Source organism: Melopsittacus undulatus, chromosome 3 (assembly GCF_012275295.1).
Source record: "Melopsittacus undulatus isolate bMelUnd1 chromosome 3, bMelUnd1.mat.Z, whole genome shotgun sequence".
In the NCBI taxonomy this organism is placed as follows: domain Eukaryota; kingdom Metazoa; phylum Chordata; class Aves; order Psittaciformes; family Psittaculidae; genus Melopsittacus; species Melopsittacus undulatus.
The window spans coordinates 100,585,619-100,839,564 of record NC_047529.1 but is presented as its reverse complement, the minus strand read 5'-3'; the positions used below and the strand labels follow the sequence as shown (position 1 = coordinate 100,839,564).

Here is a 253,946-nt window from a genome sequence, read left to right as displayed (position 1 = left end):
TGTAGATTTCCACCTCTTGAGACTTCATGGCTCATTAATTCAATTTTCAAGCAGATAAAATCATTGTCCCTCCAAACATCAAACAAAATACAAAGCTCCCCAAATCAGGCTTGTTCACTACCCTGAATAATAAAAGCCATAACAGTAAAAATTAGTCCTTGTTTATGCCTCCTTAAAAAAGGTAATATACCAAAGAGGCAGACTAGTGTTGCTGGATCTCACAAATCAGCTTTTTCCCCAATTCAAAGAAGAGCTGGGCTTGCACATGCACTGCCTGAATTTAAGTCATCTTAGGACACAGTGAAAAGAAAAATACTCTTCAACAAAAACAAATGTGAACTTCAAAGCTCTTGAGCAGAAATACCAACTTCAGTGATTATTACTTTGAAGCCAGCAAAACTGGGAAGTGAGCAAGCACTTGTTATTTAGGGAGGGAGCCTGTTCTTTTTTTGCTGCCAAAGTTTTACTCAGTTCCTCAAGGTTACCCCTATTAACATTTTCATGCAGTCCAAACACATCTTTCTGATCTCCAGCTCCCACTCCTTGCATTCCTGCAACCCTTCTGATCTCCTCCCTTTCTTATCTACTTCCTTCTTTCCACCTTAAGTTTCTGTAATTCCTAACTCCACAGAAACCTTATTACTCAAATAAGCCTGTCATACTCTCAGAATAACTTTTATATAAAAACTAAAACCCATTAACTTCTCCTTGTCAGATATGTTACTCCATGTTGTCCCAAGTCTAGAAAACCCTTCTTAGCAGAAGACATTATCTGACATCATAGAAATCATAAGAGAAGCCAAAATCTCAAGTGTTGAGGTGGAACACTGAAAATATCAATCTGACATGGAACATGGACTGTGGGCAACATAAAAACTGGGCACAAAGCTTAAGGGAGGGAAAAGCCCGTTTGACCATCATCAGGTACACATTTAACACACAACACTCAGAAAGCCTGAAGCTGCACTACTGCTCAGCATGTGATGTGTTTGTGGGCATGTGGCTATGTGGTTCTCAGCAAATCAAAGCTGTGTACATCCTGGACATGTCAAGGGAAACAGAATGCGAGTACAGAACAGATATACCAAAGCTCATGGGAGCTTACGGCAACATAGAATGCATTCCTCTGCCACTTTTACTGCTATAAAACAGCAGTAGCTTTACTGACCCTCAGAGAGGGTCACACTGCTGTAAAAAGTATGTGAGAAGAATCATATCCACTATGTAGATTTGTTCAAGTCAGCCAGCGTTTCAAAAGCAGCTTATAATTTTGGCTGTCTCAATTTTTGAGTGTCTTGGTGCCTTAACAAAACACTAAAAATAAAGAGCCAAAATTACAGGTTACTTTGCACAACTTGGGCCTCAGTTTCTCTGGACCAAATGCTGATGCTACTTGAGCTTACTTGTAATTGAAGCCTTGAATAAGTTTCTTGAACAATACAAAGCTACAAAAAACTTTCACTAGTACAGATGAGAGCAGACTTGCACTGTCTGTGCCTCAGGTCACTCGTTACAACTGAAGACACTGGGCCAAATCCTCAGCTGGAACACATTTGTCATAGCTACAGTGGACCCCTCACTCCTATTTGACCTGGCTGAGAATCCAACACAATAAATCCCATTTAACTAATTTACATAGCATTATGAAATTGAATACCAACAGAGAGCTTGGAAGATGACAAGTCCTCAGCCTGATTGATAATGACTGAGTAGTGCCAAACCAAAATAACTCCACTGTTAAACTGAATTGCAGAAAGATGAGAAATTAAGCAGATCTACTGCATACTGCCACCAGTTTTCTGCAAATGCCTCAGTTCAAATGAGTGTGAACACAACTGGTAAATGGAAAAGCCATGAGAGACACTACTGTCAATCATTAACACATCAAAAAGCACTGGAAAATGCACGTAAATGCTTTCATCCAATAAAAATTTGAGCAGTCAGCTTTCTTTTAATTCAGGAACATGCTGTGCTTGCCTGGGGGCTTCAAGGGCAGGGAAGAGAGAGAGGGTCAACTCTCTGTAGGACTGACCCAGGTTTGAAAATTCACAGTGATTAAAGTGCTGAGAGCCAAACCTCCCACATATCCTTCCCCTAAGTGTCAGGAAATGGTGTCCCCTGATTGCTCAATCGCTAGGTCAGATGGCTGGCCTGAAGGGATTAGCTGGGTTTCTGGGATTCCACTGGACCTTGGGGGAATTTTATGTCAACTAAGGCAAATGGAGCAAAACCAAACTATCTGGGAGATGCCTTCAAGATGCTGTCCAGCTCTTGCCATGCCTCCCTGCCAATAAAACACAGTCAGTGTTTACCATGTCTGGACTTGGTAAGAAAAATTTTTGCAACTGATTTCAAGATGCACTAAATGATCTCCATGACACATAAGGAGCACAACTGAAATAAACAGCAGCAATAGCAGCAGCTAAGTGATACAGTGTGGTAAGACCACTAGGATATCTAGAGAATTTACTTACTCAGCTCTATGGAACTATAAGACTGCACTTCATAACGTATAATATAGACTTTTAAAACCTCAGGGTTGCATTGTGACTGTCATAAGCTCCAAAGGGGAAATGCTTTCTGTTGCACAAAGCAAAAGTGAAAAGATGCTTGCCCTATCCATATAGTGTGTTTCCTTTGCTTCCAGGGTCAGCATCCACCAGCAGAAGAACTAGCAATTTTCTGGCTGGTATAGCCTCATCCAAATTTAAGGATGCTGAGAGATGACCCATGCACTCTCATGAGACACTAGATTTATCTCCTTCGCCATTCCCCCTCCCACCCTTCCACTCAGCATGCAACTTTCCTCCTGAACCATGACCAAGAGCCCTTGCAAGCCAGGCTTGCAAATCCTTGCAGGTAGTATCACTCACTAGTGGGAGGATAGAGAGAGGAATCATGAGACAGAAAGAAAGCAGGCAGTTTAAAACACCAAAATCTGGAATTATCTTCTCCCTTAGCTCCTCTTCTCACCCTCTCAGCTTTCAGCAGTTCTGTATGTATTATTTTTGCATTGCCCAATGCACTTTAGACAGACTAACTGCTGAAGCAGGTAAAAGTGTCTGTGGCTCACAGACACTGGTCTTGGCTGTGACAGCTCTTAAGCTTGTATTGGAGCATACAGGTTTCTAACATGTCACTATATTTCTCAAGGATTTATTTTCTTTCACATTGCCAGCCAATGTGATTAGGCTGTTGCTAAGAAAATAAAGCAGTTTCTTGGGAAAGGAGCTGTTAGGCTACTGGAAACAAAGTATAATAAGAAATGAATAAGGGAGAGGAAAAGGATTCTGATATGTCATGGTAAGGCAGATCAGATCCAAAATGATTCCTTCCAAGTCTAGAGATTTCACCTCCAGAGTACATCCCTGCAGGATCTAGCTCTGAGAACATATGCTCCCTTACACATGCTGTCAGTACAGTTGCTTTTTCCCCAGCTCAGCCTAGCTTGCTTTACATGGCATGGCACCTCTCAGTGGGGATTAGATCTTGAACATCAGCCCAGTAAAGGCCACCCCCATTACATTAGCCAGCACAGTGGTTACATCAACCTGCTGTTGCACTCAGCATAGCTAACTAGACTTGTTCTACTTCATTTTGCAGGGGAGATTGCTGCACGACTCCCTCCCAATCCTCACCTTTCCCCTTTACTTCCCTTTCCCTGCTCCAGCAACCTACTCTGCCACTCTCAAGAGGAAAAGTGTTTGCAGACTTACTCCATTAGCAAAACAACTCAGCCCAGGGAATGCTGACTTGCAATGGCCTTTCTTGTGACTGCTTGTTGGCTGAAGGCAATTAAGAGCACGAAGCATTATATTGTGCAATTCACATAGCTTCTGCCTCTCAGCCCAGATTCGTGTTTATGTTCAAGGGCGTCATTCCTCCTAACAGCAATTGCACAGACCAACCATTCTCTCACTGACAAAGAACTCTCTAAAGCTACAAGTGCTAGCTAAGTATGTAAGTTTCACACAGGAGGCATTAAACTCTTGCACCTGCCTGGGGAAATGAGCTGTTGCTGTCATGGGTCTCATTAGAAAAGATGCCAGTGAAGAGGACAGCTGCCTTCACAGCTGTTCCCAGAACTGCTCCCATCTCTGCTTGGGGAAGGAAGATGGGACATCCAGGTGTGAGATGGCGGAAGATACGGTTATTTACATGAATGCAGCACTGAATTTTAGTTGTAAATAAATACAGTTGAGCACCCCACTGAAACACTGCCTTCTTATGGAGAGAGCTTTGGGAATATCTGAAATGCTGAGGTAAAAATAATAAGAAAAAGACATTATTAAGAATTATTAAGACTTACATTATATGTCTGTAGCGGTACCTTGTAGTAGCTGCCTCCTTCACGTATGAACCTATTACAGCTAGGGGTTTGGCTGTGAGAGACATCTTTCCTCTGCAGAAGCAGTGGGTTTTTTGGAGAGTGCTTAATATTAAGCATGTACAAGCTCAAGGTGCTAAACACATCAGATTTTGCAAGCCACATCCCATACTTGTGTTAGGATCTGTTATTGTCAGTAGAGTAGCAAACAGAGTGGAACAGGACTTCATTCTCAGGGAACCAAGAAATGCCTATCATCCTCATAAAACAGGAACTTCTGGCTGCACAAGGGATTAAAGGGTTAAAAAAGAAATCCCTGTATTGTGGACTTGCCTAAGGAAGTTGGGTTTTGCCTAGGGCTTATTTGGGATTTTGCTGTCCTGCTACCAGAACATGAAGGAGCTGAATTTCAGTTAATTTTATAGTTTTTCAAAGATACATCCTTCCCTCCCTCTCTCTCCTTTCACCTCACTCATACCCTGTCACTCCATCCACATATCGAAGAGTGCAAAAGCCTGCACCATCAGTCCCTCTGCATAGCTTTGGGAGAAGTTATTGCTAAACCTGAATCAGTGTGCTGCCAAGTTGGCTTCACAATATTTCAGAGGAGAAAGAAAAGAAAGGCAAGTGGTATTTGCTGGGATTTGTTTTTGAAAACAAGCAAAAACACGAGAATATTTGCTGCTGCAGCTGCACTTACACCATAGTGCCCGTGTCTCTGCACATCTCCACCCCTGTTCTGCAGTCCTGTAATCCACACAGAGAAATGCCTGTGCTGCTCCTCTAGCTGCCAGTGCTATTGGAGTGAGACTGGAACTGCTGCTGTTTTCACTTTCAGACCAGCCTTTCTCCCTCCAAGTCAGACAGCCCCTAAGAGGTATTTATGGAATGAACAATCTTAGCTTCTCTAGGTAGAGTTCAGATTGCAGTTTTGGGGGATTTGCAATTTTTACACTTTTGGATAGAAAACTACTCCAAGGGGGGGTCAGGGAAGAAAAGGTGGGGAACTACAGATGTGGTTGCATAAGTCCCTGGCAAAAGACAACCTCTGTACTTTTCTGCCCATGGTATATTATATCCACACCCAGGATGTAACTAGCTGTCATGAAAGTCCCCATTTGGAAAGCTGTATTTTCCAGTCTCTCAGCTGTGCCAAAACAGTGTTTGAATCAAGTCTGGCAAAGAGGTCTCACACACGCACTCCTAGCCCAGAACTCTGCTGTGTCCAGGCTTTGACTGGATTTAACTATAACAGAAGTGAAACAGCCCTTCCAAGCATCTTGTCCATGTCCTCTTTCAGTTTTGCACTACCCCCTTCCAACTGAAATGTTTGCTCAGGCATGTGGGCCAGCTTCCCTCCTAACTTCAAAATACCTTCTAAAAGTGTCTATCTCAGATGAATACAAACTCAGAAAATTAATCTGATCTTCAGTCTCCATTATGTTCTGCCTATTTGCATCTCTATTATTTATTCAGTGTTGTACAGTCTGACATGTTTCACCTTCTCTGAAAGTCACTTACAGTGTTACATAGAAGAGATGCTAGAGCAGAAACTGATGCACAAGTATTAGCATTAATGTTAAACTACTTTAAAAGTTAAATGCTCTCCTCATGTAATCCTGCTGAGGCAAGTGGTGATAAATTTAGACTGGTAAGACCTTTTTGTTTTGCATTTAGGAGTTGAGCTTGCCTAGAAACCTGTATCAGTAGTCCCATCTACGAGATGAGGAAACTAGAAGTCTGAAGGTGATGTAGGTTGAAAGTCTTTGACTGAGCCCTGCCCAAATACAGACAGACCTTTTTAAGAAGTTCAAAACATGTTCAGCGTATTCTGGAGGAGTCGACAAATGTGCTGCTATTATAAGCAACTGTTGTTTGTTGGGTTTTTTTTATACCTCATCATTTCCATTTGTAAACAATTGTAAGAAGTATACGTCTTGGTACCGCTTTTGGAGGTGCAAGTGCTATTTCAAAATGCAAAGCCAAGGTTCTTTTCTGTGCAGTTTACTGGCAGAAAAAAAAAAATTACCATTTGGGGCTGTGTGGATTATTTTTTTCATATACATACACTTTCTCTTTTCTGCTCTACCATCATCATCTATAGGCATGAACCAGGGCTCTTTGATATCAATAATAATCATCTGATCAGCTTCAAAAGGCTTAAAATCAAGTTTGCTCTGACAGTTTTCTAATGGCAGCTAGCCCCACACATTGCTATATAAATACTAATATGGCCAAAAGCCTTGATATAAATTTCAGAAGAAAATGGTGCCTCTGAAAAGATTTCCATTTTTATACTTAAAAGATGGGTCTAAGAATCTGGCAGATGCAGGAACAAGAAAATATTCCCATCCCCAAAGCAGTATTCTGTTCAGCAAAAGGAAGTAAAATGTTTTCATATGTAATGAAAAATAATAAAAAGAGCCCAGTCTTGACAAGATAATCTGACCACTGAACAAGTGGTGATGTTGGCCCATCCGGCTAACAGATTTGTCACTTGTCTACTTAAGATCAACAGCGATAATTCAGGGCATGAGGCCCCACTCTGCCATGCTGCATACTACTCTTACTGAAGACCAACCCTGGCACTCATCACTACCTGTTGGCAGCTTGTCCCATAGATATCTGCATGGAACCCTGAAGGGCAAAGTGATTCTGGTAAGATACCAGAACTGTTCTATATGGGTAGTGCCAGCTCCTGCCAGCTTTCAATGCCTAAGCTCCTGTGGTTAATAAACTCTTTAAAGCATGGTAAAGGCTCCTGGTATTTGCTGAAAATGAGATGGCTATCCATGACTCATGCTTTCTCTGTTTAAATGATAAGATTATATTAGACCTTCTCCCTAAAGAGTGGAAACAGAAGAACATGGACATCCTGATTACCACACAGAAGTAAAGCATGCATAACAGTAATGTAGCCCAAGCACAAAGGGAATTCCTTCATTTAAAAAAAAAATGCAGAAAGAATGAAATGCTAACAGAAATGCACTTTTTACCCATACATGACAGGGACAATGACAGTCAAAGCTGCTATTAGCCTGTGTCCAGAATAACACATTTAATTTCTGTCCTGATGGGATATGCCTCTTAACATGTAGTTGCTAAAATAGAAACATCTCATCAGAAGTGCTATACATTTCCAGTTACTATGGATTAAGATGGTTTCACTATGAACCTGTTGCATTTCTTTATGGAAATGAGAATAGCCAGCTGCATCTTTGTATATTCATAACCTCTGCACTGAATCACATAAGACTCCCTTCCAACAAGATGCAACAGGAGCCCTTTTTAGAGCACACCACCATGATATGAAGAGTATGAAGACCCCATCTGTGGGCAATCTGTACTCCTGTTTCTTATGCAGGAGAACCCTTTCCGTTAGGCTGGGAGTGTGTATGTGGGAGCACAATTTCCTCTATTTTAGACATGATTTATTTAAAACAGTACTTCTCCCAAAAGATACTAGGGGCAGCCAATTTTGGAAGGTGAAAACCAACCCTGTGCACTGGACCAACACAAGCATAGGCATTATTCAGTGAAAAAACAGGGAACAGAGTGAGATTCTGCATCACTAGTGCATGACTGACAAAACAAGACAATATGTGTTCCTCCAATTCAAACCAGTCTCAACACGTATTTACATGAGCAAATACAGCAGTCCAGTTGTCACTTCCTTAGTGTAACATAACAAAATAATCAAAGTAAAGGAAATGAAACAATATTAAAATACTATTCTTGCTGCCATAGTGGAGCAGACCATTCAGTTCCCTAGTCTAGTACACTGCCTCAAGCAGTGGTTAGATACCTGATGATTCAGAGCACGAAGAATGGAAAACACACTACATTCAGCCAGTTGTGGGCTGGAATATTATATAAGAGCTGGTCCGTAAAGAGGGAAGAGAAATTCTTCCTTGAACCCCACACTTGATCAGTTTACACCCTCAAGCATGAGGTTGTCTCAGATGCTGGGTTTTTTCTTCCCTTGCACTGGTATTGCTATGAATGTTATTTCTGCATATATTTCAGTTTTGGGAACATGCCAGGATTTTTTCTAATCCACTGAAGTCAGAAAATGCAAAGTTATGGCATATGTTCAAAAGAATAGTACACACCAAAGCATGCAGAGCTCCCTATCTTTGTCCTCAGATGCACACACACTTGGCCACAGTTTTAAAATGCACCCAGTGATTTTCTTTTCATTTTGCGTGACAGAATTCTATTCTCTGTGTACTTTTAGCCTCCAGATTTAATTCTTCACTGTACTGACCAGAGCGAAACCACTTACAGGTCTCGCAGATGGCTTCATTTCAGAAGCCTGAAGCAGTACGATGGTTTACCAAGTGCTAGTAAATGGCTTAAGTGATGGGAAGGCAAGCTGATGATCAGCTGCAGATACACACATGCCAGCAAGAATGATCATTCTGTCATATTTTTTCCCATGCAAGTGATTGTACCCTGCATATCAGGAAAGGGGAAGGAATAAATTTCTGGTGCTCTATCACAATGTACCTGCAATGTCCCTTTGGCCACACGGGATCGTACAGAGGATGGTGTCTGACTATCTTAATCAGTAGATGGTACTGGATAAACCTGTCTTTAAAGCTAGATAATGAACTGACAGCACTCTAAACTTGGTTTCCTCCAGTGTCAAAGTTAATAAAAGGTGAGAAAAAGCCTCACACGGATGGAGCACTTTCATTAACCGTAGCGGAGTGTTAGAGTAAGACTTACAGTGAATATCTCTGCAGTACACTGACTGAACTCAGAGACTGAGGGACAGATTGAACTAAATTTAGCAACAGTCTTAGCCTTGCTGGACAGTACTCATAGGTAAGGGTAGACAGACGGCACACAGTCTGAGAACACCCTGCCTCCACCACTGGCAGAAGAAGAGGCAGGAAAGAGTGAGCTCTGCCCCACACCAGGGGTTGTGGCTAGGCTCTGACTCCTTTGTAGCAGTCAATTAGACTAGAGAGAATTGAGTAGGCCAGACTACTTGGACAGTTGTAAACTAAAATTATTCTGTGGATATACTTCCTTCTGCAAGCAATAGGGGAGCCGACGAGGAGAGGTGCCCTGCTTGACCTCGTGCTCACCAACAGGGAAGGGATCGTTGGAAATGTGACACTCCAAGGAAGTCTTGGATGCAGTGATCACGAGATGGTCAAATTCGAGGTCCTCAAGACAGTGAGAAGAACGTGCAGCAAGCTCACTGCCCTGAACTTCAACAAAGCAGACTTTGGCCTCTTCAGGAAGCTGCTTAGCAAGGTTCCATGGGATATAGCCCTAGAGGGCAGGGGGGCCCAAGACTCTTTGTTAATATTCAAGGAGCACCTGCTACAAGCTCAGGAGTGTTGCATCCCAACTAGAAGGAAGGGCAGCAGGAGGGCCAGGAGACCTCCTTGGATGGATAAGGAGCTGCTGAGAAAAATTCACAAGAAAAAAGAGGCTTATAAAAGGTGGAAGCAAGGACAGGTGGCCTGGGATGAACACAGGGATGTTGTCCAGGTAGTTAGGGACCAAGTTAGGAAAGCTAAGGCCCAATTGGAGCTAAACTTGGCAAGGGATGTTAAAGATAATAGGAAGGGATTTTATAGGTATGTAGCGGCTAAAAAACAGACTAAGGACAACATAGGCCCCCTCCAGAAGCTTTCAGGATTTGGAGAAGGCTGAGGTTCTGAATGACTTCTTTGCTTCGATCTTCACTGGCAAAGGCTCTGACCGCAGCACCCAAGTCTTGGAAGGCAAACGCAGGGACTGTGAAAATCTAGACCTTGGGATCACTCTATGAGAGGATCTGGTTCGAGACCATCTTAAGAACCTGAACGTACACAAGTCCATGGGACCTGATGAAATCCACCTGTGGGTCCTGAAGGAGCTGGCGAATGAAGTTGCAAACCCACTGGCCATCATATTTGAAAAATCATGGCAGACAGGTGAAGTTCCTGATGACTGGAAAAGGGGAAATATAACCCCCATTTTCAAGAAGGGGAAAATGGATGACCCAGGGAATTACAGATCAGTCAGTCTCACCTCTGTGCCTGGCAAAATCTGGGAGCAGATTCTCCTGGAAGGCATGCTAAGGCACATGAAAAACAACAAGGTGCTTGGTGACAGCCAGCATGGCTTCACTAGGGGGAAATCCTGCCTGACCAATTTGGTGGCCTTCTATGACAGGGCTACAGAAGTGATGGACAGGGGTGGAGCAGTTGACGTCATCTACCTGGACTTGTGCAAAGCATTTGACACTGTCCCACATGACATCCTTGTCTCTAAATTGGAGTGTCATCAATTTGATGGGTGGACCACTCGGTGGATAAAGAACTGGCTGGATGGTCGCACTTCAAAGAGTTGTGGTCAACGGTCCAATGTCCGGTTGGAGATCAGTAACGAGTGGTGTCCATCAGGGATCGGTGTTGGGACCGGTCTTGTTTAATATCTTTGTCGCTGATATGGACAGTGGGATTGAGCATGCCCTCAGCAAGTTTGCCGAAGACACCAAGCTGTGTGGTTCGGTTGATATGCTGGAGGGAAGGAATGCCATTCAGAGGGACCTTGACACACTTGTGAGGTGGGCTGATGCCAACCTCATGAAGTTTAACCATGACAAGTGCAACGTCCTACACCTGGGTTGGAGCAATCCCAGGCACAGCTACAGGTTGGGCAAAAAGGAAATTCAGAGCAGCCCTTCAGAGAAGGACTTGGGGGTGTTGGTCAATGAGAAAATGAACATGAGCCAGCTTCAGTGTGCGCTTGCAGCCCAGAAAGCCAGCAGTATCCTGGGCTGCATCATAAGAAGCGTGACCAGCAGGTCAAAGGAGGTGATCCTGCCCCTCTACTCTGCTCTCATGAGACCTCACTTGGAGTATTGTGTGCAGTCCCCGTGTCCTCAACATAAAAAGGACATGGAACTGTTGGAACAAGTCCAGAGGAGGGCCACAAGGATGATCATGGGACTGGAGCACCTCCCATATGAAGATAAGGCTGAGAAAGTTGGGGCTGTTCAGCCTGGAGAAGGCTGCATGGAGACCTCATAGCAGCCTTCCAGTATCTGAAGGGGGCCTACAGGGATGCTGGTGAGGGACTATTCATTAGGGACTGTAGTGATAGGACAAGGGGTAATGGGTTGAAACTTAAACAGGGGAGGTTTAGATGGGATCTAAGGAAGAAATTCTTTACTGTTAGGGTGGTGAGGTTCTGGAATGGGTTGCCCAGGGAGGTGGTGAATGCTCCATCCCTGGCAGTGTTCGAGGCCAGGTTGGATGAAGCCTTGAGTGATATGGTTTAGTGTGGTGTGCCCCTGCCCATGGCAGGAGGGTTGGAACTAGATGGGTCCTTTCCAACCCTACCTATTCTAAGATTCTATGATATATAATATCAGAATTAAAAAACATTTTTGTAATATATCACAGCCTATCTAGCTATTCCCAGAGCTAACTTAGATTTATTTTGTTTTCCACCAAAAACTATATAGTGAATTCAGGTTAACCAGGGTCCTTTGAGATTTTTGTGGGACAACAATTTCTTGGCTTCTTTCACACACACACTGGACTGACAACTGTTAAAGCACAGATGCTTTGAAGAAGCCAGAGATATGACTTGGAGGGGAAAAATCTCATGCATACAGTAGACAATCATACAGACAGAAATGCCTTGAATGATATACCATATTAACAGCAATCATCATGTGTTACAAAACATCAGGGGAGTCTGGGTTGGAAGGAGAGGTAAATTATGTGGTCTGTATCAATCTTAAGTGTCTTGACTGGTGTAATCTTTTGCTTTTCTTTCCTAGACATTCTCTCTTCTTGTAAAGGGTTTATTTTTAAAAGACTCCAGGAAGCCAAGAGAGCCCATTAGACAGGCAATTATCGTGAGTCACTTCTTAGAATGGTTTGAAACAACTTTGCAGAAAATCTCTCCTGTGGGCATGGATGCAAATACAGCACTGGCCTACAGAGTTGAACCAGCTAATTTGAAAGGAGTAATGGTCTACAGCTAATGACATTACACTTTTAATAACACTGAAAGGATAACAAGGTTGTAAAATCAAATTTTACTAAAAATTACAGATATTGAACACATTGTGATACAGATATGCTTATCCGCTACTCATATGGCAGAACATGGGATAGTACCCAGCTACCTGCATTGCCGTGCCAGTTCAAGATGTTTAGCTCAAGACAACTCCATTTTTCCTTGCAGCTCTTGCAACAGTTGGTGTGAGCCTGGTCCATGGGATGTCTATAAAATGTGAGCACACAGTCAGAGCCGGTGCTTTAATATTTTGCACTTCCAAACTTTTAGGCACTTTGGTTTACCAATGCTTATGCTCTTTACTGCTGTTTATTCTGTATTATTTGCTAACGAAAGAAAAAAATACCAGTTTCAAAACTTTGCACATGTAATCCTACTGAATTTATGATATGTCAGCATAGTCCCTAAAGTCTCCTGAACACAGTCATGTCACTTTACTGCTCTCCTCCTGTGAAGCTGCCATTTCAAGATGTAATGCAGTTTGACCATGACATATACAAGTGTCTCCTTAGGCAGGAAAACATAAGAAAGTTCTTGAGTTCTGCTTCTGAAGTATGGTATGGTATTATGGACATAGGCACAAAGACTTGGTACAATTATTCTTGGAAAATATCTTACCTGCAGAAGAAGGAATTAAGACAACCTGCCTACAGGGTAAGAGCACAGGATCTTGACTGAAAATGCTGAGAAGCATTTCATACTCTTAATAACATAAGAAACTAAACAAGTGAACAAAACAAAACTAAACCATAACATTTAGGTATTCTGTCTCCTTTGTACTTATTAAATACCAGAAATGAAGAAATAATTATCATGTGACATACACATTTATTGTCAACATATGCTTCTATCACCTGCCCAATAGAATACAGAAATTGGTCAATTCCCAGGATAAAACAGAAAGCCACTGGACTGCAGATACTTTCCTTTTAATTTTTTTTTTCCATATAGGATAAAACCTGGTCTTCTAAATGAAAGAAAGTTTGAAGATAGAATTCTCCTTTGAAGAATCCATTTTTGGACAGTACTTGAGGAGCAGTGACATATAACAGCAGTGTAATCAGACTTGTGAAGACAAGCAAGAACAAGAGCTTTACAAACTTACATTAAGAGCATACTGTCTCTCCAGGATCCTAGTCACTTGAACATGGTTCAAGATATTTAATATCCCACAGCATCAAACAATGTTGAAGCAAACAAGTTGAGCAAACAAAACAATGAACACTTAACAGCTATCACTGTCCTCAGAAGAAGAGGTCAGTGCTACTTCTATATTATTTTTTCAAACACTACACAGAACTGGGAATCGGGTCCTATGAATGCAAAGACTGGCAAATGAGTTTTGCAGCCTTTTGAAGGGAGGAGGCAGCTCTGAAGAATTATCTTGCAGGCAGCTCCAAATACTGCCTTTGCTGAAGATGCTGAGGATATATGTCAAACGAATGGACCCATATTCCCATCATCTGAGTGATCTGAGTTTGGACTCTTGTCTCATTGTCTTTAAACCACAGCAGATACAGATACCAGAACTGAGAAGAGGAGCTGGGAGGGAGAGTGAGCTTAAAATTGTATCTGGAGCACAAGAAGGAACAGAAAGAGGTACCTCACTAGGGTAAGTACAAGGTTATATTATGTAACAAGATTGTTATCGTGTTTCTCTTAATAAAACCCCTCCAAAACATGACTAAAACCCAATAAGCTGGAAATTCTAAAAAACAAACAAGAATTATAATTCCAATATGTCTAAACCTACTAATCTCCTGAATCCCAGAATGTGTTCCTTAGGATCCCAAAGCAGTTTTAAATAAACTAAATTGCCATGGTCAGCATTTTCTAAGACCAAAACACAACATATTGTCGAATGTGCTCTGAATTAGTCTATTTTGTTCTGATATTCACATTTATACAAGAAGATGGACCATTGATGGAAATGAGCAGTGTCAAACCAGTTCGGATAAAATTTTAATAACTAGTTTCAAAAGAAAAGGCTATGTATCTTTGATTTGACATTTCCTTTGATTATTTCCTGAATATACAGAAAAGCTTAAAAAAATGTATACATTTTTGCAGTTCTTAAAATTTAGGTCATAAATATTGCTACTAGAAGATTCTCGTCCTGACCAGGTATAGGAATGATCTAAAATTTAAAGTTTTCTTCCTGAGCTTTTCTCTTTATTTTTCCAAATTAATTTGGCATATTCATGAAGATGTGACAATTTAACTACATTTGGATCAACAGAGTCAAGACATGAAAATGGGAGCATGTGTACAACACATGCGTATGTATTAGTCTCTTTGACCTAATTATTCATTTCACTGGGCCTGTTTCTTCATCTGTGAAATGGGAATTACAGAACTGAGTGCCTGAGTAAAGATCTGTGAGCTCCACAGACTGGAAAAACTGAAGAACAACAGAGAGTTTTATGGGCAAGAACTTAATTTTCATAGTTGGAGGAGTGTTGTCTGGCTGAGGGCCTTTTTAACAGCAAACAAGCTACCTGATGCTACCAAATATTACTAACAACAAAAAGGCAAATGTTTCATCGTCAAACATTAATAGCTTAGAACTGGCAAACTGTATAGATAGATGTATCTTGTTTGATTAATATTTTATTGAAGAATTATGATGCTAAAATGGAAGGATGCCAGAGACTGAGACATAAGCAGTACCACCAGTGATCTGGGCCAGGCTGAAGGAAAGGACAGACACAGATAAAAATAATAGCACATTCAGGGTTAAGAGGATTAAGTTTTACAGACTTCACTGGCTAATGTCAGGGACTCCGAAGTATGAGTTGGAAGAAAGAAAAGGTAGAGCTAGAAACACTTCAGGTGATATGTAAAAAGGATCCTAGCTGAGCAGGCAGAAAAACAATTCAGGAGGAAGGTTCTGGGACACAGTTATGAAGCAAAAAGGGAGTCTGGTTTCCCTTATACATGGAATTGTTAGGGTACTCCACAGACCAAGTTAAGTTCATGTGGCAGTCTTCAGCACATGTGCCTTATAAAGCCTTTACTCTTAAGAAAATTAATTATGGCCATCTGTGGAACAGTTTTTATACCTACCTAGACATAAGGACGGCTTAATACTAATCAAATGGCAAACTGGTATATTCTCTAGAGGACTTCTTTTGGGGTGTATTTGCTCTGTATTTTGCTGATTTTTTAATGAAATGCAAGCTGCTTATAAGAGAAATGCTCAAATATCTGATTACTCAATGGTATATAGTTAACCTACATAATAATGCAATATAATGTTAATTATGAGAATATTAATAAAATATTAATGATGAGATTATTATTATAAAATAATAATAATAAATTGTTGGAGGCAAAAGGCATTTTATAACACCTTAAACATGTGTAATATAAAAATAATACCAGTTTAAATGATTAGAAAAATATGCTACAGCTGAAAGGTAGGGCAGGGCCAGTGAACCTGCGGGAAGAAACCGGGTTCATTGTGCAGGGACTGCTGAACAGTGAATCACAACTAACAAATCAACTAAGTATTGGCATGGATCCTGGCTTACTTGAAAAAACTGGATGAAGACGTTTCTGCTTCCTTTTCATCCCTGAAAGCTGATGAAAACTGCTCTATATTACACCCAGCCACAGTAGCCCTCTGAAGTCATTCCAGAAGTGCAGGACCAGTGGCGTGCAGTAATATTTGGAAGCAGTAGAGGAGATTATAAGTGAGTGGCTTCCTTCACATAGAATCAGTCCCTGTGAGGTTAATTAACTTATCTGAGTCACAAGTCATGAGCATCCTCAGAAATCAGGGAATGTAAAAGAATCCAAATAGAAAAGAATAATTAGGAATTGGTGAATGAAGTATTTTGTGAAACTGTGTTGGCAGAAGTGCACAAAGCAGTCAACTAGGGCAAGGATACATTTTTGGCAATAAATAGATTGACCCACTTCTTTTCTTCACACTGATGTCACAAGTCTGATTTTGTTAATATCCGTAAATCTCTTTGAGATCTTCCAATGGAAATTACTATTGAAGCTTAAAAAAATATTATATAAAGGAAAAGTTATAGTGCCAGAGTATATACAATGAATCTATGGGAAATCATCATTCTTCTGTGTTTCAAGAATTGTTTGACAAGTTTTTAAATTATTTCTCTGGGAACTGGTCTGGTTTAAATGTGTTTATCCTTTGCCTTTTGTTAGCTCGTGTTTGCATTTACTGTCCATTAATAATAGATGAACACAACAGCCTAAGGTACTTGATTCTTTAATGAACTGTAGATAATTCTGCATTTCAGTCCTACATAACATCAACAGCACAGGGAAAAATGGAATGTGGCAAGAAGCCCAGGAAAAGGCAAGTTGAGTTGGACTGGGAATCAACTGGAAGGATAATAATCCTGCAAGCCAATATTCATTAAGTAATTTTATGTGTGTTCGAGGAAAATGATAACACACACTTGGCACCTGGAGACCTTAAAATGTTAAGAAAATATTTCAGTAACTGTACAAATTGTTTAACGATTGTGATACAAAACAATTATTTCTAAGCTGCCTCAGACCAATATGATTCAGTTTTAGTTGGTGTTATTCTGAAACTCTAATAAGTAATCTGAAGAACTGCTTATCAGACAGTCTAGTTATTTTCTGAGGTGTTATACAATCCTTCCTACCATTTTTCCTCTTGCAGCCATCATTTGGACTATATCCAAATCACACTCACTTCAACAATGTGGGATTAAGTTTCTGGAGGTGCTTTAGCATACACTAGAGTTTAGGTAAGGCCTGCGAGGGCATGCAAAACCATCACAACTGTAAAGAACTTAAAATGTTCAATGACTAACAATAAAACCAGTTAAAAACCAGTGTACTGAAACAGCCCTTCTGGATTAAATTTATGTCTGTTCTTAAACTATTTAAACTGACCCAAATAACACTATCCCTTTCCAGGGTAAGATGTTTAATTCCTTTTGCAGCTCATCATTTGCACCAAACCTTATGTTTTACTTATGCAACTTTTCCAATAAACCATTCAGCGGACACTGCAAATAATATGAGCTCCACTGAAAGCTAAATGTCATATTCCTAATAACAATTTAGTTTGTTGAACTAGCCATGTAACTCACCTAGAAAGACAGTTTCTTTCTCTTTAGATCACTGAAATTGTTCTCTCAAGTGAGACTATTGGAATATCCCATTTGATAATGATCAATCCTACTCCATGTATCTGGATTTCTATTCATTAATGAAAAAGCTCTTACTTACCTGAAAGTAGGCCATAGACAGGGATTTGGTTTTGTTTCTTTTCTTTTTCAAGTAGCACTACTTGTTTATGTGTCTCAGTGGATCAGACTTGACCTCTATAGGAACAGAAATTTTCACAGGGAGTCCTTGCACACCTTGCTACATTTACACAATTGAAAAAGTGTTTTTTCTTATTTCACAAAATTATAGCTTTTTCAATGACATTAACTGTTAACAGTACCTGTTAACAATTTTACCTCTTTATGTGCTAGTCATTTGCAAGAACAAAAATGTTTGAATAAAATTTCAAAAAAGAATTTGTGTACTGCTAAAACTCATTATTCATGGAGACAATCTGCTACTCCTGTTCAAATATGTTTTTAAATATCATATCTAGCACTTTATGCTTATTTGTTCTGGGAAAACCTGACTTGAGTGTGTACAAACGACTGCCCTCTCCTGGGGGCCATAGAACAATGCAAACTTGAGTTCCTGTTTTTATGAACAGTATTTCCATAAAGTATAAAAGTTATATCATTAGATTAAGAATAACTTCACGTGAACAAAAGCTGATGGAATATAGTTGTCTGTCAAATTACCTCCAACATGTTTAATAACTTCCTTTTGTGAAAAAAAAATCCACAGTATTTAGTGTGTTGATGAATATGTAACTCACCATCTTGGTTATATACAACATGTGAAAGGTCTAAATTCTTTACACTGCTTACAATAAGACTTTAATTCAGAAAAGAAATAATGGAGATAAAGTGCAGTACAATTTTTAACTTAGAGAGTTTGTTCTATTTTCAACTTCGCACAATTTACTTTACCTGTGTTATTCAGTCATACATGAAAAACAAGTGAAACACATATTGTTGCTCATGATTATAATCTTGCAGTCCCAGATTCAGCCTTAATTTGAAGAGGATTCAATTCCAAATGCAAGAGATTAAAACTCACTAATGTGTGATGCTTGGGGATTCACAAGGGAAAGATGCTAGGAAAGTCTAAACAATAACTAAACACAAAATCCACAGCCAAGATAAAAATGTAAGAAAGACTAACTTTGGGTAAATGAACATTTTCTGTTTTAATATAATGACTCAGATGGGAAGTGTGCCTCTTCACATTGGCAAATAACCGATGTCTGCAGACCCTGGATACCAAGCCTTACCATTTATAAGATTTCTCAACTGTAGACACACAACATCAGCATGTGACAAAATCACCCAGCCCTAAATGAGTCTGGTATTTGAGACTTTAATGAGCAATAGTAGTTGATTTATTTTAAATCAAAACCTGGATGTTAAAATTAAAAAAAATCCCAAACTCCTTTTATTCCTTCATTATTGAAAATATGTAGTCTTGTAAAAAACAATACTACAAATACTGTTGCAATGTGCTTAAATAAGGGCTATTCTACCTGATTTCAAACAGTTCAATAGCACTTCTTAAGTTTACATTTCTTTGATGTTAGTCTGCTACAAGTGTTTTGTTGGTTTTTTACTTGTTAATTTGGAAATAACTAGTTTCTGTATGCTTCAGTAACAGCATACATATATGCTACCTATTCATAGAATTTATATGGGGGGAAAACAGTATTCACGACCAAACTCTGGGAAAACCAGCTAGTTTGCACAAAATAACACATAAACACAGATGCACTGTTTTGTGCATTGTCCTTTTGTCCCTTGTTTACAAGAGTACGGAAATACATGGGAAATTTAGTGGAAAGGCTGGTCTTGGTTTTTTAAGGTATCTAGTGACTTTTTACTGAAGACACTGTTTTCTCTGGCTTCACTGTAGCCTGTGCTTGCATAATTGTCCACATTGCTCAATTTCTCCATGTCACAATTCTCTCCTCTAAGAAAACGGTATGTACAAGCTCTGTAGCTAAATGTGTTAATGTCCAGCATGCCTGGCTGGAGAGTATTAATATATGTATGTTGAAGCACCAGCGAGCCTGTGTAAGTACTTGTGTATGCTCATTATGGCAGCTTCTTAGATCAATGTACCTGGGAAGTATAATTTCCTTTATTTTTAGCTATGCTTTGCTATTTAGATTATGATTCAAACTTTTGCTTCCTTAACAGATGGCCTTGTACAAATCCATTTCACTGTAGATACAAAAGTTTCTCATCTGCTCACCTACTTAAGTACTAGTCACCTTGTCCTAATTCATGTTCAATGAGAACTATTACCCTTTTGTATTTTTCTCAATTACTTACTCTCCTGTGTCTCTTCACATCAACACCATACTTTAGTAATTTCCATACAAAATAAATAGGCAGAACAAAAAGCCCTCAAGTGGTCTGCTACCTTTGTTTACCACTCTCCTTTTCATTTTCTCATTAAATAAACCATGCAGCTTATTTTTACCAGCTGGAGTTTTCTATTATACTTACATTCTAAAGCTTCCTTCACTGTACCTCTCTGCATCATGCCCTTTACTTTTACTTAATCATTGTGAAATTGAGATCCAGGCATTTATCCTTAACCTTTTGAACCACAGACTTAATTTTACTCTGTGGCTGTAATCACTTAACATCACATCACTGCATTTTCCTCCTACCTAGCTAGTCCCAATAAGTGAACTCTCCCTGTTCCCCAACCCCACTCAGTCTCAGAATTATGTTGCTAATATAATCCTTTCAGTCATCACTGATTATGCTACAAGCAATTATACCTTCTTCAGTAACTTTCCCTTCTTTATTACATTACTTTCTTTCTCTTTGAGGATCTTGTCCATTGTGTTAAACTTTATTCACGACCAAGTTGCAAATAGGTAGATTTCTGCCTCTGATCAATTGATAGTATCAGCTTCATGTCACACTTTCAATCAAGTCTTTCCCTGCTTTCTGCTGTGCTTGTTTTCCCTCCCAAAAAGAGTAAAAAACTTTTTTTCAGAAAAAAAATGTAAAATTACATAACTGTCTTTCTTTAAATTCTCCTTATGGTAATGTCTGTACAACAACTGGATAGGATAATCCTAGCCTCTGACCATTGTGCTAATATTATACATGTTATTTCCTTTTATTTTCCTCTTTTCTTGCATTGCCCCCTGTCCAAAACTTGGATAACAAGAGCTGTTAGGTACAATGATATTTCTCAGGTTTTGGTTCTTTCTGTGTATTTTTTTTTTACTCTTGAACGGAGCAAAAAATCTAAATTTCTCCCTAGTTTTCAGATCAAAAAACTCCAAACTCCACAGTCTTTTCTACTCATGGTCACCTAGTATTTTATCTGTCCCTTGGTCGTAGACAAATCAATAATGGACTTTGGGAGATTTCATGACAAAATAACAAAGAAGAAAAACTACAATGCTAAAGATAAATGTTGGAAGGAGTTAGAGAAAACTGTGTAGATAGCATCTGCAGTGCATTAGAAGTATGTTCATGTCTCCTGCTAACACTTACTACAGTGTAGCTTGCAACAAAGGATGCAGTTTACTATTTAGAATATGGAAAAAAAAATAAAAAGAGGAAAAAAAACAAATTGGAAAAAAGATTTGTTGCCTGCTGCAGTCAGAGCCCTAAGGATCCCTGAATTTCTCCATGAAATTTTGGTTTACTGTAAAAAAAGACAAATACATACATACATGTTTATATGTATGCATATACATAAGCCCTCGGTAGGATATTTTAAGATTTTCTGTTATGGCTGAGTCTACCAAGATATATATTTTTAGGAAATATATAAATGTGTTTGGTAAGAATGTCAGAACAGCAGTGGAATTGTAAGATACTTACAATAGAGTCCAAATGTGACTTTAACATAAATGAAGATGTAGCACTCTTCCCTGAGAAACAGATTGTATCAGTAGCCTAGAAGACAGAAACATCCCTGCTTTTCTGAGTGCTGGACTATTAAAAGCTGAACAAGGCAGTTTACATGACAGCATTAACCATTTTAAGCAGAAGGAACAAATGTTACAGACATTTGGGAGGATACCTGAAATATAAAAAAATAGTGCCAGATTTTTTTCACATTCCATCTAACTACAGAAATCTAAGTTTTTATATTACCACACCTTTTACAAGTAAAGGTTGTACTCTTTCTGGCAGAGCCCAAATAACATACACAACGGATATTATACAGACATTTTGGCCAAGTTTCAGATCTTAAGTTCTGGTAATTTAAAAAGAGTTTCTAGTCATATAGAAGGTACACATTTGGCACTAATGTTTCCAGGAGTCTGATGATGAGACAAACTCAGACTTTGGCAAGAGTCTTGGCCCTTCATCCTGTCCAATTGATCTGTGGAAAGATTTTGATTTTCTAACTTCTAATCATTATCTCAGGCAAATGGCATGATAGTTGCCAAGAATAAGTAAGGTCTATGAAAAGTAAAACTTTGGGAAAAAAAAAAGGACTTCAAAGTTTGGGCTATTATAAAACTTACATGGCTGTTTATTTGGAAGCATATTATGTTGCTAGGTGACATAATGGAGTACAAGTCCTGGAACTGCCAGCTCCAGTATACAATATGACCCATATTATTTTTGTAATTGGAAGAAAACTACAACGGTAAAGGCAGACGATTAGTTGTGATGTTGTAACTATACAAAGGCTGACCTTTTTAAAAAATGTAATTGCCAGATCCTGTAGCTCATACAGTCACATAATTGTTCCAAGCCCATAGGTAGCTTGTATTCTGTGGTGCACTTTCTCAAATACTGGAGCTGAAACAAAGTTAGACACTTATCTTTGAGGTTTAGCATAAAGGCAAAGCTAAGAATTCTTCCAGGACAAGGTGATTTCCCAGGGAAAACAGAAAGGTCTTAAACATAGTCAGCTCAAAGCAGAACAAAACTTTTCAGGCCTCCAGCATAAGATGCAATCTCTAGAGCAGTACATTATCTGGCATGGCTAACTATTACCTTTGGGCTCCATTTTCTGAGACTTTCTTCAAAGTTCTAAGAAACACAAATGCTGGAAACAGTTCTTTTTCTTTGGTAATAACAGAAAGACATCCCACAATTCCTGAACTTCTATAATAAGTTTTTACCTCTAACAATAGGCATATTTTCCAAATCTTAGGAAATTTTAAAAGCCAATTTAGTTCTTTAGCTAGGCCTCAAGAGATGATTTTTGTTAATCAGCAATTCTAATTGTGGATCAAAAAAAAAACCCAAGTTTTTTCACATACGAAAATTTAGTTATAGAATAGAATAGTAAAGTTATTGAGAGTTGTCTTAATCTCTCTTGGCTACTGAAATTTTTGTGTTATTTTATGGGGGTTTTGTTATTAATTTGTTACTTTTGTTATTAAGTTGTTACTTTTGTTATTTTTCAGCATCAAACAAAAAGAATTAGTTTAATTATTCCTTTAATTAGCTTTTAAATATGCCAGATAGTTTCTATCCTCATATGTACATGGTACATGCTACTTTGATTATTTATATAACTTTTCTGGAAAAAGAATGCTAGTTTATAGAAAATGTAGCAGTCATATTAATACCTGCATTACTTCAGCAAATAAGATACTTCTGACACTTCTATCCGAATGAGTTCCAGATTGTAGCAGAACGTGTTGTCATTAACCCTCAGTCCTACATGCCTACTTGATTTTGCAACTTACACCACATTTAATGGTTATCCATATCTACTCCTCTAATCCTCACAATTATTCATCTTCCCCTAGCTATCTTGATCATCTTCAGCATGTATGACTGTCAGCCACATCATTAGGATTTAATTAACATATGCTCCCATTTTTGGCACAAAGTTATTAATTAAAATATCATGTAAGATCTGTTTTCTCAGAAAAGTCTGCTAATAATTTTCTTACAGTCCAAGAATAGCCATTTTCTTAACAATCTATAATAGATCACCTTTAACTACATTATCACCAATTTAATAATTCTTCCACTGATCTCCTGTCTTCTGCAGTCAACATATCATACACTCAGGAGAAAAACCTAGGTAATAATGATGCAGCTTTTGTTCTGCAAAAAGACTAGAGTGCTAATTCTAAGCTGGGTGCCACTATGCTAACATGCCATTCTTGAAGGCAATATATTGCGGAGCACAACACAGCACTTTAGCATTTCTGCAAGGAAAGCTGTGTAATAAAATGGGTATTTTAGAAGACAAATGTGAGCTTTTTCTGTTATCTTTGTTCTTCTCTTGTTGCACAAGTGACCATTTTGCAGGTGGCCCAGGATTCTTTCCCCCATTTCAGAAATTTGGACTATGCTTTTAAGCTGGAAGCAGCTCGAATCTGACATTGATCATTGGCTTATCTGTGCAGGTCATATCATATTCAGAGTAGTCCTACGTAAACCCTCTGGGTGTCTCTTCACTGTGGCATCTCTGCAGATCAGGCTTTGTGCCAACAGTAATATAGTCTCACTCACCCAACTCCATATTCCAGCTACTGGACACCAGCAAACACAAAATGGCTTTCCACACAGCTAACTGCAGTGTTTCAATGTCCACAGCCCAGCTAATTAAAATCCAGCTAAACTGCTAAGTAACACAGTTGACTTATCACATTTGCAGCTTTCCAAGGATACTGGACTCTCCTGCTTCTGTTTCAATACAAAATCAAACCAACCAACACAGTTCCTGGACCTTCAATTAAACATCCCAATTCTCTCTGAATTCTGGGGCTGAAATTTTCTACTCTTCCCTGTCAAATCCCTGTCTCTCAGTCTAAATTCATTGAATTCTGTGGGTTTTGCTTGCCTCTTGGCTCTAGATATTTCCCTCTCATCCTTCCTTCCTGTTAGTCACTCCTGGTTCTGACATCACCTTCAGCATCCCCATCCCTAATGACAACGGACAATTTGTTTTTTTTTGTAGTTTTGAAGCAACATGGAGCAAATACTCACTATTTATTCCATTATTCCATTCCAATGTTCTGTTTTTCCTTCACTCTCTATTTAATCACCAATTAATACTTTCCATTTGTTTGCATTTTTACCCTTTTGACTTTTGCACTCTACTTTAGTTGCTGATTAGTCCTTTTCCATTTCATTCCCTGAAGGCTCACTACTTACATCTCATATGCTTTCTGAGACAGTTATTTGTTCAGTTGGGACAGATAAAGCCTTTGCCCTACTGTTTCTCATATTTGCACTCCAAGTTCAACATACTTTTACCTTATATGAGCTAAAGAAATTTCTATCCTCCCCCATAATCAAGTCCCAGATTTTCCACTTAATTTAAATTAGTGGGCTTGTGATCACTGTAATCTGATCTTTACCCCTACATCTCAACAAAAGCGAAGGCCAAAATGCTATCATGCTGCTTGTGTAACTCTTTGGTAACCACAGAATATCGGGGTCCTATTAAGTCTGTGTGTTTAGTTCTTGTAACAAAACAGTACCCTCTGCTTCCCACCAGCTGTCTTTTTAGAACATTTTCTAGATTGAAATTCTGAAAAAATTGAGGTCTTTATTGTATATAATCTACACGTTTTTCCTCAATTTCCCTTCCTTATGTTCTGGCTGGTTACCAGACACTTCTCTTTAAGCTAGTGTCCTCCCAAAGGTGGTTTCAGCTGGAGGAGGGCCACATGGACACACACACAGGTAACACACAACCGCACAGATCCGGTGGGGAGTTACTGATGCAACAGTGGAGTGATCCACATGCAATACAAACACGGCATCGCTGGCTGGGCAGTGTTTATAGTCTCCCTTTCCCCACATCCATGGCTCTTCGGCCTCAGGGCACACAAGTGGGAAACCATCCACCTGCTGCGGGCCGGCAGGCACCGCTCGCACCTGGCGCCCGTTTCTCCTTGCCCCTCCGGGCCCTATCACAGACTTCCTCAGAGCATGAGAGGACCCCGACGTAACTCGGGAGGTGCCGAGCTCGCCCCAGCGACGTCCTAGGCAGCCGCCGCGGTGTACGCTGGGTAGCGTGATGCCGTGGTTACCGTTGTTAGACGGGCGGCGCAGCCCGGTGGTGTTCTGTTGGCCGCGATGGTGAAGGAAACTATCCGGGTATATGCCCGGGTGAAGCCGCTGGGCAGGCGGCAGCAGGCGGGGGTAGGATGGGGAGACAGCTGCTGTGCGGGGGGAGAGGGGGGGGGGGGAAGTGGGGCGAGCTGGAAGGCGTCCCTGGGGCTGCCTGAAGGTGGGAGGGAGCGGGCAGTGAGCGTGTCCCGGCTCATCCTCTAGCAAAAGGCACCACCGGCCCGTGGAAGTTGGGTGGTTTTCACGTGGTCGGGTGTGGAGTGGAAAGCCACAGCCCCGGACTGTTCTCCGAAGCCTTAAAAAGTTAATAAAATCACCGAGTACAGAAGTTTAGGTTTAACTACTAGGGAAGGAGGTGAGGGACTTCTTTCCTGCCTACTTGTTGCAGGAACGCTCCAGAGTAAAATCACCTGATGCTGGTTGTTCAGGACAGTTCAACACTGTTCTGAATGTTGGAGGGGAATGTGTAGCTGCCAGTCTGTAGCAGTCCTGGGAAGGGGTAATAACGGTGATCAGAAATTATGCATTCATTGTCTTGCTGTTTTAAACTCTGTTTGTTCTGGTTTACTCTTTGCTAATCTATTCTTGCAGGTTTTTTTGGAGAGGGTTGCTTTAAGTGTCTGTGCTTTGTTTTTTTATAACATCTCAGATATTAAAGTGCTTTAGTAAGCAAATTATGTCAAAGAGGCAATGGTTCTGTTTCAAATCTGATGTTAGTGTTTGCATGGCAACAGACAGGATGATAACAGTTGAAGGAGGGTCTGCTCAGGTATTAAGTGAAATTTGCATGACTTTTTTCCTTCGGGCACTAAGTTTACATAAGTGTTGTACATAAGGACTGTACTGTGCTATTGTGAAAATTATTTTGCTAATTCATACACATGCTTGTTAGATCTATTCAGTTGATGATGATGAGAAATCTCTGTCCACTCTGGAGGTTATTGTGCCACATGATTTAGCAGATGGTGTCGTCAATAATAAACGAGAGAGCTACAAGTTCAAGTAAGTAAAAGGCTTATCATCATATCTTCTGCCTTCAATGATTAATATCACTGTGTGGTTATAAAGGGTATGGTGATACAGGTCTGCAGAACCAGGAAAAGCCCATTCTTAAAATTGTTTTGGTAGAGATAAGTTTATTTTCTTGCAGCTCCCTTAACAAGAGGCATAATCCAGCATATTACACTCTTCACCTGTATGGGCTTGACAGCATTTTTATAAAGTTGTGGAGGTTTTGTCTATCCATTGCAATACTTGAGATGATACTCAGGAATATATTATGACTTGCATCGTCATTTATCAGCTCTGACATTATTACAGCTTGGTTTGGATTTGTGTATGAATGCAGGACTGTGTGTGTTCTCTTGTTACCTAATGAGTTGGCACGGGCTGGCTAAAGATGTCTTGATGCAAAACACTCTGTTTAGAAATTGTTTCAGACATAACCAAACCATGGTAAAGAAAAACAGAGACTCTTGAAAGAAACAAAACCCTTATTGTAGAATGTAAATATTTTTTTAGAAACTAAAAATAAATAAAACAATATCAATAAAATATTTTTATTTTTGACAGAAAACTTGGAAGCAACACTTAAAATTTTGATGTTGAAGAAAGCTAGACATATAACCACTTCTAATAATGAGGTTGAGGTTGTCTTCTTCCAAGTTGAATATGCTTTATTTTATAATACCAAATCAAGTAAATTTGTTGCCTTATGCCGTTAAAACTTTAGTCCCAGATAAACAGCTGCATCTCAGGCTGATGTCATTTTATATCAGCTAAAGAGATCTGTTCTACTTGGGAAGAGATGAGTTGCCCTCTCCAGCTAGATTTGTATGCAAAACTAGCTTAGGTTGCAGATGCTTGAGTGAGCTGTAATGAATGTTGATATTTTTTCTGACTTTATAACTCATTAAAAAATCTAGAGAGATAGAATTGAGAAAAGCTGTGCCTTATTATTGTTAAGACAAAGCAAAAATAATGCTATGGAGAAAACATTTCTTGTTCCTCAGTAAAACTCATGCTTTCATGAAGTCTGTTTATCCTGGTCACCTCAAATATTAGTCTTTTGCTCTTACTCTCTTATATAGGGATCAAATGAGTATACATTTACAGATAGGAGGGACAACACAGCAGGGCACAAACAATATGGGATGTTTCTGGAGTGTATGGATGACAACTTCCTAACCTATGGTTAAAAAACTGAGAAGGGGAGAAGCTCTTCTCTATCTCATATTTGCAAACATGGAAAAACTGATCAGGGATATTAAACTGGGTGGTAGCCTTGGCTGCAGTGGCCATGATATACTGAAATTCAGCATACTGACAGAAGGGACCAAGCAGAAAATAGGATTACAACCCCGTATTTGAGATCAGATTGAAGAGAGATCAGATGTTGGCCTGTTCAGGGAATTCCATGTGACCCAATCGTAGTGAGAAGTCAAAGAGCTGGCCAATTTTCAAGGATCACCCCCTCCAGCAGTCCATCCAAATGAATGCAAAATGATGCAAAGGCAGCAGAACAGCTCCTGACTAAATGCAAACATAGAAAGGAAGTGTACAAGAGCTGGGAGCAGCATCAGGTGACCAACAAAGGCTTGCGTGAAGAATGGATTTAGGAAAGCCAGATAGTTGTGTGCCATTCAGAGGGACCTCAAGAAGCTGGAGAAATGGGCCAATATGATTCTCAAGAAGTTCAGCAAAGTGAAATACCAAGCTCTGCCCCTGGTGACAATAACCAGGACAGGCTCGGGGCTGACTAGAAGCAGGTTTGCAAGAAAAGACCTGGATTCCTGGCAGACAAAAAGTTGAACGTAAGTCAGCATTACACGATTTGTGGCAAAGGTGTTAGGAAGGGCATTGCCAGCAGGCCAAGGGAGTTGATCCTTCCCCTCTAGTGAGGTCATATCTAGAGATCTGTATCCAGTACTGAGCTCCAGCAAATGGACACAAAGATGGTTGACAGACTGGGGTGTCTGACATGTGAAGAAAGGCTGAGAGACCTGGACTGTTTATCCTGGAGAAGGCTCAAGGGGATTTTATCGATGTGTATAAACACCTGATGGGGAAGGGTGAAATAAAGACTGAGCCAGATGCTTTTAAGTGGTGTCCAGTGACAGGGCAAGTGTTAATGGGCAAAAATTGAAATACAGGAAATGTGAAAGTGTGTTTGTTTGGTTTTTTGTTTGTTTGTTTTGCTGTGGGGTAATCGAATACAGGAACAGGTTGCACACAAAAGATGTGAAGATACTCAAAAGCTGACTAGATGGACCCCTGCTCTACCTGGCTCTTCTTTGAGCAGTGGTATTGGAGCAAATCGTCCCTTCCAACCTTCTATGATCCTGGAAGACAACTGCAGATATCTTATACAAGAAGTGTCAAAGCATAGGTTGAATTAAATGTCTCCTTGTGACTTACAGTAACTGCAGCAGAATGAAGCAAGTAGTTATGGAAAAACATGAGCCTGGCTGTACTGGTGGGATGCTGTATTTGGTTATAGTGTAATCTATTTATCCAGGTTTCAGTGTGGTGCCAGTTACAAACACTGATTCTCTTGATGGATTTAAAATACGGTTTATTTTTTTTCTAAGCCACATCATTTTATCAGAGGATTTGATTGTACAGATCTTTTCAAAGCAGCACTGTGTACAGCCTATTCATATACAATAGCACAACAGCATGCTGTGGTTAAGACTACAGGGAAAACATTGTACTAAGTTATGTAAGCCTAATGATGTAAACATTGACTATTACAAACACAAACAAAAATGTATGAATAAAGTAGTGTTTTAAGGTTCTAAGCAATTATTATTTGCTTAATATTTTCAGATTTCAGAAAATTTTTGATCAAGAGGCAAAACAAGATGTGGTTTTTGACAGCATTGCCAAACCAGTAGCAGAATGGTACGTTGTTGATCTTGGGAGTAATCGGGGTGACACACGGTCAAAAGTAGATTTCATTGTATTAGAATCACAGAATAGTTAGGGTTGGAAAGGACCTTAAGATCATCTAGTTACAGCCCCCTGCTATGGGCAGGGACACCTCACACTAAACCATATCACCCAAGGCTCTGTCTAACCTGGCCTTGAACACTTGCCAGGGATGGAGCACTCACAACATCCTTGGGCAACCCATTCCAGTGCCTCACCACCCTTAAAGTAAACAATTTCTTATATTCAATCTAAACTTCCCCTGTGTTAAGTTTTAACCTGTTACCTCTTGTCCTATTGCTGCAGTCCCTAATGAATAGTCCATCCCCAGCATCCTTGTAGGCCCCCTTCAGATACTGGAAGGCTGCTATGAGGTCTCCACGCAGCCTTCTCTTCTCCAGACTGAACAGCCCCAGCTTTCTCAGCCTATCTTCATGCGGGAGGTGCTCAAGTCCCCTGATCCTCCTCGTAGCTCTCCTCTGGACTTGTTCCAACAGTTCCATGTCCTTTTTATGTTGAGGACACCAGAACTGTGCACAATACTTAAGTGAGGTCTCAGAGCAGAGGGCAGGAACTGCTTGAAGAAGAGCTGGCAAGTGGTTCTCTTACTCCTATAAGAGCAGATTGATGTTTTAATTTTCTAAATACTAACATATCTGAGTCTAAGAGATATGCAACAATCCCAAAAGAATTTTATGTATGGTAAGGTTCCATTTTTAACTCCTAAAATAGCACTGCTACTATTGCCGTATTTTGTTGCATAGGCATAGAAATACATGTCCAATTAGTTTTTTGTATATAATGTAAGCTCATTTCATTGTCCTAGGAAAGTATTCCCTATGTAGTTCCATGAAGGGGTAAACCTAATGAAAATCTTAACCCCCTGTTTAGTTTTTATTTAGGGACACTCATGAATTAGTACCTCTGGAGGCAGTCTCAGATTTTTCCCTACTTATTTTTGTTTTAAATTTTAAGGCATTGGTTTTGTTTTACTCCTCCATAAAATAAGCGAACAATGGTGGTATTTTAGAGTTTGCAAAGGCAAGCAGATATGCCTGACTTAGAAGTCCTCTTCATTGTGCTGAACTGGGTGGCTTTTCCAATATGCCATTCTCTTTGCTCAGCTTATGCCTACATTGACAATGTTAGCACTGGTTTTAGTGAGGGAGAAAACCCCCATACTGGAGGAAGCAGAATTTCTGCATAATATTTCATCAAGCTTTCTGCTCAGAATCCAAATTTGTGAATTGGGAAGTATTACTTTAGGTATCAACTTCTTTCTCATTCATTGTCTGACTGTCCTGATTTAATGCCAGCCAGTAACTCGGAACCATGCAGCTGCTTGCTCTCTTGCCCCCTTCTTCCTCCCGCTGCTCCCAGAGGGATGGGTGGGAGAATTGAAAGAATATGACTCCCACGGGTTGAGATAAGAACAGTCCAGTAACTAAGGTATAACAGAAACCACCGCTGCTACCACCAATAATATTAAAAGAAATAACAAGGGAAGAGAATGGAACCGATCACCACACACAGACCAATACCAATGCCCACAGACCAATACCCAGCCAGACTGAGCAGTGAATGAGCCCTTCCAGGTAACTTCCCTCACTTTATATACTGGGCATGATGTGCTGTGGTATGGAATACCTCTTTGGCTAGTCTAGGTCAGGTGTCCTGTCTCTGCTTCTTCTCAACTTCCCCTCCTCCCTGGCAGAGCATGAGACTCAGAAAGTCCTTGGTCAGAATAAACATTACTTAGTAGCAACTAAAACCATCGGTATTATCAGCATTCTTCCCAGGCTGAAAGTCAAAATCACTGCACTGCATCGGTTACTAAGAAGGAGAAAAATTACTGCTACTGCTGAACCCAGGACAGTACCCACCCCTTATTCCATGCCTTCATGTCATGCTCAGATCCCATGGTTTTCAATATGCCATTGCTTTTGTCTCATATATATATATATGTATATATATACAACCCACACCCACACAAAAAGAGAGGTATCATTCCTTAGTGCATGGACCAATCTCTATGAAGCTGCTGAGTTTATCCGGCCCATTATGTTGGGCTCCATCTCTTGTAACAGTCTTTCAGAGCAGGAGAGGCTTTGTGCAGTGTTGGATTGTTTTCTGCTGATGACACCACCAAAGTCATCTGGTCACTGCTGAGGTTGTCTAGTTTCGTCCAAGTTCATTCTTTGTTGGGATGATGGTTGGAGGGGAGTCAGGGCCAGTTGCTGGTGACCTGAAGGCATCTAGTTGGTGGGCTATAGAAGTGCTACATAGCAGGCAGCAGCATACAATTGAGTTCATTGGCTGTTTTCCCCAAAAATCAGATCCCCTTAAGGTACACATCGGACTTCCCCATCTTATTGCATTACCCACCAAGTATATCCAGATCCCTGAGCAAAGACCATTCCACGAGTTGGTTTGCTTTTACCTGAAGCAAGAATAACCCAGACTGTCTTCCCCAGCAAATTCTTTATGTGCACTGCAGGAACTTTATCCCCTTCTACAGTATGTAAAAGTTCTGACTGGGCTGGGCCAACCCTGTTGGCTGATCCTCTGGTGTTGACCAACCAGGTGGTTTTTGGTAAATGTGTATCCCAGTGTTTGAAAGTCCCACCACCCATTGCTCTCAATCTGCCAGGCCTCCCCATATTTGTACTTCAGCCATCATCCTCCATACCAAAGAGGCTTTAATTGTTTGGCTTGCTCAATTGCAGCACATGTTTCACAGTGGGCAATAATGTGGGCAATAGTGTCCATTGTTAAGTCCACCCCTCAATCACGAGCCCATCTGTATGTTGCATCTCTGCCCTGATGGCCTGAAGTGTCATGGGCCCACTGGGCCAAAAATAATTCACCTTTATGTTGCCAATCTAAGTCCATCTGAGCCACTTAAAACCTTAGCAGCTTTATCCACTTGTTGGTTGTTCTGGTGTTTCTGAGTGGCCCGACTCTTGGGTACATGGGCATCTACATGGTGTACCTTCACCACCAGGTTCTGCAATACTTTGCCACAGTGCAGCAGCCCAGATGGGTTTACTTCTGTGTTGCCAGTTGCTCTGCTTCCATTGCTGTAACCACCCCCACAGGGCATTTGCCACCATCCATGAGTCAGTATAAAGGTAGAGTACTGGCCACCTTTCTCGCTCAGCAATGTCCAGGGCCAGCTGGATGGCTTTCACCTCGGCAAACTGACTCGATTCGCCCTCTCCTTCAGCAGTTTCTGCAACTTGTTGCTGAGGACTCCATACAGCTGCCTTCCATCTCTGATGCTTTCCCACAGTACAGCAGGACCTATCCAGTAAACAAAGCATACTGCTTTTCAACTTTCTGACAGTTTATTATATGGTGGGGCCTCTTCAGGACACATCACCTCCTTCTCTGGTGACATTCCAAAATCGTTGCCCTCTGGCCAGTCCATGCTGACTTCTAGAATTCCTGGATGACTGGGATTTCCTATTCAAGGTCATTGTGTAATTAGTGCAGCCCACTTAATCCATGTACCATCAGTTGCATGATGTGTAGAGGAGACCCTGCCTTTGAACATCCAGCCCAGCAAGGGCAACCAGGGTGCCAGCAGCTCAAACCCCTTCATAGGCTGTCAGTATCTCTTTTACAGTTGGGGAATAGCTGACATCAGATCTTCTGTATCCCTGACTCCAAAAGCTGAGGGGTCGACCTCGAGTCTCCCCTGGAGCTTTCTGCCAGAGGCTCCAGGTAGGACCGTTCTCCCTGACTGTAGTGTACAGTACATTTTTCACATCTGGACCGGTCCGGACTGGTCCAAAGGCCACTGCATGAACTACCTCTTGTTTAATTTGCTCAAAGGCTTGTTGTTGCTCAGGACCCCATTTGAAATCATTCTTCTTCCAGGTCACATGATAGAGAGGGCTTACAATCGAACTGTAATTTGTGATGTGCATTCTCCAGAACCCCACAGCACTCAAGAAAGTTTGTGTTTCTTTCTTATTAGTTGGTAGAGACACTGCTGTTATCTTGTTGATCACTTCTGTGGGGATTTGGAAATGTTCATCTTGCCATTTTATTCCCCAAAATTGAATCTCCTGTGCAGGTCCCTTGACTTCATTTTATGGCAAAAACTGGCTTTTAGTGGGATTTGAATTATTTTCCTCCCTTTCTCAAAAACTTTTGCTGTATCACCCCACATGATAATGTCATCAATGTATTGCAGGTGTTTTGGAGCTTGCCCCTGTTCCAGTGCATTCTGAATCAGCCCATGGCAGATGGTAGGGCTGTGTTTCCACCCCTGATGCAGTTGGTTCCAAGTGTAGTGGACCCCCCTCCAAGTAAAAGCGAACTGTGGCCTGCAGTCTGCTGCCAGAGGAATTGAGAAAAATGCATTGGCAATATCAGTTGTGGCATACCACTTGGCTACCTTTGACTCTAGTTCGCACTGAAGTTCTAGCATGTCTGGTACAGCAGCACTCAATGGTGGTGTGACTTCATTCAGGCCATGATAGTCTACTGTTAGTCTCCACTCTCCGTTAGACTTTCACACTGGCCATATGGGGCTACTAAAGGGTGAGTGGGTCCTGCTGATCACTCCCTGACTCTCCAGTCTATGAATCAGCCTATGGATGGGAATCAGGGAGTCTCGGTGCAATGTTGCAGCTGGTGCACTCTTGTGGTCGTGATTGGCAGTTGCTGTTCTTCGACCTTCAGCAACCCCACAACAGAAGGATCCTCTGAGAGACCAGGCAAGGTGGACAGCTGGTCAATTTCCTCAGTCTCCAAAGCTGCAACATCAAAAGCCCCTCGGTACCCTTTTGGGTCTTTGAAGTACCCTCTCCTGAGGTAGTCTATGCCGAGGATGCATGGAGCCTCTGGACCAGTCACAATGGGATGCTTTTGCCCCTCCCTCCCAGTCAGGCTGATTTCAGTCTCCAGTACAGTCAACTCTTAGGATCCTCCTGTCACTCCAGGACACTTACCCATCCACTGTTTTAAGCTATGATTCTGCATGTTATTCTTCAGCCTATTGCACTATTATGTGTTTTGTGCTATAGGAAAACAGACATCCTCAGCTGGACTTACAGTCTTTCTCAATTTTTGTTTGGAAGTAAAAATATATCTAGCTCTTTATAATTTCATTTGCTTGTCCTCTCCCCACCCTGCTGCTTCTTAAAAGTCCCACATAACACAGGAGGGTAAATGACAGTGAAAATGAAGAGCCAGTGAATTTGAAACTTCACTAAAGTTAAATATTCTTTTTTAAAAATAGTTTTTATTTCTTTCACCCAAAAGGTATTTCTTTGCTTATCTGACTTTTTAACATATAGCTTCAAGTTATCTCATTCAGTTAGCTTTAAATAATTCTGAATTTAATGGTGACTGCAGAAAAAAATAATCTTTTTTTTTTGACTGTGTATGGATAGAGAAGGATTAAAAGTCTTATTGTTCCATGCTATGGATTGAATTATCATCAGGAAAAATTGAGAGTATCAAAGCTAAACAGCAACAGACTGACTGTTCCCAACCCCACCCTCACGCCCCTTTGGTTGTTGCTAGAAAATGAAGAGGTTTTCCAGTTAATAATTCACTTATGCAGTGCTCTAATAGACAGTAAGTGGTGTTGTTTTTCTCTATTTCAGTGTTGGCTGATATAGGATTTTTATGCATTGATTTGGTCCATTTTACAAACTTAGCTTTGATTTTTAGATATTTTTAAGTACTTGCAAGTACTTAAATGTTATTAAAATCAGTGGTGTTTAAGCATATGTTTATCTCCAAAGAGCTGATTCTTCATCTTCAATGCTAAAATTAATTCTTATCATTATTAACTGAATTATGACTATTTTGGCTGAGTGTTATAATGTATTAAAGCTTGTATTCTAATTGACATTTGTATTGTTACTGGTAATATTGAAGGTTAATTTTGCTGTGTTTTTTATAGTAGAGTAGGTAATAACTGAAGTATGTTCCTGTTTCTCATCCTTTTCCTTAATTTTTACTCTTCCTTAAGCAAAAATACTTATGTCAAAATTTCTTCAGTTGTGAGGTTCCTTGCCTAATGGAGTTCATAACTGTGTCTGAAGTTTCTTTCACTCTATAGTTAATGACTCAATTTTCCGATGTGGGACAGTAAGAATTGCCCTGTTACTCTGAAAGACCACAGACTTTAATAGCAAAATGGTCTTGTTATTTTTTCTAAGTTGGCATTCTCTTGCAGGCAAAACTGTTGAAAATGCACTTATTTCTGTTGCTGGAGTCACTTTACTAAGGGAACAGGTTTTTTTGTCTGTGTATTGCCAGGGAAAAGAAAGTAGCAGGAAAATATCAATGAAATAGTTCAGTAACGTTTTGAGGCCCCCTGCCATGCATACTTACAGTCATGAGAATTTAGTTAGAGACTTGAATGATGAGGGAAAATAAAGGGCTTTTTTTAAACTAGAACCAGTAATACAATGTTCAGGATTCTAAAATCTTTCTGGTTTGCTCTTGGATGGGTGGGTATTGGACGCAACTTTCGTTTTAGTTGATTTTTTTTTTTAGTTTGTTTAATTTGCTTGTTCAATCGAAAATGCCAGCCTCTGTATGTGACTTGCCTGAATTTTTTGTATTAGTTTTTTGTTAATGCTTAAGTTGTTTTTTGCATGGTTTCTTTTTATCATTTGTTTACGCTTTCCTGTTTTCCTTTTAATTTTAGATATTTACTTGATTTCCTGCAAAAATAGAGAAAATAAGCAACATAATTTTGCAGTTTGCTAATGATTAAGCACTGCTTTAATTGAACAATTATAATGCTTCAAATATGAGTGTTATGATGGAATTAATTATACAATGCTTTGGATTAGTTTTTGTTTTCAATTGTTATATGGCTGATGTTTTGTCTTGATTTATTAAAGAATAACATAGAAAATATTTTCTCTTCATATATATTTTGCAAATAAGAAACAGCTCATTTGCTTATAAACCTAAATGGCAATCACCTATGTTTTTTTGGAAGATTTGATAGCCTCCAGGATAACCCTCCCATTGCCACAGATTTTAGTTTATTCTCATATGCTATATTTATCCTGGAAATTAGCATCTCTAATATAAAAATCATTTAACTCTTTTCTGGTTTTCTGTTTGCTGTTTAGTGGGTTTTGTTTTTTCTGCTGCTTATTCTTACAGAACATGTATTCAAAATATTTTCATGAACAATTTTCCATTCTGACTTGAGTGTTTGTCACACTGTGCAAAGAAGTGGCTTGGCTGACATGCCGGCAGCCTTGCATCACGTCTATATTATTGCTAACGTGGGTGATTTAGGTACAAGAGACCTGTAGAATCTATATGTAGTAAAAGAATACATTTTTTTTGCACGTAAACTTGAAACAAATGCATCTTAAAATTGCTGCTAAATTAAGAAATTGGAGCAGTAATGCTAGCAGTTCTTCCTGGAGTACAGTTATGAGACAATAAGAAGTGAAAATCATCATTGATGTTTCATCTCAAACAACTATTAGGTGCTCATGTTTATTTTGACTTAAATTGCATAGTTTAGAATTGTTCAAGAAGGCTGCTTATTAGAGCTTACAGTCTGAACGCTTTGATTCAGAGTACCTTTGTGTCACTTATCTTCTGCAGTGCTTATAGTGGAATTTTATTTTGGAAGGCCCTTTTGAAATTTCTAAGGAAACTTGCTTGTACTAAGCTCTCAAAAACACATTTACATGCACATTTGGAAATTGGTGTTGTTTTTGAAAGATGAAGCATTACCAAATTAGATTTGTTCCATAAATCTGGCAAAGGCATTAAAAAAAAAGTAATCCTGAGATATTTAGTTTTAATTAAAAGAAACTTTGAGCTCCAAGGGATAGAAAATACATAAATTCTGAGTCTCTGTAAAGACAAATCCTCCCAGAAAACTTTTTTCCAGACCCTGCAAATTAAATTCTTTTTATCTTAAATATCATGTCTGGGAGCCGGTTGTGTCAGGACTGTGTTGAATTTTTATTCTTTCTAATAAAGTGACTGTGGATTGAGATTTTCTGCAGCAGAAAGAACTAAAGTGAAGGACATGGTTAACGTATTTCAGGTCAGCAAGAACTGACATGAGGAGTGGGCTGACAGTATTCCAAGATCAAAGATACTGGTGGTTTCTGCTTTTTTCAGTAGTGTAGTATTTTAATAGTTATTTAATATTTTCTATAACCACATCTCTTTATATTTTCAGTCCTTTAAAATGAAGATGACAGAACCAGAGTTAATAGTGTAAAGCTGAAATAAAGGCACAGAATCAAAGTAATTACTTTTTAAAGCTGCAATTTGTATCTTGCTCCCAGGATTTTCTCTTATTTACATATAAATGCAAGATTTAGCCCTTACTTGATAATGCCTTTTTCCTTCATTTAAAATATTAGGCACATTTTACTTATTTGTATTATAAGCTTACTAAAAACCTTTCACTTTGAACTTTTAATTTTAAAACAAAACAATAATAAAAATTACAGCTGACTTAAATGCATATATTTAAATTATCGTTTTAATAATTTTAAAGACTGAGAAGCATGTCTTGCTCTAGCAATTAAGTGTCAGAGCAAGCAAATCTTTTTGCTTAGACTTCATATTCATTGTTGCTATGTATGCTTTTGGTGTTCAGAGTAGGCTTCATTTACCAATTGCTAAGACAAGATTTCCATGTTGTAACACCTGCCAATGTCAAAAACTTGAGAGTAAGGTTGCTACTCCAAGCTTCATTATAAAAACTCATGCATTGAGACTAGTATGAAGTGCAAAGTTTGTAGCATGTTTTAGGGACTGATAAGCACTGTTTACTTTTTACTTCTGCTCCTGCTGACCCTGTGCTTTATGCCAACAAGTTAGAATGATTAAGTGTGTGTTATTTGTGTGTGTTTGTTTGTTTTTTCAAACTTTGATAGTAGATGTTCTGTTTGATTCAGCAAAACCAGTGTAGCATCAGAGGAAGCAGAGTTCTTTGTTATACTTACGCACAAGCCTCCCTGAAGTCTTGTTAACAATAAGCACAGAAACAAATGAAAAGTTCTGTGTCCATGAACTTTAAATAGAACAAATGATCTTCTCTGGAAATTGAAACAACATGTAGTCAGAAAAACCAACCACAATAAAACAACTTCTGTCTGATTTCAACCTCTGTCTACTGTCACTGGGCTTTATACCACTATTTATATTGTCTCAGATAATCAAGGACAAAGTACTGAATGATATTTGAAACTGTAGTAACTACCCATAAATTGTCTAGCTCTCATTTGAGGAATTTCTCACTTGAAGAATATTGAGCAGTTGTGAACATATTTATCAATTTAAATGAAATTGCTTGCATGAGTTATACTTCTGTATCACACCCTATATTTAAGAATTAAACATCATTCAAGCATGAGACAAGTCAGCTGAGTGACTGAAAATGCCAGCACATAACTCTAATATCCATTTATTTAAATAGGTATCTGAAATGAATTTTTAAATTAAAAGTTAAATTGTCACTGTTCATGGTTTTGAATTGACACTAATTATGAGTAAGTTATAAAATGCCAATTAACTGATAACTGAGTGAGAAAATTTGACAGGAAAAAAACAAATGGTATTGCTCTCCTTTAATCACAATTCATATATGAGTACATAAAATTGTACTCTGTCTGATAATTGATAAAAGGTTGTATTGACAGGTTTTGCTTAGGGTTAGTGCCTCTTCTAAGGGAAGAGGCAGTGTCTTTCTAACGTAACTGAAGAAACAGTAACCCACTGAAGCCCTGAAACTAATCATGTTTTCCCCCAACAATATTAGAAAGTCTAGTAAAAGATGCTACCTCTCTGAATACCTGTCTTATACTTTTAGACTATCATAGTTGCACCCACAGTGCTACTGTCTGAAGTCCTTATATATATTGACTATTTCTTATAAATAATTCTTTTTCTCTGGACTCTGAGGACAGCCACTGATAAGGGAACTTCTAAGATACTGAACATTTGTTATTTTATTCAATGGGAAGGGGGGTTGGGGGGTTTGGGTTTTTCTTTTTAAGTTTCTCAAAGTCCAAAAAATTTTCCCATGATCTGGATCCCGCCTAAAACTCTGAGATTATTGGAAAGGTAGTCACTGACTTGAATAAGCTTTGGATCATAGTCTTAATGATACTTTGAAGGTGCAGAACTCTGTCAATGTGCTTTCTAGATTTCTTGTTATTTTAATATTCTGGTTAGAAAAATACTAAGTGTATTGTTATTTCTGTTTCAAAGATTGTCATTGTGGGAGACTTTTTGGTAGCCTATGTCACACCTTAAAGATAAAACTTAAAATATTTTGATTTATCTCCTCATGCTAAATTATTTTGCTGTCATATGGTTAGGTTTATATAGCAGTGTGATCAGATTACTGTCGTCAGTCAGTTGCGTGAACAAACTACAGCTAGCTTGGAAAAGGTGTGCTTTCAATTCTGTGCAATATAGAGGACATTGAATATTTTCTTTGTGTTTAAAAATGTTGCTAATTAGATTTGTAAGGTCAAGCACAAGCTGTTTTTTTCTAAAACTCAGCAATACTTTTTCAGTGCTTCACCATAAAAGAAGCATTCAGCTCTCTGAGTGAAATGTAAGAATAGGTCTAACCTTTTTCCTATGTTAAAATCATCTTGAAGTGGGCATATAAGTAGATTAGAAATAATACTGCAGAAAAATTGATAAAGAAGGTTTAGAACTGTAGCAAAATAATACATATTCATAGACTAGTAGCTGTTTGCCTACAATTAGTATGACTATTTCACAAAAAGCAATTAAAACCAAGAAGACTGAAATTTTTCATATAACACACTTTTATGTACACAATCATATGTAAATATAGTCACATGGATGTACATGTTTCCATTTCAAATTAATATATCCAGCCAACATTATAATTTTTTCATCATATACAGCTTTGTAATATGTGAGTCTTTGTATGGTTTGACCAAATGTATTTTCACTGAAACACAAAAGCAGTTACACACAATTTTAATTTGAATTTACAGAGTTAGACCTTCTGGGGCCTTTCATGGCAGTCATGGAATTGAGATCTCCTACATCCTAATAACAACATATCAAGGCAGCTCAGTATATTAGTTCTGATTAAAATATGATTGTTTGCAAAACTACTATATGTCTGTGTTTCCCAGAAACGTCATCTTTTTCTGAAAAACTTATCTTCACAGGATTTCAGGTCTTGGCAATTTTTTTGAGACTTATGTATGTGGAGAAACTCAGTCCAATGACAGTTGTCCATATTCAGTCAATTTTGTTGTTCACAGGTACGAACTCCAACATGTTGGAGTGACTGCTCATGCATATGACAGCTTAGGTTTTTCCTTTACGTCTTTAAGTTTCAGTGTGTAAGAAAAATGAACTTTTCAGATTTCCTAACAGTGAAACAAATGTATAAATTTGTACAGATTTTAGTGACTATATTTGAAATACTTTTTCTCTCTAGTAGGCTTTTTTACATTTTTTCTTGGTATTAATTAAAAAAAAAAGCCCTTCAGGAGCTCTGACAGTCATAGCAGGTTAACTAGGCTAACATACCAGAAACAGATTTCTCCAGCAATATTTTAGCTGATCAATCTGGAAGTAGTCCATGAACTCAATAGGGAGCCATACAACATTGCATAAGTTCGTGAAAGATCTTTTCACCAAAGCCTTTCCTTGTATTATGTGTTATTGATATATTTTTTCTGAAGTAATAAAGAGACAATTTATTCAATAAAGTATACACTTAACCATGCCAAAACTCAGCTTCGAGGGTGAAAAAAAAATACAAAGCTCTGGATACTTTGATAACACTGGGGCATGACTGAAAATATCCTTTTAGTGTATGATTTTTATGTGTGCATGTTTTAGTCTTCACAAGACTACCATCAACAACTGTGTCAACTTGTGTATTTTCAAATACTAAGTTTACCAAAATTTTAGAGTTTTTGTTCAGACAATCTGAAAAGCAAAGCTGTAGATCTTGCCTAGGTGAATATCTTGCAAAGTAGATTTTGCAGTATATGCAGAAAAGAGCTGCTAATTCTCTACTGCCTTCTCCAGCAGAGAACAGTTTCCACTGCTGCTAGTGACAGCTTTCATTTGCCAGTGAGAATCTTCAGTGATCTGTATGGTTGATGCTGTTCAGAAAATACACTTTGGATCCTCTTCTTGTCTCAAAATCGGTGTTGCCAACCTTTTTAGGTACCTGTTGTGATTACATTTTATGATGTAAGAGAGAACATGTACATTTTCCACTTACTGTGCTAACTCTTAGCATCTGAGAGACCCTTCACTTTGTGAAGTGTAACTCTGTAGTTGTTTGTTGTTGGCTTTTAAAGAGCATTTTATGTGTGATTAAGAGGTTATGAAACTTTCTATATTTTTGTTTCCCTAAAGGGATTGTGCATCTTAGGTTGAAAATCTTAAAAATCCTGTGTAATTAGTAAAAAGATACTAGTTTAATTAAGTTATTGTTTGATTAGGTATTGGTCCACCTACATATATTCTTACCATTTCAGTGTAAAACTGCCATAGACAGGAACAACTTCCCCTAGACTAGGTTGCTCAAAGTCCCACCCAGCCTGGCCTTGAACACTTCCAGGGATGGGACATCCACAACTTCTCTGGGCAACCTGTAAGTTTCTTCCTAATATCTAATCTAAATCTTCTACTCACAATTTAAAGCCATTACTCCTTGTCCTATAACTACATGCCCTTGTAAAAACATTCTATCCTATGTTTACATTTGTGGTCCTCCTAATCAACAGCCTTTTGTGAAGTTCAGGGACCTTAAGTTAATAATTTGCAGCCACACCTTTACCACTTTTTAGACACATTGCAAAACACACCTTTCTGCAGAAGCCATGTCAGAGTAATTGAAAATATTTACCTTTAACAGCTTTAAAGAATTAGAGAAGAAAACAGCCCAAAATGCTAGATCTGAAACAGCCAAAGACAGAGGTGTAAAAGCAGAAGAGCAGCTGTACTGGGTCAGAATTAAGATCTGTCTAACTCAGTATGTTTTCTCTCACAGGAACTAGCTGTGCTCAGGAAAAAAACAAACACAAACAAACAACAAACACTGAAAGCATGTAGAGCTACTTCCCCAAGTACTCTGTTAGCCTTTAGTCATTTGTAGTTTAGGAATTTTCTGATTTCTCTGTGTTTAGTAGCTGCAATAATTTTTTGCATGAATTAGTCCTGTCTCTACTGAAGCTTGCATGAACTTTCAGCATGTGAAACATCCCACTGCAAGGAGTTTCACATCTTAACTAGATGTTGCATGAAGAATCAGTTTCCCTTGCTTGTTTTGAATCTGCCATCTCTGAGCTTCTTTTGACACCCCCTACTTTTTGACAACTCGTTACTGTCTTCAGCATTCAGATACTTTGACAGTGTGCACTAGAAATTCCTAAGATAGATGAATGAGGTGTTTGATTATAATAATTGTTTTGATTTTTAACGTCTGGTATCTAAAATCTATGCATAGTCTGTCTTTGGGTGATTTGGTCTTTGGGAGCCAGATGTTCATTGTAGTTCCTTTCAACATGTTTCTGGTTTTGTCTCTGACATCCTACTGTAATGTATTAATATAAGCAATTTGGCAACTACTCAGGCCTTTAAATAAACTTTAAGAAGTAGGAGAACTATTGCATCTCTTGTGGTGCCAGAGTAGCAGCTATCTGTATGTGTTTCCTCTTATGCAAGGGTTGCTTGCCCCTTTTTTATTTTTTTAAATCTTATCTTTTATCATTTTACAATAAACAAAATGAACAAGAAAATTTTTAGTTAAATTTTTAGCAAAATTAGTAGCTATTAAACTACATTAAACCAAATCCAAAGTACATTTTGCTTCTGTTAGGTTTTATAAAGAAAATAATTCTTTCTTGCTTATTCCATTTTCTTTCAAATACCTCCTTCATATTTTTGTCAGGAGATGTTTGTTGGAATTGTGGTAGAACAATTTTGAGATGCCTGAATCCAGGAAACAATTTATAATTCACAGCTGCTGAGAAGAAATAAAAAAACATGACAGTCTAATCTGATTTCTTTATCATACATTCTGTCAACTATAGACTCTCATGAGTTCTGGTTTGATTTTCCATCTTAATATTACAGTCAATAACTGATTTAATCACTAATTTATGATTCGAGTATTTTTGATAATTTTATTCAATTTTTGTTTGCTTTTTCAGACAAAGAAAAATTCAAAAGAATTTTGTCCTCCATCATTTTTACCTCATTGTTTCTAGTCAGCGTGAAGCACAAAATCTTGGGGCACTTAAAATATTTGTCAGGTTCAGGACAGTTTTCAATAATTAACAAGAAATTGAATTAGAAATGTGGAAATAGATTTTTATTATTTTCGTCTTATGAGACAGAGCTGCACAAAGGAAATGCATTATAGACTTCCATTTAGTCAGCCATTGCTTCTGAGCTGTATATCAGCTGTAGCTATGTCCTACATTTCCTCCATGGTGTGCAGCTAAACCACTGTCATTAAGTTTATCTACTCTTTGGTGGAAATCAGGTGGAAGTTAATGATGGGAGTGTGGGCAATTAGAGAAAGATCTGAAATAGACTTTTGTTAGGCTCTTCTGCAAGGAGAACTAAGGTGTAAAAAAAGACAATTGAGTCTGAATGTAATTTCAAGCTAAGCCACTGCCTACAGCTATTATTGCTGTTTCATTGAATCTTCTTGTATAGACATAGTTTATAGAATCATAGAATAGTTAGGATTGGAAAGGGCCTTAAGATCATCCAGTTCCAACCCCCTGCCATGGGCAGAGACACCTCACACTAAACCATATCACCCAAGGCTTCATCCAACCTGACCTTGAACACTGCCAGGGATGGAGCATTCACAACCTCCCTGGGCAACCCATTCCAGTGCTTCACCACCCTTACAGTAAAGAACTTCTTCCTTAGATCCAATCTAAACCTCTGCTGTTTCAGTTTCAACCCATTACCCCTTGTCCTATCACTACAGTCCCTAATGAATAGTCCCTCCCCAGCATCCCTGTAGGCCCCCTTCAGATACTGGAAGGCTGCTATGGGGTCCCAACTTTCTCAGCCTGTCTTCATAGTTCTAAGAAAAAATTTTCTTTCACCAGTGTGGTTTTCTGTTTTTTTCACATCCCCTCTACTCTGCGCTTGTGAGACCTCACTTGGAGTATTGTGCACAGTTCTGGTGTCCTCAACATAAAAAGGACATGGAACTGTTGGAACAAGTCCAGAGGAGGGCCACTTGGATGATCAGGGGACTGGAGCACCTCCCGTATGAAGATAGGCTGAGAAGGTTTGGGCTGTTCAGCCTGGAGAAGAGAAGGCTGCATGGAGACCTCATGGAAGTCTTCCAGCGTCTGAAGGAGGGCTTAAGGTCCTTTCCAACCCTAACTGTTCTGTGATTCTATGACTCTATGATTCTATGGGTTATGGTAAATGAAGACTTCTACTGCACTGATTGTAAACACAGTATATGAAATAAAGAAAACAGTAATGAATATGACTACCTAGCTATGATATTGATTAATGGGATTAGTCAAGGCAAAGTCTTTCAGTTCTAGATAGTTTTATTCTATTGAATCTAGAATACATAACTTAAAGTATTCTTGTATTACTGAAAACAGCTGCTATGTAATTAAGAATTACTATAATTATACTTTGGTTCAATACAAAGTTGATAATGGAAAATATGTTATGCTTTATATATTAATTATCTCCACTTTTTTTTTTTCTCTAGTGTTTTGGCAGGATATAATGGTACTATCTTTGCATATGGTCAGACAGGCAGTGGCAAAACTTTCACCATCACAGGAGGAGCAGAACGTTACAGTGATCGAGGCATCATTCCCAGGACTTTATCTTATATTTTTGATCAACTGCAGAAGGTATGGGGCATTGTTTTCTGTTTATTTTTAATGTCTGGTTTACGAATACTTAACTGTATTGCAAAAGGCTGCTTTTATAATGATGTTAGAGGAAGCCTTAAAATTAACGCTGGAGAAAATATCTAAGTTGAGATGATATGTTATGCAAAGTCTTACCACACCTTAAATATTCCTTATCTCCTTACATTGATTTTTCTAATAAGTAAATTAGGAAATTTCTTTTTGAATAGAGCAAATCTTCTTAGTGACCTGCAACCTACAGGTTGTAAAAAAAGCTAAAGTAATGTGTCTTTGCCCTATATAAGGGGACTGTGAGAGATAACAATAACTGGCTGATGATATGGTGGCTGGCAGTCGAGGTGTAAGAACTTTTTAAAGGAGAATGTGGGAGGATGTGTGTATGTGTATCAGGTTATAACCAAAATATTGTAGTATTATTTCAATTTGACATTTGTATGCAAAGAAATCAGTGAGTAAGTGAAAGGGTGCACCACAGTAGCACACTTACGAGTGTTCATTATGTTTACAAGAAGTTTCTTTTAGTGAAAATGTAATACTGATATAAGTAAACATAGCCAGTCATTTTGAGGCTTTCATAACTACAGGAGGCAAAAGGGAAGAAAAGAAGAGAGGAGTCTGGTGTAATATATGTTTTATTTCTCCATATACTTCACCAGATCTATGAGTCATTAAAGATTAATCTTCCCATTTTAACAATGCTTTTTAATTAAACAAATTTAAATATTATTTGACATTAACATAAATCGTTACATTTGTACTGTTATACTGTCATTCATCTAATAGAGGGCATCAGCTCTTAGTAAGGGTCTCAATCACGTTAACACGCCCTGTCTGAGTAAGGGTTAACATTAAGGGTTAATATTTAAGTAATTACCTTGGCTCTTTCAAAGTGTGGTTTTGAGAGGTAAATGTACATAGCATGTTGCAGGTGCACAGAAGCTTGTATTTGTGGGAATGGGAATAAAAAAAGGAAACTGTGAGCAGGTTTATTGTGCAATTGCCAGCAACAGTGTGTCGTGGTTTAAACCAAGTCCCCCAACTCCCAGAGAGTTAGGAAGGAGAATCCAAAGAATGTAGCCCCCACGGATTGAGATAAGAACGGTTTAATTGCTAAGGCATAACACAAAACCCCTACTGCCATTTACTACTACAAATAATAATGATACAGCCAGTAACAAGCGAAAAGAATACAACACCCCACCAGCCACTGACCCATAACTCACTCTACCCTGCCCGGCTGAGCACCGCGTGCTCCCTCCTCCATTTTTCTCCAGAGCTCTACCCCTCCAGCTCTCTCTTTCCCAGTATGCATCCTGGGCATCCCGTGCTATGGTATGGAATACCTCATTGCCTAGCCTGGGTCAGGTGTCCTGTCTCTCCTTCCTCCCGGACTCCCCTCCTCCACCTGGCTGGAAAAAAGCCTTGAACAAAAACACCCTCAAAACATGCTCAAACCATGACACAGTGTCAACACCAACATTCTTTCTTAGTGTTAACTATGTAATAAAAACAATATAGGATGAAAAATAAATACTTTATTTGCTGCCTTCTCAGCATAGTTTGTACAAAAATAAAAATGTTTGTGTTTCCATTTTCAGCCTGGGTTTTGGATAAAAGCTCTGCTTAGTTATGCTTATAGGGATATTTCTGTCTGCTTGTTTACAAATATTTGTGTTTTTTTCATACATTTTCTTCCTTGGTGCATCTTAGAACATCTCTTCTTTCTGTTTTATCTTTCCACCTGCCTTTCTTTTCATACTTTCACTTGTTTCATTTCTTCTTTTCTATGAATGTACTTTGAAAAGTGCTGACATAGTGAGGAAACCATCTGCCTTCTAAGCCTAAGATGAAACAGAACTGAACTCAGGGACACAAAATACAAGACTTCTGAAGCTGTTGCTTACACTGAGAGTGCAATTTAAAACCAAAGAAACAAAACCTTTTACTCCAAATGAGAATCAAATCAAACCTTTTGTTTTTAATAACTTCTCTTTTCAATTTATTGGTCAGAAATTCCATGGCTTCCTGTAACTTCCTTACTATGGTTTTTCCATTCATCTGTAGTGTATCTTTTTAAATGGTGTCCCTTGAAATAATGGACTGTTATTATCAATTAAAAAAAAAAACCTGGGGAAAATAACTATTCAGTGAAAACTAAAGGTTTATATCTCAAAGTATTTTGCAATATAACTGGAGTAGATTGGATTATTAAACTGCTACTGTAAGTGTGATATGAGTGCTTTCACAGTGGCTTCATCTGCTGAAAAGAAGTGACTAATTTTCTTCTACTTTGGAAATCATAGTCAATTATTTTGTGGTTTATGTTTTTTGGTTTTGGCTTTGGGGCAGGAGAAAATTCTCTCTGCAAAACCCAGTTGTGTTAAGTTACATTTTGGCAATGTGAAAAAAGATGATTACAGAAAACAGCCAACATCATATACAGTGCTGAAGTGTTATGCTAAAAAGAGTGTAAGCAGTAACTGCCCAATGTTTCTAAATGAAGTAAATCTTTGGTTTATTTTTGTTGTTGTTCTTTGTTTTTTTTGTGGGGTTTTTTTTCCCCAAGCTATTATTTCTATCCATAATATCAGAGTATACTTCTTTATAATAACATTCTTGTTTTTGTTATAGAAGTGAAAAATGGCCTGTTTTATGGTTCTGTAAGCAGGCTGCCATGTTCTAAGTGTATACAGACTTTTCTAGATATTAGGAACCAACAAAAAAAAGCCCAGACTAAACTCATGAACATGGGGGGATTTTGGGAGAACTTTTGTTTTGAGGGTTTGTGTATGTGAGTTTTGATTAGAGTTTTTTTGTTAGTTTTTCCTTTTTCTTCTTGAGTCATTATACATATGGTAACAGAAAGCATAAAAGTATCATGAATTGAAGATGTAAACCATACTCAGGAAAAGAGAATGAGGAAGCAACATAAAAGCTGTAGTGATAATTTGTCTGCTGATCTAGTTCTGACTTCTCTTTATAATTATAACTTCTTTTTTTTTTTGTTATCCAGGATAGCAGTAAAGTGTATACAACTCATGTTTCCTACTTAGAGATCTACAATGAATGTGGTTATGATCTGCTAGACCCGAGACACGAGGCCTCCAGACTGGAAGATTTGCCGTAAGTAATAAAACTACAGAGAATCATCAAAAACAAAAACAGAAATAATTTTCATGTGCCTCGGGGACTGTTTTGAAATTGTGCTATGAATAGAAGTCTTAATTAACTCAAAGTACTTTGCTTTATCAATTTTATCAATGCTGTCTACATTTTCTTTTATTTTTGTACGTATAGAGCCTGGGGAAACTAGATAGGAGTAAGTGAAGGTGAAAGTATTAAAAACATATTTTGATACTATGCAGACAGTATCTATTTCAGACACTCAAAATATGAGAGAAAGTATACTTGTTTTGATCCTGATATGCTTGTTTTGATCCTGGCAGCCTGTCTCTTTTTATGGCATATACATGTGTGTGTATGGCAGAGACATATGTAACAGGCAGCATTTCCTTGCACCAATAGGGAGAAAAATTCCCTGCTTCTACTTTGACCTTTTCCTTCAAGGATAATTATTTTTCTAGAATAAGCAATTATGAAATAAGGTGTGTAACAGATAGAAAAGGCCACAAGGAACTCCAAAACCCAATAGATTTACTTCAGAACGAATGATTGTTACAATAGTTTTCATTGATAAAATAAGACCTAATACTTGGAGAAGGGTAGTAAATAAAGGTTTGTAGGTCATGAACACATAAGCCTTGTAAAATTAAACATCTCAAAATTGGTTAGTGTATGGTGATTCATGTAAATTAAAGAATAATTACCTTTTATGTATTTGTCAATTTTAAAAAGTAAAAATCGACAGTTAATTTGGTTGTGAATTTGGGATAAAGCACATTGGGATAACCGGTAAACTTATGTAGTGTATACTATTTCAGGATGGAGTTTAGTAAATGATAAATTCTCTGCAGGGTAACTCAATAAGTGTTTAATGGTTTTACTGTGCATGGTCATTATTATTTCTAGTACATAATGTGACAAAAAGGTTGGTACTGTACACTAAAACTTTACATTAACCACTCATATTTAGCATCATGTAAAAGTATTTAATTTATAAACATATTTTTCATTCCTTTTCTAAGATAGTAATTTAGGGCTTCGAAAAACTATACAATATCATTCTGAGCTAGAATGGGAGTGCAAATTGCAGGAAAGTGTAGTTGTATGACTAACTATATTTTAGTTACTTGGTTCATGTACGTAAATAGTAATCACATATTTTAAAAGATATCAGGTGTTTATTACCTTAAATATATTTTATTCTTCTGAGAATTTTATGTGCTGAAGACCTTTTAAGACTTTAGTGTTAGAAAAATACAGAATAATCTAACTTCCTCAAGTTTGTTTGAAAGCATGTATTTAAGAGAATTTTACAAATAATTTGGTTTTGTACTTTGGAAGGGTCATATTATGCATAATTTCCTGTTGAACTCTATGGTGGATCATCAAGTTTTTAAGCACCATACAAAGCCAAGTGCAGGTTTTTTATGCTTAGATAACTAAGCAAAAAAACAACATAACAATCAACAGTCTGTGTTGATATTCTCCCAAATATGTAAGACGGACAAGAAGAGTGTTGCAGGAATGTGTCATTTTAGAAGAGTAAGCAGATTAGCTATTCTCATGAAGCATGCAGATTGGTTTGGAACAGTATTGTTATCCATATTCCTGCAGAAGAAAGGGATGCAATTTGAATCAAAGATATGTACTTCTGCCTAGCAAACTTTATGTTGAAGACTTTCTGTTATCACTTCAATGGAAGGAGTAAACACAAAGTGCTGGTGTTCAGGTAATAGAGATTAGGAAAATGCACAACAAACCTCTTGATAGTACTTGAAAACAAGATATTAAAATTGTATTTGATGTTCAAAGCAAAGTGAATAATATAATTTTTTTAAGTTGTCCATTGTATGTAATCATGGCATGATTAGATTTGGAATCTGAGCTCCTGATGTCAAGGTTTTGTATGTAGCCATCCCTTGTGTATTCTGTAGACTAACAAATTTTCATCTTAATACTGCTTAATGGTTTCATTAGTCTGATAGATGAGAAGGGAAGAAGGACTCACAAAAACATGTTTCTAGAAAGAAATTCCTGACAAATGTGTGAATGTAGTTCATATGTCTATATGTCTATATGTATAGGTATATGTTTATAGATACAAATAAAGAATTACATAATTATTGGTGTATACATATGTAGGCATGTACACATATACATATTTATGCATGCATAAATATGTATTATATTCTAATAGGTACAGATTTTAAACTGTTATTTTCACAGGAAAAAAACCAACAGTTTTCATGATGTTTAGTTCAATTGGTTTTACATGTAGCCCATAGAAGATATCATTTGATGTACCTTATTGTTTCATAATACAATATGCCTTAGTTTACAGCTGTAAGTTGTTTTGTTATGCAAAGCTGACAGTGTTTAAATTTTGTGACATTGTAGCTGAAACACAACATACGCAGATGCAAATACATCTGAAGAATCTTACTTGCTGGAATGCAAAAATTGAATTTAATACTGACAATCTAATTTTTATGTAGCTGCAGAGTTCTGTGTTTATACAAGGAAATTATGATTGTTTTCAAACGTGTAAAAAGTATAAAGCTATTGCTATGAAATATAGCTGGTAGGAGACTGAATTCTTACTGCTGTCTCTAGTTTTCATGAAAGATTTGCAGGACTTCTCAAATTAGGAAAATTTTTTGAAGCTCTTCATTTGCTCTGCAGTTGTGCAAGAGCTTTCTCCTCTAACAGATTCTTTGTTGTACAATGTATTTGTAATTTATATAACTCCATGATACTGAATCAAACAATTTTCACTTTAGTAATAATCTATCAGTACAAACTCTTTTTAACTAGTTTGTATTATTTATTAAGAGATAAGAATTTTCTTGGCACTGAACAATAACACAAAAATAAAGACTAAGATTGTAGAACTGTTAGTCATAGATTTAGTTAGGACAACCAATAAATTACCATTTTACATGCCCAAACTATGGAATGTGAAGGCAAACTAAAATTAATGCTCTTTTGCCTTTAAACTTCTGTCTTTAAAACTGCAGTAGTTGAGGAGCTACTTTATCGGGAGCTCACATGACCACTCATCAGGAGTGATGTGGCATGGGAAAGATGGGATCTAAGCTTCTAGTCAGTGTGATTCCCCTTTAACAGGGAAATACATATGATTTATGATGATGACTTAAAAAAAACCCAAAAAAACAAAAAAACCCCAAAACACCCAACCCAGTTAATTTGTATTGGATCCTCTGAGAATTCATTTTCACTTTATGCTCCAGAAAGATGAAGTCTATATTTTAAGTGACCTCAATTCCATAAAAAGGAAGACACTTTAAGAGCCAATTAACTTCAGACATCAACAATGATAACTATATCAGTACCTACTAGGATCAAGCAGAACTGATATACTGACCCCAGGGAACAGAAAATATTTTCACTTAAAAACCTTGCTGTAAGTCAATACTGGTTAACTACCTCAAATAAATAACAAAACAAAACAAAAAAAGCAACGAACCAGACAAAAAGTAACTAAAAGAATATTTTTCAACTTAGAGGAAATATATTTTATATATTTTATTTGGTCTGGCTTTTTTTTTTGTTGCAAATAAACCTGTTCACTGTCTCCAGGCTCAACACTGTTAATATCAGCTCTTCCCCTTTTTAGTGACTGTACCAACTATGTAATCTAAAAACTAGCCACCACCCATAAATCTTCAAAAATTGTATTTTCAGTGTTTTGAGAATTACAAAGGGTTTAAAATTTCTAAGGCCAATAATGATATTTCTCACTTTTTTCATATGAAATACATTCTGCAAAATGACGAGTGCTCAGTGTGTTACTACTAAATACTAAGATTAAGAGAATACAGAGGTTTGTAAATATAAGTTTTTCTGATGTTAATAAAAAGACAGCTGAAAGCTGTTATTAATAATTTTTCAAAGATTTTGTTCATTACATTTCAAAGAGATGGGTAAAATGAACAATATGTAATGTATGCTTGTCGTGGTTTAAACCCAGCCACGCTGCTCGTTCACTCACTCCCTCCCTTCCTCCCCCAGCTCCTGGAGAGATGGGGAGGAGAATCAAAAGAATGTAGCTCCCACCGGTTGAGATAAGAATAATTTAATAACTAAGGTATAACACAAATCACTACTGTTACCACCAATAATAACAATAATGATGATAAAGGAAATAACAAGTGAAGAGAATACGACACCTCACCACCTGCCAACCGATAATTCACACCACCCCACCTGACCAAGCACCGACCAATACCTCCTCCAACCCCCCAGAGCTCCAGCCCTTCTGGGTAACTCAGTTACATCCTGGACATGACATGCTGTAGTAAGGAATACCTCTTTGGCTAGTTTGGGTCAGGTTTCCTGTCTCTGCTTCCTCCTGGCTTCCCCTCTTCCCTGGCAGAGCGTGAGACTCACAAACTCCTTGGTCAGAGTAAACATTACTTAGCAACAACTAAAAACATCAGTGTTATCAGCGTTGTTCCCAGGCTGAAAGTCAAAACACAGTGCTGCACCAGCTACTAAGAGGGAGAAAAATTGACTGCTACTGCTAAACCCAGGCCAATGCTGAAGTTATTCCTATCCAGATTTTATGTTTTGTTCCCTGAAAAACAGTAGGAACAAGTAAGTGAAACTTTTCTAAGGTCACTTTTCTAAAGGCATTGGGTGAGTAAATTGATTCAGTTTAAATTATTACTGTTCTGTTCAAGGCTACTTTTGAATATCAAAGTATTTTTTAACAAACACTTTTTGTGAGTGACATTACATTGCAAATTATAACAGAACTTACATGGTTTGTTTGTCCATGACCCACCAATTTCATAATTTCGGTTCTGACTCCTTGTTCTGCAGGGTAGGGTGAGGGGCCAGTGACAACAGTGCAGGGCTTTTTTCAGATCTCAGTAAGAAAGGCCTGAAAACAGATGGCTTAACAAAGTAACTGCTTTGATAAGACAGAATAAGAAGAGGAATATAGATGGCAAGTAAACCTTACATCCCATGGGATGCTGCCCTCACAGCCCTCTGTATTCTTGCAGCATTGGGTGGAGCCTAAATGGATTTCCCCATGGTGCACTCTGCAGAGAAGCTCAGATCCTGTTCTTGGAGAGACAGGATCCCTCTGTTCAAGCTGTGATATGATTCCTTACAAGGAAACAGCTCCATTTCTAAAAGGTGTTCTTATGAAAACTTCTTGTGGCATCTTTTGATAAGGCAAGGCCATGCAGGGGATGTGATGACCAGGTGGGAGCTGCCTGCAAGTCTCATCTCTAATACTCATCTCATAGTTCTGTCATGTCTCACAAGCTAAGGCGATTATGCTCTAGGTATATACTTGAATAGGAAATAAAATTTCTGGGCTATTGAAAGCTGTGCTGAATAGCTGAATAACTGTAATCTTGCCTCTTGAATCAGTGTTGACTTTGTTCTCTGTTGTGGTATTCAGAGAGCTATGCTTCTGAGCAATATTTTTTTTGATTATATGTAAAATGATGATCATTCTTTATTAAAACCTGAAGCTCCCTGCAACATTAAACAGGATGAATGATAACTAGCCATTAGTTTATTCTGTTTTTCTGGACACACTTCAAGATGCATGCTTGCTGCTTTTCTCTTTTTTTTCTAAATTTATTGACTGAATAGGCTTCTCCTGATGCTGAAGTATTAGCACTATAGTCTGCTAATGTGTTGTCATAGAAGGGATGTATCCTCATGTAATATTTGTTTACATCACTATTTTTAAATACTTATAAAGTTTTTGAGATTATTTTAGATTTCTGCAATTTTAAACCCAACACAGATGCAAATGATAGGAAACTTGAATTTTTAATTTGTTCTTTTCCAAAACATTTGAAGTTGTTTCGTTATTATTATCAGGTGATATTAATTAATCAAAGGAAGTTTTAACTTCATTGTTTGCCAGTAACAGGAATATTATAAATGAAAGAATTCAATGCATAAGGCTCTTTTGCATTAATGGCAGCTCAGTTGAAGCAGGAAAGGGCCTGAGTTAAGAACAGTATAAAAAAGGCTGATCTCATCCTACAGGTTCCCCAGGCAGCCACAAATTCCATCCATTAAATTAAATGGAAATGATTCTTTGTTTATAAAGACTGCAAAACCTTGTCTCTGCCTTCTTTCAGTCATTGTGGATAACTTAACAGAGCTTTTCCACTCCAAGTTAGGGCTATGAAATGTAAAGATTTCACTAATAGAATGTTCCGTAGAAATCTATTATCATAGTATACATTAACTTTATAGGACTATAAAATAAATAATTTTTTTGTCATTTGGGAATGTGTTTCTGAGAAAGTTTTGACAGATGCCTCTCAAGATTTGCAAATTTAGGCTTCCATCTGGAAGTTCTCCAAGGAGCTGCAATGCCCTGGTATAGGAGGTTGTCACTGGTTTGTGATGTCTTCACTGCCTTCTTTCTTATATGATAGTCTTCCAGGGCTTTTTGTCCGAACTAATATCTTGTCTGGAAATTATTTATAACATTGATCAAAATGTGATCTGAAAAGATCATTAAAAGTTTAAATACTATGCCAAGTGTGCATAATAAACAACATTTGTGGAGACAGTGTTCTCACAGGAGAATGGATATTTGTACATGAGCTCTGAATAACTCCAAGGGATACAGCAAGGCCGTGGGAGGCCCGAGGAAGCCTAAGCAAACAATATAAGAAGAAGGTGAAATTCACTCAGTTATTAGAACTGTGAACTGTTGGCAAGCGTTCGAGGTCAAGTTCTCACACCTGTGCTTAACCAATTATATGTTAGTCACTAAGGGTCTTCAAGACAAGTATCCAATCATGATATGCCAAATCGCTGTAGGTGTGTGTAAGTCTGTGACTCAGTACTTTCCGCGGCAAACATTGTCTTCCTAAATTATAAAAGAGGTAGATGATGCTCACTATGTAATTTCAAAATATTAAAATTAGTCAAAGCATCATACTGTAATGGGAACCACTCTGGACTTTAGCATGTGATGCACATGCTGATAGAACTGCAGGCAGAAAATAACTTGATATTATCAAAACTGTTATGTGAGAGTAAAATACTGCTTTTGGGTTTATGCTCTGAATGGGGAAGTTGATTTTCATGACTGTACTACTACTCTTAACCTATCACACAAAAATAAGGCCTTAAGTGAGAAGCAATCAGACTTAGAAACACACTTGTTATGACTGCTAAAGAAGCATTATGTGTGCTTTTACATGTATTTTTTTCCTTGCAAATAGAGAGTGCATTGCATTGTGTTCAGATTATTTCTGTATATTCATTCCGATGTTCTGACCATCAGAGTGTGAATTAATTCCTTAATACTTAAGAGTAATACTGTGGAATGCTGCTTAGCTGTGAAATTTTATTCTCTCAGTTTTGGGAAAAGAAAGGCAAGCAAAGCAGAACAAAGCCCAGCCTGTGTGATTTTTGAAGCAGGTTGTAGTAATTAACATGCAAGTACTAGAGATAACAACTCAAACCCCATACTCCCTCTTGTGGTTAATCTTGAAGATTAGGGAAAAAAAAACAACAAACCAAACAAAAAAAAAAACCCCAAACGTATATGTATATGTGTGTGTGTGTATATATATATATATGTAAAGTATCATCTATACTTAAGGAAAAAAAATGTTTTTTAAAAAATATCTAACTTTTTAAAAAGTTATGATTTGCTTGTTGTAAACTGTGTCCAGAACATATAATTCACCTTGAATGACGTGTTATTCATCTTCAAATTCATGTACTTCAATTTTAATAAAACCTTTACTCTGGGAGTTTTCCAAATCCAACGATGTAACTACTTGGCTTCTGTGTTGGATACTATGGAATGCCCTAACAGAGGAGACCCCAGTGTCTACTCACTAAAGCCAATAAAGTTTAACTCTCAGTAATCTGATCAAAAGAAAAAAAAAAATCTGGTGTAAAAGGATTACTTAAATAAGTAAAAAGAGTTTCAGTATTACTAAGTAGCTTTTCTGGAACTTTTGTCATATCCTTGATAATTCCATCTAATTTCCTTTTTCTGACCTTTTAGGCTTAAAGTACAACTAAAAGCATTTCTAACCTCAGTGACAATGAATAAAATTGTTTGCTTGCTTTTAATTTAAGAAAGGGATCATTCACAGTTGTAGTTACGACCATTTGAGAAGAATGAAAAGACAAATAATCTTGACAAATGCAAAATTTTATAAATATATTGGCTACAGATGTGTTGATTCTGAAATATATTCCATGCCTATTTATTCATCAAGGTTATGGTATCCTTTGTGTGTCATTTGTGTTTAAATAGCTGTGGTAATGGAAAAAACCCTCTACTTGTTATTTGTTTAAAAAATAAATCCCAAAGCTTTCTCTAATAGTTATAGCTTGTGTATATATACATATATATATGGAATTTTATAGTAAACAAATAAAAAGAAGGTGACAGAGCTTAAAAAGAGCCAGCACTTCCTTTAATGCTCATTGGTTTTGTGGTTTTAGTGCTTTTATTACAATTGGTTTGGGGTTTAAGATGTCACCATTTGCACATAATCAAAATGAAGTATTGTCATGGTATGGAACAAAGATTTCCTTACAACAATCCTATTTTTCATTTTGGTTTTGGTTTTTTCTCTACGTAGAAAAGTGACAATAATGGAAGACCCTGATCAGAACATTCACCTGAAAAACTTGTCTCTTCAGGAAGCAGCCAATGAAGAGGAAGCCTTAAACCTACTCTTCCTTGGAGACACCAATAGGATGATTGCTGAGGTGAGAATTGCTGCTGTAAATCTTACTTAACACCACAAGAGTTAAAATTGTCAGAAACCTCTCCATGTAAGATGTCTAGTTTGAAAGTCTATGGAGATAAATTAGTATCTTCTTTCTAAGTATATTTCCACAGGGAAATTAGATAAGCATTTCTCTGATAATAGCTTTCACTTTGCAAAAAGCTTTCTCTTCTCCCTTAGTGAATCTGATTGGCGGTTGTTAATGTCATAAGTTACTGCAATTAAAATAAATAAGAAAAAAATTGCCCATAAACCATAGACTGACTTTTGAATGTGACTTACATCGACATACATACGCTTTTAAAGATTAGAAAGCATGGGTTTACAAAGCATTGTCAAATAGTCCCACAGAAGTACTAAATTGCCTTTGAAGTACTTTCTAGTATGGGTTAGCAGTTCCTACTTTTTTTTCTTATCACATAAACACATTGTGTTATGTGTAAAAAACTAAACAGTAGTCTGAAACACATTCAAAATAAATATTTGACAATATGCAGAGACATGGGTCTTCTCACTGGTTCTGGAAAATTCAAAGGAAGTGTTTCCATATCCAAAATCTGTAGGGTTTTTAGGTTGGGTATTTTTTCTTATCTTCATCATTGGAAATGGAATGTAAACATTAAAAGTGTATTGTTAAATGTGAGCATTGTCAATGTGTCTAGTAAATCTAGTAAAAACACAGCTAATTCCATTTTAGAAATACTAGGTTTTCTTCCTCTGACCAGAAATATATATAATAAATGAATGACAAGAAAGATATTTAACATGTGTGAAATAGTTGAGAAGCTATATATTCCTCCTGTCTGACCATGTACACCTGGGCACAGGGGAAGAAGCATTTCAAGGGACAAATCAGTGTCCCTTGAAATAATATGCCTGAATATGCTTCTGTGATACAGAGACTTCATGCTTTTTTAGTATTTCTCTTAAAATAGCAACGTAAGGTGGAATCAGTATCTTCTCAAGAGCATGCATGAATTTCAGACTGTAATCTTTATGTGAGATTGGTATGTCTGAACAGTGCAGTTACATGTATGGTTAGCATTTGTCCTTTCTCTACTGAAAAACTGCTTCATTTTAATGAAGATGGGAATGTTTTAGTGTGTGGTTTTGTACCTATAATACTCAATTGTTTAAATTTGGATGACAGCTCATACTACATAGCATTTGTTGCATCATTTCAAATGTCTTCAAGCAGTAACCTTTTGGCAATGCTTAAGTATGTTTATTTCAAAAAAGAATGAAATTTCTAAACATTTAAAGATAGTTGTGGGGACTGACTTGTGACCTCTGAATTAGGCTCATTCCCTTTGTATTTATTTTTATTGTCCATTGGTATTGTCAGACATATATTTAGAAAGCTACTGGTAGTGTGTGAATGCATTGGATGAAATTTGAAAAATAGAACTTGAATATGTGAACATATGAGATTAAATGACATTTTTGCAAATAAGGCATGTTATCCATGTTAGAGCTGCATTCCAGAAAGAATTACAATTTTCTGCTTTCCTTATTGCTGTCAGTTTTCAGTTTATTTCCAATCTGACAAACCTGTTCTATAGTATTATTAGCACTAAACAGCATTATCATTTTAGCACAGGTGCTTTCATTTCCATGTGCAGTAAACCAATCACTGGTCATATGTACTACTTTAAATAGTCCTTAGAGTGCTTTGGGATTTTACGGATAAAAGGCAGTGTATAATGTAAAGTTTAATAATATCCTCACCAGGGAATATTAATTGCTTAAAGTTATCTCAGTTAACCATGTTCTAACTGTGAAACTGCACTGGTAGTAAAAACCGCAAGATACTAAAGTAGTGCTTTTAGAAATCAGGGAAGTGTCAGATTGTACCTATTCTGATACTTGTATTTTCGTAGCAGTAGGTTTTCAATTTCAACTATCAAGTGTACTTCAGTACACACCTGAAAAAACCCTTTGCTTGTACCTTGTTAGTCAGAGAAGAAACCAAAAATGTATGAAGGTCTTGCTCATCTACCAGATATAAAAGCAGAAACCTCCTGTTTTTCAACTTACATAGCCTTCTAAATAGAATGGTTCTGTTGGAACTGGTGGGGTTTATATTCATTACACAGATGTAGACACTTTTCAACAAAGAGTCTCTGCTCCTTTAGACTTGCAGAGACTTATGACATTCTCTGCTATAAATTAATAATATGAAAACATCAGAATTTTCTACACATGAGTTTCAGCCAGAGAAAGAAACTGTGTTATATTGCTTTATTATCATTCTTATACTATACAATGACTCTTTTCTTACCATCTAAACTGTGAAATGACTGAAGCTTTCAGAACTTGTTCCTACAGGTATCAATCTGATTGTAGCTTGAGACTGGAGAAAATGAATTTGATATCAGCTTTGGATGCGATCCCTGCTTTTCTCTTCCACATTGCCCTTCTTTAAAAATCTCAAAAGTTGGGAGGGAGAAGGAGGAAAAAGAAACCCTCCTTAAAATGAAATTTCGTACATTTTCACTGAGACATTCTCTGGAAAAAAAGGCAGGGGGAGGTGTTCAGAGTCAGTGTTTCTTCATTTATGCCTTGGTTAGTTATGAATTCACTCACACAAGAATATCATGTTCTCCTGATGTCTAAATATTTTGATTCAAAGAGTAAAAGATTCTGCTAGAACTGTATAAACTGTCAAGTGGAGATGGTTTGCAATATGGGCTGAATGGCTGCATTTATCACTTGTGAAATCTTTTTGTCCCAGCTGTCCTGAACTTTTTTCTGTATTTTCTGTGTCTGAGTGTATTTGGCAGCTGTAATCAACAGCAGCTTCTGTTAGTCTAATGATGATTTTCAAACAGCTTTTCATATGTTTTTCTCCTATTTAAGAAAATTTTTCCTTCTTAGGTCCTCAATTATTAAGAACTCAATTTAGACCAGTAGCATCCTGTTTCTGGCTATTCGTCTTAGCGAAACCTATGTTTATAATAGCAGCTGAGAAAAATAAAAGATTCAAGAAATGTATACATTCTTGTACAGGGAGGAACTTTTACAGTGTTTTATTGGTTTGAAGTAGATAATTATAGTAAGATGGATAACTTAGGCTCCGGCAAGTTTTTTGACCTTTCATGACCTTGTGTTCCTAGACAGAAACATCCAACTAGGATGTTTCTCATGAAATGGCTGTGCTGCAGATTCTCTTTTAAGTAAAAATCACCTTTTTGCAACTGTTGTATGAATGTGTATGATGGTTTAAGTCACAAAGTTTCTGTACATTTTTCTTCTAGTTTCAGCAAACATATGTATGCTCTGGTCCTGGAGAAAAGGGAGTCGGGTTGTATGATTTGAAATAGCTCTTTACATATTTTCCAAAATCAAACAAAACACCGACGCTTTACCAAATCATCTTGAAAGAAATGTCACTGAATTCCTCTTTTATCATGGTACAAATGGGCAGCAACACATGATTTAGCATTAATTCCTTTGTAGTGTTCATGTGATATCACAAAGCATCTGAAGTCTGCTTATGTGGTTTATGATGTCACAGAATTCCTGGAAAAATTATTTCTTTGTAAGTAACTGCAGCTCATCATTTGTTCTGTATTTAACTTTCACAATAGCAACCATCTGCTGAGAGCCAGGACACTCCCCTCTTCCTTTTTTTTCCTTCATCACATCAAATTAGTGTGAAGATGATTTCATATACATATGGTTTGAATACTGCTAACAATGCCAAAATACACTCTGAAAGCCAATAGAGGAACCTTGTAGTAGGCCCTGAGACACTGTCCAGAAAATATTGTTTGTTTGTTTTCAGTTTTCAACTTTTCTGTACAGCTGAATGGTGATACTCAGAAGTTGCCTGTGTAAGACAACAAACATCAAACAGGCCCATATTTGGGCTGAAGATGCTGGCAACTTGCAATTTCCCTTGCTGTATGGTTTGCGTCTACTTGTGTCGTAAAAGTAGCAAAGTGTGGGATAATGACTGCAATTAGCATTACATGATCACATCCCATTTAACAGTTTAAATTTTTATTACTTTACACTTCCTGCAAGAGTTCTAATTGAGCTATATACCGGAGCTGCAAAGTGGAGATAGAATCATATTTTAAAAAGGAGTATCAATGTATTAATTAAAGCATGGTTCTACTCTGAAGAAGGTCTTTCTAAAAATAGCGGTTTGTGATGCTAGCCAATAACTTCCAGATCAGCGTCACTCATTAAGAAGTTGTGTGGAGAAAAGCAATGGACCAGTCCAGCAAAATCTGCTTAGAACATGCAAACCAAATTGTGGCTAATGTATTGCTATAGCCAATAAAGACCTTATAGGTCAAATATTGCCCTGAGTTTTTGGAGCTCAGAATCCTGACATAATTTTCTTTCATACTTTATTTTCTTTTTGCCTCTGTTGGGGTTAAGCAGGTGTGACTAAAAGCACATTTTTAAATACATGAGTGTTTGCTGCATTGTGAAACTTAAGTTTGCTTAAGAATTCTTTTTCTGAAGATTTATTTTTCCGCTTCTTTCATGGCAACCTTTAGTTTGTGCTTCCATAGCTAGACCGGTATTGATATTTGATCCGGCTTAACTTGTCTGCAGTATAGTGTGATTGATGCTATGACTATAGTGCAAAATGTCCTCAAATATCAATTCTGTTAAGGAGAATGTCCTGAAATATTAATCCTGTTGTGGGTTTTGATCTGGAAAAATAAAATAGCCATTCCTACTGCACAGAACTGCAACTAGTAAAATTATAGCTCTCCTAGTAAAATAAGTGAAGCTGGCTCTGATTATTCATGGAATCAGAATTGCTGAATAAAGTACATTTTAACAGCATACAACATTTTCTTAGTATAACTGCATTTTAAATATGTTTGGGACTATTTTCTTGCTTGACACTTTTCCCTGAGCCTGTTTATTTTCATTTCCATGCTACAAGTCACTGTCCCTTCATTTGTTCAGCGTAGCCTCTGAAGGTAGCATAGTACATAACTGCACTCTGATGCTCATTTCACAGGATTGACAATGATTGTGAATCATTGTCAATGATGACAATCAATCATTTCACAGGATTGTGAAATGATCCTCAGAAACTAGGCAGTTAAGCAGAGACAGTGGCTTGCCTATATTATTCACTCTTCCCTCTATTCATTATTCTCTCTCCCTCTGAGCTTGGATTTATTAGGTAAAGCAGACCAAAATAAAATAGTGCTAAGGCTGTAATTTCATTACAGAATTTTCACCAACTACAAACATTTGTGGTTGCTGCACACCACCTATTTGTTCACATGCTGTATGCTGCCATTTTCAATTATCTAGCAGAGCTGCTTTCTATAGCTGCACTGTGACTGAATCGGATCCAGGTTAAATATGTATGGTTTGCAGACATTTTTTTCCTTTCTTTTCTCTTGTATTTTTTTTTTTTTTCACTGAGCTGGATCAGTTCCCACCAAAAGTTCAGTTGTGCTGTCACTATTAAGGTTGGGAAAAAGTATTGGGAATCTAAAGGGGAGACAGTTCAACCAAGAGGTATAGATGTTAATATTATTCCCAGTAAATGATTGTTCAGCTTGGTGTTAAGCAAGCCTTTCTGTTAAGATCTGTCCTTTCTGGTTGTACTGCCTGTTAAAGTATCTTGGAACAAGGATAGTTGCTTGGTTTCTTGCAGTACCATTTGTCCATATCAAAGTTATCCAAGTATTTGGCCAGATTTGAGTGCCAGGTTCTTGCATATTGATTATAGATACAATAGCTAAAAAAATTGTATAGGTGATTTCAGTTGCCAGATTCTTGAGCTATACAAAGCTAGAATTATTTATTAAATAAACAGTAAGGGCTATTCCTTTCTTTTGTTGTAGACTCCAATGAATCAAGCCTCATCCCGATCTCACTGCATTTTCACTATTCACATCTCTAGCAAGGAACCTGGATCTGCAACTATTAGACGCTCCAAGTTACACTTAGTAGACCTTGCTGGATCAGAGCGTGTTTCAAAGACAGGAGTTGGAGGTCACCTATTGACAGAAGCCAAATATATCAACCTTTCATTACATTATTTGGAACAGGTAAAATTGAAACAGCAATGCAATTTCTCCCTTTACAGCATTGCTATTTAGCAATGTGAAGTGTTTCAGAAATCCTGATTCTAATATTCAGGATATTTATTGTGTTTAAAAAAAATGTTTGAGTTGATAGCTCTTAATTTAAAATAGGATTTTAATTTAGGAAAAGCTTAACAATTAACCAGTAAGGTTATGGTAGGTGTAAAGGGTAGTGTTTTAACAATAGTTTTCTTATTTTATTTTGAAAGCTTAAGATATTTACAGTAATATTTCTACTAAAAATGTTCTTTTGTGATCTTCTTTCCCTTCCACAGCTGGGATAAGAATGTATGAATCATTGAACTAAAGTGACTGGGGTTTATTTTTTTTGCTTCAAGCATTGTAATATTGTAAAATATTAGGCTCTTCTCTCTAGTGTTGTTTTATTTCTCTACCAATGTGAATTTTCAATCTTTCAGATAGGAGTTACCTCTGTTAGTGTATTTATGGACTACCACAATTGGTTTTGTACCAATAGGACTCTCATATGCAACTGCAATAATAATAATATATTTCCAGAAATCTTTATCATTCAGCTGTTGTTACTGAGAAGGATTTAGCATGTTGATTTAAGGCATACTAAAATTCCTATCTTCCTTTCGCTGTTGTTTTTTATTTTTACTCTTTGGCAAAGGCAAATATTGAGAAAGTAGGTTAATTCAAGTAATCTGACTAATTTATTTTTTTTTTAAAGAAACAAAGAATAAATTAAGGTACAGTGGTGAATGGAAACTTTAAAGATGATGTATTCCAGTAGAAAGATTTGGTCAATACATTATCATTATTATAAACAATAATAATTGTTATTATTATTGTAATTATTATTGCTGTTGCTGCTGCTATTATTAGTTTGCTATTGTTGTTACTATTATTATCATCATTATTATTGAGGTTTAATTATTTTTCCTTCACTGATCTGATATAATTTTCTCTTCATGAATGGAAATATATGTTGCATCTTAGGATCCTCATAATTTTTTATGAATGCAGCAAGTGTGATGGTGAAGGCTGTTCACACTCGCCTTCTTTTCTAGTACTCATCTCTTCTTTACACTACCCTGGTAAGCATGGTTTGTATACCATAGCATTCCTTCTTTTGAGGTATTTATTTTTGGCTTAGTATTTGTGGCATTGCTAAAAGGCATTTATGCCAATTTATAAAAGCTTAGTGCACGTTACATTTATGTCTTCCTGATCTCTTGCGATCTTTTGTATTCTAATGCAGTAAAACACCAAGGGTAAGAAACAATGAAATCTCTTTCGTGGATGCTATGGTATTAAGTTGCAATCACTGAAGAGTTTCAAGTGTGGATTTCAGACACCTTCTAAGACAGAGTACATAATGTTGTTTTCACAGTTCAGTAAACACTGTTCCTGTATTCTCCATCAGAATTCAGAAAAATAACTGCTTTCTGACCATAGAATCATAGAATCATAGAATAGTTAGGGTCGGAAAGGGCCTTAAGATCATCTAGTTCCAACCCCCCTGCCATGGGCTCCCTTCAGATACTGGAAGGCTGCTATGAGGTCTCCACGCAGCCTTCTCTTCTCCAGGCTGAATAGCCCCAACTTTCTCAGCCTGTCTTCATACGGGAGGTGCTCCAGTCCCCTGATTATCCTCGTGGCCCTCCTCTGGACTTGTTCTAACAGTACCATGTCCTTTTTATGTTGAGGACACCAGAACTGCACACAATACTCGAAGTGGGGTCGCACAAGAGCAGAGTAGAGGGGCAGGATCACCTCCTTTGACCTGCTGGTCACGCTCCTTTTGATGCAGCCCAGAATACAATTGGCTTTCTGGGCTGTAAGTGTATACTGAAGCTGGCTCATGTTCATTTTCTCATCGACCAACACCCCCAAGCCCTTCTCCGCAGAACTGCGCTGAATTTCCTTTTTGCCCAACCTAACATTTTTAAAAGAAAAAAGAATTCCTAATCATTTTGGATAGGTTGCACAAGTCATATAGCTACAGTTTTTTGGTACAGTTCTTGGCCAGATAACAGTTCAAATATTTGTATCACAACAGATCATGGTTTAATCTAGCTTTTTATTTAATAATAATTAAGTCCCATAAAGTAAACAGCTGAGAAGGGAACTGAGAATAGTAGGTGTACCATTTCCTTTTTGGCCAAGACATGTATATACTAAAATGAATTATTTCTTTCCAGCAGTACATTGCAGTCATGCACTCTTTTATTTGTGTTTTATTTTTCAAGACGCTTTCTCAGAAATAAATGTATTGATCCCCCTAAGGACCGTATGCTTTAAGAATGTGTAATATTAAAAGTATGCTTTAGCAAATGTTAAGGAAATATTTTCTTGACTACTATTCATTCTTTATTATTATGACAGAAAAATATGAAGAATATTTTCAGTAAGTTTCTGTGTCTTAGGAAAGTCTGTGAATCTTGGTTTATGGTGTTCAGTTTCTATGTTGCTGAGAGGCTGTAAAGCTGGGGTATGATAAGTTATATTCATTTGGTTTTTCAGGTCCAGATCCTATGAAGACATATAAGCACTCTGAAATTTAAGTTGAAATTATTTCCTTAAAATCAGTTTGCAGCTAACTGGGTGTATAAGCATAGTTCTGTTGTATCAGAAGTTTGGGTTCCTGAGCAGTTTTTTTTTTGTTCTTTTTATGTATCAATCATTAATAGACATGTAAATTTAAATGCTTTTTCCATTGTTTTATGACTGTTTCAGGTAATAATTGCCCTTGCAGAGAAAAACCGGTCCCACATTCCTTATCGAAACTCTATGATGACCTCAGTGCTAAGAGACAGCCTTGGAGGAAACTGCATGACTACCATGATAGCAACACTCTCTATAGATAAACGAAACATAGATGTATGTTATTTCTATCTATTTTCAACAAAAAAGCTTTTACTTCTCTAAAGATCCTGCTCTTCTGACTTTTATTACAGTTTGTAATTCAACTGTGTATGCTTTTATTTTTATCCTTACAGAAAAACATTTTGAATTTGTTTCCAGGAGATAATTTTGTCAGTGGAAATTTCAGTAAGATATAGACAAACCTTTTAATCCTTTAAGAAATGTGCTTTTCTCTAAGTAATCTCAAGCAACACTTGGGAAACAAATTGCACTTAGTAATGAGTTTGTTTTTTTTTTATTTACTGTTTTCCTGATGAATAAATCTTTGAGGACATAATGATAGTATCTATAACTGTTTACTTCTTTGGAGTCATGATTTCACTGAGTATGACAGAAAACTGGAGAATCTGTTGATGGGGGAGAGGGAATTGGATGGGGTGATTTGAGATTTTTTAAAAATATTTCTAAGACTTTTATCTCCCTAAACTAATTTCCTGTGCTGAAAGTATATACAGTGATGCTTTCTTCTCTTTGTTTACCAAAAGAGCTGTAGCATTTATCAAAGTGCTCTAGTGAATGGGGCCAAATCTGGCTGGTGACAAGCTGTGCTCTGCAGGGTTCCTTTCTAGGCTCAGTTCTGTTCAATATATTTATGACTGATCTGCATGCAGGAGTTGAGGGCACCATTAGCAAGTTTTCTGATGATACCAAACTGGGAGGTGCTGTTGACTCTCTTGAAGGATAGGAGGCCTTGCAAAAGGAGTCTAGATGGATTGGAACATAGATACCAATTGTGAAAGGAGTGGCTGGAAGACAGCCCTGCAGAAAGAGATCTGGTGCTGGCTGGCAGCAGGCTCAATAAGTAAGACTCATCTCTTTTTTCCAGGTTCTTTTACATACACCTCCCTAGTATCATTTTCACAAAAAAAAGTATATTAACTATATATATATATATATATATATATATATATATATAATATAAATATATTATATTATATATATTTATATATATATAATATAAAAAGTATATTAAGTATATATATATAGTTAATTTTGTTTTTACCATCATTCAAGTTTTTTTTTACCTTCTGAGACTTTCTTACCCTTTAGTGCCAGCTGGGGACTCACTTGAAAAACACTTGATCAGGGGATTAACTGGGTCAATAAGAAATGTACTAGGGTTTGAGAATTTTGTATGTCACTGCCATTAATATGCTATGCTAATTTCCCTTGAATATCTTTGGTTTAGAACATGAAATAATAGATTATTTCAGTAAAATATACAAAACCCAGAAATGTAGTTTGATGACTTCTTCATCAGTCTGTTCTACTTACCTAAGGGTGCAAAGGTATGTGAATTTTTTTTCCTTCTCATTGTTTTTCCTCCAGGAATCTATATCAACCTGCAGGTTTGCACAGCGAGTTGCTCTAATCAAGAATGAAGCAGTTCTTAATGAAGAAATTGACCCCAGATTGGTGAGAGTTGTCTTGGGGCAGAGGGAATGGGATTGCAATAGTTTGTGTATTAAAACCCTAAGAAACAGTGTCAGTCCTTCCTTGAGACTGGTCCGAAGAACCAATTAATTTCTGCTTCTTCATTTGTTTTTGGGGTTTTTTTCATATGTAGGCTTTATCATAGCAAATCACACAAAACTTTCTTCCATAGCCATAGAAGCCTTTGACTGAGGCTGAAATGCATGAAGGCTCCTACATTACTACATTTACCACATCCTGTGGAGCTATATTCCATGAGTTTGGTATGTTTAGTTCTGTAGGATCATTTAGCAAGTAAAGCAAAAGTGGACTTGTGAGAGTCAGAAAACCATCCCCTCCTGTGGAAAAGTCAGGGGAACAAAGGTACCTAGACTTTGTATGTCTCTGTGCTCATTGAGGAATTTGTTGCCCATCTTAACCACCTGAACTAATAGTTTCCAGGGTGCAACTTGGTTATTCAATCAAGAGCTTGACTACTTTTTTTTTCATTAAATCAAATGCCATTTATTTTCATTATTTATCATCTGTAAGTTGAATGAATGCTTTATGAAAGGAGTGCATAATACCTCTTGACATATCTAAGTCTGACTTGTGTAAATTACGTTCTTCATAATGGAGACTTCCTGGCTGCATGAAGTCTCCTGTGTTGGAGATATTCAAGGCCCGCCTGAACAAGTTCCTGTGTGATGTACTCTAGGTTACCCTGCTCTTGCAGGGGGGTTGGACTAGATGATCTTTCGAGGTCCCTTCCAACCCTTGGGATTCTGTGATTCTGTGATTCTGTGTCTTGCTAAGGAGATGAGCTTATACCCAATGTACTTTATAAACAACTCAGCTTATGATCAAAGCATTTGTTTTAAAATTAAAACCAAATTGCTGAGCTTGAATTAATTCTTATTTCCTCTGGCATTCAGTATTGTGCTTCTGAAGATTTTTTGTTTGTTTTAATAATACTTGAAAATAGTCTTTTATCCATATACTGAAAATTGTATTTATGTTGTTGTCTCACTAAGGTTAACATAATTGTCATCCTAACAATTTCAGCATTTAACAGGGATGGTGCTATCAGTTCAGCTTTTTCCGTTTTATACTCCAACCCCAAATTTTGTTTTATTGACTAAGTAGCTGGCACAGACTACATCAGAGTGTGCCACTGGAGTTAGGCAGCCTAAAATCAGGTTAAAATGTTTGACCTGCAATATTCTTGAAGCACTCTTACAACATCTGTAATTAACAAATAATAAATAATAAATAACAAATAATTAACCTTAATAGATTCTTATATAAAATATTCTATGTTTGCTTTTCATATTTATACTAGTAAATGTGTACCCAGTAAGTTTGGAGTTAAAAGAAATAATCATGTGTATGTTTAGATTATTTTGAATTGTGAAATAAAAATACTCATTTAAAGTTAGGAAATCATGGTTAAATTTAATCATAAAAAGAAATACAAATGTTTGAAGGAATTTTAACATCCAGTGCAAATGTGTCATCAGTTTCAACAGTCTTGTTCCTAGAAAGTGCGGGCAATCAAGAATAATTAATTTTTCCTTGAAAACTTTCTTCTCTTGAAAACTTAGTTTGTACATTGAATCAGTTTAATCATATCCATCTAAAAATATCATTGGATTCTTGATACATTTGAGCCATTATAAGGTGATGCATTAATAAAAAGTTCAACCATAAAGTATCCATGAACTTGCTCATTTATGTTTTAGACTTAGGGGCTTGCATGTTGTCCTTGCTTTGTAAAATTTGGTCTTGGGAAGCTGATGATTTGTAAAATACCATTTTATACAGACACTTTTCCCAAAGGTACAGGCTCCAATAATGAGCTATAAGAATTTTAAAATGAAGTACAGTTCTCCAAGTCACTATAGCAATCATTACTATTCATTAATGCAATTTAATGTTAACTTATTTATTTGTCATTAGCAATGGATACATCCTATAATTACAGTATGCTATAATTCTAATAAGAGTGAAATGTTACAAGCAAGAGAAGAAAAGTTAAGATTAAAGTACTAAGATACTGTTTTGGAATTTCTGTTTCTTTATAAAAGTCACTTTTGGTGTGTATTTATCCTTTCTCTAACAAAGAAGTAACAAACTTCTATTCCAAATGTGTTGTGGTTACTAACAGGCAAAACTGATAGTCAGAAAGTCATTTTTATTCCTATGGCAAATTATTTTTTCTTTTGCGAATAATCTTTTGAACTCCTGTACAGCCGTGTCTCCTAACACATAGAATTTACTGAGTTTGGGAGACTTATCTTGTTTTTATAAATGGAAAAGGGAAAAAAAGAGCTTTGTATATTTAAGGCATTCAGACTGTTTTTAAAAAAGAGATGTTTAGGAAAAGAAATTCAAAATATATTATTTCTTTCACTCAGCCTTCTAATGTGAAAATCATAAACTAGCTATTAATCTGTTGGTGATGCTTGGTTTCTGCCTTGCTGTTTGTAGATTATTGTCCAACTGAAAAAAGAGATTCAGGAGCTGAAGGATGAGCTTGCGCTGGTGACTGGCAAACAAAGAACATCAGAACTTTCACAGGAAGAGCTACTTCAGTAATGGCTTACATTGTTTTCGATTTCTTCTTTTCTGCTGATATTTTAGTCAGTTTCTTTGGTAGCATAAATATTTAAATCCATCTCAGAGTTTTAAACTTCTCTGAGTGAGAATAATAATGTGAAGTTAGGTGCCAGGTTAGGATGGCAGTTTTCCATTAAAAGCTGTATGAGGATGCTGGCTGTGTTTTTGCAGCCTCAGCATTGAGGAAGTGGAGTAAATGCAAAGGGTGGGAATGCCTGTCAGATGCCAGGTAAAAAGAAGTGTTGTATAGTAGTGCAGAATGCAAAAACAGTCTCTCACAGAAGTGGATAGACAATCAGAATAATATTCAAGAAATACTTTTTTTTGCTGAGAAGGATCCTGCTGCACTGTTAGTTTGATGTAGGCCAAGAGGAATCTTGCCTTTCCGATGCACAATTAATCAATGTCTTAAAAGCCAAATATTAGGGTTTTTTTAATGGAGCATGCTATTGAAAACACGTCATTAATTCATATAATTATTGTAATATATTACAGCTTTTTGTAACAGATTGATAAAATAGGTAAGAACTTTCTGTATTATCTAGAAGTGTTTATTTAGGCCTAAATGTTCATAATAACAAATTCAGTACCCAGTTCTGAAAATTTAATTGATTCTGTAGGATGAACCTATTTAATATCTCTACCTCATCTGTATAAAGAAAGTAGAAACTGTCTAGAAACTTTGATTAGTATATTAATGGTAACTACGTTGAAGTTCTGAGAGATTTTACCCTTAATTTGGTTTCTCTTGGAACTGATCCAGAAGAAAGCTAAAAATGTTAATAATTTCCCCTGACATCCAGCAGATTCTGGAGACATGAGGACAAGCTTCAACCTTGAAACTTGAGTTTCTCGTGTAGATTGTTGTCATTAATTCTTGGTTTTGATTGTTTTATTTAATTCAGAAACTAAAGGCATCTCTATCAAGGATGGGGAGCTAGATAGCATTATTTAGATGTTTTTTTGCATTGTTAATCTGGGTCATTTTCATCATAGACAGTTAACAGTATAATCTTCTAACCAGAAATGTCCCCTCAGTTCCTACTGGGTTAATATTTTTTTATCATTCTGCACCAAGAAAATAACAGGGTAGCACTCAATGTGACAAAATCAAGCCATAGAAAGAAAATTATAGAAATAACAAGAACAGAGAGGTATCTCTTTCTTTTCCTTCCTTCCTTCCTTCCTTCCTTCCTTCCTTCCTTCCTTCCTTCCTTCCTTCCTTTCCTTCCTTTCCTTCCTTTCCTTCCTTTCCTTCCTTTCCTTCCTTTCCTTCCTTTCCTTCCTTTCCTTCCTTTCCTTCCTTCCGTCCTTGTCTTACATGTAAAATGAAATACCCTTATTAGATGGTTTCTTTTACCCTGACAGAGCTGGTCTTTAAGAAGAGGAATGACTCTCAATGACTATTCAGATATACTCAAATAATACATATATATAGTCATTTAAAGATGCTCTTCCCTAACATTAGTATAAAAATTTGTCACAGAAATCTTCCACTGTAGTCTTGCTTATTTTTTAGTTTTTGTAATGTAAACTGGGGGTTTAGAAATAATTTCGGTTATTTAGGCCACACTCATGAATGTTACTTTCTAAGATTTCTATTTGCCATGAAAATGGCAGTCTTGCAAATGCAAATGGGTTCACAGTTAATGAAAGTGCTAAATATGAATATGCAAAGGAAAACTAGGAATGTATCCTCTGCATAGAATTACACTACAGTGTACATGTCAGGGCCTTGTTCCAGAAATATGTGACTAAAAAGTGTGTCAGTTGGTTTTCCTTTTTATATATATAGCACAATATATAGTGCATTACATTATCTGAAAAGGTTTCTTCTGAGATAATAGTGAGTAATTTTGCATCCCGTTCCTTCAGAAGTTAGCAGGTTTAGCATTACTTTAATGACTTTCTACCTGTAAGAAGACACAGAAGGAGAAATAACTTTCAAGTACCTCAACTAAATTAGGACAACACAAAATTTTAAGTTTTTTTAAGTTTATAATTTATTTTTACTTAGGCTTACGTGGCATGTGAGTTTATTATTTCAGAAGCAAGTTCTTTCTTGGTACATATGCTATGCAATTAAAATATAGAATAAAGTTTAAGTACTGCTGACTGAGGTACAATACTTTTCTTGAGAACCAATAATAAAAAAGGACATCAAACAATTAACTTCATCAGTCATAAATGCCATATAGTGACCTTGTTCAAAGAAAACAATTTTAAATACAGACTTAAAATGGAAAAAATAATTGGATATGGAGTTTTTATGAGTAACAGTTTCAAGCAGAGAGCAGAAGGTACTGCTAGAGAGTAACTGTCATACATATGAGTCAGACTGGTTTATTAGTGCTATGTGCCACAGTTGAATAGAATGTTGAGAGATAAGTCAATCTTTTTTTTAACAGTTAAGCAGAGTGTTCACAGGTAAACAACTGATGTGAGCTAAATACCCAAATGAAAGTGTCATGAAATGATAGTATAAAAAGCCACTACTTCAATGAAAATATCTTTCTGAGGTTTTGAACATGTATGCATTTTGAGCTAGCTTTCATAGGGCAAAATATTTGTGACCATGATGGCTTACATCTGCCTGAGTCTCATGTCCATAAGTGTCCTGTGCATGTATGAAAATCAACAGATAATATCTCAGTGTTCTGTCTCCAGTTAAAGCTATCAATGCATAACACAGTAAATCTTTATGACAGTTCTGTTTATTGAGACTGGCCATCTGAGTTTGGAGCTACTCGTTATCTGGAGAGTTTGTTCAAATTAAAGAATAAATACAGAAGTAAGTAATCCAAATAGACGTATTGACCTGGATGAAGGCTGATGAAATCACATTTTACTATTACTGGAAGATATCTATGTTGTTGTTCACATCTAGTTTCACATCTCTAATGAAACCTAAAAAAAATTATTTATCTGGAGACTTACGGATCAGATTGTTACGACAGACAGAAGAGGAAAAGGAACATGCTATAGGTGATAATGCAGCGTGATGTGTTGCACTTTATTTGGAGTGGTTTTAAGGGAGTGGTGCTGTAGGGAATTACAAACAGAAGAAATTATTATTTTTTTTCTGTGACTGATGCTTTTTTGATATGCCAGAGAGGAAATTATAATTAGGGTCAGTATGGATTTCAAATACTGTTCAGGCATTTCTGCTTAGTTAGGATATCTTCTGTTTAAACATAAGCAAACTATCTTGACATGTGTATATATGTGAATATATATATTGTGTATATATGTAAATAATCCAAGTGTACATAGTTCTTTTAAAAATCTTTTAACAAAAGTCTTAATCGAATTCATTTTATTACAAACAAAGTAATTAATAAGGAGAAGTGTTACTGAATATGGTCTCATTAAAAAAATGGATGTGTGTTAACTCTTCTTCTGATTCATTATACGCATTTCAAGGGAGGTCATACCAATATTAATCTGCTTAAAAATATTTTGTGCCAAATTTTTTATTGATTTGGAACACACATGATGAAAGGAACAAAATATGTTAGTAAAAACTGCAGGCACACAGTACATATTTATTTTGTTGTCTCAGCATAACGCTTTCTGTTGGGCAATGTTCAGTAGAAGATTGGTACTAAAATGAAACTGGGTCCAGTGGTACATGTGTAGATCCAATAATATTTTTAGTCTCTCTACATGTGTTGCAGACAGTAGGTGTTAGTGATTGCCCTGGAAATAAGTATTAATATTATGTTAAAACTATATTTTATATGTTTCTTGGTGTAGTAAGTCAAGAAATGCCAAACATTTCCTACAGTAATGGGCTTCATTCCACTTGTTTACTTTCAGGGGTCTACTCCAGTTAAAATTGCTAGATGTTGGAAGTTAGTATGTTAATAAGCTATGGTTCATTCTTCATAATTTTATTTTTGGTTTGGTTTGTTGTTTTTTTCCCCCTCACTTAAACAAGTATGTTCAGGGATTTTTCTTATTTTTTTTCCATTATTATTATTCATATAATGGAAGAGAAAAAATATCCTGTCAAATAGGCTTTCCTCATAACCACTACAATGTCACATTGTCATTCACCAAGTTTAAAACAAAATGGAAAACATGCTCTTGACTTTTACGCTGAATGCTAAATTATAATACAATGCAGTTTTTCAGTCCTGTGAATAATGCTACAGATGTCTGGAATTCTTACTTCAGAATTCTGTATTAAATGATAATGTAATATTTTTTTATTTTATTCTTTTATTTTCATAAATGTTATACATGAATTCTGGTGTTCTCATTTTGTTTATTTAAAAACCACAGCATAAAAAGTTCAGCTAGACTACATAAGTGGTTCAGAATGTAGTTCATAAAATGCTTCCAAAATCTGAATGGCTTGCTTTGGATCTTGCTATCTACTTCCTCAGCTGTAAAGGGCTGATCTCTAAATATTTGTTTGAGTCTGAGAATTAGCTTCTTGTTTAGGGGAGAAAAAAAAAGATAAATTAAAACTTTGGACTATTTTTTTAAAATATAGAAAATAGCATTATACATCCCAAATAAAAGGAAATCGTACTCTTACTTGCTTCTGTATTATGCTTTAGAATAGAATTAAATGGCCTTTGAATGATTTATTGGGGTTTTGGTGGTTTTTTGAGAAGCATGCCAAAAAGTAAAAGGCTGAGTCCTTTTTGTTTGAATCATTTGGGATTTTTTTAACAATTTTGTTGTTGTTGTTGTTATAAATGATCTCACTAGCAATTTACAATGTGTGCCCAGAAAGTCAGGATTTCAAATCATGGTCCTGTGTTCCAGAGCACCCACGCTTCCAGAGCTTTTGCCAGCTGGAATTCTCTAGGAACAAGACTGGAAGTACTGGCTTAGCACTTCAATTTATTAATAACTTTACCTTATTTCTTTCAGATACATATGTTATTACAGACACTTCTATTTTTTACTTCAACAGTCATATATTGTTCATCTCACTCAAGTCCTGGATATCTCATTACTTCTTTCTGTCTTTCATTTTTCTGTTTCAACATTGTGACATCTGTATGCTATCATGTTATTAACAATATTGCACTGTTGTATGATATAGAGCTTTACAGTTACTCATGCTTAAGCTGTTAAACAAATGGTTTCATTTACAAAGCAGAGCAAATGTACTTATTTACTGATGTCAGTGTTCAATTTCAGTTGCAAGGTGGAAGAAATAAAAGCGTATTACCTTGCCTTATGTCAACACAGCTCTGCAGACAGTGGATTTGTGCAGAAGTTAGCAGACTGACTGGCCTAAGCTGTGTAGGCAAAATCCAAGAGAAAAGAAGCTACCTTAGTTATAAAGTAGTCTTAAAATGTCTCACATTAGCTTCTAGCTTAGATGCCTGGTTTAGGATGCTATTAAATCAATGTATTCCCCTAGAGGGCATTTTTTCTCTTACATGTTATAAAACCTTTAGTGACAGCACAGGGAGTTAAACTCCTAATTGCAGGTATGTAAGCTGGATGCTTAAAATAAATGTAAAAACTTTTCTGTGATCTTACTATTTTGCTTCAAGACCACTGGGGAAAAAAAAATCTTATTTAAACTGATCACATTTTACATCAAAACTACTGAGAGATAATTTAAAATTATTTTCCAAGATTAGCAAGTTTGGTTAATTAGGAAGAGTTGGACAGTATGTACTATGTGCTGTTTTCTAATATTCAGAAGTCATCTAATATTGTGTGGTTTCAAGAGAGGTAATGAAATATGGTATAACTGATATTAGTGAGGTATATGGAGAAAAGATAGCATAGCTAAATTTTATTATTTAGATATTTGAAAAAATCTTTAAAATCTTTGAGCCAATTTCCAGATGTATATCTTCAAAAGCAGCTTTTTGAATCTCACTGAAATTTGTTGAATGCTTGGTCAGCTGAGTTGCATCCGAAAGTTCTGCTAAATACCTGCTTGAATTTTGGCACTTTAAATACCTTTTGAAAATCACTTTCTTCTGAACTTTTATGTCTAATTAATAACCTGTAAATGGCACTTTATGCAATTTTTTCAGAACTACTGTCTTCTATATTTTAGAAATGTCTCTGTGTTCATCCATATGAGTCCTTTTGACTTCCTTAAGTACCCATTATGCTTTTCATACCTTTGTTTTTATTTTGAGCTCTTGCTATGTTCTACTTAGAGATATTTATATTTTTTAAATTTTGATAAACTGAAGCTTAGTGTTCTTTTGCTGGTTTTAGATATACTCCAGTGATTTGAATCTGACTACTCTCATGGCCACAAATATTAGCTGGCAGTAAAAAGCATTTCGTTATGTATGTACTTTCGGTCTGCTATTATAATGTGCCATTGAAAAAGGAAATTATCTACTCAGCAAGCTACTTGACATGTTTCTTTAAAAATAAAAAATAAAAATTTGTATATGGAGTGTTAGTGCAGGCATTTTTTTCTCCTGTATAAGCCAGTCTTGATCTCTTTATAGTCTATGCCTAATCTCCCCTTGACTTACTTGTACAAAGATTTAGATCTGTGTGCGTTTCATCATTGGGCTGAATGATTTTCAACTGTGTAGAAACTCTTTTCATCTGTTTGCCGCATTGTAGCCATCTAATTCAGAAGAATCTCCTCAAATAAGGAAGAGCAGAAATGGCTTTGTCCATATGCTTGACAAAAAGGAAAGGGGGGTTTATATCTATAAAAGGAGTTGTATGCTTCTCTACTGTGCAGTGCAAATGTTTAATGATAATCATCTTTAAGTATGTTCCTGTTTGTTTGATTGCTTTACAAAATTAGAAGCCCTATTTTCAAAATTTTGTTTTCAAATATTTTAGTACTCTTACTTCTTATCTACTAAGAGAATAGTGTGAAGGCTTAGGTAACTAGTTCCACTATTTAGTTACCTTAATCATTATTGTTTCATCTAGGAGTTAACCCACTTTAGTTAAATTAGAGGTTAAGCAGATATTTCTAGAATATAGAATATAGCATTATACTCTGCATATGTCAATTAGGCAATTACTTTCATGTTCACTACCCATCAGTAATGTATTACAGCTCTTCTCAGGTCAAGTTCAGATGTGTTCTGTGTAATTTATCTTCTTTTTCATGTAATTAGTATGGCCTGAAAACAAGAAAATAATGCCTGGAAATACCTTCCCTTTTTCCTTCTGTCCTCCACAGCATTATTGACAAAATTTGCTGCTTAAGATCTCCATGTTCTTTCCATACTTATGCACACTTGAAGCTAACTTATGCGGATGGCTCTTATTAAATATAAAGACAATTCTGCTTCATATCATGTTTTTTAGCTAGATTCATAAAATATGTAGAGATATGGAGTTGCTTTTTTTCAGTAACGGACATAATAAAAAACACTTAAAGATAATTTTCAAAATTAACATATAAAGAAACTGGTAAGAAGTATACTATACTCCATACTTCATACTATACCAGTAGAATAGCTATTGCAAAAGTCTAGGTAAACAAGCTTCTTTAATTGAAGCAACCTCTCTGATTACTGCAAGTGTTTCAGTAACTTCTTTGTTTGCAGCTTACTATTTTTCATAAATTTAGATTTCTATTTTGCTTGTCAGAGTTCACATCTAGCACACGAAATTCATTGTTCTTTAAGTGAACTTAATTTTGATGCATAATATAGAACGTCAGTGATCAGGGCAAAAAAACAGTGATCAGTTAAAAGGCAAGCTCTCCCAGAAATGAATCATGACACACAAAGCAAGGTCAAAATGAGTCCTTCCAAATCTGTGTTTTGAGACTGTGCATCCTGCATGCTATTGAGAGCTCTAAACTTTAAAAACATACTCTCATTTGGAGAGGAGTGCTTTTCTGATGCATTTCAGCTGTGCAGTTTGCATCCTGGTTCATGCAAACATACGACTGATTCAGAAGTGGATTTTCTTTTTTCTAAATATGGAAGTCTGTTATTTAATAGATGGGTGAAACTGAAGTAGCACAATGCCCATCTAAGCATTCTGGAGCTGGGCTATCAGAAAAATTGCATGGAATCTAACGCAGTGTGGATTGAAAGCTTTTGTGATTTATGTGTGGTCTAAATGGTAATCAGAGTTCATTAAAAAGTATTCTGAAAGGCAGAAAGTCACAGAAGAGAAATAAAGTTGATAATATAAAAGCTGCGAGCTGCAGTACAGGGTGCGTTTACCTTATTTGCACAAAAACTGTAAAGAAAGAAATTCTAGACCAAGAATTTGGGCCTGATTCACAGTTACTAACCAGAGAGCACTGTTAGTTTAACATCTTTCCATACCAACTGTTTACGCTGAGTTTTCTTCCCAGCATCAGTGTAAGAACAGACTTGTGCTTGACACAGCTTGTGTTTGCAAAGTCTGGTATCGTGATTCAAGCTCACCTGGGTCAGCACTGGCATACCTTTCTTTTTGCACTAGGTTAACCTAGTACAATAACCACCTGGTAACCACTATCAAAATTAATTTTAAATTAATCTCATAAATTACTTGATACTGTTCCCTAGGCATTCACTTAGAAAATTTTTCGTTTGTGAAATTTTTCACTCATGTTTTCTGTTTGTTTTGGGATTTTTGTGATGAGAACCGAGAAAAAAAAAACCTCTATTCTTTGTTTACTGCTGTTTTCTACAGAAAATGGGTCTTTGCCATATTCTTCCTCCTTTGGGGAATTTCTGTTAGGAAAACTATTCTTCCTGATACAGAGGGTTCTGGCAATAGGCTTCAGCACACCTTTGATCTTAGTATAAATGAGGCCTGCTGTTCCTAGGGCAGAACCTCACAGTTCTAAAAGGAAGACTAGAGATATATGAAAAATCCCCTTTTTAATCTTCATCTACTGTAAGAAAATTATTAATAAATATTTAATGGTCTGTAACTTCCTTTACCTAACCAACATACAAGAGAAAAGAAAAAATAGGGAACTATTTTCTTTATCCAGAAATTAGAAAAGACATTTTAATCTGATTTTAAATATTTTTTTCTGTCATGTGAAATTACCAAATTTGATTAGCACAAGTTCTGCATGGAAATATTATTGAGAGTCTTAGTATGCTGGAAGTAATGAAAAATGCATTAGCTGGCTTACTAATGCTATTAACTACAACAAATAAAATACTATTAGTTTAATACTTGCTTCTACACAGAAACAGATTTTTAGCAGTTATAAGATACACTTTTAGAGCTGCTTTTATTTTATTTTAGAACTTTCAGTGCAAGTATCTTGTGGTTAGATCCTTCTATTTCAGATCAGTTTAGTCTTTTCTGATGTAACTGACCAGTATAACAAAAATACCTCAAATTGAAAGAGTTTAAATTGACCATCTTACATTAAATGAGTATCAAATTTAAAAATTAAAGTACATGCTGTATATTTCCACTGGAAAATCAGCTATTTTCAATTCTGTGTTTGCAGCTAACCCCATCATTTCATTGAATTTCAGTTAATTAACAGTTTCCATCATTGCTTTTTCCCATCAAGCTGAGTGCAATTCCCTTTTCTAAGCTGAGCAGTGAGAAGACTTGAGGCTGAGTATTTTTTTAAGGTGTCTCCAGTGTGAAATAGAATTCCTGATGTGGATCTTCAGGCGATGGTATGGAGACCATCTCTTTATTCAGGTTTCTGCTCTTTCTGTTTTTTTTCCCCCTTCTCCCATGGTTGTTTACAGTCTCCGTTATTCTGTGAAGATCTCTGGAAATGGATTGGAATTAGTGTTGTTTTTTTCCAGTTGTAAAACTGCAAATCAAATTATTGTGTAAATGGTCAGAGGGCTGGAGCACCTCTCCTATGAAGATGGTCTGAGAGTCGGGCTTGTTCAGCCTGGAGAAGAGAAGGCTCTGGGGAGACTTTAGAACAGCTTCCAGTGCCTAAAGGGGGCCTACAAGAAAACTAGAGAGGACTTTTGACAACGGACATGTAATGTGTGACAGGACAAGGGGGAAATGACTTTAAGCTGAAAGAGGGTAGACTTAGATTAGATATTAAGAGAATTTCTTTACTATAGAGGTGGTGAGACACTGGAAGAGGTTGCCCAGAGAAGCTCTGTCTGCACCGTCCCTGGCAGTGTTTGAGAGCATGTGGGACTGGGCTTAGAGCAACGTCGTCTAGGGGAGGGTGTCCCTGCCCATGACAGGGGGGTTGGAACTAGATGAGCTTTAAGGTCCTTCCAACTCAAACCATTCTGTGGTTCTATGATTCTATAAATCACTTGAAAAATAATAGTTCAGTTAACTAAGATCTGTTTATTGAGAAGTTTCAAGTTTCATCTGTATCATATTGTCAGTTCATTTTTTGCCTTTGTTTTATACTTCAGTGTACTGAAAGAATCCCAGAATATCCATAGTGTTGTCAGACTACGTTTATTTTAGAAGGGTTCTGTTAATTTTTACACAGAAACCTAAAAAAAATGTGAGGGTGCAGTGATTTCTTTTGCTGGTATTCATGAGGTTTATCATTGTTGCTCTTTTTTTATTCTTTATTTTGGTCTTGTTCATAGTGTTTAGACTAGATTGGTCTATTTTTATTCTAATTCTTATAGGTGAAATTTTACAAATTTTTCAAAAAATACACTGAAGATTCTGCTACAGTTTGAAAGGAGTCTGAATTGGTTATAATTTCTGATTTACACTCTTCTATTTGAGACTTGAATCAGTCTTCTAGTGCTCAAATATCTTTTGGCTTCTATGTACTCCTTTGGAATAAAAAAAAACTGAATTGGTCTGTTGTGTTTTTTCAAGAATGCCAAACACCTTAAAGGTAATGTAAGAGAAAGGAAATAGCAGCTCGTATCTATAGATACAGCTTGTCTAATTTGTTATTCTTAACAAATTAAACTTGACTCTTGACTGGTATGATAATAATTTTGAAAAAAATTGAGCATCATTTTACAAGATTTTTTTTTTCTTCTCTTGAAATATTTTAACTTTGCTTGGTGTTATTCTGGTAATGGTAATAGTGCAAGTTCACGTTCCCTATTAGTGGATGAACAATCCAACGCCTGGTGAATTCTGCTTCACAATGATAGGAAGAGCTGACATCGAAGGATCAAGTTTTACCCTACTGGTGATGTGTTGTTGCAATAGTAATCCTGCTCAGTACAAGGGGAACCACAGGTTTCAGACCCCTGGTGCATGCGCTTGGCTGAGGAGCCACTGGCACAAGGCTGCCATCTGGGGGCTTATGACTGAGTGCCTCTAAGACAGGATCCCACCTAGACACTTGAGATTGACCCAGGAGATTACAGTCTTGTTCAGAATGACTGGATTAAAGCCCTTCCTGAATCTTTGTTAGCAAAGACAGGCCTTCTTCTTAGGAGAAGAAAACCTCCTATCTGAAAACCCAGGCTGATGGAGCTCATCTGGCCTTGTAAGGTCTTCCATCTAAGATAAGGACACTCTTATGAAACCTACAACCTGCGGACTTCGCTGTCACCGTCCTAGCTCGCTAGGCCTGGCTGTTAAACCTCAGGTGTAAAGGGTGGGGCAAGTTCTGTGCAAACTGTGCCTCACCTAAAAAATTGACTGGTCAGGCTGGAAGGGCTTGCTCTCACTTGTCAGTATGGACAGGCGAGGGTCGAAATGGTAGGTGACATGGTGCATGGGAATCTGCAAATCCAACCTTGCATGCGGGCAGACCAGCGCATGGGTAGCTCGAGATTGCTCAGGAGATGACAGTCCTGGTTGGACACTTCATGATTGCTTAAGCACCCTTTTCAAACCAGATTTGCATATCCCACATGCCCTTGGTCGTCATGCTTGTAGTGAGCTTGGTTAAAGCCCTTCCCAAATCTTCACTCGCGAAACCAAGCTACCAATAGTGCAAGTTAGTGTAATTTTTTTAATTGATTCCCATAGGCTAAATGGGTCATCATCTGAGTATGGGTAAAACTCTGGCAAACAAAGTAAGGTTAAAATATCTACTATCTATTTCAAGATTCAAGGTGCATTTTTATAAATGATTTCATGTATTCACTCTAGACAGTCTTGTTATAAAAACCTTTTTTTTTTTTACTTCCTCATACTCAAATCAATAAGGTGCTTAAGACAGTGACAAATACAGAATTTCCCCGTGTTTGTATCACATTTGTATCACATAATGGGAATATATCACATTCTCATTAGTAGTATTAGTGCCTCTCTCTTCCTACCTCCACATATAAAGGACTAATTCTCCTGCTCATTGTGCTTAGTGTGTCTGCAAAAAGTGTGAATAATCTCTCATATAATCTTGGTCTCTGTTCTGGTGGGTTCTTCATGCAGAAAAAAATATGTAGCAATATGTAAAATGTTGGTATCTTTTACTCAGTAATTTTTATAGCCTCTTAACTCGAGAAGCAAGTCAATGCTAGTTAATTCCTCTGTAACTAGTATTTTTCTTTAACTGTCTTCTCTTTAAGACTTCCACATATACAGCTCACATTGGCTTCAGGGAGCATTCTATAAATTCAGCAGTTGTGAATTTTGTACATATAATGAATCGTATAGACAACATATCTCTTGTCTGTTGACTGAAATAATGAAAATGGGAAAATACAGTTTATCTGAAAATAACTGAAAGTTGCTCTCTGTTTTTCTCATCTTTTCCTCCTGCTTTGAGAATTAACAGTACACCATGGTGAACTCTGGAGGAGATGAATGACCAAAACTCTCTGTTATGTTTTCCAATTTTTATTCCAGTCTTAAAGCTACTTATTTTCAGATATTTATCACCTGAAAATAATTAATATTATTGTTTTGGGGTTTTTTTTTGTTTGCTGTGTGTCTTGTTGTTTTATCCTCCAGCAGGGAATTATAATGCCTGAAATTTCTCTATGTGGTTAAAGACAAGTGTTTAAGATAATCAAATGGCCACAAGATTCCCAATCCTGTTACTGAAAAGGATAAACGACTATCACGTGACATTCAGAAGGCTTGTGTATTAATTGAGCAGCTCAGCTAGTCCAAACGAAACACTAGGCACTGACATGGTCCTGAACTCCTACACTTCTCAGGTGATTGGGTACTTGATGCAGGCACTGTAGATAGCTTGGCTCACTCAGGTTCAGAACCTAATGTAATCTTTGGACAGTAATATTCTAAATAAACATTTAAAATGATAGAATAATAGTTATAAAATTTGTCACGAACCAGGAAGCCTTTAATCTAAAATGACGGAGTTTGAACTTGCACTTACTATTTTCCAGAAATGCACTTTAGTAAGTGGGCCGAGGGCTAGTTTTCATTTAGAAATCCTTTGCCCTTTTTCTTGAGGATGCTCTGCAATGTATTCCGAAATGCAAGAACTGGAAAGGTAATGAGAGCATGCAAGAGAAAATCTGTCTTTCCACACAGCTGTGACATCCAGTCCAAACACATTGTATATTATGCCTGTGTAGCTATCCAGTCTGAATATTTTATTTTGGTTTTGAAAAAAACAAGAGGATGTTTTTCAGTGCTGGATTTTCTTATGAAGACTGAATTACCAAAATAAGAATTAGTTTTCCCTAATGGAAGATGAGATGTTTGTTAAATAAGAACAAATTGCAAGAGAATAAAATACTAACTACATTTCATTAGTCAGAAGAAGAGCAGTAAGTCTTTTTTTGATACAGATATTTATAGATTTCCAAGATAAGTTGCTGTGCTTGGTGATTGGAGCAAATAATTTTATGTATGAAAGCTGTTCTATCTGCTGACTCTTGTAATAGAAAAGGAAGTAGATTTTTCTTTTGCATGAATAATCATATATATTTGAAAATTTTATGCCCAAAGCCTCTAAATATTTAGTTTTCTGAGAGGGCAGGCTTTAGATCTTTTAAATTACAGGGTGGCAGAAGAAGAGAATATTTTAAAATAAATGGGGAAAAGGTTACTTCTTAGATGCTTTTAGTTCTAGAAGTATTCCTTAGCATCTCCAAGTGTGTTCTGATGTGGAGTTATAGAAGCTACAGTATCAAATCCAGATTTTAGTATCAGGAACAAATGTGTATTTAAATTGCATGGACCTTGAAAGAAAATAGCCTACCAATGTAAGTCATCCTGGGAAGTCTTGAATTGTATTCGACACAAAACCTCACAGAGTTGTCTGCATGTTTGTGAGGGTTTTTTTTCCTTAAAAATTCTTTGTATTTTTCAGGTTGGATGAGTTGATTGGAACATTTCTTAAAGATAATGATCCTGATAGCACTTTGGATGTTGGTGCTGACATGCGCAAGATCAAGTATTGCTTTGCTCATATGAAGGTATTTCTTTTAAACCTAGATGGAAGCTCAGCTGGCACTGAAAATAACTTGAAGACATTCAGGGTTGAAAAGTGTTAAAAGTAATACAATACAGTTGGGAGGCATTGGAAAAGGGTAAAACAATTGAACTGTGACATGCGCAGAGGACTGATAGAAATCTGAAATTTAGTTAGAAAAATTCAGTGGCATTTTGTGGAAATCCCAGCAAGGGTCTCTCTGTGTATGCATATGTATTCCCAGCACTGTGAAGGCTTTATTTTGGACAAACTATATTGAAAGAGAGAAAACAAAGAATAAAAATATCATATCCCTGAATCTGTTACACTAACTATCCTGACACTGTTGTAAGGTCTCTTAAATCACTGAGCAAACAAAATACACTTAATCTAGGAAAAATGTGAAAATAATAGGAAAAGCAATAGAAGATAAGCCTTTTTGTAATTTGGGGTATAGTTTTGATATATCTCAAAAATTTGGGATATATATATATTTGAGATATAGTTTTATTTGGAAATGTAATAACATACACATTCCTGATCTTAATTTATTGTCTTCAAATAATTAGGCTTTAATTACAGTGTTAATAATAAAAGTTCTGTAATACCACAGAACACTGGAATTTATATGTAGAAAGAGTAAATTGTACTTTTTGTAGTGAAGATAAGCAAATACAACTTGTCCCAAGTGCATATACCCACTTAAAGTGCATGTAACTTTAAGTCAATGCATGGCATGCTTTTCTTCTGTCAAAAGTCTAGAAAGCCTTACCTTTTCTAGCACTGCAAGACACTCTTAGGGAAGCATAGATATGTAGTTGGAGCTAAAGTTAAAGGAGTGTGCTTCTTTTTTTCTTCTAATAGGAACTAATAAATCAGTCAAAGATTTCTGATAGAAAATGTCTCTCACAACACACCTCTGAAGAAAAAGACACCAACAAAGAAGCAGAAGAACTGAAAAAAATGAAAGAACTTCTACAGCAAAGAGACAATGAAATCAGTATCCTTTGTGAGAAAAAAAAATTGGTTTTAAGCTGATCTGGCTTTCATGGTCTTTGTGTGTGTGAGAGAGGCATTAGCTGCTGGAAGGAAATTTTCTCTACTAACTCCACTGTGTTAAAGCAATTACTCAGTTCCCAGCTTTTATGTGGCAGGACTCCTGCTTTGCACCTGCTTCTATTTCAGTTGTGACTCAAACCAAAATCCTGCATCCAAACACCACTTAGCTTTAGAATGGTCCAGCCAACATCCAAATACTGTGGATCAGGCCATGTCTAAAACACTCCCCTGAAGCAAATTAAACCATTTTTTAGAATAGGAAACTGTTGCTATATAAAGACCAATTTATTACCTTACAGAGAGTAGATCTTCCTGTAAGTGTTATTTTTAGCCAAATGAAGTGCTGTTTTGGGCTATTTCCTTTAGAACAAATATTAAGCTTGTATTTTTTATGTGTAACTTTAAAATTTAAATTAAAGCTGAATTTTTTTTGCATATAAAAATACTAAACTGCTCAGATGTCCATTTCACTACCCTCACAGGAAACACAAGTAACTGCACTGTTGCACAACGGCTGGGAATTATTTTTAGCAGGTTGACAGAACTGGGGGAAGACTACAGCACCACTATGTCCCTAACTTTGTAGCTACTTGCTGGCTAAAGGGTGACTATGGCAGAGAACTTTAAAAATAGTTTTGGTTTTGTTTTGAGTTTATAGGTAACAGATTCTTTCACAGTTACTAGTAAAAAACAAACTCAGGTGCATTCTTTGTGTTCAACAATTCTGGATCAAAGGGTAATGGCATTTTACACTGTGATGTAGCATGCTCCCAGTCTGAATTGAGGTGGCAGGAAAACTTTACTATTTCTGCTCTGTTACAGAAGATAAGGTATTAATTTTCCAAGATCCACTTTCAAATAAGTTTAGCTATAATCTCAGTTATCATTCCTTAAAAAAAATCTTCAATTTTAATGTTATTTTTAAGAAAAGCGGAGCATATCTATCAGACACACTTGTGTTTGATAGATATATACAGCTGTATTTGCAGAAGTACAATAAACTTGTGCAAATCCATGTTAGAGTTATGAAGGAAGAATGTAAGAACTAAGACTGTGAACACAACACTGATTTACAGAGTCTGCAGCTGCTAAGTGACTGTACCTTATCATTAGAAAATTAATAACATGTCTAAGGGGAGGAAGTAGTGGGAAGCATGGAAACTGTTTAGTCAATAGCTATGAGGTGCTTCTTGCCTGTGGTAGCTAAGAACTCTTGTAGCAACTGAATTGTAAAGTGTTTTGTCGTTACTACCTAGTCCAGTTAATAATAGTCCCTGAAGACTACTTAGATTTTCTGCTGTTCATTTAGAAGATTAATTAGGATTCAAATGAATAGCATAGCAAAAAAATATATCCCAGGAACTTCTGTGGTTTTGGCTGAATGGACACAGGATTCTTTATTATAAGCCCTCTATAAACTGTTAGGCAAAATTAATTTATATCAAATATATTTCCAGTAAATACATAGTGTTATTGGAAGAAATTTCCTAAAGACCTGTTCTGCATTTCAGTAAACCTTATTGTGAAAAGCTTGTAGATGTGATTCACTTGCCACGCAATCTGTAAGTTAAGGGTTATTTTTCTTTTATTTGGAAATTCTGTTTATCACTAAGTTTAAAAAATAAAAAATAAATGAAAAAAAGAAAAAAGGAATCTCACACAATAGCAATAAGATACTAAAATTTTAATTCCTGTTTGTCTGTAAATGCTTTTATCAGACATTGACTGAATAGGATGAACAATTCTGGTCAATGCGTGAAGTTGTTACAGTTTAGTAAAAATTAACCTGCTGTTTGGAAAAACTAAGGTGGATGAGAGTATGACATTCACATGTAGGCTTCCATAATATGAATTGTTCCACTTGGTAAGCTGGCTAACTAACTAAATGAAAGGCTTAGCGATAAACAAAATTATTGTTATCTTATAAGAAAGAGGTCCTTAATGATTTCCTTAATATATCTTGCAGACATTCTGGTAAATATGATAAAAAAAGAAAAAAAAGAAAGCACAAGATGCTCTTTTCCAGCTTAATGCTGCCTCTGCTGCTATACCATGTGCTGTGCCTTCATCAGCAGATGATTGCTATTTGTCTGTAGGTAACTGATAACAAATTTTTATCTCTTAAAGCCCATATTCTGTAAAATTTAATAGGTGAGCATATCAAATAGTGGTCATTGAAAAAATAATTATTTGGGACAGATGGTTGGCACGAGGAATCTGCCACAATGATGAAATATTGTGTTTAGTTAATACGAAAAAGGAAATGTACTGGATTCCCATCCTGTTCAGATAATGAGTTTTATATGGACATCTGTCTGGGTAGTATGCTTTGAGATAAGACTTTTTTTATAGTATGCTTTGAGATAAGACTTTTTTTATATGATTCAATTGCACATTATATGGTTTTCTCATTCTGAAGGTGGCTGGAAATCAGCTCCCTTCTTTCCTGTCTTCTTTTCAATCAGTTTTGGGTCAGGCTCAGATATGTCATTCCACATGGATATGAAAATGATGAAGCCCTCAATAACCAAATAGCATAAAAAATGAAAGTCCTTTCTTAGGTTTACTTTTAGTTAATTTATTTTTAAAGTTTTTGATCATGTTGCTTGAGTTATTTTTAGACTATATAAGGTATCCATATATCTCTGCATTCTGTAATATGGCCTGACATTCAGCTGCAAGTCAGGTCCAGTAGTGTTGACAGAATTTGGACTTACAATCTTTTGTAATATATATCTGTTATAATGATATGCTTTAAAATATTATTTATTAAAATGCTTGTGTTGTTGTCCTCAGGGAATATGTAGATGAAAGACATAAAGCAGTAGAAACACTGTTAATAATACAACATATACAGCCTTGCCAGTATCCCTTAAATCCAACCTCAGGAGACCAATTGTCTCTGCAAGAATATAACTGAGTGTCCAGACTCTTTCATGCCTTTGTGTCTCTGAAAATGACAGTGTTTTCTACCTAATATATAAATAACCTTATTTTTTCCCTTTTCTTTGTTTTGTTTTTTAAAGTTCTGAAAGTAACAAGTTTCAATATTTATCTTCATACAGTAATATTTATATTTTAGTTCTTGTAGACTGGAGGTTATATATTTTTTAAATCAGTTGGTAGTGTTTTCACAGTTTAATTCTCCATGATGCTGAGAGTAAAATTTGAGTAAAATTCACTCTTTAATACTTGTAAACGTATGCAGACATTTCATCAGAAAATGTTGGAAAAGGTCTCACTGTATATTTTATGTAAGTATTTCAGAACATACAGTAATAGTTAATTTTAAGGCCAGAGGGCTCAAGGGAAAAAAAAAAGCAAAAGAATGTGAGAAAAGTTCTGAGAGTCAAAGTCAGTAAAAAGAAAGCCAGTATTAGGACAAGCAGTCTATATCATGATTGAAAAAAATCAAAAAAACAACACACCCCTCCATTCCTCCACCCTCACCCCCCCAAAAAAAAAACAAACAAAAACCAAAAACACCAGGGAACTATAAATTACAGATCACTATCAAATGAAGAAAAAGCCCCTCTATCCGTATGAAACATTGCACTTTCTTTGAAAGCAAGTTACTGTTTTGAGATCCTTGGCTGCAAAATACCATAAACCCTCAAGTGGTTATTACTATTTTTTTGTCTTATTGTAAATCTATAACAGTGCAAAGATACATTGGTGCATTCCTTGGCCTTCAGAAGCTCTTAGCTCTGTCTGCTGATAGCTATAATATAGCTCTTTTTGCTATTGGACATTTGTATGCTTCAGACTTGATTAATCCTGTTTGTTCTATCAAAGAATAAATCAAAATGTCTTGAAAGAGCACCATCTGGAAAAGCATAATGGTCAACCTACATAACAAAATAAGTTATTTGCAAATAAGTAGTTTTAATACTCTTTAATACCCACCAAATAGAATCATAGACTCATAGTTAGTGTTGGAAAGGACCTTAAGATCATCTAGTTCCAACCCCCCTGCCATGGGCAGGGACACCTCACACTAAACCATATCACCCAAGGCTTCATCCAACCTGGCCTTGAACACTGCCAGGGATGGAGCATTCACTACCTCCCTGGGCAACCCATTCCAGTGCCTCATCACCCTAACAGTAAAGAATTTCTTCCTTAGATCCAATCTAAACCTCTGCTGTTTAAGTTTCAACCCATTACCCCTTGTCCTATCACTACAGTCCCTAATGAAGAGTCCCTCCCCAGCATCCTTATAGGCCCCTTTCAGATACTGGAAGGCTGCTATGAGGTCTCCACGCAGCCTTCTCCAGGCTGAACAGCCCCAACTTTCTCAGCCTGTCTTCATATGGGAGGTGCTTCAGTCCCCTGATCATCCTTGTGGCCTCCTCTGGACTTGTTCCAACAGTTCCATGTCCTTTTTATGTTGAGGACACCAGAACTGCACACAATACTCCAAGTGAGGTCTCACAAGAGCAGAGTAGAGGGGCAGGATCACCTCATTTGACCTTCTGGTCACGCTGCTTTTGATGCAGCCCAGGATACGGTTGGCTTTCTGGGCTCCAAGCGCACACTGCAGCCGGCTCATGTTCATTTTCTCATTGACCAACACCACCAAGTCCTTCTCCACGGGGCTGCTCTGAATTTCCTTTTTGCCCAACCTGTAGCTGTGCCTAGGATTGCTCTGACTCAGGTGTAGGACCTTGCACTTGGCATGGTTAAACATCAGCCCACTTCACAAGCGTGTCAAGGTCCCTCTGAATGGCATTCCTTCCCTCCAGCATATCAACCGAACCACACAGCTTGGTGTCATCAGCAAACTTGCTGAGGGTGCACTCAATCCCACTGTCCATGTCAGCGACAAAGATATTAAACAAGACTGGTCCCAACACCGATCCCTGAGGGACACCACTCGTTACTGGTCTCCAGCTGGACATTGAACCATTGACCACAACTCTTTGCATGCAGCCATCCAGCCAGTTCTTTATCCACCAAGTGGTCCACCTATCAAATTGATGTCTCTTCAATTTAGAGACAAGGATGTTGTGTGGGACAGTGTCGAACGCTTTGCACAAGTCCAGGTAGATGAGGTCAACTGCTCCACCCCTGTCCATCACTTCTGTAGCCCCATCATAGAAAGCCACCAAATTGGTCAGGCAGGATTTCCCCCTAGTAAAGCCATGCTGGCTGTCACCAAGCACCTTGTTGTTTTTCATGTGCCCTAGCATGCCTTCCAAGGGAATCTGCTCCCAGACTTTGCCAGGCACAGAGGAATACATAGTCTGACTTAAGGTTTTCCTTTTAACCTTCCAATTTCAATATGGATTTAAAATCTTTCTCATTATGTTAAGTTTTTGACGGCCTACTGCAGCAATCAGATTGTCAACTGGCTGGGGAGGCTTGTGAAAGAGTGGGAAAGCAGTTTGATAGAGACCACTGCAAAAGCATGAAATGTTCTTCTCAGGAGTTAGGAGTTACCATAGACCTCATCAAGACTCATAAGTAATTCTTCTAATGTTTTCTTGCACTTTTCATTCTATGGTTATTAAAGAAATTCCAGATACTTATATTGTAATCCCAAAAGTAATAAATACTGAATCATGCACCTTGAAAGACGAGCTTAAATGTTCAAATTAGATTCCAGAAGAGGGAGCTTTAAAAAATATGCAGGTATTAGTTATATTTACTATTAATATTTTGGAAAATATATTCTGCATACTAAATTTTCAGAACTACCTGAAACCAATCCTAGGACCTGATTTTACAAGATTTTAAGGATATGTGTCACTTTAAACAAATAAGGATTAACACAGTATTTAAGTTTGTGCTTAAACCTCAAGAAACGGCAACTCAAACCGCGCAAATTATATTGACCAGCTAGCATGGATTGTATAAGAGAGTTTTTATAGTGCTTAATTAGGAAGGGTTAACTGTTAAACATTGCAGTTATCTTTCCTTACATCATCTGAGCTAGTTATTTATGACAATAAATAACAGTATTCTTGCAAATCATTAGTTTCAAGGTCCACATGAAACAACTTCCAGTAACAGTAGGCAGATTTATGTTGCGTAGTTGAAAGTTTTCTCTATTTTCTAATCGGATTGTTCAAACAAAAAGATTTGATGTTGTCAGTAGGTTCTGGAAGTGCTTGTGTTTTAGTTAGTAAAGAAGAACATGCCTCATCCTAGGTTATCATGTATAACTTCTACATATTGATAACTTACATTTATGTATACTGTTTTTTATGCATTTTGTAAGAATTTTTTAACTGTGAATTTTCATGCTGCGATTCAGACAGGACAGCTCGCAAGTAGAAACTCAGATTTTGCTAGTGTCGTAGTATTAAGGGATTTTTTTTTAACTATTTAAAGGTTGCCGATAATCTCTTAAGATTGCTTAGTAATTGAAATAACAGCCAGTTGTCACAGTTGTAATTTTCTTTGGGTACTATAAAACTTCAGTGGTATTGTCACCCTATCAGCTATTATAGAGGAGATTGCATGCAGGAATGGGAAAGAAATTACAGTGCACAGCAAGCAGGAGAGAAGTTAGAAGGAACAAATGAGTATACAGCAATTGTATATCATGAGCTGCATACATGTGAAAGAACCAGAGTGATGTCTAAGAAAAGAATGCTGAAATAATTAGAAATTAAAATCTTGAAAGTTCCTATTTATCCTGATTTCTGCAAAGGGGAAATCCTTTCTTAAGCTCTCCACTGTTTTAGATATGTGTTTCAGGAAGAGAATTAAGAAGTCACTGACATAATCAGACTAGCAAAAGGCACTACACAATCCTATGTTTATTGATTAAACTGAGTAGTCAGGATGAAGCATAAAAAACTGTTTTAAATTAAAACAAAAAAAAAGGATAAAACAAGACTTTTGAAAGAGAGTATATTAAAAATCTTTCTTCATGTTTTATATCAGGCCATGATAAAAATCAGGAGGAATCCTGTAATGGATTTTTACAGTGGGTGCTTCACATATTCTTTAAAATTATATAACACTGCCATTCTACCCCTTACCATACTGGATACTAGGCTAGATTGATCTTGCATGTCACAGAATTATTGAAAGGTTAGGGATGGAAAGGACCTTAAGATCATCTGGTTCCAACATTCAGTAATAAAATAATTTCATGCTGTTTCTTTCATGCTAGATTTGCTGATGCTTTTGTGTCATAAAGTCTCCAGACTTACTCCTCTGTTAGCCAGTTAAGCAGAAAAAGTAATTTATGCTGCTAAATTTATGAAAAATAGATAAATTATATGAATAGTCAGCTTTGTGGAGGCAAATTTTGTTTCTCTGTATAGGAAAATATGTATTATCTCATAGAACTGCTAGCTCTGTATGGTGAAGCTCATTTTTACCGCTTTCCCCAAACACAAACGGAAACAAAGCCCAACAGCCCAGATTTTATTTCAAAGCAGGCCTTTGGGGTCCCATTGTATCATATTTTCCAACTACTAATAAATACTAAGTTACAAGGAGTTGGTTTAATTTTAAACAGGCTTTTTTTTTTCTGAACAGGTATGTCTTTGCTTGTTTAACTGCATATATAAATATATCATATCGGATATATATGTATATCATATATAAAATTATGTCATTAGTGAAATACTGTCGAGCACAAGGTTTGATACTAGTGGAAGACCTATTAGGAAGGACTGAAACTGGACATATGGATTGCTGCTGTGTTTTGTGTTGTATTTTTTCATTGTATATTACAGCCTGTGTTGGGATGTTTTCCTTGATGATTGCAGCAGAGAAAAACACAAGTGCAGTGTCCTACTCATGCCCTAGGTTTCACTGATTACATTGGGTAACACAGCACTGAATTCTTCAGCTAAAATTAGAACAGTTTACATGCTGATGGATTTGTTTTTCTTGGATCCCAAAAGAATTTTTTTAAGAGGGAGTGGTAGGTAGGCTGCCTGGAAGCAGTGGAAGGCTGCCTGCTGCTGACATTTTGGCATGCCAGCTCCCGTTACTTGGGAGGTTTTATGGATTGCATAAGACAGTTAGCTTAGAATGAACCAACCAGAACTTTTTATCTTAGTCCAAGCATTACACCATGAAAGGGGAGAACTTACTTTTCAATACCCATCTTCATCACAGAACACTCTGAAGTATAAACCTATATCTACATGAGTAAGAGTGATCAAAATACTAACATACTCAGTAACTGCTATTTATTGCATCATAATATCTTTGATAAATCTGAAACAGACATAACTCACTGACTATGAATTTATGTTTCAGATGAACATTCCAGAAAATGCAAAGATAAGTTACTGGTATAATAACCTGAGCTTTACAAATTCCTCATTGATTTTATTTTTAATACAATAATTTAGTTAATCATAAGGTCTCTACTGCAGCTTTAGTTCATAACTCATATCTGGTAGAGATATTGCATATGAGTCCAAATTCAAATGTAGAACTATATATAATCTTTCTCGGCAGATGGTGTCAATTGTTACAAATTACAAAGTTTCAGGATAAGACAAAGTATGAATGAAGTTAAAAATAAGACTTCATCATATATATCACTGGAGCGCTAAATATTTTGTTGCATTTTACTTTTATCATATTATGTCACTTCTGTACAGATAAGTCTTATTTTAGAATAGGTCTCAGCGGCTACTTCCTTCTAGCATAATTCGGTAAGGGACATATCATACCATTTTTTCTCCTCCTGGATTAGGCTTTTTCCTGAAATATAAACAGTTTGGTTACCAGAAAATAGCATGAATATTGTGACATTAAAAAAACACAATAAATCTTAGTAAGAGCTTCAAATAGTTGTATATGCTGAGAGATTATTTTGCTGTCACAAAAGGTTTTACTAGGATCACGCTTTGCCAATTTTTAGCCATTTTCTTTATCTTTTATTGAGAAGTTGTGAGTTTTTTGAATTTGTTGAAGAACATAGCTGCTATGTATCCCATTCAGGGTTTAAAATCACTTTTTGCTAGGCTTTATGCAAGTATGCACAAAAAAGAGCATTCAGACTGAAAGGTCTGACAAGCTGACTTTAAAATGAAACATGGGAGAGATGGTTTCTATAAACCGATGGTGATCACGAATAGCGGGACAGTAGTGATGATAACACACCAACTGCTCAATTCTGAAAGCTAAATATTTTCATCTTGAAGTAAGACTTCTCAAAATATTTGTCTTGGCTATTTTATATATTTATGTAATAATCTGGGGCAAAAGCTTCCTTCTATTGTTGGAAAACCCACAGAAAGCTCCCTGATGGAAAGAACTGACGTTTTCCACCAAAATCTATATCCTGCAGTTCAGAAAAAAGGCAGGTCTCAACTCTCCAGAAAAATTAAGTGCTTTGCAAACTTTTATGTTTCTTGGAGCATTTTCTGTCCCATAGTGCTTTGGGATATTTGGGGACAGACTCTTGGCACTGTGCTCATGGCAGGTCTTTTGTCAGCAAATGGATCTACCCATTTTATTACTATTTGATCAGCAAAACAGCTCGCTGGTTCATTGAGGGTGTTGTTCATACTTACTCTTGGTCTTCCTCATTAGTCAGAAAATGTATAAATTAAATTTTCTCTCCAGCTGAACTTAAACCAGTTCCTAATAAAACATAGTGAATATCTCATTGCTACTGTTAAACTTTTTTTAGCTAATATTTAAAATAAGATGTGTTGTTTTGCTAATTTCTTGAGTATTAAATGTCTTCTATAAGGTAAAGAGATTATTTGCTACAATAAATTTTTCATTATTACCAAGTTAAAGGACCGAGCAGGAAGTATTAGAGTTCACTGCTGAAGTTTTAGGCATTTTAAAAAGCCTTCAAAATAAATTCAATTAGTGTTAACAGCATGTGCTTTTGAACAATTTTATAGGACTTTGCTTCTTCTAAGTTTAACAAAGTTATTTTCTGGTATCTCAAGGCACCAGATAAAATATGTATTGCTATGGCTCCAATTTATATCATAAATCATAGAATCATAGACTCATAGAATAGTTAGGGTTGGAAAGGACCTTAAGATCATCTAGTTCCAACCCCACTGCCATGGGCAAGGACACCTCACACTAAACCATATAACCCAAGGCTTCATCCAACCTGGTCTTGAACACTGCCAGGGATGGAGCATTCACTACCTCCCTGGGCAACCCATTCCAGCACCTCACCACCCTCACAGTAAAGAATTTCTTCCTTATAAATATGAGGGCATATTTATCTTCAGGCTCACGTTTTGTAGCATCTAACTGTGGCAAGTTTTTAATTTGTCATGTGCTTTTACTTTTTTGTTAACCTTGACTGTCTTAAAAATCACAGTTTTATTTCCATTTTTAACACTGTAAAATGAACAAAAAATAAAAACTAAAATTCAAAGTAGTTTTTAGAACAAAGTAAATCTCTTTAAAAGTACATTGATTGCAGTAAATACCAAGAAGACTAACTCTGAATTTATAGGAGACGTGACTAACTTTTGGGTTTTGCTTTTTTTGGTTGGTTGTTTTTTTTCAAAATCTGTTTTTCTATGGGTACTGCTTCCAAGAGCTTTATTTTGTCAGAATTCACAGTGAGTCCACTGTGAGTTTTCTTGAGTGCAGACTTTGAACTAAACTCACTGAGATTAGTGTACAGTAAAAAGAGAAAGCATTAAGAAGTTTGAGGCTCTGTAGAAACATCTATGTAAGCAACAACAGATGACTATTCTTTGTTACTAAGAAATATAAATACATGTTGTAAGTTTAAAGTTAAACGAGCTCTTGCAATTGGTATTCCATGATAAAGAGCTGTGTGTTAAAATTTTTGTCATCCTAACTGTTTATAAATATGAACAGAGTTATTTTTAAGCAATGAAGCCCAGATTTTGCTTTTTGGAGCTAAGTCTCCATTTGCAACATCAAAGGGAGATTTTCTAAGTTGTAAGGATTAATGAGAGTGGGGAGTGGTTTATTACAGTATTTTCATTAATTTTTCAGAGATGTTGAAACTTAATTATCTTATATGTTGAGAATGCTGTTATGTAAAACCACATATTGCTTATATGACCATCAACAGCTTTTTCTTTCTCCACATTTATTTAGTTTTACAAAAGATTTCTGGTTCTTCTGAGATGCCCATCATGTCTTTCTTTCCACTTCTCAGCTGGGAATCTCTTCTGATGTGGAACGTATGTTTGGAAGCTTGTTAAAGATGCTTTTGGCAGTTTTTACTGCCCTCCTCTTGAGTCGGTTTAGATGGGGATACTTTCCAGTATTTTTATGCTAGTTTACTGTTCTCTTATCCAGATTAGTCTGCTTAAATGTAACCTAGTGTTCCCTGGAAGTTCTCTACTATTTCAAATCTTCTTGGCTTCCTGATTCATTAGCCATATTTTGGCTGTCTAAAAATGCTATTGGATACTTCAGACTAATTCCTTAAAGATGTTTTTTGTGACTGAAGCTCTTCAGCTCTTGATATTTTAGAGGTAAAATATGCTTATGAAAGTTTCTGTGTACTAGAAGAGTGATTGAATTCCTTTATAGATTGACTGTCAGGTTTGGCAAATGCATCTGTAAAACTTCCATGTTGTTATTACCATGAACATCAGTCCCAAGAGACTGTGGTGCCTTTTAATAGAGCCAGTACATGCACATTATGTATGCATGCATACAAAATACAAAAGATTAGGTCTTTCTATTAGTTTAATCTTTAGCTATTTCTGTGTAGATACTGCTAATTCTGCTAAATAATAGAATAGTCTAGAGCCCTGTTTTGCTTTTGCTTGTGTATTTAATATAAAAAATGCCTTTTCACATCTTGTTCCTAACAGAAACAGATACTGTCTTCAGAGACTAGTTTCAGCATATTTAAATTAAAACCAAACTAGATATTATTGGAAATATCCCACAAACCCCTACTTTTTCCTGATATTTGCAATACATTTAACAAGATAAGTTTCAATGTTTCAGGCCATTTTCATGCTTCTGTTATTGTACAATTTTTCCATTGTGATTGGTGGAGCTGTGACTTTTTCCTCAGTAAGAATGAGCTCTCAAGTTTTGAATGCTTTTGCTGAAAAAAATTAAACATTGTGCATTCACTTATCTCTGATGTATTGTCTTTCTGTCTTTTACAGTTTTAACTCGTGGAACAACTATTTAGTAACTATGCCTTTGCTTTGTTTGTTTTCAGCTACTATTGTAAGTTCATAAACATAATTTTAGAAGCACAAATTATGCTATGGGAGTTATGCAGTGTTTAGGTTAATTTGAGAAAATTTGGGCTATTGTTTGATTTTGTGTGAAAGAGTAAACAGATTATTGGAGATGAGCAATACAATTGTAGTTGAAGTGACATTTGTTTTTCCATGATGTGATGCAGTAAGCTTGGTAACTTTTAATTCTAGATCAAGTAAAACCTCTTACTGATTTTCATTGTAGGACTGGTCTTACAAATCTATAGGTGTAACCATCTACTGAACTACACTGAAAACAGTCTTTTGAATTCATCTCTATCAGTGAAAGGGATGTAAAAATGAAGTTTGAAGCAGTAACTAATTCTCTCTCAAAATCACTGTCTTTAAAACAGTAAAGTCAATGTGCGACTAACTTTTTCCAACAGAGAAAATGTTATCCAGGATGTCTCCAAGTGTTAAAGTGGCAAAGTGATAAAAATCTTTTTTTTGCAAAGAATATTTTTCTTTTTGAAAGTGTTTGTGTATCTGTTTTCCCTAAGAATAAAAGTAAATGCATTTTCCATTCCCTGTTTATGATGTATTTGCTTCCAGAGGACAGGCAGTAGGAGAATATACCCTAAGATGTTATTCATGGTTTATTGTTATGCTGAGTGATGGGTTTTGTCATGTATACTGCAGATCTTCAGGAGATCTCATTCGAGGCCTTTATATTTCAATTGCCTTGACAGCTTGTGTAACTTCTTTATATTTTTATTTTTCTTAAGAATTTCTAAATATTTTTCCTGTAAGGTTTGTATTCCTGGGGGGATATCATAGCGGTACATCAGAAAAGTGCCTAAACGTTGATGTTGTAAGGACACAAGTTCCTGTGCCACTGCCAAAACAGATAGCACCCCCTTCTGGGCATAAAAATGCTGGAAATAACCTGCATTGGTTACTTCATAGGAATGTCTAAAGCCCCAACACAGACTGGTGTTTGATAACTTGTGGCTCAGTTTTTTTGTTGGTGTCTTATTAATAGTGTTTAGCTAAAGGATTAAAGCAAACAATTTAGTAGTTCTTCTAGGTTTTAGTTGCTATTATAATTCTATATGTGTACTTGGCCAATCACTTTTTCTGAATGTTAGAAGTTGCATCTACTGCAAAAGCAAAGATCTTTGGCCAGGCCATTGTTTCAGAAGTGTGTTTTCTATTGGCTTTCTCGTGAAGTGCCCCAGAGCTTTCTAGTACTAGCATTCCAAACTGTTCCAAGTCTGCTTTTCTCTGAATTTTAGAAGGGAGGAATAGATTGAAGAGTGCCAACTATTAGAGGACATATATGTTTCTATATTCCTATGAGTGAACTTGTTAACTGAGGTTTTTAATATTAAATAATTGAATTTATATTTAGGTCTAAAAAAATCCTGGGTGAATTGGGTCTTGTTTTGGTCTTTTGAGTAAATAAACTCATTGAGTTTTAAATTCCTATGATAATGTCTAAAGCAGTGGAGGGGGGGGACTCAAAAAATGAGTAAGGGAAAAGATTATAGGCCTTTTTATTTTCCCTCTCATACTGTTTCTAGGCTTCTTTTATTCAAATGTCAGGAATCTGATCTGTTTGGTGGAGTACATTGAGAAACCATGTGCTGGTTGCAACTAGCAAATGTGTTTCTGAATATTACTTTGTGTCTTTCTTGTGAAAATACTGTGGCTGCCAGGAAACTAGTAGGAATAGACAGTAGTAGCAATTGATATTACAATGTTTTTTGTGCCTCACAGTTGACTATCTAAGCTGTGGAAAGAAAAAATTGATTTGGAAGTGTTAAAAAGGCAGAAATGGATTTGAGTTATTTTTAATAACTAGGGAAGAAAAAGACAAAGAGACTTATGGCTTAGGATGTATTCCTAATGAAGCTGGGGAGAGACTGTAGGCTGGGTTAAAGCAAGATACTAGAAAATGAAAAGTGAACCCAAGAAAATTGTTAAATGAAAAATGGCTAGAGAGAAAGTATGGTGATACTTTTGAAATTACACTTGTAATAAAGCAAAAACAGTACATGGGAAGTGAATGCTTATTTTCATTTATTTATCTGTTACCCCCTAAACAAACTGAAGGCTCAAAGACAGGGGCCTGAGCTGGGGCACTTTTTAAGTTTAATGGAGCTTCTCTAAATTAGGGGGGCTGTAGGAAGAAGAGTTAAAATTTTAAAATGCTCCTTATCTAACTGTGATACCTTAGGCAAATTTTTTAGCTTTAAAGAGAGTGGTCTGGAGCAAAACCAATCAGATTAATAGCAGATTACTTTTTCCTTTATGTATACTTTTAACCACCTGGTTTAGGAAAATTGTGCAGTTACAGTTGGAGACAGAAATTTGTCATACTAGAGATTGTGCAGGGCAAGGCCTATTGAAACAAAGTCCAAAAAAATATAATTCAGTCATTGACAGCCTGTTCAGTTTATCTGATGAATATCATGTATTTCATGCTTTTCTGTTACAGCAGCCCATGTGTACATTATCAATGCTTTCTCATAAAATTTTCCTTTTCTATCTTCTGAGTGAGAAGTAAACATTATCAATGCCAAATATAACAGTAGCTATGTTATTCCATATTCCAATCAATGGCCTTTTTGCAGACTTTTCAGAAGTTACTCTTTACAGTGCAATCACGTGCCAGGTGGTACAGGGAGAAGAGAGGAAAAATAGCAAAATACTAAAAATGGATCAAGTAGTCAATGTGTTAGTTGTTTGGAATCTGTTTGATGCTATTTTTTCTGACAAATGTAAAATTGAATTTATTATTACTGGACTGTAATACTTTGAGTAGTCAAATATATAACACAGGCATACAGTTCTGGGTCTAAATCGAGTTTCTATGTGGCTGAATGGAATGCCCAGCTTGGTTGGACTGAAAAATTTCATAAGGCTTTTTTTACCCAAGCATTTCTGCCAAGTGCATACAGGAAGTGGATTTGGCTGTTGTATCCAAACAAGTAACTTCATTTCCTGGAATCTGCTTTTTTTGCAAAATATGGACCTTAGGAAATAAAGTGCAAAGAGGGATGTTAAGCGGTAGAGGAGAGATCACCCCTAAAAGCCTCTGAAAAGAAGTCGGCCCAAAACATCAAGCTCCATTTTTTCTACATATAGTCACAATAATTTTTTTTTTTTTTTCAAATTGGTAGTTTCCATATATAATAAAATTAATATTAAAATTCTATCGAGCATAATTGTACATTAATAACTGAAACTATTATCTTTACTAGGGTCCATTTTGCAGTGGTCCATTTTATGTCAGGAGAAAACAAGACAGCATTTAGTGTTTCTTGGCAAGGCTGCCATAAAGTAGTTGAGATACAGGAAAATGTGTTGTATGACCACACAGGTTATAGAAATAATTAACCACCACCACCTCCACCCCCCCCCCCCCCCCAAATTAAAAGAGAATAAATGTTGTCAGGTATAATTTTCAGTTAAAAAAGAGACATGAGTTGTTGTAACATTAAGCATACTCTACTGATCAGCTGCTACTTTTCAGGCTCTTGCCTGTAATATAATCATAGCCTTCACCTTCCTATGCTCTTAATCTTAGGATCAACTCATCTTTTATCAGATGACAAGATCTTTCAACAAGATCTTTTTCAGATGCTTGAAAAGCAGTAGTTCAAAAGCTGGTTTGTATCAAATGGTTTTTTTTTGAAACAGTTATTGCAAATGAGGGGCTATTTTATAACTGCTAATAGGGAAAACAGTACATTGAAAAATGTAATAACAAGGAGCCATACTGTGATACATCAGATAGTAATCTTGAAAAATTTACTGTTTTCTTATAAATTATATTACAAAATCCTGAAGCTTAGAGAGAAAAGTAGGTACTTAAAGGAATATGTAGTGTCAGAAAAAATGCTATGAAGTTCACAAATAATGGGGAAACCAGAACATACCTTTTAGTAATAGATTTAATTGGGTACTAATATACAGACTATATATGAAACAACTTAGTACAGCTGCTGATTCTGAGTTAAAAATTAATGTATTTTTTATTATGAATCCTTTCTTCTGCAATACCTCCACATTTTAAATACTCATATTTGTGCTATGTGTATCCAGCTTTAGTGCTGGGGAGAAATAATTCTAAATATTGCAGAAATTTCCCTTAATCTTCAAGTGTACAGAGAGACAGTGACATCAGTTTGAACAATGACCGCTGTTTGGAAACAGAAGAATGTCTCAGTTTTGTGTCAGGAGTGTTAAAACAGCTTTACATAGGGGAATCACAGCAGAAAAAGTCAGAATTCCAGGCAAATATCCTTTTGATTTTCAGCAGGTTTATTTAATTAACTAAAACCTAAAGTTTGCGGCTCAAAGATATAGCACATTTAATATTGAAGTAAGCTTGTATGACAAGGAATTTCCATAATATATTGTCCCATTTTGATCTTAAGGAAAACAAGCAGTTTAAAGCCATCAAATAGACGTAGTTGGCATTCAGGAAGAATTATGCTGTTTTTCTAGATATGGTCACTTATTTCAACAGATTTCAAGGGGCAAAAACACTCTTAATTCTGTGTCTTGACATAAGCAGATTTAGAGCTACAGAGGTTATTGGGTTATTGGTGCAAAAGTTATCTTTTGATCCTTTACTGTGTATTAATTCTATAGTTCAGTTGGTTACAAATTTTTGTTAAAAAGGAATTGAAAAAATAGCTTTTCACAGTGGGAATTGTGCAAATATGAAATGGATTTTCACTCAAGTATGTTTCATTACATCATTTTTTTTAACTCAAATTTCATAATATAAGCTACAGAGACCACTGAACTTTCACTAGAAAACCTCTGTCGTGTGATGAGTCAGAGAGACAACAGGGGAATCTTGTCTCTGTGAGCAATCACTTTTGTCATTAATATCGCATTAATGAGAAAAATACTAATTTTTGACATTAATATCTCTTTTGTCATTAAATATCATTGAGGCTTTATAATGATATTAATGAGTGTCATCAGTTTGGGTTAAACTGTTCTTTGAACCACAGAAATGAAAGACAATAAGTAAAATGTAGAAGAACACAGATTACTTGACTACTTTTATTATTCTCTATATTAATACAATAGACATACTAGGCATCTTAAGAATAATTAGTTTTCTCTTTTTATGTACTGACCAAGCTATGCTCAGAATAACTAAAGCTGACAGTAAAACTGTAGGAGTGGACTCTGTAGAGAACATTTTCAAGTAATATGAAATGTGTTGCGTGTTATTGTGCAGTTCTACACATTTTATAAAATAATTTGTATTTTGAATAACGAAAGTTGCCTTCTAATAGTAGAGATATTTTTTTACTTGTCAGAAGGGAGAAAGATTTTGAATCTCTGTGCTTATTCATACATATGTGTCAGCTGTGTCTCTGACGTCTGTGACCGTACTTGGGGGGAAAAAAGATGGCACTGCATGTTTAGTTGCAGGATCAGGAATATAGCTTCTAAATTAATTTACTTTTTATCATCAGTGTTGAGGATGGCAAAAAATGTTTAATCGTGTAGTGTAGATATTAATCTAATAGTAAGTGATCTGCAACCACTATTATCTTTCCCTGGCTCGTGGAATTTAAAAGATGTATTTCTATAGTCATCCTCCAGTAAGACAAAATAAGTAATGGTCAAGAAATTGCTACAAATGCACTGATAGGCTTCTGAAAAACAAACATTCTGTGAATTATTATAAGCAAATAGATATTTCCAAATCCTAGGCTTTATTTTACCACACTGTAATATCAAGTTCCTCTCTGGCTTTTATTTCATGGGGAATGATTGCTGCACATAAATACAATTATTTTGCTGAATGTAGATATTTGTTGTTATGGCAGCAGGATCTACCGTTTATGGAATAGGTTGCACCAACCAGTAGCCACAGAATAAAAGGCACTTCCTGCCTCTAGGGACAATTTAAGATGGAAACTTCATCAAAAACTTAAATTAATTGTACCATAGTGAAGTATCTGGGATTAAATTTAGCGTTAGTATGTATACTTTTGTTTCAAAATGATATTTGTAAACCCTGCTGTGATTATTTTCTAATGTTTTCTCTAAGTACAGAAAATAATGTGAATAAAACAGATGTTTTGGTCAGATTAGCAGCAATTATGAGATCTTAGCTGTCTCTGCATATTCATTCCCCTTTGGTAAGACAGTTAAATTCATTCTCTGCAGTGGACCAGCCCTCAGAGAAGGTATCGTAATCATTTCAGTGGCAGGATTTCACCTGCACTTTTGGGAAATAGTTGTCCAGTATTTTTAGAATGCTTATAGTCTTTTATCTCTAAACTCAATACATAAAAGCTCTTATTACTAAATAGTAGTTCCTTCTTAAAAAGCATTGAGATATATTTAACACAGTTAAACTTCTGCAGTTGTCCTGTGGCTTTACAATGACAGTTTTTAATCCCTGTTGTGAAATTGCCAGAGAGAGAGCACTGTCATACCTAAAGTAAAGAAAGAGGGATCTCATCCTATCAGATGGTAGGAACACTGTTGTCACAACAGGAACTTAGAAGCATGTAAGTAGATATTCAGTAACAATAATTAATGTCATATTAATTTATATACCTAGAAAGAAAAAAAATCCTGCAAGGCCTAGTTGTCACAGAGTTGTTGTCAGTTACATTTTTGGTTATAAAAGCAGTATTTCCATTCAGTATACATGCATGATTTTTTATTAAAGATGTAATTTTGTTAAAAACTCTTCATTCTTCTAGACTATGTTAACACTGATTCTAAAGCAAAAACTGGTGTAAAAAAAAATTCTTACAGCAGTAAGAATCTTTTTTCTTATTTTTTACAGTGTTGCATTTTTTGTGTTTCCAATTCAATCCTTCAAGATAATTGGTTTCTTTTTTTTTCATTCAAGATAAAATATATATGGTCACAAGAGTTTTAAAGAGAAGTAAAAAACCTTTATCAGCTGAGAAAAGTGCAAAATAATGAGATGAAGTCTTAGGTAATGGTAGGTAAAGTTTTGTAACAAATTGACAAAGTTCTGAAAAGCTGAAGTGAAAATTCAAGAAAGGAGTTAGACAATTTATTTTTCTGTATAAGTCCAGGTTCTATTGTTATCTCCTTTTCTACTTTGGCTCCTATTTCAAAACCATTACAGGTAAAAATTAAATATATATATTAAAGGTATTGGCAATAATAATTCTCTTTCTACATGCACTACCAACTTATTTAGGCTTACTAAAATGCACCCTTTCTGTAACACAAGGGGCATAATATGCTTAATTCCACAGAGAAGTCAATAGCTTAGAGTCAGGGTAGGTGCATGCAGGCATCTGAGCAAAGTCAGGCAGTTGTTCTCAAAACTGCTGTTGTATATGTACAGAACTCCCACTTTGACTGTGCTGAACTTCTGGAGCTTATCACATGTCTAGAAGTTCTCAGTTCTGAGAAGATTAGTTAAAATTCCTGAAGGCTCAATTTTGTGTGTATATTTAGAGTACAGTAAATATACATTGACTGCTTTGACCACTGTTATTTAAGACATCAGCAATGACATGAGAAAGAGGGGTTGCTGTCTGTAATATAACAATTGCATGACTTGTTCAGGAAGGGAAAAAGTGCTTCTTCAGTAGCAGAGTCCTTGAAATTTATTGTAGTTGTTGCTGAGGAATAACATGCCTAATTACTTTTTAAAATCTGAACAACAGTACACAACAGGCTGCCATGCTCATTCTCAGAGGCAAACTCCAATAAAGCTTCAACAGATCAAGAATCAGTTCTTTCTTTTACGAAGATATTCCACTCATTTCTTAATTGCCAATGTTCAGCTGCCAAAAGGAAAAAGCAAAAGGACTGGTAAAGCTAACTCACCTTGAATGTAAATAAATAGCAAATTTTAAAAGTTCTAGGTTGTTGATTGGTAAGAAGAGATAGCTTACCATGGAGTATATCTCATGGTTTCTTCTCTCAGCTGGCTACCTCAGCATACCCCATTCTGTTGGTTCTGGATTTCTTGCTGGGGGAAAAATACCCCAACAAGCCAAAACAAAACAGCAGCTCCTGAACTCCTGTAGTTTATAGCCTGAAATTAAGATTATTTTTCCTTGTCTACCTAAGATGTAGTGCATACAGACTTCTACTTCAGAAAACCTCAGTATCTTAATAAAGAATGAAGATAAAATGCTATATGACATTAAAAGTGTAGTGAGTTTCCAAAACCAGATTGATGTTTGTAACAAGTCCTTTTTCTCTCTGCTAAACTGCTCTGACAATGAAATATGCCTCTTTTGTGGTTTATGGTGTTACCAGCAAGACTGGTAGTGGAGACAATTTTTCATGCACCAAAAATATATACAGATCTCTACAGATGTCCCTAAAAAAAAATTCACTTGCATTTGGTCCAAGCTGTCATGATTCTGTTGATGTAGGTTGTCATTTGGTAAAGCTCTTAAAATGTTCTTTTATCCCACCATTCAGAGTAATTTTTCTAAAACTGAGAAAGATATATGGACAAGGAGAATTTAAATACTATATCTATCATTCAAATAAGGATAGAACATGTAAATGAGTCAGATTTTGTTGAGAGTATGCTATCTTTTTTTAGAACATTTTAGTCTAGTTGAACAAGGGAGACAAGTTTTTGAACGTAAAAGTGCTTTCTCAGGTCTAAACCAGAAGCTGCAGATGTTGCTACTGCAACACAGGAGGCGTATAAAACATGTCAAAACAGATACATTTAATTTTAAATTATTCAGTCTTAATTGAGATCTTCATCTTAAGCGCAGTAGTCTAATTTAAAGTCGATGGGTGACTGAAGTGCCTAATGTATTGACCTTTTCTTATATTTAGTGACATTTTTACAAATTCATCAGCTCTTGAAGGGAACTGATTTAGACTCCTACAAAGAGAGGAAAATGCACAGGCTATTTCTAATTTTCAGTGTTCAATGCACAATGCAGTAGAAGATATATGTCTTGGTTTATGAGAAGTTATCTGAAATTTGTGATTCTGGCATAAGCAAAAGTGATTCTTTTTTATTTAGAAGTGGCATCACTGTTGGGTGGGTCTCCTAAACATCTTGCGGTTTTAACTTCATATTTTCCTTTGTGTCCACCCACTGACCTTCTGCCAAGCCTACCATGCTTCATTTCAAGCTCTCTTTGTGACTGCTAATTAAGGACTTTCAATGTTTGTATTATACAATCAAATATGATCTGACAGGCAGTGATAAAGAAGTAAATGGTTGCAAATAGCAGCTGAATTGGTTTTTCTTCTTGAGACATACAAGCTGTCATACGTGAAACGCACAATATTTCTGCAATAATATTGGTATCAGAATACGAGGAAAAACTTGTTTATATAAATACATACACTACTTCATTCCTCACTTCTGATATCTGCAAATACTATGTTCGTACTAAGTAGCCTCAATCTGCACCCTCAGCTCCTCTGCTCCCACTTTAAATTTGATAAATCTGCTGTCCACTGGTTCTTTAAAGAAAAGTTTTAAAGTTTAACAAGGTAACTCAACAGTAGATACACTGTAATTCATGCTAGCACAGATACTCTACAGGACTTTAAGTCCATGCTGTGTAATATGAGAAATGATTAAGAACCTATAACTAAACAGAAGCAGAAGCAGACCAAAATGAGTCTCTTAACTGGGTCTACCACATCCTAGGAAAATATGTACTGTATCAGGGGAAGGTGATGGTGCTATTAGCGGTTTTCTTTTATTCTCGTTAACCTTGTGCTTTGCAAAGTTTAACAGGTAGACAAAGTAATATACTGATTTTCCAGAAGAAGAAAATGAGGGAGTTTTCAATAGTTTCAGTCCTTTCAGATTTAGATCATTCTGTGATTCTGAGGTTCAGTCTGTGGTATCAGATTTGCCACATGTCAGTAAGGAAGTTTCAATTTGCGTTTCTGACTATCATTAGACATTTAAGAACAAGTGGCTTTTGTTGCAGAAGTATAGCTGCTGAAAACCTACTGCTGGGTTAATATGAAAAATATTTTTCTTACCTGTATTGTTACCTGAGATTTCTTAAAATAATGAAACTGAGGAAAGTTAACACAATGGAATTCAGCTATCATATCCCATTTGGAGTTTTGTTGTTCTGCACCTTGGACAATCTTAAAATACCCAATTTAATCTTGTTTTCAATTAAGTTTGTATTTAATTTAAATTTTGTTTAGGACTACAGTTCAATATTTGCCTTACTACTCTTACAGAAGAATATTAATTAATGTAAAAAAAATATTCCCAGTGGAGTTCTTGTAAGTGGTTGGTTAGGTTTTTCTTTTTGGAAGCATGTCAGTTGACCTTAATATGAATTGGCTTTCACAAGTTGGCATTGTATGCAACATTTCATTTTTGTTCTTTTATTTTAATTTTAAAGCAATATCACATATCCTCTAGAAATATACATTGCCATAGAGATGGTACTTGTCTTTGATTTGTGTCTGACACAATCCTGTACAAGTTTGTTCTTTGCTGTTAGGTATTTACAATGTTTAACTTAGGGGTGACTTCTCTTTTGTTTACAAATCATTTCAGCATATATAGAATAGTTTGTCTTGCCAGTTAACTTTAGGTGGGTAAAACGGAGCCTAGGTAAATGGCCTGTGTACAAATTAATTCAAGGGTTTGCACAGTAGAAATTTTCACTTGCAGAATGCAACCTGACCTGCCTAGGTCAATGTTCAGTACCGCAGTAAACATGCTCACAATCCCAAGGAATGGTTCATTTTACTCTTCCTCACCTGTAATAAACAAGTAAACTCCAGAGCCAGAGAAATTAAATTATATCAATGTATTATTTAGTTTATTAAGTCTGAATATTCTGTCTTTCCTTTGAGGCTTTTGACTTCCCAAAGACTTTATTTTACAGTTCAACACTGCAGGGGTACAACAAGTAACATTTTTTTATGTCTGTCCCATTTTTTAATTACAGTATAAGGAAGGTAGCCATATGTAATATATATATATATCATGAAGAATTTAGCTGAGCTTTACAGTGGGGAAGTATTTTTTTTATTTTTTTTTATTTTCCTACTATTGAGTATTTATTCTCTGTTGATTCATTATTCCCAAACTCTGTTACATCTACTCTTTTTCATCCTGAACAGATGACTGATATCTTGAGGGATCCTGGTAAAGATGTATAAATGATGCTTACATGCAAACACTTCCAATACCTTAGTTCTCTTACGAAGACTTAAAAGATAATTTTTGTTTGTTCTCATTTGGAAGTGTTCACAGTTCCTTTGTTCATACTTGATAAAAAATTAATTATTTTTATGCAATGGGTATTCCAGTTCACATTGTAATGACTTGATGGCAGTCCTCTGTAAGCATGAAGATTCACAATTTACACTACCTACTATACTGAAACTTCAGAGAACCCTCGCTTGAATGAGAGTTGTCCTTGAGCCAAGGGGACTTTTTTCTCCTACTGATTTTAGTGGCAAAATTCTCATTCGGTGAATACTGAAAATTCTTGTCTTATAGAGCACTTGGTAGGAATGGAAACACAAAGTTTTTTTACTGTGAAAACGTATTTTCTGCAAAGCAGATATGCGTGCAGATGCCTTTCTCATCACAATACATGGTCTGAACAGCTGTTCCCAAGAGTTTGCTTTTGTTAACAGTCTTAATGTTCCTCCCTCACAACAGCTCAACTTGCAACCTTAATTCTTCTCTCTTGGAGAGTTGTTGTCCATCCTTTTGCAGTTTAAACTGTCAGCCTCTGGCATAAGGGCTGCTGGAACCCCGTTGGAGCTCCCATACCAGGACCAAAACCTGGTTTCAAGGTAGGGTTGCAAGGAGGCAGTGTGATTCTGTTTTCTGACAGGGAAGATAACAATTTCATGCTGTTGTTTGATGGTCTTAACTGAAGAGCATGTGAATGTTTTCACACATTAAACTTTAGGAGGTCTTCTCCCTCTGAGCAATAAACCCTTTTTCAACAAAAAGAAAAAAAAAAAGAAGGTGGGCAGACATAGTGGTCTGGGAGTGTTATTTACAGTTTGAGCACTCTTGAAATCTTTATGTAAAAACACTAAAATAAATTCCTCATAAATTGTCCAGTATTTGTAAACTGTGCACTAACGCAAGCTGCAGTAGTTTTTGTGGGAGTTGGATACATTTAAAAAAACCATATGGTAATTTAAATATGTACAACCATGTTTGATCACTTATAGCAACAAAATAAGGTCTAAGTTTATACACTTGCATGGTCCTACCTACTCAGATATAGTACTTCAGTAATCCCAGTGGATACTATTTAACTTAAAATTAGCATTCAACCCTATAATTTCTCTGCTGTCAGTTAAGCATCCAGTGCCACACTATACTCTACATGTTCCTTTGACTTATTTTCTTAATTAAAGTTGGTGAGGCACTAAACAGTTGTTGCCTAAGATAGCTGGAAATAGTATTTATATATGTAACAGCATAGAATAAATGATCTCTAATTTAGTTACTGATAGAATAGGGTGTGTAATATATGCCAGGGGCTTTGCTGAAATGCAGGCTTCTACCAGCTGTAGGTGTACTTTGATCTTTTCATATCATGTCAGAAAGTAATCAGCCACATCCAAAAGCCTTACTTCAGTGTATTTTGAAGTCATATCAATTTAAAGATTTTAGACCATTATCAATATTACATCAAGCTTTCTATTTCCTGGTCATTTCTGATCGTGTTGTTCTAGTTCAGAGCTTGTGAGCCATCATCGTCATTCTGCTTTCTGACTTACCCAGTCCCAGTGGGACAGCTGTAATTTTCACATTTTATGAAAGGAGACTGTTGAACCATAACTTTTTTCTTGATGTGGAAGTTGGTGGAGTGCACTGGGTGGGAATACAGACAGAAATCAAACCTTTAATGAGAACATTCTTAAACATTCTAATTCAGAATGTGGGTCAAGCCAAGTTCTCCCAAGAAGAAGCTGTTTGAATTTGCTGTAACTAGTGATGGCTCTGCTGTAGATTTCACTTTGCGAGTTAGGCATATTTGTGAGTGCTTTAGTATTAAAGCCAATCTGCACAACCTAAGAGGAAAGGTATAATTAAAATTAATTTGATACAAATTTTAACAATTTTTAATGCAACCCTGTCAACTGAGTTTTCATGAATGTGATTGTAAGAAAGTCTTTTTGCCAGTGTTCTAAGTTATTTTTATGGTAGTGATTATTGCAGTTCACATTGTCATGACCTGATGATGTGTTTCCTGGTTCTCATCCTGTAGGATATGATGATTTTTCTTTAGATAAGAATTTTCAAACATTTACTTTGTAACACTACATCACAGTACTAAAGAAGGAGAGGAGAAATTGTTCGGCCTTTAAGAATAAAAGAAATCATTTTCTACAAGTCTAACAGTTTTAGCTGAACTGTTTGGCTATCTTGCCAAAAATGTGTTATCATTAATGGTTTCTTCTCTCAGTTTTGATTTTATTTGTCATTTATGTATTGCTATACATAGGTTTCAATTTACAGAAATAGGTAGACATAAACAGAAATTCAATAGCATCTTGTTTTAAAAGAACATATAGCTTATTTGTTTGAATTGTGTCCAAGAAAAGCAGCATGCCAATAATGCTAGTACCTCTTTGCACTTGGAGGCCATTTGAGAGAAGGTGAAACTGCTATAAAAATTAGATATTATTTACAAAATGTAAGTGGCATGATTGAAGATACATCATCTGTGGAGAAGGAATAATCTTCATTACTGAGCAGAAGGAAAACACAACCAGTCCATTAACTTTCCAGTGTTTCTTGCAGTCTTTTACTAGTATTAATATCTAGCTGCAATGTTCTCCTGTAGCTGTTTTATGCTCATATTATGCTGAAATACAATCTTAATAGTCCTTTTTAAGCTCCTTTCCTTAGACACTGTTTTCAGAATGTGATTGTTTGCTGCTTCTTATATTTCTGTATTTTCTTAAAATGGACTGCATAAGCCAGAACGTTTCCCCTTCCTGAGTGTTCTGGGCATCTATTTTTGTGTGCTTTGTTTGGCTGTACAAATCTGCTGCCTCTTAATATAACACTGGAAAATTATTATCAGATTACCTTTAATTTTGGTTGATGCATTTCTGCCAGGCGGAAGCAATGATCACTGTAATAGTTTTGTTTTCCAGACTTACTTGTACTGTTTTCACTTCTACTATCAAAGGCAACACATTACCAGAAGGGTTAAATACTTTACATTGGGGTGTTACATGTGAGTAAGGGCAGGTCATGACTTTTATCCAGGCTTTCTGCAGATAATATGAACTTTTTCTGCAACAAAAGCAATTCTAGAGGGTAAATTCAGACTACATATTAAAATTAGTGTTGGGATTAATGTGCTATAAAAATCTGCTTGCAAAACTGCATGTTTTTATTCAAGGGAAGTGAGAAGCTTGAATATTAAATACTCAGGTCATCATCACAGAAAAATACATTTTCTTAAATGCTCTTGATCCTTTGGATCACAGGGCAGTGTAAAGACTGCATTGTATCTTTCTTTGATTTTCTTATTCAAAAGAGGTGGAGCATTTCTGCATGCTTTGCCATTCATACATTCCTGGTGGTTCTATTTTCAACTCAAAATTTTAAAATTATCAACAGATGTGCCGATTCTTTTGACTGAAACAGAGCAAATTTTTCTTCTGTATTTTGAATAAAGATTTTTAAACTTTTACTGGTTATTGACCCCTGTGTGCTAGTTCTTGTTACCAGCCTTCATTGTAAACAGTATCTTACACCACATAAACCTTACTGAAGCCAATGGGAATAATCCTGGTATTAGGATGTAAGTATGAGAAGAGAAAGCAGAATATATTTGGAGTGACTATAAAATGCAGCTTTCAGATCTAGACCCTAATAAGGTGTATTATCCCACTATTGCATATCCCAACCTGTTTAGGTATGTTTTGTTAGTGTATTATCCCCAGTTGCACCAAATGGCAAAGCAAGTAGTAGAGTAATAATTGTATGCAATAAGCGTTCACAATCATAGAATAGTTAGGGTTGGAAAGGACCCTAAGATCATCTATTCCCAACCCCCCTGCCATAGGCAGGGACACCTCACACTAAACCATGCCACCCAAGGCTCTGTCCATAATTAGCATATGCTTTGTGCATAATTGGCATAAAACATGTCAAAACCTCTTGCACAGCAGAACACCTAGGAAACTTCATAGCTTTTGTGCACAATGGATTTGTGTGTCTCAATAGCTCTGAAGCAGGAAGGAAGGACTGTGAGTAGGACAGAAAAAGGAATCTACAGGGGAAGAAAAAAGAAAAAGAGAAAAAATTCCTATTTAAGGAATATAATTTTGAAGTTAAGTTGCAACCATGAGGTTGAATTAGACATGCAGCTATTTTTCGTTCAGTTTGAATGTGGGGTTCATCCCCTTTTCCACTCCTGGACTGTCTTCATTACTGTAATTTATTTAAGTGAAAGTCTCATCCTTTCTCCTTGGTTACTTATTGACATATATGTACTCGTGATACACAGATGCTAGTGTAATCTTTCATTCTCCTTAGCCTTTGGGTTTTTTTGTTAATGATAATACCATTGTATTATTTTTAATGCAACTGTATTATAATGGAGTTTATTATTTTTATTTCTTACTCATCATCTTGAAATCAGAACTATCAATAATACAGACAACAATACAATATCAGTAATACTTTATGATAGTGATTTTTAAGCAGATTTGAAGGCCAAATAGGTCTTGACCTTCTGGTGCACTAAAGGAAACAAGCACCATATTGAAAATATAAAAGGAAGGAACCAATTATTTTTGTAGGTAGAACACCTACTTTACTTCAAAGGGCATGAAAAACATTCATTAATATGCAATTAAAAGAAGAGTGATTTTTTTTCTTTCAAGAATACTGACACTCTTCAAGGTATGTTTAGAGTCCAATATGAAACAAGGATGAAAGAAATAAGGAAGCAAATTACGGTTTGCTGTTGTGAAAATACTTCTGGCTCACACTATTTCACAATTGAAATTTTCAAAGTTTGGTTTGCGTAGCAACTTTTTAAGTTGTCTTGAGAAATTACACAGCTCAAACATTCAGACTTTAGAGAAGTGGAATTAAACAAAATTAATTTGTCAGATAAATCTTTTTTCAAAAATTATTTCCCAGTGGTGAAACACCTAATTTGTAATCTGGCTGCTTTAAGACCCTTGGGCTGACTTGCTATATTTGTCTAAACAGGAGTTAAATAAATGCAAATTGTCTGTCTTTTGATGGTTCTGAAGTAGTTCCCTTTTTTTTTCCTGAGGCAGGAGAAAATATATCACTTGGATGTCACGAAGCATTTGAAATTTTCAAGCGGTACCATGCTGACAGTGTAACCACTGAGGACAACAAACAGCTTCTAAAACAGAGGTGAGTGTCACAGCAAGATACTGCTAGAGGCAAACATCTAATAGTATGGTATAAGTCTGGTTAGGAATGTGTGAGTATTTTTACACCAGAAATTCCACACTTCTATTGATAACTTGGTACTGAGTATTGGCAGAATAAAAAGTCTGAATAGGATATGAAAGTGGCATAAAGAATCTCAGTGCCTGTTTCCTAAGGTTTTATTCATCTTATCTTCATAACCATGTTGAAGCAATGTGGTAATGGCATTCATGATCATGAATTATCTAGAGGAAGTAAGATCCATGTGACTGAATCAATTACTGCACTTTCCATTGTCAAAAATGCTTTACTGGCTTCAGCATTGAGTTGGACTGTAAGCTACAAGATGTTTAACATATGCGTTTGTCTGTTGTTCCTAACTTGTTTGCCAAGTGATTTCAGCTTCTCTCTGTTAGTTTTGCACTCAAAACCAGAAATAATACTTTCCACCTCCACATTTATTATAAATAGTGACAAAACACTTCAGAATCTTCCAGATGAGATTGCGAGAATGGCAAAACATTGAAAACATAAATTTCCACAAAGTGGACTTTAAACATCTCAGAAATTAAACCACCAACACTTGTCCATGTTGATTGGATAACAGTACTCTTTTGGTGTCAGTTTTTCTTGTGTTAACTCTACTTGTACTGCAGGAGAAATACAAGGCTGTGAGAGTGGATATGCCAAAAGCAGATCTCTCAATCTATACTTGTAACTAAAATTTTTCCTAATGGTTGGGGTTTTGTTAGCTTCCTTTTTTTTCTGTCCTGGATTTTTTTCCAAGTTTCTTCTGCTTTGGTCTGCTTTCTTAACACAGTTTTCCTACTTAATAGGCACAAAATACATTACTTTCAAGGTCACTGAGGTTTATGCTTATTTACTTCAATAAGATTGAGGCAAGAAATGATCTCCACATGTTGTGACTTAACTCAAGATCTTGTTGCATCTCACTTTTCTGAACTGGTTAACTGTCTACCTGGGTGTTTAACATAGCCACAGGGACACCAGTTGTGAACATATTGGATGTGGGTAAGAATTTATCCAAGTAAATTGCATTAAATTTCTTCTGATCAGTAGGTCAGATGATCATCACTGAATAAATGATTGCACTGCAGTCTTTTCTGGCATTGCTGTCTATGGAGCAGAACACTTCATGGTCACAGGATGTCCTGCATATCCTCTAGTTAATCACAATTCTTCCATATTTATCTGTCATTACTATGAAGCAAACCAGCATTTCCTTCTGGTTTCAGAACATGTAATACAGTTGGGCAGAACACACAAAGTGTGATGCCAGATTTGCTTTCTCTAAAGAACAAAGAGATTCAGGCTAATGCCTTGGGTACCCCCTCTCTAAAATGCATCATCTGGTTGCTGAAATCAGTGCTAACATGAATGTTAATACCCTGGTGGAATACATCTTTCCCCTGCTATTTGCAGTCATTTTTAGCAAAGATGCCTATATGTCCAAGTTTACTGAGTTCATTAGAATGGATTCATATGAAGTCCAGTCTGTAATTTGGAATGCAGCCTCTGAACTACTAGTTACACAAAAGCTCTGTTACCCAGCCAGTGTTCAAATTGCACAGGAAGAAGTGTGTGGACACCACATGTTTAAAGGTTACCATAACTTTCCTTTATATGTAGGCCTCTTATGTTAATAATTTTGTTTATAGTTGCATAACCACTTCTGTCATACCACAAACAGTTTTTGGTTCACAAATTGCTTATTTTTAGCTGTCTTATTATTTCCTTTGGGTATTTTGGGTAGATTTTCTTGGCTTGCTATTTATCATAAGATCATAGAAGAGTTTGAGTTGAAAGGGACTTTTAAAGGTCATCTAGTCCAACCCCCTTGCTATGAGAGGGGACACCTTCCACTAGATCAGGTTTCTCAGAGCCCTATCCAACCTGGCCTTGAATGTTTGCAAGAACTGGGCCATTTACCTCTCTGAGCAACCTGTGCCAGTGTTTCACCACCCTCAATGTAAAAAATTTCATTACATCTCATCTGAATCTTCTCTCTTTTAGTTTAAAACCATTACCTCTTGTCCTACTGCAACAGGCCCTGCCAAAAAGTTTTCTCCCATCTTTCTTACAAGCCCCCTTTAAGTACTCAAAGGCCACAATAAGATCTCCCTGGAGCTATCTCTTCTCCAGGCTGAACAACCCTGACTATCTCAGCCTGTCTTCAAAGGAAAGGTGATCCAGCCCTCTCATCATCTTCATGCCCCCACTCTGAACTTGCTCCAGGAGTTCCAGATCCTTCTTATGTGAAGTTTAACCATGCTAAGTGCAAGGTCCTACACCTGGGTCAGAGCAATCCCAGGCCCAGCTACAGGTTGGGCAAAAAGGAAATTCAGAGCAGCCCTGTGGAGAAGGACTTGGAGGTGTTGGTCAATGAGAAAATGAACATGAGCCAGCTTCAGTGTGCACTGGCAGCCCAGAAAGCCAACCGTATCCTGGGCTGCATCAAAAGGAGCATGACCAGCAGGTCAAAGGAGGTGATCCTGCCCCTCTACTCTGCTCTCGTGAGACCTCACTTGGAGTATTGTGTGCAGTTCTGGTGTCCTCAACATAAAAAGGACATGGAACTGTTAGAACAAGTGCAGAGGAGGGCCATGAGGATGATCATGGGACTGGAGCACCTCCTGTATGAAGACAGGCTGAGAAAGCTGGGGCTGTTCAGCCTGGAGAAGAGAAGGCTGCATGGAGACCTCATAGCAGCCTTCCAGTATTTGAAGGGGACCTACAGGGATGCTGGTGAGGGACTATTCATTAGGGACTGTGGTGATAGGACAAGGGGTGATGGGTTGAAACTTAAACAGCAGAGGTTTAGGTTGGATCTAAGGAAGAAATTCTTTACTGTTAGGGTGGTGAGGTACTGGAATGGGTTGCCCAGGGAGGTAGTGAATGCTCCATCCCTGGCAGTGTTCAAGGTCAGGTTGGATGAAGCCTTGGGTGGCATGGTTTAGTGTGAGGTGTCCCTGCCCATGGCAGGGGGGTTGGAACTAGATGATCTTAAGGTCCTTTCCAACCCTAACTATTCTATGATTCTATGATTCTATGTTGTGGGCCTCAGAGCTGAAAGCAGTGCTTCAGCTGGGGTTTCATGGAACTAGAGTAGAGAGGCAGAATCTCCTCCTTCAACCTGCTGGTGACCCTTAATTCCTTTGAGGTACATTGATGCTTCCCTCTTGGCTCCTATTACCTCAGGAGCCCCAGCTCACCTTTTTATGACTTCGAGTATGCATTATATCATTCTTATAATTATTACATACTGAACTGCCAGTGAGCCTCTTCAACAGCCATACTGTTGCTTGGGCTGTGACATTATTCATATAGATGTGAATATACATAGTCATATATATGCAGTATACTTTTTTCCTGTAACTGCCTGTGTATAATCGGTTAATTGAATCAAATAGTGAAATGCATTTGTCTTGTTTTAAAAAACATATCTAAGAGAGATACTGGTTTTGAAACTGAACTTTTCACCTACTACTTCAGAGCTCTTTATAGGGGCAATATCTCAGTACTGTAACTCAGTACCATCTCTAGCTTTCAAAAGTGGGGAAGGATAATTTCTCTCTGAAGCTCATTTACTGACTTATTGTTTGAGTGAAAGACACTAGATTCAAGTTATGTCATTAGGACAGTTCCCTATGAGAAGTGGCTTTGTAAGGTGATCTACAGTTTAGTTTTCAGTTAATACATAGCAATTCTGTTTCATTTTTCTTCTGTACATTAAAAACTGTTGACCTGCTTAAAAAAATTATTTATGCTCAGACAGAATCAGATTTCTGCAATTTAGACTTCCTATACTTGACTTCCACAGAACTTAACCATATCCTTTTTCTCAGCTCAGTTGTGCTCTCTTAGCATTATTTGTTTGAGGATAAAAATGCATCTCATTTTCTGGTTGAAATCTACCAAGAAATCTTCCCAGCTGAGCCACTCTGATCTAATATTGCACACTGCATGAAGCTTTTAAATCCCATCCTAGTCAGTATTTCCAGTAGTAAAATTCTACCGAGCTTACAGATCTGATGTAAATCTGGTTTCCTTTATGTTGTCCTCCATTAACTTCTTTCACTTTCTTCTTTCTTTGCTTTCTGTGATTCAGCTGGCTAGCAGCTAACTTATTTTTTCAGGAGCTATGTATGAGTTTCATAGAAAGGGTGAGTCTCACTTAGGTCACTAGTTATGATTACTAATAATTAAAAATGAATGAATATTCATCTACTTCATTACATGTCCACAGTCTCTCAGACAGCCTCTGACTTAGTCTTGGTTTATATTGTATGTTAGAGATTTTTTTCAAAATTTTTTTTTTAATTACTGACATTTCCATTCAGAGTAAAATCTTTGCAAAAACACCAAATTAGTGGCTAAATTCACTCGGGTTTCATCATGGAATATTTATTTTGGAGGTAGTACACATGAACTCTTTTCAGCTAACTGTGTAATTGCTCAGTCATCACTATTCATAGCAATATCACCTTTATGCTAGATAATATCACCTTTTTATTAGAGTATCAGAAATAGGTTTTTCTCTTTCAATATTACTATCAAATCTTAACTGTTTATCTGTTTTATTTTGTTTGTGATTCATAGTCACAGATGTAATTTGTTGGGCTGTCATAAATTAATGCCAAATTTTAGTTTCTCTTATTGTGCTAGTTTATAAACCATATTGACGAACAGAGGCATGGCCAGTTCAACTTTTAGCAGTCATCTATGAATAACGGCTGGATAGGTAGCTGGCTTCAACTTGTCTAGCTAAATATCTCTGCAAACAGGAATCATAGTCAATAGTCAGCAGGAGATCTGTCTCAGGAATTACTAAGTAATTGATGAAGTAATATTTGGCTCATGGGAGCTGAAGGAAAGAGGGAGATGCTTTGGGCTATTTCCCTTTGATCTTTACAGTCTTTAAGGCCTACTTGGGTGCTCTAAGTTAACACCAGTGAAAAAGACTTGCGTAACAGATGCTTCAGAGGCTTCTGCCTTCTTCATGTGAGAAACGTAAGTACTGAGGAACCCTTTAATTTCAGCCATTTAGCCATGTTGAATTCAGCCTTTAAAGCAAATGTTCATGAGCAGATACGAATATGGGCACCTGAAATTCTAGCTTTTTCCAGTTTTACAGGGAAATGGAGAAATTGAGAAGTGGCACCTTTCCAAACTCCATCTCTCCAGGGAAAAGTTGTACTTCTATATTGTGTTTTCTCATTATTTGAGTTAGACAGAAATACAATTTTTCTATTTCCTCAGTTATTTTGGCTAGAATAAGACTCTTCCAGATTAGCTGAAGGTTTGCTTAACAACTGAGTTTTACAGTTCTACCTCAAAATTCAGTAAGGTTCAACTTGTACACAACCAAGTAACAATTCAGAATTTCATGTCATAGATAGATAAGGACTATCTACAGAAAAACAGAATAATGTAGTTTTGTCACACTTTCCTATATTTCTGTTTGAGAAGTTTCTTAATGACTGAGATGCACGTTGTCACGCAGCACAAACAGTGATCATCAGCACTATGCAATTTACAGGCTGAAATTTAAAAAATGTTGGTAAGCAGAAGTTCTAATACTTTAAAAAATTTGTTTTGACTGTATTTTTTTTTACTTTTATATAGCTGTATGTTAAAACATCACAACCAAAGTGGCATATTAAAATTAATATTTTAATATGTGAATATTTAAGAAAGTCTGTTTGTTAGAACTGAAATAATTTTTAAAACTTGAAAAGTCAAATAAGTTTGTTTTATTTATCTAATATACCTATTTGTTGCATGGTTTCTTTCAGAAATACTTTCTTCTAGACCAAACAATCTTTTCTGATGGATTTTTTTTCCATTTATTTCTACTTACAAATCAAAAAGCAGTCCTGAGTAATTCTGTATTTTATGGCGAACAACTAGTTTCACTAGTTGTTCTTTAGACTAATTCTGTATCATTATGCTTGCATTGACAGGTTTGCTGAAGCTAAATGCCTTGGAGAAAAATTGAATGAAGTAAGAAATAAAATAAGTGAGTACATTTTAAGTACATTTTCACTTCAGTTTACCTTGTAGCTGATGAAGTCGTGGCATCCAGAGGATATGGGAAGAGATTATAGTTTCTAAGAGAAAAGAGTCAATCTGTTACTAAGGTTTCTAATAAACTAAATTGTTAGCTGATAGTAGCAATAATCATTTTATGTACCAGTTTTGATTGCCTTAAATATCATAATGTGAAAATTAGCTCCCTTCTTTACTTGACAGGATCTCTGAAATCTATCAAAAGGAGAAGTTAAGCTATTAATACCGTGTTTTCTGAATTTTATTTTGGGATAAAAGGATTCAAATACATAATTTCAAATTGTCATATCTATGGATTAGGGATTGTATTTATCTATAAATTTATGTAGCTTCTGATAAAGAAGACTTCATTGTTGAATTATTGGATTGCTTCTCTGCACTTTCTTTGTATGTATTAATTAGAAAAATTCTGAGGAGTGCCTCAGCTTGCTGTGTTTTTTTTGTAATTTTTTGCCTTAATCCCCAAACAGCACATTCTTGCCTTCCAGTTTCAGATTAGTCAGAGCCAAAAATATCCTATATATACATGCAACCCCAAGCTAGGTCTTATCTGATCCTTCTAACAGCATTTGATATATTCCTCATTGATTTCTTGAGTTCTGTTGATTCAAAGCCTATAGCTTCTTTCCTAGAAATTTGCTATACAGGTTCTCTATCAGATGTGAAATGCAGTTTTGTCCTCTATGGCTGAAGTCCCTGGAGATCAAATCCTCCTGTATGCACACATTCAGGTGAACTAAGTCTCTTCAAGCTTCCAGATACAGGCTGCAAGGTACTAGATTCAAAGTTAATCTGGCAACCTGGTCCAGTGGTGTACACTTTGCTTTTAGTTTCTCTCTTCTTCCTCTTTGGGTGGCACCAGCATGGACAATGAACTCATTTTCATCAGTTCTTGTTTTGTAACATGAGCTGACTTCTGAAAAGGACAAAAGTCTCATGGCACTCCTGACAAATGCCCTCTACTTTCACCACAGCCATGATTATATTCTTTGTGGTTATGAATGTTAGCTACTGCCAGATTCCCCTCCCAAACACCTTCGGGTACACCACAAGTTGCTTGGAGATATTATGCACTATATTTAAAGTTATGTCAGCTATGTGGAAAGCCTCAGACATGTTGGCATGGTGTTTTCAAACCACAGCACAAAGAATGTTTGTAAGGGACCCAGAACCAGAGACATTAGGGTAGCCTTGCTACAGCCATGTTCTGAACACTGGGTTATTTCTGTTAAGACATGACACTTGAATCAAAATTGACTTCTCTCAGTTGGCTCATTTGTCTCCTTCAGATTGGTCAGAACATAAATGTCAGTACAGAACTTGCACATGGATCTGCACAGGTTGGCCCATGCTGGAAGAATTTCAGTAACCTCCTTGCAGCTATGAGTCTCTCCAGAGTCCATGTGAGCTCACTTAAATCCTGCTAAGTAGACTTTTTCCCCTGGTAAGCTCAGAAAAACAGTTTAAACCTACTGTGGAGGAGAATGGCAAGTGACAGGAAGTATCTCGAAGGTGAATAATGCTCACAGCTTTTGGACAGCTGTCTGCAGAGGTGAGCATGAGCCATCACATCAGGATATAACTTCTTTTTCTCTGCTGCCATCTTGAAGGCCACATTGCCCTGATTTCCTTCTATCTCCTAGATTTACCCATCTGTGATAAGTCTAAATGAGGTACAGCCGAAGTCGACACTGAGTCTCAAATTTCTTTCCTTGCTGAAGTTAAAATCCATTTTGGAGCAGGCACAGAGAACGCCAGCAATAAGCAGCTATACACAAGCACATCTTTCTGAGTGCCTGGGGCTGTGACTGTACTGCTTGAAGAATGAAGCCTTACATACACCTTCTATAAGTTGCAAATATCTTAGGGGGAGAATACGTTTGGAGGGTGTGGGAGACAGTACAAGTGGTGGCACCCATGCCAGTCCTGAAAGTACCATTTGTACTGTCATGCTGAGACAAGATTTGTGTGTCCCTTGGGATTTGCTGGAGTCTACTGTGCCAGCTCTCAGAAATAATGTAACAAAGCAATGTAGAGTAGCCTCTCAAGGCTGTTTCCATGGATCCCAGCAAAATCTAAAAGAAGTCCTTGGTTTCTACTGAATCACTGTGAGTTTTGCCCCAGTAACTTAGACAAAAGTTATGATAGTTATAGTGCAGTAGAGTATGGATTTTGCTACATTTAAAAGCTTCTGGTCAAAAATTTATTTTTCAGTGTTAGAAATGAAAAAGTGAAGTATATCTGGGGAGCATGAAAAATGCAAATATCTGAGTACATATTCATATGTGTATGTAACCTAAAAACCCAAACTGATCCTTGAACAAAACAAGCAGGTGTATAACAAATCAGTAGTAGGGCACTGAACTTGACAATGCTTATATGCTTCTTATAGAAAATTGTTATAGCTTGTAGTCCATATGAATATTGAAGAGCTGCTTTAAGAAAATGTAGTCCACATGAATGCTGAAATGCTGCTTTTCTTTTTTTAAGCTGCCATTGTTCTAAAAAAAAAAATCACAAAATTACACATTTTGGGTTTGGCATGTAAACAGCAGTTACAAGTGTTTTCAAAGTGAAAATTCTCATATTTAACCTTCTTTTGATCACAGTTGTTAATAAACCTACCTGTTAGCCCCTCTCTAACAGTTATGAAGTCTTTGCATCCAGTATGATGCTTTCTGGTTTATTCAATACAATTACAGTAGTTTATATAATTTAACAGCCTGAAATGATCTTTCAGTTTTCACTTACGTTTATCATAGCACACATACTCAGAAGACCATTAAAGATGCTAAGTAAGGTTACTAACCTGCCAAATATTTACTGAAAATATAGTAGGAGAAATGAGAGTCATCTGCGGCCTGCAGCTAGATCTTTCATTCAGTTTTATTGTTGTTTCAGTTTCCCTATGCATTCCTGGCTGTCTTCTTGTGCACAATCAAGAACAGATCCCATCAATATCACTTTCTGTTATTTCTAAGCTACCCTTAATAGTATAAAACTATGCACCACAGAGGCCATAGAGCTCGTTTCACAGAGTCTGATTATATTTTGAGATAGTAACATAACAGTTGGCTGTAACTTTCATGTCATAAATACCCTTTTGTTACAATTTCAGAAATGCTAGTGTTTTGCAGTGAAAAATACACAAAATATTCCAACCATTTCTCAATTACACTAGCATTTCAAAAACATCAGGAAGTCAGGGCTGGAAAAAGGAATTTCCAGTAAGATTTTCATGGTAGGCTTTTGCTGATGTTATTATTTGCATAAGAAGATTAAGGAAAACAATGTCATGATGTAAACTGGAATTTAAGTGTAGATTGACTATAATATCAGAAATGAGACATTTTGGCTAACATGCCTCTTTGCTGCTATGCCATATATTCCTGGATTCTGTCTCCTTTTATGTTTAATAATACTCCAAAGAGTGAAGAGATTTGTAAATTCTTTTTATGGAAAATAATATGCATGTCAGTTTTTTCATTATGTTTACTTTTAATAATGATGTCCTAGAAATAAGAAGGTGAATTCTATTGTAGGATAAAATCGTCTTTTTTTGACACTGAAAAAAATGAAGAAGACAGAAGAGTTTTTATGCCAGGTCATATTAGTGATCCTGCTTGCTGTGTTATCACGCAAATTTCTGTATAGCCACAAGTAAAGGAGCAGAGGGCTTTGGTGTAAGCACTGAGGAGCACTTCTTTCTGAAAGTCAGTGTACTGCATAAATACACCATCAAAAGGCAGGGAAACAATGTGTGGATTTTAAACATGTAGACATGTCCAGATTGGTTAGAGTTTGAGCTGCTCAAAATTGTTTCTATATGACTGGGAAATGTACCCAAGGACTAGACTTTAAAAGACAAATACAGAAAACCAACAGTAAAACTGGAAAAAAATAACTTTCAGGGAACTAATGAGAACTCTGTAGCCAGCATGGAAGTGGAAGGTGACCAGCACTGACCTACAAGTAAATTTTTTGCATTTTTAGTCCAACATTAAAAATTTTAAAAATGTGTATTTCACTTGCTAAGAAAAGTGTTATTTTCTTGTGAAAAAAACACGCTGTGCCACTGCAAGTGTTACTATATTTTATAATTTCCAAAGAGTTAGGGTCTCTGAGAGGAGCTATGTATCCTTTTGGTATTATTGAAGAAGACTTAAGGAAGAAAATTTGACACTGAAGTCAAGGATTTGTTTTCAGAATAGTGATGTATAGAATTTCTTCTTGCAAAAAATTGAGTAATTGTGGCTAGCACATTGTGATTGGTTGACCTCAGCTGCCTGCCAGGCACCTATCCAGCTGCTCTCTTCTGTTCCTCAGCAGCAGGAGGGGAGAAAGAAAGAAAAAGCTTGTGGCTTGAGATAAAGAAAGGGAAATCAATTTCCAGTTAACATCACAGGCAAAACAAAATCAAGTTGGAGAAAATAAATTTAATTTGCTGCCCATTGAAATAGAGCTGGATGGTGAGAAACAAAGACAAAACCTCTGAAGTCAAAACTTCTCTCCTTAGCAGGGTCAGCAGGAATTTTATTTCCAGGACACTGTTACCAACAAGGTAGTTTTATACCGTTACCAAGAACATTCTCTGTGAAAGAATTCTGACAGTAAGGAGAATAAGCCTACATCTGAACAAATGGCAAAGCATTAAATAACAACAAAAAGGCCCAACTGCTACTAAATTGATCACACAACAAGTTAAGGTTGGGGGAATTAATAATACTGTTTTCAGTGTAAATTAATCTGACAGTCAGAAAGTAGTTACTAAAGAAGTTGCCTATATAAAAAAATGTGCTATGTGTTAGATGCATTTAAGATTAGTAAAGATTTCCACTTCATCCCTATAAATGCCTGTTTATTTTGTGGTATTTATGCCACTATTACATTTATTTTTTTTCCTAAAGGAAAAAGAAAACATACTAAATGGTATTTAATGCCCAAACGGAAGCAGCTGTTGGTTTTAGTCTTTCCAGAAATCATCTAACATTATGATTGAAACTAGGAGAGGAAGGGCAAATTCATGTGTGAGTAATAACTGTGTGAGGAAACAGACACTCTTGAAATGAAAAGGGGTAGGTGAGTGGATGTGGATGATGCCACTATACCCACAAGAATGATGAGATGTTGCACTGCTCTGCTTATTTCAAGCTTTGATTTTAGTGCACAAGATCATAGGATACCAAAGCCAATTATAATAATTAGTGAGGGCATGTCCTAGTATTGCAAAGCAAGATTATTAAAAAGTCTTCATTTAATTTGCTTGCAAATTGTTCAAATAATTTTCCTAATGTTTCACAGTTAATGGATGCTACACTGAAATGATGATGAACGGAGTGAGGACAAGACATCACAGTGCTCAAGGATAATACTGATTCTGATTCACTGCCTTATACCTTGCACTGTTATCTCTATGAATGCAAAGTTGATGTTAAACCTAATTGCAACCTAAATAATGTAAAACCTGAATTTGTAATTACCTTTTCCTCTATGTCCAAGACACTATGTATGTATACATTGAAAAATTATTCTGTTATGGTCACTCTCCCTCCCCATGGAGATAAGCCAAATAGACCTACTTTTAAACTCCAAAGTATGAATATTTTGTGCAAGGCTCTCCTTTATACCTGCACAACTTTATGAAGGGAACTGAAATTAACCTTTTTGCATAGATAAGAAGTTAAATAAGATGATGTTTTCCAAGCAGAGGTGGTCTGAGTGCACTCTATTGGCTAAGTTGCACACCTATACTGTTTTAGGCTCACATGCAGTCAAGAAATTACTTTGAAAAAGGAGAATCAGCTAAGAATTAGAACACCAACGATGATGTTGGGACCATGATTACATGGGCTGAAAGAACTGAGGGAACTGGGCAGAAAGTATTTGTAAACCTTCATCTGAAAAAGTACATATACTTAAGAAAGGTAGAATTTCTCTGTTGAAAAAATCCATGCCTTATGTGGAACCTAAATGAAATGAAAATTCTGAGATTATTTGCTATATGAAAAAAAAATCATCAACATCAACGTGTAGCTTTCTTATAGCTCAGTACTATTTAGTAGTATTATTTATTGATTTTTATGTTAAAATAACTGTTCTGAACCAGAGACATTAGCGTACTGGACATTGTTCTAGCCATGAGTGAAGTGAGGTTGTAATAAGGGAGGAATTATTGTGTTTTGAAATGCATTCCATTCTTCAGTATAATATTCTGAGATACTTATTCTTTTATGGAAAAAACGTTGAAACTTCATAGCTGCTGGTTACTATAATTTACTGTTCTAGTTTAATTCCAGAAAGTATCAAGTATTTACATGGATTTATATCTGCGTATATATCTTATATGCTCAGTGTATTTTACTGGAAATGAATTTTACTGGAAGTAACTAGTGCAGAAGAAAAATGGCAAGATTGCATTTAAAAAGGGATTGAGAAACTGAGAGGAAAGGTTACATTCCACACACAAATCTGATTCAAATGAGATGCAAACAACAGAAATAAATGAATTCTTTATGCAGATTTAACAAATAGGTAACTCAATCATATCATTCTACATTTCATTCTTCAGGTAGCTTAGCATGAATTGCTGTTCTCAGCAGAGATCTTTAAAGCACATGGAACGTGAAATCTCAAAATCCTCACTGAAGAAAAACTCTAGCAGAGGTCATTTTGAGTTCTACTTGTGTAAGGATTGAAAAGAAAATTCTGAAAATATTTCCACATATGGCTTTATGGTTGTTTTAGTTGATAAAGGACAAGCATTAGACATAGTAGTAATTGTTTTAAACAAATAGTATCACTTATATAATGAAATTTATTGCTATATAATCCACCTTTGAGGTCTTCGAAGCTGCTTCCTTGAATTCAAGATTTCACCAAGCTTTATACCACTGAGGCTGCTCAACCTTCTTCTGATGTTGACAGTAATCCATTGTTGTGCAGTCAAGCCTATCACTTTAGGACTGTCCTCTGTTTAAAAGGTGGTTACCTTTAAAAGTTTTCTAATTTTTGATCTTTAGAAATGTTACTACAGGTATGATGTGGTCTTTCAAGTGCTTTTTCTTATTTCACAAGCAAGTGCTTCATTGTATGGAAGTGTTGTATACAGCTTTTAAACATTACGTAGATTTCCATGTCATGAAAGACACAACTTGCAAGAGCAGCAAGAGAATTTGCTCTTTGTTATTTATCTTCTTTCATCAGAGTCCATTCTGATGTGGAAAGCTTCCTGAGATGGCATTAAAATACTAAGGATCCCAGATTTCCCTTATAGACAGAAACTGAGCATTACAGTGCATCTAACATGCTCAGGATATGCTATGTGCCAACAGGGCACTCATGCAACACATGCTGTGCAACCCATCCAACACGTTCTACAGGTGTCAAACGTACTGTGTGTGCCCAGATGACTTGTACTAAGCCTGCTTAGTGTCACTCTGTATGCATTCTGTATGTACAGTGATTTATGTGTCCGAGATTTCTGGCTCCCTGGCAGCTGCTACCCTAGCTGGATTTCTCAGTACCTGGGAAATTCCAGATGAACAGCCAAATCAGGGATCTTGAACAAGCAGTAGTTTACCATCAGAAGCAGGAGATTTGATAAGCACGCATCAGTGTAGACTGGAAGCTTTCCGAAAAAAAAAAAAAGCCTGCTATTTCACCACTTGTGTTCCAGCACTGGGGTATACATATATAAAAATAAAGCCTTGATACACTTAGTCCCCACTGGTTTCTCCTCTCCTGGGAAGCTGCCATGCTGCAGATGTTCTCTGCTACTTAGCAGAGAGTCAGTCTTGGTCTCAGGACGTAAGCTGCGTCAGAAAAAGGAACACAAGTGGTATTTCTGCTATGCTTAATCTCAGGTTTGTAACTATGCTGTTTATCCGTAAGAGGTGTCAGTTACGACTAATGAAACAAAGCACATTAGCTCTGCAAAACCTGCAGCCATCTGTGAGAAAAACAGAAGAAACAGGCCATGGGACAAACAGTCCCCTAGATGTAATTTCCCAGCTGGAATGTTCGATGTGGCCCAGTGCCTAGAAGCCCCAGTCTGTTTCTGATCTACAGGTCAGTTTCAAAGCAGTTTTGTAATAAAGGAGGCATGTTTATGTGTCTACCAAAAATAGCAGTAGCTGTTAAAGCTGAAGCCATTTAGCATGGCTGACACAGTCTTCAGATTCTTTTTCCTTAATTTCTTGGCCCAATTGTTTTAAAATCTAATGCTGAAAAAAAAACATAGTTCCTATGTGTGTTTGTTTTGGATAAATATCTAATCATCATGCCGTTGTGACTGCAGTTTTGGAATCTAGTTTTTAAATGTTACATTTTGAATTTTGGAAGCATGGATCTGAAAACATGGAAAAACAGCTGAGTTTCTGCAGATTTTATTTTCTTAACCAACTGCAGTTTCTCCTTTGTTAGAAATGTTATTTTCTTTGCTTTGCTACATCTTATTTTTCTGCTTGGTTACAACTTCTTCCATTTTAAATTATTTTCTTCTTTCCATGATGTAATACAGCTAACTTTCACCCTGATTCTGTTAAGGTTCTTTTTCTACCAATGTCCAGCTCACTTCAGACATGATTTCTGTGGCTCAATTTAGCCAGGGATCTGTAGAGCACAATATAAAAATGCTGTGATCTCTCACAGCATCTTTCATATGATCTCTGTCAAGGTGCTGTAATGCAGAACAGGTGTTGGGCATCTCACACAGGCCTGACAGATGCGAAATGTAACTGGTTGCCACCATCTTGGGGCAGACTCAGCCTCAGACTGTGATGAAAGTTTCCACGATCTATTTTCTTGTTGGCTCATAATAGAAAGCAAAGAATGACAGGAGTATATTTTCCTTTCTGGCTAGCAATTCAGTGAGAAGTTCATGTTAATGAATTTTTTGTTTCTTTGGTGTTCATGGTGTGTCAGAGTAATCAATTAACTGCCTTGTTGTAATCCACAAATCCTATTTTTTATTTACATGAGAATTTTTCCATAGAATCTCTGAGGTGACGGCAACATGAGCAGGGCTCACATTGTGTTGGAGTAGTTACCTTTGCTTAGTGTAATTCTTAACACCCTATGATTAGGCAATTAATAATAATGCAATAATTTTAGCTGAATGAGTCTCCAGAAATCTGACAGTGAGATGTGCAATCAAGGAGAAAAGCAAGACAAGAATATAAACTCTATTATAATAGCCTGTAAAGCATCACTATGCTTTTCTGAAATCAGGAGAGACAATCCATCTTTGCTATGCTTACTGCAGGAAATGGAAACATAACAGGTCTAACTCTTGCCTCACTTGTGGGGTACACCTAGATTGATGGCAGCTGTAACAGCTGTCTATTCAGCTACTGCTCCATCACAGGTCATACTTAGGCAATTCAGAAAACACAGAAAGAAAGAAAGATCTTATTGCTATGGCTGTCAGTCCTTAGTTAGACTTATTTGTCTTCCCTGCTCTATTAAAGATGAAACTGACAAGACAATCAGGCAGCCCTAGAAGCTTTCTGGTAGCCTTTCTCCTTTTTCTGCTCCTCCCTATAAGAAGAGGATACCATCTTCGGTAATATAAAATCATCTTTGCAGCAGGACTCAGGAAACTTATTTTGGAAGGTACAAGTCTTTTGGCTTCTGAGAGCAATGCATATGTTTATGCCAATGCTAAATATCGTCCATTGTTTCAGAGTAGCTTGCATATGTTTGTATTTGCTTTCAAACAATAGGCAATGCTGCTGGGTGACCCTGCATAGGCTGAATGGGTCATTAGAATGAGAAAACACCATTTGTCAAATGACTTATGCAGAAAATACCAAACTGAATGAATTAATTTGAACAACTCAGTTATGCTCCCCTGATGTGCTATTCTTTAAACAGAGGAACCTTATTAGTGGAAAAATCACTCCAGGCCTAAGACGTGAATGTTTTCTTTGGATCTGTGTTGGAATCTACATGTGCAAGAAACATTTTCATTTTCTAATTATTGCAAACGATGTTCTGTTCTTTAGAAAAAGAAGTATTTTCAGGGGAACTAGTTATGCTCAGGAAGAAACTAAGTAAACACTTTTTACTTAAGGTTTTCACTAGGTAACAAAAACAAATGGACCAGTCTTATTGGATTAAATCAAGCTATGAACTGCCATGACTATAAGCTTGGAAGAGTACCTCGCAGTAACAGATTTTCTGCTTGTAGGCTGTCTGCAGTGTGAAAAAAGCTAGTCATTGCTGGATTTATATTCTGCATTTTGCTGTTTTATTAGACTAGTGAGTTTTTAAGTCAGTCTATTCAATTTATTCTTTAAAAGAAAAGATGCTAGATAATAGTTAATGCTATATTATAGGGCTTTAAAAAATCTACAGTCTTTTGTACAGGATGCTTTCCTTCATCATGTTTATCTTTAGTACTGGATGGTAGGAGATTTTATGAGTGAAGAATCAAACCTTCAAGAAGTAGACCTTAGCTTATTCAGAGTAGCATTGTTAAAGAACAAAACCCCTTCTTGAACACAGAAATAGAAATATTTTTTTTTTCTTAGGATCCTGCAGTTCATTTACACATCTGTATAGCATTTATGCAGAGCTGTGATATAGGCAGACATGCTTACATGTACTAAAATATAATAGCTACTTGTTTCTAATCAAACTAAAAATCATGTAAAACAAGTGATGTCACCACAACTGGTAGTGAATATTGCAAAAGGAGTGCAATCAACAGAGAAGAACTGTATTTTGAAAATGTTCTCATGCACTTTAGTTAAGGCTGAGGGAAGATGACATGAATATGCCATTTTATTTAGAATCAGGTTGTGTTTTAAGTTGTTGAGCAATTCAAGAAAAAGACTTAGGCTTATCCACAACAGTAAATATATATTGTATCTTTACAGGTAGCTATTTCAGATTTTTCTCAAATGCTAATATGTGTCTAACACTTAAAAAGCCATTTCTTAAAGGCTTGGTATACATGCCACAAGTAAACAAGCACTAAAAATATAAGTTATACACCCATTCTCACTCTGACCTTGTTTCTGTCATCCTGAAAACTTGACATGCCCTCAAAACATGGTAACATATGTAAGCAGATACAGCACCATGATTTTTTTTATTTGTTTAATTTTTAATATTGTGTCATATCTGACAGATTCCTAACATCAGTCTAAGTGTGTCACATCTGTCCTGAATTCACATAGCAATATGAACTCCATTCTGAGACAATTTCTTGCATAAAAGCAAAATTCTAAGATGTGGAACTGAAAGATATAGTGAGGCCTGGAACTCTATGCTTAATTTCCTCTTGGGCAGTCCTGTTCATAAAAAGTATCACAAAACGAAACATCATCAAATTGTTGCTTAGAAATTGCAAAAACTTCTACTAAAGCCATGAAGGCAATATTAGAACAGAACAATGTCCATCTTATACATAGATATGTTCACTCTCTGTTTAAAATATTAACTGAGACCAATGTCTTATTACCAGAAAACTTGTCTTTGACTTTGCCTATTTGTGCTTTATGACCCTATATATTTATTTCTTTAAGCTTCTTATATTCGGACATTAGAAATAAAAAACAGAACCTGCATACAAAGCTGTTGATATGACTTTCTTTTCTTTATTCTTCCTCTTCACATTAATTTCTCAGAAACAATAAAAAGATAAGCTGCATTTAGTCCATCAAGAACACTAAATTCACAGATTATGATTCCTTATCCATATGGCATTGCTTTTCAGCCATGCTTTTTGGGTCAACTTAATATTTAATTCATGAACAAACAGATGTGATAAACAACAAAGCAACAGTTTCCAGATGTGCATAATTTCTGTCTTTTTTCCAGCATATGAAAAGAAGATGGATACAGAGAACATTTGTTAACTTTGAACAATACCTTAAGTAGTACTCTGGCATCTAAGACATAGCTTAACTGAAATTTAGGCACCTAAATTTAGGAGAGCTGTCTAGGGAGGAAAAACAACCAAAACAAAAAAAAACCCACACTAAAATAGCCTTATTTGCTTTAGTTCCTGAAATACAACAAACTGCCTTCAAACTGCCTTTTCTAGTGCATACAGAACGACTATTTTACTGACTGAGCTGCCTATCTCCTACCCACTGAGAATACAGAAATACTGTGTACTTCCACTGAATTCTCTTGGAGTGTGCTTGCTACTAAACATCCATGCTTGGCTAAAACAGCCTGGGTACCATTAAGTCCAACTTACCAAAAAACAGGTGAATAGTGACACTCAACCTTGGGACAATAGAGTAAAGGCCTGTGAATTTGTTTCTAAATTTAGGAAGCATCCAGTTTCTGATTTGCAGTTTCAAGGAGGTGTTGAACTGCAGTCCAAAGCCCTTAGTGCTGTTAGGCAGTACTGGAATATCTAGGATAACCATGTGGACTGTTAGGAATTTATTTGCACTGGCCCCTTCCCATACTCTACTTTCTACAGAAAGTAGTCCTATGCCTTTGAGTGAATGGGAGCTTTGGTATATGCTAGCATTTCCCTCATTTGGATAAATGGGATCTGGGGGAACACCTCAACAATTAAGGCCTATGCAGCCAATGAGGCTGATGCAGATGTCCAGAATACGGTCACCAGAGAAATAAATTTTCTCTACAGTTTTGCCCTGTAGCTCTGTCAAAAACATTTTCTTCTGTAAAAGCAAGAATATATAAAAGGCTGTTAGAAATGTAGGATAAAGGGTGCTGTGGAAATTCAGGCCAAACAATGAACAGTTACAGGAATGCCCATCAACCAGAAAATGTAAGTAACCATTTTGTGAGAAAAAAAAGTATAATATAATATGGCCAGAACTAACAAGAAGATGTGGAATATGGGGAGGAGACTTAATATGAAGGTTAGAAATAAATGCATAGAAATTGAGACAGATTTTAGAGGACTTTATCAAGTAGCTCAAAGAATAATCGGTGAAGTAAAATACAGTCATCCTATAGCAATAAGTGGTTGAGACTGCTGTCTCATAAGCTTTCTTATAAGACAGCTGTCTGTAAATATGATCCCACTTAAAGATATTAAATATGTCAATTATAAAACTGTTATTGTCTCATCTGAATATGTCAAGAAAGGGAACATGCCCCTGACAGATACTTTAAGTAGTAAACTCAAAATGTGCAGTAATCTACATTGTAGTAAAACATATGCAATATCTGTGATATTTAAACTTCAAAGAATGAGAGCATGTTGGGAAAAATGTGCTTGTTTGTTCATGTGTTGAGTTAAAGCTGCAGTTTGCAGCTATGGATTTGGTGTGGAAGTCATGATTGTGCTTCTGATTCTGAACCTGTCTTCCTTTCCGGAAAGCAGCATTGATCCATATTACTAGAGCAGATTAATTTGCCTCTGGATATTGTCCTGATAGAGTGAAGAAGAATGGAGGTTGCAAAGAAGAGTCGGAATTTGCCCAAGATATCTGTGTAGAGAAAGGCTGAACAGTTTGGCTGCTCTTAGTGCTGCAGGGTTTTGAGTTAAAAGAGAATGTTATTTTTTTATTACATGACTTTTCTTGTCAGATGCTCTTTGTCATAGGTTTTGTTCTCATACAATTTCAGCACCAGATTTTTGATAGTCTCTAACACGTCTAGTAAGATTTTCAATAACTATCTCTGAGATTTTTCTCCATTCAAATATCTCCATTTGGGTTCAATGTCTCCTACATTCAGAAATCCTTTGTAAGCTGTTACAACTCTGACCTCAAGCTCAGTTAAAGATATATTTCTAAAAGACCCATGGAAGTTATGCAATTACCCTCCTCTTTGTCTCTAAAAGCCTACCTTGGTGATTATTTGCCAAGTATACAGGTTGAATTTGTGCTCATTCAGCCGGACTCCTCATTTGACTCAGATACAGTATCATAGTTGAGGTGTGAAGCTTCCAGGATCTCCTGGAAGGAAGGACTTCTTAAGCTAAACACAGGCTTGGAAAATGTAAAATAATAGAAAAAAATCAAAAAATTATGAGATGGGAGGTCATTGACAAATGCTCCAGCCTGTCGATTATTAAGTCAGAAGAGACCCTGCATGAAGTTAAAGGTCTATCCACAACAATAACAACAAATATTCTCAAAGGGAGAGAGTTAAGGTTGTATGTGTGTTTTTTGCTTGTCCAGTATTTTGTCCTTATAATAGTATTATATGGAAGGTCTGATAAAACATCAGAGAAGCTTTAAAACCTGTAATGTAGATTCAAAAATCTCAAAATACTTTTTGAAATCTTTTTTATTATAGCATACTCATTTTTATATTGCCCTGAAGCATGTGCAGTATTTTCAAAGTATCATCAAACTCAGCTCCTTGAAAAACTCTGGAAGAACACAAAGACAAGAAGCTGAAGGACAGCTGTGCTATAAAAGTTACGGATTTTGTCATATTTAGTCAGCATATGCATGCTTTCCTCTGTTTTACATCAGTCTTAATTAGACTTCTCTATTCCATTTTGTCTTCTCCATTTCCCTCCTTGCTTTTGTCTCCTCCATTTCCCTCCTTGCTTTTGTCTCCTGTCACAAAGCTGAAGTTCTGTGTTACCAGTTCATCTCTTTTCCATACCTCTGGATGGTACATGTGTCCAGAAACCCAGGCCAAAACCAACAGATTTATCACAGTTTTAATGACAGCTGGCTGCATGCTGAGTGAATTCTTAAATTCCCCAAAACTACTTTTTTGCCAAAACATGTGGAGTTGCAGCATTCAACATTTTACTGTGACTGTTATCTTCAAATGAAGAATGACTCCACTGGAAAAAAATTATTTGGTATCAGCTACAGACCTATTTTTAGCTCCATATTTGGTGAAACTTCAGAAAACATAATTAGCCATATGTTGAGAGTTGCTCTCCAAGTCTTAAATTCAATTTTTGCAAACCACATTTAAATATTACCTTGTCCACAACTTTACACTGTTGGAATCAGAAGGCATGGGTTTTTTTTTTAATGAGAATGTGATTCTTCATATTCCTTTGGGTAAATATTTGTGTTTATGAAGGTTGTAGAACTGGAAGTACTAAAGGCTGGAATCTTCCATTTGTTTATATGGGAAGGTCTGTGAAGGCAACAGTACTGGCATCATCCCCTGCTTCTGTCACTTGTGAACTTCAAGCCTTGCATTGAGGTGATGGAGTTCTCAGAAGCTGAAGTAGAGCAGGTTAGAAACATTCATTCTCTCCCACAAGTATTTGTAATAAAAACAGAAGACTACTTTAATCAAAAACATGTACTGAAAATGTTAAGGTTTTGTCAGAAATTAGAGTTTCTACACAAAAACATTTTTTTCCAAAGAAAATCTAAATAAACTGTCAAATTTCAAATTGGATTAAACCAAATTGAAATATTAAATCATATCTGTCTAAGTCTTGGTATGGAATTAGTCAGGTGCCTCATGATACCATTATGTCCTCTGAACTAGAATTCCTGTTTGGACTACTTTTCCCATAATACAATTACAGTTTCTCCTCCAGGAAGTTTTGTGTGAAATGAAGTTCAGTTTTTGCTGCCCAGAAAAGGCAGTTTGGACTGTGTGAATTGAATGAATGTCACCTTTCTGTTTCTATTCATAGAAGAAAAACAGAACTTTTTTGGTATAAAAGTGGCAAGACTGGATTTTTATTTTTCTAGCTGAAGGTTTTCTTTGGTTCCTTTCCGATTACAGTGGTCTGTTTCCAACCTCTCATTCTTTCATAAAGCTGCCAAATATAAGAAAGTCAAGATTTCTTACATCATCATGGTCCATATCATGGATGAAACAGAACTGTAAGAAAGCTAGAATGAGGGAGAGGAGGAGCATCAGGGACAGTTCCACACTGTTGGCTGGCCTAACAAAGCTGGCAATAAAAGTAAGGCTTCTGCAGCCTTTGTGCTCTCTGTCCTAGCTGTGCTGAAAGTAAATTCAAGGTAACTGAAAGTCAGGACTCTTGACTGTAATCATTTAAAGACAAGTCCCCATATTCTTGTATTTCCACATATTAGTATTGATTGCAAGCTATGATCTATCTGTTCGATCTTACTTTCACTGGCTTGTTTAGCTTGCTTTTTCTTTGTTGACCTCATTGCCACTTGAAATGCAAACCATTTAGATTTCTGATAATCTGTTTCTAGTATGGTTAAAGAAAGAGAAATACTAAAACCGTTTATTGATATGATTGAGAGCTTGGATGTCACCTTTATTTTCTGTTGGATCTTGATGAACAGGATGTTCTCACTACTAGAACTTTTGCCTTTTGCAGCTCATACTGCTTAAGAAAGGAAGTTTCTGAGTCCTTACTTGAAGATAAATACATGGTTTTCTGAGGCACCTAAATTAATAGTAATCCATTGAGATGAGTCACAAGATTACTACAAATTGTTTCATAACTGTCTCATGGTTCAATATTGAGTTAATAACATCACCCTCTATGATATAGTACAATAGAATACAGGGGTCTAAGTATCCAGAATAGCAAAAGCATTTTGAGGAAAAACCTGGTGTACTTAATCCAATTTTGCTGAGTATTGACATCAACTGAGTTGCTTCATAAAATTTGCAAAGCGCAAATAGCATGCAGGGTTATGTTTTTTCTTTATTGGTTCCATTAATATCTATGAATAATGGCTTCCCATGCGGTAATCTAATTACAGTTTGAAATAATTGGTGAACTGGGGCAGTGTCATAGATCAAGGAGGAAATTAATAAAAGGAGGGTAAAGGTGAATTTTATGGGGCATGGGAGCCTAATTCAAAATAATAGTTAGGAGATAATGAAATTAAAGAAAAAATTTCCATTGAAGACCAGTGACATCTAGACAGAGAGTTGTGTTAAACAGAAGAACTTGCAGAAGCTCTATCATATGTGTTATTTAAAACTGAGCTTTATAAACAGGAGCAAATGGACTGTAGGGAACCAATTCTTCACTGGCAGACTGAGTGACCTAATATCTGATTTCCATTGCTAGTGCCTATAAGTCTGTTTGAACAGATACTTGGAATTCTGTACGTCTTCTAGCCTCACTTGGACTTCTTTTGTATCTAGCAGCAGGAGATCATTATCCTGTAAAAGTGCTTGACACAAATTGCTTCATTTTCAGTCTTTTTTACTGGATAAAGTTAAATCTTAGGATAGGTAGAGCCAAATTGTGCCTACTTGTTTACTTGCAACAGCAAGAAGGAAGGAACTCAGAAAACTACTTGTCCTGTGGATCCCAAAAATATGCTTTAATTGGCCAGCAGCAAAGGGGTTTTCAAATAGTGGGAAATAAACAATGCCCTCATTGATTACTAACATTTCGAATTCTAACTGTCTGCACTTTGTGTCATTTATAGACAATCTGAAAGGGAAGATAAACCAGAGGCGCATTCAGAAGGCAGCTCTAGGTAAGAGTAAAACGTTCTATATGCAGTAGTTTACAGCGGGGGCAGCAAGCTTTCTCCCAGGGCTGAATCTGCTTGTGGAGCAGGTGGTTTTTCTATGATAGTTTTTGCTACAATATTTCTACAACTGTCCATACCATAAAGAACGTGGACTCTGAACTTTGCAAGAAATCTGGCTCAAAAGGTATCTTATGGTATGTGCAGTATGAAAAATAATGCTATAGTCTTACAGTTTTGGGGATTTGGTATTTTCTTGCCTTCTTTTCACAGTGACCAAAACAAGTACAGACATCTAAGTTCACCTGATTTTTAGGTTTTTGGTTGTTTTGTTGAGGGTTTTTTTTCACTTTCTGATAACTCTAATTTGAATTCCAATTAATAGACATTGATTTGTCCTGAGACTGAACTTCTATCCATTTTGCCACATATCAACATCCTGTCTAACATCCTTTTTAATTTTTCTCATTCCAAAAAAGACTGAAGGCATATACAGGTCATTTCTTTTGCATCTAGTTATAGGAGTTCAGAAGTAATTTCTTGCAGTTTTTGTTGACACAGCTGTGGAGCTAAAAGTGTCTATGTAAGATGTTCACATAAATGTAAAGTCATCCAAATTTGGTTTAAGATGCTTTAAGCTGACTCCACTGACTTTGTACTTAAACAGCCTAGGAGTGTTCATACAAGAATTCCACTTTTGGGACAGTAAATTTTATCTAAAATGTGACAGAAAACTACTTGGGCAATAACAGTTTAAGCGTCCCTCACTTTAAATCCATAAAAGAATCCGAAAATACACCTTCACAGACCTTCTTCACATAAAAAATGGAGATAACTCAGACCAGATTGCAGTTGATGGTTTTATTTCTGTGTATATGTAATACAGTGAACAATATTTGTCTCTTAATGAGAGGAAGAAATTTTGGGGGCTTTCTTCTCTCCCTAAGGTCAGGAAAATAAGTAACAGCAGAGTAGTAAAAAATAGTTTTCCCTTTCTCTTTGTAATTTAGCCATGCCTCTAAAGCTCTGTTAATGATCTTATTTTATTTTAAAATCAGCATTTAAAACTAATGCTGTCTATGTCAATAAAGACCATGAGTCAAACTTCGGTTAGTTTTATCAGTATGAGAAGGGGAAGTGAAGGAGGTGCTGATCTTCCTGTGTCCAGTGACAGGACACAAGAATGGTTTAAAGCTGTATTGGGGAAGGTTCAGACTTGATATTAGGAAACATTTCTGTACCAAGAAGGTGGTCAAACACTGGAACAAGCTTCCTCAAGAAGTGGTGGGTGCCACAGGCCTGACAATATTTAAGAAGCATTTCGACAGTGTCCTTAAGAACATATTTTTATGCAGCCCTGAAAAGATCAGCCAATTGGACTAGATCATAGAATCATAGAATAGTTAGGGTTGGAAAGGATCTTAAGACCATGTAGTTCCAACCCTCCTGTCATGGGCAGGGACACCTCACTCTAAACCATGCCACCCAAGGCTCTTTCCAACCTGGCCTTGAACACTGCCAGGGATGGAGCATTCACAACTTCCCTGAGCAAACCATTCCAGTGCCTCACCACCCTAACAGGAAAGAATTTCTTCCTTATATCCAATCTAAACTTCCCCTGTTTAAGGTTGAACCCATTACCCCTTGTTCTATCACTACAGACCCTAAACTAGATGTTTGTTGTAGGTCATGTTCAACAGTTCTGTTCTATTCTAGTCTAGTCTAGTCTAATTATCTGAAGTTCAATCCAAAGTGGTATCTTCAGTACAAAATGGAATTCTGTCTTTAATTCACTACAGATTTTAATACTATTTACCAATTTTATGCCACTTTAAGAAGTTACATCAAGACAAATCATAGCAATGCTATTTATGAGAATTCCTATTCAGTGTTTAAAAAAATGTAGTGATGTATTCTGATTATATGTTTCATTCTGCATGATAACAGAGTCTTGTACACTGATTTCTTAGTATATAGAAAAAAATGTTGCAAATGCAGTATTTCAATAACTGTTTAAGCTGCTTTTCATAAAATATGTAAGCATCTTTTTTTCATGGACGTAGGAAACAAGATAGTAATGATTTTATCAGCTACACATTCACATTGTAAATATACTATTAGTATTCCACAACATAGCCGGCAAGCCATGTGTTTTTACTTTTGTTTTGAGCATTACTATCTACTTATCATCACTACGTCTGGACCTCACAAAGTATTTTTCAGACTTTTTTTCCCCTTTCATTATTCTTTTAAATACTCTGTATATTTTAACTTAGTATTTATTCTAAGAGTTGGAGAGTATTATTTGCCTGCCTGCTTTTTCTGATGAATGTTCTTCCAAGGAGTAACAGGTGTCAAGTCTCCCAGGATCTTCTTGATGACCAGAATGTCAGCAAGATATTTTTAAATGAAAACTGCATGGTAGAAAAGCCTACTTAAGAGTCTGTTGAAATCCCAGTATGAAATAAAACACACCATTGTTTCAATTAGAAGCCAAGTTAACATCTTCCAGGTGTCTTTTTTCTTTTTTTTTTTCCTTAACTTGAAGATTTTTATGATTGAAACTCTTTAAGTAGTTATTCTAGTTCTATTTTAAACAGCGTAAACCTGTTCACCTCCTGGCTGTACTTAAGATGTGGATTTCTTATTGAAGTAAAGGTCCACTGTTCAGCCCACTGTTCTTAGGTATCTCTTTTAAAACATCATATGCTGGGAGTTAGCAAAGGACACAAATAGATGGGAGGTTTCACTGGAGCAAGGCGGTGCTCCATGTGTTTCAGTACACAAACATTGAATACTTGGTGCAAAATTTCAAGGATTAACTCTCAGTGACTTTCATCTTCATTAACTGTAAGAAGACCACTGTTGAAGTACTGACAGAGCAAAAACATTAGGTTGCCATCATAGCTCTGAGTGGAAAAGATGGAACAAAATAGTGGAAAGAAAAGCTTTCCCTAGGGTTTCAAGTAGAAAAAAAGAGACATGGTTCGTATGATTCTAACCAAGCATTACTGTAATATGCTTTAAACAAGCATTTCTGTAAAATACAGGACCTGATTCTTCATTGTCTTACTGCAGTTTGGCATTGATAGAGCATGATTACAGTCAGTCAGGCTAATGCAACATTATTTACCAGCACAGGGGGAAGACTTAATCCTAGTTTGGACCTGTCTTATGACATAGGAAATCCTATGACATCTTGTAATGGGAATATGCTTCTATGAGGATGCAGCTAGCAAAAGTATGTTTTGTACAATAGCTTTCCATAAGTGACACAATTGTACTGATACTTGCACAGTTTTGTCTATTCAACTACATCTTCATCTTGAGTAGAGGCCTCTGTTGCGTCAGCTCTGGAAGTTAGGGAGGACTCTTGAGCATACTCCTGACTGACCTGCCCATATCAGCAGAAATGTTTAGTAAATCTGCAAGTCCCTCAGGCTGTTCAGTCAGCTTTAAACACATCCTGACAAAGCTTCGTGCACAGAAGGTCTCTTATTATATACAGTCTGAAATGTGTTTTCTAAATTGACAATAGTAGAGTCTGCAGCCAGTGGTGCAGCATCTTCAGCACAGCATGACCTTGTTATAGGTAATTGCAGTTACTGCATAGGCTTAGTTGAAATGCAGTTTTTCAGCTTTCCATTTCAAGTATTTTTATTCACCTTGTTCTCCATGAGCCTCCCTTCTCTTTTTATGGAAGTTTTGAATTCTAGACTAGTAGCATCTATCAGTTCTTTTGAGATTCTTCTGATAACATCAAGAGATGGCAAAACCTCACTGCTTTTGGGGAGGTTAGTTGGGACCAAATTACTCTTTTTCTGTCCAAATGCATTGTCTCTGAAGGGCTATTTGAAAAGGAAAAAAAAATCCAATCTAACGTGGGTAAAGATAGCAAATATGGGTCTTCATAAGGAATCTGCATCCTTGATATGGATTTCAGCATTAAGGTCCAGTTTTATCAATGTTTCATTAAAAAAAAATACAGTATTTGCCAAGGTTTTGTAACTTCCATTTTTGAAATATGATTTTATATTCCTGCTGTTATTCAAAGAGCTTTTCTCAAGTTTTTTGAGCAAAATTCCTTTGAAAATTCCTATCTTTTATAAAAAATCAAATGACTAGGTGAGCCAGAAATAACAAACATATTTGAAGCCCTGAAAATGCATATCAGCATTGTGTGACAAATGTCTGAGAGCAAGGATTTGGCATCTGTTATTTTGTGTTTGGATTTCTAAAACATATTTGTTTTAAGCAAAAACAGGGAGCTTTCTCCTTGTCTTTGTTCCCTCTATAGCTTTGTCTAAACCATCTTTTCCTGCATTTTCAAAGTTATATACCTCTTCTAAGGATATTTGTATCAGTTTATGTCATTGTTCTTGCCTTGCTGTGTGTTTCTTAATAATGTCTTTGGTTCTGCTTCCTTACCTTTCCTATACGTGAAAGAACAGTGTGCTCAGTAGCAGAATAAGGCAGGGACAGACAGTACCGTATAATGGATCAGGGCACTACTGCAGGAATAATCAAGCCAGTGTTAGGAAAATTTCAAAGAAACTATTCCTTCAATACACTAGTTTGTGGTGCTCAAAGAAATGGCCACTGCCATATATCGTATACTTGCTGGAATGCAAAATATGCTATTTGACATATTTCTGCACATTTGAAGAGGTAGCACTGGGAATTGTACTCTCACTTATCCAGACTGAGATATCATTGAGCCACAGAATGGTTTGGGTTGGAAGGGAACTTTAAAGATCATCTGGTCCAACCCCACTGCCATGGGGAGGGACACCTTTCACTAGACCAGGTTGCTTAAAGCCTCAGTTAACCTGGCCTTGAGACTTTTCATGCCACTAGAAAAGCTGGGCCACCATTTTTTATATCTGACATGGATATTAGGTATGTTTAGGAAGTATATAATAGTTCCATCTGGAACCATAACAGCATCTTACAGCCATATATAGTACTAATTAGGCTAATAGTTAATAATTGTCGTGTACTCACCTGCTGTGACCTGTGTGAATGGAAAACACATAGAACTTCCATACTGCTGCTTTCTATCAATCTCTTATTTGAATAATTCCATATTTAATTAAAATGAAGGCAGTTTCTTTCACTGCTTTACATCTTGTAACTGAGATGACATTTAACTTTGTTCATGTGAAACAGGAGGGTCTTGATCTCTACCAACACCACGAATTGAAGGAACACAAGTGTTTTCAACCACAAAATGACAGAAGCTGAGGAAAGTGGCAGTCTGTGTTTTCCCACATAAACCCAACACAATCCATGAAGAATAATAGATGGCCTGTTTTAAGACCATTGTTCCTGGTGCTGAGAAATTATATCTCAGTATGGGCTAAATAAAGCACTTTAGAGAAATAATCTATTTGATGTCCAGAATTGTAAGATTTTTACATTTTTTACAAGAGGTATAGCACATGTCACCAGTGCTACTAGGCATCCAAAGATGCTTTCTCTAAAGCTATGGCAGGTTCATGTGTTTCCAGCCTGTAAAATATGTTATATCTAGCCAAAAAAAAAAAAAAAAACAAAAAAGCAGTGTAGTCAGTATGCAATGACCTCAGAATAAGGGAAAGATTTCTCATAGAAATTCGTCATTTTGATATACCCAGTGTTTCTGTGTGCATGAAATGTCAAGCAATAGCAGTGCTTTTGTGCATGCAAAGCACTGATTTTATTCCTAGGGTGACCTCTAGCGGTATCAAGGCCACTCTTTGCCATAATATGTTTTATTTCTTTAGTCTTTCAAAGGAAAAAAACACAAGCAAACAAACAAACAAACAAAACCCAAAACAACAACAAAAATCATAAATTTTTGCATTAAAGTTTACTTTCAGAATTTTGAGACAGAAAGCTGTTAAGATTGTGTATGTTAAAAAGGATGATGATTTTTCAGTATTGCTAAGACAAAGATATCAATAGCAAAACTAGTTGCAAATTCAGACACCAGTGCCTCTCTGCCTTTTTTTAGATAAGAGTTTCACTCTGACAAAGATAAAGATACTTTTGAATTTGCTTTGTGCAATTATTGTAACATACGAACTGCTTTTAGAAATACTTACCAAATCAGTTTTTAAGCAAAGGGTTGAAATATTGATGGGCAGTTAATTTTGAAAACGTGTATAAGTAGTTACATAGGATATTTTAAGTAGGTTAGAGGAACTTTATACCTTCTTGTTACTTCAGTTCATTTAAGTCATTGTATTTATTTGAAATTTGTCTTGGAGGAAAAAAAAAAAGCATAGACCAGCCTGTGGTAGCTGTGAAGTTACTCTCTTGGTTGTACATGCTAGTTTGCTCTCCAAGTCAGCACAGTATATGGCTAAAATTCTGAGCATTTAAACAGCTTTTACATTTTTGTATGTATGAAGTTCATCTGTAAAGATGATCACAGTCTGGAAAAAGAAACATGGATTCAAAGCAGCAGCTAGTGAATCAGTGATGAGTCCCTTTCTTATGGTTTCTTCATAGGTAATATGTTTTGGGTTTTCCCCACTATTAAGTAAGAATTAATTTTAAAATTGTAAGAGTATGTTCTAATAATAAGACACTTTTTACACCTGTCCCTTCAGGTCTTAAGCCCATACAGACCTTTCCACAAATTTTCTTCAGGTTTTCTAGGGTGCTTTGTAGTTCCATTGATTGCTGTGTTTTTTCCTGTTACTCTTTTTAGAAGGTTTTACTAGGCACAACACTAAATTCTAGACATGGCCATGAGTTTTTCTTTTCATTGTATCTTCCAGAAAGAGCATACAGCATCTTTACTGTAAATCTCTGCAAATATGTTCTCCTGGACTGTCATAGAAAATTCTGAGATTACTTGTGTGCTCTTATTCAACTTCCCATGTGACCCACTCAATTTCAGCTTATCAGCGATAAAAAGGAGCAAAGACATCTTTGTATCAAATGATATTTTTGTTAGAAGTCATGAACTTGTAACAAGCTATCCAGTTCCCAGTTTTATTGACATTGACTTCAGCATTTCACAGTTGGAACAGCTTGCAGTCTCTGTAAACTTTCTTTCAATAAGTATTTAAGTATTTCTTCTGAAATACTGGAAAGTTCAGTGTGAATTGCATTATTATTTAAAGATTCCTTCTGGTGATGAACAAGTAAGCAAGACAGAATCTGGAGTTGAAGTTCTCTGCTCTATAGTTTTGTCTACTAAAATTAAGATAACAGAAAAAAAGATGCTATGAGGATAGTTAGATGTTGAAAGAGATCATCAGAGATATTTGCAGGATCTCTGCCCATGAAGTTTTTTATGGCATGTCTGGACAACCTAGTCTGATTCAGTTTTCATGTAACTTTGCCAGGTATGATTTTATCTAATATTAAGAACAAGATAAATGATGCTACAATATTCTCATGTAATCAAATGGTAAAATATATTTATTAAGTGTAAGCAGAATCTGAGTTAGTAGGGGTTTCCTAAGTAAGACCCAGCTGTGTTACCATTCCACTAGATCAACTGGCATGTTCAGAACATATTATACTTGAAGCTGCTTCTTTTTTTTGCTTTCTTCCCCCTCAGTATATTGTACACCTAGAACTTTTAGCCACAATAGTTTCAGAAACTTTCATGGCTTGAGAGCAGCTGACATGAAAGCAACACCTTCTGGTTTATATGCCATGTATTTTCAGAAATAAATATATAGATGACTAGTTTCAAAAAGAAACTTAGAGGGAATTGAAGTGTGAGTTTGTATTTAGCTAAAACAGCATATATAGGCTGGAAAAATTAGCTCCATTTTCTAGGAGTCCATTGGAAGTCAGCTTGATTCATTATTAAGCCTGTAAATCAATAAACAATGCAATGATACAAAGAAAAGCAGTATACTGCTGGACCCTTTTACTGAATCCAGTGATTAAAATAAAAATTAAAATCAACAAAACACACGTGCCCTCAATCACACACACATGCACTATCTTGTAAAGTGCTGAAAATAGGATAGTTTCTTTCAATGTATGCTCATGACCAACTGGCTGAAATTTTTAAAAGTCTGCTACATTGGGATTAGGGGTAAATTTCTGTACAACCCACAACATAAACTCTTTCAGGCATTTTCATCTTCTACCAAATTTCACTGTGCAGATCCATCTTTGTTTCTGTATAAAGTACATATGTGGTGCCTGGTGACAAACATATATTGACATAGCCCAGAGGAGGAATGCAAAAGAAGGGGAAAATGACTTGTAAGCTGATCCTGAATAACAATGGACAGGTAGTTCTTTTTAAAAAACCCAAATGGCAGCATATGTTCCAATTTGAAAGCACTAAAGCCCAAGTTTGCCAAAAGCTGCAAAACTGATAAATAAAACAGTAAAAATATTAACTGGCAACTGAACTCAATACTGTATTTGATTACTTCAAGTGACTATAAATTTAAGCAGATAAACACAAGCCTGTCCAGTGAAGAAATTCAAATTTTTCACTGCAAAAGTACAGCTGGAGGGCAGGGCACAATGTTATTTGAGGCACAACACAATAAATCCCTAGGAGTTTGACTTCTAGGATACACTCAGGTCGAAAAATATATGAGCGCTCCAGAGAGTATAAAGTTCAGGGTTAGAGAGGGTTTCTTGCAAAGTTTTCTAACTGCAGACATGAATCTGCCACAGAATATAAAGTTTTTGCCCACCTGCAGTAAACTGTACTGATAACACTTGGTATCTCATGCTAGAAGTAGTATTTTTCATCCATGTTTGCCATATCACTCTGAAATAGTGATCCTGTTAACAGGTGCCATCGTTTCTTTCTGGTACAGTGTGATTTGGTGACATGGAATGTGTTATAAAATGTAGTACTTCCTGTGCTCCAAAATTGGCCCTTTCATTAGGATAATATCATTATATCTTAGAATGCCTCTTACAGTCTTCTTTATGAAAAACACGAACCTTTATGATACGAACTGTCAACTCATGCAGATCTCACCTTCCTCTCTAAACAGGCAGATGGTATCAACTGCATCCTGTGCCTCACCTCACCAAATTTTTTTGTGTCTGAAGATGAAACAAAACCAGTTAGCCCAAAGATAAATATAAAAGTTTCTATTTCATGATCCAGTGTAGCATTGTCAAAGTCCCTTCTTTGTGTCGTGTGACTTAGTACTCAGCAAAAGATTTCACAACATAGTTTGCCATTCAGCTGTATGTGCAGTTCCACTAATGTAAAGGAACTAATATTCCTTATGAGTACATTGCTGACTTCTGAATGAACTCTGTTATATAGATTTGAGGGAGGTATGCCAACAGAAACCCCTAGTATACACAGAGGCAGTGTTTTACTAAACGTGCATGTCATACCTCCCCTGCATGCCTGAAATCTGAATCTGCACTATCCAGGTTCAAATTGCACTGATTGCATTTGTTTCCCACGAGAAGTCATTGGGGCACTAAAAGTGCATGTGATATTGCACATCAGCTGAATAGCCATTCAGCCATTTCATCTCAGTTGATGCAACAAAAGCATACAGCTACACTGAACAATCAAATTTCATATAACACACTCTCAATGAATTAAAAGTCAGCCCTGAGTGAACAAAACAGGTATCACTTTGTGTTCTTCCACACAGTTGCAGACATTATATCTGATAGTTAATATTTCACCAGTAGCACCTCTGCACTTTTTAATGAATTGCAAACTTTCAATTGCATATGGGTATAAGTTGGTCTTGTGAATTTCCAATTTTTCATAGTTTACATATATATATATGCAGTTAAATAGATAAAATTATTTGATGTTTAAATAAATATTTTCTGTTTCGGCACGGGGAAGCATATATATACAACAAAAAAAAAAGGAAATCTGTCGCAAAAAGGAAGTATACTTTCTTGGGTATCTATCTTTAATTTTGGGGTAAATATTATGCTTTCTATGTTTTACTGTCTATTCACTCTATTCTTCTCATGTAATTTTAAAATAACTGAGCCTGTGTATTGAAGAGTGCTAAAATGAGATACAAGGAGCCAATAATCTCTGCCTTAGCTTCCTAGCTTCAGCTGTAGCTGAAATTATCTGGGCTGCTGAGAGGTGAGGTGTGTGAGGCAGCAGCAGCAAGAATCCAGGGCAAAAATAGGCCATTGCAGGGGTTCAGGAAATGTAAAAGAGAGAGGGGAGTAAAGAAGTAGCAGGAAAAGAGAAGGCAGAAGCAGCAGCAAACAAATGCTTTTAAATGTGCTCCATCAGACTGTAAATCTCTTGCTCAGAACATCAGGAAAGAGCCATGTGTTACAGTAGGCAGATTCAAAAAAGTATGGTCTTCAGAGCAGCATGCAGTTCAGCGCACAGGCATGCTGTTGCATGAGCAGGCATGACAAAAAGCTGAAATAGAGACTGCAACAGCATGGGAAAGCCACCAGAGAACTTTCAAAGCAGTGCCTAAATAGGTATGTCCTGGACTTGACTTACCAATAGACTGCACCTGACACTTTGATCAGATCTTTTCTGCTTCTGTGACTGGAACACAGTGATTGTATAAGTTTTAGCCATTTGCTTGATGAAATGTCCAATGCTGGTTTTGCTGCTGGGGCCTCATCAGCTTGTGGTGTACTCACCTCTTTTCATTCCATACATATACAAAACTTTGCTGCTCACTTTGCCCACAGTTGTGTTTCTTGCTTTACCACCAGCATACTGCTAGAGATAATGTGCATAGCTGTATTTAGGTTTGAGGATGCTGGGGCCTTTGTGTGATAGAGGTACCTGCCTCATATAAAAGGATTTATTGTTATTTCTAAAAGTAATTTACAACCAAATAATCCCTTGTACAGTGTGTAATCACTAGCAGAAAAACATTTTTCTTAGTGTTTTTATATCTAAGTGACAAAATTCTGCCTAAGTTTGGCTCTCCTTTCAGAGCTTGTGCAAAAATACTTTTCCATTGCTAGGTGTCCAAATAGATCAATGAAGGAAGCTGCAATACTGTGGCCTTGCATCACTCTCTAATGACTTGAAGAATTTGGTGATGTTTCCATGTGGGGAAATCCTCACCTCAGAAACAGCATTAACATTTTAAGATGTTACTGTCTTCAACTTTGTATTATTTCCCCTCATAAGGAGCTAGAGCTGCTAGCCTTTAAACCCAGACGCACTAACAGATCATGCAGATAGGTCAGATGTGCTTCTGTGTGCTCGGAAGAGTCCCCTTAACCACTGCTGAAGACAGCTCAAGCCAAGTCTAGCTGGCTTTGGATGAAAACACGAGAATTGTGCATTGGCCACCTGTATTAACATGCTTAACCTAAATACTCTAAATGAAATAAAATGCTTTTCAGCTTCATCTGTATTAAGCTACAGGGTGCTACAACAGAAGATTAATGGTTTCAGCTGATGCACTGACAGATGGAAAGGGGTCATTACTGCCCTCTTTTTCGAGATAGAATTCCTTTCCTTTAAGAGAGGGTACACTCCTCAGGCCTCATGACAGGTTGACATAGAATTTATTTCTTGGCAGAAATAATAATCAGGATGGAAACTTGCATGTATTGTACAGCATATCTTTTGTTTCCCTCATTTTTCTTCAGTTAAAAGCTTAAACATGTTTTCTTGAGAACCTTAAACTATTTTCATTCATCCTAGAAACACAAACTGTTGTAATACTAGTAGGCAACTTTACATTTCCTTTCACCACTGAACATATAATCCATGATGGAAAGACTCTTTGGCCACCTCTCAGAATAAGCATATTATGTATTGCATGCTAACTAGCTCTGTATACAGGACAGGAAAATACTAAACTGCTTTCTTAACTTAGGCTAGTCTTAAGGTATTTCATCAGTCCTCCTTTAGCTTGAAATATTTCACACATAGTTTCAGGATATTTTCCTTATTTATACTAATTGTCTGAATTTCTTGCTTACAAAGTTAATTTCTCCTTCAGGATTTGTCTTTTATTCTTCTTTCTGCTACTCTATTTCCAGGCACCAGCACAGATACTGTTGTATGTTTTTTTCACAACAACTTTGCTGTTCTGGTCTTGTCTTTGTAGCCAAAACTGTCAGGTTGAATGCATTTGGGAAGGTTTTATGCCTAAGATGAACTTTTAAAATGGATTGGGAATTTCACTTTTACTTATAACTAAAATGAATCACTAATAATTGAATACCTTTTATACCTAAAGCCTGAATAAGGAATTTGAAGAAAGATTTCCAGAGCAGAGAAACAGTTAATGACCCCCCATTTCACTGCGTACCTTTTAAAAACTAGTTTTTATTCTAATTTAAAGCCACTTCTTTTCATATCATATGATCATTGCTTACATCTGATCATTTCTCCTATAGCTGTTTCAAGTCCTTCAGAAGAGTTAAATATGCTTGATCCAGTAGAAGAGAAACTTAGAACGCAAATTGAAGAAGAAAAAAAAAGGTATTACTTCTGCCTCAAACTTCTGCCATCCTGTGGAAGATAAATTATACTGACAGTATGTTCCAATTACAGTTCTGCACACACAGGTACCCTCAGGGTTTTCTCTGACATTTAAAAATGTCAGTTTGTGGCTCACTAATAGTTTTTAAATTTGTTTATATGCTGTTGGCTCTCTGTAAGATGCCAAAGTACATGAGTGGGAAAATTTATACTTGGGCTATTGGCTAAAAATAAATAAAAATAGCTTCATGTCCTCCCTGAGGATTAGTGTTAGAAACTTGTTGTTTAAATCCAAATTCATTGTAAACTTTTTTTGTGGATTCAGAAATGTCCTGCCTTTCTTCACCTAAGCAAAAACTTTAGCCTATGCAGGATTGACTAAGCGTGAACAATAAGCAGAATATATATTGCTTAACAAATCCTTGCTCTAATGCCATTGTAGCCAGGAGGATAAAATAAAATAGATGCAAGGATATCAGTTCCAAGTAATTTGCAAGGGTTCATGTTATGTACAATCTGTGAGGAAACTTCTGGCTATTTCATACCACTGTTAAACCTGCAGCTATATGGTAGGCAAGAAGGCTCTTTAATGAAGCTTCCATCTGAAAGGGGAATCAGTCTCAGCTCCTTCAGAACTCTTCAGAATCCGAATCCAGGCTTTGGCAAGCAGTTATTTATTAATGGTAACCTGCTGAGAAAACAAAATAAATAATTGACATATTTGATCTGTGTTTTAATTGTTAATCAGTATTGATCCCATTTGAATTTCACTATTTTATCTCATGAATATATGTGCTTTGTGGCATACCTTTCTTATACTTATTGTCCAGTGAAGCTCTAATAAAATATGGGATGTCTCTTCCTATCCCCACTCTGTCCCACCTGTATCTCTGATTATATTATGTAGTTTAAATCTGCAACTGTTGTAGGCAGGCTAAAGCTTTATTCAAATATGTGTTGGAAGACCTGTAATATACTTTCGTCTTCTCATATTAGTTATAGAACAATGTTCAGTCACTTGAAAGGGCTGAAAGTAGAGATTGAGCACCTGCAACTTCTTATGGGAAAAGCAAAGATGAAACTGCAAAAAGACTTTGAAGTCTGGTGGTCTGAAGAGGCAAGAAATCTACAGGTATGAAATCACTTCATATTTCTTCAATTTTACTGTAAATGTAGCACCTTCAATAATTTCTTAAAGAATTAGTTAATTTACTATATAAAAAGAAGTATTAAGGATAAGATTCACCTGTGCTTGTGACAATGTAAATCAGACAAAACTAATGTAAATTACACTTGTATGAAGCTAACACAAACAAAGCAAAACCCTTGCTTTCTGGTCTATTTTCTGTTTTGGCATTCCCCCAAACAACTTGATTGAAAGCCAAGAATGTCCCCAATGTGTGCATTAGAAGATGGCAGCCATAGCCATAATTTGGACAAATCCAAGCAAACATAATTGGGTTTTAGCTTCCTTTTTTGCAAAGATTCCAGTAACCTTTCAGCTTTCCTAAGCTTCCAAAAGGTCAGCAGCTCTCAGCACAGAACATGTGTCCAGTACTTTCTAGCTGAGGCCCACTACTGCCATCATTGCTTGTTTAAGAACCTGTCAGCAACAGAGTGCGCTAATTTAATGACTTGTGTAAAAACAAATAGATGTCATTTTGAACAGTCTATTAGAAGCTCATAACACAGTCAGTCTGAAAGCTACACAGTTTCACAGAGGAGACAGTACAAGAATATCTGGAGGAGATCAACTGAAACAGCGTAGCTTTGTTATGCTCCCTAACACCTTTTAAATCTTCCAAATCATGACATGACATCTCACAGCAAAGCACTTCCATGAAATGCACATCATCCTAATCAAAAAGGGTGCTGAGTGCACTCCATCCCATATAAATTATTATTAACCAGAAGAGAAGATTTACTCCTTGGGGAAAACTTGTAAACAAAGCAGTGTTTTTAGCTAGTATTTTGTTTAATACTTATGAGTATAAATTTAGACTGAATTTTTATGAAAACAGCCCATAGTAAACACTGAACTTAACATGAGGATCTTAGTTATCTGTAAAGTGCCACCTAACCAGCTTCAAGTTATCATTGCAAAGACATTTCCAACTAAAATCCCTACCTGTATCAGTGGCAAAGAGGATGATGTTTTAGTCACCCTCCTATCTAAATATTTAGGCTTTTCAAAGCACTGCAAGTAATATTCTTGAATCCACTGGAGAACATTTTAATCTGTCCTTTAACAGGAGAGGTCCAGGATTCAGCCTCTCATAATTCATCAGTAGAATGTTAGAAAACTGGAAAAAATAATTGGTATTGATTTCTTGGATCTTAACCTATCTATACATCTGAGCTCCCTAAGAAACTCAACTCAGTGAACACATGCTGTTACATATTAGAAACCTGTAACTTGAGCTTAAAAATATTTGAAACACTTTTCTCTTTGTTCAGAAGTGTTTGCTCAAGTGAAGAAAATGCCATGTGATTCAGACTCTGTGTTTTATGAATGAGTCATTGCCTACCTTGTTACTGCTGAGACCTGTAGACCAATATTAAGCACTCTAAAAAGAATCCTATCCTACATAATTTTGTTTTTCAATCTAAACCCAGCAGGAAAAGCCAGAGATGGTTAGCTCACCACATACCACAACTGTTCATCCCCAGTTCATCAAATCCTCACAGCATCTATCGACTAAAAGGTAAAATGGTCATTTTTCTCTTCTTTACTTACTTGTAAGAAAATGTAGTCTTAGTGGAAGTGCAGTTCACCAGAACGTTTTTGCAAATATCACATTCACGTGCCACATTTCCAGTTACAGGAGAAATGACTGTGTATATAATAAATTTTTATCATTCAGTTATTTTGTAATCCTATTGAATCCTATTATTGTAACTCAGTTCTTTTGACTTGTTGGTCTTGGGAACCTTGAAGCCGTCACTATGAAAGGCAAACCTGTCACCAGTCAATTTTGCTATGTGAAGAGACTATATCTCCTTTGGAATTTATTTAGGAGGCTTCAAACAAACAAACCCATATGGTTCCACAATGACATTTGCAATTCCATAATTCCATATGCAGTGTGTGATCCCATGATAGCATTTGATATTTTAAATCACTAGTGCATCCTGCACAGTAGGAAAATGTAATAATCTTGATTATTTAATCATCAGCCATTTCTGATTTCAAACCCTCTAATTTAAATTTGCAGTAACAGATCTTTCATAGCCTTCAAGCAAAATAGAGTGCAAGAAAACACATACCTGAATGTGGAGTTTTCCATATTAATTGATGATAAATGGAGGTGTTTTTTCTCCTTTCCTGTTCTGGTCTCCCTCTCCCCCTCTCACTTGCTCTCTTTTTCTTCTCTCTCTCCCTCCTTTTCATTATACAGTTAGTCTTTCTCTGAAGAGTGGCTTTATCTACAATTTTATAACAGTACACTGCATAAATGATGCTTCCTGCTTTGCAGCAAACATATCCTACATGTCATTAAATACTGAATATTAGATTTTCTTAAAACTCTAAAATTCATTCTAATTTTTATTGCAAATCTTTCTTGTACCTATAGTAGTAAATAATGCTTCATAAACATTGCAGAGAATGAAAGACACATTCCTCTGAAGTTGCCTAAGTCATTTTCAGATGTCTGAAATGGATGAAAATTCTTATTCTGTGTTCTCTCAAGACTGAAGCACTATTTACTGTGAAAATGGCTGGCAGGTTTTAGGCCTAATTTGAGGTGTTAACTTCTGGTTTTAGGCTGAAAGTTCCTTCTCCCACAGAAAAGCTGATGGAGTAGGATATGGGTTTGGTCTAGCTTAGCTCAAAATCAGCGAAATTATCTCAAGCAGTCCATGACTGTCACTAACTTTGTATTGGACTGAACTAAGGACCTCTTGCACAACCTTTCTGCCCCGTTGTTCTTGAGAACAACAATTTCCAGTCGGTGTGTGTAGGCATTGCTTGGGAAAGCGATATTTTTTGCAGTCTAAACTAGAATTAGAAAGAACACATTACAATGACAAGGCACTTTCTAGTCCAAGGGAAACCACCCTCCAGGAGTGGTGATTTCTCCTTCTCCCACCATAGCTCAGAAGCAAAACAGCATAACTGGTTTCTTTATAATTTTGTTTTAAACTTTTCTTTCAAGCACCTTTATTGTTTGTGTTTATTGTTGGAGGACAGGTCTCAGAAAAGTGTGTCTAGCATTTTGAATGTAACACTGGGGAGGATGCCTGGCTGCTTTCAGGTGCCAAGCTTCCTTCAGGGCTCTGTGCTGTCTCACATGGTCTGTGAAAAATCACATTCTCTATAATGAACAGTTTCTTTGCATCTAAGTAACAGACTTTTTGACTGAGAGGGACTGGGTGATATTTGCATTCGTATCACGGACCCAGAATATTCATCTTCTTGAACTTAGACTGTAGAGGAAGTTAGGATGAAAATAGTTTTGTTTTCCCACCTGTATCAATATTCTTGCAATGATCTTTTGAAGTTGACTACTTTTTCCTCTGTATCATTCTAGAAAGTTGATCTTTTTTTTCTGTTAGGTTGTTTAAACATATTTTACCACAGGTACATTTCCAGCATGATGGATATGGAAGTAGAAACATTATTTCTGCTTTTTGTGAGAATGGAACTGCAGGCTTAACATCCCACTGTGCATGAAAATTTACTTTTCCCCCTACTTGAGGCAATAACATTTTAAAGAGTTTCCAATTTCACAGGTGTTAAGAGTGTAAGACAGTAGAATGTTTATCTCCCAAGCATTTCCTTGAATCTAGTTGACACGGGAACTTCACTTACCAGTTCCCATGATTGTAGGCTACAGTTGCACATCTTGATTACATAGTCCTGAGACAAAAACTGCTCTGTGTTTCCATGTCACTTAAAAATCAACAACCTTTTTCTCTGAAATGATATTGCTAACTTCACCCAGCAGAATAACTGTTCACAAAAACAGAAACTGACATAAATAATATTTGATATTATGTAGCGTAAATAAAACCTTTTTCCAAGGTGGAATTCAGTTCACAAGTACATTCAATAAATATAAGATCTAAAAGTTAGTGGGCTGTCTGTCAGAAATCTAAGACTGCTGTTGACAGTGTAAGTATGCAGCAGAACAATATAGACAAACTCCTGAGTGTGAATGGATATAAATACAGCCTTCAGGAGTAGAAGTAATAAATTATCTATCTCAGCATATAAAAGATACAAGTATGTTCCATAATCTTTCTTGAGATTTATGTATGTGTTTGAACAAAATCTTTTCATTACCTTCTAGTGCACAATTCATGTGGATTGTTACTGTTTGACACACTGTAGTCAGGTTACCAGAGAAAATTAAGCCTTGGGAGGAGAAGGTGATAGTCTCAAACTGTATTTTATATTCAATCAATTTAAAACTAAAATAACAGAGAAGGGAAGATGGTAATCCTCTTAAGGCTTAAGAAGGATACACACACATAAAAAGCACTTAATTTGTAGCTAACATGCCTCTTTTTCAATTGAAAAATAAATGACTAATTTTTTTAAGTGTTGAAGTGTGTCTGTGTTAATAAAGGAGTTGAACAGTGAGCATTTCTGCCTTAGTCAGTAAGGTTTGAAAACCATTGGCTAGATCCTACTCCCACTAAAGTAAGAAGCAAAAAGTTGATTTCAGTGATCACAGAGCTGAAGTGGGGAAAAGGATAACATACAGGTTATCAGTGGGTTTGGCATGAGAAAAAACATTTCTTCATAAGAAAGGTAATTTCTTGAACAGGTTAATTACATTACCAAATCTGATATACTTAACATAGCTGATCATGCTCATTAACCTGTTGAGTAGATTCAAATTTCCAGACTATGTTTATCTTTATGTATATCTTTCATATGAAAGTGGCAGAAAAATTAAATCTTATGTTTTCTGTACATATTTAAAATTAAGAACAACTGTGCAAAGTGGAGAAAGGTTAACCTACTTCTATATTTTGGAGAGTAAAGGGTCTAATCAGCAATCCCAGAATCACAGTACAAAGGAAAGGAAGAGGAACTTAAAATAATCATCAAGAAGTTATTTTATTCAAAAGGAATACCTAATAAAATTCCTCAACTTGAAAGAGAATACCCTACTTGTCCATGGTGTCTCTACCATAAAGCTGCGTTGCTAACTTCAACTCATATTATATGTACATTTATGTCTCTTAATGTGTTCTTGTCAAGCCTGCAAAAAGTCTAAAAATTCATGTTGGGTTCAGCACTTCATGTCTGCTCCATTTCAGAATTCATTTAAGAAATTTATCAGTCTTTGTCTGTTCAAGTTACTTCTCTCACTGAATGTTTAATTTGACTAGTGTTGGACTGTTCTTGGAATCAAGCAAATGTTGAATAGTTATTCAAATCTTCTACAAAATTTTGAATTTTTGCCCTTCTCTCAGAAGGAATGCATTCCTTTTTAATTCAGTCAGATCTTTCTTAACCTCACTATTTCCCTTTTATTGAATCTGATTTGTCCTATTCCTACAACCCCCACAGTATGTTCAGTCTCTAACACCTCAGCCCTCGAGCTTCCTCTTCAAAATCTTCCTGGTGCTTTAGATTCCTGTGGAGATATTTTCAGATAACTCTTCATATTCACTGATGACATTGAGCATCAGATTTTTTAACATTTTTTGTCCTGGATTACAGAAATTTGCTCTCTTTATTAATGCTATGTGAGACAAGATAAATGTTTACATATTTTGAAACATTTCTTGTTACAATCATTTTTCATTCCTGCCAATTTTCTGCAGTGTTACATGATGATAAAATATAATCTAGGAATAACATCATTGATTAATAACATTTCAGAGGTTTTCTCATTAAGTTGGTAGCAATTTAACTTGAAAAATTTGTCTATGAATTTGCAAGTTAGGCCAAATTTGATTTTGTAACTAAATGTTCAGATTTTAAGCAGCTTGAATCTTGCCTGACTTTACACAGAACATCTGTTCGCCTCATATGCAAGGCTCATATGACTGAAGAACTGCAGCTGAGGATTTTTTAACATTGCAGCAGTTGCACACCTTCAAATTTTACACTTTCCTTTTTAATCCACCTGACTTTCCAGTATTTTTCATCTGGCAAATCAAGCATATACCTATCACCTTTCCTACTCCTCTACTCTGTGTGACTTGTCTGTGGCCCAACAGATGCCCCTACAAAAAAAAAGCAGGTTACCTACTGGGTGAAACTTCAGGATGTAGGTTAAAAAAAAAAAAAAGAACTGAGATGTATGAAGCTGACAGACTACAATGTCTAGAAAAAGCAGGAATTTTACTGAAGCTGTCAGGAAACAGTGCTTCGAGACTTCTTAAATTCAAGTCAAGGAAAAATCAAATGCATTCAGACTGAAAATGGAAATTATATATTGTCAATAAAACCTGAATAATAGACCTTAGGAGACAGACAAAAGGACAGAACTTTTATACCTTGTATGTCTATCCAAATCCAAAATATGATCCAGGAGTGCCTATTTACACATTACAGAGTTGTTGGTTGGAAGGCACCCCTAGACTAACCTCTTGCTTGAAGAAGGACTATCAGCACACTACTCAGGTCAGCTATGGTTTTGTCTGACTTCATTAAGCATCCTGAGATGTCCAGTCCTTCAGGCTTAACACACAAAGAGAGGGATCATTGCCCCCCGCCCCCCATGCTGTCATGATGACTTTCGATTAAATTAAATCAGTACTAGCAAAATTCCTTATCTATTCTCATCATTGGAGCAGCATGTAACACTCAAAGGAGGAGAGTCCTGGCTTCTGAGAACAGGCTATGAGCAAGTTGCTTCTGAGTATATAAACCACAGCACAGCACAACACACACTTTCATCTTCTTATCATTCAACATATCTTGCAATGCCATAGAAACATTATCAGGGCTTTAGTGTGAAGGATGTAAATTATCCCCATACAGGCCACCTCTGTAGCACAGGGATTAGAGAAATCTCTAAGATACCTAAAACATGGATTTGATTGCTATAAAGCTGAGGGGCTTATTTGTTAGATTAGTACTTTAACAGTTAACCTCTTATATAGAAACAGCACTTTGAGTCATTACAAAAAATAGTTATAAGCTTTCTTATAAATTTGCTGAACTTGCGGGAAAAAAGTATGAATCTCACAGACAAAAATGTCTGGCTATAATCCTACAGGCAGATGGTAGGAGTTTAAGTTCCATTTGTGAGCACAGTAATGTTAATTTTCTGATTCTGAGCATCATCTCATTCAATCTAAGGGTTTTTTTTCTAGTATCACCTTCCTCAGGTACCCAGTTCTCTCAGAGGAGCCTAACGCAAGTTTTGGCATATTGTCCTGAGTCCAGGAATCCGCTTGAAAGTGAGGTCCCTCCCACACCTGTAGTGTCTAGATTTTTTAATGGATATGGATCTAAGTCCACTTTAAAATGGGGATTTAACAATTTTAAACAATAATTTTCATTTAAATTCAATAGAAAAATTAGTTCCAACATATAAACTACTTCAGATTAAAAATAAATTACTTCAGCTGACTTACAGTATTTATTCGTTATAATATTATATACTGTTCATGGTAAATAAGCAAAGAAGCTGATTTCATTAAAAAGAAAGCAATGGGAAAGGATCACATTAAGTCACATTGCCTTACATTTTTTTCAGGCTAAGAATAGTCATGGACAGTTCCTATGATTCAGTTGATGTGTAGTAATTTATTAACCCACAGTTATATGACTTGAATGCCTAAATATCCCAGGGCACAGAACAGGGTTCTTCCAGAAATTGAATTTAAGACCCCAAATCACTTAGTTTTTAAAAACTGACAAATTAATAGAAAAAATGTTCAGGAAATCCTAAAGCAGAACTATGATGTGACGTTCCCAGATATTGTTAAGTCACATAGTAGGTAATAACATCACACATCCTTTCTCACTCTTGTAACGTGTAGGCGTAATAAAGTACAGAATATTATTAATATTAAATATGATATTGCGTTAGTTCAATTAGGCTGAGTCTTGAGGTTATTTTAATCCATTTAGGTAGGTACAAATGGTCTAGGACTTGAGCAGTTAAAGAGAAATATTGGTAAACCTGGAGTTGTTCATCTGAAAATGATTTACATGGTATCTTCTGCAAAACTGAGCCTGGCACAGTATAATACAGTAAAATTTTAGTAACAATTTCTTTCCTTTTTCAAGTTCTCTGCCAGAAATACCAATTCGTCAGCCAACAATGAACTACTGCAGCGTTAGAAAGGCAAGAACTTGACAATCCTGCCATCTACTGGAAAAATCTTAAAATTGAGTAATTCAGTGTTTTAAAGATTGGCACCAGATCGGCAGCATTCACAACCCGCGGGGAAAAGGGGGTCTCTAGGATATTCCATGGCAAAAATCTGCCTTTCTAGTGGATGAGTTCCTTGATAATGATACCTGCAAGGACAGGACATAGCTGATGCAATATTGCATCAACTTTTTGCAATATATTTAGCTATCATCAACAAGCCACATCCCAACATCCTCACTGAGTTTTTATTCAATCTCCCACTGATTTCAGTAATAATTTTGCCTGACTAAAGAAAGAATGGAAAATTACCTAAGGCCCCACTTGGCTAATAATCAGTTTGGGAACTAAATATACCATTACAAACTGTACATCAGATACATCAAAGTGCTTTATAAGCCTGCTTAGAAGGCAAATACTAGAAGTGTAATCTTTATGAGTTTACTTGTCATTCTTTCATAGCCATGTTTGCTACATAAACCTAATCATCACATGGATTCAGTCCTCTTCTAGCAGACAACAAGTACTTTATGTAGATTAAGTAAGTAAATAAATAAATAAATAAAGTCTTGAAAACCAGCTTCTTTGTATTTACTTAGCATCTATTACTGTTTCCTCCACAAGGGCAAGATTCATTCCTCATTTCTGCCTCCCATTCCAGTTTTTCAGAAACCACAAGTGTCAGTCCTAATGAAGATCCAGCTAGGAAAAACAATTCAATCACTTCTAATAACCCAACTTTAAAAACAAGGTCAGAAGCACACCTGGGCTATTCAGAGGAAGAAGCAAAAAAGTAAGTAATACAATGCCTAGATAGTTCTCATTCAGTCTCTTTAACAAAAGTCTCCTTGAAAAACAGTAAAACTGAAATGGCAGATTTTCTTCCAACTTCCAAAACAATACCATATTCCACACCAAATAGCTGCATTATCAGCATTAAAGAGGAGGTTATTTGTTTGGCCTGAGGCTTTTTTTCCCCTAGCATATGAATTCTCATGACTGTGTCTTCTCAGCAAGAGAAAAGGTCTCTGAAAGAGTAAATAAAAACATTTGAAAGAAGAGCTCAAAGTATGTAAGTACTGCAGAATGCAGGAACTATGAAGAGATTTTTTTCAGTCATGTGATTTTGTCCTCAAAATATTTTGAATCTGCCTCCTGCAAATTATTCTAGTAAAATAAAATTGCACTAGCAGCTGGGGGTGTCCGGCTGGGCAAAGGTTGCATGTCATGTTTTCTCAAAATAGGTACTGCTTCATGGTTACATTTCTATTGTGCTCAATAGTTCTGGCTGGTGAGGCCCTTAGGAAAATATGGTTACTATTTTTCCTATTGCATTAGTGAAAACAAATCACAAGGGGGGTTTTCTTTCATTTTCCAAAACAATCCATGTCTAGAACAGCAAAAAAGAAAAAAAGGAAAATTTCATTCCCAAAACCTAATGCTTTAAATTACATTTGTGCTTAAGAAAAAACAAAAGAAAAAGAGATGCTAAAATGGAATTTAGACAGTACCCTCTTAAATATGTTGTGTATTTTTTATTTTTTACAATGTTGCTAATCAAATAAAAATAGTAAGAGAATAGTCTTTTAATGGTGTTCTGACATCACCTTGTAAATTACATATAAAGAGACATTTTATGAAGTTCATGGTAATTTGTATTTTCATTTTGGTTCACTAATTCAGCAACTGAGGACTTGATTGTAGTACAAAGAGAAGGATATCAGACTTCTGTTTATGTCAGGTGCAATTGCATTCTTACTACAATAGTCAGTAAGTAACAGTGGAAATAACTATTATTACAAAGGTAGAATACATTAAAAAAGTCTCTCCCTTCAGTTCCACTTATCCTTCCATATTGTAATTTATACTGCCATATCTCTCATCTCACTGTTAGTGCTTAATTTTTAAACAAGGCTAATGACACAGGGACAAATTGTTAGCTTTCTTGACCGATTAGAGTAGCTTCATTGTACTACTTCATCTTATACCACTGGAGAGTCTAGCAAAACCAGACTTAACTCAGTGATTTAACTGTAGAGGTACAAGATTTCAGCAGGTACTGGAGACTCAGCAGCATAAAGGACTTGTGGCATGAATGTCATGTGGTTGTTTACTTTTATGTATATTTAAAAACTTAATTCCCTTACAGCAGGCAAAAATACGATTGATCTTTTCAAATAAATAGAATCATAGAATAGTTAGGATTGGAAAGGACCTCAAGATCGCAGCAATCTTCCCTGAAACAAACACATGGCATAGTCACATCCATCATTTTCTTGGTAGCTTATTAGGCTTTTCTGCTTGGCAGTAACTGGCTCAGCAATAAAATATTTTTAGCCCTTCATGAGAGGTTTTATATCTGATAAGCATGTAACCCTACCAAACTAAAAAGGTATCAGCCAATTTTAAGAATCTACGTAAGATCATTGAGAAGTCCTGTGCTTGGTTCACCTCTGAACTGTGCTATCTCTAACCATGTATCATAGAATCATAGAATCATAGAATAGTTAGGATTGGAAAGGACCTCAAGATCATCTAGTTCCAACCCCCCTGCCATGGGCAGGGACACCCCACACTAAACCATATCACCCAAGGCTTCATCCAACCTGGCCTTGAACACTGCCAGGGATGGAGCATTCACTACCTCCCTGGGCAACCCATTCCAGTACCTCACCACCCTAACAGTAAAGAATTTCTTCCTTAGATCCAGTCTAAACCTCTGCTGTTTAAGTTTCAACCCGTTACCCCTTGTCCTATCACTACAGTCCCTAATGAATAGTCCCTCCCCAGCATCCCTGTAGGCCCCCTTCAGATACTGGAAGGCTGCTAAGAGGTCTCCACGCAGCCTTCTCTTCTCCAGGCTGAACAGCCCCAACTTTCTCAGCCTGTCTTCATATGGGAGGTGCTCCAGTCCCCTGATCATCCTCGTGGCCTCCTCTGGACTTGTTCTAACAGTTCCATGTCCTTTTTATGTTGAGGACACCAGAACTGCACACAATACTCCAAGTGAGGTCTCACGGGATGTCGTGGTTTAAACCAAGTCCCCCAACTCCCGGAGAGTTAGGAAGGAGAATCCAAAGAATGTAGCCCCCATGGATTGAGATAAGAACGGTTTAATTGCTAAGGCATAACACAAAACCCCTACTGCCATTTACTACTACAAATAATAATGATACAGCAAACAGCAAGTGAAAAGAATACAACACCCCACCAGCCACCGACCCATAACTCACTCCACCCTGCCTGGCCGAGCACTGCGTGCTCCCTCCTCCATTTTCTCCAGAGCTCTACCCTCCAGCTTTCTCTTTCCCAGTACGCATCCTGGGCATCACGTGCTATGCACCAGGCAGGGTGGAGTGAGTTATGGGTCGGTGGCTGGTGGGGTGTTGTATTCTTTTCACTTGCTGTTTGCTGTATCATTATTATTTGTAGTAGTAAATGGCAGTAGGGGTTTTGTGTTATGCCTTAGCTATTAAACCGTTCTTATCTCAATCCGTGGGGGCTACATTCTTTGGATTCTCCTTCCTAACTCTCCAGGAGTTGGGGGACTTGGTTTAAACCACGACACGGGAGCAGAGTAGAGGGGCAGGATCACCTCCTTTGACCTTCTGGTCACGCTGCTTTTGATGTAGCCCAGGATATGGTTGGCTTTCTGGGCTGTGAGTGCACACTATTGGCTCATGTTCATTTTCTCATTGACTAACACCCCCAAGTCCTTCTCTGAAGGGCTGCTCTGAATTTCCTTTTTGCCCAACCTGTAGCTGTGCCTGGGATTGCTCTGACCCAGGTGTAGGACCTTGCACTTGGCATGGTTAAACTTCATGAGGTTGGCATCAGCCCACCTCACAAGTGTGTCAAGGTCCCTCTGTTTGGCATTCCTTCCCTCCAGCGTATCAACAGAACCACACAGCTTGGTGTCATCGGCAAACTTGCTGAGGGCACACTCAATCCCACTGTCCATGTCAGTGACAAAGATGTTAAACAAGACTGGTCCCAACACCGATCCCTGAGGGACACCACTCGTTACTGATCTCCAACCGGACATTGAACTGTTGACTACAACTCTTTGAGTGCGACCATCCAGCCAGTTCTTTATCCACCGAGTGCTCCACCTATCAAATTGGTGACACTGCAATTTAGAGACAAGGATGTCGTGTGGGACAGTATCTGAAAAGCAAAGTCCTTCATGCTGGGAAAAAAAAAGAGAGGAGATAATGGAATAGAAAAGTAACCTTCTTACTCAGTTTGGTCCATGAATATACTTTCTTATTTCAGGATCCCACAAAGTTCAAGTGCCTCTATTCCTCTGACTGGAGACAGCCAGGCTGATGCTGACATCCTTGCTTTCATTAAAGCAAGACAGAACATCCTGCAAAAGAAAGGTAAATCCTGCCAAGAAATGGGAAGCCAAACTAAAATCTCCAGCATGTTAAAGCCAAAATAGCTTTAGTCCACATTTATACTGACGCAAGTGAGAACTGATTCTGGCTTAAATTATATTACATTGTGTTCTGAGCTGTTCTAAACACTTGAGGTTCTTCACATATATTTATTTTAGTTCAATGCTGCAGTACAAAACTATGAAGGCTGTCTTTTCTGAGCCACTATAAAGTGAACTTTCTGGGACATGCATATCTGTGCAGCCTGCACAGTGTATTTCTTTACACTTAAGTAAATGCATTTGAATGTGGTTTCTTGATGATTAAAATACTTCTACAATTTTCCCTATACATTTTATTTAAACTATCTGGCCTGGTTTTCAGCTGGTACAAATTTAGGTATAGCAATTGACACCAAATAAATATTACACAAATGATTGCACTGTAGCCCACTTCATAAGGCAGACTGGCCCATTGTGGCTTGCAGAATATGCCCTTAGCAGGTATTTCACTATATCAAGGTCTAGTGAAACTTTCTATGGGTATTTGTCACCAAATCAGGTACCATGGTCACCATCAGGTACTGTGAGAGCATAAGCAGGCAGAAAAGTTGACTCTACAGTGTAGGTAAGTAAAATTAGCAGGAAGCAGAAAGCGATAAATACACAGCAGTGGCATGGAGAGGTAGCCTAAAAGTAATTCTTCATGATGAAGAAAAAAAGATCAGTGATTTTTTTTCTTTTTTTTTTTTTAGTAATAATTTTTAGTGGCAGCAACCGATTAGAAGACAAAAGCAGTAGTGGTTACTGAAGCAGTAACTTTCTATCATAGCACATGAGTGCTGATGACAGCATTATTCAGCAAGCTGTCAGCACCTGGCAGGCAGATGGTGTTAGCACTGTCACAAAGTATCACACAGCTTATCAGAAAGCTGTCAGGTAAACACACAGTGGCTGGAAAACCAGCTGCCCTACACTCATCCAAAGCAAACACTTAACACACTTAGGCTTTGGGATCCCTTTTGTCTTTATTTAGAAAAACTGTTGTTAGGTTTCTTCTGCAAATGAATTAAGCTGAATTTGCAGGCAGCTCACCAGAAGAAGGTTAGAGATAAGTGTCTTAACAACAAAACATTTCAGGTCTTTAGAAGGTCCAGATCTGACTCATTCAATGAAGAACAGTAATCTAAATAACAAGAGCACATTTTGCCCTGTGATCATCTCCTAAATCATACTGTATCAGGAATGTCTTTCTCAAGGGCCTTTTCTGCCCTCATTGTTTTTCAGCCACAGGCTATTACCTAGCATCATCCGTTTAAGAAGGGTCTAGGCATTACCAACATTAACAACTATTAGAACCCAAATTATAAAAGGTATTCTTGCAGAACAAAGGACAGTCAACACTTTTTAAATTGATCTGAAGTTCAGTTAGACAAGATGAGCTACATGCTGCCCTAAGTAGCTGGAAGGGAATGAAGCAGCGTATGATCATCCTGGCAGTGCAAGGCTGGATGCCTCCACCAATCTCTAAGTATAGTCAGGGGAACAAAAACGAAAGAGGCTGCATAAGTACAACCTGCATGTTACAGATGTGTAGGGACCTGATGTGTCATAGATAAGAGTTCAGCAGCAAGTTGTGAGAAGGATTTGGAGTCAACCTGGCAGATAAAAGAAGGCTTTTCTTCCTTGACTGCTTGTGAGAAATGGATAATCCCCTCAGACTTGCAGGATGGAGCCACTGATAGCAGGAACCATTGATCAAAAAAGTTTGTAAATTCTGAGTTAGCAATATGGATGAAGAGGATAAAATCTATGGATTAGTGCTACTAAGGAAGTACTTTGTCTTCAGTACCATAATGAAACCCAAGGACATTTATGAGGTGCAGTGGTAGACTTTCTAACTGGGGAAAAAAAATAAGGGTTGAGACACTCCACTACTCCCATATCTGTGATAGCATTATGTGCCCCCTTTTCCTGTGAGCACTTCACTCTTACCTGACTTGTTTCTAGACTAAAAGGAGACAAGAGGCGTAGTAACTGCTGTAGTGCTTGTGCATCATTGTCTGTATGGAGTTTCTGCTAACAGTTGCTTCCAAAGCAAAGGAGAACCACAGTTGTTTTGTTTTGGGGTGGGAATGGGGACTTGGTTTTGTTTATAAAGAAAAACTATCAGAGGTAAAATAGAGTTAATCAGAGAGAAAGAGTAGCAGAAGAAATGTATTCTCTCTGAATACTCTTGGGGAAAAAGTTATGTGTTAACAATTTCACACAGAACTTTTCCTCAATAAATTTCAAAAATATACAAAATAAACTGGAAAGAAATTACTTTCCTAGAACCACTAAGCTGAATCAGACAGTTTCATATAGAAGCTGCGCTGCATCCCAGTCCACTGCTCTTGTTGTCTCTTTCCCAAACTCTCTTCAACTGAGATGTTCAGTATTTCTATATTTGTATGCAAATATTCCCTGCATGATTATTATACAGTGTTTTACAAGAAACATGCAAAAGCATAGGTTCAGCCAAACTGAAGTCAGCTAGGATTAAAAAATGTCAACATGCTCTTTCCTTTATTAATCCTGACCCTTTCAAAATCAGTATCTTAGAAGAAATCTGAGTGCCTACTTTTCATTAACTGAGGAAAGAAGGAGGAAAACAGAAAAGGGTAACTGAGTGCAGAAGCCAACAGAGTGTAAAATAAGTTTCATAAACAGAAAGCATGGGAATGCTCAATATCCTTAGTGACCTAATGTAGGGGAGTGAATGAGAGGTCTCAGTAAAGATTAACCCGGGGTTTGCAGGTCATTACAATTTGCTTTCTAAACAGCCGTATTAAAGCAGATACATTCACAGGGACTTGATGAAGTATTGTAATAACTACATTGGAAAGCTTTTTACAAAGGGCTAAACTGCAAACATGTTTTTACTGCCTTGTTGAGCCTTGAGGCACAGAAATGAAAATGCAGAAGAGTAGATGAATGGTTGTTTGATTTGGTTTGTTGTTTTGGTTTTGTTTTTTTTTTTTGTCTTGAAAGTTTTAAAATTTTTTTCACTTCCTTTGTATTGTGGTTCTGAAGTTTGTTTTAAAACTGACAACACAACCTGAAATATAGTATAATGTATTCTTCATCTCTTTCAGGCTTGGGGAACAAATGAAATTCTTGCTACAGTTCACTATTTCCTTTTAGAAACAGTTAAAGACATTTATTCTTTCCCTTACTCCTCTGCTTAGAAACAGGTAGGAATGAGTACTTTGGATGTACAGGTTTAATTACTAAAGCTGTAGAAATTATTTTTCTTTGACAGCAAAATCAATTTCTCTGGAGAATGATATTTGAATATTTGCACTCAGTATTTTCAGCTTGCATTGAGATTAAGCAAAACTAATGCAACCTATCAGGAGTTTGTGAAATATGTTTGTTTATTAAAAATTCACTGTGTGTGCTCTAAATGTTAAAATTATTTCATGTATTAATGCTTCTATATTTTTAATCTGGAAAACACTTATTACTGCTGGTAGTTTTGCTTACATCAATTTGCATAAGGCTTTATTAAATACATCTAGGCAGCATCTAAAGTTCTTTGTGCAAAAACAGTTGTTATCTGGGTTACAAAATTCTATAAAATACCATTTAGATCTTTTCCTGGTTTTTTATTTTATTCTCCAAGGAATAGTAATTTTCATGGCAGATGATTAGAATACTGAGATTGTATTGTAATATGAAAATAAATTTTTATTAGAAAGTAATTCTAGACTTCAAAATTTTCCATTTTTTTCATTTTAATACATTAAATGTTGTCAAAATATACACCCTTCCAGAACATATAAATTTCAGAAGAAACAATGACTTTTAAAAGTCTTCAAGTAAAACAGGGCACATACTTGCAAAGCACAAATTAGATGTGAATATTTAAGTGCGGTCATGTCATACATACAGTTGTTCACTATTGACTCAGTGCTACTTTATTGCATAGTATCTGGTTATGTAGCAACTTATTTTACATATCAGACTAATACAAATAAAAAAATGTAATGCAAAATATGATCTATTTCTCCAAGGTATACATACTTCCAGATTGAAGCCATCATTTTTATGCTAGTGCTAAGCCTATAGTCATGCATTTGGGAGGTTTTGGCTTATTCACATAAAAATACAGCAATATTTTGGCAGAAGTCACATATCATTCTCAAGGATGTATATTTTCCTTAAGCTGTTGATAATTAATTCCATGGCAAATCCATAGTTGTTCAGAAGTACATGGTGAACTGGTATGTTCAAACATACAGAAGATATTTGTTTTTCAAATTAACAACTAAGATGCAATAAATCAAGAAATATTGAAGTTATATCTTTTTCTGTATTTTAAGTTTCTGTAAAAGTCAGCACAGCTACCACATGAATTGGTAAGCTTTATGTAGAATTTAGGGCATACAAGGTTCTGAAGTCAGATTTACTGTTGTTTTGGGTAAAGAGAGTTCAAGGATTTGGTCAGAGATGGGAAAATCCACAGTTCTGCTTTGCTGGAGATTATATTAAAATATCCTTATTCTACCAGAATCTTTATATGTCTGTCTTTATTTTTCTTCTTCTGACTCCATTACATATAAATACTGTATTAAATATACACTGAATTAGTGTTTATATAGCTTCCCTGAGGAGAGCAGGGTCACTGTCCTGCCTCCATCCAGAGCAGCTAGCTGGAGAAGAGGCAGAGGTTCCAAACCATTGCTGGGTGAAGCTGCTGTCTTTTTGGTTTTCTGTAAAATCTCCACTATGAACTTATTTGAAAGTAGCCAGAAGATAATTATTGAAACAACAGCTCACTTCTTTTAACATAAAGCATTTCTAGTGGCTTTCAGTAACTCATTAATAGAAGGATCTCAGCACTATCCTGGTATGATCTATGTGGTGCTGCTACTACTTGCTGACTACTTATCCAGTGTTTTGCTCTCAGTTTGCCACAGATCTAACACACAGGGAGAAAAGGTCGCTCGCTCTCCTGCTTCAAAATTCTCCAGTCTTTTTTTTATGATACTGTAAAATCAGGGTGAAATTCAATCAGCAGAGTAATACCTGATTGTCTGAATGGTCTGAGAGTAAGATTATATCGAACACAGAAGAGCTTGGACAAAATTGCATCCAGTAATAGAAAACCATATAAATAAATATAAATCTTTTCTTGCTTCTTTTGGAAATTTTCATAGTATCATGTGGACAGAAAAGGTTGCTCATTCAGTACTTAATAGTTTTAAGAAGCGTATACCTTTTAAAGAAACTGCATCCACTCGTCAAAGTTGCCTGTTGGGTTCATATGAATAATCAGGTTGAAAAGGACCTCAACAGGTCTTTAATCCCATCTCTTGCTCAAAACAGCATCAGTTGTGAGATCAAATCATGTTGCTGGGGGCTTTGCTCAGTCTGGTCTTGAAAACCGCCAAGGATGGAGACCACATAACTTTCTAAGCAATCTGTTCCAATGCTTCACTGTCCTCATCATGAAAAAGGTTTTCCTTATATCCAGCCTGAGCTTTTGGGGGGTTTTGCTTATTGCCTCTCTTTCTCTCAGAATACACACTATCAAAAGCTTGGCTCCATCTTCTTGATGGCCTTCTCACAGGTGCTGGAAAGCTACTGGGTTTCTTATCTGCCTTCTTGTCTTCATGAAAGCATTTATTGCTTCAATAATGTTTCAATGGCCACAGATGAACAAAGTTACTTGTTTTAATAATCTCTCTTCATGTAATTTCTAGATTAATTTGAAATAACCCAAGCATTTACCACACTGAAAAAGTAAGTGCCACATTTATAATGGTCTTGACTCCTACCTAAGCCACCTATAAAACAATATTGCTAGTTTAGAGATTCTCTTGCATATCTGAGTTCTGCCTATGCATTATGATATAGCTGCTGGTTGATTAAATGTTAGTATGGGAGATACAATTTATTTATTTTCTCCAACCAGAATAAATCCAAATCTCTTTTTTTTGTGGAGATTTCTTTGGGAAGGAGCTTTACAGTGCTTGGTATCATGCAGATATTTCCAAGATTCGTTTATGCCAGACACTGTGGATCATCTCATCTCTTATTTCAGTGTATTTCCAATCCTTCTATGTAGTTTATTTCAGGAAAAGTCAGGCATCCACTGGCCTCCTAAAGCCATAGCTTCTGGAAGGGTTAGTATATGACCCACACTTACAATAAAAGCCAAAGTATCTGTTCTCATTTGCTGAATCTGCCAGGGCTCTATATACAGTCTGGAAGCACACTAGTGAAACCTTTGAGCTCACCAGCTTTTGGGTTGGGTTTTTTCATCACTTCCTGGCCACTGCAGCTTTCCAGAGAGCTCCAAGGAGAAAATGACATAACCTTATGTTGAGTTTCTCTTTCTTGGAAGATGGACATGCCTAATTTAGTCTCCCTTTTTCACTCCTGTATTTTTTATGAAAGAATCTTCGAAGTGCAGTCACAAAGTTCACACATGTAACAGTGTAAGTATATATTGTAATGTCTTCCCAACAGAAGACTCGATTTTCTCACCTGGTTTAACCAATCACAGGATGCAAGTGGCTTATGATAATGGTATAAGCCGAGAGCACTTCAATGTAATGAAATGTTAAGATCTTGTAAATGTTCCCTGTACCAAATATCCAGCTGGTGAATATGGACACCAACAAGATGAAAATCTGGGAATGCCTAGTTACATACAGCTCTATATAGAATTTGTTTGTATTTTCAAAGTCCATTTTTAATAATGATGTCAATCGAACTTCTGGGTTTAGATTATTTCATATGAATAATTTTTATAGTTGCTTAAATCAATGTTAAATGATTTTTTCTAATATTTCTTTTCTGGTTTACTTCCTTCAATGTTTGCTTTGAAACGTTACCAGTAAGGCAAGCAATGTGAACTAGATATTTATAATAGTTACTATCCATGCCTTGATTCAACACCACGACAATAAAATTGAAGCCTTTCAACTAAGACTTGTTTTCCCTTTCCTTGAGTGAAATCTCAGGGGTTGCACCTGATTTTTTTTATAAAGATTATTTTCTGTTCTTTCTTTTGGACTGCTGAGGTGTTTCATTTGACACAAACCTCGAACTAAACAAATATTTGTATTTGTGGTCCAACAGTGGGTTTCCCAAATGTATTTGTACAGATAAACAACATGAACAACAAGGTCTACCTTCAATAAAATAACTGCAGAATTCAAGGATCCTTTTTTTCCCTTCATGGAATCTGTCTGAGAATAATACTGTTGAAATCTTGGAATTCTTATATCTTTTATCTGAAAATGCTTCATGTTTTCACCTATGTGACTGTAAGTCAGGAAGTCAAAATGATTGGTTGAAATTTGGAGTGAGAATAAAAGAAAAGCAGAAAATTACCAGATGGCAGTCTCATGAAGAAATGCAATGTAACTGGTATTTATATTTAACACAGTTCTAAAAGAATTTCCTTGACTCTTCTTTGAAATGCAGGGGTTTAAAAGTCATTCAAGGAGCAAAGCAAATTCAAAACAATTCAGTATTTCCATGTACAAACTGTTCAAGCTGGAATGCATAACCTGTGGAAGAATTGGTTCCTGGATCTTTGCATGCAGTTTGTCATCTGTTTTGTACAGAGACATTTCCTCCAGAAAAACTAATTCAAAAATTCAGTCTTCATCAGCAGTTTGAGGATGACAGGATCAGCCAAGGTTTCTTTCAGCCACTTAATTACTTATTTTAGAAACAGCTTAGTTGTGTCTAAGTAAATTATACTCTTGCTGATCACAATGGTATTTTTTCTGGCTTTTGAAATACAGAGTGAGAAAATCATGTTGGTTATTTTTGACCTAGCTATCTTTTATTTATCATCTATCCGTGTTTAAGAATTGTTAGGTACTCTAACAACAATCAGTGAAGCAAGGGAAGAACCCTGAATCCTTTGATTTGCTCCAGGTAATACATGCAAAGTAATTATCTTGATTGTAGACCAGGATGTCATTTTGGTATCTATCCTTTCCAGAACTGCTCAGATTTTCTTTCTGCAAAAACACTGCTTTCTACGTCAGTCCCGGGACACATCGCATATTCCATGTGTCTCTTGAAGTTCTCTCCAGATGTTCATTATAATATCCATTAACTGATTTTTTGTTTGCCTTTATTTTATGCTTTTCAAATAACAGTCCTGTTAAAGATGATAATACCTTCTCGGAAAGTTGGTTAGAAAACATTTTCCATTTTGTGATTTTATGTTCCCCTTGTTTCACACTTGGCCAACCAAATAGGATACACCTTTAATGTTAAAGTAGCTTAAATAAGAACACCTGAAGTATAGAAGTAAGAACACTTTGACAGTTTTAGTGACTCAATTCTCAGAAAATTAAGCTAAAAACAATCTGAATACTAAGAAGGGACATTTGTATCCAGAAGATTTTAACAGGAAGAGAATTTAATAATAAAATTGCAGCCCTAACCACATGGGCTTCTTGCTCTGTGTGTTTGTTTTCTTTTAGAATCAGTGTGGCATAGATGATACTTGCCATAAAGCTCTTCCTACAGAAAAATATGCAAGCCCAGCTTATTTCCAGTGCATGATAATAATTAAAGCTTCCATGAGTGAACCCCTGATATTTTTTAGCTAACAATTAACCTTAAGCCCTCCTTCCCTCTTATGCATTTGGATTTAAAGAGCAATAGAGAGACTGAAAGCAGTAGGTATGAGTGGCTCATTCCCTAACTCTGTGGACTAAAGGCTGGAATAATCTGACAAAGAATTCAGGAGAGGGAGCCCAAGTGGTGAGTGGACTGATCTTATAAGGGTTAGAAAAGAAAGAGAAGGTCTATCTTGTGACCAGGCTGAATTCAGGATGTTTTATGAGCTTCATCATACTGCTTTCACTGGTGCCAGCAATGTTTGTATGGTCCAGATGTCAGCTATCGACTTTTCCATTTATTCATCTCCATAGTTTCCTATGTTCTGGGGAGTCTGCTGTAGTTAGAGAGTTTATAGTGTTTTTTTTAAAGAAGTCTAGTGTTTAGAGTAAGGGTTTACTTGTCAAGACTTTAAGAGTCTATCTGTGACTCTATATTCATATGACTCTGGGTAAGACACTCAACCAGTTTTACTTCAGCTTTACAGCCTGCAGAGCAATACCAGTCTCAGTGACCTTGTGTCAGGCTTCATGCAACTGAGATACTTGGATGAAAGCTGTTTTAATAGGGGAAACCCACTATGATTCGCATTCTTATTAAGCTATAAATGCTGTCCATTTATTTTGGGTAGAGAAAAGATGTGGAGGGATAAAATTTGCCTGTTAGTCTCATTTTGTGTAGGCCTCTATGTTCTGTAAAAAATTCTCCAGAGCAGTAGATGGGAACTTGGATGTGTGAATCCTGAGTATCCTGAGTAGCAGACATCCTGGGACAGTAACCTATTAATACTGAGCAGGGACTGGGATCAGCAGAGCAGCAGCATGCCCCTCCTCACCATACAGAACCGGCAGATCACCTGGACTTCACTGCTGGTACTGGGGTATCTCTTTTATCTCCTCCTGGGTGCTATGGTGTTCCAGCTGCTGGAGAAGCAGTCAGAGATCCACTTTCGGGACCAGTTTCAGCTGGAGAAGCTCAAGTTCCTGCAGAACTACACATGCTTGGACAGGCAAGCCCTGGAGCAGTTTGTACAGGTAAGAGAAACACGCTCCCATTATTTTGGTTCCAGCATTATTTTGGTTAGAAGAAATTATACTGTTGTGGCCACACATGTCGTAAGTTGATCTACTGTCCATGACATTAAAGGACTAACTGTACAAGAGAATGGCAGAGGTTTCTCAAGCCCATTCACCTATCTTTTAATCTCGATCAATTGCACTTCTTTTCCCAGTCATGAACTCCCAAAAATATGCAAATATACTTAAGAACCTTCCTACTGCTTTGCAATAATTTCAGCTTCAGTGTTTTTGTCTCCCTTGTCAAGTATTACATGGGAATCATGCATGAGGACAAAAACCAAGAATCAAACCTACAAGAAGTAGGTAACCCTTTCAAGGTTCTCCAGTCCAAACCCATGCAAATTCTGCCCTTCTTTTGTACTATGAATTTTCTCCTGCCTTTGAAGGTGGTCCTGCAATTCCAGGCCTCTAAAGAAAACATAAAGCCAACCACCATGAACTGCATTATCTCTCACAATACGATACAAAGGGCTCTTGTTCAATATGGGTTGTCAATTAATGACATCTTCAATTACACTTTAATCTATTCCTCAAAGCTGTCTGGAGATAATATACTAGACCTTTCTTGGTATTATAATAAACATATTCTCATTCTAGTATTGCAAGAACTGGACAGAAATTCTTGAATTACCGCTTTTGTTGTGTTCAGAGTATATCCAGTTGCAGAGCTGGGTGCCTAAACAGTTTGAACTCTTTCTACCATGTCATTAAACACGATAGAAACTCTAAGGAAATAGGCTGCAGGTTTGCACTGAGTCAGAGGACTTCCACAGAGATATATGCTTTTGATCAATAAAAAGACCAGATTCTGTAAATGGATTTAAGCAAACAGTGAAATTCAGATCAGAAAGAGAAGGTCTGAACCTCTGTCTACAAGGACTACGTTCTGATTACTAATACTGTAATATATTTCTTGTGGAACATTTGGTATTGTCCAGAAAATTACTATAGTTTTCAAGAACTTACATAGATAAAAAGATGCCTGACTTTTTCAGCTTCAGCAGCTACTTATATTAGCTGTATTTCCCTTATCACTGGGATAATGATTGTAGAGCAGAAAATCCTGATTTTCATTCTAAACCACATTGGGATATTTCATAGGACTGGAAGGTTTAGTTAAGTATATTAGAAGCCTCAGAATGGGTTCACACATGTTCATATTCTCCTCTCTCTGGCTCCAGTAGACTTTCCTCAGCACTGCCGTGCCACTCAGAGAATCATGGGGCTTTTTTGCATCTCTGTGGACTTAGATACAATTCTTTCATTTGTAAGTTGTTCCAGACAAAACCGGCTGAGGGCACCAAATTATCGTCTACAATGTAGCAAGCTTTAAAGTACTTAGACTTTATGTTCTCAAGGTAAAAGTAAGTGCAGGTGCCCTCTGACTCACCACGCATTTATAAGATCTCTTAAGACATTGTCCATCTCTTACCAATAGTAGAGACTAGATGTCTTTACATATTAAATCCATAACTAATTCAGGAAAGCAATCATCTCTCTGTATGTTTTAACTATATGGTTTGGGAGGCCTGTCTGAAGTTTCAGTCTGAAAAGTCACTGTATACAGGCTGTGGTGAAACACAGACACTAGATTCAGTCTGCTCAGCTGTCAATGGTATGGTGCTGGCAGAGGATAATCAGTCTCCTTCAGAGAAATCCTGGGGGAGAGCAATGAAACACAAGGCAGACAACAAGGTATTTGTTGAGCATTTCTTTTGCACATAGTAGTTTTGGTCATCTGGTAAGAGCTATCTGGAATAGCAGAGAATATTCATTAGCTAATCTTTGAGACTAGGAGAAGTCTAATATTCATTGAAAACTGCTGGAAAGTCATAGCCAAAAAATAGCAAATTCATACTCACTAGGACTTATATGGAGGAAACAGAAATTAATATGTTCCCAATCCCCCTTCCCACAGACACAATGATACACTTACGTGTGTCCAAATTAAAAATGCAGATTTCTATCGAGATGACTAGACTTGGAAAGAAGAGGAACTGCCTTTATTTTTTATGTATTACTTCACTTAATTTTCCCAGTTTGATCACTTTGGTGTCTCCCTCCACTCCCTTCCCCTTAGCCTTCAACTAGTTACAGAACCTGTTCTCCTTGTCACTTCTCCAGTGACAAGAATTCAAGATTATGGCCAGTTCTGTTTCCAGGTTTTGGCATGTCAGCACAAGGCCATTTTAACCAAATCTACCCTGTTACCTACACTGTTTTATTGCTCTGTTTGCTCAAGATGGAAAGCAGTATTTACTTCCTTTTTTTTCTCACATTCTTCTTGATTTGGTCTAATGGGTTGCTCATCTTTGCTCATTTGACCTCTTCTGCCTCAGGTCCTCATGGAAGCATGGGTAAAAGGGGTCAACCCAGAAGGAAATTCTACAAATCCCAGTAACTGGGACTTCAGCAACTCTTTCTTTTTTGCGGGAACTGTTATCACCACTATAGGTGAGGTACTCTCTTTCCTTATAAATTGGGGTTTCCTACAGCTATCCTGTAAATCCCCCAGAAATGTGCAACTAGTGTACAGAATACACCTGCAAGACAATCTTGACTATTGTGGGTTACAGTTTGCTATTGTTTCCAATTGTACCTGTTATTCAGATATATCCAGCTTATTACACCTGCAAAAAACAACTGAGTGCCTACTTGATACATGTGATATCATTTTGTACATGCACAGCACATATTGAGGTTTCTTTGAAACACTCAGTTGCACTCACCACAAAATCAGAGACCTATAGAAATTTACAATACTCTTCATGAGTAATGTTTTTCACATTAAATTTTCTGTTAATCATAATGAATGCACAGGGCTCCATCAGAAGCTATGGTAATTTGTAAGGCGGATTTAATTTCAGAAAATCATAGGTCCACAGGTTCCTGAAGTTTAATGTAGCTGAACTTCCAAGCCTAGGAACAAACCCAAGATGACCTGCAGCCTGACTGTAATGCCTTTTCATGTAGCTCTTATTCTTTTCCAGGTTATGGTAACCTGTCTCCCAGCACAGTGGCAGGGCAGATCTTCTGTGTGTTCTATGCCTTGTTTGGAGTGCCCCTCAACCTGGCCTTTCTTAATCAGCTGGGGAAAGGCCTCAGCACTCACCTGATTACCTTGGAAAGATGGGTGCAAAAGCCAGGCCGTGCCCAGGTACAGTGTCAACCTATCCTTTATTTCCACTGTTTTAAAATTAATTAAATTTCTCCTCTCAGATAGGTACTGTTGTTGCTAGATTGGGTTTACCTTGTGCATGCCTATATTTTTCTGAACCATAGCAATTAAATGGCCCTCTATATCTATATCAATTTGATTTTGCTTGAGGGACTCTAGATTTTCCTGTTTAAAACCTGACTCAGCAAAATTGTTAAGCAAGCATCACCTCAATTTTAAGCAAGGTCCTTAACCTTTTGAGACCTTAGCAAAATACACACAAATTGCTGAATCAAGTTCTTATTATCGATCCTATGCTAACATCTATCCAGGTTGTAGCTCTACACTGTGCAAAACGAGCTTATTTTTATTGGCCTGCTAATCTGGTTTGAATTACCTTCCCTGATTGTGCGAGCAATTTAACACTTCCTTACTTTTATTTTCTTGAAATGTAAATAAATACTCCTTAGTTATAACTTATTAGTGAGTCATTGAACTAATCAAGATATATTGGAATAAGGGAAGTACGAGTAACAGAAAATAAATTAAGGTCATTTATATAAAAGTTAGTGCATGTTTCTGAGCAAAGGTTCAATGAATTGACCCCTTTAGTCAGGGAAAAAGGAGATTAAATATGTTAAATACATTGAAACATTTCAGAGCTCTGGCACAAGCTGTAAAGGTAATGTCAAATGCAGATGATGATTATATGAGCAAGAAGTTCTTTAGCTGCATAACCTGTTTGCTCTCATACAGCTCTGCCACCAGGAGGACTTTCATGCTAGTATAACTGCATCTTTCCTGAGATTCCTCATGGATGTGATTTTTTATTTTTTCTTTTCACTCCTGAATCAACACCTCATTTCTGGCAGAATTCCTATGATAAGACAAATTTTTGGAGCTGTATCTAGTTTTTCACTCTGAAAAGCCTCTTCCAGGAAACTGGTTCATCTCTTTTTAAACAGAACTTAGTCATACTTTGAGAAATTAATTACAATTGCTTCTTCTTAATTCCTGACCTACTGTCCCCTATGTTACAGATTTATACCAAAAAGCCAGTGTAAAAAGTAATAACATGCATTTCAGTATAAAATTTATGCAAACTTTATTATCTAATTTAATGCTATCGCACTTCTGGAATTAATTAAATGAGAACAGTTTTCAACTATAACCATGTTGATCAGTAATTCTCAAAGGGCTTTGCAAATGAGGTAAGTACAGAAAGCTAGAAAGACATGATATGCAATACAAAAGTGATTTGTCAAAGTCACCCAGTAGGCTCATGCCAAGTTTCTCAAGCTCAGCTGACTATTTTATATGTGAGATAATATAGAGAGAGGAAGAAAAACATGATACCTGGCCCTTTTTACTTTATAAATAGTGGTCTGGCTTTTCATCCAGTCACAATAGGCACATGCATAGAAAATCATACCCTGGTTTAAATGCTCTTGGGGACATTTTTAAACCATTGCAATGAGTTTTCATCAGCCTGTACATCACTAGTCAAAAGTTCACCAGAGTGTATCCCCTGGACATCCATGAGTTCCTGATCCTCAACCCTAAACTCCTAAAATCACCTGTCATGACCCATGCACTGCCCACTGCCCGTTCTGTATGCCTAGCCACTGCAGCCACATATGCTGAAACTTATCTCCCAGAAGGCAGACATTTGTACTGCGAGACACAGATCTGCCCTGTACTGACAGAAAACATTTCTGATCTGAATGCTGCTTAGTTGAAAATAAAAGCAGGCGAACTGACTTCACTTAGATTTTATTGAAACATACTTTTGGCTGAGCTCTTGCAAGCCACTTTATAAATCTTTGGAATTAGCCACAGTGAAGAGAACCCTAATTTGTCTTTGCCAATCTTTGTTTCATGAGTTATGCAATACTTGGTGATCTTCCTCAAAGACAGGAGCCAACTGATTATGAGATTATCTCTACTGAAATTGTAAAGTGAGTATTTCGTTCTTGTGGTTGTCATAACTTTGAAAATATGACTTGAGCATACTTTAAAACTCATTGCAAAAAGGCTTTTAAAAAATCCTCCTTTTTTCCTATTTTTGAGATTTTTTTTTATTCATGATTAGGTACATTATCTATGTGCAGGGTAAACAGCAAGGTCAGCCTGCTGTGCATGGAAGCATTGGTTTATCCTTCTTTTTTGGATTTTGCTCACTGCTGGAGCAGGTTTGTGATTCAAGAGCAAAACAGACGCAGCATTTTCCACTAAGCAACTGATCAGTGCTCTTTATCTGCCATCTTCTTTTATTTTTCAGATGGTTCAGACACTGGCAGTGGCCAGCTTCCTGACCACTGGGACCTTGCTTTTCCTAATATTCCCACCGTTGGTCTTCAGTTATGTAGAAGGCTGGAGCTATGGAGAAGGCTTTTACTTCACCTTCATCACCCTGAGCACCGTTGGATTTGGGGACTATGTAGTAGGTAATAAAGAAGGCAAACTGGATTGTGTTTTGTTGAAATTAGTTGCTCTAGTATAAAGCTAAATACAGAGAGCATAGATATCCGTCCCACTATAAATCTGACAACCTGGTTTAGTGGAAGGTGTCCTTGGCCATGGCAAGGGGTTGGAACCAGGTGATCTTTAAGGACCCTTCCAACACAAACCATTCTATGATTCTGTGATAATGTATTATATGACATGGGCATTTTTCACTTGGCAGTTAAGCTGAGAGTCACCAAATATGCCACTGGACATATGCCACTGGACACCCATTCAGCAGTGTCTATGTCCAAGCTGGTAAGAACGTGATCTATGAGTGACAGGTGGAATATAAGTGAAATCTCTTGTCAGTATTAGGCTTTTGAGCCACTGTCTCCTAACAGTGGTACGTTTCAGCAAATACCTACCATTCCCAATAAGAAATCATGTCAAATATGTAATGATCAGTACTTAAAATGGGGAAAACATTACTGACAACCCCAGAACACTTGTGAAAGAAAACAAACCCAGTGAGATTACACAGTCTTTAGAGTCTCTATGTTGAGCCTCTTCTCTAGGCACAGAAATAGACACATGTGAAGGGCTATTTTTCCACCCACTTATTTGAACAAATGCTCTTAACAGATTGTGTAGTGTGTTTATTTGTTAAAAACACTAGAGTTCGTTGCTTCACAAGTAGTAGCTCTCCTTGGGACATGTAAGCATGTTCCAAAAGGAGAGAAATCCCCATCTCATGCTGAATCTGGGCACTGTGGAGTTTCATGATCATCTGGATGACAGACTAAGTGCATGGCTGCAGTGCTGTCCTGTGCCTGTATCATCTTCACTGATTGCCCATGCTGTGGAATTATCAACTCGGTGCCACGGAATGGACTCAGTCAGAGATCAATATGATCAGACAAAAAGCCATTTATTGCAAAGCATTAACTCCTTATATACTATTGCTTACACACACCTACAGCAATTTGGCATATCATGATTGGATACTTGTCTTGAAGACCCTTAGTGACTAACATATTATGGGTTAAGCACAGGTGTGAGAACTTGACCTCGAACGCTTACCAACAATCCACAATTCTCATAACTCAGTGAATTGCAGCTTCTTCTTATCTTGCTTGCTTAGGCTTCCTCAGGCCTCCCACAGCCTTGCTGTATCCCTCAGAGTTATTCAGAGCTCATGTACCAAATATCCAGTCACCTCTGAGAACACTGTCTCCACAACTCGGGGATTAAGATTCCCATAACCACTTACTTAAAATGGCTGCATTTCCCATATAATATTCTCAAAATAATATTTTAATCCTGGTTACTGAGGTATATCATCCTACAAAAAGCAATCATTGTATCACTGAGGTAGGAAACTGCATCTTTCTAAATCATCTAAGATCCCCTGTGTGTTTTTTGAGTACAATATGACTAATATGGATTCAAAATAGGATTTCCAAGTTGATTTTTTTTTTCTTTGTCCATGGCTAGGAACACTCAATTTTGTGCATCACTGAATAACATTAGATATGGCTATTTTTATTATATAGCCTCAGCTTCAGAGATTTGATGCCAACTGTTCATCAAATTTGGAACATAAAAAGGAAAATAAAAATAAAATTATGCTTATAGATCACACAGTCTTATTAAACTTTTTCAAGGTGTGGAGAATGTATGTATGAGAACTTCTGTTTGGCAGACCTAAGCTGTCAAGATTAATATGCATAGTTTCCTGGATTTTTCAGGCACAAACCCCAACAATCACTATATCCCAGTGTACAGAAGCCTAACTGCAATTTGGATTGTTTTTGGCTTGGCCTGGCTGGCTCAGGTCTTCAGCGTGGCAGCTGACTTGATGGAAAAATTTCTTCAGCTAAAGTGGTACAAACCTGACTTAAGCTTGGCAGAAGGAGCCACCACCAAACTGGAAAATGAACCTGAGCAGCCTAGAATCCACATCCCCAACTGAAGCAAGCTACACAGAAAGCAGTCTTAAAAGTATGTCTTTCATCTGTATCTCACACTAAGCAAGCCATGTGGATAAAGAACTAACCCACAAGTTGTAAACTGTTTCCTAAGGAGCAGATTTCCTAAGAAGGAAATTTCAGATGCATTGAAATTTTCACATACTGTGTAGGTATCAGCCAATTAAACCTCCAAAGAAGTAGCACACATGGTCAGACTTTCCTGGGATTCATTTTACACTTTTCACTCATGACAGCTTTCTCTGAAGTAATCAATTATTATCCTTTCTCTTTCTTTAGTGGAATTCAGTTCTTATGGTCATTTGTTTTCAAATAAATCCAGAGTGACTGCCTCCCGGCTCCAGTGAGAGGTCATGTCACCAAGAATTTCAAGTGGAAAAAATCAGGTCCAGAAATCTACAGACAAATAGGAAAAGCCTCACGCTCACAGGCCCTTGTTCTCATGGGGGACTTCAACCACCCTGACATCTGTTGGGGCAACGGTACAGCCCGGCACAAGCAATCCAGGAGGTTTCTCGATTGTGTGGAAGACAACTTCCTTCTGCAAGCAATAGGGGAGCCGACGAGGAGAGGTGCCCTGCTTGACCTTGTGCTCACCAACAGGGAAGGTACTGTTGGAAATGTAACGCTCCAGGGAAGTCTTGGATGCAGTGATCACGAGATGATCAAATTCGAGGTCCTCAAGACAGTGAGAAGAGCGTGCAGCAAGCTCACTGCCCTGGACTTCAACAAAGCAGACTTTGGCCTCTTCAGGAACCTGCTTAGCAAGGTTCCATGGGATATAGCCCTAGAGGGCAGGGAGGCCCAAGACTCTTGGTTAATATTCAAGGATCACCTGCTACAAGCTCAGGAGTGTTGCATCCCGACTAGAAGGAAGTGCAGCAGGAGCGCCAGGAGACCTCCTTGGATGGATAAGGAGCTGCTGAGAAAAATTCATAGGAAAAAAAGAGACTTATAAAAGGTGGAAGCAAGGACAGGTGGCCTGGGATGAATACAGGGATGTTGCCCAGGAAGCTAGGGACCAGGTTAGGAAAGCTAAGGTCCAGTTAGATCTAAACTTGGCTAGGGATGTGAAAGATAACAGGAAGGAATTTTATAGGTATGTAGAGGCTAAAAATCAGACTAGGGACAGCGTAGGCCCTCTCCAGAAGCTTTTGGGAGAGCTGGCTCCACAGGATTTGGAGAAGACTGAGGTTCTGAATGACTTCCTTGCCTCGGTCTTCACTGGCAAAGGCTCTGACTGAACCACCCAAGTCTTGGAAGGCAGATGCAGGGACTGTGAAAACCTAGACCTTGGGCCCACTGTAGGAGAGGATCTGGTTCAAGACCATCTTAAGAACCTGAATGTACACAAATCCATGGGCCCTGATGAAATCCATCCATGGGTCCTGAAGGAGCCGGCTAATGAAGTTGCAAAGCCACTGGCCATCATATTTGAAAAATCATGGCAGACAGGTGAAGTTCCTGATGACTGGAAAAAAGAAGGGGAAAATGGACGACCCGGGGAATTGGGTTGAAGGGGAAAATGGATGACCCAGGGCTGATGCCAACCTCATGAAGTTTAACCATGACAAGTGCAAGGTCCTACACCTGGGTTGGAGCAATCCCAGGCACAGCTATAGGTTGGGCAGAGAAGAGATTCAGAGCAGCCCTTCAGAGAAGGACTTGGGGGTGTTAGTCAATGAGAAAATGAACATAAGCCAGCTTCAGTGTGCACTCACAGCCCAGAAAGCCAACCGTATTCTGGGCTGCATCAAAAGGAACATGACCAGCAGGTCAAAGGAGGTGATCCTGCCCCTCTGCTCTTGTGAAACCTCACCTGGAGTATTGTGTGCAGTTCTGGTGTCCTCAACATAAAAAGGACATGGAACTGTTGGAACAAGTCCAGAGGAGGGCCACGAGGATGATCAGGGGACTGGAGCATCTCCCATATGAAGACAGGCTGAGAAAGTTGGGGCTGTTCAGCCTGCAGAAGAGAAGGCTGCGTGGAGATCTCATAGCAGCCTTCCAGTATCTGAAGGGGGCCTACAGGGATGCTGGGGAGGGACTATTCATTAGGGACTCTAGTGATAGGACAAGGTGTAATGGGTTGAAACTTAAACAGCAGAGGTTTAGACTGGATGTAAGGAAGAAATTCTTTCCTGTTAGGGTGGTGAGGCACTGGAATGGGTTACCCAGGGAGGTGGTGAATGCTCCATCCCTGGCAGTGTTCAAGGCCAGGTTGGATGAAGCCTTGGGTGATATGGTTTAGTGTGAAGTGTCCCTGCCCATGGCAGGGGGGTTGGAACTAGATGATCTTAAGGTCCTTTCCAACCCTAGCCATTCTATGATTCTATGATTTCCAATCACAAAACAAACAAAACCACAGAGGAATATCAGCAGTAATGACTGCCTGCTAAATGACATCCACCCAATTATGATTCATTTGATATTGTCTGAAATTACCAGCTTTCATATAAAATGATAACTTTTCTTTAGTTCCTGGGCTAAAATGCTTCTCTCTTAAATTGTGCAGAAATCATGTGTCTATCCAGCACTGCCTGGACTGTCACAATCCATTTTGGAGCAAACTGACAGCTCAGAGCAGGTCCTTATCCTTATTGCAATTCATTTCACAGTCACTTGACAACAGGACTTTAAATCTAAATGCAAGCAAACTTTCTTTATTTCCAGACAGATCACAAATATTATTAGAGTCTGGAATTTGCTTTGGGAAAGTTCATTATGAAGGTATCATGCATGTGATTTGATGCTGTCCATTTACCTCTAAAAAAGGCTGATGATGGGCTTTTGTGTTAAATCTGATCTTCAGCCATATGCAGTGTCAACCATGAGAAACAGTCTGGTTTTGTCACATCTATTGTAAGTAAGTCAAATGTAGCAGCAGCCATCACCGAAGAAGCAGTAAAGCCAAAGAAGGACACATAAGCACCTTATAAGCAGGCCGTCACTGAGATATAAAACTGTAGCCATACTATGTATTAAACTCTAAAATCTTGATAAAGCAACCATTCATTGAGTACCATGCTACGTAGTTTATAACCGTCACTCACACATTCCATGGCTTGTAAGTATGTACATACTGCCATTTATTATGTATGTTTATAACTCCCAGTAACAGTCAGTTGATCCTTTTAAACTCATTTATAAGCGGAACTTCAAGTGTGACTGAATTACGACTGGGCAATGTAGCGAGCTAGCCTGTGGCTGACAGGCTACAGTAATATCTCATGTGAGCCTTTCAGCAACTGCTGTGGTATTTCATTTTGGGGAAGCGCACATAAAACATGTAGACAGATATAGGTCACAAATCTCACATACTTTCTTACTTCTGAGGATGATCACAACAGCGGCATGTTCTTACACCTGACTTGATGCTCGCTTTCTTTGCTAGTTGCTAACTCCTGCATATCGCAGTGTGCCAGCTATGGCTTGTTCAACTCAATTCAACACTGAGTTTTCAAATACACATCCCACCTAAGATTTCCCTCATGTCTTACCACTGGTTACCTTGCAGATTTTATCTCCTCAGTTTTTGCACTGATCTTCCTTTATGCCCTCAGCTACTCCCATAAATTTATGCAACGGCTTTGTTTGTAGCTACTTTCACTAAGAGTAGGCAACTCTCTTCTGTCTGGCTTTTTGTATCTTTGCAAATCTCATGGGAAACTTTCTCAGTATTCTCTGTTCTTCACACATAATGTTTGCATATGCAGTTGTTAACACATCGCCATCACTGTACTCTGTACCTGCCTTGTGTCAACGCTACAAGACATTTTAGACCAGTTTATGTAAAAGACAAAAGTAACGTTCTACTGACTTTTATATCTAACCTGTTCCCTTTTCCTTGCCTTTTTCCATGCCTTCCTTACTTTATCTAGCCACAGCCAGCCACAAAACATGCACTAGTCTAAAGATGATGTTATACAGTATTTTACACCATGCTGCATGCCATAACAAATTATAATAAGGCTTACAAAGGACAGAAAGTATGCATGCACCACTTACTGGCAAAGCGTTTGTTAAGATCATTCTTGCTTGACACCTGACAGCAGGGAATTCGGATTGGTTTTACTGCAGTCCAGAAAACTGCTCCTGTACCTGGTACTGACTTTGCAAAGTAGCAGCATGATGAGACTATGCTACTTAAATCAAGCATGTGTCCATGCTGAAACAGAAAAGAGGAAGATACTGATTACCTCTCCTATGTTACACAAGTGATTGAAATTTCTTGCTCACTTTGTCAATTTTTCAAGATCCTATAAAGATCCTAAAGGTCATGCACATTTGTAAGGAAAGTTACTTTGAGACACATGCTGAGAGCACTGCTCCAGTTCTTGAGCATGAATGGATCAAGTGTTTTCTAGTACCCTTCCTCTAATAAAAAGGTAGCCAACAAGTATCAACCAGCAAGCTAAGAAAAATAATGTGGAAGAACTGTGCCATCACAAGGGCTTACTTGCAGTCCCCAAATGGACTCTTCCACTCTTTTAAAAATCTGTTTTACCAGTGGTGCAATTCTGCACGGAATGGTGATCACACAACCTACTGTGAGATGCCCAGATGGATACCAGCACTTCCGAAGCCTCTGACTGCAGCTCTGCACCCTGTGACAGAAGCAATGGCCCGAGCAGTGGTCATCCAGGATGCAATAGCACATTGTCCCAAGCAGCTACCACTTGCAATCCAGTGCAAGACAAGAAGCAAATGTCTTTCCAGACCTACACTTACCCTTTAAACCTAGTCAGCAAGCCCTTCGTCATCCTTAGATGTATTGTGTTTCCATACAACACCAAAACATCACCTGCAAATGTTTAAACCATTCTCTGGAGATGTGAATGAAGGCTGACACACAAGTGACAGTTCTGAGAACACTCAAGAAAATCAGCCATTAAGATATTATATGATTCTGTGAAGTTTTGCTGTGAATCTTGATATGTACTCTGCCTCCCCAAATTTTCTTCTAGCAAGCACATGCTTGATGTCCTGGGTTTTCAGTCTTGCTTGTAGTTACAAACTCTGCATCTCACCTGTGATGTTTTTATAGTATATCTTTAGTACAAATGTTAAATGCTATCTGTTTAGTCCATAATGTTTCAGCATGGTTATCTTACTGTACTTCATATAATCTGACTTTAATGCAGTTAAAATGTCAAATTGTAGTCCAGATGTGTTTATTTCCTGATCTTAAATGAAACTTAACTGTATATACTTTTAATATCTTTGCATCTTTTCTTTCCTATATATGTTTTTATAGAAGGCTTTTTTCTTTTATATTTTAAACATCATTCTGATAATAGAAATTCGCTAAGACAAAGAGGCTTTAAGAAAAAAATAGCATAAAAATTGTAAGGTCAGTTAGTTAATTAAGTAACTTTGTTACTGCCTCTCTAAGCTTAAGCCAATAGGGACTGCTTGTGTGCAAAAGATAAAGATGTATACTGGTTAGGACTACTTGGGTGGTTTGGGAAACTGCTATGAAAGTACTGTGCATACTCCAAGAGAAAGGGTAAACAAGTTCAACCTAGAGGAAGACTTTGAGCCTTCATCCTCATGACCACTGTCGACCATCACCAGGGGAGAGACACATGCTCAAGGGGGAGTGTCAGAGTTCCAAGAAGGACCCCACCTCTTCTCAGAAATCTTATGAATATGTATATCTACTGACATAAATTTGTGACAACCTGGACAGTGAGTGTGCATGTTATGAGGAGCGATCCCCCATGTGCCCAGTGCTGAATAAACAAACACCTATTTAATAGTTACATTGGCTATTGAGTTTCTTTATGATGCTTTTCTCGGCATCAGTTCAGCGATGAATACATTGAAAAGGCAGAGCTACATCCAAGCAGTAAGCAGTATAACTTTTGGACTTTTTTAAGACTGTGTTCAGGACACCTTTAAACTGGAATTGATCTATCCTTTGCATATTAAGTTTTGCATCTTGCCAGTAAATCCAGGAGTTTATGCTAGTCAGTTTAAAGTACCTCCCAGAAAAACACAAACCAGCATAAAACCAGAACTTTTCCAGTAGTGTCACACCTGATTGATGGCTGCCTTATCTGTGATAGTATCAATGCTCCTCCCCCCCAGCAAAAAATAAAAATCACAGGGCACTATGAGATAACAGTACCATCCCACAGCACATAAAGGCATCTTGTTTAGAAAATTAGTGAGTTCATTTCCCTTAATCTTTTATTCCACAACAAAATAGGTAGTATGCTGCAAACTTTGTACATTTAAAGTGATTTGTTTGGTTTTTTCTACTGATGAGAAAACATTTGATGTACCTTATACAAGAAAATTAATAGGTCTCAAGAACTAACTAGATGAAGGAAGTGCTTCTATCTTTCATCAGAAAACCACAAACACTAAAACGACTGACAAGCGTGCTCTCTTTATAGTTGTTTATATGGAAGGGTCATTATCAGAAACACTTGTTACTGCCTTTTAAATTAGCTTAGTACTTGTGTGAAGGAGGAAACCAGATTTGTACAAGTTCCTAGTACAGCTATCTGTAACTGATATCAGTCTGTTAGATCAGCGATTTGGCTTGCCCAGAAAGGAGTTAAGTAACTTAAGTCCTCTAAAAGACGAACATGTCCTGGTGCCTATCGTTGCGCAGAGAAAGGAGCCTTGGGCCAGTTTTGCGCACCGGAGAAGACTGGCAGGAAGCGGCGGACGTGGAAGATGATGATGAGGATGGCGGATAGGCGAGCCGCTGTGTGGGAGCAGCAGAATCAGCTGCCTGTCCCTGTACAGTGCCTCTCCTGGGGCTGGGAAGGAGCAAAGCCGGGGAGCTGGCCAGGGGGAGGCTCTGGGGGCCGGCCAGGTGCCCTGCCCTGCCCAGCACATCCCTCCTCCCGCGGGCAGCCCCGCTCCCGCCCCGGCGCCTTCTTCAGCTCTAGGGCGGCAGCCGGCGGCAGCAGGGTCGATGGTGGCGGAACGGTGGCGGCGGCAGCGACAGAAGCGGCGTTGGGGGGTACCGGTGCTGCTGGTGGTCTACGTGGGCTATGTGGGGCTGGGCGCCGCGGTGCTGCAGGCGCTGGAGCGGCCGGCCGAGGCACGGGCTGCTCAGCATCTCCTGCGACAGCGCTGGGAGCTGCTTGCCAACCACACCTGCCTGCGGGGAGCCTCCCTGCAGCGGTTCATCGAGGTGAGCCCGAGCCCCAAGGGGCCAGCGCTGCCGGCAGTAACGAGAAACAAAACCAGACCTCGTCTATGCATTCACATCACCCTGCCCAGAAAAAGCTGTCCGCGGCCTGGGAAAACCGTTCCGAGCAGTGAGCAGCTTTCTCCGGGCGGGCTCTGGGCTTTGCTGGGCTGCTCTCCCGGGGCTTCGACGGCTGGGGAACTGCCCTGTCCCTGCGGGACCTCCGCAGGTCGCGGCGTTCTCGAATCTTTCAGCGGTAGCCGAACTCCCGCGGTGTGGTGATTACTCTGGGTTAACTGCAGGTGGGTTAGGTCTGGTTTGCTACTGAGCTCGCTGAGAATGAGTTACAGGCTGTAACACCCTACTAGTGGTAAATCCTAACGAGAAGACTTTGTCGTGGTAAGTTTAATTGGTGTGTCATGACAAGCTTTTTCAGTTTTCTGCTTGTTATTTAAAGGGAAATAGAAAATAATTATAACACTACTCAAAGTATCCTTAAAAACGTGTCTGAGGGTGTTTCCAGGATGGTTGTGAAATGTAAAACACGACTGAATGCGATCTTACTGGAGAACAACTGGGTGCATTTTATAATACAGATGTGAACTAAGTGGGATAAGTGGGTTCTCTCCTTGTTTCTTTTCCATTGGAAAAACAAAATCTACAGTATTAAAGTGGCTTCATTATTTATGAAAACCATTGTAGTTCAGTCAATGCTGGTGTTTGAATATGTACTCCTTCCTTCCTTCCTTCCTTCCTTCCTTCCTTCCTTCCTTCCTTCCTTCCTTCCTTCCTTCCTTCCTTCCTTCCTTCCTTCCTTCCTTCCTTCCTTCCTTCCTTCCTTCCTTCCTTCCTTCCTTCCTTCCTTCCTTCCTTCCTTCCTTCCTTCCTTCCTTCCTTCCTTCCTTCCTTCCTTCCTTCCTTCCTTCCTTCCTTCCTTCCTTCCTTCCTTCCTTCCTTCCTTCCTTCCTTCCTTCCTTCCTTCCTTCCTTCCTTCCTTCCTTCCTTCCTTCCTTCCTTCCTTCCTTCCTTCCTTCCTTCCTTCCTTCCTTCCTTCCTTCCTTCCTTCCTTCCTTCCTTCCTTCCTTCCTTCCTTCCTTCCTTCCTTCCTTCCTTCCTTCCTTCCTTCCTTCCTTCCTTCCTTCCTTCCTTCCTTCCTTCCTTCCTTCCTTCCTTCCTTCCTTCCTTCCTTCCTTCCTTCCTTCCTTCCTTCCTTCCTTCCTTCCTTCCTTCCTTCCTTCCTTCCTTCCTTCCTTTCAACACAGGTGTTGCCAAACAACAGAAAAACAGTTTTTTTCTGTAAAAGAAGCATTTGGTAGTGGTTAAAACCATAATAGCTGGCCACCAGAGTTCAAAGGATCTAAAATAGGACTTGAATAAGTGTCCCAAATAGAAAATCTTGTTGTTCCAGCAAAGACCTGGCAAACAGAATTAAGCTGATGAACTATGTCAGGCTCTCATCTTTTGACTTTCTAATGGTAAGTGCTCTGTGGCAGTCAGCAGTACATTGAAGATATTATATAAATTTGGACCCTCATATGCTACCATGGTATCTATTCTCATTATTCATTGTGTGTGCTGCATATTGTGCTAGCTGTGGGATGTAAATGGAAGTAAGAAACAAGTGAGAAGAGACCAGTCTGGCACTTCATAAGGGCAGGTCTGAGCTGAGCTTTGTTCGACACTGGTTGTGGAACCAGTGAAGTGCTTGAAGTGAGTGCTTGACCTGCCTCTTGCCCTGAGATTGGAAGGGTTTCACTTGCTGAATGACAGCAATGAGGTGATAGTAGTAGAGAGAAGATAATGATCACACCTGAGTAGACAGAAAGGTCTTTCTAATATTGTTCTGAAAGTTTGGTTTTCTATATGTACCTCTACTAGTTCTTGATATTCTCTTATATGACAGCCGACCAAATCCCTTTAGACAAGGCATTGTTATAATAAGCTATGTGAGTACTTGGTTGGGACCTGAGCAAGCCTTGGGTGATGAAACTAAAAAGTTTGGTTTCATTTTATGGAGTGTCTGTGCATACATTTGTACTTTGGAAAAAAAAAATCTGAGTTTGGATGGCTTTGTGTGCTATTTTTAATAATTTTCAGAGTGAGAAATTAGCCTTAAAAGTATAATCCACAGGATTGCTTCTCTCCTACAAGCTTCTCTAGTTTTCTGTGGTACTTGGTATTGGAAGCATGCTTTAAATAATGGGAGGGTTTTTTTTCTGTGTGGTACTTTGTTATTGCAGTTGATTCCACATAATTTATCAGGCAATGTCATCACTGGCCCTCTTCAGATAACAAATTTATATTCTAAATACGCAGCTGATTATTTGCTAATTAAGAAAGACATAAAGAGTGTTTATGAAAACATAAATCAGTGTGTGAATTTTAACTGCTTTGACATTACTGGCAATTCCTCATTGTTTTCTTACTACTCTTTCATACTTCATAATTCCAAACTCTATTTAAGTGTATAGGGGCCAATGGGAATAAAATCCCAGTTTGCTCAGCAATGTACAAATGTCATTTTACAACCTGTTTATTGCTCAGTTCCTAATTATTGACCAGGAGTGGAAATACACTGTTCCAGCCCTTGCACAGATAGGAAGCAATAGAGAACTCCTCCTTTGAGAAGCTAGCATGAAAGAAAGGCATGAGGATGAACAGGAGAAGAGGCAAGCAGACAGTACTGTAGTAGCCAGAATGAATTCTCATTCAGTAATTTCTAGGGCTCAGATCCTTTCAGGGGTGAAATAATTTTCTGATTAACAACAGAAATGACAGAAGGAACTGGGAATAGTGGACCAACAGCAGAAACTGAATGTCAAGGGGAGAGTGTTAGTGTGCAACATCAGTAGTGGTAGGTGCCTGCTTCCCACAGCTGTTTGGTTTTTGTTGCTGGATTTTTTTGCCTGGAACTGGCTGGCTCCCCTCGTGTGGGATGCTGAACAGTTTCACATTTCCTAAATAGTTGAAGGTAGCATGTGTGAATGCTTTATGTATAAGCAAGAAAACATGCACGCTTATGTAAACACCCTAATGTGTTTACACATACAGAAATGTGCATATGGCAAAGACTGACTTCTGTTTTTCTTGGCTTTCTTTACTTGTCTAGGAAAGGACAACATAAGGGATGACAGTGACTCTGGCCATGTGTCCCTTTACTGTGCATGCAAGTGATATCTGCTCAAGGACAACATAAATTTGGTTATGTTGACCCATCTAACCCTACACTATTTTTCTGACTCAAACACATGTTCACCAAATGCAAGATCAAGAGAAAACAGTTCCTCAAGAGTCATTAGGCTACATAGAAAGAGGGCAATGTTGGGCTTTTAATTATAAATATGATGGTGGTCTTCACATGCCAGAATTACTGGCTGTAAGGGCACATCAAAGGATTCTCTTGATCATAAAACACACAGAAGGAAAAAACAAATGCAATGATAAGGAAGGTTTCAGGTTATACACCCTAAATACAGTAAACAACAGCAGCAGGACTTGGCTCGGGGAAAAAATGCAGGCAACAGTTTTTGTCTGGGCAAAAATTATGTTGTTTCCAGATTTGAGAAGCATCCAGAGAGTGAGGTTGCACATAGAGGGCACTTTCTGTACAGGTGTGTCTCTTACAGCCAAGACCCCCCTCTGACCTTTTAGGGGTGGGGGGCACCTAGACACACACCTAGACCTCACAGTGTGATGCCCTTCTACTGCATATATGTCTTGGTTTTACTGCCAAGGGCAAGTATATGTAGCTCTGCTCCAGCTGAGTTGTCCTCCAGACTTGCTCTTTTTCCTGCATTGTTTTCAGGGGTTACAGGCACCAGTGTGGCTATTGCTGCTGTACTTATTAGCCTTTCTTTAGTCAGATGGTAGGCCCTGTAGCCAGGCTTGGAAGTTTTTTTCTCTGTTTCATGTTTTAGGCTGTTATCATGACATCGTTTTCATGCTGCCCTTTTTTTTTTTGCTATAAATTTATTATTATTGTATACATATTTCCCTAATACAGCTGTTTCCTGTGTTCATTGTATTGTTCTATCCACATTCTATTATTGTAGGTGTATAATGCTATTTAAACCCAGTTGCTTACATAAATCAGGGAAAAGAAAATGCAAACTTAGCTAAATGAATTTTTTTAAATCTAGCAGGATTTAAAATTATTTAAAATCTAGCAGGATTTAAAAAAAATGTAGTGAAAAAGAAAAGACATAATTGTAAAGGGCAGGCCATAAACTAAAAGCCTGCAGGTGGGTCTAGATACTGTTATCTCCAGAGTCAACAGTTAGAACTACCCAGAGTGTTAGTTCATGTTTACTAAAGCAACAAGATCCCATGTGACTGGGAGATCCTTATCAATACCTTTGCTTGCACTGACATTGAACCAGCAGAGATTTGTGCCAGGTGTCAGGAAATACAAGCCTCCAAATAGAATTTACTAAAATCATCTTGCTTGCATATGATGCAGCAGTGAGAGACTCTGAAGGGGTGAGCATCAGAGATCATCTGTTGATGATAAGGGACTTTTAAGGAACAGAATTGGCTCTGGGTGTTGTGGAGCAGTAACATCTGTATAGAACTCACTTCAGACAAATATCCATTGTTTTGTCACAAGTGAAATAGGGTCAATCCCCTGTAATTGTTCTACTTTCCTTCTTATCCAAATGTGCTAACTGCTCCAGTTAAGTTATAGCCAATTTTTTATTCTCCAGACATATTAACTAAAAAGAACTATGGGTACCTTACCAAGAGTGTGAATTCTGTGCTTATAATATCCTATTATAGTATACCATTGACAGAAGGTGTTAAAGAGTCTTTATTCTGCAAGGCATTAGACATTTAGTGCTCAGTAAGGCTGTTCTTTTTGGAAGGTGAGAAGATCTACTGATGAACTGGTGCTTCTGGTTAGTTGACTCTCTTCTAGGTCTTCAGGTCAATGATGTAATGTTTGCTACCTGTGTTTAAAAAGAGAAGGTGGAGAGGAGGCACAGGAACATATTATTTATGTACCTCTGCCTAAAAAGAGATGTTCATTGATACTATCAAATTCTCAGTAACAGCTGGTTTGTCCTGGGAAGTTACAAATAAGGAAGTGCAAAAAGCTGGAATTAACCAGTAGCTGCCTCAATAACCAGACAGGAGAGTTGAAGACACAGCAGTGGATATCTAAAGTGGATGTGAGACTGGTAATGCAGTACACATGTGTTGTGGTTTAAGCCCAGCCAGTAACTGAAACCCACGCAGCTGCTCGTTCACTCCCCCCCCACACACACACCTTTTCTTCCTCCCCCTGCTCCAGGAGGGATGGAGGGGAGAATGGAAAGAATGTAACTCCCATGGGTTGAGATAAGAACAGCCCCATAACTAAGGTATAACACAAACCACTGCTGCTACCACCAATAATAATAATGATAAGCGAAATAACAAGGGAAGAGAGTACAACCCTCACCAACTGCTGGCCGATACCGAGCCCAACCTGAGCAGCAATCTGGGCCTTACGGGTAACTGTCCCCAGTTTATACACTGGGCATGATGTGCTGTGCAACAATCCCTTGGCTAGTTTGGGTCAGATGTCCTGTCTCTGTTTCCTCCCAGCTTCTCATCCTCCCTGGCAGAGCATGAGACTCAGAAAGTCCTTGGTCAGAGTAAACATTACTTAGCGACAACTAAAAACATCAGTGTTATCAGTGATGTTCCCAGCCTGAAAGTCAAAAAACACAGCACTGCATGAGCTACTAAGAAGGAGAAAAATTACTGCTACTGCTGAAACCAGGACAACGTGGTACATGAGAGAGACTTAGAGGTATTGCTGAAAGATAGAGTGACTCCACAGCAAATAGAAAAGAATAAACCTACATTTTGCAGGGAAGAAAAAGATGTAACTCTTAAATGTCAAGAGGGAACTGAATTCTATAGGCTGAGTCTGCACTAAGCTTCTGGATACTTCAATGGGTGTTCTGGTAGAATCAGCAACCTCACTTCTTTTTTGTAGTTATTAGAGTGATAATAGTAAAAACTAAACCACATGCTTTAATTACGTTGTCAAAAGATCTCTTTTGTTCTTAGTGTCTAGGTTAAAAATCCTAACTACATTGGGCTTGTTGGTGCACAACTGTGTAAATTGGTGAGAATTTTCCAGGGCAGATGAGGCATTTGTTATTAATCACTTGTGGGAATACAGCTCCAGAGCAGTGAAGGGGTAAAAGCCAGGCAGGATGAAACAGTGATGATTATGGTTTTTTATGTCCCAAATTGGGACAATGTTCTGTTTGGATGTCCCTGCAAGAAGAGCCAACAATAATTATTCTAATTTATGGTAGAAGAGAAGGGGTATTGCCATCCTAAAAGAAGTTTGAAAAGTCAGAGATAAAATAGATAAGGGAATCAGCAGAAATCCACAGCTTCCTCTTGGAGTTACTAGTGATCTTGAACTAAAGGAAGGAATTCCCTGCAGAAGAATGAACAAAAGTAGGCTTTGATTTTGTAGTGGGATATATGTAATGATCTAACAAAGTGTGCATTTGCAAGTATTGGCTTATGATATTCCTAACTGAAATTTCAGAGTTTATGGTTAAGTAGAAAGGACCTGGAGGCCAAATTTAGGTTTCTAAGGCATGTTTTATCAGAAGAGTAACAGGACAGACATCTACATTTAAATAGACTAGTTTGAATGGAATTCGTGCTGGGTTTTAGTCACTAACTATGATAATACTTGACCATGCAAACAGGCTTTGCATGGTGCTAGTAAGAAAGGGAACAGTCTACTTGAAGAGTAAATGTGTCAACTTGCAAGTAAGTTTCATTGATTCATGAAGACCTAAGAATTTAAGATATCTTAATTTTTCCTATAGTAGTTGTAATAGTTTCCATAGAAATTTTTATCTGTAGTTTAAAATAAGCATTGTCAGCTAAAGATGTGGTAGTTGCTGTGAACTGTAAATTATTGGAAGGGGGAAGTGCAGAGAAGTTACTTTATGCTGTGTAGCTTGTCTGTCAGTAGAAACTGAAGTGGAACTGAGTTCTGTTTCTTTCTGATTATTTTAACGGCCCACTTGTTCCTTCTTTATACTACTTTCAGTTACTCACATGACCTTTCAAGTTCCCAAAATATCAAGCCCAAGCTCTGCTATTTCAAGAGTTGTGTTAGAGCAGTTGGTGGTATTGACTGGTTTAGGGCAGGCAGATACATGCTTTTGAACATGGATTTGAGATGCTGCTTCTAATAGGTGCCTTTAAATGCATTAGTTTTTGGAGAAGACACTGTATAAATTACTAGCCTAATTAAGAAAAAAAGGAAAATCCTTAGGATTTCACCTCAAAATAGGTGTAAAGCAAAACGTAAGTCTCTGGTTCTCAAAAAGGCATGTTAAGGGAACCAGGCAGATGTAACAATGTGTATGATTTAGTTCCTCTTTAGTAAATCTTGAACCCACAGCCCAAAATATATTTCAAGTGTTTTTTGAAAATAAGCAGTGGAGACCTATCAGTGCCTCCTCAATGGGAAAAGCAGGGATAATTCAGCTGTTCTGTTAGTGTTTATTAGCTGCTTTCTCTTGTGTTCTGTTATAAACAACTTTTAATTCTTCTATGTAAAAGACCACTAGCCAAAAGGAGAAGTCTAGAGGAAAATATTAAATTAAGTCAAGTATACACTGATATCTTCCTGGATGCTCACTCAGCCTTTGTAATCCAAGGACTTCCTGTGCCAGAAGTAATTTCTGTATATTAATATTTCTATGGATTTCTCTTTCATGAATCCACCTCTATGAGCACATCTGTAGGAAGGCAAGCTCCACTAGTCCTACTGTTCTAGATAAAATCAATCTTTAATTTTCTATCAATCACTGTTGCTGTGTCAAAGGTTGGTTCTAGCTATTATAATAAAACCTTTTTTTACTTAAGGATACCAGGTTTTAGTTTTTATCTGTCCCCTCTATGAATCCTCCTCTTTAAGGATGTCACAGTAGTATTTTCATTCTAACAGTGAATGAACTTGTGTTTCTCCTGGGAGTGTCTGTTTATTCAAGTGGCTTTGATTTGCATGAGTATGCAGTGTTCCCCAAAAGGGGCTTCGCCAGGTGCCCGTGAGCCCAATAGTTAATGGTGTTATCTGGATGTTTGATTACAAGATTTAACAAGGCTTACTTCAGAAGGCTCTTGAAAACCTACTGCAAACATGCTATGAGTGCTTCAATCCCAGACAGAGGAAACAGCTAGTATGCTGCAAGCTCAGTGCTTGCTCTTTGCCAGTGTGTAACAATACCTTCGTTGTCATTGAGATCAGTGCAGGATCATCACAGCATTTAGTGCTACCTACAGATTCTTAAAACAAATGCTATACTTCCTTGCTGTAGCATCACCTCAACTAAAGTTGAGACAAGGACTCTGAGATGCTGTGCTGTTAGAAATCACTGCAAAGCTGACATGGGTGCTTATAACTGAGCAGTCTCTTGGTCCTAAACCATGCAGAACTGAAGTGTGAAATGATGTGAAAATTAATGACCTGGTTGCTGCTGCTTGCTTCTCACTTGATGTCTTGTACAGGCTGCTTATTTCCCCTTTCTGCATGCAGAAATTTCCATTTCTTTGAGCCCATTCAGATACAGTTTCTTACAATCCTCTGGGGTTTAAGTGTTTCTGGCTTTAAAAGCTTGATGTTTGTGTAATATTGTCAACTGCTGAGCTTATACCAGCAGGACATTAAGCATGAAAATGGGCATGCTGTATGTGTGCATTAGAGTCTCCCTGATCAAGATGATGAGAGCTGGACTATTGCTGTTCCAGCAGCTACATGTTCAAAACTAACCACTTAGAACAGTGGAGTTCATAGGCTGCAGGAGGATAGTTTGAGAGAAATAACAAACTTTTTATTTTCAACCTTAACCACTAGTTTCTGGGGGGGGAAAGATAAAGGTAATTTGTATAAATTTCCAGTGTCTCCTTTGACATATGGTATAGTTAGGGAGTTTTTATGTTCATGGAGACCGTGCTTCCTGACTAAGTGATTGGCTGCAGCACTTCTTACACTTGGCTTGTAAGAAGTGGGGTTGGAAGGGGGAATTAAGCATAACTATATAAAAAAAGTCACACTGGAGGCTTCCTGGTACCGCCTTTTCAGCTCTTTTTTTTTTTCTTGGGTGGGGGGAGGCAGTGGAAGGTTTGATTTTTTTCATGTCACTTATGCTGCATACTCATTCTGCCTGTCAGTTGCCCCACACAAGTTACAGCAACAATTCACAGAAGGAAGCAAGCTGTAATACAGCATCTGGCCCTTAGCCCTTTTCAGAGCAAAGTCTCTCTGCTCTATCTTGTGCAGAGAAAAGCATGTTGTTAGGCTTCAATAGATTGTAAGGTGACTCTGAATGGTTTAAATTGCCTTGAGTTACGAGTAAACAGAGACATTTCTGAGAATTGCAACTGTCAAACAGCATTTCTTACTTGAATAAACACATTCATCTCTGAGCTGCTCCTTGCTTTTAATGTGAGAACTAGTAGGTCTGGAGAAAAGAGATAATGGTCCTCGTAGTTAAGGTGCTGCCTGGGTCTCTGGAAATAGATTTTAATTCACAGCCCTGTATAATAATAGTAACTTACAGTCTGTTGCATCAGTAAAATGGGACAAAGCTTCCGTGCTTTGGAGGCCTGAAGTGTTGGTTTGCTTTTGATGGATATACAAACTATGACTTTGTATATCCTGCAATTGATGCAAATCTAACCTGACAGCAGTTCCTTTTATTATCAACAGTGATAGCCTTATCGGCAACCTTATTGTTAGGATAGGGTTAACATTATTTGATATCTGCATATCTTGCCCAGAGGTGATGAATTGTATGTATTCTTGGCTAAAATTTACATTCCAGGATAATCAACTCTCAAGGACTCTTCATCAGTGAAATGTTTAGTGTACATGCTGTGATTAATGCTGTTTTGAACACAACTCAGTTCAATATCATTAACTTTATTGGCATGAGAAGGTATAGTTAGATAGTGGGCACTGTTAAGACAATTGATATCTTATTTTGGCATAACTGCACACTTCGACATAGTGAATTCTGAACCTTTCCCAGGTGGATTGAACAGAATTGGGCATCATGCTAATATAATCCATTTATTCCTATTTATATCCCTGATGCAGGGACATAATGCTGAATACTAGTAGAGTGGCCATCCTATGTAGTCTCCATCTCCTATCTCATGCCATATACATATACCTCAGGGTAGACAAGGGATCTGTATAAGTTACATGTGCATGTGTATTTGCTGTTCTTGGAGTTCTGCCATGAGAATATCCCATCTGGGAATGCTTTCTTTTCCTAATTAATATGTCATAAGGTAGTTCTCATAACTAACTGGCTAAGCTTTCTCTAAGTAGCTCTTGCCCTCCCATATCTTCCACACTTACTTGTAAGACCTACCATCTGCATGTACAACTTTTTCTTACACTGTAAATGCCTAGTGCTTTTTCCTTAGAAGCAACATGCTGGCTTTCAGCTTTTCTGACCTCTCAGTTCTTTGGTCTCTAAGGTCCAGTATATCCCCTATTAAAAGGGAAACAACAGAGCTGGAAGTAGCCGCCCTATGCAACTTCACCAGCCAGCACTGGAAATGCCAGTCATGCAAACCTGCCATAAGGGGGCTTGTGGGATCTCACGTATTTCTCTTTGCAGGGTATTGTCCAAGCCTACAAGAGTGGCATAACCCTCCAGGGAAACACCACTAGCCTGGGCAGGTGGGACTTCAGTGGGTCCTTCTTCTTCTCCATCTCTGCAATAACAACCATTGGTAAGAGTTTGCTGCATGAAGAGCTGTCTTATAGGTGGGATGGGAGTGGGAATGAGGATGTGTACTATCAGATGCTGATCTGGTCCTGTGGAGCCTCATGTAGCTTGGTAGATCATAGAGTAGGTAAGCACCCATAAACCTAGCCCCAGAAAAGCTTTGTCAGTGCAAGGGCAGTAGTGATCTCTAACTAGATACAGGGATTAGTTGCTTGGTACATACCCCTACTAAGTTAAACAGCTTTTGGGGCCTGAACTTCACAGTGCTGCACTGCCTGTGCTTTTCCAAGCCTAGTGCTCTCTGAGAGTTTTGGTGTGAATTGTGCATTGCAATGAGCCTTTCCTGTCACAAGGAGAGGGAATGACTTTGAAAAACTCTTGATACTCACTGTGGAATCCTTGGAGGCTATATTTATAAATTATTCCTTCTTATTACTATTTGTTTTGGATGAAGACTTACTTGTATAGGTGAAAGTCAAAAAGCTAGATAAATAAGCTGAATCAGGTTTCAGCAAATGAGTAATGCAAAGCCTTGAAGGAATGGTGGAAATAAGTGGTGGGGAGAGAATGGAAACAATAAGGTGTATTTAAGTATGCTGTTACTTAGAACAGATTATATTAATTATTGTCCCCAGTCCCCAAAACCATCAATGACTTGACCTGACATCTTTTTCTTACTGCATGGCTCAGTATTATAAAAACGGGGGGTGGGGGGAGAATGTGGAGAGATGGTTGTTGGATATCAAAAACCTTCCTGATTCATGCTGAATCTGTCAGATCTCTTCAATTTCAAGTACAGTTTTAGATCAAGAATTTTTGCTGTACACCCATGTGGAGCATTCTTTTGATTTCTTTTATCGTTGTTGAATGTACATTACTTCAGAACATTAAGCCTCTAGACAAGGGGTCAGAGAGAGGGTTTTTTTTTTTTGCTGGGGGGCAGAAGGTGTTGTACTTTCCTTTGACTCGGTGCAGCTTTCTGCCCTGCTCTTTTGCACATGTATTGCTCTGGCTGGGAACTGTTTGGTGTGTTGTACTACCAGGTACGGGTTGCACCAGATGATGGCAGTGGAGGCTCATTAGACAGGGCTAGACTGGCTGTGGGTTTCCAGCTTAGAGCCTGGGCTTTTGCTTCCAGCCTTCAGTACAAAGCAGCATCTGCTCAGAGCTGCTCTGCATGTTTCGGTAAGTTAACCCTTCAGTATCTAAACTGTCAAAGTAACTCTGCTTTCCACAACAGATTTAAGTTAACATTTGGGAAGAATCAAATTTGTCATCTTACAATGCAAGAGGGATTTGTGATGTTGGCAGAGGTCTAGACTAATCATTTCTGGGTGTTGCTCCATGAAAGCCTTAAATTGCCCTTTCTTAATTTCTTTAAATAAACTCCATACCCGGATAGCTGGGGGATGACAATGACTGACTTGATAGGAGGGCAAATAAAAATAAACAAATATTACAGCTCTCTGTATCATGGCTTTAAAGCTGATATAGTGACTCTAGGGACTTGTTCATTATTGTTTGATTGTGGACTTGAGAAGGATGCACAAGTCACCTCTATGAAGTGAACATCAGACAACTGGGTCCCAGATAATGCTTTTCAAGTTAAATTGCTAGATGGATACAGGTTAATGTCTCAACACTCTGTTAATAACAGTATGTTGAAGAGGAAAATAGAGATGGCCCCACAGAGCCTCACCTTGAGTCTGTTACCCATACTCTTCCCTTATGCAAGTTCTTGAGACAGTGGGTGGCGCAGCTTCCTCGTGCCAGAAATCACCGGATGGCTGAGGAAGGATAACTGATTATGTACATCAAGTAAACAGAAAAGGTCTTTAACCAGGAACTCAAAGTTCAAAGGAGTGATTCAAAATATGGAGCTTCATGTAAAAGGCATAGCTATTGGGTAAATGACATAGTTGAGAGAGTTTGAGAAAGGTTTGTTGAGAGTTTTGTGTCCTTATGTGGCAAGGAAGAGCTTAGTCCTGTATGTAAGTATGGAACCATTGAAAGCAGGTCACACTTCTCAAGATTAATGTATAGGAGTTAAAAAGACATTCTGGCAAATAAGCTCAGAAAGGATTGAGTTAAAATGATAATGGAGAAAAATGTCTCAGGAACTTAGGGGTACTACATATAGATTTTGTTGAAGAATCTGGGTGGACTCTACTCCATGTGTTTAGGCAGTTGCAAGTCTTTTGTCCTGTTTGTCTCTTTGACATTCTGTCTCTGCAACTAATGCTCTCTGTGTCTTGCTGGCCTCTTATGTGATGCACATGATCTTTGTGGCTTTTGCATCAGCTTCTTTTTCCTTAATTTTCTCAAACAGCATTGCCAAAGCCATTACTGTTTCTAGCTTCATCAGTTCCTTTTGAGATGCCCTTTCTGCTCTGTCAGCTTTCGTTTTCTGCTTTAGGTTCTTTAACCACCTTCAGAAGGCTTGGTGTGTTTCTCCAGTTCTTAACAGAACACAGTTTCACTGGATTATGGAGGGGGATGTTAGCTACTTTCCCAATTAACACCAACTGAGGAACATTAGCTTCTTTTCCTACTGACAGTTTGAACTCCCATACCTCATCTTGCAGCATCTTCTGTGCTGTACCCTTCTTCCATTTAAATGAGAGCATCATCTATTTCCACTTGTGATTAAAAGCAGTATGTAAATTTTGCTTAAAAAACAAAGTTCTAACCTGAAGGCTGGGCACACTTGGTACCCTAATCCCAAAGGTTTAAAGAACAGACATGTATGAACCAAAATTTGCTGTTTAAGGAGGTACCCCAAGGCCTGTGTAGTTTCTGGCCAGTCTTATAATTTGAATAGAACTACATTTTTAACTTTTTTTAACTAGTGCTGCCTTACTGTTCCCTGATACTTAGCAAAGCTCATTTGTATGAATTTCAAAGACACTTTTTTAAACGCAATATTGGACAAGTAAACTATCTTATAGTGAAGAAATGAAGGGGAAGACCTTACTTCCATCTTTTCTTTCTCTGGTTAACACAGTATCATAGCTCCTGACAATAAACCCCCAAAGGATTGAGGGTAGCAAAGAGGCAAGCAATCTATAGAGTGAGAGGTTGTATTTAGTACATTGTCACAGACATGTTGCCACAGATGATTCCCATGAAGGGAAAAAAAACAACAGCTAGTTCAGGGTTGTAAAGTCCTAGTATTGTAGGGCTTTTGGGCCAGCAAGAGTTTCTCTAAGACTTGACTCTCTGTAGTGCTGCCTAGCACTTGATGGAGCAACCAAGAAACACCCAGGCTTCTGCCCATTGCTGGCTGGCAATCCACTGGGAAATCCAGTTAAGGCAACTTGATGTCTCAAAGTAGTTAAAGCATGGAATAACAGCCTAGAACTGCTTTCAAATGTGCTGTGAGCCTCAGGGTTGTGGAGGGGAGCTCTCTGCTGAAGAGCCCCACACCTTTGATGCATTTGATCTCTTCCCTGCCCTGTGGCAGCTGGAAGAGCTGCTCTACAGCCTTGCCCAAGTTGGAAGTGGCACAATGGTCCATGAGAGGTTATTAGCGGATGTGGGGATAACACTGTCAGCAACATCCTCTAAGCTGTCCCCTTAGCACTGGTGAATTTGGTCTGCTTTCCTGCCACCTCATCCTCTTGAGACTAATTCTACAGCTTCCAGTGTATACACAGTACAAATGTAACAAATAGAAGACTGCAGTACTCATCCCAAGCAGTTTTCTGGCCTTCCATTCACAGGAGTGTGCAACCAAATTTCATAGGGCTAAAACTCTTAAATAACTCTTTTCAAATGTGTGTTTTCAGCCTCACAGTGTTAGCTATTGGTCTCTACTTCATCACTGCACCAGGTAACATGAATAACTATGGCTACCTCCCACACAGACCCTGGATCAACCTGCCGGGGTACTAATGAGCTTCCCCATACATGACACAGTCCCTGAGATTCTGCTATCACTGCTTTTAAAATAAATTGGGTTATTTTTGTTGGTTCTAGTCATAAAACTGAGATGCCAGTGCAAATACTGGGGCTGTTTGGGATGTCAGAGTCCTGTTTCTGTGTAGAACAACTGAGAGGCCTCAGCAAAGTCACCCTTCATGGATGATGAATTGGAAACAACTCTGACTTCCCATAAGATGTGTTCTGAGCTCAATGGCTGTATCCAACTGACAGGTACGAGAAATAGTTCATCAAAATCTCCCCAAAAATATGCTTGGATGCTTAAACCACTGAAAAACTAGTTAGAAAAGTGAGTGATGCTTCCTCCAGATTTTTTGTAAACCTAATTCTGTTTTTTCCACAACTAAAATTATTTGGTGAATTTTCAGATGGCTCTTAGCCTGTGAAAAAACTATTTCTTCATTCTAAGCACTTTTTGCTTAAAGTACTCTTGCATCTGGGCCATGAGAATAAGAGGCAAACAAACCTCCCATCTTGGGTAGCAGGAAGTCACAATTGCCTCTGCTGAGCTGGGGGCACTGCAAAAAGGATACTACCTTGCAGATGAAGAGACCTTTTACTAATAATCCGTTAATCACACAATTTTCCTTCTCTTAGCAGAGCCTCTGAATCTCTTATGTATAGGAATATAATGGGCAAGCAGGAAAAGACTTAATATGTGTAACAGCACATGAGGAGAAACATCTAGAAATAAATATGAACATTTAGAAATAAACCACTCTTGTTACTTCTGAGGAAGACTAAGTTACTTTGCACTTTTCTTCAAAATAAGCGATACAAGCATTTACCCCAGCTTCTTCAGTAAAAATGCTTACACTTTGACCTCTGTTAAGTTTTTGGTGAGCATCTCTCTGTGTTTCTTGGTGCAGGCATGTACTGGGTGACATCCCAGTACCAGACTCAGAGGGATGTGACACACCTATCAGTGTAGCTTTAATCTTTGCATTAGATCTGAACCAAGCTCATAGAGCACAATGGTATAAGACACTGATTATCCTCATTCTATTTATTGGAGAGGATAAGTCACATTTACCCATTCCTGCTTGAGTTTTATAACATTTGAGGTTTATATAAAACTAGGTTGACATCTATTTGTCTAGTCCAAAATCAAGGGTGTGTCATCAGTCAGATGTAAATTGCTGACTATGTTGCATGATCTAAAGTCTCCTGTGCTGTTTGACCAAACTTTGTAGTCTGTGTAAAAAGCTAGTGGAATGTGGCTTTTTGCCATATTTACAGCAACTGCTCACTAAGTCTTCAGGAAATTGTCTTGAGCTACTAAGCCCAAGGGGAAATGGAACCAAACAAATCAAACACCATATCTGCTTTGCACATGGTGTGCTGGGCTTACTGTGCATATTAGACCTTCTTACATCACTGAATTTGCTGCTCTAAAATAGATGTAATGTACAGCTTGACCTTAGATGCTCTCCAGTTAGCACTGTGCAGAGTCCTTATCCTGAAGGCTGCTGTGCTTCACACAGTGACCTGAGATTATGGACCTTTCTTCCTCTCTTATCTGATGTTTTTCTCCAAAAATAACCTGGAAAGCTGTGGGTAGAATGAACTGCCTGAGCCATCACACAGTCTTTTTAAATTAGATATAGAAGATAGGGGGAGAATAGCTGCTGTAAATATATGTGACTCACATTCGGACTCCGGTCTCACAGTAAATGCCCCCCACCTCTTTCTCCTGAAAAACACCTTCATTCCATAGAAGAGAAAGGCTGGAATTAATCTACTGAAATGTAGCACAGACAGTGTGAAACAGATCATACCAGGCACATATCTCTTAAATTCACTTAGATAGGTTAACTTACCAGACATACTTGCCTGTGTGTGCATGAATGGAGTTTTGAGCAATCTGGTCTGATGGACTGTGTATCTGCTCATGGCAGGGAGGCTGGAATCAGATGATCTTTAAGGTCCCTTGCAACCCAAACTGTTCTATGATCTGTGCCTTTCATTTATCACACCTGCTAGCCTAGAAATACTGAAAGCTGACAGAAGTCAACAATTCTACATGGGGAGAAGAAAAGTGCATAAATATCACGAAGCTGCTCATAAGTGAAGAACATGGCACTGTAATAAAAGCTGCTGTACAGTCTTAATTTAGCCCCTTAGTTTGGCACAGTTTCAAAACAACCTCTAGTTACGTAACAGCATCCCATTTTTTCCAGGGGATGCTCTGCCCCCTCTTGGGACAGGCTGCTAGGGCCATCACTTTGGATGTATATTATGTGTTATCATTTACATGAAATCCATGGGCTCATAAATCATTCAAGCATAAAATTATTGGAGGGAAAGTCCTCCAGATAGTAAAATTTTGAATTTGCAGGGGTAGGTATGAGATGAAAAACCAGCCAGCATACATACTGTAGTTTGCTGCCAGACCTTTTCTGGAGGTAGTTTGGTGGTGCATGTACACAATTAAATGTTTGCAGAATTGTCCATAGGGAGAAATTCTGTCAGCACAAAACTTTGCACAGAACGTATAGACATCATAAGCTCATAGTCATTGTTCTATAAGTGATAAACTAGTGACTTATTGCAACTGGTGTGAGACAGGTTAGTGAAGGAATGGGACTCCATCTAAGCAACCACAGATATTTGCAATCTCACTTATCACTTAGTGTAAGAAGCCCAGCCCTTGGACCTCTTCCTCCTGGGGGTTGTTCATTTGCCCTAAGACTATACCACCTACAAGCATGGTAGGAAGGCATCAGTGGTGGGAGCACCTCTGTGCTTGCACTGAACCAAGAGTTGGATGTCACTGGGAGGGGATAGATTGTGTGGCAAAAAGGTAAACTCTGACAGATTGTCAGCCTTGTATATGGACATACACAAATCTCTAGTGAGTAGAGATGATTTTGAAATGCAGTCAAGGCCGTAGGCTCTGATTCAGTTTCTGTTTATATGCTTGTCATGTGATAGCCCTTTCCCTGTCTTAAAAAGTGTCCTGTGAAATAGACCAAAATTGAACCTGATCTGCTGGTCGTACAAACCACTTGAAATTACAAAAGTACAAGTGTGCAGATTTACAGGACATTTTTAAAAGAAGATACGAGGAACAAAGATAAATATCGATGCAGTGATGCTGAAGGTATAATGGTCTAAGAATGCAAGCAAGGCTGTGATTGCAGGACAGTACCTTTATTAGACCAGTTCATATGGTTAGGAGAAAAGGGGCAACATTTCAAGCTCTCCTTTTTCTTTCTTTCTATAGGTCTGAAACCAAAGTGGTTTACTCAGGTTAAATATAATTTCTCTGGGTTTACTGATTCTAGACAAGCATTTTGACAATTTAAGCTTAAAGAGTGTGTGGTACTTGAGGCAGAAAAGAGGAGTATAAACAAGGAGGCAGTGTTAAGTTCATTAATTTTGTGGGACAAAGGTAGAAAAAGGTGGTTGTTATAATTAAAACACTATTGTTGTGATTCAGAGACCATCTGACAGCCATGTAGGGTCATTTACCCTATGCCAACAATGCTTACAAAAACTGAACTAAATGGAAGTTTTGCATTTACGTCAGACCCCAGCCAGGACAGTGGATAGGGAAGAGGAAATTGACTGGTAAATGGGAAAGGAACTAAGCAAAATTGGCAGGGAAAGAAATGTTATTTTCCAACATGCAGTAGGATATGGCAAACAATAGATGTAACTTAGTTATTTACAAGAAAGGTCCTTTTTGGAGCAGTGACCTTCTCCTCTAACTTTTGTAGAAGACAGAGGTTCACCCTTCTGTGGGAGAAGGGCAAGCAGAGAATATTTTAGCTTTAACACCGCATTTCTTTCCTGCTTAGGCTATGGGAACCTGAGTCCCAGCACTGCGGCTGGTCGAATCTTCTGCATCTTGTTTGCACTCTTTGGGATCCCCTTGAATCTTGTACTCCTGAATGAAATTGGGCAGCTGATGCTGTTGGGGGTTCAGCATTGTAGCCATCGCCTAGAAGAGGCATTTCATTTGCAGGTAAGCAATATGGATAGGTATGCCACACCCTCAGGTTCAGGAAAGAAAAGAAAGAAAGGGCATTGTCTGGTATTTGTAATTCTGTGACTAACAAGGACAGCTGCCTACCTATTTGGCCAAAAAGGCAGTAATACTCAGGAATAACTGGAAGCAGATAAATTTAGTTTATGACAGCCCTATGAGGTGTTAGATAAGGTTGTTTATTAATTGAGGGAACTTCTATGATGAATGGCTTCCCGTACAGGAACAGAAGTGCCAGAGCCCTAGAGACATGCAATAGACCAGAATATCTGGTCTGTTTATCAGTTGTAGTTAGAATTGCATGTAAGTTATACAGGAACATTTGTGAAATAAGCTTTAAACGGGCATGAATTTAGGACTCATGAAGGTGATGTGCTTCACTTGCACTTTAGTCAATATAAACTCATGAAGTTCATGTTGATTGGAAGAGCCACAGTGTTTATTCTAGTGGAACGTATAATCATAGAATAGTTAGGGTTGGAAAGGATCTTAAGATCATCAAGTTCCAACCCCCCTGCCACGGGCAGGGACAACTCACACTAAACCATATCACCCAAGGCTTCATCCAACCTGGCCTTGAACACTGCCAGGGATGGAGCATTCACAACTTCCTTGGGCAACCCATTCCAGTGCCTCACCACCCTTACAGTAAAGAATTTCTTCCTTATATACAATCTAAACCTCTGCTGTTTAAGTTTCAACCCATTACCCCTTGTCCTATCACTACAGTCCCTAATGAATAGTCCCTCCCCAGCATCCCTGTAGGCCCCCTTCAAATACTGGAAGACTGTTATGAGGTCTCCATGCAGCCTTCTCTTCTGCAGGCTGAACAGCCCCAACTTTCTCAGCCTGTCTTCATATGGGAGGTGCTCCAGTCCCCTGATCATCCTTGTGGCCCTCCTCTGGACTTGTTCTAACAGTTCCATGTCCTTTTTATGTTGAGGACACCACAACTGCACACAATACTCCAGGTGAGGTCTCACGAGGGCAGGGTAGAGGAGCAGGATCACCTCCTTTGACCTGCTGGTGACACTCCTTTTGATACAGCCCAGAATATGGTTGGCTCTCTAGGCTGCCAGTGCACACTGAAGCCAGCTCATGTTCATTTTCTCATTGACTAACACCCCCAAGTCCTTCTCTGTAGAGCTGCTGGAATCTCTTCTCTGCCCAACCTGTAGATGTGTCTGGGATTGCTCCAACCCAGGTGTAGGACCTTGCGCTTGTCATGGTTAAACTTCATAAGGCATGTTAAGTTTCTTAAGATGGTCTCGAGCCAGATCCTCTCCTACAGCGGGCCTAAGGTCTTCATTCTCACAATCCCTGTATCTGCCTTCCAAGACTTGGGTGGTATGGTCAGAGTATTTGCCAGTGAAGACTGAGGCAAAGAACCTCAGCCTTCTCCAAATCCTGTGGAGCCAGTTCTCCTGATAGCTTCCAGAGGGGGCCCACCTTGTTCCTAGTCTGTCCTTTATTTGCAATGTACCTATAGAATCCCTTCCTGTTATCCTTAGCATCCCTAGCCAAGTTTAATTCTAACTGGGCCTTAGCTTTCCTAACCTAGTCCCTAGCTTCCTGGACAACATCCCGGTATTCTTTCCAGGCCACCTGTCCTTGCTTCCACCTTTTATAAGTCTCTTTTTTCCTTTGAAGTTTCCTCAGCAGCAACTTATCCATCCACGGAGATCTCCAGGCCCTCCTGCTGCACTTCCTTCTAGTTGGGATGCAACACTCCTGAGCTTGCAGTAGGTGAACCCTGAATATTAACCAAGAGTCTTGGTCCCCCCTGCCCTCTAGGGCTGTATCCCATGGAACCTTACTAAGCAGGTTCCTGAAGAGGCCAAAGTCTGCTCTCTTGAAGTCCAGGGCAGTGAGCTTGCTGTACGCTCTTCTCACTGTCTTGAGGACCTCAAATTCAACCATCTCGTGATTGCTGCAACCAAGGCTGCCCTGGAGCATCAACTTTCCAACGATCCCTTCCCTGTTGGTGAGCACGACATCAGGCATGGTGCCTCTCTTTGTCACCTCCTCTATTCCTTGCAGAAGGAAGTTGTCTTCCACACAATCAAGGAACATTCTGGATTGCTTATGCTGGGCCATACCATCCCTCCAACGGATAGCAGGGTGGTTGAACATCATGAATGTCTGTGTATTTTTATGGAGTCTAACATAGTCTTCAACCAGAGACTGAGCTGGACTTTCCCTGACATTCTTCTTGTGACAATCTTATCTTTTTCTCTTTAGTTTTCTTTTTATCTCCTTGTTTTACTAGAAAAAATCTTCCCTGCTGATTAAGACCTCTGCGCTGGTGACTGGCTTGTTATTGTTCCTTCTGTTACCTCCATTGTTGCTCTCTGACAAAGAAGGCTGGTCTTATGAAGAAGGCTTCTATTATTCCTTCATTACCCTCAGCACTATAGGATTTGGAGATTATGTGATTGGTGAGTAGTTTGCATTTCATTGCTTTCACCTACTAAACATGAAAGCTACATGTGTGAGGTATGAAGCTCCCAGCTTGGCAGTTTTACACCACTAGCAACCCCCAGACCTGATAATCACAGAATCATGGAATGGTTTGGGTTGGAAAGGACCTTAAGATCATCTAGTTCCAACTCCCTGCCATGGGCAGGGACTCCTCAACTAGACCATGTCACCCACGGCTCTGTCCAACCTGGCGTTGAACACTGCCAGGGATGGAGCATTCACCACTTCTTTGGGCAACCTGTTCCAGTGCCTTACTACCCTAACAGTAAAGATAAATAACAGTAAATTATGTGTTGTAGGCATTCGACAGGTTGGAGAAGACATGATTGCTGAGATAGCAAAGAAATAATTTCCCAGGCAATGAGTAATATTTCAGTATTCGGGTTATCTGCCCCTTGAACAACTGTAACACCAGACTGGAGCATTGCATTTTTCATGGCACAGTTGCTGATGGCACACTTGGTGTGCTCCAGTATCAGCAGCAGTTAGTTTTAAGCAGATGTTATTCTGCATCACCATTAGCAGACAGTGACTCTTTCCTCTGTCAAAATCCGTTTTGGACAGCTGCTTTCTAAAAGGCAGTTTAAGTCACTTAGGTGTAGACTGTCAGGCACCAGGCACAGCCTATTTCTAATTGCCAAAACCCTTTGCCAGAGGAAATGGGTTTGGATCTGCTCCCGATGCATTTGCTGAAACCCAGGACACACATTTCTGATAAAGACTTTCTCATTAAAAACAAATTGATTAGAGAAACACACATATCCTTGAATACCTGGGAGACAAAAAGACTAAAATATCTTACGTCTTGCACCTATCAGTCCCTGTGGATAAAACATTCCCCTTGAAAGACCCAGATAGCCCTTCTTTCTTGTTTTCATTTATTATTTAGATGCAAGCAATTTTAAAACCTTTGAACTTAGCATCAGTGAAAGGTGTTTGTGTGAAGGATGAATATAATACTTTTTATGGTTGAAATTCACTTTGATGTAGAAAGTCAGCCCGAAGAGTAGTTACTACAGAAGTATTTGGTAGCTCCCAGGCATTTATCCGTGGTTTGCTGATAATGTCAAAATGTCTTGTGCTCCCTTTATATTGAAAACACGTACAATATGTATTCTATTAAATAAAATAATACCAAGAAAATGGCTATAAAAGATTGGCTGTTTAATATGGCTCTGGTGACCATCTTGTAGACAATAACAGTTCATGGACCACAATTTGGAAATGCCTAGTTTGTGCAGGTAATGACAGGACAATATTCCTACAGATGATAAATACCTAAACACCAGCTTTTATATGGATGTCCCAGTTCAACCCAGCCGTATGTGTACTTTTTCACTGTCATGTGGTATGGGAAGAGGCTTCCAGGTTCATGGAGGTACCACCTCAAAAAATTCAACTCCTTCCATTCTGTCCCAAAAGTATCAGGTGTTCTGTAGTATCTGCTGTGCTGTAAGTATTTAGCTATAAAGTGACAAACCTTCCAAAGGTAAGAAGAACTAAATAATGATACCTGAGAAGCACTAGAGGAAAATCCTATGCAAAGACTTTGCTGCCACTGATTTGTATTCTGTGTCTTACCTGTGCTTATAAGGGTACCCCAGCCTGATTTACAGGTACAGCCCAGTCTCTTCGTAAGGCTGAGCTCATTCCTTGCTTTGCCTGTATTAATATTACTAATGACACTAACTTAGCACATAGAAGATTCTTTGTACAAAATATTGTGAAACACAACCAAAAATATGATTCTGCTCCAAAGGGATCACAAAGTACCTAACAGAAACCAGGCAGAGGTATAATGATTTCAGGCTGTCTTCCAAGGCTTAGTTGTTCTTGGAGGTTTTGGGACTGCTCAGGCCCTTTCCCTCCTGCTCTTAAAGACTCACTTATACCTGGCTTAACAAAATGCATATATTGGTACTTAGCACTCTGCCTGCAGGGGACCTCTGTTACATACTAATACAATATTATGATGAAATGAAACTGAGTGCTTAATTGTGAATAATTGCACTTTGACACAGATGTAATCTGGGATTTATTTTTCTTTGTTACAGGTAATCTTTATAATTCCTAGGTAGTTCTAGGCTGTTGCTGCCACATTCATGAAACATGCTTGCATCATGTTTGCACGCTAAATAGATGGCATATTCATGTTTTATACAGAAATCACTAATACTAGTTCATATTTCCACTGTCCTTGCTTTATATGAAGTATTTGTCTCATTTGAGGCACTCCTGATCTAATCTAGAAATGTTTTGGGTGATTCTTTTGTAGGGATGAACCCAGACCGTACCTACCCAGCCTGGTACAAGAATGTAATCTCTCTGTGGATCCTCTTTGGGATGGCCTGGCTAACACTGGTTATCAAACTTTCCATCAACTTTCTAGAGAGCTCCAGTGACTTCTGTCAGTGCAACAGGAGCATGGTAGAAAAGTTCATGGATGGCAACAGAAATAGTACAACGGGACTTCATGATGTGGAGATCTGCAATGACAAAGACACAAAATAAAAAGGATCAGATGAACCTCACACCTACACAGCTCCTGCAGAAGCACTCTAGGGAAGAGTCATACCCTTGGTGTCTCTTAGGTTTTAGTGCACCAGAGATGCATCACTTAGATATTCGGGAACAGAACTGTCCCAAAGTTCACATGGGGTAAAATCCTGCTTATTGAGCTTGAAATGTTTCTATTCTGAACAGTGATGACAGCAAAATGTTTCATTCAGAGCACTGCCAAGAATTACCAATGGGAATTAGCCAAATCTTAGCCAAAAACAGATATTGCCCAACTTCCCACCTCAATATATGAAGAAAACTTTGACATCCATATTCAACATTAGCTGTAGTCCTCTTCTTTACATGCAAAGTTCTTATAGTCCCTAATTGTAAGTATAGCATTTTGCAAACACCACTACTAGAAAAGCAAGTGCCATTTAATGCAGGAAATGTTGCTGAAAGAGTTAATGAAAAGTACTATATAAAGCCACCTGACAGTCACTACAAATGTGCTTCATCACCTGTATGCTTGTGCTTGCCAAAGGTGGTACCATGCTTTTGATAATTAGTACATGGATAGCAATGAGGCAGAGCTCATACAGGTGCTTAATAGAAACATAATTCCTTTTTTTTAAATAAATTTCTACATCAGAGTTCCACTAACATTAAAAAAAAAGACATTAAAAAAGGTAGGCTGTTCTTTACTCTAGAACTTATGCAGGCTCATCCTTTATGAAGTACTATGTAGACCAAATGTCATCAGCTAAATGGGACAGCTCATTTAGATAGATAGATGTTTATTTTGCCACATTTTAGAAGTCAGAAAGGAAGAACACAGGCAGTTTTAAGTACTAGTGGTTCCAACATTATCCCATGGCCAGTGCTAACAAGGACAACTTTAATCTAGAAACAGACTGAAGTGTTTTCAACTGTGATCAAGAAATGCTGTTCTGATGAACTTCTCATGTCACAAATTAATAGTGTATCTGTTCTAGCTCACATCTCTTGTATAAGCACAACTCTTTTTATCTGCAGAATACCATATTCTGTAGAATTTTGCCTTTGTGACAATTATGAAACAAAACTAATTTGTGTTGCTTTGTGGGGTTGTTTTTTTCCCACTTCCATTAAATTCTACAAATCTTTTGATACATTATGCCATTTATAAAGACCCAAAAGAGTCAAACTCGTGCTGCCACTTACATACCCATATCTAATTTTCTCATTTTCTTATTCCTGTTGTGCTATGTGCATCTTAGAGCATTAACTTTGAAAGCTTGATAGTAGCAGTAAACCAGAAGGAAGCATTTGGATAGGGCTTCAGATTCTGCATTGGTTCAAGATTTCATATGGATGGTGGAGAAAAGACTGAAAACTTGGATTTTTGAGGATTGCACTCAGGAATTACAAATATTCATAGCTGGATTTGCAGAAATGCAGTGACTGAAAAGTTTACAGTCTTCAAGAACGCAAGTTCTGAAATGCATATCATGAAAAAAGTATTTCCACAGTAGGCCAGTCAGAGGGTTTATATGTGGTGGTACAGATTACAGAAGAAAATGCAGGGAAGGAATCTGCTGGATGAAATCTAGTCTGTCATTTATTAGCCTTTTTGTCATCACCTTTTTCCAACTCCACTGTAATAAATATTCTCTCAAATACTGTTTTAATATGCAGCAGAGATAAGGAAGAAAGGTAATGGAAATCTAAGGTCATAGTCAGGAAACTGGTGCAAAATAAATACATTTGAATTTTTTGAAGATTGGGTCATTTCTTTAACAACCTTTAGCATCAACTTTTCTGTTTCATATATGTTCTGTCTTGTTTATTTTCACGGATGCATATGCAATGCAGGTTTTGCTAGTGTTCATGATGGACTAGCCTACAATAATACCAAAATGTATTTCTTTAAACCCAAGTGAAACACAATTCCACAGCATTAAAAGTTATACCCTTTTATGCATAATTTTTGCAGGTGAGAAACCTAGTAAATATAACTTCATTGTAAAATCTGGATGACCAGATAGTACAAGTAAGCAGTAGGACAGTGGGTTTTCCTACTGTTAAAGTGTATTTCAACTTTATCTTGAAGTATCACAGGCTCTGAGGATTTCTACCAGCTCTGCTGTTTGATGAGAAGGCTTAATCAGAGAAGATTTTCTTCTTTTCAATTTGAATGCCTGTTATATTAATCACATCTGATTACTATTCTTATATATTTGTAGTATGTGGATCAGGTTTTCAAAAGAGCCTTAGATATTGGGGCACCTTTGTCCCACTGAAGTGTAAACAGAGTCGCACGCCTTAGGACAGCTAATATACACTTCTGAGACCTAAAAGGAAGAGGAACTCAAGTAGTCCTGAAAAAAAAGGAAAAAACAGTAATTCTTCATCGATCTCAGTGCTTCCACTGTGTGTCAAGGTTCATCCACAAACTGAAGCATATGGCTGGGTCTCAAGGTGACTCAATATCTGCCCCAGCAATCCTTGCTGATTCACTTCCTTCCGCAGCTGTGCTGTTGTATTGCCCAGCCACTCACCACAAGCATAGTCCTGCCACTAGCTGTCTGGTACAGCATGCTTACGGGAGGTACATTGTCCTGGTTTGAGCAGTAGCAGTCATTTTTCTCCTTCTTGGTAGCTGGTGCAGTGCTGTGTTTTGACTTTTGGGCTGGGAACGGTTGCTGATAGCAAGTATGTTTTGAGTTACTGCTCTGGTGTTTGGTTTGCCCAAGGCCTTTTTTGAGCCTCATGCTCTGCCAGGGAGGAGGGGAAGCCAGGAGGAAGGAGAGACAGGACACCTGATCCAGGCTAGCCAATGAGGTATTCCATACCATAGCACGTCATGCACAGGATGTAACCGGGAGTTACTTGGAAGGGCTGGAGCTCTGGGGGGATGGAGGAGGTATCGGTCGGTGCTCCGTCGGGCAGGGTGGGGTGAGTTATGGGTCGGTGGCTGGTGAGATGTTGTATTCTCTTTACTTGTTATTGGCTTTATCATTACTCTTTGTAGTAGTAGTAACAGGAGTGATTTGTGTTATACCTTAGCTATTAAACTGTGCTTATCTCAACCCGTGGGGGCTACATTCTTTGGATTCTCCTTCCTAACTCTCCGTGAGTTGGGGGAGCGAGGGGGGGAGTGAGTGAATGAGCTGTGTGTGGACTTGGTTTAAACCACGACACACATCTGAGGTGCTTGCAAGCCACATGCAACTCCAGAGCTGTGAGTTGCCTGTTTGGGTCCTGGATCACCTAAAAAAATATGAAATAAGTCAAATATCAACTCTGCCTGGGTTCTCTGACACCAGATTATCATGTTGTCATTTATGAATATCCTTAATGTCAGTTCCTCAGATAGCTTTTGATATGGACAAAAGATATTATTGTATCTGAGTCTCCACAAACTGCTGTGCCTCTAGCCTTTCTTTTCTTTATAAAGCTGTGTTATGGTTAAATAACGTGGATGAATTTGTTCCCAGAGGGATGAGCAGAAAGTGGAGTTTTGCAACATCATAAAAACATCATCACTGATCTGTCTACTCTACCAAAATATGAAAGGTTATCTGCTCAAGGGTAAAATAAAGAAAACAAAAGCATGGTGCTGTTATCATTCTTGTCACAGCTCACTTGCAGTCTTCTGTAATCTGCACTGGAAAATTACAGATGCTCCTTGATTTTTTTTTTTTTATATAATGTCTCTTCCTGCTCAGATAAGAGTGCAGTTTCATTAGTGATTCATTAGTCTTTTGGGTAAGACTTTCACTGCTCTTATTCTTCAAATGTCAATTCTTCCTTATTATCCTGGTTTTTTTTTCTTAGGAGGACCAGGGGCTGGGAACAGGTTTGGTTAGTAATGGTAATTGTAAATATTTATGTAAAATCAGTGTCCAGAGGCTTTTTCCCAATTACATAGAACATAACATGCTTCTGACCTTTGTACAGTTTCCCAGTAAATGAATCCCTTAAAGCAAAAAAATAAGCCTCTCTCTAGCTCCCCTACTCCAAAGACAAGTCCGACTTTAGCCTCAGTGTTTTTCACACTGGCTCTTTCAGCTAGTCCAAAAGAGATGTTTACCACTTGGGGAGAGAAAATCCAGAAATATGTAATAGGTTATTACAGCAACATAGTACAGACTGCACAGTTTATAAAAATCTTGTTGACTATAGTATTTTAAGTTCCCTTCACTAGAAGAAAAAAACCCCTTTTTTCCATGATGGTCTTGGAGTCAAAAAAATCCAGGATACCACTTTTCTAACAGTGACTGGCTGATGAGATCTTACCTAACAACTGATATCCCAGCTCTGAACTGAGCTCAGACTCTTTAGCCTAGAGAAGGCTCAGGGGGATCTTATTAATGTATCTAAATATCTGCAGGGAAGGTATAAAAAGCATGGAGCCACGTTCTTTTCAGTGGTGCTCAGTGACAGGACAAAACACAGTGGGCAAAACTGAAACACAGGAAGTTCCTCTTAAACACCAGGAAGCAATTTTTCACTAAGAGCACTGACACAGGTTGCTCAGAGAGGCAGTGGAGTCTCCGCCCTCAAAGATACTTAAAAGCTGTCTTGACACAGTTTTAGGCAACCATCTCCAAGTGATTCTGCTTCAGCAGGGATGTTCAAACAGGGGACCTCCAGAGATCCCTTCTAACCTCAACCATTCTTTATTTCAAGGTCAAGCCATCCTACTCATAGTCCACAGCCTGCTATGTCTCCAAACTATCTCCATTAATGCTCGGGTTGCACTCCTAGCAGGAAGACCTGATTCTTCCCAGAAAAGAAATAGATCTTTCCAGTTTGAGTGAGCTCAATGGGCTGGCCTATAAGTTCTTATTTTTCATAAAAGCTTACCGAATTTTCCCGTATCTATGCAGCTATTACCAAAGTTTAGGTTCTATTGAACTTGGCAATATGTAGACACTAATTATTTTTATCTTACAATCAAAGAACAGCTTTATACAAAGGGTGATACAGAGCAGATACAATTAGCTGGGGGGGGTATGGGTGTCTATCCTCCAGATGTTTAGAAATCATTGTGCCATTCAAAAAATGTGCAATAATGTTCAACTTTTCAGCTTGGTGTAGTTTCTTGTCGTTGTTATGTATCTGCCTACAAGTTCCACCAAAAGGATTCAAAGTCTCATCTCTTCCATGCTTCAGGTAAGGCAAACCTCATTTTGGTTTACCCTTTCTAAATTAGAGGCTTACACTGTGTCGTGATTTAAACCAAGTCTGCACACCTCGTTCATTCACTCCCCGCTTTGCTCCCATAATTCCCAAAGAGTTGGGGAGGAGAATCCAAAGAATGTAGCTCCCACAGGTTGAGATAAGAACAGTTTAATAACTAAGGTATAACACAAATCACTACTGCTACTACCAATAATAACAATAATGATAATAAAGGAAATAACAAGTGAAGAGAATACAACACCTCACCAGCCACCGACCCATAACTCACCCCACACTCCCCAACCGAGCACTGACCAATACCTCCTCCATCCCCCCAGAGCACCAGCCCTTCCGGGTAACTCTCGGTTACATCCTGTGCATGACGTGCTATGGTATGGAATACCTCTTTGGCTAACCTGGGTCAGGTGTCCTGTCTCTCCTTCCTCCTGGCCTCCCCTCCTCCCTGGCAGAGCATGAGCTCAGAAAAGGCCTTGGACAAACCAAACATTTGAGCAGTAACTCAAAACATACTTGCTATCAGCAACCGTTCCCAGCTTGAAAGTCAAAACACAGCACTGCATCAGCTACCAAGAAGGAGAAAAAATGACTGCTACTGCTGAACCCAGGACACACTGGCACAGGTGGCTACTTACAAGTTGAATGATGGGCAAAATTTTAGTGAAATTAGATCTTATAATATGAGCTTCCTATCTCTGAAAATAAAAATTCTGGCTGATGGAAGAGAGGGATGCAATAAAAAAAAATGGTCTTTCTCAGTACCTTTGTGATACAGCTTAAGGAACTGTGTTCTTGATAGTGCCTCCCCTTCCTTCAGTCCTGGCTGTGTGATTTTTATGACTGCTTGAGCACCTTTGCTATTTTAGGAAGTTTCTTCTTTTTTATTTTTTTTTTCAATGTGTCACATAAGTCTATGGAAACTTACAGTTGAAACAGAATTAAGTTTGAATGTCTAGGCAACTATCTGTCATGCTGTGCAGTTCTGGGCAAAGATTCAAAGGTTTCTCAGAAAGATGAGTGATTACAATGGAATGGTATCTATGCTCTTAAAAATTCTCATCTTTCGGAACTGAGATTCAAACAGCTGGTTTGGTTGGGGTTTTTGTTGGGGGTTATTTTCAGAGAAAAAATGATATACATGTTTTAAGCTAGCACTAGACAGGTAGAGGTGATCTCTGATACCTCTGAGGTCAATTCATGTTGTAAAACCACTGAAAAGTTGTCACTGTTGTTGGAGAAGATAGCAATATGGCTTTCAGAAACTATGCATACTGGAATAGAACAAGAAAAGATGAAAACTATTTTAAGATCTTCAATGCTGTACAAGGTTTCAAATGATTATTGTATTCTAAAGTTACTGATGTTAATATATGTGCAGATATGGTTTCCAAACCTTTTTAGTCCTGTTTTGAGCTAAGATACCTTTATTTTTAAGGGAAGTTGTAGAAGAAGACATTCCCAGTAAAAAATTGATAGATCCATACTGCTTGGGACTAGGTGCTGGACCTGCCTCTTGGGACAGAAACAATGCAGTCTAAGTTAGAGAGGCTTTGAGGGTTTTTTTTAATTTTTATGATAATATGTTGTTTTATGATAATAACTTGTTTCTTCCTTACTACTAACTTAAACTTACTGGAACATAAGATTTAGTACTTGAGTAACATAAGTTTCAAAAATCTCTAAATTAAAACAAGACCGTGCTTACCAAAGTAAGATATAACAGATGAAAACAAAGGGAGTGAATATAATAAGAAAGAATACGTGGAGAAGGAGAAAAGCCTGTGGAGTTTGTTACTCTTTCCTAAAGAGCCTGCTATTCAAACTTGACCATGTTCATACATTTCATTTTGGTGATGCCTTTAAAAACCATAAATTAGTCAGTCTGTATTTAGTCAGTGATTATGGAAAGGCTTCAGACAGCCATGTATCTGAGTGAATAGAAAGGCCCGATGCATAAAGTCAGGATTGTATAAATCTGCCACCAGAGGCAAAACTGAAGACACAAATGTGGAAACAGAACAAGGAGGCACACAATAAGCATAGGGTCAAAAAGAAAGGATGAGTTGAGGCAAGCAGACATCCAGTGAGGAAGCATTTGCCCAGCTGGCCATGATAAATAAAGAATGTGTAATTGGGGGAACTTTCAATATAATTAAGAATTAGGGTTAACCTGATTTAAATAGCTACTGATCAAAAAGTCATGATTGTACCATAACTGCTATTATTCTATAAGGAATTCTATTACAGGTTGGATTTCCAAGACTATTTTTAAAGCACTTAAGTTCTCCTCCAGATTAATGTTGTTAAATCCTTTTCCTGCTATTCTATCGGATCTACACATTGGTTAGAACATTATCCTAGTACTAAAGATGATCTACTGCTCAAACAGATAAAGGGGGATGCTTTCCACATGCAAATTTAAATCAATAAGCTTTGGGTTAAAATCTACAAATGCTAATTTTATTATGTATAGTGCAGAAATATATAATCCCAAACAATAAATGGGGTGAATGCCTACTTGATATACTGGAACTATCATAGACAGTGCCTAGCAGCTTGGTTTTACATGGTTTTGCACAGCACAATGCAAAGTTTCGTTATGGGCTTCAAAATAAGCATTCCTTAATAAGCAATGAATGTAAGTCAAGACTTTACTTGAACATAACCAGTTTGAGTGTACCCAAAATAATGCTCCATATCAGATCTTATTTAATAAGCATCATCACCATTGGATGAGAGGATGTTTGAAGTCTTAAAGCACTTTCAAGACCAGAGATTAAAATATCCTGAGTCATAGTTTTCAATTACTTTGAATTTTGCCTTTTGAATTTTTAACTGTTATTGCAGTGCACAGTATTGTGTCTCTGTGTGTTTGTGTGAAAGGAAGAAATGTTGCTTCCGGTGTTCCCAGGTGTGTTGAGGTCCCACTAATTCTTACAGCATGCTCCCCGCAGGGCTCCAACCCTTTTCCCACCAAATAAATCAATTTTTCAGTATTTCTTCTTCATAAAGCATTTCTTTCTCATCCTTTCTTCTGGTCTTGCTTCTGCCTAATCAGTATTGCTTTATAATGAGTTCCCTCACCACCCCCAGGACAAAATCTGCTCTGCTCCTCTTGCATTTCATCTGTGTTCTCAAATCCTTCTCCTGTGCCAGGAAGGAGTATATACAAGAGTCCTTCTCTGCTATGCTGAGACTAGGATTGTATAAAAAGCAAAGAGAAGGGGCAGGAGAAGAGGATTTGCAGGGACTACTTTTCCTGCTCCTGTTCTCTTCTCTTTCTGATGTTAACTCTAGGATCCCAACTCTAGAGAGAGTTGAGATGCCCCCAATATCTGCATCAGTTCTGATTTTCTGGTCTTTTCCATGGGCAGTCCAGACAGTGTCAGATGGGTTGAAATTCACTGGAAAGTGAATTGTTAACTGCAGCCATGCTCCAAACTTCTTTGGCTTATGGAGAATTTGAAGGAATTGGCAACACTGGATATCTTCAGGAAAATCCTGAAGGAAGGTGGTGATGGCTTCACACAAGTTTGCCTTCCTTTTGAGACAGTGTTAGCTGAAGTAATCCAGGAAGTACTGTGCAACAACAAGTGACCCAGGGAACTGAAAAATAGTCTTTCCCAGGGATTCCTTTTGAGATCCAGCAACCCTGGGTGTTACTGCTATTTGTTCCATGTTACTGTCATCTTTTGATCTCAGAACAGAATGTTTCAGCTGAGCAATGAGTTGAAAGCACACAGACTGAATATGAGAATATCTTCTGATGTGACATAAAATACGATGACAACTAGTAGCCACAGAAGCGTGTACTTCATAGTGTTTGTTTTGTGACACTGGACTAAAACTTCGGAAAGTTTAGGACCTGTCACTGAATTTCAGTATGATTTAAAAAATAAGGATGTTTACCACTCTGTCTGCATCACCCCTATATACCTTCTAATTCTCTGGTTAAAAGTACAATATTCCTTGCTGTGCATTAAGTAAGTGGCAGTGGGATTCAATGAAAGGAGATACCTGAGCCAGTAAGAGAAAAAAAAGAGCCAAACAGGTGGACAGGACCCCATTCTTATTCAGGCGTAGTGAGATGACTCTGCCTGGTCTACATTACATGTACAGCTCTGCCTTGAAAAATATGAAATAAAGTGCTTGAAAGTAATTTCTGGGAAGGACTTTTCAAGTCTTTGCTCTGACTCAGGTAGGACAGGCCAGCACTAGGACATGAATGCCATCTACCTAAGGTTCATGGGCAGGCCATCTCAGCCACTCTTGAAGCTGTTTCATTGTTCATGAATTATTAAATTGGCTGTGAAGTAGGGAACTACTACCTACCTTCTGTCTTGACGAATCACTACATGTGTAAATCTTTATGTGCATTTAGCCCTTAGGGTATTACTACAATAGGAAAACAAAGTATAGTCCAGTGCTTGAATAGCAGTAGCCAGTGTTTTGAAGAATTGCTGTCACAGATGTCATCAAGTTATCTCTCACTGGTCTGGAGGCTTGCTGGTTCTCAGGCACTATATCTTGGTATTAGATGGACTTCTGCAGCAAAGCCCTTAACCCTCAGAAAGGTAAACATGTTCCACAGATAATGTATAGGAATGCTTAGATACATAACTGGGAGACCTTCTTTGTTCTTTAGCAAAAAATTGTCCACTTGAGCTTGTAAAACCAGACAGAAATTAAAAGAGAAAGGATAAAGGATAAATGAAGAAATGTCTGACTGACTCAGACAGGAACCTTCCACACAGCACTTGGCCACAATTCCTTTGGCAGAGACACTACATATGATTTTTCTCTTTATGGTATCCCAAGAGAGACACCTCAAAACAGCCAACAGCCAAATGATTAGGGAAGTCATTTAGGTCAAAGCAACAGAGGTTCATAGTTCTGTGTGATTAAAATCAAGGGATTTCAATCTATATCACAGCAAAAACCTAGGCTAAACCAGCATTAGTCCTTCTCAGCCTCCTGAGCTAAATGTTTGTTGCAGGACTAGAAAGAAGAGAGACAGCGGTTGACTCCATAGTTTACTTGCTAAGGTACAGGGGCTGTGAATGTTAAATAGTTACATCAAGCTGGACAAATGCACCTGCAGTGACTGAAAAAGGTAGGTAGCAGCTCTGGTTTAGGAAGTGCAAAGTCTTCAAATCCTAGCCCCAAACCCTAGTAAGCACCTGCTGGGTAGCTAGTAACAATTTCACTAGCCCCTACATAGAGGGGACTGAGGCACCTGCAGTGCAGTTGCCACTGTAGGAGAGCCCTGAGGACACCAGCTACCATGCAGAAATGCAGAACATGATTTATCTCTGCTGATCTTAGTTAAGTTACATCAGGCCTGACTGATTTGTTTTAAGGTGTGTAGCTGTACGTACAGCTGGAACAACTGTGCAATACCACTACACAAATAAACGAGCTCAAAAAGGAAGTCAAACTGCGGGTGGGAGAGCAAGTTTCTCACCTCCAGTCTTCCACACCACTTGCTTTGCAATAAAAGGGAGCCATCAGAGACTGCCAGTAGGAGCTGCGTCAGTCTCCCAGCCTTGCCCTCCCTTATCGTATTTACGAGAAAGCCAGCTGATTAAGCAGGGTCTGGTGTGACTGATCTTGTATGTGATTTGAGACCTGCAAAGCAGTCTGTTGATTCACTCTAACACAGGGACAAACTTTCAAGTTTGCAGCCCTAATCTAGGGCTTCAATGAGATGTGCACAGGAGGGTTACTTTATGTCTTGGGTTGGATGTCTGTTAACTCACTGTACAAGTTTAAGTTGCTGTGGGTCAGGGCTCTTCTGAGAAATGAAGGACACAAAAACTCTGCATGCACACAGACACACACAGCGGTACGCAATATGGTAGGAACTTGATTTTCAATGCAATAGGTTATATGTATGAAAAACTGTGATGTAGGGAGGGGGAACATAAGATCTTGTTGTAGGAGCATGTGTTTGTGGAGTAATTCAAACCTTATCTGCACAAGGAAGTATTTGCCAGATAATTTCAATTGGTATTGCTATTCCAGGAAACCCTCCTAGTAAGTATAAAGCTCGTATTACTTTCCCAGGGAAATAAAGGCTTATCTTATAGGAATAGCTGTTGTATTCTGGGCCAACACAGGTTGGCAAACCTTGGAAGAAGGAGTAAAATCTCTCATTAGCCTTTCACTTCTCCGTAATTCAACCTTTTCAATCATGAAATGTAAAGAATATTCCTTATTCTGTAGATCCCAGAAGTACTGAGAAAAGTCACTACTGAAGATTTGCACAATAGTTTCAGAAATAAGATCTCTAATACACTTTACTAGTGCAGTGGAGTACTGTCAGCATGCTGTGAGCATCCTCACAATCCCTTAGAGTAGCTGTGGTATCTAGCTATTAACAGCATCCATACAACTGTTGCAGAAAATGAGTAGTGGTTTGTGAGGCTGCCAGCTTCCCAGAGGTAATCTGGTTCCCATCTATTATATCTCTGTGTAGAAAAAGGTATCTAAGTGCTGAAGCTTCATGAGGCACATCATGCTAAGTTCTAGGTAGTGCTTGTGGCTGTATGCACAGAGTGGTGAATTACAGGTGAAAGGTAGCTTTGGTAAAATCTTTCAGTGTACAAGAAACCCAGGGAATCAGCACCAGTGCACAGATAGCACAGGGCAGTTCCAGCTTTCCCTTATCTCATCCAGCTCTAAAATTTTCTTTTTGCTTCTACTGTTCTTTAAAATGTTTAATCTAACTGAAAAGGACACTGTAATGTTGCAAGTTGATTTGTTAAAGATTAAGCAAAGAATTAATCTCACCCAGTATTATGCATGTCTATATAAATTAATTAAAGGACATCAAGGGTAAAGGACATCAAGGGTATGATTTGTGATCCACTTTTAGAATAAGATGAATTTCACCTGAACAGTGTGTATACAGTTGCATACTGAGACGTCATCTGAATCACATCCTAGAAGCCTTTAGTCAGCCTGTATATAGGCCTCTGATTAGTCTTCTGTGTAGACAGAAATAAAGCAATCACTTTTGCTTTTACTTTAGGTCAGTTTCACATTTTGGTTTTCAGGCACTTGGCAGATCTGTAGTGTTTTGTTTGCAAACACTCCCAGGGAAAAGCTCAATCCAAGACAATTCTTTTCTTTGCAAAGAGATAAAAACTCAAATACTTTTTTCTTTACTCTCACATTTTGTAAAATATTTATATGTTTTTCTACCCCAAAATGTAAGCGCCAGACTCAAACTACTTATTCCTATACCTTTTGTATATTTAAATGCCTCTGTTTTCCACACTTCACCCACAATATTTTTTGATTCTATGCTTGGTTTTGATGAAGGTGGAAATTTTTTAAAACTCTTCTTTAACAGCCCAGTCACTGTGGGAGCTGGAAAAAGCAGGGTTGTATCTACCCTGTACAACACAGGCACATGGACTAGCGCTGACCTATTCCTACCTAAGCTGGTTATTTCTAAATGATGCATGGCAGCTGTCTCTGGAGAAACGAGCTTTGGTTTAAAAGCAGCAGGCTTCCTTGGAAAAACTCTCTTATCCTTGTGCTGCTCACTGCAATGCTGCTGAATTAGATGTCTCTGTGCCCATGCTCTGCTGTGTAATGTGGACATACCAGTAAAGATTACTTGACACTGCTGTCATTACCCTGCTTCATCACCTCACAGTGGAGAGTGCTGTTCTTAGGAGTCTTAATATGTTCTAGAGAACCTCCAAAGAGGAATCATAGGAAGTATTTAAAGTCAGCACTGTCTGTAAATTGTTTACAAAAGCCAAGTCTCACTTCAGACATTTTTCTATTGAGAAATTCTCAGTTAAACTGCAGTTCCAATCTGCATGCTTCCTCCCCCTCATAAAAGTCCAGAGAACAAGATAATGGAAGAATACTAAATATACACTAGACAGTCCATGGCATAAATGAGCATATTTTGATTAAAGGCAGTGGATCATATCTTCAAACAGGTTTGTACAGGCTTATCCAGGAAGGTAGGTGCACTGTCATATTTTCAGCTGGAATTGAAGGTTAACTCATAAACTAAGAGATTTAGATAGCAAGTCAGTCAGTGTTGTCCAGTCTTTCTCATACTGGAGGCCAGGTGAGAGGTCTTGGCTCCTTCCATTTAAGCCCCAGGTTAAGAATAGCAGTGGCTTATATGTTCCTGATGCGGAAAGATTACCTCTGATTTTCCTTCTGCTTTGTGGATGCAGCAGCTGCTACATCCCTTGAGGCAAAAGAGGCTCTCTGTATCATAAAGCAGGCACTGGATCAGGACAAGACCACTTACCTGTTTGAAATAGGTTGGTCTATGTTGTTTTTCAGGGAATGTCTCTTGTGGGATGTGCACATTTTCATTTGCATGGTATAACCTAAATATAGGGGTGCTTGTACGCATCCCAGGAGCCACTTCCAACCCACCAATAAGTCCATCTGTACACTGAGCAGTTTCTCTTTTCTTAATCAAATGTTTTTAAATGGTTTATTATCTGACCACATAATTCAGTTCTGAGCTGTTAAGAAGCTGGACAAACCTGTCTTGTAATGTTAGTTTCTCCAGTCTCTTTGAGGTTAGATATACAAGTTACAGGAATATATCAGTTCTAATTCTTTCTTACTTTCCTGTGTTCCAGATATAGACTGTTGAAAACTTTTACTACCCCATATCTTTTGAGCATGGACTTCTCCTGCATAGGATAATCGAGTCTGAGGAGAATAAGGCCTGATGGATGTCTCCCTGCGGATAAGGAAGACATAGCAATTTTAGCACCAAAGATTAAGCAAGCAGGTGAGAGGAAGCTCAAAGATAACAAACACCATCAGACACCGAAAGCAAATAACATCATCTGCAGACCAGGTTTTTTTTCTAGTAGATGCATTAAAGGGCTCAGCTTTTTCTATTCCTTCAGCTAAAATGTTTTCAGTGTTTTTCTTTAAAGATTTTCTTTATAGAGTTGGAGAATGAAGAAATCAACATGTTGGGCTTGTTTGATTGCTGCCACACAAATAAGCAGACCTCTGGCATTAATGCAAAGTGCCATTTTAATTGGAAAAATCTAATTTACCATTTTCTGGATCTGTGAAATGTGATTTTAAATATAAATGACAGTCAGACCCGAGGGTATGATCCAGATTGATTCATTTAAATTAACATCAGTGAGTGGATGTTCTTGTGTCAGTTTCTCTGCAATTTTTCAGGTGGATAGATTGGGTAGCAAACAGATAGATGAAAGAGCAGGTTACTGGGTGAGACATGAGCAAAGCACAGAAGTCATGGTTGCTTGGATGGGGCAGAGCACAGAGGAAAGTAGTTGCAGGGTGCAGGGATGCCAACTAAACCATAAAGGGCAGTGGTGTTTATAGATCCATCCCCCTTCTCTTGATCAACCCACCAAAAGATAAAGAGATATTTCTGGGCCTGAGATAGGTTCCTGTCCCTCTTCTGAGACTTCAGCTATGAGAAGTGCTGAGTGCTCCCTCACTTGACAAATGCTCTGCTTTTCTAGGGAAGACCTCTCCCTCAGGGCAGTCTAGGCATTACAGAGCCGTAGAGCAGCTGATGTCCTGAAGGCATTGCAAAGATGCTGTGTGTAATGGAAGCTTGGGAATGGCAGAGCAGATAGTCAGAGACAACACCAGTGATGAAATCTAATTAATCCTGTCTTCATGCAGTTTAATAGTGTTGTGAAGTGAGGTTGTGTGGCAGTATTATCCATCTTTAAATTATGCAGGTTATCCAAGAGGTAAAATGCTTCATTTTCTTTTGAATGATTTCCATACAAAAACCATAAACATGCTTCACTTTCGTTACTGCTCCATTTATTGCTGCCAGGCTCAGGGCTGCTGTTATCCCACTGCTTATTGTTACTAGTCTCAGCAGCTCTGACACAAGGACAAAACGCCCTGGTCACTGGAGCAAGCATCAGAGAATACATTTTCTATTACCTTCAATATTACTGTCTTTCCCCTGAAACTAGATGATCTTAAGGTCCTTTCCAACCCTAACCATTCTATGAGTCTATGATTCTCTATATATAATCTTCTGCAGCTCTGCAGCCTAAAGATTACCTGATCCAGGCTTTTCCCCATCTTTGGTGGGAATTTCTTGATACTCTGGGGTGAAAGGAGTGCTTATGAGAGGATCTGTACAAGTTCTCTTGTTGTGGTTGGAGAAGTCATATGTATTGGATATTTGGGTTTATTGCCTTAAGATGATTTGTGAATGCTTGCTCTTTCATTATTACAGAGCTGCCCACGAGAACTGCTCTATATGATGTTTTGTATTGTACAGTTGTTTGGGAACACTGAATTATGTATGGGTTAGTTTCTTATTCCTGGGTCACTCATGCACACTTGCACAGACAAGCCAGGTATGAATTCGGATCATACTTTCTGTTATAAAAACATGCATGTCTATATGTAAACCTGCACGAAAAAAGATCTTCATTCATAAACAAAATCTCAGCTTTTTCTTTGCCTGCATTACTTGAGGCAGAAAATATCTCACGTTAACCTCAGTGGTGGGTTGTAGAAGGGTAAGTGCAAACCAGTGACCTGGGTGATTAGCTGGTACTTCAGTGGTCTGAATTCTTTTCTCTGCTTTCATTTTGACCTGCTGCCTGACCCTGGGGCCTCTCTTTGCTCATCTTGTATATTCAGACTGATGGCTTTCACTCACAGTCTGTACTGGATGTAAGTACTCAAGTCAAGAGAATAAGGGTTTCCGGGGATGTCTGCATTACAGTCTTAACCTGTGCTCTTGCCTGTGCATTTGCCTAAACCCACTACTGTCTCTGCACAAAAATCTTGTTTGTGTGGCTTGGATTAAGTGATAAAGCTCAACATATTCCCAGCTGCTAGTCTGTGGATTCCTGTGAATGCCTTTTATGATGTATTCTTGGCCTGACAGGAACTGCTGACGAAAATTACTTGTATCCCAGAGCTCCCGCCCCCCCCCCCCGGACCTGCTGGTTGCATCCAATCAGGAGCCACATAAGCACAGGAGGCACCAAAATTATTTGTCAGATACACAGCAATCTTCCATTTCTCTGCCAGCCATACAACCTTTGTCATCCAGTTATTGTCCAGTGACTCATGTACCAAAGTGAAGCATCCCAGTGTGTCTGGCTCCAGGAATTTCCAAATTGTCTGCTTTCTCCTGCCATCTCACTCACAGGAACAGTGGAGGTGCTGCACAGGGGCAAGAAGCCTGCAGAGTCCTTCCAAAACCATGACCCATCCCGCCCACAATGACGATTTTCCTTATTTGTAGCCCATTTGTGTTATCTAATATGAATTGCTTCAACTATTAGCAAAGAATTTTACTGGTGCAATATAAAGGCTTTTTATCCCTCAAACTTTGGGATAGCTGAATGTTGTGAAAGTCAAGTCTTTCACACCCTGTCTAGTCCATGACTTATGCTGGCTTAACTCTCTTTTCTTGGCAAGGCAGGACAATTTCTTAATGCGTCAATAATATTTTAAGACAATAAGATTCATCACTCTCACTTCTATGCATTTTTGGTCTGTAATTATTGCTGGCAAATATCAAGTATTTAATGTCTGAAAAGTAATATTTTTGCTGACCCTAATTTCCCAGCTAGTGTTTGAATTTGCTCACTTTGTCTGCTCCAAAGCTGTGTTTGTTGATTATAATTTAGCTGATGAGTTGAGATGCAGGAAGACCTACCAGAATACTTTTATCTGTCCACAAACATTGGCTTTTCCTGACACCATTAAGTAGGGGCCTCAATAATTCAATATACAGATCTGACCAATGATGTGTTCTGTCCACAAAAGGAACATCTGTTATTCACCACACTAAATGAATCATACTTTTCAAAGTCAGTTGCCCATTGGATTATTATTTAACCCTTATCTGGAGTACGAACCAGGAACCTGAATGATGACCAGATGGTTAAGAAAAGTAACTGCTGTTTCCTCACTCCTCCTCCCAAGTTGTTGTGCAGAAAATTGGCATTGTAGCTTTTTTTCAGCTTGTGTACTCATTGTGGACAGGCCCTTTCCCTTTCCTGCTCTGAACCAGAGTTTGTGTGGTATTACTAACACTGTTAAAAATTACAACAGCCAAGAAGGGCTGCTTCGACAGAAAAAGGTGGAGAGCTAAAATCTTTTGTCTTAGAGGCAAAGTGAACTCCTGAATTGTGCATTCTAGAACATGGCAAGTTGTACATGGATTGGGATGTTAAGTTCTTCCAAGAAAGAAACATACCTATTAAACTGCCCATTGGGTGCCTTGCATTTTGTGTCCGCCTGGAATAACTAATGGTTAAAAACAAAGACTGGAGACTCAGATCATGCTAGGTGTAGCTCTGTTGACATTAGTAAGATTAAACCTGAGGTTGCTATTTCTTGTCTTTTTCTTTTAGATCACAGAGCCCCTTATGGCTGTGATAATTAAGCCTCCGATCAAGTCTCTGAATTGTTTTTCATTACAATTATGCACTGAGTCCTGAAACTTTTATTAAACTAATTTTCAAGATGCTGAGAATTCATTTCATCTCTCTATTGTCTCTTTCGCAAGTGCACATCATTTCCTGGGGGACTGACTGGCTCTAAGCAACTTAAGGCCACAAAGTCAGTGCTACAGGTAGAACTAAGACATCCTATTTCCATGGCCATTCTTCAGTCTTTAAACTATTGCTTACCCTGCATTGTGGTTTTAAAACACGTGCGATCCAGATTTCTTTAAAGACATGTCATGACAATTTAAAAAAAACCCAAACCATTAGCCCGATTCCATGCCTTGAGAACCTTTTTCATTCTGCTTTGTAGGCCAGATTGAATCCAGTACTCAGACAAGTTATTCCTGGGAAGAAAATCCCTCATTAACCCCAAACTAGACCTAACCAATGAGATTTTTAATTACAATTATGAAAACTAAATTACAAGTAGATGACGTAGAAGTAGTAGATGCCAGAAGCACCTGGCAGCAAGAGTCACATGGGGTAAGATTCACCCAGTGTAGACACATATGAATACTAGGTTCTCATGATAATTAATAGAAGAAAAAGATACGGCTAAGTCATGATTCACTTCATTCCCAAATTGCTGATGAAAAGACAGCAGATAAATCTCACTATAAAAGTATCTATTTCCATTAACTATAAACTGAGCTTACCACAACTATGTCGGTTAAACTCATCATAAACGTCTAAAGTTGATGGTATAAACTCCCCTAGAAGATGAGATCCCGCACAAAACATGAGTACAAATGTGAAGGTCGCCTGTGAAGTTAATTCTGTAGTGCCAAAGCCCACAGTCAGAAAAGAAACTGTTTTCAGGATGTTGGAGAAGTTACCACTTGCAAGACCCTCGGTCAGAAGCTCTGGTGCCTGCAGGAAGCTTGCACTTAAAATGCCAATAACCAGATTTGCAAGATGCCTGCCAGAAAAGCAAGGTATGACGTAGGCTGAAGGGGCTCTGATTATTAACCAGCTTGATTAATTGAACAAGAATGAAGGTCAGCAGGACAATGCCGTGCAGCAACCTAGCAAAAAAAAAAAAGAAACGTCCTTTAGTCAGACTACGGCATGTTTATGAGACTGATACACAAAGCCTCTGAATGCCTCAATGTCAAAGGTGCAGACATGAAAGCCTAAATCTAGCTATTCTAACAGGCCTTTTATACCCCCACATAAGGGCAGGAGTAGCTAACAGGGCAGAAAAGGTCTAAACAAGCAGTTCCCAAATGCTAGACCTGTGGACCATGCTGTGAAAGCAAGACCTGTTACAAAGTCTGCCACACAAGCAGAGAAGGGTCTGCTGCATCTATTCTCGTAGGGAGAGACGTGCATGGTGCTGAGCACACAAGGTAACGAGTGAGCCAGATGCAGACCATGCACAGGGATCCCTATGAGCAGATTTGGATGCCATTTTGGGACATCAACATAACACTTGCTGTCAGTTCTGATCTCTCACTCTGATTTTAGATCATTTCTGTAGTCATAATTAAGAAGAAAAAAGAAAAAAAAAAAAGAGAAGCAATAAATCAAAACCTGTGTGTATTTCTTAAGAACCATTACTTCAGTGAGAGACTGTTACTGCAGTGAGAGACTTCCTGAGCACTACAGAGATTTGTCTGTTAACAAGAACTTTATGAAATGTTCATTAACACCACCTAGCTACCAGTGGAGCTAACAATTTCACACCCTTTTTATTCTTAGCTGCACATTATACCCTCTTAGCAACATTTTAAATATAACTGCAGGAAGAACTGAATCACACATAATTTGAACAATTAGAAGTGACAAGCTGTTTTTCTCATCTAGTTAAATATACCTATTTGGCATAATTTGCTGTCTAGCGCAGAGCTCTTTTATTCACACCATTCCAGTCTCCAAGGAAGACAAGCTATTATTATTATTATTGTTCCATTGAAGAAATGGACATATGTGCTTTCAAGATAAATATATTACTGAACACACCAGAGTTATTTTATAGATCCTGAATTTATTGTTATGTAGACACAGGAAACTGAAGAAACAAGGTCAAGCCAAGCAAGTCCTTGTGAAAGGCCCCCTTCCTTGTCCAGAGTTAGCCAGACAAAATTTATCAGCCTTCCTGCCTGTAGCATCTCCTATTTATAAACTAGGTCTTGTAATGACATTTGGTCCTCCACTTAATAAAGCTTTAAGGAGTCTGAGAAGGTAGCACACTCTGTATCAGAGGTGGTATAGGTGTTCTCTAGACAAAGCAGAGACCCTGAGTTGAGGACGTTATGCAGTCATTTTTGTACCAAATAGACATCTTTTCTTTCCACCTATGAACAGTCAAGTTCAAGTTTCTTGCTGAGGAACTCTCAGGCAAGCTGAAAGTCAGGAGTTACAAATGTTGGCAAAGACCCAAATATCTAAGGATGCTTTAAGCCTAACTCCTATGACATTTCTCCCTTGAGACCTACCATAAGGCATAGTCTTAAGCTTCTGTAACATGTTTAGAAATGAGTCACTCTGTGTCTCATTTTTAAAAGGATAGATGTGCCTAAAAAGGCAGGTAGGTGGTTACTGGATATTTCAGAAGTCCTTTCATATCTAAATAATGTTGAATCAAACAACTGTCAGATGACTTAATGCTTTGAAAAATCCTAGAAAGAAGTTTTCTACAGCTGAATGCATTTATGGTTTTGGCTTCCACTACCCCATAAGTGAAACTAAATCTATTATAACTGCCCATTTCCTCGGGGATGATAACAAGATTTTAGTAGGAAGGACAGGTCTGGAGCATGAGTGCTCCTAAATAAGGTTAACTAGAGCGGAGGGAGGTGAGAATATCCAACTTTCTGATGTTGTCTCTTGCCAAAGGGAAAAGAGGAGGCAGTGAGTTGAAGTATTTATTTTTCTGGACCCTTATTAATCTATTTTGTATAGTGGTTAGCTTCTTGCCTTCACATGTCCCTGATCCTTCTTGCTCTGTTCCTCCCACCTGCCACATACACAGTTTATCTTGTCCCACCCTCTCAGATGGTAATGGGAGGTTAATTATCTAGTGGGAGACAGTGTGACTCCTTTCTTCTATCTCTCTGGGCACTGACATAGTGCACATCATTATCATGTCTACTTCAAATAGCATGCTAGGTATTTCAGGATGTGAAAAATGTTCTTTATTTGTTACCAGCAAATCCCATTCTTTTCCACTTTATCCAAATCTTTTTATTTCCTTCATTTATTTTCTAGAAGTGAACCAAACATGCTTTCACTGTGCACACTATTAGCAGAAAAGCAATTTTCTTAAAAATGTCATGCTGTTTTCCTGTCCTTTTCTGTCCCTTGGGGCTAAGTAATCCCTTGTGAAAAATCTGACCCTATTATGAAGGAACTGTAAACACAGAAGAAATCAATAAGTGTCCACTTGCTGGTGTGCCAAACAAATCTAGATAAAGCACATAAAAAAAAGCAGTTCCAAAATGAGAAAACTTAGTGCATTAGAATTATGGAATAAAATCATAGCATAGTTTGGGTTTGTAGGGTCCTTCAAAGGTCATCTAGTCCAACCCCCCCCTTCAATGAGCGGGGACATCTTCAGCTAGATCTGATTGCATCACTGTGCTTCCTTGTATAAACGATGACTATAGAACTACAGAGATCTGTTTGGTACCCAGAGTTTCTCCCTTTTTGCAAAGCATTAATTTTATTCACCCTAATTCTTCATAGAGGGAATATTTTTTTCAGTAGTCCAACAAGTAATCCTTTTAGTACTTTGGTTCTGTAATGTAGTATAGCTGAACCTCTGAAACATTGATGATCCTTCACTCTCACTGGGGACAATGGGAATTGACAGTCCTGATTATTTTGCAGGGTTCTTTTCAGACTGCAGAGAATTCATTCTAACAATTACAATTTGTCCCCTCAGCATCAAGTTGTGGGGTTTTCTTTTTGTTTTTGTTGTTGTTATTAAACATAGAATTCTAACCTTCTTAGCTATGAAAAAATGTATTTAAAAGCAGGTGAATTTGAAGTAAGGTGTTTGATTCCGTATGTAGCTTAGGAGAGGTGGAATGGGGACTACCAGCTTTGCATCCAAAAGGAACAGGGAAATGAAAGAGGTTACATGATGCAGTTGTGGAATGACAGAAATTTGGAAAGTAATGCTTTGTAAAGCACTGAGATTCTCAGCCTAGTCACTGAATGCATGTAGGAAGAAACCCTATGCTGTGTAGCCACACTGTGACTAGATATACCTGACTCCAACAACAAATGTATGTTAACAATACTGATTTCATCACTGTTAAGAGGACCCATCAAGGCATTGTGCTCAGGAACAGGCTTTTGGACAACTGTAGCTTTCCTGCTGTCTCTTTGCTTAAGGCATGTCATAATTTACAGCTATACCAACAACTGTCACTGCAGCCCTCAGGCAACTGGATTACAACTTCAGGTAATGCACAAAGGATAGAGCAAAAGCTACACCCATTCTCTACCACATATATTCTACAAATGACTTTAACTGCCAACAAACCCTACAAACTCCCCCATGTCATATTTCTAATTAGGTAGTCTGCATAGGGCTGTGAAGTCAGTGTCCATTCCTTATGCAGTTGTAAGCAATTTATGATTCTGTGTGATGACCTAGATGACATAGAAGTCTGTGGCACAAATTATGTCAGGTTCCATTTCCTAAGAGCTTGTGCTGGTGAAGCTTGTGCTTACTTCCTGATCCCTATTGCAGCAGCACAGTCAGGGCTACGTCCTGAGTGAGGCTGTCTGCCCTGAGCCTTTAATTTGGGTCCCAAAGAGGCTGAAGGGTGCCAAATTCACAAACCTGGAAAAACTCACTCTACAGCTGTGTTGTGAAACATCTGTGTTTTCTTTCTGTGTTGAGCTACAGTATGGGGAATAAATTATGAGTTATTAGGTTTGTGGGGTTTTTTTTACACTTTTATTGATTTGTTTCATTAACTGAATAAAAATAAAAAAAGAAATATTTGTCATTACTTGAGGAATCATCTGACCAGTAATAGCCTAGAGAGATACTGTCTATTTGTCCATAACTCTTTTTCTGCAAACATTCACAGCCTCCTCCTTTCTCTTCTTTAGCAAAACTTTTAAAAATAAAATTATGCCAGAAACAGTCCAGATTTTCAAAAGCAAATTTACTTCAGAACTTGGACACCCAAACCTACCCTGGAGAAAGTATTGCCAGCTCAGAACAGTCCCTGACAGGTGAGGGGACCTAGTAAGGATGGACACAGAAAAGGCTGAAATCTCATTTCATTCTCTTCCTCAGTCTTCCCTGACAAAGTCTGCCTTCAGCCTTCCAGAACAGTATGCCTTGTGGCAGAGTTGGAAGGAGACAAATATTGCTAATGGTAGGGGATGATTAGGTTAGAGACTGCGTAAACAAATACATCAGCATAAGCATGGGAGTGTGTACAAGTCCTTGGGATGGGATGGCATGGATCCAAGTGTTATGAAGGAGCTGGCTGATGTCATTGCAAGGCCACACTCTATCATATTTGAAAGATTATGGAAAATGAATGAGGTCCCCAATGTCAAGAAGAAAGGCAAATGTCACACCCATCTCCAAAAAGGCCAGAAGCAGTATCTTTCTTAGTAAGAACCTTGCCAGCAGGACAATTATTTCAATTCACTATTCATGAGGCTGCATTTGAACTGTGACCAACTTATAGGAATGAGTCCTGAAGAGGGCCGCAAGGATGATTAGGGGCATATGGTGTGGGAGGAGAGAGTGGGACAGCAAGTTCGATTTAGTGTCAAAAGGAGAAGGGAAATAGGACAGCTAATTGCCATCTTCCACTATCTAGAGGAGGGGCTACATGGGAGACAGAGCCAGATTCTTCTCAGGAATGCAGCAGGAAAGGCAATGTATGAAGTTTGCTGTAAGACAAACTCTGACTGAATATAAGGAAAGAAAATTCAATCGTGAAAGTAACTATGCACTGGAACAGGTACCCAGAGAGGCTGTGGAGTCTCAGTCCTGGAAGATTTTCAAAACTCTGTTGGTCAATGCCTTGAGCAACCTCACAGAGCTGTGAAGTTAGCCCTGCTATAAGCAGGTAGTCTGGTCAGATGGCCCCAATGATGCCATTAGTCTATGTGAATTAGCCTGTGGTTCTGTGGCTCTAAAGTGTTGGGGCTGGGGAGAATTTCGTGGACTCTCTTTCCTGTGTGTATTCCCAAAGAGTAAAAGAGAACAAAACAATCAGGAAAGTATACATGATTGTTAAGTCACAAAATAATTCCCTTATTCCATTAGAACAAACAAGGAAAGTAGAATAATTAAATGGACCTGACTATTCTGTTCTTAGCTTACTGTTGTTTGGAGGGGCATGATTCCAGCTGAAGAACATGGGTACTATCACTTACTATAAAAGTGAGAGTGTTTTTCAAGACACCTTCTGGCTTTTTAGCAAATTCATTTGCAATGACTGGAATTTCTTCCAGTGCATCTGAATGCTTTTGTATGTAAGGAGGAAGTCCAAAGCAATACTGCTGATGGCTCAGTGAGATCGTGACTTCTCATGTGTGGAATGCAGTATCATCTGACACATCTGTGTGTTGGCCTTCTGCTGGCATATTCTTTTCCTGCAATCCCAACATCTCACTGCATTATCAGTCAAAGCTGTTCTCTTTTAACTCCTAAGTTTGACAATGTCTAAAAACCTCCAAATCCACATAAAAGATGATAACCTCTGAAGTTTCTTCTGATATTTCCTTTTTATGCTGGAGCTCATTCATCTTAGGATCTTTCCACTATGAAAGTGAGTAGGCTGGGGAGAACAAAATCACATGATAGGCAGACAAACACTTATTGATTAAAAACACTGCTCCTTAATGCATCATCAGTTTGGTATGGACATTTACCAGCAAGCATAAACTTACTCACTTAGCGAGGCCAATACCAGTCTATAGCAAAGACATAGAAAAAAACCATCTGGTTGCACATTTCTATTACTTTCATGCAGCACACAGTAATTTCACCACTTTCAATTCCACTTTCAAATTTCCGCCCTACAAGAATCTGTAGAAACATCTTGCATGCATTCACCACCCACACAAACACATGCATACACATGCACAGTGTAAAATAGTCCATTAATGGTTGGTATTCATGTGCTGTCTGGTCTCATACATACAGCCACAGGTTTTCCAGTCCAGGTGATTAGTTAACACTGGCAGCACAGGTGATGCCACACAGGTGATATGTGCACCAGTGCCAGTGCAAAAGTGAGAAGTTACCTCTCTAGAAAAAGCCTGAGTATCTGAAGGTAAAGATAACTATCTGTTCTCTTCTTCATGTGAAATGGAACCAAACTCCTTCATGTGTCTTGGTGAGTTTTGCTTGTGTTTCAGCCCATGTTCCAGACCTGAAGGAAACAGTGAACTGAACATGCAACAGCCATATTCCCAAGGATTTTTAATGCCCTGTGTCCCTCTCAGTCAGTACTTCGCAAAGCACAATAATAGTCTTAGGACGCTCTTTTATGACAGGCAGATCTGTCTGATGTTCCAAGTCTTCTTTCTGCACCTTCTGCAGAGCAGTGCTTTACAGCAGCTGACACACCTGAGCTCCTCAGTGGTGTCTGATACCATTCTGCTTGCCAAGAGGACTTTCCCAATCCACAGTTCCTGCTGTCAGCCGCAGCTGAGTTCAGGCCTCACTAAGCAGCTTCAGCTCCCACATTTTCTCATGACGAATTCTGCTCCCAGAATGCTGTCATTGTTTTCTGTCATGTATAGAGACACACCCTTGTGCCTCCCTTGAGAGCTTTACACACACCCTATCTCATGCTTCGATCCATCCCACTTAGCTAGCGTGCCTGATGATATGATGCTGTGTACTCCACCTTATATTAATACCCAGACTTAAAGGCCAGAAAAGCCCCTTTAGTATCCTCCTGGACTAGTAACAATTCTTCTAATAAAAGGTTAATTCCATTTTTTCTTGTTCATCTTATCTCTTGGCCCAGAAACAAGCTACAAACATTTTTTGTTTATAAAGCTGCCAAAACCCAGACATCTTACACAAGAGCAGCTGCTGAGAACTTTGTCCTTAGCTGGCTGGCAGTGCAATGCAAGAGCAGAGCCCAGTTTCCTCCCCTTCTGGCTGCAGCACAGCTTTGATTACACAGACCCTTGAACCTGCAAGTTTCCAAATGGCAGCAAGATCCCTACTTTGCCTTTGGTTGGGTCATCAAAGTGTTAGTGACATCATTGCTATGCACCTAACCTGGGATGCCTGCAGCTCTGAAAAGAAACCTTTCAAGGGGGATACTTGCATATGATACATCTGTTAACAGGACAGTTACATCAGTTTTAGAGGAGAGGCTGTCTTCTGTAACTAATGCTACAAACAAAAGCTGTCAGTTCACTTAAAATGTCCTCAGCATGTCTGATGGTTGCCTTGATACTACATGTTCTGTAAAGTTCCCATTCTTTGCCAGCTTTTTTTTTTTTACTCTGATTTATGGAAAATATTGTGTCTTACTTCTCGTTCTCCTCCCCCATACCTTCACACTACTTGTCATTTATCAATATCAAACCCTCATTACCCTGTGCATAACTAGATAGCAGCTTCCTTACTCACGAGTGTGAGTGCAAGTCTTACCCCTGTTAGTGTGCCTTGGAGTTTCAGGTGACAGCACACATGGACAGCCCCTCCAGCCGTGCACTTCTTTCTCAACTGAAGGACTAACTGATTCTCTCTTCTACACTACTGTACAGAGTTTAATAAAAAATGTAAAACATCAGTTTGCATAGGTGAGGATACAGGTGTAGAAAGCAATATTGAAGCCAAATATAGTATGCTTCAAGAAGCAGTAACAACAATACATGCAGCAATTTCTTGTGTTGAATGGCATTCATACTCATGTTCTTTGCAGATTGCACGTTTTTTATTTGGTTAGTGTAGAAGCTGTTTATGCAAAAATATGCTGTTGCTTATATGTTTGTTTATCAACTTATTTACTCAACTGCAGTAACTCACTAGTGTTCCATGTGGACATTCTTGCGCTGTAACAAGGCCAGAAACAAAGATAGCTGTGCTGGACAGCATGTGCCTATATTCCTTGCATAAATCTGCAGGCACTTGAGCTTACAGTAAGCTTGACCACTATCATGACATAAGCAAAAGCATCAGATCTTTGCTTTTAAGCTCTCCCCTATTTTCTTATCATTAGTTTCAGTCCTTAATACCACTGTGGATACTCTTTGTTAACAGCCTTTTCTCAAGCACTCATTCTGCACTCTTAACACTCTAACACTGTCAGCAAGTCCCCTTATCAGGCAGAGCCTACAGGCTTGGGTGGATGCGAACACAGTATGCAAAAATCATCCCTCAGGGTTGGAGTGCTAGTAAGAGATGGATCCTTTGAGCATTTCCACCCTTATGGGGCACCATACTGTAGGAAGCTGGAAACCCTTATAGCATTATAGATGAAGTGAGTAGTATAAAATTAAACAGGGTTCCATAAAAATTGCTTTTAGAGTAAAAGAAGGAAAAGAGGAAATTACAGTCATCAAGGTGTGAGATGACAATAGCCTGTGTAAGTGGAGACATTTGTGAGAAGCAGCAAGATATTGTCTCAACTGACCTAACAAGATAAACAATCACGTTGAATATGATGTCCAGATTAAAGGTCTATATGAGCAAGTGGTATCAGAAGAAATTAAGGCAAAAGATCCAATATATTAGTTGATATCAAATAAGGTTAAAATGTCAGCTAGACATCAAAAACAGGAGTTCAGTTGAAAAAAAAAAAAGATAAATCAGCAAGGATTCAGTAATTTTTCCAGTCCTCCGCACTAATGTGGTCACTTCTAGGTGGGCAACACATGTGTGCAGCATCTCTGCACAGCAGTGTGAAAATGACTGGTCTGTTTATGGTAAATCTGGGTGTGTTTCAGAATAAAAAGAGGTGATCAGTGGTGGTTGTTTAAATGCTGATGGTTCTGTGACTAGATCTGCCTTTTGCTTCTCACTCATGCATAAAAATACAAAAATAAAACAAAACCCAGGCCAACCTACATTGAGGGATAATTCCGCTGCATCAAGGATTCTTACTAATTGTAAATGGCTGGTTCTCAGTCTATACCAGTGTTCACAGAGAAGGTACTCTCTGCCAATATTTTTGCAATGCCATGATGTGTGTGTGTTAGCTCACCACTGAGCCTGAGAAAACAGAAATCCAGCAGTAGAATAGAGACCACTTCGAGATGTTTGCTCTTCTTTTATGTCTACTGGGGGAGAACGGTTGTTCAGCAGTAGCAGGGTGCAGGTGTGTACTCTCTCCGTGAGCATGGCCCAGTCTTGTGTGCAAGTTCCTTTTTAAGTGACACAGACCCACAAGGGTAACTGCAGCTCACTTGCCCTTTTCCCCTGCTCTCCATGTGCATTTTAACATGTCTTCATAAGCTGTTGTGAGGTGAGAACTGTCGGTTGCTACATGCCTGTTTATCCTGTGACTGTTTTAAGCAGCAGAGAAGGTGCACATCATAGCATCTGATGTGCAGATAGACTCCACAACTAGTTAAAGTTGTAAAGTAGGTATGCTTTTATTCAGCGCTGAGGTGCATGGGGATAGCTCCTGCAAAGCATGCACGCCTCAGGGTTGTTGTCCCTTTACATTTATTCTCTTAAGGTATACATAGACATGAGGTTGCTCAATCCGCCTATACATATGTATTATCTATCCCCGCTTCGTATTATAATGAGCCAGAAGGTCCTTTGCACTTGCGCAGTGCCCCTTCTGGTCATGGGCAGGGGTCTCAGGATGAAGTAAATGAGTCTTCCTCCTGTGGGTAGGGGTCTTCAAGATGAAGTAAATGAGTCTTCCTCTTCTTAACCTTTACATCTTTTAATCTTCAGACATGGACTTAGGGTTAGTCGGCGCCCAGTCTGCTTCTCCTGCCGCTTATCAGTAGGACCCAACACCTGTGCTTTTGTCATGGTCTTAAGGCTTGGTCACCCAGTCTGCCTCTCCTGCCGCCTATCAGCAGGACCTTTCATCTGCTTTTGTCAGTAGAATTAGCATCTGTTTCTTCCCCTCCAGCAGTAATCAATGCCTTGGCAAGATGGCAATGGCAGGTACTTAAGACAGACAACACTTTTGTTTAAGCAAAGGAATTCCTTTAACTCCCTTGTACAATTTTTCTGTATTACCCCCCTGTACATTGGTTACCCGTGTATCACATCCTTTCTGAATATCTGTTGCCAGTTTTCTCCCATCATAGAGCTCTACATCCATATTTGCCAGCAGTTGAAGACTGATTTGAAGGCAAGGGCTTTGTTGTTCTTTAAAACTTTGCCTCTGAATACTGTTTGTGCTTCTTTCCATTCAGGGAGTTAAAAATTCTGGTATAAGTTAGTGCTTTTGTTCTGATTTATCTTGGGCCTACCATTAAAAACTGATCATCACGCCCCTTCTTTTTCTGAAAGCCCCTGCAAACTTTGTTTCTGGCAGTGTCTCAGAATGTGATTGCATAGTTGTTTTAGTTGATTCCCACTACTCTGCTCCCTTTTCCAGCACACTGCTTCCTTGCATTTAAGAGGGTGATTTTGATTTTCACTGAATCATGTGTCAGTGTGCAAGTCTGAAGGGGCCTTTTTATAATTGTAATAACAACTCTCAAAAAAATCAATGGCACTTTCATTGCTGGTAAAAAGCATCCATTTTCTTTTTCCCCCAAGGGATGTATGTCTTATTGAAAAATGATGTTACAATAGAGGCTGTCAAGCAGCAGTTACAGAGTAAAGACACATCACAAGAAAGCTCTGTCATGAGACTGCCTTTAATAGGCAGCCAGCAGTATTTGGCTCCCACTAACACTGAAATCTCTTATCGACAAACTTGACATCAAAGGAACTGCAATCTTCTAGAGTTTCTGAGCTTGCCTGAACCTCACTGATCTGGTGACCTCTGTCCTGGTAGCAAATCTTGCTATGAGTTGGAAAAGTACTATTGTTCCAATTCGCTATAGGAAAATGAGGTTCTCAAACAAATACATACACAAGGTGACATGTCAATGTAGAGACTGAAATTTCTCAATTTTTAGGCACTTGGCTTGTCTCACAGTAGATACATGGAGATTTAACAACAGGTGCCAGAGGACCTTGCTCCTTCACCATTGTGTAGGAGCACATGCCTGCTCTGGTCTCATCTGTGCTTCTGGGTTTCTTTCCCATGAACACAGGGAAAACAGGAAGAGAAGACAGAGGAGCAAGTCTGGTGCATACTCAAAGTTTACACTATTAAGAGGCTGGGACACATCCCAGCCCCAGGAATAGGAATGCTTTTTCCAGGAGCACAGAGGTAGGTTAATGCACTATGGAACATTATGACTACCCTAAGCCAGTGCTTTTGCTTCTTCCCTCCACTGCTTTATCATGTTCCTGACAAGAGTGCACCAACTGAGCTAATAGAGCATCTTGGGTGGTCACTATATGAACCAGATTGGAAGACTCCATCTGAAAAATAATTTCCCTTTTGTTATTTTCCCACTGGAGTTGTCCTGCAAAGCTATTTACAGCTGCTCTACTGAGGGATAAGGTGTAAATGAGAGAAGGTATCTTTGGGGAGGGATCTGTAAGGAGAGGAAGGAAATGACAGTTTAAACCAGCATACCTGTGAAACTCTTTGCAATGTAAAACTACAGCTGAAATCAGTTAGCTCACCTTCTTTGGGCTTTCTTTGTGGTCACTAGTGAGAGATAAGCTCTTTAAGTGTGATGGAGACCAGGAATCTCCATCACGCTTATCCAAGAGGTGGATAAGAGTAGTGGAGATCTAGAGTCCTTATATCCCTTCACTGATTATAGAGGAATCCCAGACAGCGAAGTGCTCAATTTTACATGATACAACCAGCCTCAAAACAAGCAGTGAAGCCAAACTTCCACCATCTCAGGATTTTTCCTCATGCTGTCTTCATATTAAAGAAATACCTTCCATTCTTGCACCAAGAGACTTCAAAAACAGCAGAACCACGTTTTTAAGTGTAAAACTGTTTTGTAAATCTGATCAGCCAACAAAAAGGTAGTGCAATTAAAAAATTTTAAAAAAGTATGTGCAATTACCAGCCCTGACAGTGCAAGGGGATTTATTTTCAGATATTATACATTTTTTAAGACAGGCGCCTATCCCCATCCCTACCTATTACAGATAATCTTTTAAAGTCTGCCTTATCTTCTTTCTTGTCTTTCTCTAGGTAAGCCTTTCTTAGTCTGTGAGCCACATTTCACCTCTGAGGTTGATTACCCAGCTTCTACTCCACCATGAAGTGTGCTGCAAAATGCTCCCTCATTGATTCTAATGAAGTCTGATCTAAAAAGGAGGGGAAATTCTGCACTGTGCTGTCTTCTGGCTGAGCTGGAACGAGAAGGCTGCAGTTCCCTGTCCATCAATACCAGTTTCTGTGCTCTACAGGACCATGAGTCAGTACACACTTAGTATTGAGAGGTCGTGAAGTCAGGATGCTTTTTTGGGCTGGTTTGTTGCAGGAAAGCAGATCTTACCTGCAGAGCTACTTTTAAAAAATATTTTGTACATCTCCGAGCCAGCAAAGAGTAAATACTAGATCAGCACCTTGCATCCTGAGACTGCAATGCTTTTGATCCACAACTATGAACCCTGAAAGTGGAATTAACTCTCTTAGGGAAGCCCAGCCTGAGAAATGTCTGCCAGCAAGGCAAGCATGCTGTATTTTCTTTTGTGAGGATGGTATTTTTATACTCACAGACACTCTGGTCCAGCCATATCAGAATTTGCAGTGTTTATTTATATGAACTGTGAAAGGACCACCCAGCTGTTTTGACCACACAGTTGTCAGCAGCCATCAACCAAACAAAACAATTTTGCGTGTTAATTGACCACTTAATAGCATGCTGTGATTTTCTGTCTTTGCTTTGCCCACTTTCCTTGTGAATTGCAGACCAAGAAATCTACTATAATGTAGGTCTATTTTTTGGCAATTTTTATCTAACAGACATGCAATTCAGCTCACACACACTGCACCAAGCACGGTTATAGCACAAATCAGACTGCAGATTTATTTTAGCTAAATTATTCTATAGATGAAGGTTATACAATAGGTACATTAAGATACAAGTACCAGGTTAAAATGACCTACATGAAATTTTTTCATGCAAGATGAAGCTATGAACTAACCATAACAAGAATTAATCAGATCCCACAAGATTCATGATTTCAAGATTCAGTTTCATGATAATAAAATTGTGTATCTTTCAAAGGGCTTGCTGTATTTAAATAGAAGTTATTATGTTGTTTCTTAGTTCATTCCAACCCCCAGTACTGGCACAGATAGCTTTACTTTAAATCTGTCTTCTGTGGCATACATCCAGTGAAGAAAAAAAGCCAATGTCAGAATGTCCTTATGCAGAATCATACTGTTTAACTAAATTTGTGCAGCATTGTACAATTCGTTAAAATGATACACCTTCCTGTTTAGAGCTTGCTATTACCTTCTTACTCTCACACCAGATATGCTTAATTAATTTTTCTTGTGTTCTACTTCAGCCTATTTTTAATGAAACTCTCCACGTAAAACTATAACAAAATGCAAGATTATTCTTGAACTGGTAATGAGAATTTAGGCTCCTATAGTCAGTCAAAAAGAAGTAATTAACAGTATGTAAGAGATCCTTTATAAATCTTTGCCTCTTTCTTTCAAATTTGCTCACGCTGACAACATGACCATTAGCAATTTCCTTCCTCTTACTCCTCTTGCAGTTGTAAGAAATGAGGGTGTAGAGGCCATCAGACATCAGACATCGGTGTAAGCACTCTGGCATCTATGCTACCTGAAGGTGGCCTTGCCTTATTGTGGTTTGGGGAGCACCATCCCCACACCTCTCCAGATTGATCCCTCACTCATACTGACATACCTATCCATGGGGCCATGCCATGCTCTAGACCACTGGATGAAGATGAGCTGCAAATAGGTGCAAGTCCTCCCCCCCAGAGTTCTGTTTTTACTAGGGTTAATTTCAGTACTGTGGTTCCCAGAATAGTCCCACAGATGGTTGTGTTGACACACTGGAGAGGGCTGGTATGAATGAGCAGCTGAAGGTGGATGGGATGGTGTCAGGAGCTCCACAGATGGGCTCATTGCTGAAATCCCCATATTATGGCAGTGCAGATGGGGCAGATACAGGGCCAGTGAACCAACATCCAGTCCCAGCTGAAGGTGAGGTCTTGAGAGCCAGTGCTGAATTACTGTCTGGCCATGCTGACTCAGTAGAGAAGAGGAAAAGATGCGGGCTATTCTTGTGATGGTGAGGCAGAGGTCCTGAGGTGAAAATGCTACTTGTGTTTCAAGGGCTGGTACCATGACACAGAGTTGTATTAAAGTAGCATTAGCAGCAGAATACCATTTTGCCAGACAGCTAAATGCAAGAGAATAAGATAGGCCTTTTTCCAAAATGCTTCAAAAGTCAGCAGGAGATGAGAGAATACTGTGTTTGCCCTCAGTTCTCCCCATATGTCAGAGAGGGTGGCTGTCTCCTGAAGGATGAACCATAATAGCTCTGTTTTCCCATTTCAGGGTTTTCCCAGTTTTTATCACTTGCCTGGGGAAGGTCTCTGCATCTACTGGTGACCCCCTATTTGGCCAGATGACCACTTGCATGCCCTGTTACTCTCAGTGTTATACTGGCACTGAAAACACAAAGCCATCAATGTCTGAGTAAGGTCAATCAGTTATCAAACATGGGGTATGGAAGGAACTTTCCCTCAATTCAACCTGCCAAAAACTGTTCATCTATCTAATCTTTCTCTCTCTTCCTCTCTCTCTCTTTCCCCTGTGATGAAGGGTCACACTCCTAAATCTTCTGCGTAGTGTTTATCTAATGTAACCTTTATAGGGCAGTAATGTGGGGCACTAATAATGCCTTTTGATAACCTGATTCTTCCTATGGCACAGTTTGTAGCCTTCCCTGCAGAAGTTTGCTGTGGGGTATTGTAGAGACATCTGTGGTAGGGCATGGAGCAGGTGGTGTGTGGAGACTTTTGGAGGACAGATATCTTACAGGGTTGCCTGCAACTGAAGAATATTGAAAAAGGTTGTTAGCTGTGAACCAGGTGCTTTTTTTGCATATTAAAGGGAATGAAAGAGTCCCTCAGTATTTCCTCTTGCAGTTGCTTTCTTCCATCCTTAGCCCTTCACAACACAGGAAATTATTATCTTGGGTTCCTGAAACTTTACTGCTGTTCTATCTTCTGGGGTGACAAAGAACTTTCATGATTAGCACTGTTTCCTGCCTACAATATTCCTTTTCTTCATGATCTCCAGTAAAATCCCTTTGGAAATTCCAGACACTTACATAACTCACTGTTAGGCTCTCCCTTCCATACCTCAGTCTTATGACAGTGGTGCCCACATGACTAGCTCATGGTTTGGTCTTTTGAGTACACTACCCCGCACCACTGCTTTTCCACAGTTATGGTGTTCACATTGTGGTTTGGAGTAAAACTCTATCTGCACAAAACCAAAATATCTCTGAAGGTCTTTCAAGGTCTCTCTGAAACTGAATCTTTTAGTATTAGTGAGGAAACTGAAACATAGTTTCATTCCAGTGCAAACATCCTCACATCTGCTACTGCCATGGTCTCTCCTGTCTGCCAGATCCAAAATAGAGACTGTGCAGTCATGCTAGTATGGTCTTTCTCCTGAGTGCATGAGCCTTGCTGAGAGGGAGCAGATCTGAGCTCAGATTTAGGTACCATGCCAAGGCCATTACTTCTGATTTAGAACTGTCTCACATCCAGGCAGCTTGGGGAGCAAGCAGACCAGCCCTGGGACCACTTGCACCCACCTGTCCAGAGACACCCTGCTCACAGCTAACAGGCAAAGGCTAAATCTACAAAGCACAGTGTTAGTACATACTGCAGACTTTAATGTAGCTGTCCTGACAGCAATACTGCAGACTTTAATGTAGCTGTCCTGACAGCAAATCCTGCCCCAATCAGCCAAGTCCAATGCAACTGGAAGGCTGAGTAAAGAGCCTATTAATGTTATGAGAATCACATCTTGAAGGGGAGAATGTTTGATGTCTAATGGCATAAAAAAGAATGTAGTCTAAGCAAGGGAAGGAATATAATCTAGAGATTGATCTTGTCCTAAAACTAAACACTTAAATTATGCTAGGCAGAAAAGTTTGTCTGTAGATCTGGGATTATTATAGGAGCTTCATCCATTACCTGTGCAATTTAGCAGCTGTAGAGAAGCCTGTTGCAGCATCACCGGGGAAATGCTTGCTTACTTAGGTGGAAAATTATTGGCATAGTTTTCTTGTTACCTAAGAGTGGTCTGAATTCCTGAAAGGGATAAAGAAAATCATCTTCATTCTTCCCCAGCTGCACCAAATAAACAGCATTCCTCTTCCGTTTTCGTTATTGCTTACAGAGCAGGCAAAGAGACCCATTTCCTCTGCCAGCTTTGATGCTTATGAAAAATTGGAAATTGTAGGAACACACCCTGCAGCCGCCGTCAGCCAACAGAGAGTTAATTGCAATTGCCCCTCCATTTGGCACTGAAGAGAAGGATGATAAAACCTTATCTACATTAAAGAAAAAAACCCTCACCAGAATAACAAACACTGCATTAAGGAGAAGAAGGTTCAATGAGCAAAGGCTTCTTAGTGCTAGGAAGTTTTGCAGCTTTTACTGTATTTGTATAATCAAAGCAAGCAACCTTTCCCCACACTTTATCACAAATATAAAGATAGCAACTGAAAGTGACACACAGTTAATTTTGGCTTGACTTGCATTATAGTTTATGTTAGTGTCAGGCAACTTTATCTAGGGCCTCTAATGGCATAAGCATTTCTCAGGTAAAAAACAAGATACTGCATTTCTCATTAACATATTCATAAACAATCTAGGGAAGATCAGAACATATAAACGAATCTAGAAAACTGCAAGCATAATTAACACTGGTGTAGCTCCCTCTCTTCACTTGTGAATTACAATGTAATTACCATGTGTAAATTGTCATAAGGGCATGGTGAATTCTGCAGACATTTGTGAAACAAAGCCCTTAGGATACTGAGCTCCAGGACTGAGTTAAACCTCAAGCCATGTAACTGGGTTGAATATTTAGTGTTTACCTTCTGTAAATCACAAATTTATGGGAATAGCCACTGAAAACAAACACTGAACTAAATGAATATGTCTCCTCATTCATCATAAGGGCCTTGTGCCTTATAAATGTAATCTGAAGTGAATCCGAATAATATCTGCCCTTGCTTACACACGTGAGTGCAGATTTACCCCACTGCCTCATGTCATTTCAGCTCATCCTTTTTTTGAGCTGCTGACCTCTTTGAAGTGGTAATACTTCCATGGAGCCTCTGTCTCCAGAAGGCAAGGTACTATACAAACATCAATAACTTAACTCCTAATGCTCCAGATAGCAGCAGAAAGATAATCAGTCTGTTCTGTTGGCTTTAGCTCCATGGGATCAGCTGGAATAACTAAGATAGTGTTGAGCTGAAGAGAGGAACTTGAGAGAATTTGCATCTCCTCCTGAAGTGTTATCTATCATATTCAGCTGTTCTCATATTTTCCAGTGAATGGCTCACTTTTTCCTTCCTTTCAGAAGAAGTGCTTTCTTCTCTTTGCAGTCATAAAACATCCACCTATGCTGTCTTCAAGGACTAGCAAAAGGAAAGTATTTAATGCATTTTACCTAAAGCAAGTACAAAGGCTATTAAAAAATTTTGATTTAAAAGGTGACAGAAACACTTGTCTATCACATGTTGTAAATGAAATGAGGTCAGATTACTTTGGCTGCTTACGCTCTTATAATGCAAAAGCAGACCCATAGTAATACAGGATAAACATGCTTTGGCTTTTCATTTCAGCATTTAAATTGATTTTGTCTAGCAATATTTTTGTACCATGATAGCTATACCTACAATCTTCCTAATGGAAACATACCTTATGGGTGTAAACTATTTAGCTGAATTAAATAAACTAGATGAACAAAAGGATTCATTTTCTTTTATTCCTCTTTCCCCCCTTATTCCCCGTTTTGTTTTTAATTCTGTTTTAATTGCATCTATATCAGTAGAGGTGTGATTTTATCTATCTTTCTTCTAGGATTGCATCCCTTCTCTTTTACTTTTCATAAAAAGTCTCACTGGCAAATTCAATGTAATGGTTTAATAGAGACAAAATCAATTTGCAGCAAATACCAGATAAATAAAAAAAATATATATATAGAACTTGAAAATGTAACTCTTCATTCCTGGAACAACCACACAAAGGGATTGACAAAACCTGAACATACCAATAACTAGGAGGTTTCAGTGAAACCGGTTTGAAAAATAGTAGCCAGGTACCCATAAAACACATTTCAGCTGGGAATACAAAACAATACTCATGATGAGCTGAGGCTGGGCACACAGCCTGAGAGACTGCACTGGCATCAGTTCTTGCCAACCCTGAGTAAAGAGTGACCTCCCCAGTGCCTGTGAGCTTGGAGAAAGAGAGGGAAGGAGTGAAGTGCCCTAGAAATCTTGGGTCAGACCTAAGCAATGAAGTTTTCATGGTTTTCATATTTGCCTTTTTATTCCTATCCCTCCAAATAAATCACATCCTGAGGTACCCAGCAGATTTCTGTGGGGTTACTTTTATCAGTTGCAGTGAGGAAAGGTGCAAGATTCCTCATTAGTGAGTACTGTACCAACACATATGCTAGGGTCCACCTGATTATTCCCTAAAGTGCTTTTGTCAGCACAGTTAGTTAATAGGTAGCTAACCATATCTGAATGTAGGACCATTCTACTGCTATAAATACATTCTCAAGAAGAGTCAGTATGATACATGGATGCCTTATGCCCTATGTAACCCCTAGAATAATGTCCCCAAAAGCTGTTTGCCAGAATCAGGCAGAAGATGAAGTTCATCTAAGACCTCACTGATTCTGAAAGCAGAGGGCAGTCCTACCTCTGCCCATACCTTGGGCCACGACGATGCTCACCAGGGGATGCTCAGTTGGGAACTAGTCCTGCTCAAAATGAGTTTGACCAAAGAAAAGATTTTGTGTCTCCTAGATCAGAGCCCCTGGCCCTGCTGACTCTGTGGGCACACAAGGACTAGTGGCATCACACAGATGGGGACAGAACTGCATGAGGTTCAGCATTAGATCAAATTAAGATAATTGGAGAAGTATATGGCACTGGAATGGGTTGCCCAGGTAGGTTGTGAATGCTCCATTCCTGGCAGTGTTCAAGGCAAGGTTGGACGAAGCCTTGCATGGCATGCTTTAGTGTGAGGTGTCCCTGCCCATGGCAGGGGGGTTGGAACTAGATGATCTTAAGGTCCTTTCCAACCCTAGCTATTCTATGATTCTAGGATTCTGTATCTGAAGTCAATAAATAATATTGATTGGGGAATGAATAGAGGCAAATTGCTTTCTATTCATGACAACTATCCACACAGAAAGACAAATAAGTGTCAGATAGATACGTTATTTACAGCAGGGAATTGATTCAATTCTTCTTACAGAGCAAGAGAGGAGTGATAATACACATTAACACTTGTATTAATAAACAGAATGTTTCAGTTTTAGTTTCATTGAAGCAGAAATAGAAATGCTTAAGGTGCTGGTTTTGGGGTTTTGTTTGTTTTTTTTTTTTTTTTAATGCAGCCCAATATGTGGGAGGTAACAAAGCATCAAAAAGGTTACAATTGATTTGGAGCATATGGCAAAACTCTTTGTCAGGGAAAAGGAGCAAAAACGTTGTTTTGTTTGCTGGAAGAAAAACAAATGAGAAGACTAAAGCAACTCGATTTGCTAAGTGTGAAATGCATTAGGAGGTTAGGAGTGTTGCATAGCTGAATGCTGAGCTGTCACTGCCAGACACTTCTCTGCTGTCATCCAGTCCTGGAGCTCTGAAGTAGGTCTGGCAGCTCCATCCCTATCTTGATCAGAGCCACAGCTTTGGGCTGTGGGGATAGGAGTATATTGCTCCAGCTTAGTATAGACAGAGAAGAGCTGAGGGAAGCTTTATGGGTATTTTGAGACAGAAGAAAAAAAACTTTTTAAGTATTTTTTAAGTATTTTGAAACAGAAATGCAGTCAGTATATTACTTATTCAGATATTCAGATATTTGATTCATTTGCTGATGTGAGTAGCTCCAGGGAGGATAACATCAGCACTGGATCATGGGGAAAACATAGCATTCAGGAGTCTCAGTCCTGAATGGCAAGAGCTACCAAGGGAACCTCAAGGCCTCAACAGGATCTGCCCAGGAAGCCAGCATCTGGGCTTACGTGAGCAGCTGACTCATAGAGGGTGGTACCAGGAGGGACAGCACGACCCCTGAGCAGATAAAATGGTGTTTGATAGATGGACCACTCAGTGGAAAAGAACTGTCTGGATGCATGCAAGGAGTTGTGGTCAATGTCTCAATGTCCGGCTGGAGACCAGTAACGAGTGGTGTCCCTTGGGCATTGGTGTTGGGACCGGTCTTATTCAACATCTTTGTAGGTGACATGGACAGTGGGATTGAGTGTGCCCTCAGCAAGTTTGCCGATGACACCAAGCTGTGTGGTTCAGTTGATACACTGGAGGGAAGGAATGCCATCCAGAGGGACCTTGACACACTTGTGAGGTGGGCTGATGCCAACCTAATGAAGTTTAACCATGACAAGTGCAGAGTCCTACACCTGGGTCAGAGCAATCCCAGGCACAGCTACAGGTTGGGCAGAGAAGAGATTCAGAGCAACCTTTCAGAGAAGGACTTGGGGATGTTGGTCAATGAGAAAATTAACATGAACCAGCTTCAGTGTGCGCTTGCAACCCAGAAAGACAACCGTATTCTGGGCTGCATCAAAAGGAGCATGACCAGCAGGTCAAAGGAGGTGATCCTGCCCCTCTACTCTGCTCTTGTGAGACCTCACTTGGAGTATTGTGTGCAGTTCTGGTGTCCTCAACATAAAAAGGACATGGAACTGTTGGAACAAGTCCAGAGGAGGGCCACAAGGATGATCATGGGGCTGGAGCACCTCCCATATGAAGACAGGCTGAGAAAGTTGGGTCTGTTCAGCCTGCAGAAGAGAAGGCTGCATGGAGACCTCATGGCAGCCTTCCAGTATCTGAAGAGAGCCTACAGGGATGCTGGGGAGGCATTCTTCATTAGGGACTTTAGCAATAGGACAAGGGGTGATAGGTTTAAACTTAACAGGGGAAGTTCAGGTTAGATATAAGGAAGGAGTTCTTTACTGTGAAGGCAGTGAGGCAACTTGGAAAAGGTTGCCCGGAGAAGTGGTAAATGGTCCATCCCTGTGAGTGTTCAGGTTGGACAGAGTTGGACAGAGCCTTGAGCAACATGTTTTAGTGTGAGGCATCCCTGCCCATGGCAGGGGAGTTGTAACTAGATGATCTCAAGGTCTTTTCCAACCTTAGCCATTCTATGATTCTATGATTCCATATGGATGGCATTCATATTTGGAAACTACATCTATGATAAAAAATCTGAAGTTTCTCCTATGTACCCAGACTCCTTCATCACCAACACTGCCTCTGCCACTGTTCTTAACAGTCCCTTTCCCACATACCACCATCACTTTACATATCAAAATAGCCTTGGTAAGAAATTAGGACCTGCTTTGTTAACCCTTTCCATCCGCCAGAGCATGCCTAGCTTATTCACAGGCTGTCTTGCTTCTAGTGAAAGAAGGTCATTGTCCTCTTTTCTCTGTCTTGGGATAGAAGAAGGATCTAAAAGACATCTAAGATGTCTAAAAGCAAAAACATAAGGCTTTCTAAAACTGACACATGAAATTCACACTGCAGTTAGGAAACCATTGTGCTTTGTGACAGAAGTTAAAATTACTTTTCAAGTGAAGCCACAGAGATGAAGCCACTGACTGCAGAACCCAAAGCAACCCTGTAAACTTTATTACTCTCAATGGACTGCTTTGAACTTCAACTTACTGAGAATGAATTGAAACCAAACTTACTCTATCATGTAGGCTTTGTGATCTTTGGTCAAACATACTATTAACGGAAAGGGCAGTGATGGTCTTTCTTGGTTTAGGTATGTCTCTTTACTGAACACACAAAATAAATATAATTAATGTATATATCATTGAAGTTACATCTGATAATCCAAGTGTTGATCAAAGTGCCATGAGTAGTAGATCATAGCTTGGAAATCAGTGTATGGCCTAACGAAGTAGCACAGGAGGAAATCTTCAGGAAAGAGGGATAGATGCTTGTGAAGCTTGTTAAGTCATGCCATCATGAGGTGTCAGGAAGCCCACATTTATTCCCTTTCAACTCATTCACAAAGGTTTTGTGCTCCAGCTGATGGATTGGAAAGTTATTTCTGTGGACCTTTTGCTGTCTGAATCCCTCTTTGTCTGCTTTGCTCACAAAAGGCTTCGTCTTTGCTCACAAAAAGCTTCATCTTCCACAGGATTCAAATGTTTGCTGCTGGATAGTGTTAGACAAAATGTTTTGAGGAATCCATGTTTATGAATTAATATAAGAGAGAGATTGTAACAATTCCCTAGTTCAACTTCTGTAAAATCCAGCCGAAGAATTTCATCTTACTGCAAACAATTTATCTCCTGCTTAAGCCTCAGGAACTCTTTCTATACTGTAATAATGCAAGATGCTTTATTCAGAAAATAGAAGCTTAAATCTTTCCCTGGGCAGATCCAACCTGGCAGTGAATTATTTCTGCAGGACGTTACCCCTGCAGCTCAGCTGGGGAGCAAAGAGGAAAACAGGCATTATAGTTCAAAACAGTCAAACAGACAGGTTTGGTTTTGGGGCTAGGGGTTTTTTCCCAGTTTGACTAAAAAAAACTTGGACCAGTCCAGCTTTGAAGAAACGTTTTGGAGAAAGTCAGGAAAACAGCTGTGCTTTCTGTTCCGATACTAGCTGGAGGATCCTTAAAATAGAGCTCATCATCTGCCTTTATGATATTAAAGTATACTTTGGGTTGTGAGCATGCAATTACAGTTTAATAAGCTGAATTACTTTAGCTGATGACCAACTTCATGCAGTGCTTTAAAATGTGATTTTCTTTTGAATTGTAATAAAGAGGAAAGAAATTGTGAGTGGTGATAACCTTCAAGTATGTTCAGAGTTCTATATGGTCTCTTATGTGCAAATGAAAAAGCTGAAATACCAGAACAACAGCTCAGGAGGGGTATTGCTTACTTAGTTTGGAAAAGATAATGGTGGTTAATGCTGTTTAATGATACATACTTGTCAGTATTACCCAAATACCTGACAGATAGAAGTAAATCCAAGCCATTTCTAAACTTAGTTGGGATCTTAATTGTTCAAAAGGCTGACACCTGCTATAGTAAATAACAACGTGACCACAGGGAAAACACTGTTTGCATTTATGTATTTATAGAGCACATACCTCAGTGGTATGCAAATAGCTGGTTTCATCACATCACCCATAACTTCACTTACAACATACGTTGCTTACAACACAGCCTGAACTCTGGCAGGTAATTCAGCTGAGCAAACTGTCCTGCTCACAGTGACTCATAAGAAAGAGGCCTTACAGCAAGCAGCCAGGTGATAGAAACACAACAGAGCAAGAGGATATTTTTATTGTTCTGAACAGTTGGTATGGATTATTTCTTTATCCCACAGAGCTTCCA

General features: G+C 37.9%; 3 protein-coding genes and 1 long non-coding RNA gene across 4 annotated transcripts in view; 3 read left to right on the top strand and 1 right to left on the bottom strand.

Moving 5' to 3' along the window:
• Positions 1 to 25,515: 25,515 nt before the first annotated feature.
• On the top strand, positions 25,516 to 167,031 carry KIF6 (kinesin family member 6). Its single transcript, XM_034060937.1, has 22 exons — positions 25,516 to 25,581; positions 26,402 to 26,511; positions 29,338 to 29,412; positions 45,176 to 45,323; positions 48,358 to 48,467; positions 57,086 to 57,215; positions 63,067 to 63,273; positions 66,013 to 66,156; positions 67,531 to 67,617; positions 70,105 to 70,208; positions 84,317 to 84,422; positions 85,283 to 85,455; positions 105,178 to 105,194; positions 113,872 to 113,974; positions 119,977 to 120,032; positions 137,383 to 137,446; positions 149,744 to 149,818; positions 150,815 to 150,950; positions 152,438 to 152,523; positions 159,770 to 159,901; positions 163,384 to 163,490; positions 166,624 to 167,031. Exons 1-22 carry the CDS (start codon positions 25,516 to 25,518, stop codon positions 166,638 to 166,640), a joined length of 2,253 nt encoding a protein of 750 aa, XP_033916828.1. The 3' UTR covers positions 166,641 to 167,031.
• A 5,916-nt stretch (positions 167,032 to 172,947) lies between these two features.
• Positions 172,948 to 180,782, top strand: LOC101875093 (potassium channel subfamily K member 16). The gene is made up of 5 exons (XM_005145356.2): positions 172,948 to 173,160; positions 175,545 to 175,659; positions 176,196 to 176,362; positions 178,644 to 178,809; positions 180,559 to 180,782. The coding sequence occupies exons 1-5, from the start codon at positions 172,948 to 172,950 to the stop codon at positions 180,780 to 180,782; spliced, it is 885 nt and encodes a 294-aa protein (XP_005145413.2).
• A 6,950-nt stretch (positions 180,783 to 187,732) lies between these two features.
• On the top strand, positions 187,733 to 212,285 carry KCNK17 (potassium two pore domain channel subfamily K member 17). Its single transcript, XM_034060887.1, has 5 exons — positions 187,733 to 187,954; positions 198,610 to 198,724; positions 206,466 to 206,632; positions 208,923 to 209,091; positions 211,410 to 212,285. The coding sequence occupies exons 1-5, from the start codon at positions 187,733 to 187,735 to the stop codon at positions 211,643 to 211,645; spliced, it is 909 nt and encodes a 302-aa protein (XP_033916778.1). The 3' UTR covers positions 211,646 to 212,285.
• A 41,491-nt stretch (positions 212,286 to 253,776) lies between these two features.
• LOC115945882 (uncharacterized) overlaps positions 253,777 to 253,946 on the bottom strand; it is an 11,170-nt gene continuing 11,000 nt past the window's right edge. Inside the window, exon 3 of the long non-coding RNA XR_004080072.2 lies at positions 253,777 to 253,946. This exon is cut by the window's right edge and continues 711 nt beyond it. This is a non-coding gene — a long non-coding RNA (uncharacterized lncRNA).

What these genes read in the sequence shown, in the direction of transcription:
- LOC101875093 (XM_005145356.2), top strand. Translation starts at nt 172,948, where the DNA reads ATGCCCCTCCTCACCATACAGAACCGGCAGATCACCTGGACTTCACTG. An exon ending in CCCTGGAGCAGTTTGTACAG is followed by an intron (nt 173,161 to 175,544) that starts GTAAGAGAAACA and finishes CTTCTGCCTCAG; the next exon opens with GTCCTCATGGAAGCATGGGT. An exon ending in AAAAGCCAGGCCGTGCCCAG is followed by an intron (nt 176,363 to 178,643) that starts GTACAGTGTCAA and finishes TTTATTTTTCAG; the next exon opens with ATGGTTCAGACACTGGCAGT.
- KCNK17 (XM_034060887.1), top strand. Translation starts at nt 187,733, where the DNA reads ATGGTGGCGGAACGGTGGCGGCGGCAGCGACAGAAGCGGCGTTGGGGG. An exon ending in CTCTGCAATAACAACCATTG is followed by an intron (nt 198,725 to 206,465) that starts GTAAGAGTTTGC and finishes TTTCCTGCTTAG; the next exon opens with GCTATGGGAACCTGAGTCCC. An exon ending in ATTTGGAGATTATGTGATTG is followed by an intron (nt 209,092 to 211,409) that starts GTGAGTAGTTTG and finishes ATTCTTTTGTAG; the next exon opens with GGATGAACCCAGACCGTACC.
- KIF6 (XM_034060937.1), top strand. Translation starts at nt 25,516, where the DNA reads ATGGTGAAGGAAACTATCCGGGTATATGCCCGGGTGAAGCCGCTGGGC. An exon ending in CATTACATTATTTGGAACAG is followed by an intron (nt 63,274 to 66,012) that starts GTAAAATTGAAA and finishes TGACTGTTTCAG; the next exon opens with GTAATAATTGCCCTTGCAGA. An exon ending in TCAGAGGAAGAAGCAAAAAA is followed by an intron (nt 159,902 to 163,383) that starts GTAAGTAATACA and finishes TTCTTATTTCAG; the next exon opens with GATCCCACAAAGTTCAAGTG.